Below are 265,347 nucleotides of genomic sequence, written 5' to 3' on the forward strand. Positions count from 1 at the left end.
ACTAGATCGTAAGTAAAGTAAATAAGTAAATATATGTAAAGTTTTAAACTAACATTGCGCTACTGTAAAGCTACACTGAAAAAAAATATAAATGCAACACTTTTGTTTTTGCTCCCATTTTTCATGAGATGAACTCAAAGATCTAAAACATTTTCTATATACACAAAATAACCATTTCTCTCAAATATTGTTCACAAATCTGAAAAAATCTGTGATAGTGAGCACTTCTCCTTTGCCGAGATAATCCATCCCAACTCACAGGTGTGGCATATCAAGATGCTGATTAGACAGCATGATTATTGCACAGGTGTGCCTTAGGCTGGCCACAATAAAAGGCCACTCTAAAATGTTCAGTTTTATCACACAGCACAATGCCACAGATGTCACAAGTTTTGAGGGAGCGTGCAATTGGCATGCTGACAGCAGGAATGTCCACCAGAGCTGTTGCCCGTGAATTGAATGTTCATTTCTCTACCATAAGCCGTCTCCAAAGGCGTTTCAGAGAATTTGGCAGTACATCCAACCGGCCTCACAACCGCAGACCACGTGTAACCACACCAGCCCAGGACCTCCACATCCAGCATGTTCACCTCCAAGATCGTCTGAGACCAGCCACTCGGACAGCTGCTGCAACAATAGGTTTGCATAACCAAAGAATTTCTGCACAAACTGTCAGAAACCGTCTCAGGGAAGCTCATCTGCATGCTCATCGTCCTCATCGGGGTCTCGACCTGACTCCGGTTCGTTGTCGTAACCGACTTGAGTGGGCAAATGCTCACATTCGATGGCGTCTGGCACGTTGGAGAGGTGTTCTCTTCACGGATGAATCCCGGTTTTCACTGTTCAGGGCAGATGGCAGACAGCGTGTGTGGCGTTGTGTGGGTGAGCGGTTTTCTGATGTCAATGTTGTGAATCGAGTGGCCCATGGTGGTGGTGGGGTTATGGTATGGGCAGGCGTATGTTATGGACGACGAACACATGTGCATTTTATTGATGGCATTGTGAATGCACAGAGATACCGTGACGAGATCCTGAGGCCCATTGTTGTGCCATTCATCCACGACCATCACCTCATGTTGCAGCATGATAATGCACGGCCCCATGTTGAAAGGATCTGTACACAATTCCTGGAGGCTGAAAACATCCCAGTTCTTGCATGGCCAGCATACTCACCGGACATGTCACCCATTGAGCATGTTTGGGATGCTCTGGATCGGCGTATACGACAGCGTGTTCCAGTTCCTGCCAATATCCAGCAACTTCGCACAGCCATTGAAGAGGAGTGGACCAACATTCCACAGGCCACAATCAACAACCTGATGAACTCTATGCGAAGGAGATGTGTTGCACTGCGTGAGGCAAATGGTGGTCACACCAGATACTGACTGGTTTTCGGACCCACCCAGACCCCCCCCAATAAAGCAAAACTGCACGTTTCAGAGTGGCCTTTTATTGTGGCCAGCCTAAATGGTAAATGGTAAATGGACTGTACTTATATAGCGCTTTATCCAGTCTTTAAGACCCCTCAAAGCGCTTTACATACTACATGTCGTTCACCCATTCACACCCATTCATACAGAGCAGTGTATGTTACTCTAGGACCTAATATGCATACAAATTCACACACCGTTGGCCATGCCATCGGGAGCAACTCAGGGTTAAGTACCTTGCCCAAGGATACATCGACATGTTGACTGCATGGGCTGGGATCGAACCCACGACCTTCTGGTTGAAAGACGACACCTGTGCAATAATCATGCTGTCTAATCAGCATCTTGATATGCCACACCTGTGAGGTGGGATGGATTATCTCGGCAAAGGAGAAGTGCTCACTATCACAGATTTTTTCAGATTTGTGAACAATATTTGAGAGAAATGGTTATTTTGTGTATAGAAAATGTTTTAGATCTTTGAGTTCATCTCATGAAAAATGGGAGCAAAAACAAAAGTGTTGCATTTATATTTTTGTTCAGTGTACATTACTCAAAGCCTTATGTCAAAACTGAGGCACATAAAATGTGTGACTTAGTGTTTTTTTTCTTATGTGCAACAAGCCAAAAAAGTAAGAGTGATCTTGAAAAATTTAGATTTTCAAAAACGAAATGTATTTTTCATGTTCATTAAAAAGTCATGTTTTATTTAATGGTTTAAAAGGAAATCAAGATATTCAGGCAGATAGAAACCCTAGCAAATACATATATAAATACATTAACCGCTTTTTGAGCTTTTCCTTCTGAAGAACGTGCTATGGAAATATTGTAGTAAATATCTTGATTTCTGCTGCAGCTATTATATGCGACCAACCTGTTATTGTTGTGCTTATTTTGTTGTGTAATGTTAAGAACAGTAATTTGCCTGCTGTATATCTTAATATCTATATTGACAAGGCCTCTGTACATCACACTGATCTGCTTTAAGGTTATATTTGCTTTTGCTCACATCTTCATCCTCAGCAGTGAAGTGTGGTCCAGTGGTCTTGTTTAGAACCATGATCACAGCCACCAAGTCTTTGCCGTTGAGGATGGGCGAAGCCAGAATGGTCTGGGTCTTATATTCTGTGAGGTCGTCGACAAATGAGCTGAAGTGGGGGCTCTAAAAGACAGAAAATACATGTGTTAAGTTTACTGTTTAGAACAATACTAACAGGACTTAGAAGTGTCTAGTTCTTTAAATGCCACATGTTAGGTAGGTCTTACCATTTTGACCGAAACCAGGATAATTATTGTGCAGTTCCCTATATGGAACATTTATTTAATGAGTGCCAGTGCTAGATTTTTTTTTTATTATGAAACTGACGTTCAATTTTAAATGGGCATACTATATGTTCAGTCTGTATGATGTAAAGTAAAGTTGTTTTGATATGTTTCCTGCTGACTAAATGTCAGAGGTGTGTAATCCACAGCTAGAGCTGAGGCTGTTGGGATCTGGAAATAACTGGATCATGTCTGACAAGGGGATTTACAATCTCACTTCAACAAGTATAAATACTTGTACATTGATATTCATTAATTGATGTCCCTCTTACAAGGCACAGTGACTTTAATAAATAGGCATGCTTGCTACAAGATTAATATGTTATTGTAATGAAGAAAAACATTTATTTATTAGACAAAACCACAACATGTGGGAATTAACAATTGAAGGCTGTGGCCTCATCTGGTGGTTGTTTCATGAATAACACTGTGACAGACTCTTTTCCAAGTTTAGGAATTCTGTTAAACGTTGCATTTTTATCCTACTAACCTCTGTGACATCTTTCACATTAACAGTCTTCTTGGTCAGGGCCACATGTCCGATTATTCCCATGTCCATCGGATAGAAGATCTCAGAGTCCGGTGGCACCACACAGTCATCAAACTGTGCCTCTGTGCTGACATTGAACAGCCTTGTGGCCAGCTCCCCGATGCCGTTCCTCTGCCGGTACATGAACAAGCTGCAGCGGTCGGCGTGGATGAGTGCAGTGACTCTCTTCAGGATCTTGAACACAACCTTTTCCACGTTGATGTTCTCCTGCATGTCTTTGATCAGGTCATACATGATTTTGCTTTCTTCAACCTTGAAACAAAGTGAAAAACTACAATTGTTAGAATTTGGTTTCACTGGAGAAAATTAGGAACTTCGTAATACATACAAAATGTTTGTCAGAGGTTATATTGTATGAAAGTATATGTATGTGTGGTAACTGTGACACAACCTCTCCTAAATAAACAACTTGTAATAATTAAATGTACCTGAGCGAGCTCCTGGAACTGGCTGAAGTCAATCTGTGTGTCTGGGAGTCCTGACACCTTCGACATGGAGGCAGGGCTCATCTTCTTAGCAAAGTACTGTTTAGCAAATGAAGGGTTTTCCTTCAGGAAGTTTTCCACGTCTTCCTTCTGTGCACACATTGTTCTTCCTTCCTTCTCTCCTTCCAAATGTTCCTGTCTTCTCCCTCTTCAGAGTGACGGAGCTCCCGCTCGGTCCAACACTTCCCTGAGCGAGCTACTTCCAACTTCTCTGAACAGAAGCACAAGAAAAGAGAATAAGCAAAACAAAGCACTTCAATTCTGGTTTATCCAGATAATACCCTAAAGAAAACCAAATCTTACCCAGGTATTACACACAAAGGGGGGAAACAGAAGTGGACATATCCAAATGCAAGTATAATCCTCTCTGTTAGTGGGATGAGGGAACTGAGTGAGGGAGATCCCTAAGGAGAAGGCGGAGGGCTGAATCCAAACAATCCATCTGTCATCAGCAGATAGTGCTGAAGGTTAGCAGGGATCTGCCTCTGCTAAACTCATCAGCTGATCTTCTAGAAACGGATATGTGGGCCAAATTATCCTGCCTCCGGAGTGCATTCAATACCTTTTTAACATCCCTATTAGATCAAATAAATCAGCAACAAATTCCCTCTCCTAATTTTTGACTGCATTCTTGAGAGTATAATTTGGGTTGAATACAATTCCTTTACACATAATTAACCATTACAACAATCAGAGGTAACAATACAAGTAATCAGCAAACATAAAACATACAACAAAATGAAGTTGGAAAAAGGTAGAAAAGCAAAACAAAGAATAGTCCTTCAAACAAAAGCATGAAACTTAAATGTTTGTGCATATAATAAATCTTAGTGCTTTGTGCTTTGGGAAATGTAGCAACGTCTGTATTTCTGACATTTGCTAATAAATGAATGATAAATTATACATTTATGAGTACTTTTAGTATATCCAATATCTTGTTTGTGGTGTCTGTAGTATACTGTATGTGTCTCTCTCTCACACACATGCTGGTCTACCTATACACACTCTTTAAGTCCTTATTAAACAAGGCCTCCTCTGGCATAAGCCCTATTTAGTTAGGCCAATAGCTGATTATCTCAGTACCCCAACTCTCTCCCTTTCTCCATGTGCAATCTTTAATGCAGCCTACCTGCACAGCCTCTTTAATACGATACGATACAATACGATATTACTTTATTGTCAGATCAAGTCTGAAATTTGACTTGCGTCACAGCAGCTCCATTAAGTTTTTCCACATCAATGATTGTCATTACCATGTTTAGGAGATTCATGGTAAATAGTTTCCTGAGAAGGATGATAGAGTAAAGCCAGCTAGAAACTAGGCTGAAGGCACTAATGTAACATTATTGAGATTGTAGTGTCAGCATCAAACACAAACAAATTGACAGTGTGTTGTGCTTCTGTGATAGATGTAATCCTTCATTTAGGGAGGGAGAACCAGTCTATAATAAGATTCCATAAACACCAGATAATCTGCTTCCAATATAATAGACGGTAGCAACGTGTGTCTACTGTACACACGTTGTACGTAGTCCCAAACGATAGCTGAGGATTCTGGGTAGTGTCTTCTGCCATCCTAAACTCCGAAAAAATATTTGTTTGTAATATTGGCCTACAATAAAGGGGACATGATCAAATAGGAATATAATTATCTTTTAAATAATGTTAACTAAAGGGAACAATCTATTTGACACATGCTGAAGCTCTGGCCTTCCTTAAAAACGAACTAATGTAATAAAATTCACAGTTTTATTCAGGCGCGGTTCTAGGGGGGGGGGGGCAGGGGAGGCTAGTTCCCCCCTAACACTGACTTTGGACCCCCCTGTGGCCCCCCTAAAGAAGAAAAAAAAAGAGAAAAATAAGTTTATGATTAAACGATTTCTTGGCTGACGGAATAGGTGGAAGTAACGATATTTGTCATTCTAGTCGGACCCATTAGAGCAGGGGTCTCCAACACGTCGATCACGAGCTACCGGTATCTCGCAAGCCCTCAATAGCCCCCACTTTACAAATATGTTTTTGTTTTCTTAACGCAAGCCGTCATCGCCACGGAGGAGCACACAGCCTCTGTGAGCGAGCGAGACAGAAAGAGAGAGAGAGCTAGAGAGATCATACCTGTATCAATGTAATGTGTTGTAAAAAATAAAGAAATCATTCCAATGTGTACTATAGGACAGTAAAAAAAAAAAACAGTTTGAAAGGGGAGTGATTAGTGAAATATGCATAAATAAAAAGAAAGAATACTAATGGTAACATAAGATAAGAATAAACTAGTTTAAATTATTTGTTATTGGTTGTGATCATATTCTAAAGATGTTTTGATTATTGAAAAGTATACAGCTCTCTTTCATATGAGTGTTGAGAGCTGTAACCATAAATTCATTTTGTGCTCAAAGTGCACCAGATTGATGCATTTAACTTCATGCATGCCCCCGGACCCCCCTAGAGAAGGTTAGGTCCACCCCCAAATAAAGCAGGTTCAAATAATTAAATTGCATACATTTTCTTTTAGTAAACACTGAAAACGGGTCCCACAGACCCAAACAGCACACAAAGGTAAGTATATAATAATGTGTAATGAAACAAATACCAATAACTGTATTGCATTGTTTTCTTAGGTGTATGCACAGTTACTTCATACTGTTTTTGTCTTTTTCGTCCTGCATTTATTGTGCCCCCCTCAGGCCCAGCCTGGCCCAGCCTGGCCCCCCCAGTCAAATTGGTCTAGAACTGCCACTGGTTGTATTACACACAATGCACTGTTTTTTGAGAACAAAAATTCGTAACTAATGCCTACAATCTCTTACCACAAGGACCACAATGAGATTTGTAGATGTGTGATGTTATATTGATTTATATGCTTGATTATTGCATTTACACAGAATACTAAAACACTTATAAAATTAAATCAGCACCCTCTAGCTATTTTTCATTTTCCTAATGTTTCACTCATCAATAACTTGCTGTCTCTTGCTGATCTACTACAGTATAATATATTGACAGATGGAACAATAACGTTGAATTGTATTTGTTTCATTAAACATACCAAACATAAGGCCAAATCTAACTTGAAATAAGTGTTTTACGTCGCTTCTATTTAACCAATAAACGTAATACTAATAGTAAACACGTACTTGCTGCAATTCTGATATCCACCACAGGGTGGCAGCAGTCCCATATTGTTGAACCTGTACACATTGAAGCCCTCACATAGCCCTAGTCCATAAAAGAGGCTAGAACGTGACATTCAATATTATGCTTACATAAATTAACATGAGTTTGTAACTTACTACGAAGTAAGTGAGCAATGGTCAGTGCCTTTGACTTGAAAGATGTAAGCAATGAATGTGCATATCAACACTAAACAATGGATAAGGATATGTCTGAAGAATATATAAGTCAGATCTTCCTAATCATTTCAAGGCCCAAAAACGTACTTAGACAGTGGATGTTTGCACAGTCTCTGAATATGACAGGACTTAAATAGATGTAAATACAGTAGTCATGATGGTCAACAGATGGCTAATGGTTGTGAGCCAACCCGAGTTACCAGCCAATCAAATTCAGCTGATGATCATGACCTGATGCTTGGAGAATACTCTGTTGATGAAGCTACCCGTGGGGTGGGGTCACTAAAGATACAAATGTGTTCAAATACAAATCTATTTCAGGACATACAAGTATTAAAGTACTGAGCAGCCGAGTCAGTGAAAGAAAAAGATTGCCTGTCTGTATCCACACTGAGGTCACTGTTTACTACTAGTGCAGGGTGAGGCTGCACTTGTTACCTTAATATTTTGTGTTTTATGTACAACACTATTAGATTAAAAATCTCTATTGCAAAGATTATAAAAGAAGAAAAAGGCGATGACCGATATGCTATTATATGATATTTGTCACAATTCTCATGTCATGTCACATTTCTATGTCTAGGTTTGGGTGTTTTTGCTGTTCTCTGTCATATTTTCCTCCTGGGTTATTATCTGGTCCTTTTCCCAGTGTTTTTCCTCCTGTCGTTAGTTTCCCTGGTGTGTCTAGTTATCTGATTGTGTTCACCTGTGGCCCGTGTGTTTCTCCTCCCCTGCCCGGCTGTTTCTCGTCTTGTGATTACCCCTCCCTGTATTTAGTCTTGTCTCTTCCTGTGTTCAGTGTTGGTGCTTCTTTTGTTTGTGACCTAGTTCACCGTAGAGTGTTTTGTCTGTCCAAGTATAATTAAGTCCTTGAAATAAAGGTGTTATCAAGTGCTATCTGCGTTTGGGTCCTACCTGCTTCACTCTGCGTATCAGAAAGCACCAACCAAGAAATGGGCCCAGCAGATCCGTTCGAGCTTGAGTTATTGAATTTTTCCTTTTTTTTGGCTAACTGCTCGGATCGATGGAAGAGAGCACCCGGAGTTCAGCAGCGAGAGGCTGTGTTATCAGAGGCGCGCCAGTTGGCTAGAGAGAAACCAGGTTTGGTGAAATTCTTACCTGTCTGGATTTCAAAGATCCTCCCGGTGTGTGATTCCCTGCCTGCTAGCCCCAGGCATGCTAGCTCCCAATTCCCCAACCTGGTACCATACGCCTCGGTGGGTTCCGTCTGAAGTCAACCCATGCTTCTGCCCCAGTTCCTGCTCCTGGCCAGGAGTCGTATTCTGGAACTCGTCTGGCTTATGGAGGTCGACGGAGTATTCAGGCGGCTGCTAAGAGAAGGAGTCGCAAGGCCAGGCTAGCAGCCCCAGCAGCCATGGCTCCATGCTCCAGTACCGGCCCACACAGCCATGGTTCCGTGCTCCAGTACCATCCCACACAGCCATGGATCCGTGTTCCGGTTCCGTGCCCAGCAGCCATGGTTCCGGCTACAGAACCGGCCCACACAGCCATGGTCCCGGCCCCAGCAGCCATGGTTCCAGCCCTGGTTCCGGCCCCAGCAGCCATGGTTCCAGCCCTGGTTCCGGCCCCAGCAGCCATGGTTCGGGCTCCAGTACAGGCCCCAGCAACCATGGTTTCGGCTACAGAACCGGCCCACACAGCCATGGTTCCAGCCCCAGTCCTGGCCCCAGCAGCCATGGTTCCGGTCCCAGCAGCCATGGTTCCGGCTTCAGTACCGGCCCCAGTAGCCATGGTCCCGACTCCAGTTTCGGCTCCAGGACTGGCTCTCCAGCCGACGCCAACTCCCCGAGTCCTGTCGGCGTACCGGCCAACGCCAGCTCCCCGAGGCCTGTCGGCGTACCGGCCGACTCCAGCACCTCGTCTCCTGCTGGCTCCCCAGCCGACGCCAGCTCCCCGAGTCTTGTCGGCGTACCGGCCGACTCCAGCACCTCGTCTCCTGCTGGCTCCCCAGCCGACGCCAGCTCCCCGAGTCTTGTCGGCGTACCGGCCGACTCCAGCACCTCGTCTCCTGCTGGCTCCCCAGCCGACGCCAGCTCCCCGAGTCTTGTCGGCGTACCGGCCGACTCCAGCACCTCGTCTCCTGCTGGCTCTCCAGCCGACGCCAGCTCCCCGTGTCCTGTCGGCGTACCGACCGACACAAGTTCCTTCTCAAGACCCTTCTCAAGACCCATCTCAAGTCCTCTCTGAAGTCCCCTCTCAAGTCCCCTCTCGACTTCCCTCTCAAGTTCCTTCTCAAGTCCCCTCTCAAGTCTCCTCTCCAGTTCCCTCTCAAGTCTCCTCTCGAGTCACCCCTCAAGTCCCCTCTAGAGTCTCCTCTCGAGTTCCCTCTCAAGTTCCTACCCGAGTCCCCTCTCGAGTCCCCACTCAAGACACTTCTCAAGTCCCCTTTCAAGACACTTCTCAGGTCCCATCTCGAGTCTCTTCTCAAGTTCCCTCTCAAGTCCCCTCTCAGGTCCCATCTCGAGTCCTCTCTCAAGTTCCTACCCGAGTCACCTCTCGAGTCTCCTCTCGAGTTCCCTCTCGAGTCTCCTCTCGAGTTCCCTCTCGAGTCCCCTCAAGTCTCCTCTCGAGTCCCCTCTCAAGTCCCCTCTCGAGTTCCCTCTCAAGTCTCTACCCAAGTCACCTCTCAAGTCTCCTCTCAAGTCTCCTCTCGAGTCTCCTCTCAAGTTCCCTCTCAAGTCTCCTCTCAGGTCCCCTCTCGAGTCCCCTCAAGTCTCCTCTCGAGTCCCCTCTCAAGTCCCCTCTCGAGTTCCCTCTCAAGTCCCCTCTCCAGTTCCCTCTCAAGTCACCGCTCGAGTTCCCTCTCGAGTCACCTCTCGAGTCACCTCTCGAGTTCCCTCTCAAGCCCTCTCTCGAGTTCCCTCTCAAGCCCTCTCTCGAGTTCCCTCTCAAGCCCTCTCTCGAGTCCCCTCTCAAGCCCTCTCTCGAGTCCCCTCTCGAGTTCCCTATCGAGTCTCCTCTCGAGTCCCCTCTCGAGTCTCCTCTCGAGTCCCCTCTCGAGTCCCCTCTCAAGTCCCCTCTCGAGTTCCCTCTCAGGTCCCCTCTTGAGTTCCCTCTCAAGTCACCGCTCGAGTTCCCTCTCGAGTCGCCTCTCGAGTCACCTCTCGAGTCACCTCTCGAGTTCCCTCTCAAGCCCTCTCTCGAGTTCCCTCTCAAGCCCTCTCTCGAGTCCCCTCTCAAGCCCTCTCTCGAGTCCCCTCTCGAGTTCCCTATCGAGTCTCCTCTCGAGTCCCCTCTCGAGTCCCCTCTCAAGTTCCCTCTCAAGTCCCCTCTCAAGTCTCCTCTCAAGTCTCCTCTCAAGTTCCCTCTCAAGTCTCCTCTCGAGTTCCCTCTCAGGTCCCCTCTCGAGTCTCTTCTCGAGTCCCCTCTCAAGTCTCCTCTTGAGTCTCTTCTCGAGTCCCCTCTCAAGTCTCCTCTCGAGTTCCCTCTCAGGTCCCCTCTCAAGTCACCTCTCGAGTTCCCTCTCAGGTCCCCTCTCAAGTCACCTCTCGAGTTCCCTCTCAAGTCACCGCTCGAGTTCCCTCTCGAGTATCCTCTCGAGTTCCCTCTCAAGTTCCCTATCGAGTCACCTCTCGAGTTCCCTCTCGAGTCACCTCTCGAGTTCCCTCTCGAGTCACCTCTCGAGTTCCCTCTCGAGTCTCCTCTCGAGTTCCCTCTCAAGCCCTCTCTCTCGAGTTCCCCATCGAGTCCCATCTCAAGTCACCTCTCGAGTCTCCGATCAAGTTCCCTCTCAAGATTCCGATCAAGTCACCTCTCAAGTCAACTCTCAAGTTTCCTCTCGAGTTCCCTCTCAAGCCCTCTCTCGAGTTCCCACTCAAGTCCCTACTCAAGTGTCGTTGGAGATTCCGCTGGGGGTCCTGCCAACTCTATGTCCTGTGCCGTTGGAGGCCCTGCCGACTACTCTCCTGCCGGGGGTCCTGCCAACCCTGTGTCCTGTCCCGTTGGAGGCCCCGCCGACTACTCTTCTGCCGGGGGTCCTGCCAACCCTGTGTCCTGGGCCGTTGGAGGTCCCACCGACTGTTCTCCTGCCGGGGGTCCTGCCGGCCCTGTGTCCTGTCCCGTTGGGGGTCCCGCCGACTACTCTTCTACCGGGGGTCCTGCCAACCCTATGTCCTGTGCCGTTGGAGGTCCCGCCGACTACTCTTCCGCTGGGGGTCCTGCCAACTCCATGTCCTGTGCCGTTGGAGGTTCCGCCGACTGCTCTCCTGCCGGGGGTCCTGCCGGCCCTGTGTCCTCTTCCGTGGGGAATCTTGCCGACACCTGTCCCACCGGCTCCTGCCCGGCCTCCGGAGCTGTCCGGACTTCTCTTATCTTTCTTTCTTACAGTGCAGACGCTTTTATGCTTGCTCCTGCCTCTGCTTACTTTTTATGCTGATTTTCCTATTCTTATTCTCTGAAAACTTCGAGCAGCGGCTCCTGGACATTAACTTATCACTGGGACAGTTCATCCTCGTAAATAGACATTTTTGCGACGACCTCAGTCTTACAGTAGCGTGGCCTAGCAACAGCTAATGCCTGGTAGGCTACTGCATGCTATTTAGCTTAAGCTAGTTGGTAGCAAAATGCCTCCGTTCTCTACAGATGACTTCCACAAACGTATACAGAAGATAGCTGTGTTGGAAATGAAAATGCAACGGTTGGAAGTTAACGTGGAAGTGAATGGACTATGTCATGGGAATGACACCACTTTACCAGTGTTGCAAAATAATGGAGAAGGGTATGCTAACTCACAGCACAGTTTTCTACAGGCTCGCACTTACCTGTTAGCATCTGGCATCTGTTAGCATCTAGCTCTCCTGCTTACAAACGTTTAGCCATCCCTGCTTATACAAGTAGTAGTTTTAGTTGTCTGTGAACTGTGGAGGCCTACTCCCACCTGTCGAGTGCGGCTGTACTGAGGTGTTTTTCGGAACACAGACGGAGCGGCTCCACCTGTTGCTGCATGCGATCTGCGATTTACGGAGGCCTGCTCGTCGCGAAGAGACGGAGCGGCTCCACCTGTTTGCTGCCTGCGATCTGCGATCTACGGAGGCCTGCTCCCACCTGTATAATACGGCTGTGCTGGAGAGGTTTTTACCCCGGAGTCGTCGCGGAGAGACGGAGTGGATCCACGCTTCGGGCTTGGCCTGCTTCCACCGGGCGTGTGCTGCTGTGCGGAGGAGGATATTACCACCGCTGGGGCCTGCTTTCCACCTGTCCTGGTTCTGCTGTTGCAGAGGCCTGCTTTCACCCCGGGGATACCACGGAGGGACCGGAGCACTTCCACGCTGCTGTTTTCGCCTGTCCTTTGCTGCTGTGCTGATTTGCTCCAGGAACATCGCGGATACTGTGTGCTGGTCTGGGGAAATGGCCCATATCGGGATTCTGCTGTGCCTGTTAACTGTTTTGGACTATGAGAAGATCTCTATTCATTCTGAGAAGACTACTGGATTCAGGTCTGTTCTGCCACCCGCAGTGGGCATCCCCTGCAAAGGTTCGGATGTGTTGCTCAAACAATTACCGGTTGCCTTGTCACAGTCAATCTGCTCGACAAAATATGTTTGTCTTTTTTATTTTCCTGCGATGATGGTTCTTCAGGACTGCTTCTTAAGCTCTAATCACACTCTCGCAGACTTTTCCGGTGTTTCTAAATTAGATGACAATGTATTTGTGTCGTTTAAGAAGAAAATATGCCTGTTTTTGTTGTTGTTATTACTGTCAGGAAATGTACAACCTAACCCTGGTCCACCCAGTAGTAGTAGTCAGATCGCTACTCCTGTTGATTTTAAAGATAGGTCTGGGTTGGGTTTCATCCACTTGAATGTGCGCAGTCTGTTAGGCAAACTAGATTTTGTCCGTATCTGGGCAAAATCGACTGACGCTGACGTCATGGTCTTATCAGAAACATGGCTAAACAAATCTATTTTGGCCTCTGACATTGCCTTAAATGGTATTAATGTGTATCGTACCGACCGGCCTAATAAAGGTGGTGGCGTTGCCATTTATGTTAAGAATAAGTTCAGTGTAACCACATTAGTTTCCAAATCGATCAGTAAGCAATTTGAATTTTTAGCCATAAATATAGAAGTGGCAAAGGGTCAACAGGTCATGGTAGTCTGTTGTTACAGACCCCCTCAGCTGCCAAAGACTCCTTGTCTTCACTAGCAAATCTTTTATCACAACTAGACTACAAGGAAATAGTGCTAATTGGATATTTTAACTGGGACTGGTTAACTGCAGTGTCAGAGGATTTTAAAAACCTTTGTATCTCTTTAAATGTTACTCAGATTGTTGACAGTCCTACTCGCCCAAATATTAAGTCCCCTAATAAATCCTCCCTAATTGATCTCATTTTAACAAATGTTCCCCATAAATATTCATCTGTGGGAGTATTTGCAAATGATCTGAGCGATCACTGTGTTGTAGCCACAATTAGGGACACTAAGGTCCAAAAGGTTAAACCTCGCATTATCATTAAGAGAGACAAAAAAACATTTTGTTGAGCAGGGTTTTGTGCATGATCTGTTTGATTTTGATTGGGGTAAAATCGATCTGTGTGCTGATGTGGAAACCGCATGGTCTTATTTGTATCTTGGTTTTATGGAGGTCATTGATAGACATGCACCCCTGCGTACATTTAGAGTAAAGGGACGAGACAATCCTTGGTTTTCTGCTGAGCTGTCTAGTCTCCTTCATGAGAGAAACAAGGCCTGGGCAAAGGCTAGGCAATCAGGCTCAGAGGTAGAGTGGCTGCGTTTTAGGCAGCTAAGGAATAGCTTCACTTCAAATGTCAAAAGTGCAAAGTCGAAGTACTACTTGTCAGTTACCACTGAAAACCTAAATAATCCTAGGAAATTTTGGAAAGCAATAAAATCGATATCCACCGGTGAGATCCGTAATGAGCTACCTCCTTGCCTTACCACAGCATCTGGCACTATATCGGACAGGGCCACTATGTTAAATTGCTTTAATGAGCATTTTGTGTCCTGCGGTTCTAAGTTTGATTCTGTGGCTAACTCTGCTTCTGTGAACACCCCAATCCGTGACTCTGAACAATGTGGTCTGGAAAACCCTTTCAGTTTTACTCCTTTTACTGTCAATGTTGTTCATGAAGCCTTATCTAAGCTAGATCCTAAGAAACCGGCTGGCCCGGACAACGTAGAACCTTTCTTTTTAAAGATAGCTGCAGATTTTATTGCTCTTCCTCTTACTACTCTTTTTAACCTCTCCCTCAGCACAAATGCAATTCCAAAAGTATGGAAGTCAGCTTATGTATTGCCTTTACTAAAAGGAGGGGAGGCAACTATTTTAAATAACTATAGGCCAATCTCTAAATTGTCAGTTCTGGCGAAGGTGCTGGAATGCCTAGTGAGTGAACAGGTAAAGGAGTTTTTATGTAAAAATGATATCCTGTCTAAACATCAGTCAGGCTTCAGAAAACAATATAGCACCATCACTGCCACAATGAAAGTGGTGAATGACATTACGAGTATTTTAGACAATAAGCAGAGTTGTGCAGCTCTATTTATTGACCTTTCCAAAGCGTTTGATACCGTCGATCATCGCATCTTAAAGCAGAGGCTACTCAGTATCGGCATATCCAGCCATGCAGTGGGTTGGTTTGTGAACTACCTCTCTGAAAGGTCCCAATGTGTTCACTTTGATGGGCTGTCTTCTGAGTGGTTAAACATTGCTAATGGTGTTCCTCAAGGTTCTGTTTTAGGTCCACTTTTATTCTCCATATATATCAACAGTTTAGGTGAAAATGTGGATGATGCTACTTTACATTTTTATGCTGATGATACCGTGATGTATTGTGCAGGTCCCTCCATTAAGGAGGCTGGTGTTAAATTACAGGCTGTTTTTTAACATTATTCAGACTCAGCTTGCTGAACTTAAGCTTATTTTAAATGTTGATAAAACTAAGGTAATGCTCTTTTCTAAAGCTAAAAAGACACCAGAGCCTGTTTTGGATATTGTTACTATGCAAGGACAAGTACTTGAAGTGGTTACCAGTTATAAATACCTAGGTATCTGGCTTGATGATTGTCTTACTTTTAAACTTCATGTTTTGAAGCAAGGAAAAGGCTAGTCACTGTGACCTTTTTACCTGTGCTGGACTATGGTGATTTGATCTATATGAATGCACCTGCCCATTGCCTGGAAAAGTTAGATGCCGCCTATCACAGTGCCCTGAGATTTGTTACTAACTATAAAGCACTTACTCATCACTGTACCCTGTATGCCAAGGCAGGTCTGCCTTCACTAACTGTACGGAGGCTCAGTCATTGGTACATGTTCATTTACAAAGCCATGTTGGGTAAACTACCTTTTTATATCTGCTCTCTGATCTCTCGACGAATTGAAAGTACATATTGCCTGAGATCTCATGATGTTGTTTTATTAAATGTGCCAAGTGCTAGGACTGTCTTAGGGAAGAAAGCTTTTAGTTGTGCAGCTCCACTAAATTGGAACAGTCTGCAAACATGTTTAAAACTGAGCACTTTGGTTCCCCTGCATCATTTTAAAACTCGGCTGGGTGACATGCTGTTTGATACTCATGGTACCTGTCACTGTAAATAGAGTTTGTAAACTGTACATTATGTTGTATGTCATCCTTATTGTTGTTCTGTTGTTTTTATGTTACATGTGTAACTAATGTCCTGCAGGTCACCCTTGAAAAAGAGATCTTTTGATCTCAAGGGGCTTCACCTGGTTAAATAAAGGCTACAAACAAACAAACAGCTAGTTAGCAGCTACAAGGATTCCAAGGAACAGGAGGGCTGTGTACCGGGTAATAAATCTACAAGTGGTAGTCCTCCCTGGAACTCTCTGGGTGCAAAGCCTAACGGCCCGTCCACACAGCGGCGTGCGTTGAAGCTTCCAATGCTTCTGCCCATTCACTTTGAATGGGGTGACGTCACTTTTAGCCGAACTGCATCGTGGGAAGCGACGCGGAGCGTTGCTGGCGTGGCTCGCTGCAAAAGTTGAGCAATGTTCAACTTTTGACGCCTCGGCAGAAGCGTCAGCCAATCTAATCATATGCCAGTACAAGCTCTAGCCAATCAAACCGCTGCTTGTGTGTCAGGGGCGGGAGATTCATGTGATTGGTTGTTGGTCGAGTGTCAGACACGCCCGCCGGCAAGCGTCGGTGCACGCCGCTGTGTGGACGGGGCCGTAAGATTAAATCATTTCCATGGGATTTGGGAGGACGGATAACAGGCAGAGCCCAGCGCTCTGAAATCTGTGATACGACCGGCTCGCCTGCATTGTTATCACCCAGGAAGAGCGCCTCTTCAACCGCAATTCATACTAGGAAACAGCAGTGGACAGCTGCTAAAGGGAGAATTACAAACAATCCTCCTAAACCACCAAGTTAGCCAATCCAGAACAGAACTGTCTCTACTGACCATTCTGTTCATTTTATTGACAATTTTAACTTTTTCTGGGACCGCAGACATCTTTTCAAGGCAAATGGAGTTTGCCTGAACAAGTCAGGAGTGAAATTGTTTATCTCTAACATATTCAACTGCCTGCATTATCAATCTGTTCCCTCTGCCAAGGACAAGCGGCAAGAGGAATCAAAACAGGAGAAAGACACAACACATTGCGCAGAAAACCCTGAAGAATTATCACTGCACCCGCCTGAGGAATGTTCTGATTATGGGAGACACATGAAGGAGATACAGAGGGTTGGCACCGATTCCTTCCTGGAGTTCAAAGACCAAACTAAGGCGATACGCAGGGCTGGCACCATGTCCTTTACCCCCCGCTCCTCAACGACGCCCACCAAAATCACCGCAGAGACGCGCACCATCTCCCCCGTCTTCATCACCGTGCCTACGTCAACCACCTCCCCCCCTGGCAGCATGTCCCCTACCCCGCACCATCTCCCACGTCTCCATCACCGTGCCTGCTTCGGCCGCCTCCCCTCCCTTCGAGAGGGCATCTGCAGTCTCCGAAGCCTGATAAGGATGTGTGTGTACTAAACGCTGCAAACTGATATTTGCTGGGTCCAGGCTCAAGGGCGTATGGCACTCTCAACTCTTTCCAGGACATGCCGGGGCCCTGCCTGCCTATAGCTTTGCCGATATCTGTGTTGATAGGTAATAGATTAAGAGCGGTGAATCATCTTAGATACAGGAAGCGCTCAAACATTTGTGTGAGTTTATCTAATTTAGCAGTGATTCCATGTCAGCCACAGCTTGTTACAAAAAACATGACTGATAGTGTGTTTAACTAACTTAAACTAGCTTTATTAAATGTCAGGTCGGCAGGAAAAACATTTTTAATCAATGATTTTATCACTGAGCACAATCTCGATTTTATGTTTTTAACAGAAACTTGGATTGAACAAAATAACAGTGCAGCTGTTCTTATCGAATCAACCCCTCCCAACTTTAGTTTTATGAGTCAGGAAATAATGCATAAGAAAGGGGGTGGAGTTGCTATTCTGTTCAATGATTCCCTTCAATGCAGGAAGACATCGTATGGAAACTTTGATTATTTTGAATATGTGGCCCTTCAGCTGAAATTCTCCTCTCGAGCTCTGTTCCTAAATATATATAGACCACCCAAATACTGTGCAAGCTTTTTTGATGACTTTACTGAACTGCTGTCTATAGTGTGTATTGACTTTGACCGTCTAGTCATTGTTGGTGATTTTAACATCCATGTTGACAACCCCCAGGACAGAGGGGCAAAATAACTGTTTTGTGTTCTTGATAGCTATGGACTGACTCAGCATGTGACGGAGCCCACGCACAATAAGGGGCACACTCTGGACTTAATTATCTCAAAGGGTCTGAATATCTCTAAGGTTGTGGTGACTGATGTTGCACTCTCTGACCATTCCTGTGTTTTCTTTGAGAGCTCTATTTCTGTTCACAAAAATGTTCAAAAAGAGGTAACCACAAAGCGATATTTAACTGAAAATACTAGGGAAATGTTTACTCAGAATTTTTCTTCCACACTTGCCCCTGCTAACATCTCAGTAAATGAGCTAGTAGATCATTTTAATTAAAAAATTAAAAATGTTTATAGATGCCATTGCTCCAACTGAGGTAAAGGAAGTGTCTGGCAAGAAAATATCTCCATGGAGAAAGGCCATGAGCGTGAAAACAGAAAAAAGAGAATGTCGAAAAGCTGAACGCAGGTGGCGAAAAACAAATCTCCAGGTTCACTTTGAAATCTATAAAGAGAGACTTGGCCTTTATAATTTGGAATTGAAAAACGCACGACAATCGTTCTTCTCTGACATCATTACCAAAAACAAAAACGACGCACGTGCCTTGTTTGCTACCGTCGACAGACTAACTAACCCCCCAGTGTCAGTAGCCTCTGAATTTCTATACACCAGGGCGTGCAATGATTTTGCCTCCTTTTTCACTGACAAAATTCAGAAAATCAGACAAGCAGTCAGTGCCTCTGCATCAGGAACAGCAAATGTGTTGTCTCTGTGTCCACTTAACATCAATTCAAACACCATGACACAATTCCATCAGATTAATGATAAAAACCTAGAGGACATTATACAACTTCTGAAATCCTCCTCCTGCTGCCTTGATATTATTCCAACAGGATCTTTCAAAGATGTTTTGCCTTGCATGGCCTCAGATCTACTTCATATAGTAAACAAATCTCTTCACTCAGGTATTTTTCCACAGGCCCTGAAAACTGCAGTCATTAAACCGCTCTTAAAAAAGAATAATCTAGATGCTTCAGTAATGAACAATTACAGGCCCATATCAAACCTCCCATTTCTAGGTAAAATCATTGAAAAAGTTGTTTTTCAACAGTTGAGTAACTTCTTGCATTTAAATAACTGTTTCGATGTGTTCCAGTCAGGCTTTCGTCCAAACCACAGCACTGATACTGCTCTTGTAAAGGTCTTTAATGACATCCACTTAAACACAGACAGTGGCAGAACTTCAGTGTTAGTATTATTAGATCTCAGTGCTGCGTTTGACACTGTTGACCACAGCATATTACTAGATCGACTGGAAAACTGGGTGGGACTTTCGGAAACAGTTCTAAATTGGTTTGAATCCTACTTAAAGGACAGAAACAACTTTGTTTCTATAGGTAAATACACATCTGAGTTGACAAATATGACATGTGGGGTTCCTCAAGAATCCATCTTGGGGCCTCTTCTCTTTAACATCTACATGCTACCACTGGCTCAGATAATGAAAAACAACAAATAAGTTACCATAGCTATGCAGATGACACACAAATGTACGTAACAATTTCACCAGGAGACTATGCTCCAATTCAAACACTGAGTAAGTGCATTGAACAAATCAATGACTGGATGTGTCAGAACTTTCTCCAATTAAACAAAGATAAAACTGAGGTAATGGTTTTTGGAGCCAAGTCAGAACGTATAAAAGTGAGCGCTGAGCTTCAGTCTGCAATGTTCAAAACAACAGATAAAGCCAGAAATCTAGGTGTAGTCATGGACTCTGACCTGAGTTTCAACAGTCACATTAAAACAGTTACTAAATCAGCCTACTATCACCTAAAGAATATATCTAGGATTAAAAGACTAATGTCACAGCAGGATTTGGAAAAACTTGTCCATGCTTTTATCTTCAGTAGACTCGACTACTGCAATGGTGTCTTCACAGGTCTCACTAAAAAACATATTAGGAAGCTGCAGCTGATTCAGAACGCCGCTGCTCGAGTCCTCACTAACACTAAGAAAGTGGATCACATCACTCCTGTTCTGAAGTCTTTACACTGGCTTCCTGTGTGTCAAAGAATAGATTTCAAAATACTGCTGCTGGTTTATAAAGCACTGAATGGTTTAGGCCCAAAATACATTTCTGACCTCCTGCTAAATTATGAACCATCCAGATCTCTCAGGTCTTCAGGGACTGGTCAGCTTTCTGTCCCCAGAGTCAGAACTAAACATGGTAAAGCAGCGTTCAGTTATTATGCTCCAAATATCTGGAACAAACTCCCAGAAACCTGCAGGTCCGCTGCAACTCTGACTACTTTTAAATCCAGGCTGAAGACTTTTCTTTTTGTCGCTGCTTTTAATTAAACTATTTATATCTTAGACTGCACTGTAACTTTTATCCATGTACTTTTTCTTTTAATGTTTAATTGAACTATTCATATCTTAGACTGCACTGTAACTTTTATCCATGTATTTTTTCTTTTAATGTTTATTTTATTAGCTTTTCTTTTTAATGACTGATTTTAAATGCCTTTTTCTTAATGTCTTTCATTTTTTGTAAAGCACTTTGAATTGCCTTGTGTTGAAAAGTGCTATATAAATAAACTTGCCTTGCCTTGCCCTCGAGCCCGGTCCCCTGAGTTCGCCCGCTGTGGTCTTCGCCCCTCCTCGAACTCTGCCTTGCCCCAGGCCGTCCTCCCGAGACCCCCTCCTCGAACTCTGCCTTGCCTCCGGGCCGTCCGCCCGAGACCCCCTCTTCGAACTCTGCCTTGCCCTGGGCTGTCAGCCAAGGCCCGTCCTCCGGATTTTTGTTTTGGTGTTTAGGGACGTCTAGAATCCGTCCCTTGAGGAGGGGGTTCTGTCACGATTCTCATGTCATGTCACATTTCTATGTCTAGGTTTGGGTGTTTTTGCTGTTCTCTCTGTCATGTTTTCCTCCTGGGTTATTGTCTGGTCCTTTTCCCTGTGTTTTTCCTCCTGTCGTTAGTTTCCCTGGTGTGTCTAGTTATCTGATTGTGTTCACCTGTGGCCCTTGTGTTTCTCCTCCCCTGCCCGGCTGTTTCTCGTCTTGTGATTACCCCTCCCTGTATTTAGTCTTGTCTCTTCCTGTGTTCAGTGTTGGTGCTTCTTTTGTTTGTGACCTAGTTCACCGTAGAGTGTTTTGTCTGTCCAAGTATAATTAAGTCCTTGAAATAAAGGTGTTATCAAGTGCTATCTGCGTTTGGGTCCTACCTGCTTCACTCTGCGTATCAGAAAGCACCAACCAAGAAATGGGCCCAGCAGATCCGTTCGAGCTTGAGTTATTGAATTTTTCCTTTTTTTTGGCTAACTGCTCGGATCGATGGAAGAGAGCACCCGGAGTTCAGCAGCGAGAGGCTGTGTTATCAGAGGCGCGCCAGTTGGCTAGAGAGAAACCAGGTTTGGTGAAATTCTTACCTGTCTGGATTTCAAAGATCCTCCCGGTGTGTGATTCCCTGCCTGCTAGCCCCAGGCATGCTAGCTCCCAATTCCCAACCTGGTACCATACGCCTCGGTGGGTTCCGTCTGAAGTCAACCCATGCTTCTGCCCCAGTTCCTGCTCCTGGCCAGGAGTCGTATTCTGGAACTCGTCTGGCTTATGGAGGTCGACGGAGTATTCAGGCGGCTGCTAAGAGAAGGAGTCGCAAGGCCAGGCTAGCAGCCCCAGCAGCCATGGCTCCATGCTCCAGTACCGGCCCACACAGCCATGGTTCCGTGCTCCAGTACCATCCCACACAGCCATGGATCCGTGTTCCGGTTCCGTGCCCAGCAGCCATGGTTCCGGCTACAGAACCGGCCCACACAGCCATGGTCCCGGCCCCAGCAGCCATGGTTCCAGCCCTGGTTCCGGCCCCAGCAGCCATGGTTCGGGCTCCAGTCCTGGCCCCAGCAGCCATGGTTCCGGTCCCAGCAGCCATGGTTCCGGCTTCAGTACCGGCCCCAGTAGCCATGGTCCCGACTCCAGTTTCGGCTCCAGGACTGGCTTACCGGCCGACGCCAGCTCCCCGAGTCCTGTCGGCGTACCGGCCGACTCCAGCACCTCGTCTCCTGTTGGCTCTCCAGCCGACGCCAACTCCCCGAGTCCTGTCGGCGTACCGGCCAACGCCAGCTCCCCGAGGCCTGTCGGCGTACCGGCCGACTCCAGCACCTCGTCTCCTGCTGGCTCCCCAGCCGACGCCAGCTCCCTGAGTCTTGTCGGCGTACCGGCCGACTCCAGCACCTCGTCTCCTGCTGGCTCCCCACCCGACGCCAGCTCCACGAGTCTTGTCGGCGTACCGGCCGACTCCAGCACCTCGTCTCCTGCTGGCTCCCCAGCCGACGCCAGCTCCCCGAGTCTTGTCGGCGTACCGGCCGACTCCAGCACCTCGTCTCCTGCTGGCTCTCCAGCCGACGCCAGCTCCCCGTGTCCTGTCGGCGTACCGACCGACACAAGTTCCTTCTCAAGACCCTTCTCAAGACCCATCTCAAGTCCTCTCTGAAGTCCCCTCTCAAGTCCCCTCTCGACTTCCCTCTCAAGTTCCTTCTCAAGTCCCCTCTCAAGTCTCCTCTCCAGTTCCCTCTCAAGTCTCCTCTCGAGTCACCCCTCAAGTCCCCTCTAGAGTCTCCTCTCGAGTTCCCTCTCAAGTTCCTACCCGAGTCCCCTCTCGAGTCCCCACTCAAGACACTTCTCAAGTCCCCTTTCAAGACACTTCTCAGGTCCCATCTCGAGTCTCTTCTCAAGTTCCCTCTCAAGTCCCCTCTCAGGTCCCATCTCGAGTCCTCTCTCAAGTTCCTACCCGAGTCACCTCTCGAGTCTCCTCTCGAGTTCCCTCTCGAGTCTCCTCTCGAGTCCCCTCAAGTCTCCTCTCGAGTCCCCTCTCAAGTCCCCTCTCGAGTTCCCTCTCAAGTCTCTACCCAAGTCACCTCTCAAGTCTCCTCTCAAGTCTCCTCTCGAGTCTCCTCTCAAGTTCCCTCTCAAGTCTCCTCTCAGGTCCCCTCTCGAGTCCCCTCAAGTCTCCTCTCGAGTCCCCTCTCAAGTCCCCTCTCGAGTTCCCTCTCAGGTCCCCTCTTGAGTTCCCTCTCGAGTCACCGCTCGAGTTCCCTCTCGAGTCACCGCTCGAGTTCCCTCTCGAGTCACCTCTCGAGTTCCCTCTCGAGTCACCGCTCGAGTTCCCTCTCGAGTCACCTCTCGAGTTCCCTCTCAAGCCCTCTCTCGAGTTCCCTCTCAAGCCCTCTCTCTCGAGTTCCCTCTCAAGCCCTCTCTCGAGTCCCCTCTCAAGCCCTCTCTCGAGTCCCCTCTCGAGTTCCCTATCGAGTCTCCTCTCGAGTCCCCTCTCGAGTCTCCTCTCGAGTCCCCTCTCAAGTCCCCTCTCGAGTTCCCTCTCAGGTCCCCTCTCGAGTTCCCTCTCAAGTCACCGCTCGAGTTCCCTCTCGAGTCGCCTCTCGAGTCACCTCTCGAGTTCCCTCTCGAGTCGCCTCTCGAGTCACCTCTCGAGCCCTCTCTCGAGTTCCCTCTCAAGCCCTCTCTCGAGTTCCCTCTCAAGCCCTCTCTCGAGTCCCCTCTCAAGCCCTCTCTCGAGTCCCCTCTCAAGCCCTCTCTCGAGTCCCCTCTCGAGTTCCCTATCGAGTCTCCTCTCGAGTCTCCTCTCGAGTCCCATCTCGAGTCCCCTCTCAAGTTCCCTCTCAAGTCCCCTCTCAAGTCTCCTCTCGAGTCTCCTCTCAAGTCTCCTCTCAAGTTCCCTCTCAAGTCTCCTCTCGAGTTCCCTCTCAGGTCCCCCTCTCGAGTCTATTCTCGAGTCCCCTCAAGTCTCCTCTTGAGTCTCTTCTCGAGTCCCCTCTCAAGTCTCCTCTTGAGTCCCCTCTCAAGTCTCCTCTCGAGTTCCCTCTCAGGTCCCCTCTCAAGTCACCTCTCGAGTTCCCTCTCAGGTCCCCTCTCAAGTCACCTCTCGAGTTCCCTCTCAAGTCACCGCTCGAGTTCCCTCTCGAGTATCCTCTCGAGTCTCCTCTCAAGTCTCCTCTCGAGTTCCCTCTCAAGTCTCCTCTCGAGTCCCCTCAAGTCTCCTCTCGAGTCTCTTCTCGAGTCCCCTCTCAAGTCTCCTCTCGAGTTCCCTCTCGAGTCACCTCTCGAGTTCCCTCTCAAGTCACCGCTCGAGTTCCCTCTCGAGTATCCTCTCGAGTCCCCTCTCGAGTTCCCTCTCGAGTCACCTCTCGAGTTCCCTCTCGAGTCACCTCTCGAGTCCCCTCTCGAGTCACCTCTCGAGTCCCCTCTCGAGTCACCTCTCGAGTCCCCTCTCGAGTCACCTCTCGAGTCCCCTCTCGAGTCACCTCTCGAGTTCCCTCTCGAGTCACCTCTCGAGTTCCCTCTCGAGTCCCCTGTCGAGTTCCCTCTCGAGTCCCCTCTCGAGTTCCCTCTCGAGTCTCCTCTCGAGTTCCCTCTCAAGCCCTCTCTCGAGTCCCCTCTCGAGTCTCCTCTCGAGTTCCCTCTCAAGCCCTCTCTCTCGAGTTCCCCATCGAGTCCCATCTCAAGTCACCTCTCGAGTCTCCGATCAAGTTCCCTCTCGAGATTCCTCTCAAGTCACCTCTCAAGTCAACTCTCAAGTTTCCTCTCGAGTTCCCTCTCACGCCCTCTCTCGAGTTCCCACTCAAGTCCCTACTCAAGTGTCGTTGGAGATTCCGCTGGGGGTCCTGCCAACTCTATGTCCTGTGCCGTTGGAGGCCCTGCCGACTACTCTCCTGCCGGGGGTCCTGCCAACCCTGTGTCCTGTCCCGTTGGAGGCCCCGCCGACTACTCTTCTGCCGGGGGTCCTGCCAACCCTGTGTCCTGGGCCGTTGGAGGTCCCACCGACTGTTCTCCTGCCGGGGGTCCTGCCGGCCCTGTGTCCTGTCCCGTTGGGGGTCCCGCCGACTACTCTTCTACCGGGGGTCCTGCCAACCCTATGTCCTGTGCCGTTGGAGGTCCCGCCGACTACTCTTCCGCTGGGGGTCCTGCCAACTCCATGTCCTGTGCCGTTGGAGGTTCCGCCGACTGCTCTCCTGCCGGGGGTCCTGCCGGCCCTGTGTCCTCTTCCGTGGGGAATCTTGCCGACACCTGTCCCACCGGCTCCTGCCCGGCCTCCGGAGCTGTCCGGACTTCTCTTATCTTTCTTTCTTACAGTGCAGACGCTTTTATGCTTGCTCCTGCCTCTGCTTACTTTTTATGCTGATTTTCCTATTCTTATTCTCTGAAAACTTCGAGCAGCGGCTCCTGGACATTAACTTATCACTGGGACAGTTCATCCTCGTAAATAGACATTTTTGCGACGACCTCAGTCTTACAGTAGCGTGGCCTAGCAACAGCTAATGCCTGGTAGGCTACTGCATGCTATTTAGCTTAAGCTAGTTGGTAGCAAAATGCCTCCGTTCTCTACAGATGACTTCCACAAACGTATACAGAAGATAGCTGTGTTGGAAATGAAAATGCAACGGTTGGAAGTTAACGTGGAAGTGAATGGACTATGTCATGGGAATGACACCACTTTACCAGTGTTGCAAAATAATGGAGAAGGGTATGCTAACTCACAGCACAGTTTTCTACAGGCTCGCACTTACCTGTTAGCATCTGGCATCTGTTAGCATCTAGCTCTCCTGCTTACAAACGTTTAGCCATCCCTGCTTATACAAGTAGTAGTTTTAGTTGTCTGTGAACTGTGGAGGCCTACTCCCACCTGTCGAGTGCGGCTGTACTGAGGTGTTTTTTCCTCCGGAGACGTCGCGAAGAGACGGAGCGGCTCCACCTGTTGCTGCATGCGATCTGCGATTTACGGAGGCCTGCTCGTCGCGAAGAGACGGAGCGGCTCCACCTGTTTGCTGCCTGCGATCTGCGATCTACGGAGGCCTGCTCCCACCTGTATAATACGGCTGTGCTGGAGAGGTTTTTACCCCGGAGTCGTCGCGGAGAGACGGAGTGGATCCACGCTTCGGGCTTGGCCTGCTTCCACCGGGCGTGTGCTGCTGTGCGGAGGAGGATTTTACCACCGCTGGGGCCTGCTTTCCACCTGTCCTGGTTCTGCTGTTGCAGAGGCCTGCTTTCACCCCGGGGATACCACGGAGGGACCGGAGCACTTCCACGCTGCTGTTTTCGCCTGTCCTTTGCTGCTGTGCTGATTTTGCTCCAGGAACATCGCGGATACTGTGTGCTGGTCTGGGGAAATGGCCCATATCGGGATTCTGCTGTGCCTGTTAACTGTTTTGGACTATGAGAAGATCTCTATTCATTCTGAGAAGACTACTGGATTCAGGTCTGTTCTGCCACCCGCAGTGGGCATCCCCTGCAAAGGTTCGGATGTGTTGCTCAAACAATTACCGGTTGCCTTGTCACAGTCAATCTGCTCGACAAAATATGTTTGTCTTTTTTATTTTCCTGCGATGATGGTTCTTCAGGACTGCTTCTTAAGCTCTAATCACACTCTCGCAGACTTTTCCGGTGTTTCTAAATTAGATGACAATGTATTTGTGTCGTTTAAGAAGAAAATATGCCTGTTTTTGTTGTTGTTATTACTGTCAGGAAATGTACAACCTAACCCTGGTCCACCCAGTAGTAGTAGTCAGATCGCTACTCCTGTTGATTTTAAAGATAGGTCTGGGTTGGGTTTCATCCACTTGAATGTGCGCAGTCTGTTAGGTAAACTAGATTTTGTCCGTATCTGGGCAAAATCGACTGACGCTGACGTCATGGTCTTATCAGAAACATGGCTAAACAAATCTATTTTGGCCTCTGACATTGCCTTAAATGGTATTAATGTGTATCGTACCGACCGGCCTAATAAAGGTGGTGGCGTTGCCATTTATGTTAAGAATAAGTTCAGTGTAACCACATTAGTTTCCAAATCGATCAGTAAGCAATTTGAATTTTTAGCCATAAATATAGAAGTGGCAAAGGGTCAACAGGTCATGGTAGTCTGTTGTTACAGACCCCCTCAGCTGCCAAAGACTCCTTGTCTTCACTAGCAAATCTTTTATCACAACTAGACTACAAGGAAATAGTGCTAATTGGATATTTTAACTGGGACTGGTTAACTGCAGTGTCAGAGGATTTTAAAAACCTTTGTATCTCTTTAAATGTTACTCAGATTGTTGACAGTCCTACTCGCCCAAATATTAAGTCCCCTAATAAATCCTCCCTAATTGATCTCATTTTAACAAATGTTCCCCATAAATATTCATCTGTGGGAGTATTTGCAAATGATCTGAGCGATCACTGTGTTGTAGCCACAATTAGGGACACTAAGGTCCAAAAGGTTAAACCTCGCATTATCATTAAGAGAGACAAAAAACATTTTGTTGAGCAGGGTTTTTGTGCATGATCTGTTTGATTTTGATTGGGGTAAATCGATCTGTGTGCTGATGTGGAAACCGCATGGTCTTATTTGTATCTTGGTTTTATGGAGGTCATTGATAGACATGCACCCCTGCGTACATTTAGAGTAAAGGGACGAGACAATCCTTGGTTTTCTGCTGAGCTGTCTAGTCTCCTTCATGAGAGAAACAAGGCCTGGGCAAAGGCTAGGCAATCAGGCTCAGAGGTAGAGTGGCTGCGTTTTAGGCAGCTAAGGAATAGCTTCACTTCAAATGTCAAAAGTGCAAAGTCGAAGTACTACTTGTCAGTTACCACTGAAAACCTAAATAATCCTAGGAAATTTTGGAAAGCAATAAAATCGATATCCACCGGTGAGATCCGTAATGAGCTACCTCCTTGCCTTACCACAGCATCTGGCACTATATCGGACAGGGCCACTATGTTAAATTGCTTTAATGAGCATTTTGTGTCCTGCGGTTCTAAGTTTGATTCTGTGACTAACTCTGCTTCTGTGAACACCCCAATCCGTGACTCTGAACAATGTGGTCTGGAAAACCCTTTCAGTTTTACTCCTTTTACTGTCAATGTTGTTCATGAAGCCTTATCTAAGCTAGATCCTAAGAAACCGGCTGGCCCGGACAACGTAGAACCTTTCTTTTTAAAGATAGCTGCAGATTTTATTGCTCTTCCTCTTACTACTCTTTTTAACCTCTCCCTCAGCACAAATGCAATTCCAAAAGTATGGAAGTCAGCTTATGTATTGCCTTTACTAAAAGGAGGGGAGGCAACTATTTTAAATAACTATAGGCCAATCTCTAAATTGTCAGTTCTGGCGAAGGTGCTGGAATGCCTAGTGAGTGAACAGGTAAAGGAGTTTTTATGTAAAAATGATATCCTGTCTAAACATCAGTCAGGCTTCAGAAAACAATATAGCACCATCACTGCCACAATGAAAGTGGTGAATGACATTACGAGTATTTTAGACAATAAGCAGAGTTGTGCAGCTCTATTTATTGACCTTTCCAAAGCGTTTGATACCGTCGATCATCGCATCTTAAAGCAGAGGCTACTCAGTATCGGCATATCCAGCCATGCAGTGGGTTGGTTTGTGAACTACCTCTCTGAAAGGTCCCAATGTGTTCACTTTGATGGGCTGTCTTCTGAGTGGTTAAACATTGCTAATGGTGTTCCTCAAGGTTCTGTTTTAGGTCCACTTTTATTCTCCATATATATCAACAGTTTAGGTGAAAATGTGGATGATGCTACTTTACATTTTTATGCTGATGATACCGTGATGTATTGTGCAGGTCCCTCCATTAAGGAGGCTGGTGTTAAATTACAGGCTGTTTTTAACATTATTCAGACTCAGCTTGCTGAACTTAAGCTTATTTTAAATGTTGATAAAACTAAGGTAATGCTCTTTTCTAAAGCTAAAAAGACACCAGAGCCTGTTTTGGATATTGTTACTATGCAAGGACAAGTACTTGAAGTGGTTACCAGTTATAAATACCTAGGTATCTGGCTTGATGATTGTCTTACTTTTAAACTTCATGTTTTGAAGCCAGGAAAAGGCTAGTCACTGTGACCTTTTTACCTGTGCTGGACTATGGTGATTTGATCTATATGAATGCACCTGCCCATTGCCTGGAAAAGTTAGATGCCGCCTATCACAGTGCCCTGAGATTTGTTACTAACTATAAAGCACTTACTCATCACTGTACCCTGTATGCCAAGGCAGGTCTGCCTTCACTAACTGTACGGAGGCTCAGTCATTGGTACATGTTCATTTACAAAGCCATGTTGGGTAAACTACCCTTTTTATATCTGCTCTCTGATCTCTCGACGAATTGAAAGTACATATTGCCTGAGATCTCATGATGTTGTTTTATTAAATGTGCCAAGTGCTAGGACTGTCTTAGGGAAGAAAGCTTTTAGTTGTGCAGCTCCACTAAATTGGAACAGTCTGCAAACATGTTTAAAACTGAGCACTTTGGTTCCCCTGCATCATTTTAAAACTCGGCTGGGTGACATGCTGTTTGATACTCATGGTACCTGTCACTGTAAATAGAGTTTGTAAACTGTACATTATGTTGTATGTCATCCTTATTGTTGTTCTGTTGTTTTTATGTTACATGTGTAACTAATGTCCTGCAGGTCACCCTTGAAAAAGAGATCTTTTGATCTCAAGGGGCTTCACCTGGTTAAATAAAGGCTACAAACAAACAAACAGCTAGTTAGCAGCTACAAGGATTCCAAGGAACAGGAGGGCTGTGTACCGGGTAATAAATCTACAAGTGGTAGTCCTCCCTGGAACTCTCTGGGTGCAAAGCCTAACGGCCCGTCCACACAGCGGCGTGCGTTGAAGCTTCCAATGCTTCTGCCCATTCACTTTGAATGGGGGTGACGTCACTTTTAGCCGAACTGCATCGTGGGAAGCGACGCGGAGCGTTGCTGGCGTGGCTCGCTGCAAAAGTTGAGCAATGTTCAACTTTTGACGCCTCGGCAGAAGCGTCAGCCAATCTAATCATATGCCAGTACAAGCTCTAGCCAATCAAACCGCTGCTTGTGTGTCAGGGGCGGGAGATTCATGTGATTGGTTGTTGGTCGAGTGTCAGACACGCCCGCCGGCAAGCGTCGGTGCACGCCGCTGTGTGGACGGGCCGTAAGATTAAATCATTTCCATGGGATTTGGGAGGACGGATAACAGGCAGAGCCCAGCGCTCTGAAATCTGTGATTGCGACCGGCTCGCCTGCATTGTTATCACCCAGGAAGAGCGCCTCTTCAACCGCAATTCATACTAGGAAACAGCAGTGGACAGCTGCTAAAGGGAGAATTACAAACAATCCTCCTAAACCACCAAGTTAGCCAATCCAGAACAGAACTGTCTGTACTGACCATTCTGTTCATTTTATTGACAATTTTAACTTTTTCTGGGACCGCAGACATCTTTTCAAGGCAAATGGAGTTTGCCTGAACAAGTCAGGAGTGAAATTGTTTATCTCTAACATATTCAACTGCCTGCATTATCAATCTGTTCCCTCTGCCAAGGACAAGCGGCAAGAGGAATCAAAACAGGAGAAAGACACAACACATTGCGCAGAAAACCCTGAAGAATTATCACTGCACCCGCCTGAGGAATGTTCTGATTATGGGAGACACATGAAGGAGATACAGAGGGTTGGCACCGATTCCTTCCTGGAGTTCAAAGACCAAACTAAGGCGATACGCAGGGCTGGCACCATGTCCTTTACCCCCGCTCCTCAACGACGCCCACCAAAATCACCGCAGAGACGCGCACCATCCCCCCCGTCTTCATCACCGTGCCGACGTCAACCACCTCCCCCGCTGGCAGCATGTCCCCTACCCCCCGCACCATCTCCCACGTCTCCATCACCGTGCCTGCGTCGGCCGCCTCCCCTCCCTTCGAGAGGGCATCTGCAGTCTCCGAAGCCTGATAAGGATGTGTGTGTACTAAACGCTGCAAACTGATATTTGCTGGGTCCAGGCTCAAGGGCGTATGGCACTCTCAACTCTTTCCAGGACATGCCGGGGCCCTGCCTGCCTATAGCTTTGCCGATATCTGTGTTGATAGGTAATAGATTAAGAGCGGTGAATCATCTTAGATACAGGAAGCGCTCAAACATTTGTGTGAGTTTATCTAATTAGCAGTGATTCCATGTCAGCCACAGCTTGTTACAAAAAACATGACTGATAGTGTGTTTAACTAACTTAAACTAGCTTTATTAAATGTCAGGTCGGCAGGAAAAACATTTTTAATCAATGATTTTATCACTGAGCACAATCTCGATTTTATGTTTTTAACAGAAACTTGGATTGAACAAATAACAGTGCAGCTGTTCTTATCGAATCAACCCCTCCCAACTTTAGTTTTATGAGTCAGGAAATAATGCATAAGAAAGGGGGTGGAGTTGCTATTCTGTTCAATGATTCCCTTCAATGCAGGAAGACATCGTATGGAAACTTTGATTATTTTGAATATGTGGCCCTTCAGCTGAAATTCTCCTCTCGAGCTCTGTTCCTAAATATATATAGACCACCCAAATACTGTGCAAGCTTTTTTGATGACTTTACTGAACTGCTGTCTATAGTGTGTATTGACTTTGACCGTCTAGTCATTGTTGGTGATTTTAACATCCATGTTGACAACCCCCAGGACAGAGGGGCAAAATAACTGTTTTGTGTTCTTGATAGCTATGGACTGACTCAGCATGTGACGGAGCCCACGCACAATAAGGGGCACACTCTGGACTTAATTATCTCAAAGGGTCTGAATATCTCTAAGGTTGTGGTGACTGATGTTGCACTCTCTGACCATTCCTGTGTTTTCTTTGAGAGCTCTATTTCTGTTCACAAAAATGTTCAAAAGAGGTAACCACAAAGCGATATTTAACTGAAAATACTAGGGAAATGTTTACTCAGAATTTTTCTTCCACACTTGCCCCTGCTAACATCTCAGTAAATGAGCTAGTAGATCATTTAATTCAAAAATTAAAATGTTATAGATGCCATTGCTCCAACTGAGGTAAAGGAAGTGTCTGGCAAGAAAATATCTCCATGGAGAAAGGCCATGAGCGTGAAAACAGAAAAAGAGAATGTCGAAAAGCTGAACGCAGGTGGCGAAAAACAAATCTCCAGGTTCACTTTGAAATCTATAAAGAGAGACTTGGCCTTTATAATTTGGAATTGAAAAACGCACGACAATCGTTCTTCTCTGACATCATTACCAAAACAAAAACGACGCACGTGCCTTGTTTGCTACCGTCGACAGACTAACTAACCCCCCAGTGTCAGTAGCCTCTGAATTTCTATACACCAGGGCGTTGCAATGATTTTGCCTCCTTTTTCACTGACAAAATTCAGAAAATCAGACAAGCAGTCAGTGCCTCTGCATCAGGAACAGCAAATGTGTTGTCTCTGTGTCCACTTAACATCAATTCAAACACCATGACACAATTCCATCAGATTAATGATAAAAACCTAGAGGACATTATACAACTTCTGAAATCCTCCTCCTGCTGCCTTGATATTATTCCAACAGGATTTTTCAAAGATGTTTTGCCTTGCATGGCCTCAGATCTACTTCATATAGTAAACAAATCTCTTCACTCAGGTATTTTTCCACAGGCCCTGAAAACTGCAGTCATTAAACCGCTCTTAAAAAAGAATAATCTAGATGCTTCAGTAATGAACAATTACAGGCCCATATCAAACCTCCCATTTCTAGGTAAAATCATTGAAAAAGTTGTTTTTCAACAGTTGAGTAACTTCTTGCATTTAAATAACTGTTTCGATGTGTTCCAGTCAGGCTTTCGTCCAAACCACAGCACTGATACTGCTCTTGTAAAGGTCTTTAATGACATCCACTTAAACACAGACAGTGGCAGAACTTCAGTGTTAGTATTATTAGATCTCAGTGCTGCGTTTGACACTGTTGACCACAGCATATTACTAGATCGACTGGAAAACTGGGTGGGACTTTCGGAAACAGTTCTAAATTGGTTTGAATCCTACTTAAAGGACAGAAACAACTTTGTTTCTATAGGTAAATACACATCTGAGTTGACAAATATGACATGTGGGGTTCCTCAAGAATCCATCTTCGGGCCTCTTCTCTTTAACATCTACATGCTACCACTGGCTCAGATAATGAAAAACAACAAAATAAGTTACCATAGCTATGCAGATGACACACAAATGTACGTAACAATTTCACCAGGAGACTATGCTCCAATTCAAACACTGAGTAAGTGCATTGAACAAATCAATGACTGGATGTGTCAGAACTTTCTCCAATTAAACAAAGATAAAACTGAGGTAATGGTTTTTGGAGCCAAGTCAGAACGTAAAATAAAAGTGAGCGCTGAGCTTCAGTCTGCAATGTTCAAAACAACAGATAAAGCCAGAAATCTAGGTGTAGTCATGGACTCTGACCTGAGTTTCAACAGTCACATTAAAACAGTTACTAAATCAGCCTACTATCACCTAAAGAATATATCTAGGATTAAAAGACTAATGTCACAGCAGGATTTGGAAAAACTTGTCCATGCTTTTATCTTCAGTAGACTCGACTACTGCAATGGTGTCTTCACAGGTCTCACTAAAAAACATATTAGGAAGCTGCAGCTGATTCAGAACGCCGCTGCTCGAGTCCTCACTAACACTAAGAAAGTGGATCACATCACTCCTGTTCTGAAGTCTTTACACTGGCTTCCTGTGTGTCAAAGAATAGATTTCAAAATACTGCTGCTGGTTTATAAAGCACTGAATGGTTTAGGCCCAAAATACATTTCTGACCTCCTGCTAAATTATGAACCATCCAGATCTCTCAGGTCTTCAGGGACTGGTCAGCTTTCTGTCCCCAGAGTCAGAACTAAACATGGTAAAGCAGCGTTCAGTTATTATGCTCCAAATATCTGGAACAAACTCCCAGAAACCTGCAGGTCCGCTGCAACTCTGACTACTTTTAAATCCAGGCTGAAGACTTTTCTTTTTGTCGCTGCTTTTAATTAAACTATTTATATCTTAGACTGCACTGTAACTTTTATCCATGTACTTTTTCTTTTAATGTTTAATTGAACTATTCATATCTTAGACTGCACTGTAACTTTTATCCATGTATTTTTTCTTTTAATGTTTATTTTATTAGCTTTTCTTTTTAATGACTGATTTTTAAATGCCTTTTTCTTAATGTCTTTCATTTTTTGTAAAGCACTTTGTATGCCTTGTGTTGAAAAGTGCTATATAAATAAACTTGCCTTGCCTTGCCCTCGAGCCCGGTCCCCTGAGTTCGCCCCGCTGTGGTCTTCGCCCCTCCTCGAACTCTGCCTTGCCCCAGGCCGTCCTCCCGAGACCCCCTCCTCGAACTCTGCCTTGCCTCCGGGCCGTCCGCCCGAGACCCCCTCTTCGAACTCTGCCTTGCCCTGGGCTGTCAGCCAAGGCCCGTCCTCCGGATTTTTGTTTTGGTGTTTAGGGACGTCTAGAATCCGTCCCTTGAGGAGGGGGTTCTGTCACGATTCTCATGTCATGTTACATTTCTATGTCTAGGTTTGGGTGTTTTTGCTGTTCTCTCTGTCATGTTTTCCTCCTGGGTTATTGTCTGGTCCTTTTCCCTGTGTTTTTCCTCCTGTCGTTAGTTTCCCTGGTGTGTCTAGTTATCTGATTGTGTTCACCTGTGGCCCTTGTGTTTCTCCTCCCCTGCCCGGCTGTTTCTCGTCTTGTGATTACCCCTCCCTGTATTTAGTCTTGTCTCTTCCTGTGTTCAGTGTTGGTGCTTCTTTTGTTTGTGACCTAGTTCACCGTAGAGTGTTTTGTCTGTCCAAGTATAATTAAGTCCTTGAAATAAAGGTGTTATCAAGTGCTATCTGCGTTTGGGTCCTACCTGCTTCACTCTGCGTATCAGAAAGCACCAACCAAGAAATGGGCCCAGCAGATCCGTTCGAGCTTGAGTTATTGAATTTTTCCTTTTTTTTGGCTAACTGCTCGGATCGATGGAAGAGAGCACCCGGAGTTCAGCAGCGAGAGGCTGTGTTATCAGAGGCGCGCCAGTTGGCTAGAGAGAAACCAGGTTTGGTGAAATTCTTACCTGTCTGGATTTCAAAGATCCTCCCGGTGTGTGATTCCCTGCCTGCTAGCCCCAGGCATGCTAGCTCCCAATTCCCAACCTGGTACCATACGCCTCGGTGGGTTCCGTCTGAAGTCAACCCATGCTTCTGCCCCAGTTCCTGCTCCTGGCCAGGAGTCGTATTCTGGAACTCGTCTGGCTTATGGAGGTCGACGGAGTATTCAGGCGGCTGCTAAGAGAAGGAGTCGCAAGGCCAGGCTAGCAGCCCCAGCAGCCATGGCTCCATGCTCCAGTACCGGCCCACACAGCCATGGTTCCGTGCTCCAGTACCATCCCACACAGCCATGGATCCGTGTTCCGGTTCCGTGCCCAGCAGCCATGGTTCCGGCTACAGAACCGGCCCACACAGCCATGGTCCCGGCCCCAGCAGCCATGGTTCCAGCCCTGGTTCCGGCCCCAGCAGCCATGGTTCGGGCTCCAGTCCTGGCCCCAGCAGCCATGGTTCCGGTCCCAGCAGCCATGGTTCCGGCTTCAGTACCGGCCCCAGTAGCCATGGTCCCGACTCCAGTTTCGGCTCCAGGACTGGCTTACCGGCCGACGCCAGCTCCCCGAGTCCTGTCGGCGTACCGGCCGACTCCAGCACCTCGTCTCCTGTTGGCTCTCCAGCCGACGCCAACTCCCCGAGTCCTGTCGGCGTACCGGCCAACGCCAGCTCCCCGAGGCCTGTCGGCGTACCGGCCGACTCCAGCACCTCGTCTCCTGCTGGCTCCCCAGCCGACGCCAGCTCCCTGAGTCTTGTCGGCGTACCGGCCGACTCCAGCACCTCGTCTCCTGCTGGCTCCCCAGCCGACGCCAGCTCCCCGAGTCTTGTCGGCGTACCGGCCGACTCCAGCACCTCGTCTCCCTGCTGGCTCCCCAGCCGACGCCAGCTCCCCGAGTCTTGTCGGCGTACCGGCCGACTCCAGCACCTCGTCTCCTGCTGGCTCTCCAGCCGACGCCAGCTCCCCGTGTCCTGTCGGCGTACCGACCGACACAAGTTCCTTCTCAAGACCCTTCTCAAGACCCATCTCAAGTCCTCTCTGAAGTCCCCTCTCAAGTCCCCTCTCGACTTCCCTCTCAAGTTCCTTCTCAAGTCCCCTCTCAAGTCTCCTCTCCAGTTCCCTCTCAAGTCTCCTCTCGAGTCACCCCTCAAGTCCCCTCTAGAGTCTCCTCTCGAGTTCCCTCTCAAGTTCCTACCCGAGTCCCCTCTCGAGTCCCCACTCAAGACACTTCTCAAGTCCCCTTTCAAGACACTTCTCAGGTCCCATCTCGAGTCTCTTCTCAAGTTCCCTCTCAAGTCCCCCTCTCAGGTCCCATCTCGAGTCCTCTCTCAAGTTCCTACCCGAGTCCCCTCTCGAGTCTCCTCTCGAGTTCCCTCTCGAGTCTCCTCTCGAGTCCCCTCAAGTCTCCTCTCGAGTCCCCTCTCAAGTCCCCTCTCGAGTTCCCTCTCAAGTCTCTACCCAAGTCACCTCTCAAGTCTCCTCTCAAGTCTCCTCTCGAGTCTCCTCTCAAGTTCCCTCTCAAGTCTCCTCTCAGGTCCCCTCTCGAGTCCCCTCAAGTCTCCTCTCGAGTCCCCTCTCAAGTCCCCTCTCGAGTTCCCTCTCAGGTCCCCTCTTGAGTTCCCTCTCAAGTCACCGCTCGAGTTCCCTCTCGAGTCACCGCTCGAGTTCCCTCTCGAGTCACCTCTCGAGTTCCCTCTCGAGTCACCGCTCGAGTTCCCTCTCGAGTCACCTCTCGAGTTCCCTCTCAAGCCCTCTCTCGAGTTCCCTCTCAAGCCCTCTCTCTCGAGTTCCCTCTCAAGCCCTCTCTCTCGAGTCCCCTCTCAAGCCCTCTCTCGAGTCCCCTCTCGAGTTCCCTATCGAGTCTCCTCTCGAGTCCCCTCTCGAGTCTCCTCTCGAGTCCCCTCTCAAGTCCCCTCTCGAGTTCCCTCTCAGGTCCCCTCTCGAGTTCCCTCTCAAGTCACCGCTCGAGTTCCCTCTCGAGTCGCCTCTCGAGTCACCTCTCGAGTTCCCTCTCGAGTCGCCTCTCGAGTCACCTCTCGAGCCCTCTCTCGAGTTCCCTCTCAAGCCCTCTCTCGAGTTCCCTCTCAAGCCCTCTCTCGAGTCCCCTCTCAAGCCCTCTCTCGAGTCCCCTCTCAAGCCCTCTCTCGAGTCCCCTCTCGAGTTCCCTATCGAGTCTCCTCTCGAGTCCCCTCTCGAGTCTCCTCTCGAGTCCCATCTCGAGTCCCCTCTCAAGTTCCCTCTCAAGTCCCCTCTCAAGTCTCCTCTCGAGTCTCCTCTCAAGTCTCCTCTCAAGTTCCCTCTCAAGTCTCCTCTCGAGTTCCCTCTCAGGTCCCCTCTCGAGTCTATTCTCGAGTCCCCTCAAGTCTCCTCTTGAGTCTCTTCTCGAGTCCCCTCTCAAGTCTCCTCTTGAGTCCCCTCTCAAGTCTCCTCTCGAGTTCCCTCTCAGGTCCCCTCTCAAGTCACCTCTCGAGTTCCCTCTCAGGTCCCCTCTCAAGTCACCTCTCGAGTTCCCTCTCAAGTCACCGCTCGAGTTCCCTCTCGAGTATCCTCTCGAGTCTCCTCTCAAGTCTCCTCTCGAGTTCCCTCTCAAGTCTCCTCTCGAGTTCCCTCTCAGGTCCCCTCTCGAGTCTATTCTCGAGTCCCCTCAAGTCTCCTCTCGAGTCTCTTCTCGAGTCCCCTCTCAAGTCTCCTCTCGAGTTCCCTCTCAGGTCCCCTCTCGAGTCACCTCTCGAGTTCCCTCTCAAGTCACCGCTCGAGTTCCCTCTCGAGTATCCTCTCGAGTCCCCTCTCGAGTTCCCTCTCGAGTCACCTCTCGAGTTCCCTCTCGAGTCACCTCTCGAGTCCCCTCTCGAGTCACCTCTCGAGTCCCCTCTCGAGTCACCTCTCGAGTCCCCTCTCGAGTCACCTCTCGAGTTCCCTCTCGAGTCACCTCTCGAGTTCCCTCTCGAGTCACCTCTCGAGTTCCCTCTCGAGTCTCCTCTCGAGTTCCCTCTCGAGTCTCCTCTCGAGTTCCCTCTCAAGCCCTCTCTCGAGTCCCCTCTCGAGTCTCCTCTCGAGTTCCCTCTCAAGCCCTCTCTCTCGAGTTCCCCATCGAGTCCCATCTCAAGTCACCTCTCGAGTCTCCGATCAAGTTCCCTCTCGAGATTCCTCTCAAGTCACCTCTCAAGTCAACTCTCAAGTTTCCTCTCGAGTTCCCTCTCACGCCCTCTCTCGAGTTCCCACTCAAGTCCCTACTCAAGTGTCGTTGGAGATTCCGCTGGGGGTCCTGCCAACTCTATGTCCTGTGCCGTTGGAGGCCCTGCCGACTACTCTCCTGCCGGGGGTCCTGCCAACCCTGTGTCCTGTCCCGTTGGAGGCCCCGCCGACTACTCTTCTGCCGGGGGTCCTGCCAACCCTGTGTCCTGGGCCGTTGGAGGTCCCACCGACTGTTCTCCTGCCGGGGGTCCTGCCGGCCCTGTGTCCTGTCCCGTTGGGGGTCCCGCCGACTACTCTTCTACCGGGGGTCCTGCCAACCCTATGTCCTGTGCCGTTGGAGGTCCGCCGACTACTCTTCCGCTGGGGGTCCTGCCAACTCCATGTCCTGTGCCGTTGGAGGTTCCGCCGACTGCTCTCCTGCCGGGGTCCTGCCGGCCCTGTGTCCTCTTCCGTGGGGAATCTTGCCGACACCTGTCCCACCGGCTCCTGCCCGGCCTCCGGAGCTGTCCGGACTTCTCTTATCTTTCTTTCTTACAGTGCAGACGCTTTTATGCTTGCTCCTGCCTCTGCTTACTTTTTATGCTGATTTTCCTATTCTTATTCTCTGAAAACTTCGAGCAGCGGCCTCCTGGACATTAACTTATCACTGGGGACAGTTCATCCTCGTAAATAGACATTTTTTGCGACGACCTCAGTCTTACAGTAGCGTGGCCTAGCAACAGCTAATGCCTGGTAGGCTACTGCATGCTATTTAGCTTAAGCTAGTTGGTAGCAAATGCCTCCGTTCTCTACAGATGACTTCCACAAACGTATACAGAAGATAGCTGTGTTGGAAATGAAAATGCAACGGTTTGGAAGTTAACGTGGAAGTGAATGGACTATGTCATGGGAATGACACCACTTTACCAGTGTTGCAAAATAATGGAGAAGGGTATGCTAACTCACAGCACAGTTTTCTACAGGCTCGCACTTACCTGTTAGCATCTGGCATCTGTTAGCATCTAGCTCTCCTGCTTACAAACGTTTAGCCATCCCTGCTTATACAAGTAGTAGTTTTAGTTGTCTGTGAACTGTGGAGGCCTACTCCCACCTGTCGAGTGCGGCTGTACTGAGGTGTTTTTCCTCCGGAGACGTCGCGAAGAGACGGAGCGGCTCCACCTGTTGCTGCATGCGATCTGCGATTTACGGAGGCCTGCTCGTCGCGAAGAGACGGAGCGGCTCCACCTGTTTGCTGCCTGCGATCTGCGATCTACGGAGGCCTGCTCCCACCTGTATAATACGGCTGTGCTGGAGAGGTTTTTACCCCGGAGTCGTCGCGGAGAGACGGAGTGGATCCACGCTTCGGGCTTGGCCTGCTTCCACCGGGCGTGTGCTGCTGTGCGGAGGAGGATTTTACCACCGCTGGGGCCTGCTTTCCACCTGTCCTGGTTCTGCTGTTGCAGAGGCCTGCTTTCACCCCGGGGATTACCACGGAGGGGACCGGAGCACTTCCACGCTGCTGTTTTCGCCTGTCCTTTGCTGCTGTGCTGATTTTGCTCCAGGAACATCGCGGATACTGTGTGCTGGTGTGGGGAAATGGCCCATATCGGGATTCTGCTGTGCCTGTTAACTGTTTTGGACTATGAGAAGATCTCTATTCATTCTGAGAAGACTACTGGATTCAGGTCTGTTCTGCCACCCGCAGTGGGCATCCCCTGCAAAGGTTCGGATGTGTTGCTCAAACAATTACCGGTTGCCTTGTCACAGTCAATCTGCTCGACAAAATATGTTTGTCTTTTTTATTTTCCTGCGATGATGGTTCTTCAGGACTGCTTCTTAAGCTCTAATCACACTCTTGCAGACTTTCCGGTGTTTCTAAATTAGATGACAATGTATTTGTGTCGTTTAAGAAGAAAATATGCCTGTTTTTGTTGTTGTTATTTACTGTCAGGAAATGTACAACCTAACCCTGGTCCACCCAGTAGTAGTAGTCAGATCGCTACTCCTGTTGATTTTAAAGATAGGTCTGGGTTGGGTTTCATCCACTTGAATGTGCGCAGTCTGTTAGGTAAACTAGATTTTGTCCGTATCTGGGCAAAATCGACTGACGCTGACGTCATGGTCTTATCAGAAACATGGCTAAACAAATCTATTTTGGCCTCTGACATTGCCTTAAATGGTATTAATGTGTATCGTACCGACCGGCCTAATAAAGGTGGTGGCGTTGCCATTTATGTTAAGAATAAGTTCAGTGTAACCACATTAGTTTCCAAATCGATCAGTAAGCAATTTGAATTTTTAAGCCATAAATATAGAAGTGGCAAAGGGTCAACAGGTCATGGTAGTCTGTTGTTACAGACCCCCTCAGCTGCCAAAGACTCCTTGTCTTCACTAGCAAATCTTTTATCACAACTAGACTACAAGGAAATAGTGCTAATTGGATATTTTAACTGGGACTGGTTAACTGCAGTGTCAGAGGATTTTAAAAACCTTTGTATCTCTTTAAATGTTACTCAGATTGTTGACAGTCCTACTCGCCCAAATATTAAGTCCCCTAATAAATCCTCCCTAATTGATCTCATTTTAACAAATGTTCCCCATAAATATTCATCTGTGGGAGTATTTGCAAATGATCTGAGCAATCACTGTGTTGTAGCCACAATTAGGGACACTAAGGTCCAAAAGGTTAAACCTCGCATTATCATTAAGAGAGACAAAAAACATTTTGTTGAGCAGGGTTTTGTGCATGATCTGTTTGATTTTGATTGGGGTAAAATCGATCTGTGTGCTGATGTGGAAACCGCATGGTCTTATTTGTATCTTGGTTTTATGGAGGTCATTGATAGACATGCACCCCTGCGTACATTTAGAGTAAAGGGACGAGACAATCCTTGGTTTTCTGCTGAGCTGTCTAGTCTCCTTCATGAGAGAAACAAGGCCTGGGCAAAGGCTAGGCAATCAGGCTCAGAGGTAGAGTGGCTGCGTTTTAGGCAGCTAAGGAATAGCTTCACTTCAAATGTCAAAAGTGCAAAGTCGAAGTACTACTTGTCAGTTACCACTGAAAACCTAAATAATCCTAGGAAATTTTGGAAAGCAATAAAATCGATATCCACCGGTGAGATCCGTAATGAGCTACCCTCCTTGCCTTACCACAGCATCTGGCACTATATCGGACAGGGCCACTATGTTAAATTGCTTTAATGAGCATTTTGTGTCCTGCGGTTCTAAGTTTGATTCTGTGACTAACTCTGCTTCTGTGAACACCCCAATCCGTGACTCTGAACAATGTGGTCTGGAAAACCCTTTCAGTTTTACTCCTTTTACTGTCAATGTTGTTCATGAAGCCTTATCTAAGCTAGATCCTAAGAAACCGGCTGGCCCGGACAACGTAGAACCTTTCTTTTTAAAGATAGCTGCAGATTTTATTGCTCTTCCTCTTACTACTCTTTTTAACCTCTCCCTCAGCACAAATGCAATTCCAAAAGTATGGAAGTCAGCTTATGTATTGCCTTTACTAAAAGGAGGGGAGGCAACTATTTTAAATAACTATAGGCCAATCTCTAAATTGTCAGTTCTGGCGAAGGTGCTGGAATGCCTAGTGAGTGAACAGGTAAAGGAGTTTTTATGTAAAAATGATATCCTGTCTAAACATCAGTCAGGCTTCAGAAAACAATATAGCACCATCACTGCCACAATGAAAGTGGTGAATGACATTACGAGTATTTTAGACAATAAGCAGAGTTGTGCAGCTCTATTTATTGACCTTTCCAAAGCGTTTGATACCGTCGATCATCGCATCTTAAAGCAGAGGCTACTCAGTATCGGCATATCCAGCCATGCAGTGGGTTGGTTTGTGAACTACCTCTCTGAAAGGTCCCAATGTGTTCACTTTGATGGGCTGTCTTCTGAGTGGTTAAACATTGCTAATGGTGTTCCTCAAGGTTCTGTTTTAGGTCCACTTTTATTCTCCATATATATCAACAGTTTAGGTGAAAATGTGGATGATGCTACTTTACATTTTTATGCTGATGATACCGTGATGTATTGTGCAGGTCCCTCCATTAAGGAGGCTGGTGTTAAATTACAGGCTGTTTTTAACATTATTCAGACTCAGCTTGCTGAACTTAAGCTTATTTTAAATGTTGATAAAACTAAGGTAATGCTCTTTTCTAAAGCTAAAAAGACACCAGAGCCTGTTTTGGATATTGTTACTATGCAAGGACAAGTACTTGAAGTGGTTACCAGTTATAAATACCTAGGTATCTGGCTTGATGATTGTCTTACTTTTAAACTTCATGTTTTGAAGCCAGGAAAAGGCTAGTCACTGTGACCTTTTTACCTGTGCTGGACTATGGTGATTTGATCTATATGAATGCACCTGCCCATTGCCTGGAAAAGTTAGATGCCGCCTATCACAGTGCCCTGAGATTTGTTACTAACTATAAAGCACTTACTCATCACTGTACCCTGTATGCCAAGGCAGGTCTGCCTTCACTAACTGTACGGAGGCTCAGTCATTGGTACATGTTCATTTACAAAGCCATGTTGGGTAAACTACCTTTTTATATCTGCTCTCTGATCTCTCGACGAATTGAAAGTACATATTGCCTGAGATCTCATGATGTTGTTTTATTAAATGTGCCAAGTGCTAGGACTGTCTTAGGGAAGAAAGCTTTTAGTTGTGCAGCTCCACTAAATTGGAACAGTCTGCAAACATGTTTAAAACTGAGCACTTTGGTTCCCCTGCATCATTTTAAAACTCGGCTGGGTGACATGCTGTTTGATACTCATGGTACCTGTCACTGTAAATAGAGTTTGTAAACTGTACATTATGTTGTATGTCATCCTTATTGTTGTTCTGTTGTTTTTATGTTACATGTGTAACTAATGTCCTGCAGGTCACCCTTGAAAAAGAGATCTTTTGATCTCAAGGGGCTTCACCTGGTTAAATAAAGGCTACAAACAAACAAACAGCTAGTTAGCAGCTACAAGGATTCCAAGGAACAGGAGGGCTGTGTACCGGGTAATAAATCTACAAGTGGTAGTCCTCCCTGGAACTCTCTGGGTGCAAAGCCTAACGGCCCGTCCACACAGCGGCGTGCGTTGAAGCTTCCAATGCTTCTGCCCATTCACTTTGAATGGGGTGACGTCACTTTTAGCCGAACTGCATCGTGGGAAGCGACGCGGAGCGTTGCTGGCGTGGCTCGCTGCAAAAGTTGAGCAATGTTCAACTTTTGACGCCTCGGCAGAAGCGTCAGCCAATCTAATCATATGCCAGTACAAGCTCTAGCCAATCAAACCGCTGCTTGTGTGTCAGGGGCGGGAGATTCATGTGATTGGTTGTTGGTCGAGTGTCAGACACGCCCGCCGGCAAGCGTCGGTGCACGCCGCTGTGTGGACGGGCCGTAAGATTAAATCATTTCCATGGGATTTGGGAGGACGGATAACAGGCAGAGCCCAGCGCTCTGAAATCTGTGATGCGACCGGCTCGCCTGCATTGTTATCACCCAGGAAGAGCGCCTCTTCAACCGCAATTCATACTAGGAAACAGCAGTGGACAGCTGCTAAAGGGAGAATTACAAACAATCCTCCTAAACCACCAAGTTAGCCAATCCAGAACAGAACTGTCTGTACTGACCATTCTGTTCATTTTATTGACAATTTTAACTTTTTCTGGGACCGCAGACATCTTTTCAAGGCAAATGGAGTTTGCCTGAACAAGTCAGGAGTGAAATTGTTTATCTCTAACATATTCAACTGCCTGCATTATCAATCTGTTCCCTCTGCCAAGGACAAGCGGCAAGAGGAATCAAAACAGGAGAAAGACACAACACATTGCGCAGAAAACCCTGAAGAATTATCACTGCACCCGCCTGAGGAATGTTCTGATTATGGGAGACACATGAAGGAGATACAGAGGGTTGGCACCGATTCCTTCCTGGAGTTCAAAGACCAAACTAAGGCGATACACAGGGCTGGCACCATGTCCTTTACCCCCGCTCCTCAACGACGCCCACCAAAATCACCGCAGAGACGCGCACCATCTCCCCCGTCTTCATCACCGTGCCGACGTCAACCACCTCCCCCCCTGGCAGCATGTCCCCTACCCCCGCACCATCTCCCACGTCTCCATCACCGTGCCTGCGTCGGCCGCCTCCCCTCCCTTCGAGAGGGCATCTGCAGTCTCCGAAGCCTGATAAGGATGTGTGTGTACTAAACGCTGCAAACTGATATTTGCTGGGTCCAGGCTCAAGGGCGTATGGCACTCTCAACTCTTTCCAGGACATGCCGGGGCCCTGCCTGCCTATAGCTTTGCCGATATCTGTGTTGATAGGTAATAGATTAAGAGCGGTGAATCATCTTAGATACAGGAAGCGCTCAAACATTTGTGTGAGTTTATCTAATTTAGCAGTGATTCCATGTCAGCCACAGCTTGTTACAAAAAACATGACTGATAGTGTGTTTAACTAACTTAAACTAGCTTTATTAAATGTCAGGTCGGCAGGAAAAACATTTTTAATCAATGATTTTATCACTGAGCACAATCTCGATTTTATGTTTTTAACAGAAACTTGGATTGAACAAAATAACAGTGCAGCTGTTCTTATCGAATCAACCCCTCCCAACTTTAGTTTTATGAGTCAGGAAATAATGCATAAGAAAGGGGGTGGAGTTGCTATTCTGTTCAATGATTCCCTTCAATGCAGGAAGACATCGTATGGAAACTTTGATTATTTTGAATATGTGGCCCTTCAGCTGAAATTCTCCTCTCGAGCTCTGTTCCTAAATATATATAGACCACCCAAATACTGTGCAAGCTTTTTTGATGACTTTACTGAACTGCTGTCTATAGTGTGTATTGACTTTGACCGTCTAGTCATTGTTGGTGATTTTAACATCCATGTTGACAACCCCCAGGACAGAGGGGCAAAATAACTGTTTTGTGTTCTTGATAGCTATGGACTGACTCAGCATGTGACGGAGCCCACGCACAATAAGGGGCACACTCTGGACTTAATTATCTCAAAGGGTCTGAATATCTCTAAGGTTGTGGTGACTGATGTTGCACTCTCTGACCATTCCTGTGTTTTCTTTGAGAGCTCTATTTCTGTTCACAAAAATGTTCAAAAAGAGGTAACCACAAAGCGATATTTAACTGAAAATACTAGGGAAATGTTTACTCAGAATTTTTCTTCCACACTTGCCCCTGCTAACATCTCAGTAAATGAGCTAGTAGATCATTTTAATTCAAAAATTAAAAATGTTATAGATGCCATTGCTCCAACTGAGGTAAAGGAAGTGTCTGGCAAGAAAATATCTCCATGGAGAAAGGCCATGAGCGTGAAAACAGAAAAAAGAGAATGTCGAAAAGCTGAACGCAGGTGGCGAAAAACAAATCTCCAGGTTCACTTTGAAATCTATAAAGAGAGACTTGGCCTTTATAATTTGGAATTGAAAAACGCACGACAATCGTTCTTCTCTGACATCATTACCAAAAACAAAAACGACGCACGTGCCTTGTTTGCTACCGTCGACAGACTAACTAACCCCCCAGTGTCAGTAGCCTCTGAATTTCTATACACCAGGGCGTGCAATGATTTTGCCTCCTTTTTCACTGACAAAATTCAGAAAATCAGACAAGCAGTCAGTGCCTCTGCATCAGGAACAGCAAATGTGTTGTCTCTGTGTCCACTTAACATCAATTCAAACACCATGACACAATTCCATCAGATTAATGATAAAAACCTAGAGGACATTATACAACTTCTGAAATCCTCCTCCTGCTGCCTTGATATTATTCCAACAGGATTTTTCAAAGATGTTTTGCCTTGCATGGCCTCAGATCTACTTCATATAGTAAACAAATCTCTTCACTCAGGTATTTTTCCACAGGCCCTGAAAACTGCAGTCATTAAACCGCTCTTAAAAAAGAATAATCTAGATGCTTCAGTAATGAACAATTACAGGCCCATATCAAACCTCCCATTTCTAGGTAAAATCATTGAAAAAGTTGTTTTTCAACAGTTGAGTAACTTCTTGCATTTAAATAACTGTTTCGATGTGTTCCAGTCAGGCTTTCGTCCAAACCACAGCACTGATACTGCTCTTGTAAAGGTCTTTAATGACATCCACTTAAACACAGACAGTGGCAGAACTTCAGTGTTAGTATTATTAGATCTCAGTGCTGCGTTTGACACTGTTGACCACAGCATATTACTAGATCGACTGGAAAACTGGGTGGGACTTTCGGAAACAGTTCTAAATTGGTTTGAATCCTACTTAAAGGACAGAAACAACTTTGTTTCTATAGGTAAATACACATCTGAGTTGACAAATATGACATGTGGGGTTCCTCAAGAATCCATCTTGGGGCCTCTTCTCTTTAACATCTACATGCTACCACTGGCTCAGATAATGAAAAACAACAAAATAAGTTACCATAGCTATGCAGATGACACACAAATGTACGTAACAATTTCACCAGGAGACTATGCTCCAATTCAAACACTGAGTAAGTGCATTGAACAAATCAATGACTGGATGTGTCAGAACTTTCTCCAATTAAACAAAGATAAAACTGAGGTAATGGTTTTTGGAGCCAAGTCAGAACGTATAAAAGTGAGCGCTGAGCTTCAGTCTGCAATGTTCAAAACAACAGATAAAGCCAGAAATCTAGGTGTAGTCATGGACTCTGACCTGAGTTTCAACAGTCACATTAAAACAGTTACTAAATCAGCCTACTATCACCTAAAGAATATATCTAGGATTAAAAGACTAATGTCACAGCAGGATTTGGAAAAACTTGTCCATGCTTTTATCTTCAGTAGACTCGACTACTGCAATGGTGTCTTCACAGGTCTCACTAAAAAACATATTAGGAAGCTGCAGCTGATTCAGAACGCCGCTGCTCGAGTCCTCACTAACACTAAGAAAGTGGATCACATCACTCCTGTTCTGAAGTCTTTACACTGGCTTCCTGTGTGTCAAAGAATAGATTTCAAAATACTGCTGCTGGTTTATAAAGCACTGAATGGTTTAGGCCCAAAATACATTTCTGACCTCCTGCTAAATTATGAACCATCCAGATCTCTCAGGTCTTCAGGGACTGGTCAGCTTTCTGTCCCCAGAGTCAGAACTAAACATGGTAAAGCAGCGTTCAGTTATTATGCTCCAAATATCTGGAACAAACTCCCAGAAACCTGCAGGTCCGCTGCAACTCTGACTACTTTTAAATCCAGGCTGAAGACTTTTCTTTTTGTCGCTGCTTTTAATTAAACTATTTATATCTTAGACTGCACTGTAACTTTTATCCATGTACTTTTTCTTTTAATGTTTAATTGAACTATTCATATCTTAGACTGCACTGTAACTTTTATCCATGTATTTTTTCTTTTAATGTTTATTTTATTAGCTTTTCTTTTTAATGACTGATTTTAAATGCCTTTTTCTTAATGTCTTTCATTTTTTGTAAAGCACTTTGAATTGCCTTGTGTTGAAAAGTGCTATATAAATAAACTTGCCTTGCCTTGCCCTCGAGCCCGGTCCCCTGAGTTCGCCCGCTGTGGTCTTCGCCCCTCCTCGAACTCTGCCTTGCCCCAGGCCGTCCTCCCGAGACCCCCTCCTCGAACTCTGCCTTGCCTCCGGGCCGTCCGCCCGAGACCCCCTCTTCGAACTCTGCCTTGCCCTGGGCTGTCAGCCAAGGCCCGTCCTCCGGATTTTTGTTTTGGTGTTTAGGGACGTCTAGAATCCGTCCCTTGAGGAGGGGGTTCTGTCACGATTCTCATGTCATGTCACATTTCTATGTCTAGGTTTGGGTGTTTTTGCTGTTCTCTCTGTCATGTTTTCCTCCTGGGTTATTGTCTGGTCCTTTTCCCTGTGTTTTTCCTCCTGTCGTTAGTTTCCCTGGTGTGTCTAGTTATCTGATTGTGTTCACCTGTGGCCCTTGTGTTTCTCCTCCCCTGCCCGGCTGTTTCTCGTCTTGTGATTACCCCTCCCTGTATTTAGTCTTGTCTCTTCCTGTGTTCAGTGTTGGTGCTTCTTTTGTTTGTGACCTAGTTCACCGTAGAGTGTTTTGTCTGTCCAAGTATAATTAAGTCCTTGAAATAAAGGTGTTATCAAGTGCTATCTGCGTTTGGGTCCTACCTGCTTCACTCTGCGTATCAATATTCAGTCAGTAATCTTTTGTGACCGGGGCTAGTCCAGGAAACGAGAGTTAATTAGTTCACAGTGAGAGAGAGGTGTGTGTTTGTCTGTGTAGGTGTAATTGCATAACTGCATTCATGCATCCAGGCATTCAAAGTTATAGGTAAGGATTCCCATTTCATTTAATATACAGTAGGTTGACAGGTAACGCCTTCTCAAACATAGTATAGTAAATGCACTGTTATGTAACTGAATTACAAGTGTTGTTATTATAAGCTGTTCATCCCATTATTCACAAAGAAGAATGCTAAATATATGCATTCATTCATCCTGAATGTAATGTAATTCATCATTACACTTTGTAACGGATTCAACCATGTGTACTTCTAGTAAATGTATTTATTGTGGCTCTTATGTAGTCTTTATTTTATGTGCATTATTTAAATTCCGTTGTAATGCAATGACTTGTGAATTATTTGAAATAATAGTCTGGTAATTTGAACAGTACATGCATCGGTGAGCTCAATCAAAATATTTGAGATTTTAATCTCACTCTCAGAAAAATGCATAAGTGTATGTATGCTTCAGTGTATACCTTAAAAAGTGGACATTTTCTAGGTTAACTAATAGGTAATTTAGTATAATTATGTTGTTATTGATTTGAATAGCTGTATGGTTTACATTTTAATTGTAAAGTGTTTAAGCTTGCTGTCTTGTTAATGCCACTAATGCCGTTTTTCAAGTTTAGTTTCATAAGCGGATTTGTGACTTTTGTACCAGTGGGGCCCTTTGCCATAAACATTTTCACAACAATTACACGACATTGACTTGGTGTTGTGTGCAAATCAACAGATTTATAACCTGAAAAATAAATCAATGAAAATCCGTTTCATGCCATACGTAGTGAATATAGGTACTGTGCAAAACTTCTTACTAATAATAATTGTGCATATACTTTGCATTGACAAGATGATATTAAAAGCCTGTTTAAATCATGTGATTATTTTCTAAATAAGCAAGAAAAAAACTCCAAATGTTTTGTTGTTAACCTGCATTGATTTTTCTTTCAATCAGAAACAATTCCATTTATGTCTAATTTATTTATTTTATTGACACTTAAAATTGTAGTCAGTTCAGTAAGCTCTCGCACAAATCATCGGATATCATTCATGCATGTGCCTGTATCACTGTGCTTCCCAATAGTTCCACCAAGGTCTAATTGTTTTTATGGTAAATCCCGGCCAGGTTTTAACGTGGAAGCCAGATTACAGTAAGTATTTCAACCCAACAGGATTACTTGTAGATTTAAGCACCTTATTTAGTTCCCAGCAATGAAAATCAGACATAAGCCTGTCTGTGGAGTGTGTGTATATAAAGGCTGCCTCACACACAGAAGAACCACAAGACTGAATCTGGTGGATAACCACGAACAGAACTTTAATCGCCTTTGCTTGTTTGACTCAGAACAGGTAAGACACTCCCATCTCACTCTGTTTACCTTCTACTTTTGCTAGATTGTCTGTAAGGGAACTGTGGACTTAACAACATACACTTTCTTTTGTCAACTGCAAATAATCACTGGACTATATAAAATGGTTTTACAGTGTAAAGATGCAAGATTAGTCCAGGTTTATGGTATTCATATTTGAACTCAGAATATCTATTTGTATTGTGTTGTGTTGTTCCAGTCTATCAGATAGTGCTACATTTTTCTTTTACTAATGTCAATTGCTACAACATATTGTTGTTGCATTTACAGTATATTAGTAGGCTATAAAACAGATCATGGATGTTATCCCGAAAGCCAAACATGCACAGATTAGTGTCATATAATGCTGTTTACAAAATGTGTGTTCATCACAGAATGGGATCCTCTAAGGTGGCCCTGCTGCTGGTCCTGGTGTCCTGTGTAGAGCTCAGTCTGTCTGCTTCCTGTGTGGTTGACAGCTTCACAGTCAAAGATGACTTTGACCCTAAGAGGGTAAGTCAATTGAAACACAAAGACAATATGCATGTTGAGAAAAGTAAGTAAAAGCATTACTGACTGTCTGCTTCCTTCCTTCTCATCGCAGTATGCAGGAAAATGGTACGCACTGCAGAAGAAAGATCCAGAGGGCCTGTTCCTGCAGGACAACATCTCCGCTGAGTACACCATCGATGATGACGGCTCCATGTCCGCCTCTTCCAAGGGACGCGTCACTCTGTTTGGGTAAGACCTATGGCCAGGAGAGACAGGGATGAGACACTTTTCACCAACACTTACCATTATTGACGGATACGATTACCATGCAAATCCAAGGTCACTGGTCTATTTGCTCACAAAGCCCTGTTTGTATCTCCAGGATAAGCATCTGGATTTTCAAATATTCAGTTTCCAGGGTCAGCAGTTAGGATCGAGTGCAATTTTCTGGAAGAACATTCTGAACAGTATTAGCTACAAATTGGTTTTCTCTGGATTATGGATGATTATAGAGAAATGAAGGCTGGAGACATGGGCTTTTAGACAGGAATGTGGACTCGAATGCACTTTAGCATACAAACACATGTATGAAGTTCAATTGAAAATGCCCATGTCATAGATTAATAGTCTCATTTCAATTTTGACATTAGAATTGTTGTATGTTACATTAATAATGTTACTGTAACTGCAAGAAATACCACTGATTTGTTGAGAATTGTTGACTTTGATACTAACTTGTATGTGTTTTTCTATCATTGTGTTGCAGTTTCTGGGTTGTCTGCGCTGACATGGCTGCACAGTACTCTGTCCCCGACCCTACCACCCCGGGCAAGATGTTCATGAACTACCAGGGTCTGGCCAGCTACCTGTCCAGTGGAGGTCAGCAGCAAACATGTCCCCCTCACACCCATATTACATCTCATCATTCCTCCTCGGCTAACCTCTCCTTTCCTTTTTTGAAACAGGTGACAACTACTGGGTGATCGACACCGACTATGACAACTACGCCATCACCTACGCCTGCCGCACCATGAAGGAAGATGGTAGCTGCGATGACGGCTACGCCATCATCTTCTCCAGGAACCCCCGTGGCCTGCCTCCAGCCATCCAGCGCGTCGTCCGTCAGAAACAGGATGACATCTGCATGGCCGGAGAGTTCCAGCCTGTTCTGCAGTCTGGAGCCTGCTAAAGAGAGAGAGAGTGTGAAGCTGAGAGAGAACGAGGGGGAGAGAAAGAGTGCGAGTGTGATAATGTAAATGGACAGATGCAATAATGTGTTGGAGAAGTGAGAGGAGGAAGAAAATTAAGCAAAAACAGTGAAAAACCTGGACAAGGTTTCAATCAATTTCCTCCTCCTACTCTGTGTCCATCCAATGTTTATCCAAGGAGAATTTACTGCTGCTGTGGTGAATTGTGTGAACTTGAAAGATAAAAAAAAAGAAAGAATATTTTTCTAAACAATATCACTGAAACGTTGTACTTTTTGTGCTGTTAAAATTGTATATTTCACTTTCAATATATACATTTGTGACTGAATATGAATCCCTTGGTATTAAATATGAAAACAAATCATATAGCTTAGCTGTTCGGAGCAGAAAAACAAACATTTGTAGGCATTTGAGTTTGAAAACATGTTGCACTTTGGTCATGTAAGTGGCTGTGATCCCTCCTGAGCTCAAGAGAATGCAGCCAAACACAACACAATAAACACTGATCAGTAATAAGCTTACTGGTGGTATGATGGTCAGTCCTTAGTCCTATTATACTAACTCACCTGTTAGTCATACCATGCACTGGACATGTGCCAGGGGTTAATGATATCAGGAACCTTCTGTGGCCACAGTTTGTTTGTAATACTAAATGTTTTCGACTAAAGGAGAAGCAAGATAGCGAAAAGTAAGAGACGGAGCAGGCAGAGAGACAGAGGGAGGCTGTTTGTCTCTATTGATTGCGCAAATCCTGTCCATGTTATGCAACAAGCTGGAAAGCAATGTGCTAAAGCCAATTATGGTCCAGTAGTACTGTAAGCCAATTGAATACGCATGATGTCCTGAAAATATTCACGGACAACAGGCAGTCAAAACAGTGCAGCGGTTTGGCAAGAAAATGTTATTTACCCTATTGTTCTTACTACATCACAGGGATGTATTCTTTCATTGACTTAGATCATTAAAACAATTTGAGAATACAAATCCTCTTATTCCAAAACTTCAAAAATGCAAATAGTTCACTCTGTTAAGCATTGTATAATGACAGGGAGCATTAAAAGCTGTCAACCCTAAACTTACTTATTATCTTGTAAATAACATAAAAGCATGCTAGATTGACTATTCTGTCCTTTGTCTACATTGTTATCCAACAATACACCATTCAAACTTTCCAAACACCTGATGTCGAGTCAAAAACACCACAATCTGTGATGTTTTCTTGTTTTTAAAATCTCAATATTAAAGGGTTTCTTCTTCTATGTGAAATTGATATAGAAATGAAAATAATTCATAAGGTTTTGTTCAGTTTTTTATTTGGATGAGCATCCTAGTTGTTTTTTGCAAAGGTGTAACTATGGGATTATGTGATTGGTGACACTGGTTGGCGGGACAGTGTGGAGCACCATGAAAATGCTAAAAAGCTACTGACTGTAAACAAGCAAAGCTCTGATGGGATCAACTGTTTGACATCGCTGGAAATAAAACCATCTGCGAAACGCAATTTAAAACAACTAAATCAAAACAGAGTTTGATACTTCTGTCATTATTTAGCCTGTGTAACTGCTATATTTTTTCCTAAAGTACACAGATTTGTTTTTTAATATCCCTTAAATTCAAGGCAATAAAAGTAAAAGAAACTAACATTACAGCACTTTGATTGGAAAAACATGTTAGATTTCCATTTGTGATACGCTTTCACCCAGACTCTCTGTTAAAACATTGACTGTATTCATGTAAATAGTGAACAGGCTTAAAGTAAGAATATAAGTGGATTTATCTGCTTAAGTCTGGTGAGTCTCCAACTCAATTATCCTACGTCTGCAGAATTCCAGAGTAAGGGGTTAGAAAAAATCTGCTCATTGCTCATAAGAAATGTTTACTTAATCTAATATTGTGGTTATACTCAGCAACTTGCCTGTATCAATCAAGTGGTCGCCTCTCGTACTGTGACATTTCTGACTTTTGAAGTATCTGAGGGAGAAAGGTTTTTAAACCATGAATCATGTCTCTGCATTCAGCTATTTAATTAGTTTTTACAATAGCAAGTAGCAAACACTTGAATGTATTATGTATATTGAGCTCTATAATACATGTTCCCACTAGGGGGCATCAAACCACAATGAACAATGTACTCTGAGCTTGAATACCTTTTATAATATTAATAGTTTATGACTGTTATAAATATTTGTCCTAGTTATAGTTTTATTTTCACAGTCATTAATTGTCACCTTTGATCAGTAACAATGAACATTATCCGAATTGATAATCAGTCTTAGCTAATAACATGTGGAAAATTAAACAATAAGGCCTTCTACTCTAGTATATTCTAAGTTACATTCGTATCGTGCTGATGTTGTGATATGCAAGTGATTTTTTTTAATAGAAGAGGTGCATTTCAGATCTGCTTCTGAGAGTGCAGTAAGACATTAGCAGAATAAGAAGTGAGGGGTGAAGGGCTCTGAGAGATAATTGGTGCTGTTGTGTTTGTGATTGTGGGCTCAGGGCGGGGGAAGAAATTTGATCTGACTCTATTCTAGCTTTACTCTTTTCTTGCTCACATAACCAATAAAGGAACAACAGAAGAAGAAAAAAAAGGACAATATAACTATATAATACAGTTTCACTTTGAACTACATTGAAGCGAGGTATTTTATATGGGGCCTGCATGCAGCGTCTAAACTCGGGAGGTTTGCTTGTTTTTGAAAAATCACTAGACCGCTTAATCCAATGATCTGTCTGTCTCCGATTTATCATCATTATCTCTCTCTCTGTCAGAAGACACAAGAGACATAAAACAAGCTTCTGCTTGTCGATCAGACTCCATGAATCACACCTGCAGTATAATAAAGACTTCCATTAAGTGTATCTGTGGGTTGTAAGTGGCTGATAAGGGTGCAATTAAAAAACATTGTTAATATTGAATTGAGTTACCACATCGAGGTAGCACAAGAAATACTTCTGCGTATACTTTAGAAAAAATCCTGCTCCAAAAATAAATGTGCAGATAATATTGCCTGCAACATTTCTTATCGCTGTCTCTATATGATCAAAGGTCCCTAAATCTATATGTGATTATGTGCAAATTACCTTGTATTCAGTCTAAAAATGCATATTATTTACAAAAGATCATTTGATGTTGAGTGAGTGATATGATTTGATCTGTTCCCAGAGCAGTTTGACTTGTTTTCAGAAATCTGTTTATGTTGTACTGTATTATTTACGTCAGTTGAAAAGGTCCTGAATCCAATTAGACTTACAGAAAACACAGACTTTATGTCATAGGTTCGATATCAAAGGTAGGATTCTGGCATTCATTACACAGATATTTTCTCGAGGGAAATTGCTCCTTTAAAGGGGTTACTGAGGGCATTCTCATTTTCTAAAAAAAAGCGCCTCTACATTACATATCAGGCGTCAGTTGGTGAGAAGGGCATGGCAGTAACAGAATAAAAGGCTGCTGATGCTTCTGAAATTACAGTTATTATGAGCACTGGGCACCAGGGTGACACTTTTCTTTTCTTGCTTATTTTATTGAACACCTGTCTCTCTATTTATGCTCCTTCTGACTCAGCTGACTTTCTGTCTGTCATTTAATTACTTTTTGAGACAGGGAACTTGCTCGGGGGAACTTGTCAAATGTGTGTAATTACTGCGAACACTGGGCTTTTATTGTAATGTCTGGGAATGAAGGTGTTCATGAAGATAACCTGAGGCTGGAGTAAAATGTGTTTCAGGGTCATATTTAGTTCATTCATGAAGACTATTTTATATACAGGATGCTCTCATTTGTATCGTTGACTTTCAAAACCTCTGCTATTCAGATTGTTGGTGTCTGTTTGTCATGTGATCTCAGGTAGCCGGTTGAACTCTTATTGTTTACGCATTCTGCAGGTTGGGTCTGTTTTACGTTTGCTCTGTAAACTACAAAATGATATGTACAAACCTGCTTGGCAGAGGTGTAGAGTTGTTGTTCAAGAGCAGCTGTTTGCAATAGTTGTTGCTGTGTTCATCTGTATGAGGAGCTTGAACAACCTAAAAAGTATAATTAATAATGATTAATGTGGTTGATTTGTAGATTAATGTGGATTTCTCATGAATTCGGGACATTCATATCATATTACTAATTTAGAAAAGTGAGACATGTTTTCTTTCAACAGGTCATTTTGGTTTCCTTCCTTTTTGACTTTTGTTCATGATCACTTTAAGAGCATGGTGACCGCTGGCTCAAAAGGTTGTGACCATAAATGATAGGGTTGATGAGAGTCACAGTGTGGTTTTTATATCATGATAAGTAGGAGTTGCCTTTTAAGGGATCATTAGATATAATAGAGTCTTTCAAAGTAGAGCAGAAGAAAATACCCTGCGTATACAAAGAAGAAACATTAAGACTTCAGCAATGTCATTCAGGTTGCTTTGTTTTGTTGAACAACCTTGTCTCATCCTAGTCATTTTGGTCCTGTAGAACTGTCATTATTAGAGGAGTGATCTTGATGAAAGAGTGAGTACATTTTGGCTGCTATAAAGACATTGCTTCACACCTAACCACAATAACAACAGGTGTGTCTAACCTCATAACAACTGTGGGTTCAATCACATGCTACCAACAGCCATACTGTAATTATATAGTTCTCACCTTTTCATTTTGTTACTTATTTTTTTAATTACTGTAGCTACATTTATCTTCCCCCACAAAAATGGATCGAGATAATTTGTCACAATAAAACAACCTTACTGCAGTCCTTTAAAACTATTTAGTTTAAAAAGACACTCAAGATTTATCATAGGAACTCAAACTTAAAGTCTACTAATTGTGTTTCTTCTTTCTGAAATGGCAGTATTTATAAAGTGTTTTATAAGGATCTAAATAGTTGTGTTATTACTGCAATATCCGCACATATTTAAAGGACACCTATCATGCTATATTTGAACAATATATTGTAGGGCCATACCTATATAAAGTATATAAATGTCGTTTTTTTTTTCAAAATACCAAAAAGATCCTGCATTTTAGCCATGCCTTATTTCGCTTTATTTGCTCTTTCCAGCCCTGTTTTTGCAGGGGGCTGATTCTGTGAGCTGCAACTGACCACGCCCCCCTGTAGGAGAGGGGAGCGTGCTCTGAGATCAGCTGCTAGGCTGCAGCGGGGAGAAGAGGGGGAAAAAAAGAGATCCCCGTCCACCGTGTTTTATTCTTATAGAAGTAAGAAGAGAAGTAATGGGGCAGAAACCCTCCTTTTTACGCAGCGGTCCAGACATAGACATCAAACGGCGACACATATTCAGTTGCCAGTTACTTTAGCATTAGGGCAGGGATATCTAGATACTTTCCAAGGTTTGACATCATGAATTGTGCTACTTTTAAAGCAAGCAACGATGTTTTCAAATCTGTAATCAAGAAGCTCCTCAAAAACACTATCGAAGCAGTTCCTGCCATTGCTACGTTAGTTCAAACAGTAACGGACTATTTTTCTTAGCGGATGCATGTCAATTTAAATCAATACATACAACAATTTTTTAAATCAATAAAATCATTTTCTAAATCCATAAAAGCATTTTAATTAATATTGGGAGTCATGTCGTTACTTTGTCGAGAATGTGGCCATGTAATAAGCGGGATAATGTGCACATTGCACATTGCATGATGTGCCTTCATGCCGATCGAGATCCCTCCGCTTCGCGTCGGGCTCCTGATCAGCCTGTCGGTGTTCTTTTCCCCATAATGACTGCACGCTGCACATTATCCCTTACATATGATTATATAGAGTCATTATTCATTTGTTTTAAAGCAGGAGGTGCAAACGCTTGCCTCGGGGAGGGAGAAAAAGAGCCACAGCGGAGAATAAACAGAAGGGCAACCATGGCAACCATGCAAGGGAAGTCTTCTTCGCTGCTTTTGTGGCAGACTACAGCGCCACTTACAGGCCTGGCATATGTACTACAGCGTCTTCAGCGCTTTCGAGCAGCAATGGTCGGCCGTGGCCCAACCTCTCATTCCACTGAAAGGTGGAGAGTTGACCAATAGCCGTAGCGCCACTTTACTGACGTCAGTAAAGTGTTCAAATCTGGATCAGTCTGTATCAGATCCGTTGCAGCCCCTTTTTTTAGAGATTTGGGTATGGAGGAAAATAGAGAGGGTTGTGTTTCCTGACACTTGGTGAGTTCACTGGAACACCGGGGACACATATTCATGTATAACAGGCGTACAAAAGTGCATTTTGCATGATAGGTCCCCTTTAAAGGATGATAATGTTCTTTAATGTGTTCTTTAATTGTTGTTCTGGCCAACAATTTGGTCCAGACTAAAAAATCTAAACAATTTAATCGATTGCCATGACATGTTTTACTGACATTCATGATGTTTGTGATCTGACTTTCCTTTAAGCTCATCATCAGGTCAAAAAGAGTCCAATGCTTCGTGCATATAGCTAAATAACAAATATTAAAACGGCAAACAACTAAACGATGGTGAACATGTTCAACATAATACCTGCTGAAAATCAGCATGTTAGCATTGTTGTTGTGAGCATGTTAGCATGATTATAATAAAAGCACAGATGTGACACAGTCCTGGGAGGACAAGGATATTAGTCCTGTTCAAAGTATTTGCATGATTTAAAGTCAACATGCTTTTATGAAACTTTAACCTATCAGGTTGCAGTAACATAGAACCAAGCCCACTTCAGAGCATTTGTCTATTTCAGTATAAAAGCAACAACATGTTTATTGTGAATGACATAAGAATAGAAAAGGTAAATATGTTATGGATTAAAACTTTATTTAGACTAAATACAAACACAAAAACAATAAAAACATGTAAATTATATTCTTGTCAAAGCAGGAAAGGAATGTTTTACACCTACCAAAGTAAACATTTCCACACTAAGTAATAAATATCTTGTTGAAGTACACAGCAGTCTTTAGTAAAACAGAATGAACATGGTTTCTCGGTTGCTCTCACAGAAACAAAAAAGGCACTTCTATTCTAAAATGGTATAAGCATGCATAACTACAGCACTGGATATATATATATATATATATATTGTAGCATTATCTCCAGAATCAAATCAGTGTCACTGATAAGTCAACCTTGGAAAAACCATTAACTGAAAAAACAAAACATTCATAGTCGAGCAATACCCCCAAAAATTCCCTATTGAAAACAATATTTTCTCATTTGAGAAGAATAAATGATACTCTAAAGCTCTTTTGAAACATCCGGAAACATGTCTCCCGCCCTCTTTTTTGTTTCGCAAGACCCTGTCATTTTTTGCATCTTGCTTCTTTTTTAAAAATGTGTATCCCCACTCCCCTTTTTTTATTTCTTGGTCTCTTCGATCTGCTCCACCTCGCTGGTCTCGTCCACCACTTTGCCGTTGATCATCGTCTGAGTCACCACCTTCACAATTTTCCTGGTGCGAACATCAGGCTCCTCTGCACAGACAGAGATGAGATGGGATGAGATCAAATGAAATGACATGAGAAGGGATGAAATGGAAAAGAACATATTTTTTTAAAGTATGATTTTAAATGAGATTAGATCAAATTAATTGAGATGACATCCAGTAATATGAGAATAGTTTTGAGTTTGATTTACACAGGATAGGTAGTAAACTGCGATAATCCAAGTGAGAAGAAAGGATTGGTGATATGAGATCAAGTGGAAAGAAAAAACAATAAAATGATCATTTAAATGTAGAAGATGAGATCAAATGAGACAAAATATGAAAAGATATGAGAGAAAGGGGGGAGAGAAGAGACAACATGGAGGCAGTTAAATGAGAAGGCAACATAACATTTGGACTCATATTACTCTTTAATTTTGGTTGATTCTTCCGTCACTCTGTAACACTTATTTCTCCTGATGGAGTTGTATGTATTTCACACTGACCTTCACCAGTAATGCACATGTCATGTTTTGACAGCTTAAATTAAAGGACTATGTGCATTTTTCACTAAAGACACAGTTTGTAAAAACAGCTTTAAATGATTAACGATCCTGTCTCACAAAGGACTCTTAAAGGCGTCACAGTCGTTGGTTCTGTGTTGTCTTTGGTCTGCTGATGGTGAACATAACCACAAGACCTTGCAGTTTGTTAATCCAGCATGAGTCAGTGAGATTAGCATACAACAGTTACATAATTGCGATAAATGTTTTCACACCCATATGTGTTGCTATAGGAGCTGAGCTGTTAGTGTTGTTTGCATTGTTTTGAGGTTCATGAAACAGACATTATTCCTGGGCCGCTCGGCGTGTGAATGAATATTATGTTTGCTCAACTTATCTCGTTTATTATCACAGCTTTAGTCACTCTTTACAACCCTGGTGTTTCCTTCAGGTTGTGATAAATTGCAGATATAAATGAGTGAATGAGCAGTGCTTTACTCTTTGGTGTGCTACATGCTTTTTTATAAAATACTGTGCTTGGAAGTTCTTCCGACATAAAAGTTGTGACTTTGCACTTTATTTATCTCGGTAAAAATCAGAGGCCAGGTACTCACTTTTTGGTGGAAGAGGGACTTCCTTGACACTGAGGGGCAGAAATGATACATGTCAGAATAAACAGATTTAAATTGACCTATAATCAGCATTTACATTTTTAAGAGGAACAGTTTAGCATTTTGGGAAAAACTGTTTTCCTGTTACTTAGATGAGAACCACTCTTGTATCTAGAGGCACTATGAGGAGTTAACTTAGTTTGGAATAAAGACTGGAAAGACTGGAGGAACAGCTAACCTGCCTCTGTCCAACGTAATAAATTCTACTAATTAGTTTCTCTAAATCTGGTCAAAAACTAATTGGAAAATGTTCTTTTCACAGTGGTACTTGTAAAGGGCTAAGCTAGTATTTTTTATTTATTTATATATTTATTTGACAGGGACAGTGCACATTGATTGATATTTCTGTAAATGCGCCAGAGTTAGCCAACAGGCTATTTTTCGTCTGTAGTCCCTGGACAGATGTTGAAAGTCATCCTAAAAACAAAAATTCACTTCAAATAACAGGTAAATACAATCAGTAAAACAACATTCAACAGAGATATTATGATAAAAGCATATATAAAAACATAAAAACAAAACTAAAATACATATTCACAAAGTAGACAGATAGCAACAGGTCAAGGCACATGTACAAACAGAGCGTTGTAAAGTGCAGATTGTGTCAGTGTTGACAGAGCTGACTTTCCACTAACCATGTTTTTAAGTTAGATTTAAATAAACTACAGGTGTTTTGTTCTCTAATCTTTACTGGGATTGAGTTCCACTGTTGTGCAGCTTTAAAAGAAAAAGAAGATTGGCTGAATGAACTCTTCCTTAATGGAACAACGCAATCTCCTCTTGTTGCAGCTCTTGTTGACCTAGTTACAGGTGTGCGTATGGTGATAAAATGTCTGAGCGGAGGTGAGGTAAGGCCGTGTATTATTTTGTACATGAGGCAAGCATTTGCATATCTCATTACATTTTCCCAGCTCAACAAGTTATATTTTGTGAGTATTGGGCAATGATGAGTGGTTACCCCCTGCTTCCAGCCTGTATGCTAAGCAAGGCTATCTGGCTGCTGATTGTAGTGAACTGATATGAGGGTGCTATTTTGAAGTCTGGCTCTCATTCAGCCATGTTCCTGGTGAAACTCACCTTTCTTCTCCCTCCAGCAGGCGCCTGTAGGTGGCGATCTCCATCTCCAGGTTCTGTTTGATGCGGAGGAGCTGCTCATAGTCGGTCTTGGTGCGCTGCATGTCCAGCCTGAGCTGAGAGAGGTCATCCTCTAGCTGGTTCAGAGTGGCCTGCAGACGCTCCATCTCAGTAGAGTACTTCTGACCGGTCTCACCCAGGTTACCTTCCAGCGCTGCTACCTGAGACAAAAAAACAACAATAATAAGGCCTAACCTGCCTTTTCCACATTCCTGGGTCTAATGTTACCAATGTGTTGCCCATCATCATATCAGTTTGGAAGGTTAAATGACCGGTGACCTGGGAAATGCCCAAAATTATTCCTAATTTTGGCTTTTCAACCGCCTCACATTTCATCAGAGTGTTTGCCAGTCAGTGGAAATCTACCCTCTGTGTCTTCTTCTGATTCTGAAATTACTTCCCAAACCACCATCAACAAAAACCTGAGCTGACAAGGCCTTGGCATCCAAAACAAACATTCGCTGTGCAGACATGATTACCTGTTTCGCCACAGACACCCACCCCCATACACTTTAGCAACTGAATCTGCTATCTTCTAGCTAGACTTATTAGCGTGGGATAACATGTTGACTGTCAACACAGGATTAGTCTAGAGAGAAATTTTTATTTTTTATTTTTGTCAGACACTGATGAACGTGAGACAGAATCTGAACTTGTGTAAGGATTTTCTGCATTGGTATTTGACAAATCCCCTCTAAATCTGGCCTTTGTTCAATACAATGCCATAACTAATTACGGCTCTGCGCAAATGTGACACTCATAACTATGTTTTAAAATCACTGCTTTATGTGCATTTTATTTAGTTTGCACAGCTCTATATGTAGAAACATACACACACACACACACACATTTACAACCATGTCCAGTTTCAGCATTTCTCTATTACCTTTTTTCTTTTATCTAACTGTATGTAGAATAAAGTCCTCTTCCTATGTTTCTTGTGAGTGTTCTTTGGATATTTTTGCTCCAATTGCAACTTTTGTCCTCAGGCGTAGCAGCTCACCTGTTTGTGCAGACTCTCCAGCTCCACCTCCAGGTTCTGCAGGAAGCGCTGCCTCTCCATCAGCTCGCCTTGAGCTCCTCTCAGAGCCTCATTGCTCTCCTTCACCTCATTCTGCACCGTCTCCAGCTTGTTTGGACACAAAAACACCAGAATACACACGCACATGAAATACATTGTGTTATTAGATGAATTTGGCAATTGTGAATTTCCACTCACTCTTTACGAGTTCTCTAAATTAAGAATTTGTTTTTCACATCGTTTCAGAAAAACGATTATAATGATTATTCTGACATCAGACTGTAACTGTAGAAATAAAAAATATTTTTCAATCAATCAACAGACAGAAAAAAGACAATCATTTTGATGAAACATTTTCAAGCATAAACTGTAAAAAAATTGCTAAATATTTGCTTGCTCAAGCTTCCCACAGGTGAGGATTTGCTGCTTAGGGTGTTTGACTTTTGGTTGGACATACGAAGACGTTACTTTGGCCTCTTAGAATGAATTCCTTGCATTTTTCTCCTCACCTTCTTGAGGTACCACTGCTCCGTTTGGTCCTTGTTCTTCTTGACAATCCCCTCATACTGGGAGCGCAGGCCGGACAGAATGGTGCCCAGCTCAGGCCCGCTGGCTGAGTCCACCTCCACATTCACCTCATCTCTGGCAATACGGGACTTCATCTGCTCCAGTTCCTGCAGTTGGAGGAGATGCAATACTTAGATCCTGAATTATGCTTTATCAAACTGTGTATATTTACGAGAAACATAATGGTTGCATTGTGTCATGTCTAAATAAAGTCCCATATGTGTAAATGAACAGGCGACATATGGGAGCAGCAATTGGTTTGTAAATTCTACACCACATGTTGGCATAGAGGATGTGAGGACATCTTTATTATTTAGATGCTCTCGATCAATAGTTGATGGGGCAGAGCTCACCTTACCTCACACACACTAAACTCTATTTATCCATATTCTCTAGATCTCTTTCACTCTCGCTTCTTTGTCACTTGTGGCATTGTGTCATGTCACACATGTTTTAATATGATGTGGTGTGCATTTAATGTTCTTGCTAGCCTACATATATGCAATCTTCTAGGCTTTGTTGAAGAATACAGTTAAAATGCATGCACAGTAATTGTATCCTTGCTCAGGAAGGGGGTGCACGAGAGATGTGATGGGATCTCGTTGCCTAGGTATGTCAGTGGGGGGAAAGTCTTTATTTTCAACAAAAAGGCCTGACATTCATTTCAAAGCTGAGACACACAGAGGCAAGGTACAAACCTGTACATGTTGTCAAATCAGACAAACAATAAATGAAATAAACATAGGTGTCACACATGCAGGATACATGTGCTTTATATATTTCAGGATTAACAGCCAAAAATAATCCTCTCAGTCTCATTTAGTCGATAACAAATATCTGCAGTAGGTGATGAATTGGATCTGTGCAGTTTTATTCACATCCTGTTTCTGTTAGTAGGAGATCGATACTTCTCATGGTGAGAGGGGGTGAATTATCTTATCTTCATATCCCCCCCAGAGGATGACAGGGATCATCTGATTGGGCAGAAACAGCAGGTCTGTGAAACCAGATCTAACTGCTCCTTTAATCTGTAGTAACCAGAGGACCACCTCTTTCTCTCCTGCCCCCCCCCACACATATCTGTGTGCTTAAGCTCCAAATAAGACCTCTTGAGTCCACTAAACTGGGTCAGCCTGAAATCAAACAACTTGTTGTTTGCGATGGCAGGTTGGAGAACAAGAGAGAGGGCCAACATGAAAATGAGAAGAGGCAAATGTGGAGTAATGGAGAAGATAATGTGGTGAAGAGCGTGTTAACAGATTGGCATACAGCACAAATGTGGGCAAAGAAGTTAAGAAGTGAGTCCAAACAGATAGAGTTAGAACAGACTCACCTCCTCGTGGTTTTTCTTGAGGAAGTACAGCTCTTCTTTCAGGCTGTCCAGATCTCCCCTCAAGGAGGCGATGATCTGCTCGTGGTCGGTCTTGGCCTTTTTCAGAGCAACACAGTCTCTCTCCACAGACTGACACATCACCAGCTCAGTCTCCCACCTGGTTCATTTCAGATAAATAAAGGAATAAGTTGTTTATTTACTTTCTTTTTTAATGGCAATAGCAAATGCCTTATGAAGTATTTTCTATTTTATTGTATTGATTTTCGTTTCATTTCATCTCTTTGTAATCATTAAATACAATACCCAAACGTTTCTATGACCCTGGTAGATTTTAAAGGACAGGAATAGTATAGCACAGTTGAAGCAGTACAAGGTAATCGTTTTTGTCAGTGATAAAAATGATCTGAATCATAAATGTGCATTAAATACCTCAACAGATTCAACATGATACAAAAAGACTTAATCTGTTTAATATGAATGTAATGCTACCATGCTGCACAGGTAGTAAAGCCTAAATCAAAGACTTTAATCTAACTCTAAAGGGCTCTAAAAGGCAGTTAATCAAATAGTTTCAGGCAGTTGTTCGCATTGATCCTGAGTCACTCACTTGATTCTGAAGTCATCTGCAGCCAGTTTAGCATTATCGATCTCTAACATGAGACGTGCATTCTCCAAGGTCCTCTTCCTCACCTGGCAGACATTAACATGGGGAAACAATGTGAGCATCCTTCATCAATGTCAATCTTCGCACAGAACTATATTAGGTATTCTGGCAGTGAAAGCACAAAAGTACAAATGCCACATAGAAATTCAAAAGAGTAACCCATTCCATTTTCATTAAACTGTAACTTTTGTGCTTGGACAACATAGCATAAATAATGATTAACTTTACTCAGGTTTACAAGTTAACCCAAAGATCAAGTGTAGGGGAAATTCTGCCTCTGAGGAATCTACTGATGCAGCTCCTGCGAAAAGATGCGTCCATGTGTCCATGTTTGCATCAATGTTTTGTCTATGTAAAACATCCAATGACATCATAACCTTGTTCCTTGACAGACAACTCACATCTGGCTGCAGGTCTGAATAATCTCCATGGGCCTTCAGCATTCCTTTATTATGAAATGTTAGATGTTTTTGCCCGCCCCTTCATGCCTACCTCTTGCTCAACAGCATGAGCTTGGGCCATCATGGAATCAAGGTCATGACCTTTGGGGATGCGGTCCAGCATCACCTGCTTGATCTTTGTCTCCAGGTCTGCGTTGGAGTGCTCCAGTGAACGGACCTGGATGAAGACAAATAGATGCGAATGAATGATTTCAGTGTTTCAGTTGGCTGCTAGTATCATTTCCTTGTCTGCATGTTGACAGAAATGCACCCATCGCCCATTTGGCTGCTGAACAACAGTTTAACAGTGCTGTTAATGTTTTATGTATCAGACCTTGTCCAGGTAGTTGGCCAGACGGCTGTTGAGACTCTGCATGGCTTCCTTATCGTTGGTGCTGTTGCCATGTACGCCGTTAAGTTTCAGGCTGATTGGCCCGTTGAGATCCTGGCCGATGGAGGCCGAGCGGCTCAGAGGGCTGGATGTAGCGAAAGATACAGAAGCACGGGAGCGAGCGCGGCCAGTATCCATCAGAGAGCGACTGGAAAAGGAAGGCTGACGGCCCAGAGAGAAGCTCCTCATCGACATGCTGGAGGCCATGACGAGTTGCTGTCAGGACACAAAGAACATCACAGAGAAACGTTGGGGGGGCTTGTAAAGACAAAATTGAGGCAAGACATAAAGGCATAATCAGAACAAGAGTACAATTTCACATGTAACATCCATCACAGCTGTGAATAACTCATCTCTCTTTATAGAGAGTGGATGGATGTTCAAATTACACATCATAAGCAAAATACATAACTCCAAATGACTGTTTGACCTGTTGCAGCCATTCAAAGCTAATGTAACATGAGATATGGCTGAAGAAAAGCTCTTGTTTGGCCCTTAAGCAAATGTGTTTTATTCAAGCATTTGGCTAGACTTAAATACAAGTAGGGGCTTATATTGAAGGCCACTGAAAATGATGAAAGGAGAATTTCAACGAGTATATCTACGGCCATTTAGAGGCTTTTCAAAAGATCCATCTGCATTGAAGAGATGACTGTCTTTACGCTCAGGGCCACTTCAGTCTGTCCGTCTCGGATCCGTTCAAATGCAACTTCAACTCAAGTCAGTGTAAAATAAAAATGTAAATGAGTACAGTTCAACCCTCGGTCAAAGGAGAGCCTCTTACCAGAACTGAGAACGCACTCACATGGTTTCATTACTATGATAATGAGGTGCATTTTATATTCAAGAAGAAGCTAATGGAGGATTCGTAAAAACTGAGAAAAAGGGGGGGGGGTGAAAGATTCTTCAGAAATATAAAAGTAATCCTAAACCTAAATACTACTGGTGATGGTGTTAAATATTATAAAATGTGGCAAAATGTAAAACATGTTTAAAGGTTATTTCTGTGCTGATTGACTTGAAGTGCTTTAAACTTCTTCTTTTCTTTTTAAATACCTAATGTTTTCTTTCCAACCTCATTTGACAGTAAGTGTAACAGGTGTTCACATTACTTCCTGGATTTAAAGTGTCACTAGTTAGTGTATAAATGTCAAACCTAGACAGTGTGTCTTTGTCTGTGTGTCTTTGCGTGTCCCTGTGTGCGTGTGTCTCTCTAGATTAGCGGTCAAGGGAACCTCTCTGTCTCTCTGTCTCTCTGTCACTTGATCCTTGCAACACCGTTCCCACAACACTACAAAGGAGCCAGCAGGAGACAGACAGTCCTTGTTCAGATGAAAGATAGAGCTTGGGAAAATGATCGGAGAAATATTTAGAGTGAATTCCAGTTTCACAAGGGCACTTTGTTCGGCAGGAAATGGACTTTCATTTCATTTTTTCTTCCCTAAATCATCTTATCATTAGCAGACAAATAGTTCTGTTGACAACTGCTAAATGAAATTGAACATAGATATAAGATCAATTTGCTTAAAAGTGGTAGAAACGTTTCCCTTTAGTTATAATTTTGATTTAGATAAATGTTTTAAAAAAAAATAGAATTACATACATTTTAATGATCCCAACTTTTAAACATAATGAACAAACAAGGTCATTTGTTTTATTGTTATTCAAATCAATATATAACAAATTATAATTTCTAAAAAAGTATTTTACTCACCAACGTTTTGTTGAGATGGAGGTAGTGTGATCGAGGTAAAAAGTGGAGGATCTGTGCTGCGGATGCTACAGGTGAGTTTATATGCAGGTGTACAGGAAGAGGGAGGAGCTAGCACTGAACTGAAGGTGTGTTTACTGTAACTGAAGGTCTTCAGAAAAGTAGATGTTGAGTCTTGTAATGAAACAAACCTTTTCTTTCCACCCCATGCTCATTTTGGGCCTAGTTTATGAGAAGGCAGTTACACTATATTTTAAAAAAATCCAATTGAATGGTTAAAGTTTGTAATTTTGAGATACAACTTCTGCATTTATTTAGTTCACTATTTTGGTTATTGTAAGTGATTCAGTTGTTCTGCACAGTTATTGTATGTATTGAACACAGACTAGTGGGGTTGTGAATACTAAAACAACACAATACATACATACCAACATTTCCCCTTGACAGTGTTGGTAGTAATCAGCTTCTACCTCTCAGCATCACTGATCACAATAAAAAGCATTCCTACTCCTGTATCTGTGATATTAAATGTCTCATTATCATCACCATGCCTTTACTGTTTGAAGTCTTGCCTGCAGATGTATCTCCTCCTGTCTCGCAGTCAGTCATCGCTGCAACCTGAGCCTACCTGTTGGAGATAAAATATTCAACAAGTCGCTCACAGAGAAAGAAAACCTGCCGGCAGAAGGGCTTTGAAACAAACATGGTGTAACCTCATAGTAGTTTTACATGGAGACACAAAATATATTAAATATTGAGAACATTGTACTCTGTAACAAATGTATCATGTTGTAAATATTGTAACTTTAAAGATTAAGCTACATTTAAGCTACGAAGAAGAAAGTTGTAAAAAGAAAGACTAGTTTACTCTTTACATAAATACACGAGAAGACAAACAGACCTTGCTGTTTCCAATATGCTTTCATTTACTACACATAAACACTCTCATGCTTACACAGCCCATACAATGAAGGACTGCTGTAGTCTATCCTGTTACTATGACTCTTTGAACTTTGTCCATGCAAAGTCTGACAGAAGCATAGAGGGATGTCTGATATTAAAAAAAAGTCCGGGTGAAACATGTGCATCCCACATATTATCATATTCAAATTGAAGGATAATCCTCATGTCTCTCGGCATTGCAAATTTTTTTATTTGCATTTACAAACATTCTGCATTTAGTTCCTGCCAGTTGCTTTTGAGCAAAAAAGCATAAAGCTTTCTTATTGTTAGTTTATTACTTTTTTTTCTTGTAACATTACATCTCTTTTACTAGCTACAACTAAGAAACACATTACCTAAAAAAACAACAACCTTTTAATATTAAGCGTTTTTAACACCTTAGAGATCATGCAGTGGTCACATTTCCTTTTATTTCTAAAATCCTGTTGCCTATTTACATAAGCACTTTCGAAGAAAAATGGTAACCTGAGGTTTAAGAAGATTACAAAGCCTATTGTGCACAAACAATTCAAGGTGCAGCATGTAGAACATACTATCAAGAATCAAAGTTCCAAAATGATTAAGACGGTTAATCATTTTAATAATTAAGCTATATGTTAAGTGTCTTTAGAGTACGATAATGATCTTTGTGGTAACATCCTAAGCAGTGATGGAAATGGACAGCAGCGTCATGCAGCATTGGCAAACAGCAGAACGACGATTCAAATGCACAACTCAAGAGACACAGGTAAAGGTTAATTTTAAACTAATAAAGTTCTTCACAAAGGTCACTGTCAAAAGTAATGTCAAATGTTTCCAAAACGCAAGGCAATGGTCAACCACCAGATAAATAATATGCAACGCTTATTAAGACGAGCTTCTGCAGACAAAGGGGAGGATAAATACTCAAGGAGGTAATGAGGTAGGCCTATAGGTGAAACTAATCATGACGAGGTATAGGTGAAACTAATCATGACGAGGTAGCTAATCACACGGGCGGGAAGCAGGGAAACGCACGAGGACAGTCACTGAAAGAGATGAGTAGGCTACCAAAATAATTTACAAATTGGAAATGAGAAAACATATAACACTAATCACGGACCGGGGTCCAACAAGAACACTGTTAGGCTTCATAATGCACTGAGATAAAAGTAAAAAAACTAATACAAAAAAGCTATTGTTTCATGATTACAAATCTCTCTAGGTTCAACATGTTGTCAATGACCTTGGTGTATATTCCTATCAGAACACATGTCCTTCTTCAGTCGGTTATATATCGCCCCTCTGTGGTGAATTGTGGTCATTACAATTGCAGTGAACAACAAAGCAGTAGTCTCCCAATACTTCCCAAAAGAGGGCAGCAACAAGCTTTAATATGCAGTATAGTGCCAGATTCATTCTCCTTAACCCAACAGACTGCCTTAATTATTTTTTCCATGTGTTTAAGCTCTTGAAAAATGTGTTATATATAGTATATCATTATCTTAGTAGCTGCACCGTTTAGTCAAATATAAATATTTGCATCATTTTATGCACACTTCCCCAAATCCACATTTAATTCTTAACATATTTGGTATCTTTTATAACTTCTGGATCGGCAACAAAAGTTCTGTAGATCTGAACAAGCGTGGCGTGTTGCAGAAAAACCATTGGTAAATATTAGATACACATCCCGTGCGTGAGATCAGTCATGAACCTGAATCCACCTCTTGTTTTTACTGTCACTTTGACACTCTCTCTTTCTTCTCACTCTCTCTTTTTCTGCAAGTGTGGTTCAGAGTTTGGTTGTTAAAAAAATAAACAGGTGATTAGACTTGCAGGATGTCAGGATACTACTCATGACCCCACTTGACCCTTCATGACCCCTGTCACAAGCGATCATGTGACCATGGCAACAAAATGCACACACAGGCAGAGGGGAGAGCATACACTGTGATGATTGAGTCACCCAGGTCAGGCCATCACTTTCATTAATGCACAAGATATTAAACTGCACAGATTGGAGAATGATATGGTATATTTGGATGGTGAAACATTTGAAATCCACTTTGAAATCAGCATAACAGTTTAGCACTTGACACAAAAAACAAAAATTTATTTTTTCCCCCTTTTTTAATAAGCAGTTTACAGGGAATAATTGAATTGTAAGTTGATGACACAACATGACGCAGAGGGACGTAGCAACCAAGGTCATAAGGGAGAACACATACACACATGTGACAGCCAGAACACATATAAAATCATTTAAAACACCATAACTCCTGTAGAAACAGATTTCTTGTTATTTTGGTCAAAGTCCTGAAAAAAGGACTTCTTGAAGAAACAAATGCCTCCAGCATCATGCTGTGCAACATCCTTGCTGCTCTGGCCACGGACATGACTGACGCCTTTCAATAGTCATTTAGCTCCTGAAGTGATTGCTTCCTGTTACAGATGTGTTGCTGGTAGGACTTACGTGGGTTTTGATGTTGGCTGGCAGACAGACAGACAGACAAACAAACATAGACAAACAGAGAGTCTGACAGACAGACAAGATAATCTTGCTGTACATTCTCACAAGCCATCTTGTCAACTATTTCCCCCAACTCGACAGTATTTCTGCTCTCTCTGCTTCGTTTCCCACAGTTTCCCATCAAAAGTTTAAATCTAAGGTAACAATTGGAAGTGGATTTGTTATCCCACCAATTTAAGGAACTCAAAGCACCGCTCCACTCCAGACCCTGATTGATGCAATTTGGGGCCTGAGTCACCGTTTGATGGGCGGATGTCAGTACACCAGCCATTCTCTGATAAGGAGATAATAATCTGCAGCAGAGAAATTACACACCGATAACAACATATGTTAGCAGCTCTGGGGGTCAGCACCTGCCCTCACTCTTTCTTCTCCTTTTTACTTTGACTGTACTTTTTTTTCCTTGGGTTTTCCTCCCCCTCTTTTTGACTGCAGGTTGCTTTTGTGTGGCGGAAACACGTCAGACTGCTCAGTATGTGTGTGGAGATTATTATCAGAAGGGTTGGTAATATTTAAGATATGCATCTATATGCATAGCTGGTGAGTGTATGAAAAGTTGAAAGGGAAAGAGGTCTCTGTGTGTGAGAGAGTGTGTGTTTGTGTGTTATTTAAAGGGGATCTATCATGCAAAATGCACTTTGTGATGTCTTTTATACATAAATATGTGTCCCCGGTGCGTCTGGGAACTCACGCAGCGTCAGAAAATAAAACCCTCTCTTTTCCTCCGTACCCAAATCTTTTAAAAACGGGTGTACAACGAGCGGATACAGATTTCCATCCGCTGTGACGTGTCCATCCGCTGTGACGTCAGAAAAGTTGCTATCAGAAACAATGCCTGACGTGTTTTGGACGTAATCTCGTCAAGCCTCGCTAACACTCAGAGCTAACCTGTACTGTAGAGTACATGTGTTTAAAAAGCAGGAAATACAAAAAGAACTCACCTTGTGATAAACCTGCAAGAGGAAAAGCATTTGAGCTCCATACTATTTCAGAAATAATCCTTGACGTGGTTTAAACAGGATGGCGTTTTATCACAGCAGAATTGAACTTTATCTCCGGTAGAATTCTGATCAGGCATTAGCTCCGCCTCCTCTTCTTTCTTTTTTTCAAGCTAAGGACCCAAGATCCGCGTTTCTCTAATAGGGCTGCAAAAGAGCGGTTTGAGCAGTATGGCATGTCTACAATGGGTGATCTGTTTGGTATTTTGAAAAAAAAACTTCACAGACATGTTTTGTATAGGTATGGCCCTACAATATATGTTTCAAATATAGCATGATATGTCCACTTTAAGAAGAAAACATCACTAAGAGCACATTCTTATCTTGTAGCAGCAGACGAAGGAAGGGCTCACCATTGGGAGCTGCTTATTGGTGTAACTACAGTCCTTATTGAGAGCTGAGCCGCTGTTGCAGTTGTGTGAGTTGGTGCCTTGCTCGATGGCAGTAGTCACCTCACACTCCAGCTGTGAGTGTTTAAACGGTTGAGAGTCCAGTGTCTTATAAAGGCCCTCTTTTTAGGCTTTTAAATGGGTGATGTTACGTTTTTCTAACCGGTTTGAAGTTGGAAACAAGACCAAAATAAGGTGATGTCATATGTTTATGTGTACCAACCAGGAATTATAAATGTTTGAATCAAAATCTGATGACTGTGTCAATTATTTAGTCATGAATATGCTTTGTTTTTAAGAAATACTTAAGATTTGACGCAACATTTTCATGGACTCTAACATCTTTTTTATTCTAGTTGAAGAAAACGACACTGCATTATGATGGACAAAAAATCGAGTACACTATTGTGGATAGCAAAACCACCATTTCCTTTCAAACACGTTAGCTTGTTTTCAGGTGGTTTGTTCAGTGTTAAGCATGCTACATATAATGTGGACATCAGTGACCTTTTATATAAAAAATGTTTGGCCAGTAAACCAAACAATTGCCTCTGGGAAAAAAATATAAACAATAGTGAACATGTAACTCCATAAATGAAGTTTCTCCTTTGTTCTAATGCAAAAGTGACTGAAGATTAAGCTATAAACAAGACAAGACACACAATAATGGCACAGCTCTGATCCATCGCTAATGTGATCATTGGATGTTTGTGTTGAGGGAGAGAGCTCACAATCCAATGTTGCTCAGCTTTCCTTCATTTGGTCCCAATAAGCACTGGCAGCACTCTTGTTTTTCCGTTGTTGTTGAAAGAAGCCCTTTCATATTCATATTCCATGTTCTGAAGTCTGGACTGTGGTTGAGTGGTTGAGTGTGTGTGTGTGTGTGTGTGTTTTTCAGGCATTACTCCATGAAAAAGTATGCTCTCCAAAATACAAGTTAAATGGACACAAATTGAACTAAAACAAGAAAAGTCAGTTGCCAGTGTGGTTAGTGTATGTTCTTATTAGCAGCATAAAACATGAAAGATGATTTACTGAACACTTGTTAGTGTATTGACATCATTTTGACTTCATGAGACACCTGATTCATGTTTAAACTAATTTAAACTGAAATGATCTTTATGGAGCATGTGGTGCGAAGTACATTTAGAAAAGGCATTATGTTGAAATCGTTTCTCTCATTTTATGCACTGTAGATGAACAAAAAGCTGTGTGTCATTATTGGGGCAGTGAACTTTAAGTGCAGTTAATTAGTTAAAGTCCAAGCAGGAATTAGCCTAATAGTTGAATTAAGATTATTTTCTAATGAATGACATGTTTTGTCACTTCTTTCCTCCAATGTGACATATTATCAATTAGCATATACGTTGATTGCAATTAATACTCCTTCCTTAGTTAAAGGGCTTGTCCTGCTTGATTTAACTGTTTCAGTTTTGACAACGGGAATTTTTTTAGCATTGAATGAGCGACATGTTATATTTCAGTTCTTCTTGCTTGAAGTAAATTGTTGATCAATATGCCCAGCGGGTGCGATGAATATGCACGAGGCGTCCGCCGTGGCGGCCCGGTAATTGCCGGTCGTCAGGGGTGGCAGGCATGGTAATTTGCATCTTGGGATCCTGCAATCAGCGTTCTATTCATTAACGCGCCAGCCGCTTCATCTGCTGGCCACTCAGAGCTGCCAATCTCCCCTCGGCAGCCAAAGCATTTGAAAAAAACAGAATGGAAAAGTTTCAATTACAAGCCTACGGGTAGTGGTGTAACAAGTCTTAAACCCTATATTTAGGCTTGTTTTATGCAGGTGATTACTTACTGCATTCTGAAAGAGAATTGGAGGAAAAGCTCAACCATAATCTCATGTATTTGATATCACCTTTATCTCGGGTCGACTGTGTGCATTCACAGGGGGGAGAGGACGGTGGCTTCCACATCTCTGCCCGTCTCAAGTGGGCCTTCAGCGCTTCCATCCAAACAGAAAGGGGAAGGGTTACATGAAAGAAAGCTTATTATTCCTCTATAAGTGAACACTGCTACTCAGGGCTATTGTCTATAGCCTATATAGACAATAGCCTATATAAGCTATAGCCTGCCCACACAGTGGGCAGGCTATAGGCTAACACTGGCAATCTATCATTTTCTTGCAACATAATGCAGTGATTTCCAGCTTGATAGCAGTGTATGGCTGCATATTACATCATTTATCAAAGCAGGAAAGGACATTATATGAGGGTGAAACACTTTTCTCTTCCTCCACAGCCATAATCTCATAAATATATATAAGACAGCTCGTACGTGGACGTACAAGACTTCTCACTTTTATTTCCTGTATCCTGTCTGTTCTGCTTCCCTTCAGCATTACGTCTTATTTAGTTTTACCCTTACTTTTTAAAAGAGGATGCACAACTGTTGAAGCTTTAACCTGATGACTTGTGAGTGAGCCCAGGGGATGTGTGTGTGTGTGTGTGTGTGTGTGTGTGTGTGTGTGTGTGTGTGTGTGTGTGTGTGTGTGTGTGTGTGTGTGTGTGTGTGTGTGTGTGTGTGTGTGTGTGTGTGTGTGTGTGTGTGTGTGTGTGTGTGTGTGTGTGGGCCAGCATTGCAGCAGGAAGGGAGTTACTTCTGGGAGAAGCGAAGGGGTCTCAGGAGTAGTTACTGCCAAAAGAGAGTGTGTGCGTGTGTGTGTGGGGGGGGTGTGTGTGTTTGCAGTGGTGCTGTGAATCTTCTATTGTTTTACATCGTAGCTGTTTCCTGCATCATAAATCTACATGTACATAAGATAATATATGTAATTTAAAAACAACAATGATGCACAAAAAATATATAAATGTGCAGATGGAAACAAATAAAATATACATATGCTACTATGCTGCACACAGGAGTACATTTGCAAATAAACAGGCACACATACACACCTCTGCACACACAGCTCCTTTACCCTGCCATTGTCTTGCAGAGGAAGCATGTGAGTGGAGGAGGAGGTCGGATCTTGTCCTTAGCTGAAGGAGAACTTAGGGCAAGAGGGGCCGATAGAGAGAAAACACCAGGATGGAGAGAAGAGGCCGAGGAGGAGGCGAAAGAGGAACAGGAAGAGGAAAAAGAGGAGGAGGTAAAATGTTGTTCCCAAAAAAACTCAGATCTTTGCTGACAGTTTGGCCAGCTGTGAGTAAAGCAGTTTTATTCTGAGGTATTTTGGAGAGCTTAAGTTATAGATATACATGCATAGAACCATAGGAGGGGCTTTTGGATGAAGTTAGTTTGTGGTCTAATATGCATTTATTTGAGGATTGTTAAAAACACACGCACAACACACACATTCATCAAGCGTGTAAGGCTCTGATGGCTTTATAATAGCTACTGCTAAGTGGATAGAAGTACTTTAAATTGGCACAGAGCTATTTAACTGATTAAAGCCACCACATCAATCTACTGTATGTGTGTGATTGATACATTATTTATATGCTTGTAAAGAGCTGACAGCTACCATAAGTAATATGTCAAGACTGAGACAAAGCAGACAGTATTCTAATTAAAAGAAGATTTGACTACACTTTGAGAAAAAAAATGTTGGTCAGTCCACCACTCTGGTCCAGACAGAGATACAGTATAAGATGATGGATTGATTACCATGACAAAAGGTTCAGTCATGGTCCCCAGATTATTTATCCTACACAACTATTCCTCTATAGATGCATCAGTTAGCATTTGTGGTTTTGAGTAAAACATCTCGGTCGCAATAAAATTGGCTACAGACATTCAGGAAGAATTGTAAAAACTGTGGGTATCCTTTTACTGTTCACCTAAACATTGTGATGTAAAACTATTGATGTTAGTCATTAACCTCAGCTTTACTGTGTTGTGCTAATTAGCTAATATTAGCAGGCTGCTTCGCTAACAGGATAAAATGATACCTGCTAAGCATCAGTATGTTAGCATTGTCATTCAACGCCATTGTGATTGTAGCATTAGCTTAAAGCAGTGAAAGCTGTAAATCCCCAGAATTGTTCTTGTCTATAGTATTTTTGTATGTCTATCTGAAGATGTAACATATATTGTCTTCTATTATGTCATATGTTAGCTGCTACTGCATGCCTAATTTCAATGCAAATTCATAAATACATAAATATGAAATCAACCGTACTGCAAAATGTGACTGTTTTAAGGTCATGAGACAGATTCCTGCCACTCATTCATAACTGTTACAGCTACTCCTTTGTTGTCTTTTCACCACGCCCGTATACTGTATCACTGAAACTCAAAATGTAAAGCAACCTATTTCTGTAAAACCTGAAACAACATAATTTATTCGACAGGTCAATGTCAAATTATCATACAGCACCTCTACCAATTCTGCTTCAATGCATATCTTTAGTCTGCTACTGCAACTGGACTCTCTCTTTCTTTCTGTCACACACACACACACACACACACACACACACACACACACACACACACACACACACACACACACACACACACACACACACACACACACACACACACAGTAACTCCCTTTCTCCAAATGACTGAAATAACACTATTACACTTGCCATCATCATGTCAAAACCCTTTTCAGTGTCAGTCTGTCTCGCCCAGCATGGCTGACCAGACCTGCAGCTGTCAAAATTCCACCAAAAATAATAAAGACTACTCGAGCCCGAGAAGAAGAGAGGAGCAGTTGAAAGGTAAGGTGAATTCCAGGGGAAGGGAACTCTGGGAATTTTTGCTGAGAGGTGTGAGCGGTACGCCAGCAGCACCGATGCGCCTTGCTGGACCTGAAAGGAAAGAAAGCCTGCGGAGTCCTCTGAAACCACGGCAACCTCACGGCCCTGCCTACGGAGACACCTTGACACGCACATGTCAGAGACGTCAATACGGTTTGGGTACACATGCACGACAGAGAGAGAGTGGGGGGAAACAGAAAGTGTGAGTGAGTGGAGTGTGTAGTGCAGCTCTGTGGGTGGCAAAGGAGAGGGATCACTGGATCTGACAGGAGCTATTTGACTAATCCAAAACAACAGCTGTAAGGTAGGGATGAGGGGATGAAGGGGGTGGGGAGGTGAAGGGGAGGTACAGGAGGTGAAGTGGGGTTGGGGGCTGTCAGTTAAGGGGGAGGATTTTGGGAAAAATTATGGAAAGGGAATATGAAAATGAATTCCGCATGTAGACCCTGAGGGGGAAGAGAACACAAATAGAAAAAGTAAATGTTGGACCAAAGAAAAGAGAGGAGGAGGTGATGTACAGAATTGATTGAGAGGGAGACATAAACTTGGTGGAGAGGGGTATTGCTGGGTTGCATCCATTAACCTCCACACAGGGGGTTGTATCATCAGCACACACGACAACACAGGTGAGAATGATTACACTCACACGTACACACACCATCATCACACATACACGGCCTTCATTACACATCTGGTTGAGTTTTATTGAGGGAAGCTGCGTTGGGGTGGTCCTCGCTCCTCCAACAGGTCCGTCCTGTTAACACGGCAGGCCACGGAGAGTCCATCACCCTGCGGGGGAGAGTCTTAACATCTTAACATCCCCTCAGCTCAGCAATACTCACAGCTCAGCGCAGCAAAAGCTACTAAAAGGTTGAGATCGGGCATGGCAGCTGGTGGAAAGAAGCAGTTCTTTCCAGTTTTTCAGTTCCTTCAAAAAATAAGAAAAACAAAGGTCATTATTTTAAGTATAGTTTGACATTTTTCCTGCCATGAGTTAGATGAGAAGATCGATACCACCTGTTAAAGACACAAAAAGAGCCTGTAGCCTGTTGACTTATAAACACATTATATTTTGCTTTGCCAAGCCTGTCTGGAGATCATGCATTCGGGGGGTGTGTGTGTGTGTGTGTGTGTGTGTGTGTGTGTGTGTGTGTGTGTGTGTGTGTGTGTGTGTGTGTGTGTGCGTGTGTCTGCCTGTCTGTCCATGGCAAGTCTTGTATTATACTGGATCCATCAGCCTAGTATTTCATATTTTTATGATCATGTGGTCCAGGACTTCTAGTGATTGCAGTGAGTGATTTACAATCAATTCAAGCTGATAATGTTTGTCTATCCTTAAATGTTTGCAAATACACAACCTTTCAGTCCCAGAGTTCCTAAAGAGAACACTAAATGTTTTTTGTTGCAGATACATTCTGTCATGTGTCAGATCATTATGAAGCGCTGTAGCTTTTATAATCTTCACTTGAACAAGCAGAAATTGTGTATTTGTAGGCCATCTCAGCCATGGAATATGTGCGCTGGTGAGTATTAAAGCAACATGATTACATATGTGGTATTGACTCAAATAATTCAAATTCTGTATTTCTCTGTCCACAGGTACAATAGTGCATTGCATTCTGGTTTGTGTTGAATGATCCAGTAAAAACACTCAATTTAAGAATGTATATGTTCAGCTTTGCTTCTCTTCATGAACCTAATGTAAAAAAAAAACTTGAATCCAGACCCCTCTGCATACCGAGACAGAGGTCTGCGATCTGCGGTTCTGGGTTCTATTCAACCCGCTGAGGTCACGTCGGTTCTGCTCAGGGACTTGGCTGTGAAGCCCGGTTCCTGTGGCCTCAGACCAAACCAACAACAGAAACCCTTTTAGTAACTTACAGATACTGTATTTTCTAGATGTCTGGCTTGTCTCATCCCTCAGTGTCTCCTCGATCCAGATACCGTGAGAGCAGAATGGGCTTCTTCTTCTCTGCTTCCATCGCTGCGGTATCACTGAAGTATCTGAGGGTTTCGCTGAGGTTCTAAAGCATCACTTTGATGGGATCAGGCCATGTTTGGTCATGAACGTGGTTTTGGGCGAAGAGACATGACTAAAAGGGAATGAAAACTGACAGGGTGAAACACTTCAGATTGAAGGGCTGATGCCGTTTGGCCAGACCAATGCAGCCAATACAACTATCCAGGTGTTCTGTTCGCTTTGGCAGAACCTCTGAGAGAATAAACTGTCTGCATGTCAGTAATCTGATATATAAAGAAGAAACACACACATGCTAAGGAGATAAGACAGCATGAAGTCATGTAGAGCTTTTATTCAGTGTCAAAAGATCAGCTTTACGAAAACATCTGAATGTCTGAGATACATAACATTACTGTAGCATTATTTCATCACATTTAACTTGACTATTGACTATAATGTGAACAATTATTGTATAACTCTTATATAGACCCTTTAAAATAATAATCTGTTTACTTAACACACACCTCTTAACCTCCCTGTTAAATCTGGAGGTCTAGACCTGGACTCCTCTTAAAGTCACTTTGGGAACTTTAAACACGCCTTCATGTCTGATTGGGTCTCAGTTCTTCAGAAACGTATACAAAGCAGCTCCTGCACCATACCATGCACGTGCGTGTGCATGTGCGTGTGTGTGTGGTGTGCAGTGTGTGTGTGTGTGTGTGTGTGTGTGTGCAGTGTGTGTGTGTGTGTGTGTGTGTGTGTGTGTGTGTGTGTGTGTGTGTGTGTGTGTTCATGACTGCATCTTGGACCTAAGTAGCAACAGATGCTGCGCTGACCTCAGAGGCTTCCTGGAAACGCAAATTTGTCAAAATGAAGCAGGAAAAAGAGAGAGCAGCAGTTTAGGTAAATGTAACATATAGGACACACACACACACTTCCATGCAGACACACACATGAATGGCACAGGCACACTACTACACATGCACCTTTATCTGTCGAGCACACACACATTCAGGATAGTGTTTCATTTGAGGCAAACAGTGAATAATCACACACAATCACACATGCATGCATGTGTAAGGAAATTGCTTATGTAGATTTTCCTGGACTAAAGGATTTATCACACAGAGAATTATGTAAAAAAAGCTGAGCTATGTGCAAATACATTTTGATCATGCACTTGCAACAATAAAGGGTAAGAGTCAGGACAGATTTAAAGACATAACGATTGAAAATGCTGAATTATTATTTATTCCAGTTTACTATAATCTAAATGTCTAAAGAGAGACAGTATTTTACAAACCAAAAGTAAGATTAAAAAGAAAAGGGAAGATTAAGATTTCTTAACCCTGCATTTAAATGTATGTAAAATTAAAGATAGCAACAACATACATTTGTTCAGCTGCACTCTTATCTCCAGAAGAGGTATAGTGCATAGAGTAGTTTTTGATAAGGGACAATTTCCTGCTGATGTAATGGCAGAGCATTTTAAACACAGCTTGTAGAAGAAATCCTGTTCTGTTTTTGGCTTTGCTTCAGGAAGGCAGTTTTTAGAGCGATAACACCAAATTATTCCATGTGTGATTTAATGCCGCAGCGCCTCACTGAGAACTACATTGACCTTTCAAACATCTCTCCTTTGCTTTCTTTCTTCCCTTTCTTTAGCACCAGAAGCAATCACCATATCTCAGTGAGGAACAAGCAGCCTGACCACATGATATCACCTCTTTAGGAAAACAAGAGGAAACGCGTGCCAGTTGCTCTCATATGAGATCAATTATTTTACGTTGAAATCGGGCTGGGGGAAAGAAAATTCAGCCATTAGCCCTTTAGAGCAGGGATCATACTGAGGGTAATAGTGACTAAACACTGAATAAACACATTTGGCTAATAGGTCATTCGAACCTGAGGCGGAGACACTATAAGCCTGTTGATTGGCTACAAGGTTGCTATAAATGCTTACATTAGCAATATATGCATGCACAGTGCACACTCACATGGGCAAATGCATGCACAATAAATGGACAAAACAATACAACGCCAAATAGTGATTTTTCAAGTGTCACAGAGGATTACAGTCTATACTGTAAATCCTAATTTAAATCCTGCAGCTGATTTGAAATTAGTCATGTGTCAGCTTTAATAGAGCTTTTAGGACAAGACTGACAGGATTTTTGGTTGATTAGTGAAATTATTGCAAATTATGCTATGCTACAAGTCTGAAAAACTAGTGCATCCATCAATCTTCATTTCATTTAAATTAAACGTATAGCATTGAGAGATTAAATGACAAAAGTAAAGAAGAAAATCTGAAAAGACACATACAACAGCTGTTGAATTGATGCAGTGGTAGTAAAATTATAACATTATATTATAACCTGGATATGAAAATATTTAAATAAACAATTCTTTGAAAACTGTACTAATAATATTACTAAAATCCAATGCTGGCACATCTCCAAATATCACCACAAGCATAACATGTAAAGTATTAACCAATCAACAATGGCTGAAACATATATTTATCACTCACTGACACACACACACACACATACACACACACAGCTTCAGGCGCTGCATGAGCAGGGTGAACCTTAACTGCTCACCTAATTAACGCGGGCTGAAGGTTTCCCCCTCTAATTCCACCACCTTTAACCTCAACATAAGATGGGTGACCAGAAAACTGGAGCTCACTGCAGCAAATACAGTACAACCGTTTTCATCTATTTAAAATGTGCTCTTTGTACTTTTCTATTTATAGTATATTTATGTTTTTTCCACCCATGAGCCAATATTTTACAAGGAATCCTTCAACACAGAGTTCATCCTACATGACACTGCATTCATCCTCAGTATCATTACATTTTTGTACATTTTTCAACATATTTGTTTTTACTGTTCAAGTTGAGGACCACACTCTCTTCCCATCGCCTCTTCTCTCGCTCAGCCTCTCTTTCCCCCTCTGTTTATTCTTCTGGCGGTGCAACAGGCCCCAGAGCCCAGAGGCAAGTCATGTTCTCAGGGAAACAGCAACTCTCCACAGAGCTGATATCAAAATAGTTTAAAATGTGAATTGTCTGATAGTTCCCAGTGAGCGCAGAGCCTAGCCAAACACTTCCAGATCTCCCTGCCAGCAGAATGTAAACAGAGCCGGGGGCTGGGAGAGAGCAAGTGAACCTGTTGTGTTCGTGTCACATGGCAAGCTCGGACTGGTCTAGTTTGTTTAGTTGGTCGGCCAAAACTTTTTCTGTGTGTTGTTTTTACTCAAAAAGTCAAGGGTGTGCAGGTGGTGACTCTTGATGGGGAAATATTTTTGTCAGAGCTGGAATACTGAGATGAACCAGACGTCGTTGTTTCTTCATGTCTAAAATTAACAACAGTGAGAATCCAATGGTGTAATTTGTTTACAGCTCTGGATCAAATTTGCTCAGGCTGTTATGTTAGGGTTTGAATTTGTTGTCCATGTAATTGCATTGTCCTAAAGTCATATCCAATCTTTCTCTCCCTGTTCCCTGCATTCTCTATAAAAATCAGTCTACAGCACTGAAACGGCAACCCCTGAACGCAACTATTATTTTCTCCTCTTAAGCCCCACGGACCCGGTTCCGGGGCCGAAATCGCGTCATTTGCAGGAAACAACGTCTAAGGAACCTTAATATTTAATAAACTATGAATATTTTATATCCATATAACGGGAAAAAAACTAAATTTAACTGATCTTTTGCATTTTTTTTTCAAGAAAAACACACAATGCTAACACTGACCCTCTGAATTAGCCCCGAGCGAAAAATGCTAACCTATTACTGCACCGAAAATCACACCTAGCTCCCTTATTACTTATCCTAGCTGCACATCCAACACATACGTTTATGATCGTAAGGAGACACAGAATCTAACGGTGCCCACCTCAACACTGAAAGATACAAACTCGCGACGTCATCAACAAAAACGTCCAATGTGACTGTGTCCCCTTTGAAATGTTCTGATAATCCATAAGCAATACAACTGCTTTTCCGTTTCTACCCTCTGCTGCAAGCTTGCATACGCAAAGACGCAACCTTTTTTTTAACATGAGTGTGTGCGGGACGATTTCCCTTCGATTCTATTGGCTCTAACGGTCAGGAAGAGATGTCACATGTCAAAATCGAACAAGGGCCAGAGATATGGAAAATCCACCCAAATGTCACCAGAAGAGGTTTTTTTGCTAAATCTGTCTAAAAAGGTCAAATATCACTTGTTTTGCATCAATCTTGATACAGGGTACTTATTATATGTTGTAGCCTACTTTGGATTCCTAAAGCTTTTAGTCTACTAACCCATCATCCAAGGTTAGTTTTCACTATAAGTAGGCCACAACATATTTTTTGGACGGACACTATAATTTACAGTTTTTTACCATGTTCAATCTGAATTTTCTTTAAAATAAAAAACATCTATATTGATTCTGACTTTTCTACATCCAACTCACAGGTTTATCATTACTTAGAAGGGAAGATATGGTCATTTGTTCTGGGAATGTCATTTTCGAGCCTGAAACCTGAAAAACAGGCTTGGGGCCTAACAGGTTAAAAACACACATCATTTGAGATAAATGTTCTTACACACAAATCAACATTTGCACTGTATATATACAAAGGTATAAAGCAACTTTTTTGGGTGCTTAAAGTCAAGTGTTTGCCTACAATTGTAATAAAATGAACGTAATACATATAGAATGGTTGAGTTTTGTACCAAAAACAATTACATTAAACTATTTATAAAGCATCTATTTCTGTGTTTTCCCAAGAGTAATTCCCCTTCAAATGTGGTGGGTAATATGTGTTGGTTCTACATAAGCTGTCCAGATATTTCCTTTAAAATCCATATTGCCTCTCAGAGCTTATTAAAGTTATTATAAATAATTGCTCTCCACAGCTCTTGAAAGGTGCACTGAACAACTTGTGTAATAGTTTGCTGACTTCTGGACGAGGGAAATTTAGGGAAACACCTCAGTTAGGTGTTTCCTTAGAGAAACCAAACAGAGAACCCATTATAGAGGAGAAAAAATGTCCATGGCATTTTACTAAATGGGAAAATTGTGTGTTGAAAATTAAATGTATAAATCAGTTTCATGACAGTCTTGCACCATAGGAAATGTCATGGTTAAGGTGTGAATATAAGGTGTAAAGTATCACTTTTATAACCACAGATGATAATCTAAATTCCTCTGAACATGGATTATTCAATTATCTTCAGAAGTTTGCAAAAAAAATCAATAAAGAAAACAAGCCTTGTAACATAATGTTATCAATTCCATCTGTGAAACTTTTCTGAATGTATACTGTATGTTTTCAGTGCATTTGTGATTTGTGGGTTTTAAGATTTAATATATCTGGGTGTTTGTGCAAGCACGCCTGCATGCTGAAAGAAAAATAAATACTGCATAATGCTTCATTTGCACCTTCATTTGTTTGCCCCCATGTTTGTTTGCACTGGCATTCAGTGCATGTTTGTCAAGTAGTTAGAGATCACCATGTCTGATATGTGTGAGGTAGATGAAAACATCTCAGTTTTTAATGTGTATAATTTTGTTTATTTATTGAAAAACAATGATACATTTCATTCCCTGCTTCTTATTATTTCACTCTTGCTCAGTAACAAACCGGTAGGCCAAATATAATGATCATCTTTTTCCTACTTACAATAATGTAAGTCTCTCTTAAGTGCTTAATATGTCGATCCAAAATGAACTGGATGCTACTTGTCTTATATTTGACTCTAAAGACAACTGATGATGATAAACTTAAAAAAAGAAAAACTACAAATGTCCTGCGCATGTCTGCTTTTTATGGGGGGGTTGTTACGCTTTGCCTGAATAAGCACTGGAACTTTCCAGCATTTCTTTTCCTTTTTATTTATTTTGTGTCTGTGTTGTTTTCTCAGTATTGCAATGCATCACTTGACATTACCCAAGCAAGTTTGAGCTGCAGCGCATCAGCTGAAAGCAATTTTGTCCGGAGCGCAGCTGCCAGGCGGATAAGACTTTCCTTCTTTCGTTTACTTTGAAATGTTCCTTTTTTTCAACATCCAAAATACACAAGGCAGCCAAATTGCTGACATGTGTGAGAGGGGCAGCGAGACTCCTGCATTCTTTCATGCCCCACTATGCAAAACTCCACTTTGTTTATTTAAAGAACACTGAACACTTTAGCACTATTAAGAAACATGTCATATAGTAAACTAAAGGTTTCCTCTCAGGAAAAATCCCTGTCAGTTTATTTTTCTTTTGCAAGAAGTTATTTTAGTTTTGACTCACAAACTGCCTGCATTTGCAATTAAGCAACAGTGTTGTAGCCCGGCTTGTGTAGAGCAGGACTCTGGATAGTAAACTGGAAGCTGGCTATTATGTTTTTGTTGAGTCGTGTATGGTGGAAGAACTGCGACCCATCGCTTTCTAATCAGATCACTCGTTTTAATCAGCCAATCAGAGTGCTTGTTTCAACTAAACAATCAAATGGCTAAATTCAAGTGGCCACCAAATGCTAACTTTAACTACAACTAATAAAAAAGCTTATTTCAATGAACCAGTCAGATGACTTGAAACATTTTGAAAAGGACAATCAGATGGCTCACATATCAAATTGGTCATTTTGATCTGCCAATTAGAGGGTGTGTTTCAATCAGCCAATTAAATAGCACGTTTCAGTCTGCCAATCAGAAGGTTGTTTTCAGTCTGCCAATCAAATTACTCTTTGGGACAATGGTGTTTCCTCTATATCTACCTCTAAAAGCTTTAAATTCAAATAAAACAATATAAGCATATTTGAAATACATTGTCAAAACCAACAAAAAGTATATGCTGCAGCCTTAGCAAGCAAGATGTTTCAAGAACAAACAAAGTTCTCCCTGCTTATCGTGGGATGCTGCAGGACAACAAGAGTGTTATTTTAGTGCATGATGGGGTTAAGAGAATAATCAAAGATGACAAGTGAATGCTGTATTCATGACACACCATGAACTGAGTGGAAGGAAAATAGCAAGGGGACAGAGGGGATATAAGTCTGAGATATACAGACAAGGAAAAAGGGGAAAACATCACATGTGCAACTGGGATGACAGCCAGAAGACAGCCTTTGCGTCAGTAAAGGCGAAATGGTGAGTGGGAGGAGGGCGTGGATGGAGGAAAAGAGGCTTCAAGAGCAGGAGACGGGAGGGCTAGTTGTGACTGAAAGCCCACCAGGGCCTCGGAGCGGCCCGGTGCAGGGAACAGCTAACTTACCTTGACATGCGTAGGAAACCCAAGCCTCTCTGAGCCCTCTGTCAGATAGGAGCCACCCAGTGTAGCCCCGCCACAACTGTGTAGCCTGAGCCCTGCGCGTCCTTTTTAACTAGCTTTGTTTAGATGAGCGCACGGCGGAGGAATGCTTCAGTATACCTTGAAGCAACCACAAGCACAACAGCATTAGAGCGACATGAGCTTCCCAACGCATGGGAATCAGTCCATTCTGGCTACTTGCAGGATTAGGACTGACTGGAGTTCAGTGTTGGTGTGTGGAAAGGTCTGAGAATTGTAAATGTGCATGTGCATGCATACTGTATGTATGGATGCATATACATTCCCTTTGATGTGGATTACTGTCAAAAAGATAAGAGTTGTCAGAAGTAGAGTGACTACTCAGCAAAGTAGACTTCAGAGTTAGAATTTGAATCAAGTTTGACGTGACTTAATTGAGATTTGGCAAAATGTATTAGATTACAATTAAAACAAAAGGTTTTAAGCACTTTATGTCTTTGTATTGAATACAATTACAGACCGGTCTTGCATAGCAACAAAGCCTAATTATTTAAGTTATTCGCCAATGCATTGAAAGGACTTGATATAAGTTGCAACAACTGCACTACTACTGACTTGGTATGACCCATTTGGCTGAGAGTAAGAAGAGTGAGACATTTTTTCTGGAAGAGCAATGAAACACAGTCTGAGATAAAGCTAATGACGACAGTATGAAGGAGAGGAGAGGACAGGGAAGAAAAAGGATTGGATGTTGGCACGCAGGGAAAGGCAGTCTGCGGTAGACTTGTAAATAGCCGGAGGGACAGAGGGATGGAGGAATGGAGCTATCAGCAGAGAAGTGATGAAGGTCTGGGATCAGGCCAACATAAACACAGGCCAGCCCAGAAGGAGCTGCAGCACACACACGCACACACACACATTTACGCACAAAATACACAGTCACATATATGGATGTGACTCACACATACATGTTGAAAAATGCACAAACATACAAACACTTAAGGCTGTGTGCAGCACTTTATATTCATCATAAATCCACATCGCACACATATACACAAACACACTCATGCGCCCACACACACGCCTGCAGATAAATAAACAGTGTGTACTGTATGGCTCCCAGACCACAACTTCTTGAGTGTTAAGCTGTGTGACAACAGCCCAGGCTGTCATTTAGACATCTCGTTTCATCACATACTTCACATTAGTCCATTTGCTCAGATACCACAGAATAAACATGCAGTCAAACGAAATGGAGGGAGTTTTATTTTTAAACATCTGGAATAAGCAGAGTGGTGGACACATTTTTAAAAACTGACTTTTACTTTGGAAAAAAAGGCCAGCTGTAGATTTAATCATAACGTACAAGTGGTGGGGAGATATTAGTCACGTGTGCATGCTTGTATGTGTCTTTTCTGCTTTTGTTAAAGAGTGTTTAACTGCACGTGTCAGGGTGTTTTGTTGTTTGTCAGTGAGTGTGTGACTGGGCTTCATTAGTGTGCTGTGAAGCGGGAGCTCTCCTGCTCTGTCTTGTCTTTGACCAACTAACACCTTGAGTGAAACCTTAAAATGTGCTAAATGTTATCTTAAGCAGCGCATTGAGAGGCGTTTGGCAAAACTGTAGCATGAAAGAGCTGCTATGAAGCATGTCTGGCTGGAATGCAAAACACTAGTCATGGTCATCACTCTGTCACCATACAGATACAGGCTTTGAGGACCAAGGACTAAAGTGTGTTTGTGTGAAAATATTTGTATGATGAATTTAATCTGGATGAAGCAAGATTGCTGATGAAAGAGAATGCACCCTCAACAAAGAGAAGTCAGCTCTAATGTATATATTTACTATTAATAACCACGTAATGACTATGATGACATTTGTATACCAGGACAGGGGTCACTTGTAGCAGACTATTATGACCCAATGCAGTTCCCCTGAGCTCTACAGAGACTATTAGCCTTTAAGCATCTTTCAGCTCATAGTTTGGGCTCCAACTTTACCTTGTTTGCAGCAGGCAGATGTTGTCAGAGAGAAAAACCTCTCCTTAAGAATACAACTGTTTGTTTACATGTTTCAGCATACTGAAGTAACAGATGATATGCTTCCATATCATTTTTCCACAAGAGGTGGACATCTGTTATTCTCAGGATAAAAAACTATAAACTCAGCACAAAAAGTAAATCTTATACCATTGGAAAGCCTGTTTATTTCCCTTTTAAATGGTGCCACATTTGTGAAGAACATGCATTTGTGGGATGAGCAGCCGAGCTGAGTATGTGGGTTGCGCCCATGAAAGATTGACCAAATCTTCTCAGCCAATGCCAAAAAAATTCTACAATATAAAGTATTAACTTCTCCCTCTCCCATCATGCCCCATTTTGTATTATCATTCAAGCTCTACTCCAGGTTGGGAAAAAGCAGAGGTGGCAAGTAGCTAAGTACATTTACTCAAGTAGAGTACTTAAATACAATTTTGAGATACTTGTACTTACCTTGAGTATTTCCATTTTACTCCACTACATTTATTTTGTACCTTAAAGGTTCTTGGCAGATTTGGATTAATGATGTGAAATATAAACAACACTTAAATCAGACTTTAGTTCCACCTGGAGTAAATTCACAAGCTACCCTGCAGTATACAAAGTGATTACAACTAGCAGCACCTTTACCAGCTTTGATAACACTTATATATTGTAGATAATAGATCATTATAATCAAAACATAAAATATATATTATTCTGAAATGGAGCAATCTGCATAATGAGTACTTTTACTTTTGGTAATTTAAAGTGGACCTATTATGCTATATTGGACAAATATATTGTAGGGCCATACCTATACAAAATATGTCTGAGAAGTTTTTTGCTTAAAATACCAAACAGTTCACCCATTGTAGCCATGGCTCATACTGCTTATACCCCTCTTTTGCAGCCCTGTAAGAGAAACGCGGATTTTGGGTCCTTAGCTTTAAAAAAGAGGAGGCGGAGCTAATGCCTGATCAGAATTCTACCGAAGATAAAGTTAAATTCTGCTGTGATAAAACGCCACCCTGTTCTAAACCACATCAAAGATGATTTCTGAAACAGTATGGAGCTCAAATGCTTTTTCTCTTGCGGGTTTATCACAAGGTGAGTTACTTTTTTTATTTCCTGCTTTTTAAACACATGTGCTCTCCAGTACAGGTTAGCTCTGAGTGTTAGCGAGGATTGCTAATGTAAACAAAGACGAGATTACGTCCAAAACACGTCAGGCATTGTTTCTAATAGCAATTTTCTGTGGGTCCACTGCCGATTTGACGTCAGATCGGCAGCAAATCTGTATCCGCTCGTTGTACCCATTTTTAAAACATTACATTACATTACATTGCATTTAGCTGATGCTTTTTATCCAAAGAGACTTACAATAAGTAAATAGGTAAAATAAAAGATTTGGGTACGGAGGAAAAGAGAGAGGGTTTTATTTTCTGACGCTGCGTGAGTTCCCCGACGCACCGGGGACACATATTTATGTATAAAATACATCACAAAGTGCATTTTGCATGATAGGTCCCCTTTAAGTATATTTTGAAGTGAATACTTTTCTACTTTTACTTGAGTAACATTTTGATTGCAGGACTTTTACTTGTAACAGAGTATTCCTACACTCTAGTAGTTTTACTTTGACTTAAGCACAACATCTGAGTACTTCTTTCACCTCTGGTAAAAAGAACACCCACAGCTTTATTAACAACATTTTTTATTTTACCACAAGTTAAAGAACCATACTCGTTTCTCTCTTATCCAATTATCCACCACATCTCTGACTCTTGCCAAAAGTTAAATTGCCCAATGCACACCAACACACGTCAAAGGCCCTGGTTTTACTACAGAGTTGTTCTTCCTCATGTAAATATGCCTGCATGGCTCTCCTCAGAAAACACAAAGATTAAAAACAACACTGTCTGATGTGTGAGTCAGCATGTGTGAGTGTGTTTACCCTTTTGAAGCTCTCGGATTATTAATCTCCATGAGTGGTGGTCGGAGATGCACTGGTGGTACTTGTGGCCGTGTGTTTTATACATAGAGCAACCTGCATGGCAGTTCAAAGCCGCCCTGTGCAGTATGATGGGATGAGAGGAGACATGAAAGCAGCACTCAATGACATGCACGGTCTAAAGATCACAAGGCGAAATGGTGAGGAAGGCGAACCAACATCAACAAATTGTTTGATTTGTTTATGTTGGTGCACCTTAGTCAAATCAAGTGCGCCCACATGTTAGGGGCTCTTGAAGGCATGGATGCAGCAGACGTCTCATGGAAGAGAATTTTACTGTAGTTTTACTGATAGTGAGAATGCATTATATAGTTTTTCAGATAATAAAAATGATATTTAAATATACAGATGGCCCTTGATTGATTTATTTATCTTTGTGCATTTAAAACAAATTTGAGGGACATAAACAATGGTTCATGAACAATACCAGCTGTAAAAAACTAGGATGCCATAATATATATAATATTTTTATTTTCATTTTAATGGACTTAAAAGACTGCGATATTGTGATATACTTGTGCTTTTTTAGGTTACTTGAAAGGAAGTACAAATAACTTGTGTTTATTACAGATTTCAACTTTTCCATTAAAGAATGTTGGAAGTAATTCTTCTTGATTTAAAAAAAATGTTCTTAATACACTGAACAAAAATATAAATGCAACACTTTTGTTTTTGCTCCCATTTTTCATGAGATGAACTCAATGATCTAAAACATTTTCTATATACACAAAATAACCATTTCTCTCAAATATTGTTCACAAATCTGAGAAAATCTGTGATAGTGAGCACTTCTCCTTTGCCGAGATAATGCATCGCACCTCACAGGTGTGGCATATCAAGATGCTGATTAGACACAGTGTTGTGAAAGTTACTGAAAACCAGTAACTAGTTACCATTACTAGTTACTTCATTTCAAAAGTAACTCAGTTACTTTACTAGTTACTTACAAAAATGGCTCCCATTAATGCCCTTATAGCCTTCCTTTCAGTACTGTTATTGCATTGGAGAATAATACAATCTGTTGATCAACTTGACATGCATTATATGCAATCTGGATTGCATCGCTATTAGCTGGCTTTCCATTTTTGTATATTCTTTCTCCAGGTAGTTGGAAAAAGTTTTCCGTCCCATATGCCGTGTGCCGCCCGGACATGCTATCATGCTAACTAGCTCCCTGAAAGCGGGTGACTCCACTGTAGCAATAGCCTGCATGTGTTCTACAACATACCGTGCAATGGCTTTATCGACTTTTCCCTGGATAACAGTCCTTTGGTTAAAATCCAGCCGCTGTTGCTTAGGTGGAGGTGGAGTGGCGTCGGCTGAGTCTCTGTGGTCTTAGCTACTAGCTTCGTCCCAGCATGTTGTTTTTGCAGATGTTTTAAGAGATTTGAATTACTGGTTTGGGCAGTAGATAGGATCTTTGACCCGCCAAGACACAACTTACATTTAACAGAAACTTTCTTTTCTTTGTGCTCGACAAAAGTGAAATAGTGAGAATATCTCCAGGTGGAGAAACTAGACTTGAGCTCCGCCGCCGCCATGTTAGTCTTGTTAGTAAACAACACAAACACGCCCACAGCGCGTCTCCGCATGTGACACAGGAAGTATCTAAGTACATTTACTCAAGTACACTCATCTCTGTTCGCCTGGCTGTTGAATATAAAAAAACGAACGCAGTAACGAAGTAACGCACCATGTAGTAACGGTAACTGCGTTACTGAATTAGAAAAGTAATGCATTAGAGTACTGGTAAATAACAACAATAATGGCGTTACAGTAACGCGTTACTGTAACACTGATTAGACAGCATGATTATTGCACAGGTGTGCCTTAGGCTGGCCACAATAAAAGGCCACTCTGAAACGTGCAGTTTTGCTTTATTGGGGGGGGGTCTGGGGGGGTCCGAAAACCAGTCTGGTGTGACCACCATTTGCCTCACGCAGTGCAACACATCTCCATCGCATAGAGTTGATCAGGTTGTTGATTGTGGCCTGTGGAATATTGGTCCACTCCTCTTCAATGGCTGTGCCAAGTTCCTGGATATTGGCAGGAACTGGAACACGCTGTCGTATACGCCGATCCAGAGCATCCCAAACATGCTCAATGGGTGACATGTCCGGTGAGTATGCTGGCCTTGCAAGAACTGGGATGTTTTCAGCCTCCAGGAATTGTGTACAGATCCTTGCAACATGGGGCCGTGCATTATCATGCTGCAACATGAGGTGATGGTCATGGATGAATGGCACAACAATGGGCCTCAGGATCTCGTCACGGTATCTCTGTGCATTCACAATGCCATCAATAAAATGCACCTGTGTTCGTCATCCATAACATACGCCTGCCCATACCATAACCCCACCACCACCATGGGCCACTCAATTCACAACATTGACATCAGAAAACCGCTCACCCACACGACGCCACACACGCTGTCTGCCATCTGCCCTGAACAGTGAAAACCGGGATTCATCCGTGAAGAGAACACCTCTCCAACGTGCCAGATGCCATCGAATGTGAGCATTTGCCCACTCAAGTCGGTTACGACGACGAACCGGAGTCAGGTCGAGACCCCGATGAGGACGACGAGCATGCAGATGAGCTTCCCTGAGACGGTTTCTGACAGTTTGTGCAGAAATTCTTTGGTTATGCAAACCGATTGTTGCAGCAGCTGTCCGAGTGGCTGGTCTCAGACGATCTTGGAGGTGAACATGCTGGATGTGGAGGTCCTGGGCTGGTGTGGTTACACGTGGTCTGCGGTTGTGAGGCCGGTTGGATGTACTGCCAAATTCTCTGAAACGCCTTTGGAGACGGCTTATGGTAGAGAAATGAACATTCAATTCACGGGCAACAGCTCTGGTGGACATTCCTGCTGTCAGCATGCCAATTGCATGCTCCCTCAAAATGTGCGACATCTGTGGCATTGTGCTGTGTGATAAAACTGAACATTTTAGAGTGGCCTTTTATTGTGGCCAGCCTAAGGCACACCTGTGCAATAATCATACTGTCTAATCAGCATCTTGATATGCCACACCTGTGAGGTGGGATGGATTATCTCGGCAAAAGAGAAGTGCTCACTATCACAGATTTGTTCAGATTTGTGAACAATATTTGAGAGAAATGGTTATTTTGTGTATATAATTTTTTTTTTAGATCTTTGAGTTCATCTCATGAAAAATGGGAGCAAAAACAAAAGTGTTGCATTTATATTGTTGCAGTGTAGATACGGCCCGTTCACACGGCAGCGTGCGTTGCTTCAACAGAGACGCTTCCCATTCACTTTGAATGGGGTGACGTCCCGCTTTGCCGAACTGCATTGTGGTTCCTTCGCGTTGCTTTGCCTCCGTTGCTCGCTTAGAAAGTTGAGAAAAGTTCCACTTTTCAAGCGTCAACAGAAGCGCCAGCCAATCAAATCATATGCCAGTACAAGCTCTAGCCAATCAAACCGCATGCTTGTGTGTCCAGGGCGGGAGATTAATGTGATTGGTTGTTGGTCGAGCTTCAGACACGCCCACCGGCAAGCTTCAACTTACGCTGCCGTTTGGACGTAAATTAATGTAGTCGTAGTTAATCCAAATTGCATGTTCTCATTCATAACACTCCGTTCGATGTCTCACTACGCGTATGCAAACAGAAGCATCAATCTCATTACGCCAATCCTGATTGGCTGGTGATCTTGACGTCTACGTCAGGGAATCCACCCACCCTTTAAGTAGCTTGCGCTACGTCGCAGCGTCATTCAAACACCTCTTCTCGCTTCAGAGCACATCTCGAATATCAGTAGCCGGGCAAGCTTAACGGTCCACAGACTGAACCCAAGCTAACATTCGGTCGACGGGCGCTTGCCGGTTACTTTTTTGCTTTGCAGAAGAATTGAAAAATATTAACACACTAGTTAATATTGTAATCTGCCCCGCCGTTTTTTCTTTCGAAATAACGGTAAGGTTTGATTTTTTCTTCAAACAGTAACAAACCTGTTGCTAGTTTATACCTCCGCGCCGAAACCACGGCGAGCGGGGACGGACTCTTCTCTCCCTCACACCAGAGGAGATGGAGATAAGAAAGATATTAACACACCAGTTAATATTTTTTAAAGAAAAATCTACCCCGTCGTTTTTTCCTTTCGGAATAACGATAAGTTTGGATTTTTTTTCGGTAACATACCTGTTAATAGCTTGTCCCTCCGCGCAGACACCCCGGCAAACAAGGATGGACCCTTCTCTCCCTCACACCAGAGGAGTCGGAGGCTCGGCTCTGCGGCTGCAGGTTTAGGATCTCGGGCACGGACTCACACCAGGTCTGCTCGTCCTGCCTTGGGCTGGAACACGCCCAGGAAGCTATCGATACCCCCGGTTCGTGCGGGCATTGTGCCCGCTTCACCATCAAGAGCCTCCGCCGACGGCTAGCGCGCCAAGCTAGCCTGTCGGGACGGGACCCCTTCATGTCCGTTGATTCGCCGGCCGGCAATCGGGACATGGTGGCGACCGCCGCGGAGATTGAGCCCCGTGCTGTGTCAGGCTGGGGCTCAACAACGGCGGTAGCCGCGGAATCGGAGCCCCGCGCTGTGTCAGGCTGGGGCCCAGTGGCGGCAAGAGCCGCGAGAGCGGAGCCCCGCGCTGTGTCAAGCTGGGGCTCCCAACTGGACCTCACCGTGGTTCCACCCTCGGAGGATACAGCTGGATTATATGGAGGAGGATGAAGAGGATGCCTCTGAGTTCCTCTTATCCGACTCGGATGAACACGAAGATGACATCTTCGTTTCATCTGCCCAGGCTGCCAAGCCGGAGGCGATGTCCGCTCCCCCGGGCGAAAGCACACCAGCTTCGCCCTGCCTCAGTATGGACTTGCAGACCGTGTGCCAACGCGCTGCGTCCAGGCTGGACATCCCCTGGCCTGAAGTGGCCAAGGAGACCTCCAGATCTCGCTATGAGGGGAAGAACTTGCCCCAAGCAGCGAGGATGAGGAAGCAGCTTCTCCCAGTCTTTCCAGAGATGCTGGACGAGGTGTCGGTCTCCTGGAGAGACCGCCCTTTCAGCAATAAGGCCCCAATCCAGGGTGCCTCCTCTTTGGACTGTGTCGACATGGAGAAGCTCGGCCTGCTCCGCATGCCGCCCATGGAACCGCTGGTGGCAGCCCACCTCCAACCGCGGCTAGCTTCGGCACCAAGCAGGAACCCCACGCTACCGGCAAAGGCAGACCGCTTCCAGTCAGCAATGACTGAACGAGCCTATAAAGCTGCAGCTTTGTCCGCCAGGGCGCTCAACGTCTCCTCGCTGCTGACCGCCTACCAGGCGGAGCTCTGCGAGGACATGACGATCAAACCTGAGCCTGCCGTGTGGGACGAAATTGCAGTGATCACGGACATTTGCCTCTGTGTGCAGCGCGGTGCAGTCCAAGCCACGGGCAAAGCACTGGGGATAATGGTGGTACAGGAGAGAGCCAGGTGGCTTACCCTGACGAACCTTCCAGACCGGGAAAAAGAGGACGTCTTGGACATGCCTATTGTTCCCGAGGGCATATTTGGCTCCGCTCTAGCTTCGAAGAAGAGACGAGGCGAGGACGAGCTGGCCAAGAAAGTCTCCGGTTACGGCAGCAGACGCTCAGGCACAGCCGGCCCAGACTTTCAGCCACCAGACGAGGAAGAAGAAGAGGGCGGCCTGACAGCCTCCTCTCCTCTCCTCGATAAAGGAGCTGGAAGTTCCCTGTTCTCCAGCTCCAGAACACGTTCCAGTGTTAGATGCTCATGTGTTTTCGGGGTACAACCATGCCCCCATCTCCCCGCCGCCTCGAGTGATGTCAGAACGTCATCCTCAAGTTCGCGCCATGAGGGAAATGGACTTAACATCAACGACAGCAAGCTCTGCTGCTCGTTTAAGTCACACAAACACATGTCATCACTATTGTCTTTTAATAAATAATTTTCCACTGTCGTTTCCAGGCTTAAAGCCAAGGGCGCAGTCAATAAAAATGAAAAGAAAGACAATCAAAACAATAAACAGTCTAACGTCTACCCCCCTTCTAAGAGTGGCTGCTACCTCTCTCAGAAGGCGGACGATGGACGGGGCTGTGAAGGCATCACCGCCACGCGCATGCGCAGTGTCGACCGGGGTTGTCAACCTGGGGTACTACCGTGTTCAGACACTAGAGGGCCCCATAACACAACAAATAAAGACACAGAGGGCAGACGACAGAGATGTGACATCTCCACTCGCTTTGAGAAGCGAAAAGTGTAGGATGCTCACAGATTCTGCTTAGGTTTTCAAGACAATAACACGGGGTCACAGACTCCAATTCGCTGTCACCTCCCCTCACTTTTCGGGCATTCTGCATTCGCAAGCCCGGGGAGAGTCGGCCCATATTCTAGAGCAAGAGATCCTCTCGCTACTAGACAAGAAGGCTATTCTTTCACACACACATACGGGTTTTGGGCCGAGGGCGACACCGTACTTCCGGTATCCACAATTTCACACGAGGTGCAAGCAAAATATCATAGTCTATTGCCTTAATCAATATCTAGTCAACTCTAAAATACCACATATATGCATTGGCATGATAATATTATTGTGACAAGTGGGGTATTCACCTGGTGTTTGCAGAAGATAGACGTAGATGCTGCCAAAATCGACCGAAGGCCACTTTCGAGAGTCGTTTTTCCATACATCTGCAGGCAGTCTGTAAGGGCAATCGGACAACCCACACAGCTCTAGTTTACGCTGGTAACGACCTAGAGCACACCCCTCAAGTCCAGAGATGTAATCCGAAGACATGCAGCGATTTCTTCGGTCGTTAATTCAGAAAAAAAAACTAGTGCGCTCTGCCTGGCTACATTACCTAGCTGTTTATATTAGCACCTCCTGGATATTAGCACCTCCAGGAAAATGGCGTATTTATATATATATATATATGGCGCGCGTTGCATTGTGGGTAGCTCGTGACATCACTGTGTGTGAAAGAATATCTATAATACCCTCCGAACAGAGTCAGAGCGGCTTTTATTCCAAGTATTTCCTCGTTCCCAAACGGGGAGGGAACGGGATTCGGCCTATACTAGATTTGAGGGCTCTGAACAAATATCTCAAAAGATACAAATTCAGAATGCTCACTCACACATCTCTGTTGCGTCTCGTGCGCCAAAACGATTGGTTCACATCAAACGACCTGAAAGACGCGTATTTCCACATCCCAGTATATTATCCACACAGGAAATATCTGAGGTTCGCCTTTCAGGGTGTCTGTTACGAGTACAGAGTACTTCCCTTCGGTCTGTCTCTCAGCCCACAGTGTTTGTACGGTGTACGGAAGCCGCGATATCCCCGTTAAGACAACAGGGTATTCGCCTGGCAACTTATCTGGACGATTGGCTCCTTCTCGCACAGTCGGAGCAAGAGGCAATTACGCAGACGAATGTCCTCGTAAAACACCTGCTCGACTTGGGTTTCGTAATAAACACAGAAAAGAGCATGTTGTCCCCAGCCCAGACTGTACTCTTCCTGGGCCTACGCCTGAATTCGGTGCCCTTTACAGCCCGCCTGTCAGCAGAGAGAGTGAAAGCCTTCAGGGCTTGCTGTTTCAGTCTGCAGCTTTATTCCGTAACTCACAACTCCATTACCTGTATATTCCTGCGCTTGCGGATATAGTACATCACAGTGTAAGCCTGTGTCAGCATGCAGTTTACTAAAGCGCCAACAGGCGTCACTATATAGCAGGCATTAACAGATGCCCATATCTGTAACATCTCCTTTCCTTTAGCTGTAAACAACATCAGCATGTCACTTTAAAGTGCAGGTAAGAGCTACATTGTGTAAAGCTAACACTTTAACATTGTCAACCTCCAATACATGAAAACAATTACAATACTGATTAACCATGCAAGTACCGATACAAAACTATAATAATATCCAACCATTCTTTTTTTTTTCCTTAACAGTCCAACAGACTTAGTGACAATGTTCCCAGTTGTATCACAGGTTCAGTCTCTGCGGCGGCCGTAACAGGCGACCACACCGCGAGTATACAGCTTGGCTCTCTGTACTCACTGGCTTCCCTGGTGTCAAACCCCGCCCTTGCGCCGGGACCCCTGGAGAGTGAGGAGGCTCCCCCAAACCTGTGTCATCCTGGACCGGGTCGGTTCGAGCTCCACCTGCAGCCCTCTCTGTGTTGACATGGCCCCAGTCCGTGTGGCTGCTCTGCTCCGGCCCTACCAGCTGTCGCATCCGGGCTGAGTGCTCCGCAACCCGCAGATCCACCCGGTTTCTCCTGTAGAGCGTGCCGTCCACCTCCACTACGAATGAGCGAGGAGCGACTTTCTGGAGGCATTGACCCAGTTGCCAACGGCCTGTGCGATCTCCTGGAAGAGGCCTCATCCTTATGTGTTCCCCAACATTCAGTTCTGGTAAGTCCCTTGCCGATATGTCGTAGGCGGATTTTGCAAGCCGCCGTTTCAACCGCAGCTTCTCCGTCACTCCCGTCACTAACCACGGTTGCAGCAAGCTGTCCGCAACCGGCAGCGAAGTCTTCAGCCTTCGTGACATTAAGCGTTGGGCTGGACTGCTGTCCAACCCCTCTGTGGGCGTGTTGCGCCAATGGAGAATGGCCTGCCATTTATCCGTGCCATCCAACTTTGCCCGCTTGCAGAGTGATTTCACTATCTTGACAGCTGACTCAGCTTTGCCGTTTGATTTTGGATATCTGGGTGAGGATGTGACATGGTTAAATCCCCACTTTGCAGCAAACTTCCTGAACTGTTCACAGGCGAACTGTGGGCCATTATCTGTGAGCACTTTGTCTGGCTGTCCGTAGCGTGCAAATTGAGATTTACAGCGTGTGATGAGAGTGTCAGCTGATAGATCCGGCAGAAGATCAATCTCCCAGAAGTCTGAATAGTGGTCCACTAGGACGATGAAATCTTGGCCAGCGTAAGAGAAGATATCCATACTCACTGTTTGCCATGGACGTGTTGGGATATCATGCGACATCAATGATTCCTTCTGCTGGGCTCGTGCATATTCATTGCATGCAGAGCAGTTCGACACATAGTCTTTTATCTCTGTTCTCATGTTTGGCCAGAACAGCGTATCCCTGGCGCGCCTGTAACATGCCTCCCCCCCGATGTGGCTGGTGTGTATGCGTCTTAACAACTCTGCCCTCAAGGCCTTAGGGATAACAACGCACTGCCCTCTGTATAGCACACTGTTTTGCACGTTGAGCTCATCCCTGAAGGGCCAGTATTCTCGCACCAAGAGGGGGGTGTCCTCTTTGAAATCAGGCCATCCCCTGAGGATTACTGATGTCAAAGCTTGTAATACATCGTCCATCTCTGTGTGCTGGGCAATTTGGCGAAACCTGAAGTCAGTAACATCCAGATGCTGTGCCTGATCCAGCTCTGAGTCCTCCACCTGAAAGCTGTCCATGGAACACACCGCCTGTCGTACATAGGGGGTGTCGGAACCACGATACGGTGGAGTGGCCCTGCTTAGAGTGTCACTGACATACATCTCCGTGCCTGGTTTGTAAACAACATCCAGATTGTACCCCTGGAGCTGCAGTAACATGCCCTGAAGGCGTTTAGGCGCATTCATGAGGGGCTTCTTAAAGATGGTGATCAGTGGTTTGTGGTCTGTTTCTGCAGTGATTGTGTCCCTGCCGTATAGGTACTGGTGAAATCTCTGGCATGCAAAAACTATGCTTAAACACTCTTTCTCTATTTGAGCGTAGTTTTGCTCAGTCCGTGTCAGTGCGCGTGAGGCAAAGGCTACGGGCTGCCCCTTTTGCAGCAAGCAGCACCCCAGTCCATTCATGCTGGCATCACTCTAGATCGTTACAGGCTTTGTGACGTCATAATATTTGAGAACCGGCGTGTTGGTGACCATCCGCTTTATCTCGCGTATTGCATCATCGTGTTTTGGCAGCCAGTGCCATGCTGTGTCCTTATCCAGGAGTCTGCGAAGAGGCTCACAGATCTCCGATAGCCTTGGCAGGAACTTAGCCAGATATGTCATAAACCCGATCATGCGTTGCACTGCCTTAGCATCCGTGGGCGTCGGCATGTCCAACACTGCTTGAGTTTTCTCTGGGTCGATTTTCAGTCCTTCTGTAGACAGTACATGGCCGTGGAAATGTACAGCTTTGAGCTTGAACTGCAGCTTGCGTTCACTCAATCTGAGCTTCACAGCCCTGCACCGTTGCATGAGAGCTCTTAAGTTGGTGTTGTGGTCCTCTTCAGCCTCTGCGTCCGTATCGCCACACCCGACCACCAGGATGTCATCCGCAATAGGCTCGATGCCAGCCAGGCCTGATAGCAGCTCATGTTGCTTGCGCTGATAGATCTCTGGCGCCACTGAGACTCCAAACGGGAGTTTGAGCCATCTCATCCGACCCCATGGGGTCCAGAATGTCGTCAAGCGGCTGCTTTCCTCATCAAGCTTGCACTGGAGAAAGGCGTCACGAGCATCAACCAGTGTGAAGACACGAGCCTTGGGCAGTTTGTACAAGACGTCTTCTAGCGTTGGCATGTGGTAATGGGACCTGAGAAGTGCCTGATTGAGAGGCTTTGGGTCAATGCAGATTCTTATCTTGTCTGGTTTAGCTACTGTCACCATGTTGCTTATCCACGCTGTTGGCTCTGTCACTGGCGTAAGGTTGCCTGCTTTCACATGTTTGTCCAGCTCTTCCTTAACCCGGGCTTTTAGCGCTACAGGGACATTTCGTGGTGAGCACTGGACTGGTGTCACTTCAGGGTTCAGATCGAAATGAATATTACCTGGGACTGACTCGATCGGGTCATGGAAAACATCATGAAAGTCTTTCAGTAGCATTTCTTTTGTGAGTGGCATAGACTGGCTTGCATCAATAGTGTTCACCTCCGCTGGCAGTAGTTCTCTTGGAATAGTGCATTTCACAAGGCCCAGATCAGTGCATGCAGCACCACCCAGCAGGGGCTTTTGTTTGGTGTTCACTATCTCAAACACAAGTCTGTGTATTTTCCCCCTGACCACACAGTCAGTGTGAAATTTCCCCAGGGATGGCATGTATGTATCAGAGTACAGCTTTAGCCTTGTTCTGGTCGGCTGTAAGGCTGTCTTTGGTGACAGTTTCTCTTTAAACTGGCGGCCCATAACATTGCAAGTGGCCCCTGTATCTAGCTGGCATAGCTGTCTTTTCTTATTCAGGTGTAGGTGTACAAACCATTTGCGTCCAGGTGCTTTCACATTCCCCACATATTCAGTGACATTGTATAGGTTTTCACTTGTATCCGAGTCCCCTTCAGTTTGCTGTACATCCTCAACAACATTAACTTTTCTTGTTTTCTCTGCTCTGCTGCTGGCCTGACATACTTTTGCAAAGTGATTTGAAACGCCACATGCTCGGCAGGTCTTACCATAGGCTGGGCACTGCTCTCTGCCCCGTTTGTGTCCATTTCCACAGTATTTGCAGGTCCACTGCTGCTCTCTCTCAGCCGCTGTGTTTCTTTCAGCTGTTTTCCACTGTATTTTGCGTCGTCCGCCTTGCCTGTCCACCATAGCATTAATACTGTCCACCTGTGCCTGCGGGCTCTCAATAAGCCTCATGCGTGACTCCGTCAATTCTGCAAGGCGGCAAATCTCCACAGCTGTTGGCAGCGTTAGGTCCCGTTCACGCAGCAGTCTCCGTCTGGTGCTCTCGCTGGCAATACCGAGTACCAGCCTGTCCCTAATCAGTTCATCTTTTAGGTCACGGTACTCACATGATGATGCTTTTTCCCTCAGCTTTGTTATAAATCTATCGATCGGCTCGTCCGGTCCTTGTTTGCAGCATCCAAACGTGTATCTCTCATAAATCACATTTTTTGCCGGCTTGAAATAATCCCCCAACGCATCCAAGATTGTTTTGGGGTCTTTCTTTTGTTCCTCGGTCAGCGTGACGTTGTGCATATATATATGCCGGCACTCGTTCCCCATAAGCCGTCTCAGCGTGGCTGCCTGCACCGCATTCGTTTTTTCGGTCAGACCTGTAGCGAGCATAAAGTCCTCAAATTCTGCTCTAAAAACCTCCCAGTTTTTGGCTATATCACCAGACATATGCATGCCCTCGGGTGCCGGAATACTGTTTGTCGTCATGACGTGAGTTTTCTTGAGCTTTTAGTCCAAGAAGACCACTTCTGACACCATGTTTCAGTCTGCAGCTTTATTCCGTAACTCACAACTCCATTACCTGTATATTCCCGCGCTTGCGGATATAGTACATCACAGTGTAAGCCTGTGTCAGCATGCAGTTTACTAAAGCGCCAACAGGCGTCACTATATAGCAGGCATTAACAGATGCCCATATCTGTAACACTTGCCTCGCTCATTTCCAGCCACGCAAATATGTTCTCTTCAGATAATGTCTGCGGTTACTGGGGCTCATGGCGTCAGCCATCCTGGTGGTACGACTGGGACGCTTACACATGAGGGAGTTTCAGCGCTGGGTAGCTGCCCTCAGACTGGACCCCGTGCGTCATGGTGCGCAGAGAGTGATGGTCACTATGAAATGCGTAATGGCACTGCGCCACTGGCTGCACCTGACTTTTCTAGTATGGGGCGTGCCTATGGGTGCTGTCCTATCGCGGAAGGTGGTCACCACAGACGCATGTCTGACGGGCTGGGGGTATATACGAAGGTCGACCTGTGAGGGGTCTCTGGAGCAGAGACCTCCAACGGTCACATAAGTTATCTGGAGCTTTTAGTTGTGTTCCTCACCCTGAAACGCTTTCTGCCTTTACTCAGAGGACATCATGTCCTCGTGAGGACAGACAACACGACCACAATATCGTATATAAACCGCCAAGGGGGTTTGCGTTCTCTCCAGTTACACATGCTGGCACGCAAACTGATCTTAGGAGCTGCGGACGTCTCCTCTCTCTGAGAGCGACGCACGTATACCAGGAGTGATGAACCTCTGGGCAGATCTGCTGTCCAGAGGTGCACCACTATATGCAGACTGGACTCTACATCCAATAATTGTGAGTCAGCTGTGGGTGCGTTACGGCCGGGCCGCGGTGGATCTGTTCGCATCAAAAGAAAACGCTCAATGTCAGCTGTTCTTTTCAATGCGCGATTTAAACGCACAGTTAGGCGTGGACGCGCTCGCGCACGTTTGGCCTCCGGTCCTTCTGTACGCGTTCCCACCCCTGGCTCTGATATCCCCAACTCTGGCCAGAGTGAGAGAACAACGCCACACACTTATCCTAATAGCTCCACACTGGCCTGCAATGTACTGGCGGAGATATATCAGCTGCTGTGCGGGCAGCCGTGGCAGCTCCCGCTACGCAGGGACATACTGTCTCAGGCGGGGGGGACGATTTTTCACCCACACCCAGAGTGCTTGGCACTATGGGCCTGGCCCGTGAGTGGTATAACCTGAATACAGTGGGACTCCCTCAGAAGGTGATAAACACTATTCACAGTGCAAGAGCTTCCTCCACCAAGTCCCTCTATGACTGTATGGAGGGTGTTTGAGGAGTGGTGCCTTCAAAAAGGACACATCTCTTTTCAATGCCCTGTCGGGGTGATTCTATCATTTCTACAGGACCTGATTGATAAACACAGAGCTTTCTCTACGATCAAAGTGTACCTGGCTGCTATTGCTGCATGCCATGACGGCTAGCCAACATCCCTTGGTCTGCCGTTTTATGAAAGGGGCTCGCAGGCTCCTCCTTGTTTCCAGGTCACTGGTGCCCTTATGGGACTTGGCAGTGGTTTTAGATGGGCTCACTCGACCTCCATTTGAACCCCTGGAAGAAGCTGACATGAAACACCTGTCACTGAAGACAGTGTTGTTGCTGGCTCTGGCATCTGCCAAGCGAGTCAGTGACATTCATGCGCTCTCTGTACATCCTTCATGCACTCAGTTTGCCCCGGGGCAAACGAGAGTGTTGCTGAAGCCTAACCCTGCCTTTGTAGCTACCTAAGGTGCAGTGGCGTTTTTATATGTACAAAAGTGGTGGGGCACAAAAAACGTAGATGTCTATAAGCTTCTGCAGTGAGGTTCATGGCTGGTGAGGCACTGGCACTGACTCTTCAGGTTTACAAATATTATATTTTGACCTAAATCAAAATATAATATTATTTTCAAAAGCTTTTTTTGTCTGATGCTTCAATTCATTTTAAACAGACAGTTCAACAGAAGGATACCCAAAAAATGCAATTTTATCATTTAAATATTGAATTGTTCTCTCTTAGTAAGATCCCATTTTCAATAAAATTGCAGTCTCCTTGACTTGAAAATTAAGTCCATTTGCCTATACCTCTGGACAAAAATCTCTATTACTTTTTTGTAAAAGTCCTCCTTATGTTCTTGTAGTTTCAAAAGTCTATCATAAATCTAATCTAATCAATAGATTTATGATTCGAAAATTATAAAAGTAGGGTAGACATGTGGATATTATCCGGCTGAACAAAACTTGCATTTATCTAACAGGTTTGTTTCCCACAGATCTTATTTGGAGCTATTTTCTAAAATCCTATGGAGAAATCTCATTGCTTTTTTGTCGAGGGAAGCCATGCGCAGCTTACTTCCGGGTTTTAGGACGTCACTGCAGCTCTCTCATCTCCTCTTCACACACCACACTTTTCGCGGCACACGTACTTACAGCCAATCAGCTCTGAATTATGTGAGATGACGTATGGTGGGGATGGCAGCTCAGTGCCCCTATGGTCATTATTTGTTTGCCACACACATTAAATAGAAAATATTCTGAGCATGCGCAGTGTAGTTTTTACAGTCACCATTGACTTAGACAGTAAGAGGGAGGGGCATGATCGGGTTTTGTCCCACATGGCTCTAAACAGCTCAATAGGCACACACTGTAGACACTAATTAGAAGAACACAGACTAAAACAGCAATGTACAGACGAATCAGATGATTAAACATGATCTTAAAATATATTTAATATATTTTTTGCATTTTTTTGTAATCATTATTTTTAATACTTTCTGCTGACACTAGGCTGTGCCCCACCTGCCCCTAATGACCAGTCGCCACTGCTAAGGTGGTTGGCTCATGTACCCCCATTGACATTGAGGCATTTCCTCCGCCACTGTGCTCCTCTGAGGAACAGCTGCCGAATTTGCTGTGCCCAGTCCGTGCTTTACGCACCTATATGGACAGGTCAAAAGAGTTTCGATGCAATGACCAACTCTTTGTATCCTGGGCTAACCCTCAGAAGGGCAAGCCCGTTACCAGGCAACGGCTCTCCCACTGGATTGTGGAAGCGATTGCTCTGGCTTATACGAATCAGGGTTTGCAGGCACCAACGGGCCTGCGTGCTCATTCTACTCGTGGACTGGCTACATCCTGGGCTTTGTTCAAGGGTGTTTCCATCCAAGACATTTGTGCAGCAGCGAGCTGGTCCTCGCCGCTCACTTTTGTCTGCTTTTACAGGCTAGATGTCTCTGCTCCAAGTGTGGCCCGCGCAGTGCTGGGCCCCGTGTTGAGACAGGGTTCTACCTGTTAAGTTCTGGTTGTTTTGGTGATTTTCGAGATAAGCATGTCTAGCAATACGGGAGTTTCAATATCCCATAGTGAGACATCGAACGGAGTGTTATGAATGAGAACTATAGGTTACTTACGTAACCCCAGTTCTCAGAGTAACATGAAGTGAGATGTCTCACCAGACGGCCCTTCTTGCTAAGGCGAAGCGAGAAGAGGTGCTTATTTGTGAATGGCGCTGTGACGTAGCGCAAGCTACTTAAAGGGTGGGTGGATTCCCTGACGTTGACGTCAAGATCTCCAGCCAATCAGGATTGGCGTAATGAGATTGATGCTTCTGTTTGCATACGCGTTGAGGCGCATCCCATAGTGAGACATCTCACTTCATGTTACTCTGAGAACTGGGGTTACGTAAGTAACCTATAGTTTTCCTTATACTGTGCAGCCCTAGTTTTATCAGCTTGAACTCTATCCTCAAATGATTGACAGTAAAGGAACAAATAAACACCTACCAGCTTGGACTGCTTGTGCTCATCATCATTTCAAACATTCCCTTTATGTGAAACCAGTCTCAGAACAATGGGAATATTGACAGTCTTGTGTTATGAACAAGCCGGGTTGTTTGAGTATTTTACCGCGTTGGGCTCCCAGGCGGGCTGTATCTTTGTGAAAGCGATGTATTGTATTTCTTTCCTGTGCCAGAGCCGTTTCCTGTGGCGGTGCCGTGTCAAACGATGACCCTCTGCTTCCTGCAAGTCGCATGGAGACAGGTCTGCCACGAGCCCCGGGCCCTCACCGCCAGTCCCTGAATAACCTCCGAGACCCCACTCCGTCTGTCTGCCTCTGTCAGGTCATTACCCTCCATGCCCTTATTGGATCTCACTTTTTTTCCAAGCCCTGTATCTTGTTTCATCCTTATAAGTTATAACTATTGCTTATTTTTATGTTACTCCAATTCCATTAATTTCTATCACCCTCCTCCTTTACTATTTTATTACGTGCTTCTGTGTGTCCTCTCTGCCCCTTCTCCTCCATACCTCCTTTCCTCTTTGAATCCCTTCTTCCCTCCTCCCTTTGTCCCACTGTCCAGGTCAGAAGAGGGTCTGTCAGGCGTTTCCTGAGCGGGCCGCAGGTCCAGACCACACCTTGCGAGGGGATTTCTGCAAACTACTGCAGTGACGCCCTATAGAAACAAGGAGACGTGCACACTCATGTATGCATATACTTCCATGGAGCTACTGTACACACACTGAAAAATGATGGTTGTTTTTGGCAATACGCTGTGACAGTGTTGAAATGCCGTCTGAAGGATAAAAAGAAACTTCTGGGAAAAATGTTAAAGACACACAGTGTAGCAGACACAATCAACATGAATTATATCAACGCTCCAACTAGAATAAGCAAAAGCTCTTTGTATTTTTAAATTTTTCAGAATACAATCCCAGTGACCGCAAATGGATAGCTGTCGACTTCCCTTATAAGTTAAGTCCCTGTGTTTCTGAGCACTACAAAGACGTTTTTACATTATGTGCGAACACCCGAGGGCCACATCCCTGCTTTTGAGTATGAGAAAGCTGTCAAATCATGCACTACTATTGGTCCCTGAAGAAATCAACCACATGGCACAGGGTTAAAGACCCAACATGTCTCACGTTTGTAGTAAAGCAAGTCATATCAGGACTACTAGAATAGTTTTTAAACAATTTATACATGTGCTGAAACTAAATCAGAGCTTTTATGGTAACTTATACTTCAACTTTGATCTAGTGTGTGCGTGCGTTGGCACAGTCCACTTTGTTCCACAGGCCAGCATGTCTTTGAGTTGGCCTCTCCTCTCCTACGACTCAAGGTCACGAGTACACACGCGTGCCGGCAGCAATAACACTTTACTGTGAATCTCCGCAATGACTCCTAAAGTCTTCTTTCAGTCCAGGTCAGAGGCAGGAAGTGAGCAGGGAGAAAAGGAGGAAGCAGAAGCAGCTCTCTCTGGCTGCAGGTAATGAGCCTGAACCTTGACCTACAACCTCGCCCTCCACCAGTCTAACAATACTCAGTCTGACAAAACACAGATGTGCAAACACGGTGGTGTTGCCTATAATTTGCAGATATTGAAGGAACGGTGTCTGGCAACATGAAGCCTTTAAATATATGACCCTTTTATTGTTAGAAAATTTATGAATCTATTCTGTTTTAAGGCAACAGAGTCTTCAATAGATCAATAAAGACATTAAAATCCAGGATGATAATTTATCTTTTTATTATTTGACAACACAATACAGCATGTTGCATTTGTTCACTCATTACATTTACAGAAGTGGTCAGGAAAGTCTCATGGACTTTGTTTACACACTTATCCATACTACTTTCCTTTATCAAACAGCTTGATGATGCTGCAGCTGATGAAAAGATTGCTGGGACATGAGCCCTGTCCAAAACCAACCCACACCCCTTACACATTTAAAGGGTGCAGACACCAGCCTCCTTTTAAACCTTTTGAAGTGTAATTGATGTATCGATGGTGACGGGTAGTCTCTATGCTTTTGGACAGAGCCCCTGGTTTGGCAGGTGACTGCCTCACTAGTTAAAGAAGAAAAACCTGCTGCCATGTTTGGAAGTCTCAAGGTTACCCTCGATGACCGGGTTGGGCTCAGGACGTTCCCGAGAGTGGTACGGGTCCTCAGGGAAGGGCCGCTCGGTCGCCACTTTGGTCACCTACGAAAAAAACAAGCCATGCCATGACGTGTCAAAAGAGAATTAAAAAGTTGTTTTGATGGACATGCGCAATTTGATTGTTCAACAGGTATGCATTTTGCCAATATCTGATTAGACATTGACTAGAGTCTACATTATAATTACTTGTGTGATTTAATGATTGAGATATAAGCAAAATAACATTTTTCATTGTTTCATCAGGGTTTAAAAAACAATAGATTATCAAATCGAAAAACTGAAAGCCTGTCCATCTCCTCAGTTCTCCTCTTACCTCTTTTAGTTCTCAAATCATGATGACATCCTCTTGCTTAGTTGTTAACTACCTCATCCTTTCCGCTGCTTTGCCCCTCTTTGCAAATTTTTTATGACTTCTGGGTCAGGACTGTCTTTCCTTAACGCTCTGCCTCTTTTCCTGACTCAATAACTCACAACCTGAAGGACCATCTCTCTTTCAACCACCTTCCACATTTTGTCTACTCTTTCTTTTCATTTGTTAGATGGCTGAACAGCCAGAGAAACTGAGCCATTCAAAAAGGAAAAGTTGGATTTCTGTTGTTTTGTGCTCTGCCTTGAGAAGTGAAAAAAGGCCAGACGGTTGATCACAGCCTTTCACAGATTCCCACTCTGGTTCCGAAAAGCTATTGTTAAGATCGGCCTTTGGTTTTATTTTGATTGCTGCTACCTAATTAGTGCTTGCTTGTGTTACGCAAGACCCACAAAAAGGTAACAAAAACCAATGCAGTGTAAAATGCATGATTTGCTCCAAACTGCAGCAGAATAAGACCACGCAGATGCAATCAGAGCCTCTTGCATAGCCCATAATCAGCCAAAATGGAGTCCATCACCCACGCTGCTCACACTGTGCAGTCAATCCCTCACAAGTCTCACCTTAGACAGCTCTCCCAGCTCAGGTCTCTGCCAGCCCAGCTTCTCAAGGGCGCAGCTGTCGAAGGTTTGCTGTTTATCACGGCAACGGCGCAGTTCTGTCAAATTTGAATAATCCAGACAGGTCCAGTACTCCGTGAAGGACTCTGCGCAGCTTCCCTTGATTTGCCTACAAGAAAGAATGAAGCAAGATGAGATATGCAAAAGTAGTCCAGAAAACTTGGTTGTAACGCAGGAACTGGAAGCTTAAAAAGAGAAACTCGTGTTGTGTTTAAAGAGATATTGTGACTCACCAAAGGTAATTAAAGAATAATGATTAATATGACAGTTTTCAAAGTCAATTATAGTTCCTCCTATGAGCCTTAGCTGTTCAGATTCAAAACCCACACAAAAAGGTCGTCTGACTGAACTCCTAGAAAAGGTGTCTGGCAGTTTCCAGAAGCACCCAAGAATTAAACCAGGTCCCAGATGCAATTACAGCTTTTCTCAAATCTTTCCTCATTATAATAATTACAGGTATTGCTCTTTCACAGTAACGTCTCAGTTTATCTTTGAGGTCAGAGTGTCGGTTGTTTGTTTCGGCTTTACAATTAGAGGTCATGTGTTTTTGAGAACCAGAAACACAAGCACCTCAGTGGGTGTATGGGCATCAGGGTATAACCAACGCTCAGTCTAAAACTTTCAGTAAACACAGACACAGCAGTTTAGAGTGAAAAAACCCAGACCACTTCCCCAAATAGCCCCCAAGGGCTGTTTCACAGACATAATCAACTCTGTACTCAAATAGCACAGAGACATTTCATAAAGGTGTTCTCTACATCATACTTAAGTCCCCACTATTTATTTATTTATCAATCTCAAGATAACAAAGTGTTTATGCAGAGACTGGCTCTTATTCAATTGCCATGAAATGCAGGAAAAACTTTTTTTGGAATGAAAACTGACTTGATAAAAAACTCTCAGCTGTAAGATTAATACTATGACATAAAACAGAGTGGAAAATAACTTTTAAGACGCCCGGGACAGTTCACAGAGAAAGCAAAGTTATTTAAAGTTTGATAAAAAAATCTGTCTTTAATTTTTTTCCGTTATCATCACCTGACGCATTTCTACATAGAAAGTGCAAGTAGATCAGCTATCCCCTCATACAATCAAAGTTTGCCATAGAATATTTAACGTTCAGCGCGCTCAGTCAAACAGTGCATTGGAATTGATGGAGGAATAATGTGTTATAAACCTCAGTCCTTAGTTTGGAGGGGCCAACATGTATTTTAAATCTTAACTGTACAATCTCATCCCATATGGTGCACTTGAACTTAGTTCTCACCAACATTTCCTGAAATGACCCTCCAACTTGCTCAAGTTCAGTCACATCTCCAATCTGTCGCTGGCTTTACAGTTTTGCAGATGACACCATTGCTGCCGGTTATGCCTAATCATTAGTTACCTAAATGTCTGATTAACTACATTTTTGTACTGAAGCGCTAGAAAAAAACCTTCCCGAAAAAAGACGTTTTCAGACTGATCTATGTATACCAGAAGTATTTGGCGAGAAAAAACCTTGGCGTGAGTTACCTGAAGAAGTTGAGCGCACACTCGTTGACTTTCCTCCCTTCTTCTAGACACTTCCTGGGGTCCTTCTCCTCCCAGCGGCAGAGCATGAACTCCTTGTTGGGTTTGTCACACTGGGAGCCATAATGGTGGGCAGCAGCCTTCAGCACTGCAGAGGAAACGTTGATCTGGACACAACCAGGGACAGAAGCATGAAAAACAACTATGAGACTGCTTCAAATGATATATAATGACCACAGAGTAAATAAATGCAACCAAACTTTTAGATTTGTTTCAAGACACAGGATTATTCTGGTGTTTTCCTGACAGTGGCTGATATTGGTGACCTCATATTTAAGATCCAAGAGAAAGTGTTTAATCGTTTTTTACAGATCAATACAGTAACAATCAGTTGGGATCAAGTGGGAGCAGCTTGAAACTTATGGGCTAGCTCTAACAGTGAAAAGTGCACTCTTTAAACTCCAAACATGTCATACTCAGTCTATACATTGTAAACAACTGTATAACTAAATGTGTTTATTTAAAAAGTGCATACACTCTATGAAGACCTGTAGTTCTGCTGCAACCCTCAGTGCTTAAGACTTTTGTTTGACACTGCCACTTATTATATTAAATATGTATGCTGTATTTTAACACTGTACACACTAACCTTTGTTCTTCTACTTATTACCGTCTTATTATAGTGTCACTTGTTATATATGTCTATTCTCTTTAATGGTTATTGTGAATTGCATGGTAATGTCCTTTTACGGTACGTTTATTAAGCAGATTGTTTTGAGTTACTACTGAATTTAAAAGAAATGTGTACCTGCACAGATATAGTTTATTAGATCCATGATGCTGCCATATTCCATGATGTTGGAAAGACACAAGCTGCTGCCAGCTTACACCTGACTTCCAGCTTACACCTGACTTCCAGCTTACACCTGACTTCCAGCTTACACCTGACTTCCAAGGACAACTCTATGTGCCAACTAACACTACTGCACATAAACAGGCTAGATATGAGTTTAGGGGCAGTCAATGTATAGTTACTGTCACCTTCGGGGTACATTGAAGCAGTAATAAGGATTATTAAGAGTGTGATGCAAGGTTAACAACGATAAAGAGCCCATGAGTTCCTGAATAGTTTGGTTTCTATAACGTCATAAAGATAGCGAAACATTCGCCAGGTTTAGATGCATTCAGAAATATCTGCTGGTTGATTTATTATCAGGCTTTGTAAGCATTGGGAAAAGTGGTAACACTAGTGGCAATAGTTAAAAGCTACTGAGCATATTTTTTAAACATACAGCAGCTAGCGATAGCAAGCTAGTTAGCTAACATGTTATATCCTGCTAAAGTTTCCATTCAAGGGAAACAATAACCGCTGCTCACCTCGTCCACTTTCAGCTCCTGCAAGGAGGGGACTTCCAGCGTTGTAGGCATGGCTGTGTCTCTGTTTAATAAAACAACCGCAGAAAATCAAATGGAAAACATTCAAGGTCCTGTTCCTCGGGCTCCAAGACGAGCTACGAGGCCGCTGAGAAGGTCAGTTTACTGCGCCTGCTCAGCCGGGAGGCGCGTGTTGATGACGCAGACGAAAGCGCTTTTAAAAATACAGAGGAAAAAAGAATGATATACGAATTTCAATCGTATCAACTTATGAATTATTTTCTCAAGGTCTGTTTCGAACTATTTAAAATAATAAAATTGTAACAAACGAACCACTCCTCTTTTTGTAGACTCGTTGTTGTTGTTCTTGTCACATTGTCGCCATGGTAACGATACACTTGGCTGTTGTGTGTAGTCTTGCCTACTTACTTGACGATATAAGTCTTCTGTTGTATTTATTTTTAGAAGAAAGGGTGTTAGAAAGCCAATGTTATAATGGAGTTCATCGGAAGCAGTTATAAAGGAGACACAAAAAATGGCAGGTAAATATATTTGTCCCTACCCTATAAGACAACAGGATATGCATTGATATGCACAACATTTAGAATTAACTTAGAACGTTGAGTCAGGTTAGCTATGCTTCCTACAAAGCAAAAGCTATTAAAGCACTGTATGATCATCTATTTTCTTCCTCAGGATGGATGGAAAAGGAGAATACACATTTCCAACAGAGACCAAGTATGAGGGAGAGATGAAAGAAGGGATGTTCCATGGCAAAGGAGTTCTACACTTTCCAAATGGGAGTAAATATGAGGCCACCTGGGAAAACGGCATAGCTAAACAGGTGGGGAGCCGGGTTCATGTATCCTTGCATGCATGTCAGAATACCACTGCATCCACATGAGTGTGTGTTTCGCATTGGTTATAGTTGATATTACATCTGGTCCCTTTTAGCAATCACTCACCATTACTGTCATAGTTATTAGGTTTCTTTCCTCTTTTTACCTGCATCGAGCAACCCTCTCTTCTGCTCTGATGCAATGGGCTTTTGCCACAACAGCGATCACTCCAATTATTATCATCATTTCAGTTGCGGTTCATTTGAAATGATAGCTGGACATGGACATGACTGAACATGGCCCAGACTACCCTGCACCTGCATCCATGCCAGCCCATGACATTCTACTTCCATTTAAAACAGACCTAAACTATCCTATGACCTAAAGAATTTAAAATCTGGAAATTATATCTGATGTCTTAAAGTGTAGCTTACTCTGAAACGTACACATCCTTCAAAGTTGTTCCTCAGCCTTCTTTATTTTAGACATATTGACATGAAAACAGGAACAAGCCAGAACTCACACTCACAAATCAATGGTTGAATAATCGGGAGGAAAACTTCAACATATGAACCGCAGGGGGTCGGGGATCAAAGTTGATGGATGACCCCTCTACCTCCAGAGCCTCAGCAAATCAGAATTAATGCATTTGTTTACATTAAAGTGTTATTATGGTTCCACATTTGGCAGAAAACTGCTATTTTTCCATTCACAATAACAGTTTTTTCTCAGAAGGACATGCACACATACTGTACATAAAGTGGATCAGTTCCTGCCAAAGACATATTTTTCCACTTTTCACTCGTGGTATACATCAATGCAGACAGTTCTGGTTTTATCTGCTGAGGTTTTGAGATATCCATCCCTTAGATTCCCGCCTTGACCTAAAGATGACAATGGAAGACATTTTAAATTGTTTTGTGGGGTGTAAAGCACTGAAAAGTAACATTTGAAAACCACAACAGCCATTTATCTCTCCAGAAACCATGGGTTACATAGAATTACACCCAGACCTTATTTTCAAAAGTTTCAACTGGAACTACTTTCTGTCAAAGAAATAACCCGCGGGAAGACTGCCAGCAGTGAGGTCTGTGGATTATCTTGCATATCAGCATTGTTTCTGCTTTTAACGTTTTCAAATGTAGCTCTTTCACTGCTTTGAGGAGTGCAAATACAACTCTATTGTATGTGTATGTTTAAAGATGTGAATATAACAACAGTTTGGGATATAATTACTTTCCCCATTTAAAAAAACGTGTTTGAAAAATGGGGGTGATTTTAAAATGGTGCTTCCTTACAAGGGGTCATTTACCTTCGCTGATGGCCTGCAGTACCAGGAGAAGGACTGGGACTACTGCGATGGTTACGACAGGCGCTTCTACAGTGAGAGGTGCAATGGACTCAGACCTGCAGGTTGGAATTTATTATTGTGTTCTCAATGGGACAGATTATTTCTTATTAATCGCATCAGACAATCACCCTAACATGATTTGGCTCGGAAAATATAAGGAACTTTGCCTCATAATAAACTACTGTAAATATATTGAGAGGAAGAATGTGTTTGAGTAAAAACCAAAGCCATTAACCTGACAAACAAACAGACCAATAATAACAACATACAGTGAAATCCATTAGATAGATTAAAAATATAAAAACAAGTTGTTTTAGTAGTTGTAAACCACATAACCATTCAACACAAAACAATTGACTTGTTCGTACAGGAGAATCTCAGCTAAGTGATCTTCATCCACCACACATTATTCCTGATGGATGCTACGATTGTGGAGATGGTTCCTATGATCCCAAGGCCAGAGTTGTTACTTCCTACAGTGGCAGATTCCTCAGAAATGCAGGTGAGAGAGAGAATATCCTGTTATTTTGAATGTTGTAGCCCGGTGAAACGAAACCCTTACTTCAAATTATAATCAACTCTTTGCTTCTAAAAAAGCTATAATAAAGAACCACAATCCACGCAAACAAGAACAGGGAAACAGAGCAAGGACAGAGTTGACAAGGTTAATGTTTATTTCAGCTTTTGTTTGGTTGTTTATTTGAACATTCATCATCATCAGACACCTGAACAAAGTATTCCATTTCCTTAATATAGACTCCTCATGTAAATGTTCCAATCATTGTTTGATATAGGTAAACAGAAATGCAACATCAGGCCTATACCTCAATACAATTCTGAGTTTATAGCCATATAATCAGATAAATAAATACTGAGGCAGCAATTGTTGCTGCCTTGTCGGGCAGAATAGTAGCTGTGTATAACATTATGTCTACTTTTCAACAACTCTACTTTTCTGAAAACAGGCCAGAAAAGTAGAGTTGGTTCAAAGTATTTTCAAACACACTAAAGAGCTTGTGTTGAATTTGCCTCGGGGAGGACCCTTTGTCTTTGTCTCTCTGAGAGCACACAATGTGGCCATATGGGAAGGATTTTATAGCAATGAACCAATGGAATTATGTTAAATGGATTATCCCTGGACTCTCTGATGGAAGATTATTGCTACAAGTCATCTGATAAGCATGCTTCTATAGGCTATTGCCGTCAATTCAAAACTTTTTTTTCCTTTTGGTATTTGTCAAAAGTGGAAAATTCAAGACACATTTTTCCCCTGAGTGGGTGCCCAGTTTTGGAACTCCTGATTTGAAGTGAATGCGGTCTGTCAGGTGTCCAGATAGGAATCCTCTGACATCCTCTGCTCGTCATGTCGCCTAAGATTTTACATCACAAGACACTGTTGTGAATTAGGCAGCAGGCTGAATGCAGTTTCTAAATACTATGGGCTCACTAATGTTTGGTCCAGTGTTTACTGCGCATCAAAGGGGCTTGACATTATTTAACATATTGTATAGTAGCTTAAAAAAGCTTTAATCAAAGCTTAATCTATGGTGATGGTGTACAAGGCTGTGGGAATTGTTGCTTTTGATTGCAGAAAATGCAGGAGGAATTCAAACCAGACCATATTTTGATCCAAATATGATGCTTGTGACTGTTTTTAACCTTAAAAATGTAGAAATGTGTAAGAAATATGATTTCTGGCATTAGTTAATGTATGACTCACTAAGCTGCCTAAGGTATTTTTTTTTTGGGAAGAATATTTGTGTTCAGATGTTCTATTTGCAACATAATACAGATTAGTTCCACAAGCACACAAATCTAATTTACATATGTGGAGAGACAGAAGGAAACAGAGGATTAGATCCACATCCTTGCTAGATGTGTAAGAAGACAAAAATATGTTTTTCAATTATTTCCTTGATGGGGGTTGTTCATCATCATTATAGCTCTGGTATTGATCAGTAGAGTGACGGAGAGAGAGAGAGAGAGAGAGAGAGAGAGAGAGAGAGAGAGAGAGAGAGAGAGATGAGAGAGAGAGAGAGAGAGAGAGAGAGAGAGAGAGTAGAGAGAGAGAGAGAGAGAGAGAGAGTAGAGAGAGAGAGATGAGAGAGATAGAGAGAGAGAGATAGAGAGAGAGATAGAGAGAAAGAAAACAAGATAAAAGATATGTTCTGGAAGTTGAGATGAAGAAAGAAAAAGGAACTGAACACTTTCCAACCATTCTCTTACTCTGTTTTGATTTAAATACATCTGCAATCAAACAAACTATTTAAAGGAGACGTATTATACAATCGTTCAGATTTATCCCTGTGCTTTAGGTTTCTGCGAGAACATTTTCACATTCTTTAATGTTCAAAAATGACTATTTTCTTCTCCTATACAATAAGTCTGAATATACCTAGATTTTCTCAGTCTCTGAAACACTCTGCTTTGATTGGTCAGTGTTTTGGGGATTTCCGTTAGTGCACGTGTCATTGCAGCCGGGGAATGACTATAATGGCACTATAGCAGCACATTCTACCTATTTATTGTATATCTTTAGGAAATCCTGATGGCTTGCTTAAGCCACTGTGTGCATTTCCCCACAGATTAAGCGTTTTGATACTTTTAAAGCAGGGGTGTCCAAACTACGGCCTGGGGGCCAAATGCGGCCCGCGTTTGGAATCGGCCAAATTCAAAAAGTGTAATGAAATATGGCCCACAAATTAAACATCTGCTATTGTACTTCTTAAAATATATATGCTCAAATATATAACACAGTATTCATGTAAGCCCAATTTTCAGTCAATTCAAGTTGAAAAACATTTTCTAACAAATCTTAGTTGATAAGAAAAAAGCCCAATAACACATTTACATAACAACCTTGAAATATACCCTTCATATGTCCTCTTATTATAAGCAATCTGAGCCTCCTGTTTCAAGGAATGAGCTGATAACAAAATAATTGAAACCTACAGAGCTGTGTGTTTTTTTCATCAATATCAACCATCATTTACCTAAATTTGATTACTTTTTCTAACTTCTAACTTACCTCTGGTGAGCGGCCAAGCCCTTCGTATATTTTTCTGTATGTGGCCCTCGTGAAAAAAGTTCGGACACCCCTGTTTTAAAGCATTCATATAGCACTTACACTGATGGGAACTTTAATAGAAGTGTCTGTTCATGTGCAATACTATAGAGTGATGTATATTATGTACTGAGAATGTGGCATATGCAATACTTGTCCGCTATCCCTTTGCTTTGTAAACAAGGCTTGAAAAGAATGCTCCTGTGTCCTGTACGGATTCATTCTTCAACCCTTGAGGTGAAAGCACATTTGTCACAGTGGGTGTGAAGACAGAATTTATTGCCTCATGGCTTCCGCCCAGGATGATGGCTGCGGGGATGATGGGACACAGGGAAGACCCACCCTCCCAAAGGGGACGTTTGCTGCAGCAAGGAAAGAGGAAGGAGCTCCCCGTGTAGCAGCTGGTGGATGTAGGACAAGGAAGAAATTAGCCCGTGAAGACGAAGATCATATCTGGAGTTGCAAAAATCGTGCATATGGAACGGGTTGAAACTGCAGATGAATCAAGTTTACCCCCTGATCTTAAAGTCCTTGCAAGGAGATATCAGGCTCAACCAAACTCATTGGTCAAACCTGATTTATCACAAAGTCCTGGCCTGCTTAGTTACTGTTGCTAACTTGGACAAACAGTCCTTCTTGGCATAGTGCCAGAGCAAAACAATAGGATCTTTTGCTAATATTCCCCAAGAGGTTATGGATTATTTTGGGAGATGTCATCAAGGGGCTGCTGTGCCGACAATGTATGTAGGAAGGGTTTGTATCGAGAATACTGGTACGCCTTGTAAACATGTATGGGGGAAATGTTGGGATGGGATGCACATGATGGTATCGCCCCCATGATTTTATCTTAACTTAATGAAAAACATTTTAACAGACTCCTGTTCCTCGTAGATTTTAAGTAACAGAAAGGAGTCACACGTGTCATTTGGATACAAAGTCAACTCCTGCAATACACAGGAGACGGAAAGGAAGGAATGTCTGAGTGTGTGTGACTGTGCAGCAATGTGTACTATGTTTGTGTGTGTGTTGAGTGATTGTGGTGAAAAATTAACATTTAGGGGTGACATTCTTTGTTTCTGGCCGATGTTATTTCCAAACTTTAAGGGCGTCCAATATCGACTTTGACAAATCACCAATTAGTTACTCAGTCTTACACAAGAAAACATGCCAATGGACTGGCATAGTGGGTGAGGTGGCAGCTATCCCTATAAAAACACAAAACACTCCTTGTTAAGCAACTAATGATATTGATTGATTGATTAATCATAATTGTATTTATTTCAGATTTTTAATATGACTCCACTTACTACATCAGTGTGTCATAGTTAACATTTAAGCTTAAACAATGCCAACAGGGTAAAGGGTAAAACACAGTAAAATGAACACTGGTAAACCTTTAACAAACATTCAAGAGTCAAACACTCAATAGGAAGAATTATGGAAGTACATTAGCTTCAAAGAAAGCCAAACCTTTTTGCTGCTAAAAAAAACAAATCATGTAATCAACAAACAAGTCTACAGGGCTACTTTTATCTGTCCTCACAAAAAGGACAAAATAATTGTACTTCATTTCTGATGAATATTGTTACAAGGTAGAACATTGCATTACTCAATGAAACTGTAATTTAAAAAGAATGAGAAAGGATACATAGGCCACATCTGCACAATCAAATCTCCACCGCTGACTGATTGAGCGTGTTATTCCAAACAAACACACACACCGTCAGTTGTGTGTTCTCTCATGGCAACAGGCAGCAACAGTCGGCCGGGCGCAGGAGGCGGCAGCAGCTCCAGCAGGGGCCATGTGTTGCCATATTGTTTGTAGCACTTTCCTGTTTCTGGGATAACTGCTTCCCTTTGAGACTCCGCACTGAAAGAGTTCCACACTGAAAACATTCCACGGCCAAGGAAAACACCTCTGGTGACCGAGCCGCGTCCCCTCCCTTTGTCCCCGTCCAGCCGAGGTGTTTCACAGACAGATAAGATCAGCTGGGGCCCTTGGGAGTGGAACATATCCTCACGCTGCCTTTCCTGAAACTCTCATTTTTCATACATCTTAGGGACAAAAATTCACCATAAAATAGGATTCACATGTTAATCCTCAGAACTGTGACGGATGGATTAATAATTTTAAAGATTGGTATCTCTCCTTCAAAGCTGGAAACATGAACACCGCACAGTTTTCTGTGATGTCATCATAACCAAAAAAAGCAAAGGCCGCTCGGCTTGCAGTGAATTGGAGACAGATGCCTTAAATGTGTGCATTTGAATGTTTATTTGAGCTTTCACATTTAGGTAAGTTTGATTTTACTGTGGTGCCTCCAATTGGAAACCACAAAATGTGCACATATGACCCTATAGGTCATTGTGAGTGGACCAGGTTCAGAGTTCAACATTAGTGTTATACCCCATCCGTTTCTGTGAACACTTAATGCAACACAATCATCTTTAATGAAATTAACTATCTACAAGCAGAAAGCAGTTTTTTGCTTTTGCTCATTATGCCAGTGTGTCTGTCTCTGCATGTGTTTGGTTATGTGTCTGCTTGTTAATTCGGAGCCATTAGGCTGGAAGGAAACACTTTCCCCTCTGAGTGTATTTTAAGGATTAAGATAAACAGACTTTAACAAGGTGCCATTATCGCTTCCGCACACTCTCTCTCTCTCCTGTACATCGCAAAAAGGTTGTCTATGCAGGTGGATACAGTCAAGATGGATAAAAAAAAAACTGTTCAATAAACAAGTGTGTTTAGTGAGCTTCATTCTCTAAAGACTAAAATGTTTCCCTGAAGTTTGCACCACAAATGTGATTATTAGGCACATCAGAGAACATAAGGTGTCTTTATTTCTGTTGTATCAGTCTAACTGATATCCCAACACCAGAAATGGTGTAAGGAGTCATTAAAAAGGTTTATAAATGTATGTATTGACTTACAAAGACTGGTAAATCACAAAAATGTCCGGCTGTCTTCAGATTGCAAGAAATTACCAGCCACCTGTGCCCTCATATAACCCAAGGTACCAATTACATTTGACTTAAATCCTGAGATAAACGCTGCTATACAATCTCAAGAGGGCAGAATTACAGCAAATATGAAAATGTCCCAATGAAATTATCATTAAGGCAGGTTGTGGTTTGGGTCTAATTGAGGTCAGTCTAAACGTAACGATGTGTTCAATAATGACCTTCTCCGCTCACGAATGCGTCACAAAGACTGTTTGCGTGGCAGCTGTCCGCGTGTCCGATACGTTCAATTGACCTCGCGATAAGAACAGGTAGAGAGGAGAAAGAGAGAAAGAGGAGCGTTTTATACTTGAAGTGGCTGCTGGTATTGACGCCTGGCAATTACGCACAATCAGTCCGCGAGCTGCAGACCTGCTCCCCTGTACAATGGAGCCTCGCGCTCAGTGGAACCTGGGGGTGAGGCCCGCGCGCTGCTCAAGTGCGTGCAGCTGCATGCGCTCCAGAGAAAAGCTCACTTCCCCCGCAATTAGCTTCTCATTTCAGTTTGACAATGCAAAACTGCTTTATTATCAGCTCCTCTGGCAGTCGTTTCGGTTTAAAAAAAGAAAAATCGTCGTCCATTTTTGGAGGTTATTATTTATCGGTGTCTGAAGTGGCTCTGAGAAGTTATTTGCTCCTAATTGTCAGGCTTATCTTGGTTTACCCGAGACTTGAATGGCACTTCACTGTCGCAGCCTCATACACAAAATGACCTGTGGTTTAATTATGCAGGCAACTGCTTCTATAGTTTTGATTTAAACGCTTTACCTTTACACCTCAATCTGCGTTTGTTTCTTATGTAATATAGGTCAAACGTTTAAAAAAAACAATTAAGCTGGTATGACTCCAGGCCTTGTTTCCAATAGTTTTAACATAATCCTCCATTTGAAATTAAATCTTTTCAACAGATGACTCTGAGCATGAGTGGATTCTGCGGACTTGTCGGAAAGCTTGGGATGAGGCTGTCGGTGTTGATCCTGAAAACGCTGTCGCTTTCTGAAGAGACCGGAGACTTCTGTAGTCCATTTTTAGACATCAGATGTTTTTTGTGTCTTGTAACATAACTCTGACAAATAAAGCGTTTTTTGTTATTTCTATTTTCTTATGTTTAATTCGATTGTGTGTGTGATTTAAAAAATAAAAGGATAGATTAGCAGACCAATAGAACCAAATCAACATATTCATATGTGTATTGCTAATGTGCAGATAACATTGACAGGGGTCATTTAGCTTTAGCAGATATGTTGGGCTATGAAGGCCATAAATCCTCCACAATTTCACAAGGAAAGTTGGAAAAGCCTCAATAAATAAAAAATAATTAAACATCAAGTCTTCTAAGGGCAGCAGTGCTTTGCACAAATATAATATTTCTCACAATGCACCATTCTTGCTTCGTCGAAGATACACATTTACAAATACCACACATTTACAAATACCACACACACACACACACACACACACACACACACACACACACACACACACACACACACACACACACACACACACACACACACACACACAGGGATGTAAACAACTATCCACACAATTCAAGCAAATACAATGGATAAACATCCTGCATAAAGAGTGTTGTTCCACATGTCCTTTGCTTTGTGCCACACGTGTTGTTTTTGAAAATAAAAGGGAATTATTGCCTGGTTGATTTACCCAATGATTCAAATCCACAAAGAAAATATCACATTCTATTTTATTGCATTTAAGTACACAAAACATTAATGATGCACAGTCTATCAAATAAACTTTTTGTTTGATTTCATTTCTTGTTTTTTAACAAAAACCAAATAATTTCAGAGGGAAAAGTGCTTTACAGGGATTTACCATCTCAATAAATACAAGGACATTGAGGTCTTGTTGGATCCTGTTCTTCACACAATGGCCATGGCACTAAATACAGATGCACACTCTTTACCCCTGCCAACACACACACACACACACACACACACACACACACACACACACACACACACACACACACACACACACACACACACACACACACACACACACACACACACACACACACACACACACACACACACACACATATGTACAACCCCAGTCTGCTTCATATTTTCCATATTGTACCAAAACACCAACACTTCCCTATTTGTGCCAAAGACACACAGACAGAGAACATATAAATTAGTGACAATACACATGTTTGGAAATATGAAAATATGTAACTTGTAACAGAATTTGTAGCAATGTGTAGCTCATCTCAGTCTTCCATTTGTTTCCCTTTCAGTTTAAAGAAATGTAGCAGGATTATTGTGGCCCAAATTCTGTTAGCTTCTAATGTCACAGCCATAATTTAAAAACACACAAGCCCAGAAAGTGTGCTTTGTGGTTTACTTCCAAATTGACACATTCAAGATGCACATTTTCCACCAGTAGAAGATTTTAAATCTTCTTAATTTTTTGATATGAATTAGAGGCTTAGATTTAATTAGCTGGTTCAATGCTGCAGCATTTCTTTAAATTATGGAAAAGATAAGGCACACAATGTCAAAGATTAACCTAATTTCATTGGAAAATCGACCAAAAATGTAACATAGGGAGTATTTTTGAGATGTCATAAGGTCCCTTCCTAAAGAAAATATTTCAACAGTTTCCTTCATGTTTGCTTAGAGAGAAAAGATCAGTCTTACCTCTGGTGTGGTCTACTGAGTGTGTCGGGCCTTTAGGCCACAAAGACAGTTCCCCTCAAGTTCTCTCTCTTTGTTTATCTTCAGTACTCTGACAGCGCTCAAAAAGCTTCACTCCCCTTTCAGTTTCATCCCTTTAAAAAAAAAGGATGGGTGGGTAGAGTGGAGGATGCTGTACATTTGAAGCAAAATGGGTCCTTAAGGTGGTGTAAAATACCGTCACTGAGTTCCTGCTAATGATAAATGCTTCTGTGAGTGGCTGCAGGTGGATATTCCTGTCCTCAGAAATAAAAACCCATAATGATGGACGTATCTTGAGTTTTTCCTCGTTCTTCCTTTTCTTTCCATATGTCCGAGTGGGCAGGGCTCCTGTAAGATAAGTCTTTTCTCCAAACTGATGACTGCATGACCCCCCGGTCAGGTCTACAGACGTCAGTGATGGGAGATCAAGGGTTCAGATCCGGAGGTTTAGGGGTCAAAAGGGTCATAGTGGTGGAGTGCTAGCGGCTGAGGGGGAGCTGGGGCAGCGACATGGCCTGATGAGGGAGACCTTGAGAAGTCAGCATTGAGAAGGGATGACCTGAAAAGCACACAAAAGAAATAAGGATTTAGGTGAAAATATAAAAAAGGCTAAAAGGTGTATTTGCATAATTATTGCATTGAAGTAAACTGTGACTCACTGTCGATATACCCGTGAAGGGCCACCATGCGCGCCCGCTCAGGACTGCCGAAGGGGGAGTAATGCAGCTCATCGGGCAGGGACGAGGGTATCCTGGACTGGAGGTGACCTTGGGGAACCCCACTGTGTTGGGGCGTGTGCTTTTTGTGTCTTGCTCTGCAGTTTTGAAACCACACCTATGAAGACGCAATGTAACCAGACATCATGATGCTATATTCTTAATATCAAACATGTTGATTTATTTCAAAAGCAGACAAAACATTGAAAATACCTAAATCAGTATGAATATGCATACCTGAACATAATTAAACATCATTTGACCTTTTACTATGTTTTTCTGTAAATTAAGTATATGTGTTTGAATGTTTCAAAAGTATGCTATTTCACTATGTGCCATAGCATACATAGATTCATTAATACAAGAGAAAGTGTATTTCTGTGTACTGACCTGTATCACTCTCCTGCTGAGGCCTGTCATGTCGGCTAGTTTCTGTAGCGTCTGGGCGTCTGGATTGTTGTCCTGGGCAAACTGAGCCTGCATTATCTGCATATTGAGGCAAAAATGTAACATGAAATTAAGAAAAGGCTGCTGAAATCCAATCATTACACATTGTATTACATTTTTTGGTCAAATAAAGAGTGCAGCATATTCACAAAATAAGTGTGTGTCTGACCTGTAGCTGTTCTGCAGTGAACGATGTCCGTGCCCTTTTGGCCGGTTTGGGCTGACTGTCTTGTTCTGTTGGAACTGCTCCTTCTAATGTGATACCATTGCCTGAAAAACGCAATAACAGAAATATGACATGACAGTCAAAAGTGTTGAATAACATTTTTAAAATGACCATGATTGTCCCAGGAGGCCCATTTGAACAAGAGGACTTGGACACTAAATCATATCTGGACTTTTTCCTCAGTTGGGAGCCAAAATTGAAGTTTTTGAGCTCTTGTAACACGACCACTGAGAAATGAGTAAGAAGCAGGCCAGACACATTAAATCATCAATGATTTAAGAAATAATAAATTGTACAAAGGTGAATCATACAGTCATTATGTTGCTCATAAATTCAGCAGACCTCAGTTTTGGGACTCTGGAGCAAAAATCTGGGCAGCCACAGAGAAGCATTTGACTCACCACTCTCAGCCGCTCGTTTGAGGTTCTCCACCATGGTGTCGTAGTGGCTCCTACACAGGACCTTATCTTCCACCAAGCCAAACTCCTCTCCCGTAGACAACTGCCTCTTACACGAGAAGCACGCAAAACATGCCAAGTGGTATGCGTTCCCTCTTGCACGGCGCACCCAGTCGCTGGCGAATATCTGCCTCCCACAGCGGGCACACTTAGTACCAAACCTACTGTGAAGGACAGAAAAAGAGAGCCGAGGTAGAGGAGGAGAGACAGAATGAGGAATTAGTGCTTCATTGACGGGGTAAAAGCAACATTTCAGTACAGAAAGTAGTCAAATATGTTTTAAACCTAATCTCAAAGCCAATACCATATAGCACACACATTGTTAAACAAACTAAATTAAACATGCACAGACGTCCTTTTCTTTGAGAACATGTTGAGAGAGTAGGAAATGTGTGTTCTGAAACTTGGAGTTTTGGCAGAACTCGAAGGGTTTAAGAAAGAAACCTTGGAGAAGGATGTGGCCTTCTGAAAAAAAAACCTGACTGCGGCTGCAAGCTGAGCCTTGAATGCAAACAAACCAACACCTGCAATTTCCTGGCTGATGCATGAAGACCCTGACATGTACCCAAGCGCGCACGCACACACACACACACACACACACACACACACACACACACACACACACACACACACGCGCGCGCACACACACACACACGCGCACACACACACACACACACGCATGCACGCACACACGCACACACACACACACACACACACACACACACACACACACACACACACACACACACACACACACACACACACACACACACACAAGGGAACAAACCAGGGTGGTTTTACACACATGACACACATGAAGAAAGACTTGGATGACATCACTCTAGATCGCCCCGTTGTAACTGATAGCAACAGTGAGGTCAGGCGGCATATAAACCTAAACCACCTGACTTACTGTTCTGAATGGGTGGGTGGATGAAAGATAAATGGACAGAAAATTATGGAAAGAGAGAGGCTGGGCAGGGAACCGGTTAGCGGACATACATTTGTTAAGTCAGCAAACTCTTTAAGACAATTCCTGATGACCTCAAAACAAGATGTCTGAAATAACTACGCTCTTTCATTGAAAAATATCAATATGTATAAATCCAATTGAGGACTGAATGAGCCAAACAGTGAAAGAGCCTAAGCACAGAGTGAAAAGTAAATGCTTTTTTTTATTTAAGTACCATAATATTCACAATATTTCAGAGAGAGAAGTGTGCATTAGTCCATCTCACAATATATTTGGACTATCCTGCCCTCTCTGTTGTCCCAATCTCATTTCATCAAGTCCATTTCTTGCAAACATATCACAAAAATAACTAAGAATGTGTTGACGGGGACTGTTTTTAGTGGCAGATTTACACACATTTGTGAATATTTACAGAAGCAGGACGGTGTATATTAGAAAGACAAAACATACACAGCAGTGCCCATGTTCACCATTTCATGACACTAAGTGAAAAAGTGTGGCTCATTATTGTGTTTCTGTTATAGTTTTAGTACAACAATGGAGGTCTGTGACAGAGAAGAATCAGATATGTCATCAGACATAGACTATGGTTACATGGACTTTGGTTTTGACTTTGAATGGGATTTGATGATAATACAAAAATGTATAGCACATAATCAGCCTTCTCCTTTAACTGGAATATGGCTGACTGAGCAGCTGGCACTGTGGGGTTATCCACAAAAACATTCACTCTAACACAAATGAAATACTATACAGATTGTCCTGTTTTACACCAGAATGAAAATACATTAAGCTGCTCATTTAACGAGCACATTGTGGGTCTAATGGGTATAAAACGCTGTACTTTGAGATGGTTGTAGTGAGTTTAAGAGGCATTGTTAGGGTCAGCAGCTGCCAATTCTGGTGAAGGAGGCAGGATTCTTTAAGCAGCCTGACAGAAAGTGCTGTCCCAAGGGTAAAACTGGGAGCAAAAAGCATAGCGGCCAACTGGCTCTAGCTCAAATTAGAAACATTTCCATATTGATGGGATTGTTCTGTAAAAGAGGCATTGACACATATATAAAGAGCTGATGCCCGACTCGACATTTTAACTTATACACTCAGCTATTTCTTCTTTGCGCTGCCTCTTTACAGCAAAATACAAAGAGCCGAGATAAAGAGGAAACTCATACAAGCCCAACATGAGGCAAATTCAAAGAGCTGTCAATCGTGGATAGGTATGAAGGAGCTGGTGAGGGCAGGATGAAAAGAATAGACATGGAGAGAGGAAGTAAGTGGCTGAGGGAAATAGCAAAGTAAAGAGCGTCAATGGTGGAGAGAGAGCAGGGGGACAGAGAGCAGGAGGGTTGCCAAGTGAGTGGGTTTGGCAACGTATCAGTGCACTCAAGTCCACTCTATCTGGGATGAAAGCATACTATAACCCTGACATCTCAAAAACTCGTACCCCTCATCATGTATATGAGCTTGTTGGCCAGAAGTTTCATTTTCTCTGCATGTAGTATGGTAGCGAATATGTAAAGGTCATCATTAAACGCCTACTGTTTGAGGATCTGTTTCATCCTGCTTCTGTTTGTCTGCCTTCCTGGTTTTGTATCACTGTTAAGTCATGCATTCATGTCAAAATCCAAAAAGAGCATCTGCAGTATACCAGGCCTGGCATTCCTCATAACAAACAAATTCATTTCAGCATTAAAAAGCAGTAAGTCTTTGCAGTGACCTTGAAATAAAATTAGCTCGCTCACCACTTACAGGGAGCTTAAATTGTCACAGATATGTGCAACTTAACCAAAAAACTCTTATAACCCAATAAAGCCATTCCGGAGACAAATGGTTTCAATGGCTTACTGCGCTGTGTGTGCGTACTATTTCAGATTGTTATGGAGAATTCCTGGCCGTCTCTACAGTAAAAGAGGAAAAACATTGTGGAACATTGCGTCTAATCTAGCATGACAGCTTGTCAGTTTCATGCTCCGAGACAGAACCCAGAAAAGCTGCAAATCATCCCTTGTTTTAACCCCCTCCTCCTCCTCCTCCTCCTCCCTCTCCATCTTCATCTCCTCCCACTACTCCATCTCTTTTTTTGTATCACGTTTTGTATTTGCACCAAAAACCTGGTGTTTATTTTGGAATGATGTCAATCCCCATGGCCCCCCAGTATCACAAGAGGGAAAATCCTGCGCCGCAAAACTGCCTATCCCCTCAGACGTCTCCTATTTGCTCCCCTTCTTTGGTCGAATCTTTACTTTTCCTTAACAGTAATTCACCTGCTGCTGAAAGAGTGGCTTGAGGAGGTACACATTTTTTGGATTATTTCTGATGTGCTATGAGAATACTCTAATCTCTATTAGATTTGTCCTGAGAGAGTTTCACGATGCGAGGTTTCGTGTTAAGCCTTTGCATGGAAATCTAAGATTGGGAAGTGATTTAAATGATTCACTGACAATACAATTTGACATGATATCCGGCTTTAACATATTAACCCTGCACAAGAGAAACCTTGGCATTGTTTAATTCTCTATTTTTCGACACTGCAGTAACTGTGAACACTCAGTTTTCTTTGTAATCTGTTTCACAAAAGAAGAATTTTGTTCCTAGCTGTAAACGAGCAGTCTTTATTTAAACGTGTAGCATTGTGTGGCAGATGTTTAATTATAATTTTAATTAATTCAGTTCTTAGAAAAACTCATATCCCTCGCTTTGTACTGGTTACTCGCCTTTGTTGCTATGGAGACGCAATCAGCTAACTAAAGGTGGGATGATGAATAATAATAATTACAATACACACACACACACACACACACACACACACACACACACACACACACACACACACACACACACACACACACACACACACACACACACACACACACACACACACACACACACACACACAGGAAGAGTCACATGTACAAGTGCACACATATCACCCAGAAAGTTCCCTACATACATGGACTCTGGTTACACTGTCAGTATCCCAGGGTGCCCCTGATTAGTGCGCCAATGCAACTTCCTGTGTGGCCTGCAGCTCACGGACCAGGATGATGTTACTACAGAGTGAGGGGAGGGGGCAGCTCAGGGAGGGGAGGGGGGCAGCTCAGGGAGGGGAGGGGGGCAGCTCAGGGAGGGGGGTCAAAGTAGGCTGATAAAGAAATGGTGTGTGCGCGTGTGTAGTTGTGTGTGTGTGTGTGAGGGAGCCCCTGAGGCCTGACATGGCTTTGAGAGGCGCAATGTGGGCTCTGTCCTGCACACACACACACACACACACACACACACACACACACACACACACACACACACACACACACACACACACACACACACACACACACACACACACACACACACACACACACACACACACACACACACACACACACACACACACACACACACACACACACACACACACACACAAGTATATGGAGGGAAACCCACTCTGATTTCCTGCTATTACGCCCCATTAAAGGAGCTGTCAGTCCAAAGCCAGATGAGAGGCTGACACAGATGAGGGAATATCTCCAGAGGTTTGAACCCAGCCCAGAGGATCTGGGCCCGCGGTCGTGTTTAGCCTAGTTTAAATCTGGCCTAAATCCAGATTAAAGTTTATATTTTCAGAGGTAACTTTTTTGTGCAGGGTTTCTACAAAGTTCCTCACAATATTGATACGAAAACAGTTTGATCCTAAGGATATCTTGACCATCAAATTAAATATTATTACATTACTTGTTATTCTCATTTTAAGAGTCACTCTACAGAGCAGATAGTGTGCAGTTATTCCATAGATATGAATGAAAATGTGTGTGATTCTGTCATATGACCAAGCTATGGACCGTATAAAAACGAACAAATACAACAAACACATCTAGTTGTACGTCTAGGGGATTCTGAGTTTATTATGTACGAAATACAGTATGCATAAAGAAGTGCAGTCTTTATTATTTATTCAAATATGGGAAATGAATGGCTTTACAGAGAGAAGTAAACCCTGGAAGTTATCATATTTAAAAAGATTCTGGTCTTTCAATCAAAAGTGTTTGGCTTTGTTGCTACAGTAGTAACGGCTAAAGCTGAAATTCCAAAGGTTATGACATTAAGACTGGCAGCTATGAGTTTGAATGTGAAGCTATTTGGGTTTAGGTTTTTTTTTTTAATTATTTATTAAAAAGGAAAACAGACCCATAATTTTAGCTGTTGCAGGAAACTGTCCACACCCATTCTTTCAAAAATTGATATAACAGAATGCCTGTATGCAATCATTTAGAAATTCATAATAAAGCGTGTCAAAACGAGTGTAGAAACATTTACTGCTTCTATATTTAGGCACATGTTTGAATCACAATGATTATATATATCATATAATTACAGGGTACGATTTATCTGATGAGTAGCCAACATGTAACCCGGTGACAGCCACATCTACACCACTCATTACCGTTTTCTAATGCTCTGACATATTTTAAATACTGGCTCAGAGTCCACAACGCAGGGTTTAGGGCGAGAAGGGTGCAGGAACATTTAAATGGAGACGGGTCAGGTAAAATATTATGATGTGGCCGAGCAAACACAAAAATCTCCATTTCATGAAGGAATTAGCTAAATGAGTGGCAGCTGCTGGACATGCATAAATAAACAGAGATCTCTATGTTTACTGTGTGTAAAGTGTGTCTTTGGCGTTATCAAAGCAGCCAATGTGTACAGTGCATTCTTGCTATCACATAAATGTTCCACCTTCATGTTTTCATTTGAAGGTTTGTACACATATCTGTTTTAGAGTGTGTGTGTTTTTAGTTTGGAGAGGAGTCACATTCAGAACAGAAACATGCTGACCAGGCACTCGGGCGGTGTAATTGCTGATCTGGAGGCCTGAGGGTCTGGGATGGAGGACAACTAATTGCTGGTGATTATAAACCTCAGAGCGGTGGCTTGGTGTCATGTTCAGATCAGACATACACCAAAGCTCACTCCAAGCAGGCACACATGTGCGCACACACACAAACACATACATACACACACACGAACAATGCATATGTGCCCATACATATCCACCAGCTTCAGGCTATAGAACTGCATTTATATGGCTGTTGCTGGTCTGAACCACATTTGACCTCAGATACCACCACTGACAGCCTTACACAGGCACAAATAAAATCCACACACTTGGATAGAAAGTGAATAAAAAATCTATGAATAAAAACATCAGGATATAAAGACTTTTCCTAACAGAAATAGGCTGCAGCAGGCTATGTTTTGATTGGCTGAAGAACCCATTGCATTATTAACCCCTCAATGAGTGTGTATCTGTCTCAGTGTCTCATTTTGTTATAATGCCTTTCAATATTGCATGGCAATGTATTTATTTTTTAAAGAGTGACATCAATCGTTTAGTAATAAACATGTGAAAAATGTGTAAAATAATTTATTGTAGCTTAAAAACAGAATGTATTTTATTAATGAGGTTTAGTTTTATTTGCTGTTCGGTTCTCTTAAATGTAGCCTATTACAACGATATGATATAGTTTATTATCATAATACAGTTTTAATTTGATGATAATTGGTCATGAATCAGTAGAATAAAAAAGGCCTCCTCTGTTGTATATTTTCGTTGCACATAACGGTTTGTGTGCCAATAGGGACTCAGATAGCTGCAAAACCTTGCAGATAGCTGCCTTTCCAGCGATTTACGCTATTTTCCTGTACGCCTACAGCCGTTAACGTTGTGGTGATATAGGTTAAAGACTCCGGTAACTCCTGCGCGCGTGCTGCTGGATACTTGAATTTATTGAGCGCCAGAACAATTACAAAATGTGGTGGAAGTTAACGGGTTAATGGCAAGACTGATTTGGAATGGTCCGATAAAAACATCTGATAATAAATAATGTGCAATATTCAAATCTGACCCGACCAATAAAGGCATAGAAGTTGATAAAACGTGGTCCAAAAAAACAACCTCACCAAAAATCTAAAAAACCTCTAAAAAACGAACACAACTCCCTCTTACGCTCAGACATTTCCACACTCGTTCTAGTAGGTCAGATATGTTTTATTTTTGTCGCTGCAGGAAACTTGTTGTAATGGATAGCCAAAACAAAACTTTGGATCTTTCAGCTACACTTTTATTTTGTTACACACTTTGAGACGTTTTTGTAAAGGTCTTTCAAGAACACATGAGGCAACCCGCATCCATCTCAAAGGAAGAGTGTGAGTGTGAGTGTGTGTGAGAGAGAAAGAGAGGAGGGGGGTATGTTGGCAGAGTAGAGTAGACGTGGTATTTTGAAAACACGGTCATAAACTTACCCTACCTGAAATAATCCATTTTACAGAAGATCTCTTTGTTTTTGATGTAGCAGCTGCTGTGCTGACGTAGCGACGTCCTGCAGACAGAACACTCGAGACAGCGCACGTGCCATATGAGGTTGTTCACCTGCAGAGAGACAACGTGCATGTCAAACACACTGATGATGGATCCAAGCGTTAAGGACGCACAGGGTGTCTCTGGTGCTGAGTTTCTTCATAATATACGACAAAAGAAAATCATCAACACTGCATAATGTCTAATTAGCATATATTTAGTCAAGATATTATCACAAAAGTTGCATATCTTAAAGTGATGCACAATTATGAGTTTAGAGATGACACAATATATTTAAATATGCAATGTCTAATTAAGCATACTCAAGATATTATTACCTTGGAAATATCACGAAAGTTGCATATCTTACAGTGATGCACAATTATGAGTTTAGTGATGGCACAATATATTTAAATATTCAATGTTAGTATTGCTTAGATCATATTTTACTTTCTTGTGTTTTCTGATATAGCAACACAGTATTTTATTGGTGTTTTGCTTAAAAATAGCATGTTAAAGGACAGTATTCATTTTACTAAAACGCTGGCAAATATATTCTGCTGAAATGCAATCTTAATAATTTCTAAATATCGAACCCAGAACATGCTGCTTAGGCCGGAGATAATTCTTTCTGGCACTGGGTGTAATATTTTCGTTCAAGAGTAATTATGAACGCCTTTTAGCAGAATTAAGAAAAAATAATACTTGCCAGGCGTTGAAAACAAGTGACCAATTTGTAAATGACGACTGAAAAATGATTGAAATCATTTTTTAAAGTTTTACAAATTTATGTCAACAGAGCTGCCCTTTTAATATGTTTCAAAAATATTATTATCTAAAATGAGCCCGATATTTTTGGCGAGAGAGATCATAAAGCCTGTCCCATAATACGCTGTTCGAAAGATTCTAAATTAAATTCTGAAATGCAATAATGTTAATTCTAGAACTTAATTGTATTATATTATAATATTGTTATTTTTTTATGTCATCTACAACATATACGTTTGTAAGCATTTAATTAAAGCAAACATATATATTTACAGGCCTACTTTTAATTACAGCATCGTCCAGTTGGTAAATAGCCCAGCAATGCAGCATGCATGATATTTTACACAAGATAAAGACTGCTAATCATTTTAGAAGAATGCTGATACAATTCAGTTGAATCCTATTATGGGAGATCACAAATTATTATATCCCATAATTATTCAAAATAGTTTGCAAAAATATTTTTCATGTGTGTTTTTCAGTTTGTATTAATACATTTAAAACAATTATTATAGATGATATCCTATAGGCCTGCACTTCGACATAACAACAGAAGTTATCTCACACTTCCTGACAAACACACCCATTTGCGCGCGAGTGAGGAATGTTTTGGAATGGAAGCACGCGGGCGCACGCAACTAGACATGGTTGCAGGAAACAAATCAAAACATCCCTGTTGAATCTGCTAAAACCCCGTGTATCACTTTTTGATAACAAATAAATAAATACATTGCAGATAACAGCAGTTAAATTTGGATGTAATATTTAAATGTGTATGCATTTCACGTATATATTTTACCTTTAACAATATGATAACAAAGTGTTTCGTTAAGCCATAAATAAGGCTATATTGGGACACGTTTCTGTGTTTTTTGTTTGGATATATGTAGCCTATCTGTACCTACTTTTTATTTAGTGCAATTATTCTTATTAAAATAATAAAGTAAGGACTCCTAACGTTATAGCCTATGGCCTTCTGTTAATTCCAGGCCTATCAGTGCAAAAATACAACAGGCCTGTCCAAAACAAAACAGGACACAAAATGTTTGCTAATGCCATAGTAAGAAATACAATGCTAAACAAATAAACAAGACGAGAATATATTACTTGTTGTGACCACACATCGCGTCAGCCTGTTTAAATCTAAAGACTTAAGGTCAGCCTCTCACCTTCAGCATGTATCTGTCCAGGATCTCCTGACCGCAGCTGGCGCACACGTTCTTCCCGTCTGACGGCACCGAGCTGGCGGTGGAGATCGGCGAGCACACGGAAGGGCTGGAGGGGCTGCTGGGTGGGGAGTGGGTTTCCTCCGGCTCCATGTTGGACCGCTGGGACTCTCCGTCCGAGTGAGACTGCAAGAGGGCATCAGCACAGCTCAGTAACACACACACAGTCATCCCCACAGGCTGTTTGCAGTCAAAATGCAGTCGATATCAATCAATGCGCGTAGGCTATATCAGAAATGTAAAATATAATGAATCCTATCTTCAACGTGCAGCGGATGCACCCAGACCAAGGTGTCACCAATGTGCAATAAGTGCACCAAGTGACATTTTAAAAGCATTAATAGGCAATAAAGCTCTCACCATTGGCGCGTGGTTAGAGTCCACACTGCAGCGCGAGGCTCCCGGTGTACTTTGATGCTCGGTGGAGATCACCTATAAGACAACGTTCAGTAAACGGGAAGTCTTCATCACTTTAACGGTCTCATCCTCAGCTGGGAAATCCTCGGGAGACATTTGCACACAGGCACAGCTCTTCAGGGCTAGTCCTATATAAAGTGGTCCTGACAATAAACCCCGGTTAAAATAGTTACAAGGGCCCCCGCAACAAAAGGCACATTTTAATGAAGCTATTTCAATTTGGATTGATTTTTCCCTGCCCTTAACCCGTGCCTCTCAGAATAATAGTATTTTCTTCGCAATCCAGGACACGAAGAGTGGTGGGGGGAAAAACTACCTGTAATTACAAATAGCTTGAAACGCTGTGGATAAGAGGGACCCGGAGTGTCAATTTCAACTGTCAATCAGAGAAAGGCAACGGGTCACCCAAAGAATTGCAAATTTGATTTGTAATGGCTGTAATTAAAATCCAATTCTTCTCTGGCGAATTGGCACCGCTCGAGAGGCTCGCGGACCGCAAATCACGCTATTCATAACAGAGAGGCGCGTGCCTCTTCACAGCGGCTGGCGCGTGCAGCTGATCTCAGTACACAAGCAGTGATTCTTATGACATCACAGAGAGACAAAACAAAACTAACGCACAATGCTGCGGGCTGCAAATAAACTGCATGCATTTGCAACAACAGATAGATCCACTGAGCAATGAGAAAATAAGAAGAAATCGTTTGGTGAATCAAAATGGTTTCATATTGAGGTTAGACCAAATATCACTATTTTTAAGCCAGCACATACAAAGCTGATTTAGTCTAAACCAAACAGAAGGCCCACACTGCATTAGTGGGGTATCAATGAAACGTTTACGCACAAAGTTGTCACTCAGTCGTGTCCTAAGTGTTAGTACCTGCTTCTTGGGAATTCCTTCGGACAAAATTTTGTTTCCCTCTGAAAGAGGGGACAAAAGTTCATTTTTCCAGTACATGAACCCCTGCAGTCTCACAGCGTACAGTGTATCCAAACTCGGAGCGTGGAATCAGGAGAAGGCTCGGCGATGGGCGTCAAAACTTGAACCATCCGTATGGGTTCGGGTGTAATGGGCACACCGTTTTGTTTTTGACGCGAAATGCTCTGTGTCTGTGCGCGACGATCTGCCGCTGTCACACACTACTGAAGTTATGGAGCTTTGCAGAGGCGAGGAGTTGTTGGTGCTCCTCGGAGAGCCTTATTTAGAACAGAAATAGTTCCTTTCCCCGTTTTCCCACTCTCTCCACTTTATCGAAGGAGTCTGGCTACAGGAAGTGAATGAAATGAAGGGGCTGGCAGCTTTTACTCCAAGGCTTCATAGGTGCAGGGAGGCTGCATGGCTGCTATAGTGGACGGCAGCGCAGAGAACGAGAGTGCAGTGAAAGTTTGTGCCGCTCTGGCATGCCTTATAGTTAAAGAAGGGGGAGGGTGAGAAAGAGTTTCATATGCGTGAGAAGGGTGGACACACTTTGGAGCAGTTATGACAGAAACTTACTCAAACTCTGCTGTCGAATGTGTGATATCTCAGACATTTATAGCTGCTGCCAGAGGAAAAAATGTAAATTATAGTTATTCATATAATTGCCATTTACTTGCTACTGGACATATACAATGGCTGTATAGGTTGTAACGCAATAATTAACCGGAATACAGACCTTTTTATATACACAGCGTCTCCATATAAATATATATATATATATATATATTCAGGCTTAGAATCTAAACTACAACACAAAAAATAATGATGATGCCTGAAAAATACATTTAAAAAATCCTAATACATTTACTTAAATCCCATGTTGCAAAATAATCGTTATTTAATTCATTAGAGTGGTGTATTTAACTGCTTCAATGCTTATTATCATCATGATTCAAGGCTTAATTTTTTACATTCAAATATGTTTTCGTTATAACATTCATTTCAAATATTTAAATTGTGTACCATTAAAGTTAATGAGTACAATAATTAGCAAGGCAGAAAAACGAAAGTACTAAATGGCGTAATTTAAGGATTAACAAAAAGGGTTTTTACCCATGGGTTTATTGTGACACCATTGTTTAAGGATATATTATGGGCAGGAAGAAAAATATTTTTTTATTTTTTTAATGTTGTGAGGGTAGGGCTGAGGCAGAATAAACTAAAACTCACCAAGTGTTTTAACGAAGGGAAGCCTGGTGATTGCAGGTTCCGTGTGATCAGCCCACACACAGCTTTACATCGACGCGTCAATCAGGCTGCTATCTACAAGGATCCAGCAATTATCTGTAAATCTATAATGCAGAAATTATCCCATCAAAATAAACCAAGCCAAAAACAGTTAAGAAATGTCTTCATCATTTCTGAGGAGAACTGGATTTGAAAGATGTAATCAATTGAAATTATAATTGAACGGATAGGCCTTTTATTGCAAACAGATAAAAACACACAATACAAAGAAAACGGTTGATCAGAAATTGCTGCAGGTTGATTTTACGAGAAAAAAATGGCATGTCAAGAGGTAGGATTTTGATGCTCTCTTATCTCAACTTGTACAATTAATCGGCCGATTTCCATCCCTCTTGCAATGTTATTTATCCACAGAAGTTTTCATCTTAAACTTATTAAAAATGGTTCTGCAAATTTGGTTTGCAAATTCTTTCTTCTCACAAACTTAATTATGCTATATTTCGCCAACATATTGTGTCCATTTTTCTTTACCCTCTTTTCACCTTAAGGAGAATTGTAACACCTGATGGAAAATACAACTTGGATCTCAACAAAAGTTTGCTCCATGTAAACACAGAAATCCATAACAAACGTCACATTTGAAAATACAAAATATTAAAACGGCACAATTTGATAGAATGCAAATGAACAAAACAGTCAGTATCCATCAGGTCTGGGGAAATCTGGGACTCTAAGCTGAACGCCATTAAGCATGATCAGTTATTACAGAAAGCATTGGTACATTTGTCAGTACTCGTGGTAATCTCTACAATGTTTTTTTTATATTTCTGTCATAGTCCTGAACTGCATTTTTTAAAACCATGCTGGATTAATGGTTTAAAATGGTAGTCCACAAACGGTTCTCATTAATGAGATGCAGATGTTTTCCTCCCAAATTCCTTACAAAAACAATTGGACTATTCCAGCAAAAGCATGTGGACGAGAGCATTGTAATGTTATTGACTAAACACAAAAATGGCATAAAACAACAGGCTGCAGATGTTATATTTATTAGCCTTTAATAGGAATATTAAAGGGAACTTCCAACAAAAATCTACAGAAAAGAAACAAAGTCAGTAAAAAAGAGTTTGAATACAGTCTTACAAAATTGAAAAAAAAGCAAACTATTAGGAAAAGAGCAATGTCACACACAATACTGCAACACACCGCGTTGCTGAGTGGCTTACTATTCAAACTCCAAGGATACAAACCTGTTACAAATATTTGCATGTCTTCCTCTTCATTGAAGTCTTGATTAAAGAAAATTGTATTTCACCTTTAAATAATCTCTCTGAAAGTAAAAACATGTCAAAACCAATAAGAGAATCAGCATTTAGACTCTTTTATAATAAGATCATTTTTCTTTTCTGGCAGCTCTGGGTCACATGACTCACAGCTGCCGATTCAAATCTCTGCCAAAGCGAGAACGCAGACGTATAAGATCCCACCTGCACATCTGTCATGTATGGGGCATATGTTAAGAGTAAATAATAACTGTAAAATAACTGAAAACACTTTTGGTACTTGTCCGTGATTGCTGTGATTACTCCCAAAGAGTTCTTGGTTCTCAAAGTATTTTCAAAACCTTTCATAGGCTGTGTATAGTCTTTAGAGTATCTGGTGTGGAGTCAGTTTGTGTGTAGATGGGGGCTGAAGTGTGTCGACGGAGTGTGGGGGGGGGGATCTCCAGAATGAGTGGGATGGGTCATCTCCTAAACCTGCGGAAGGGCCTGCTCTGGTTGTTGTGTGATTTAGAGTAGGGCTCCCAGCGTTTCCTCTCTGGCGGTTTGTTGTAAACGTAGGCCGACGGGCCCGAGTAGTCATCCTCCGGATTCTCGTCCATCATCTGGAGCTTGGCCTCGATGGCACGGATCTTAGCACTCGTACTAGAGGTAAAACACAAAAATAGAAAAAAGAGGAGAGAGAGAGAGAGAGGAGATGTTAGCTGCGAGGCTGAGGGGAAAATACCAGAGCGGGAGCTGAGGGCCGGACTGAGTGGTGGACAGATCTTGGCTCTCGGCTGAGGGGAAAATGAGAGGAGGTATTAGCACTCCTAGGAGAGGGAGGGACAGATGCAGGGGGGGGGGGGGGGGGGGGGGGGGGGGGGGGGGGGAGCACAAGCAAGAGATTACCAGTTGTGCTAAGAGATGGAGGAAAACTTGTATCTCAACGGTGGAACAGAATTTTGAGGAGCAAGAGAGAAAGATTACAGAGCAAGGGAGAAGAAGAGAGACTGAGGGAAGCAGGGTAAATAAAAAGGAGTCTAGAGGGAGGCATCAGGGGGAAAAGGGGGAAAGAGTGTTTATAGTTCCTCTCCTGCGAAGTGAGGAGTGAGGGATTTTGAAGTTTACAATAGAACTGGAGTGTGGAGACTTTTTAAACGAGTATCTTTATAGCTGATAACTTGCTACACATATGGGATTGTCTCAGAGTTGATGCGATAAGCACAAGAGGCCATTAACAGACTTCAGTGCTTCATTTGACTGGCACACATGTTGATTCAATGTTTCAAGTGTTGGTCCAGTTGTCCTCAGATGAACTCAACTTGAAGTGCCATTTGTGGTGAAAGCAATAAGTTCTCAAATAATGATTTCAGGAACAAGCTTGAGTTTGTTCTGGTAGTCCCTAAAGTGACCAGAAACTACATCCACACTCAGCTGTCTAAATCGGAAAATGACGCTTTTTGTGTTACAACGACATGAACACAGTTTGATGTCCTTCCAAGATGAAACACCAAACAGAAAGTAAAATAGGTACATCTTTTCTTTCTTATGTTATTTTTATATAACATCTAGTAAGGATTCGGACAGACAGACCAGTTAGTTGTCAGATAAGCGAATTAAACCTCTGTTGTCTCCACCATGGTATTAGGTGTTTCACAATCAGATGGACAGTGAAGAAATTAACATATTTCTGCTTCTGCTGTTAGACAACTGGACAAAAGAAAGCTACTAGATCAATAAGCCCACAGTGATCAGTCCTTCTTTGATAGCTTTTTGTTGGCAAAGCAAAAAACTGTGATTTAGTTGACTCAACTTACTCTGAGAAGAATTAAAAAAGGCAAACAACTTCAGAATAGCAACTAGGAACAAGGGTGTTAACTGTGTTTTGTACCAACCTGAGGTGGTTGGCACTTACGGGTCCATCGTCTGCCCCCCCGCTGCTCGATGGCTCCAGGCTCTGAGGCATGGTCTTGTCATTACGGAAACCTTCAAACCTCTGTTGACAAAACAAAATGTCCCACACAAACAGTGATGGAAACATGGAAGGACGGACAGATGGAGAGACAAAAGGGTAAAATAAGAGAAGAGCCTTATGCAGGGACACAGAGACGCATGGATAGTCGCAGCTAAACACAAAAACATTAAGTTACTGCATCACAAGTGATTTTAAAGATTAGGACTTCAAATGGATCATATAGTAATGTGTTTTCAGCACATTTGGGAACAGTCACACCTGGTTTTTAAATATTTTAGAGGAACAGTGCCACATAATGAGTAGAAAAGGAAAACATCCTGTAAACCAGACATTTACAAACCATCAGAGCTCCTAATAAACACTGACAGCCGTTCTCTGGAGGGCCAACTCCAGCTTCCTCCCAAAACATCAACATTATTAAAGTGAAGTATTGATTTTGTTTGTGTCTGCTCCAACAGACAGTAACCGAGCAGGACTGTGCGTCCAGCTCATAATCACACCCTGAGGCATGAGGGAGGATAAAGAGGGAGCAGCTGAAGAGCAAAAAGCAACGTCTGCACTCATTCCTTTCAAAAAACCACCTTCCAAACATCTCCACCAGCCAACACAGAACTCTTGAAACCTGTGAAGAAAAAAAAAAGACAAAAAAAAGACATGATGGGAGTGAGGAAACTGTGATGATTTTGGTGCAACAGCTGCAGCCATTTGATTAGAAGTCAGTTGGTGTGAGTATCATTGAATCAGGTTACATAAACGCACCAAGGCACTCACAAATATCTAACATATTGTTCATGAAATAAATAACACGTATAGCCAAGAATAGGTCGAAAACAATGGCCGCTCCATCAGCCAGGACCCTTCCCTTCCACATATTACTAAAGGCATGTAGATCAGGACATACTGAATCTGAACAACAGCCAATAAGTAAATAAGTAAATCGAGAATTAAGTTAAAAAGACTTCTTGTTGTTCCAGTTGTGGCACTTGTATTTAATAACCTACACTATAACAGACGCAGCTACTTCAGAATTGAAAGTTTGATTAAGGATTAAAATAAGTGTTTAATGTGTTTTTTAGAGGGTTAGAGGTGATGACAGTTTCACATACCATGAATATGACAAGCATAACACACAACTTTGCTAAACGGTGTATGTCTACATATATATCATTTGACATTAATGCATAAGGACACAGTTGTTTAACCGTTGGAGAAGTAGATTGTAAGAGAAATGGGTGTTTGAGATGAGTTTGGAAAAACACTTTCATCAACGTGAATTTATCTTTTTCAAAGCTAAGTAATAAAGTCAAGATGTAAGACTGGAAATGACACAACTCCTAACGCAAGCTTTCTCTGACTCACTTATCCCAGTAATCCACCTCTGGGTTGGAAAGACAGGCACTAAAAACCATCTATCACTTTCAAGCCGGCCCCAAGTGGGGAAATTGCTCTAATCTTACATGCGTGTAACTTTTTATATCCCAAAGCAGCACAATCACAGATGGTGTCAGACAATGAGAGGATAGCTTTGATCTAGCTTGTGAATGCATATAATGGGATGAAATGAAGCATTCACCTTCATCAGCTGGGACAACGACCAGAAAAGGTTGGTCCACAGGGGAAAGCTTGACAGACACAAATCCCTTCGTGTGATGCACCTTTGCTAAAAACCTGGCTGATGTGTTTGCAGCATCATATCAACTATGTGTTGGATTTGAGCGTGCTTTAAAAGACCGTAACACAGATTTTGACAACCGTGAACATCTTATGGCTGAGGAGTTGCTAATTAAAGTGTATCAACTCAAAATCTATACAAATGTGCACCTTTATATTGAAGCCGCATAGTAGAAACGAACTGAGTCCACTTGCGGGTGTAAAGGAAGAACCTGCATAAAGTGTCCTCATCAGACACCATGAGTAAGGCAGTTGCATTTGTTTGTATAGGAGTGTCACGATAAAACAGACTGAATGTAAATTTGTGATAATTTATTAACACAAAAATGATAGGTATGTAACAAAATAAATGACCCGCTAAAATGACAAAGTTATAAAGAAGTTTTGACCAACTTTATCCTACTACGTGTTGTCTTAGAGGCGGCAGCATTGACCCTGACCTCTCCCTACTGAGTGTGAGTGTGCGTGTGTGTGTGTGTGGGGCGTGATTCGTCTCTATTCAGGATATCCCTTCACCCATTGCCAGTAGGCGTTCTATTGTTAAGACACAGTCATAGGTTGAGCTGGGATCGCAATGCTCTCCATAAACTGATACTGCAGTGGCAATGTCCAAATGTAAATAAACAGATACTTATTATCTTTTACTGCAACACAGACTGAAACCCAGCATTCCATTTGAAAACGTATTGGTTATTTATATCATATTTCCAGCGCTATATCCAAGTCTATGACAAAAAGCTGTTTTTTGTATTATTGTTCTTTTATCATAAAAGCTGACGATAGTCGTTTCTAATGCACACTAGGGTTGGGACCCGAAACTCGGTTCCAGATGAGAACCGATAAGAAAATGCTGGGTACCGGGTACCCATACAAAATACACAATTTCGGTTCTGCTTAACGGTTCCTAAACGCGGTAGACCCTGTATTCCAGCGGGTCCGTCTGCTCCGCGGTGACCCGGTGGAATACAGGGCGGACCTGGAGAATCACAGAACGGCCGGTCGTCAGCGGGCCGTTGACGGCCGGCTCGATTCGCTGACGGCCGGCACCGCCCTTCATTTTTTTAAACGGCATCATGTAAGTTGCGCTGACGGCGACAGAGGTCCACAGTTGCCCCGCAGCGAGGCTCCCCCCGCCCTCCCGTAGACAGTTCACGAGCTCAGTCACTTCATAACACCAAAGATGGGTCGCGGTAAACGCTCTGAAGTGAGGCTCCACTACACTAAAAAAGAAAAAGACAAGGCACAGTGTAAAGCCTGTGAATAGCTTGCCACAGGCATAGCTCAGTTAAAATAAAGCACAGCTATTGTGCAATACATTTGTATTGCATGTATATTTTGTATTTGTAACAATTTCAGTTAAAGCTTAAAAGAATAAAGATATTTTTGTTATCTAAACGTTTGACCTCTTTCTTTTACAATTTTGGAATCGAAACGGGGAATCGATAAGAACCGGAATCGATAAGCAGAACCGGAATCAGAATAGATACATTTCAAACGATACCCATCCCTAATGCACACATACAATCATTTACTCTTCAGCCGCAGACACAGAAGTGCCTTACTGCACTGAGCCTTCAGGGTGTATAAGATTTTCAGTTAAATACAAAATAATTGAGTTTGACACTTACCCTCACCTGTGCATGTGCCCAGCGCACAACTAGCTTCTTAGACAAAGCTAGCTTCCCATTTAAACACTGGATGGCCCTCTCTGCCTCCTGCAGACAGACACACAGAGGAAAAGATGAAGGGGGAAAGGAAAGGAATAGTTTTTTTACCATTATGATTAAAAATCAGCCTTGATGACTGCACCCGAGTCCTTAAATAACTAGTCTTCACAATAGAGAGATGGCAATAATAGAGGATGATGATGATGTGCCACTCTGACTAACGAACCTGTGTGTCTCTGTTGTGTGTTTGAGAAGCAGTGTGACAAAGGCAGTTGTGTCTAATCAAATGAGTAAGTGGCTCTAATATAAATGAAGTACTTCTTCTGTATGTGCCTCAGTGTGTGTGAGCGTGTAAGATAAACACACATTTCCTATGTATGTTGGGAGGGCTTTATATCCCACTGATGGACACTATCAGTGGAACGAGATGCTTATCACATTCCCCAGGCTCACTCCAAAACAAATAAAGCCAGTGAAGCCAAGCGGCTCCTTCAAAGTGCGTTTTTTAGAGTAACGGTCCACTTCAGTTAGACACATATTCAGCTCCAGACTGCTAGGAGATGTCCAATAGCTTTCTCAGGACTTTGAGTAGGGGGATCATTATCACAATCGATAAAGGGAATTCCTTTTGATAAAATGTATTTGACTGAGTGGATTTGCACATTTTAACAAAGAAAGAATATGTAACAACGTGTAAGTGAAGAACCTTGACACAAATATGCAAACTGACATAATCTAGTCAAAGTCTCACTTGCCTTATTCATTGCCTCCACTTGCTGTTCAAATAAATGTTGAAAGAAAAAGTAAATCTGTTTACAGATCTGTTTCATATGGGTGTTGAGAGATGTATCCATAGATTTAGTCCCTAATTTTGCTCTCAAAGTGCACCAGATTGATGCATTTAACTTACATTTAAAAACAAATCTTCCCGGGGGAGCATGCCCCGGACCCCCCTAGAGGAGGTGAGGTCCACCACCTGCCCACACCCCCCGTTAAATTGTCTCACCCACATTGAGGATGCTTCCTACGCCCATGTTTTATTCCATGCGTCAAGTCAGGCAAATTGGGTCCAAATGTTATTGCATCAATGATCTGTTAATCAATAAATATATGCTGTAACTATTTTGCTCAAGGCAACTTAAGTGCTCAGGTAATGTGATTACTATATGAATAATGGTCCAAAATAACATTAAATGCATAGGATTTTTTGTTACAGTAAGTAACATACTTTCGTCGCCGGCCGGCCGATACATGCCGCGCATTAAGTGGGCCTGTCTGTCAATTTCCTCCCAGTCCGCCCCTGTACTGCGGCAAAATGTTAATGATATAGTTTAGATCAAATAAAGATTTTGCATGTACCTCTCTGGTGTTGAAGTTGACAAAGCAGTAGCCCCGTGGCTGTCCCTCCAAAGGCCCAGACTTATGAAACAGGAAGTCAAACTGCTTCACATGGCCAAACTTCTCCAACAATTTCACCAAGTGATACCTGCCAAGAGAAGAGTCACGTAAGAAATAGCAGAAAAAGGTCAAAGAAAAACAGAAAATAGGAAAGAGAGAACAAGCTTTTATTCAGTCAAATGTCAAATGACCATAATGATCAACATAATGCACATTATATATTTAAGCTAAACCCTATGAACCAGCCACCCACAGTACATCAGGTCTGCACTGTATTTGCCAGTCTGTGAATCTGTCAATGGGCTAATGAGAATGACAGCCTGTTCTCCCTGTCACCTTTTTAGCAGCAGGCCAGCTGGTGTGGCAGCGCAGTGACAGTAAATCTCTCATTGAGACAATGCTGAGGATACAGTAGCCGGACAATGAGGGAATAAAAAAGAGGAAGCCTCAAATCCCTCCTGAGCACAGGCTCGGCACAAACAACATCCACTCACTGTGTGGGACCGCAGGCCTGCGAGTGAACATAGATGTTTTGTCATTGAAGAGCTATGCAGCGTGTGAGAGGACTCGGAGGTTCGTGTGTAACGGACCACTGGCAGCCATGGGAAAAATATTTCCTCAGACAGAAAGAGCAATAAGTTCAGGGCCACCTGTTCACTATATACACTGTCTTATACCCAAGTGCTATTGAATGGTTACAACGCTAGCTGAGCAGTATGTGCTTTAAAATAGCATTACTTGTCAAAGCTCTTGCACATCAATGATAGTTATATGTGCAATATTCTTAATTTTGAGGCGGTAGAATAATGGATCGTCTGAGGCACATTCTTCCATCGGAAAGGCAACACCAACTATTCTTTCCATTAACGTTTAATCTGACATTATGATAACCAGTACCACAAGTTTTTTTATACTGATACAATATCAAAAACCCCAGCAAATGACCAGACCAGAAAATGTCAGATAGGCTCAATAAATGCTTTAAATGATTTATCAATCCTAAAAATTGTTGCGGATTAGGATTAATTGATTAATCATGTAATTCTGGTGTCTCTGACTGGGCAAACGCAGAAACAGTTCTTTAGAGAGCACACAGCACCTTCCTGGTTGATTAGTCATTCAAACGCCTTCGTCATGTTCTTGAGGTAACGAGAACTACTGGAGAGAAAAAAATCCTATAACTTGGTTGTTCGTTGGCAGAATCTGTTTATCAAATTGTATATTGCCTAATTGAGTTAATATGACTGATGGAGACAGTTCGTTTTGACACACATGATCATTCACTTAAGACATTTTGAACCCCGGTGCTTTCACTGACTGTGATGGCTCTGTATCCCTGCAGGTGATGACAGTGTGACAGTGAGCCAGCATGCACAATACTAGGACCCGGAGACTGAATTAGCTGTGATCAATTTGAACCTGTGCTTTTCCTACAGCCAAATAGCAACATGACATAGAGAAACAAAAAAGGGCACATGACAAACAAACAAAATAAATCAATGAACACCTATTTTTTTTAATTTATTTTGGTGCCTTTAACTTATGTAACTGTCCAGGCCTCACAGTGACCCCGGTGGGAGTGGAACTGATGCTCGAGCCTATTATTGTTTAGTCGTTTGTTATTTGTATTGCTGGAGGGTGGTTTGTTTGTTTTTCTGCGTGCGTGTGTGTGCAATTATGTGTATGACTGGGACTCAACGTGAGATACAGAGGGTGAACTGTGCGCTCAGCTACAGGTTGTTCTAATGCCCCCCCCCCCTTTATGACTCCCTAGAGGGCTTTAGGCAAAAGAGAATTTCTGCTTTTCCCAGACAACACCCTCCAAGCGTCCCATGTGAACGTGACTCCTTCAGCAGTAGTAATGTACATATAAATCCAACTTTAGAATATTACTTATAAAACTTTTTTGCATTTTTACACTCAAATAATTTTCCTTTGCACCTCTGGATCTCTGAAACACTGATTAGGAAAAAAGAGAGGCATTCATTTAAGTTGAATGCAATGTTGTGATGCAATACATACTGTCTTTTAAAAAAGCTACATAATGCAATGTTTGTACATATGTGTTAATATGTGACAGATCTGAGGGCTTACACTCGAAGAACACTTTTGGATGCTCACGAGCTGAACCACAATGGACCACTCCTCCTGGGGGCTGTTAAAACCACCGGAGGAAGAGGAGGAGAGGGGGAGGAAAGGGAGGGAAAGGTGGGGAGAGGGAGAGTAAAGTTCACAGAGGGGATGTTGACGGCAGGGTGAAAGGTGGAGGAAGAGGAGGAAAAGCCAAAAGAAGAGAGGAGCTGAGGAGCCAGGTAGGAGGTAAGAAGCAAAGAAAAGAAAGGACGGAAAAGGGGTGAGTGAGTCCAGTCCAGAAAAAGATAAGGGCAAAAGGTTCAGTCCAGAAAAGAGCAACTCAGCGGGTAAAAAGTTAAGACAGGACGAGGATGGGGGAACATTTTTTGGCAACCGAAATGTCCTCATAAAACATGGCTGCAATATGAGTAAGGTGAGGGTTATAGGTCTGAACAATCCTGGTTTAAAGCAACTTAAAACGTAACAAGAAGACCAGGGAACAGAATGGGAGCCGCTGATGGATTACCACTAATGAGAAGTTCTCTCTCCGAGCAGCTAAAAGCACAAAAACATGAATATGTGCTGAAAGCTCCAGTTATACTTGCTGTGTCTCCGCTCTGTGCGCTGACAAAGAAATCTGACTGGGTATGGGATGTAAAGAGACAGAAATGGAAGACTAAGAAAGTTCACAGGCTTGGAATAGATCGTTGCCCAGGTGTTCAAGCTATGAGCGCAAGAGGAGTTGTTTATCCTTCTAAGACTACTGAAACATTGGCTGTGTGCTTATATATGCTAACACACAAACAGCACAATTCCTTATTTTGACAAGGGACGCATTACACATGATGAAGGTGCCACCTTCCTACCTCATCAAATTGCGATAGATGTAATATTTAACCACAAACAACCAGTGCAGAAAAACATACTTATATTATTTCCTCATCAACTATGACATGTTGTGAAAAACTGCAATGTTTAACATCTTCACACTAACTGTTTCTGCTTCGCTATATAGAAAGAACATTATGTTAAAATTCAAGTCAAGATTAAATGACTGAGTAGCAACCAACTTTTAATACGCAATTTGATGTCTTTAATTACCACAAAGAAACTTCCAGGAGAAACAAAGTGTAATTAACTAATCATGGCCTCATATATTCATAATCAGCACCTTGCATTTTAGATCTGCATGCTTCCTCTGCACTGAGTTTTGGTTTGACTAAGCAGGACAAACACATGGGGCATTACGTATGCTACACAGGAGCTAATTAATCTTCCCAATCAGCACCAGGGGCCATGGGCATTTCTCCTGTTTTCCCTCCATACTGTGAAGTAGTTGGCTATTTAGGGAGAGCTAGAGCAGAGCAGGGAAAGGGGAAGGAAACGCCTGTCTAGACGCCCACCAGAGCTGCGGCCCATACATTCTCCAGCAGCCCCCACAGACGCACCCCTCACCCTGAACATCTACCTTCTTTTCTCCATCTCAATATATGTAAAGGGGCTCTCAACACTCACATTTTGCACATTCAGACACTCAGCTGCTCTCACAAATGAAACATATGATGTAGTGTAAATGAGACACATTAATAATAAATGTACACAGACACCTCAGTGTGTGGGAGCTTGCACCACTAACAGCTGCCACCCAAACATCAACTGTGTACACACACACACACACACACACACACACACACACACACACACACACACACACACACACACACACACACACACACACACACACACACACACACACACACACACACACACACACACACACACACACACACACACACACACACACACACAGAGAGAGTAAACAGGGCAGGTGAGTGAGGAATGATGGCTGCTCCTTAGCAGAGCAGGTCTCCACGCCTCGCTGCCTCTCTTTCACACACCAAGCCCTGTCTGCTCAGTCTCAGCCTGCGACACACACATACTACGCGACCAGTTAATCAATCATAAACGTGCACACAATGCATTGCCTCTCTATGAGGCAGAGCCAGGCAAGTTAAAAAGCAATGTCTCCAGTTCTTAACATGGACCGCCTTACACCTCAAATCCAAAACTGAGGTTGTTTTTTTTTAATTCAGCTGGTTTTTTTGTGGCCTTTCAGTGACATACAGATGTGTTTTCAACTCAAATAATGTATTTTAAAATGTGATGATAAGGTTGTTGTACTGTCTCACTTGTGGTTTCAGCTGTAATTTAATCTGAAGAAAGATACTTTACAAAAACGTTGGAAGAAAGTGGATGCCTGAATTTAACCAGGAGTGGATTCACTCACTCTGTAATTTTGGGATCTATGTTGCCGATCCACAAGCGGTTTCCATCATGGGCCGCACTCTCTGACATGATGGAGGCATTTTCCACTGTCTCTGCCGCAGACGTCATGGGTACTCTGTGGGAGGCAGGAAGAGAAGACAGACAGATTAGGATTGCAAAAAAAAGTCAGGGCTAATTTTTATGCATTATTTGTCAGATACTCAGCAGCCATTTCAGTTTTTAATTGGGAGACAGAAATGTTGCCTTACAGAGTAACTACAGTATCTATTCTATTCTATACTAACTATATATATATATATATATATATGGTACTCCATGATATACGCTGGTTAGGTCAAACTGATCAATTAACATAACGGAGTAATGTAGACAGTACATTGTGAATAACACAGTAAACAGGGTTATGCAATCTGATTAATTTTTTTCCAAAAAATAAGAAAGTAAATCATCACTCAGTTGAGTTAGATTGATGTATTTCCTTTTTGTGTATTTGATAGGCACACTGTTTCAAATTTAACCAACATGTTATATCGTAGCATTATTTTCAAAAAGTGCACTTGTTTTATTAAATATGAATTGTATATCTATAAATATCCTACAGGATTCATTTTGATAACAATTAGGAAATGTTGTAAGGTGACTTTATTGACAGTGTCAGGCAAACAGTTATACATAATAATACAAAGGAAACTCAAGGTTTCCACTTAGGAAACGACGACTTGCTAACATTACTAGCTAACGTTAGCTTAGCTAACCACAGGTTAATCGATTAACTACAAGTTATATTAGCGGTATAAGATTGAGGTAGTTCAAACCGATCGTGTAAGGTTACATTTATATCGTTAATACATGTGGTGAGATGTTGAAGATAAGCTAAATCTAACCACTAAACGGTTAATAGTCCGTTTAGGACGAGCAGTGGATTGCTAGAAGTTAGCTAGCTTAGATAGTATCAATTTACCTCGTCGATCTGTCAAACTTCCTCTTGGATGGCGACTCACTACTTAACCTTGATGTGCTACGGATCCCACCTTGGGAGGATTCAGTTACGTCAAAACGTAATACATATCATTTCAAGCTACTATTTATGTTTTCCTCCCATAAAACTGACCCTAGATTAGCTAACTCGAATGATAAACAGTCGCCTTGCTATCGTCTCACAACAAAGGCGCAGGGTGATGCTGTAGTTTGTTTAACTGTCTGTGGAGTCGAGAGGAGGCACTCGTTTTAGTGTTGGGAGTTTCTCGAAAATCTCCCCTCATAGTGGTTTGTACCTTCAGGCAGAAACCCCGCCCATTCGGTGTACCCTTTACAACATTTCAAACGCACAACCGCCTCAAACTGTTGGCGCATGATGATGACAACATAGATGTCATATGTGGTTTATCCCGAGCTAACATGCTTCTGTTAGAGCTGTGAACTTGAAAGTAAGTATGCTGTTTGGGGTAATTTAAAGTTATATGTCGGATTTTGCTGTGCGGTAATTAAACCAACGACCATTTTATATTTAGACTCTAAGTGGTTGAGGTTAATGTTGACTTGTTCCCGTGGTATGCACAGGAGAATGCTACAAGGACTATACGCACACCCCCATCACACCGACCTTCAAACCACATCACTTTACCCAGAGTTTATGCAACCAGTTAGTTATCTTAAATATATACGTAGGCCTACTACTTTTAATGACATTGTACCAACTGCTTTAATTGCGAAACAAACCGAGTACTGCTTGCGTGACTGAATGGCTAATATGGAGGTATGTCAGAGAGAGTACTGTTTTGGAATAATATCAGCAAAGCTGATGTTGCCCAATAATGCTCCTCCTCATACATGATGATAAAAAGGCAAGGTGCACTTTCATGTTCTGTATTAAGACACAGCAGGGACGCACAATGATCCAGTCAGTCAAGAATGAATATCTGTGTCCTCCTGTTTAAACACCTGTTCCTCAGTGTGTTTAATGTGAGGTTGATAGATTAACGCACAAGCTATAATGATCAATTAAAAAGTGATATATTCATATTCATTCATATAACTGGACAAAAATGGCAACATGACCATTGACTCCTGATGTTAATTAGCATTCTTGCAAACTGAAGGGTGTCCATCCTGTGTTTTGACACTGTTTTCTATTAATATGCTCTGTCCCTAGTTGAGACCATTATTATTCTGCATTTTCTGGCACTTGCTTGACTAAACAGTTATCAATAAAAAATATATACAAATAATTGAGAGCTTAATTGATATTTATACTAATCTTTAGTTGTATGCTCTATCTGCACAGTCTGTTTGAGGAGGCAGAACATTATCAGATACACTGCTGTATTATTCCTGCTCAAACTGTAAAGTGTGCAGAGGAGAGATCATGCGGGCTCACCAGCTGGTTTCTGCCACTGGAAGAAGGAGCGGTGTGTCTGCAGCTGCTGTGTGTGAAATCTACAGGATATGAGGCTACAGTATCCCACTGAACACCTGTGCTTCACTTTTTATGCCTGACTTCCTCTCTAAAGAGATCCGTCACCGTCCCACATCTGAGCCTATCTGCTCTGCCACAGTGCGTAGTTTTATCATATCAGCTTGTCAGGAAACCTGCCAGCCACCGATACCTGGTATGGGTTTGTATTGTAGGTGGTGGTCCACAGCCTAGCCTAAATATTGACTTTGGAATATGTTTGATTATGGTTAATATCTAGAGTCAATGTTTGATTGACACCAGGGGCTTGGGTGGGTGTGGCTTTAAAAACTAATGAGGACACTCAAATCGGTAATGATGTAAATGTAAGGCTGATTCCGACATGTTTTTTTTAAACGAAAAATCCCAAATGTATCTGTTACTGACAAGAGAGCATACATTTTCCATCACATCAAATACAAATAATTTGGTGTAATATTCCTGGAAGTGTGGAGGACATTTCTAATGGCATTGAGGGCACTATGTAAAGGTAGAAGTAAATAAAAACGATATTTGAAAAATAATCAGAACCTTTAATATTATTTCAATATCTTTTTCTGTGGGTGGGTTTTGGTAATGGTTGTTTGGACATAAGACTGGTGCTGAAAAGGTTTTCTTTTTATAAAACCTAATTGAGGTCAGTGAAGAAGATAAGCAATTAGCTGAAAATATGTATGCTTTTTCTGCAGAAAAAAATCCTCAGTAGTAGTATTATGCATATTTGAAAGTTCTTCTTACTTCTCGTCTTTATGCAACAGTTTGTTTCTCCTCACAGCTACGAGTTGTAAACACACACCAGACAATAGAATATGTCAATCAGGCTGCAGAGCACTGTGAGCTCTTCATAGCCACTGACTGTGAAAGACAGGCTTTAGTGTGTGTTTGTGTCTGTGGCCTCAGAGTTTGTCTGTGCCTGTGTGTACTCCGAGGTTCAGTGACACAGTTCACAGCCGAGAGCCAGTGTGCGAGGTGGGAGGTGGGTCTTCCACAGAAAAGGAGTGGCGGTCTCATAATGTTGTGATGTTTCTGAATGGGAGCTTCCTCTTCAGGAATGCTCCAACAACTGTGCATGTGTGTAGACTTAGTGCTGGCCCTTGTTAGGTGTAACTGCGTGTAATGTAGCCTGTACAGCTGAGTGAGTCAACAGCAGTGAATTTAACTTTGTATAAGAAGGAAAGTAGAAACAAATTGAATTAGCAATGTCTCTTCTCTATTAGGTGTTCAACTAACTTGTTATAAGGATAATAATTAATAATTAATTACATTTTTATTATAGCGCTTTTCCAGGTGCTCAAAGCGCTTTAAAAATACACATTACACATATCAGACATGTAACAGTCATTACTGTGGACAATATCCACAAGAGCAAATTCGGGGTGAAGTGTCTTGCCCAAGGACACAACGGCCTGACGCAGTGGCGGCGGAGGTGGGTTTCGAACTGTTGTTCCCCAACGCCCCTTGATCCGATGATCAACGCACTAGCCCACTGCGCCAAAAACTGACCCCAATTATAATTATTAAGTTATAATGTTATTGTTTACAACTGTGCTTTCCCTGTTATGATATGCCAAAATGGTTGCTGTGAATAAGATCTACTGGCAGATTAATTTATAATACTTTTATTTTTTTTATAGGGCAATATGTCTTTTCTTTTTTACATTTACATTTTCTATTGATTTTTTCTAAGTCTCAAATGTATGCTGTTATATTCTTTGACAGAGCCTACATAAATTAAGCTTTTTTAACTGTTCTCTAGAGACCTTTTATTTGAGTGTACTTGTTATTAATTTGACCTTTTTTTATATATAAATGAGACTTTAATGACAATTTATTTATTGTGTATTGTGTGTGAACTGTTTGCTGTACAGTGTATGGCGAGTGTTGTTTTATTTGCGAGTTCCAAAGACAACACATTACCTCACATCATCATCATCAGATAAATAACAGAAAGACACTATGGTACTGTCATTTCAGTACAGGATGAAGGCCTACCTCCTACTGGCTGATATGAGCTATTACTTCATGTTAATAAATATTACCAGAGCTGATTTAACCTGTCTGTGAAAAATGTTTCATACCGTCCAGTCAATGAAATGCTTAATTCAAACCGTTTCTTTCAGTTTCAGTCATGGCTATGCACCGCCTCAGTCTGCTGCGGCCTCTGCTCTGTCAGTCCCTGGTGGTCCGGTCTCCCCTCATGGTCACCTCCAGGGTCAGTGCACCACTTCTGTACCGCAACACCCCCACCTCCTACCCTGCTGCATGCACCAGGCTCTATGCCACCAAGAAGGCAAAAGGTCAGTGAGGAGATTTTCTGAGTTCACATGTGTTCAACTTCTGTGGATCTGTTGGCCAAAACTGGGTTACGTGACTAGATATTATCTATGTTAAATATCAGTTTCCACTCTTCCCTTACTGATCTGCTCCTTTCCCTCTCTTCATCTTCCAAGCCAAGGCAAAAGGCCAGTCAGCTAAAGTGAATATTAATTCAGCTCTGGTGGAAGACATCATCAGTCTGGATGAATTGCAGGGGGAGATGACCGCTGTTCTCAATGCGCTCAAAGATGACTTCACACGCAACCTCAGCATCCGAACCCAGTCAGGTATTCAGCTTATCTCCGTTACTATTTATTATCTCCGTCCGAAACTTTTTTAAGTCTCTCATGTTGTCAGTCTGCCTTTGTGTCCTTAGAAAACTGTTTCATTCTCAAACCTTACAGATGGCAGTATAAGTAGAGCAAGGAAGGTGTTGTCATACATTTTTTGGTTTTATTGAGTTGCTCTGCTTGTTATTTAATTGTATTCATAGGGTTAAAGAAGAAAACATGCTAGAACAAAAGAACAAAAGCAGTGAATTGTATATCAAACCACATACATATAGGTTGAAGTAGTATTTGTATATATTTTCAAGAAGAATCTTCAATCTGACAGTTATGTCTGTGATATCATCTCACTGTTGTCTGCGGTCCAATCAGAATGATAAAATGTTTACCTGGAGCAAAACCAATGTTTGATTCCAGTTTTTCTAAAGAATGTTTTTTAGTAACATCTTTCCAAAAAGTGGCTTTTCTTCAAGCTGTTTGTTACGTCCTCTGTCCTAGACCAGAGGTAATGTTGTATCAATCTGCCTGGATGGACTGCCATGACATCCATGAGGTTACAGACATCCATAAGACTTTCCATTTTATTTCTATAATGGTCGTTTAGGCAACACTACATGAATCACTAAGTAACATACACTGCTGAGGCCACACATGGGGCTACCATATTGTTTTACTATGAATTTGACAAGAAATACTTACATGCCCGCTCCCTGGGAGAATTTGACTTTGGGATGAAAGTCAGTAAGGCTTCCTGTGTGTTTGTATCTACCTGACAAAGCGCCCAAGGGCTGAAAGTGAGCCCCAGTGTGACCTTACCTTGACCCTAGGTTGACCTCTGTTTCCCCAACTACATCCTGGTCATGACCCTTTTGCCTCTGGGTTTGAACAAATGGGAGCTGGACTCAGAGGTGGGGGGTTATAATGGAAGCTCCCACAGGAGATGGCGGCATTTAGAATCAGACTTCAAAGTGTCTGAGCTTCTACTCCTGTTCCTCCTCAGAAGAAAGTGGGCTTTCTCTCCTACATTTGATTTATAGCATGCACAGTCTTTTTGACATTTACACAGCATTCTGGAAAATTAAACAACAGAAGCATAAACATAAGTATTCTGGTGAACACCACAATGTCTCTTCCTGTAAATATCCTCCACCTGTTTCATTGAGTTTTGATACATTTCCAATATGCTCATTTGTCATCATGTTCCCTTCATCATTCAGTGATTTATGGTTTATGGAGTCATTGTCAATCTTCAAACCCCTCCCTCTACATCTCCCCATGATTTACTCTTCTCTTTTGTTTTGCAATAATTCCCAGCTTTATTTTTTGGCCTCCACTTATATTATATCTTCAATCTTGTGTGTCATACTTGTGGATTTAATTGCTTCTTGACCAACAGGGAAACATTTGTTCATAGGTCTTTGTACCCCTCCCTTCCTGTCTTCAGCCCTCCTTGTTTCTCTTGTCATCTTGTCTCCTTCCCTCCTTCCCTCCGTCCCTCTGTCATCCTCGATCCATCTCTCTGTCCCCTCACTGCTGTCCTCAGCTCCATCCGTCCTCCTCCCTTCTGTCCAGCTGCACAGTAATCCAGGGAGGCAGCAGAACTTAGAGCTGACAGGAGAGATGAGATGGTGGAATGGAATGATGTCAGCTGAATGTGTGTGTGTGTGTGTGTGTTTGTTCCATCAACCTCTCATCTGGTTCTCATTAAGCTTATGAGTATGCATGTGTGTGTGGGTATGTGCTGTTTCAATGAATGCATAATGTGCATGTGTTTGTCTGTGTGTTGCAAAGGTGTAGCCAAGTCATAGACGTAGAGAGACGTAGAGAGAGATGATCAATGCTTGACCAACATGTTGTGGTCAGTCACAGATGGGTAACCCGGCCCAAAATCTTTTTCTGTTTCCAAGGAAATTCAGACGGAGACAGTTTGGACACAGTACTGCTGGAAAAATCATTGAAACATTTCATATACCAATTGTTTTTTAAGTTGAAGCTAAAAGTAGTGGAAGCTTCGAGAAATAGTTTACATTTTTAAGGAAATAAACATTCAGTCTTGCAGCGAGTTTGATAAGACCAACAATATCACACTTGTAACTGCACATGTTTTTTTTCCAATTTTATTTATACGATTTCAACCATATCAGGGCTCAACACTAACTTTTAAAAGTGGTTGCCAGGCTGGCAACCAGGCATCAGCTTTTGGTTGCCAAAACTGAAAATATGGTTGACATTTTTACGGTCACCTTATATTTTAAATAATTAAGATACTATACATCAACTTAATAATGAACATGTGACACAAAATAATGTTCAAATGCTTTACAATAAGTAATTAACACAATTATTTGAAACTTAAGTGGTAGTAAACTTGTCTACCCTCAATTGCTGGTATACTAAATACCAGTAGTGCAGCTGTTGTCATGTTCTTCACAGATCCACAAATGAATTGAACAAGTCACTAGTTTCTTGGTCATCCATTGTCTCCCTTTCAAATTTGGGTTTCCTTGACCTTTGTACTGATCCCCACCATATAATCTAGATCCATTGGCCCTTCAGCATTGAAGTTTTGGATTGGCCAGACTAATACATTTCTAATGTTAAATAAATGAAAACCATTCACAGCTAAGAATTAGATATTAATTATTAATGCTGTAAATTACTTTAATATGTCTAACTATATTTAAAATGCGTTGCCTTTTTATAGAAGTGATTATATTTGTATGCCAATATTTTCCTATGGTAAAGTTTTGTTTTGCACTTTTATTTTGGTAGTAATAAGATCGGGAATCTTATTGTGAAGGGACTTTTACCGGAAGTGAATGCACAACGGAGCAGAATGTAGATATATATTTCGCCTCCCAAGACTTTACACATGTCCTCTTTGCTTTTCGTTCGGGTTCATCTTGCGCTTTATTAGTTGAATCACTTTGAACATTCGTTGGAGATGTTGACGGGTTGGCCAAACTTTTTACCCCACAGTCAAACAACTTAATTTGCTTCGCCATTTGTTGTAAAACAAGCACACAGTGCACGCGAGTAAACGTGCATCGCTTTCTGGCTCCGTAATCACACCAATGCACGTGCAACTTAAAGGGGACCTATCATGCAAAATGCACTTTTGTACGTCTTTTATACATGAATGTGTCCCCGGTGTTCCAGGGAACTCACCAAGTGTCAGAAAACCCTCTCTATTTTCCTCCATACCCAAATCTCTAAAAAAAAGGGGCTGCAACGGATCTGATAGAGTGGCGAAGCCCCTCCCCTTCCGGTGGACCTCCATGGGACCTTGGCCGTTTCTCAATCGCGAGGAAACTGGCTTCCAAGCCAATATTTCAAGGACACTATGTCATCGAGTGCCGCCGAAGGACTGTTCTAATCTCCAGCATACTTGGAATTCCACCGAATTCCTTGGTTTGGGGGTAATTTCGAGGCTGCACATGGGTAGACTTTGCGTCCTTCAAATCCCCACAATGCTTTGCGCACGGACCAATTTCCCCAAATCTGTGGCGGAAAATGTAAGGCAGGGCCTCTCATATGACGCACACCTCCACACTTGCTAGCCTGTTCCACTCTTCGTTTTCCGAATGCCAGGAAGGATTCTTGCCTAGCTTCTGAAGGAAGTGACTCGAAAGACATGTGCTACCAAGCAAGCATCCTCGCGATTGAGAAACGGCCCCTATTTCGAAAAAATTATGTATTGAAGTCAATGGAGAGAGAAAGATTATCTTTCGATCCCGTTTGAATTGTGCCACGAATTACACATATGATGTTTGTCAATTTAAAATATAATTTTGTAAGTCAAAAAAAAAAAAATTATCGTAAAACTGTGAAGTAACACATTTGTTTGTGTGAAACGCTCAATACACCTCTGGTCTCCCACAACAACACACGTCACCAAGATGGCCGTCACTACTGTCTTGTCAACAAAACGATTGACTACCCTCACTATCACCACAATGAAACACGTACAGAAGAATGTCATGCAAAGCTGCCTGCCTGCCTTCCTTTGATTCTCTCTGAACTGCCTGGTCTTTTTAATGTTTAATGTCAACCATTTGTGCAGATAGCATGAAGTAGAAAAGATCGGCGATGTTAGCATTTCTCCCCCGGGCTTAAATTGTGTACTATAGAATGATCACACCGGTGACAGTACTCTTCAAAGGGTTCACGAAATATGACTACTACTCTTACTGTTTAACATTTTGGGTTACTTAATGTTACTTCATATTAAGGCTAATAAAAATGACAAGGCTGTAATGCTAACTAACGTGCTAGCTACTAGCTAGGTAGCTAACTTGATCCAGCCACTCCTGGTCCTTTCATCAGACGGGAAGCGAAATAACGAGCAAGACCCATTGCTGGTATGATAACAACCTGGTACTAAGCACACAGGCATTGTTAGCAGATTTAGACTTAAACCTTTTGTCTCCTGCAGCAGAAAGGTGAATAATCTTAGCAGTTCAAGTTTAGCCATTCATCACGGCGTTATTTATTATAGGCACACATCTCAAGAGGCTTGAGGACAGAGAGAGAAGGCGCGTGACTTCCAACGGTCTTATACCCCAGGTAGTGACATCACAATCATGTGGTACAGCCCTAACCAATGAACACAGTTAGTAGTCGCAGCTACTTACATAAACAATATATGGTACACAGTAATACATGGAGTCATACACTATACATGTCTGTATGTTATATCTCAACACTCCCACTTATGAATGATGTGCTTACTAGGGCTGAACGATATACCGTGTCATGGCGATAACCGCGGTATGCGCATGCGCGGTATTCACACCGCAGGGACGTGCGGTTTTATTCATTTTTTTTTTTTAAATGCTAACGCACTTTAGCACAGAATTCAAAATAAAGATACCCTTATTACTTATCGAAACTGCACATACAATATATCCGATTAAAGCTGAGACTCCACAGATTATTTAAGTATAGTATCTAAGCGATCCGATCTCGCAACAGGGGAGGCAAACACAGACATCACAACACGTACCTTTTACGGGAGATCGTCTCACCGGAGCTGTCAATCTGATCAAAAGACGTGTTCAATGGCATTAAAACGAGAAAGAAAAAACGCGGCTGAATCGGTTGATCCATAGGTTGATAATGTATCTGTGGCTTTGAAGCAATTGTTTATAATCCATAATTCCATTTGTATGTAAAAATCGGAGCACAACAGTTAGCTGCTAATGGTAGCCACCAGAGTGTATGCAGCTTCCGGTTTTGGCTACGCGTCACTCTCACTCCTTATTTGGTAATGTGTGTGTGTTAGACTGCCGCATCGCCAAGACCGGAAGCAGCAGCCACTCTGGTGGCTACCATTAGCAGCTAACTTTTGCTCTGCGATATTTACATAAAAATGGAATTATGGATTATAAATGAAATCATTGTTTTATACAGAGACGTTAAAAACCTATGGATTAACCGATTCAGCCGTGTTTTTTCTTTCTCGTTTGAATGCCATTGAACACGTCTTTTGATCAGATTGACAGCTACGGTGAGACATCTCCCCTAGAAGCTACGTAAAGGTACATGTTGTGATGTCTGTGTTTGCTTCCCCTGTCCGAGTTCAGATCACTCAGTGATGATACTATATACCTAAATAATCTGTGGAACCTCAGTTTTAATCGGATATCTTGTAAGTGCAGCTACGATAAGTAATAATAAGGGTACTTTTATCTTGAGTTCTGTGCCAAAGTGCGTTAGCATTTTTCGCTCAGGGGTCATTTAGATGCTTCTTATGAGACTTGTGTTTTGTTTTGGTAAACATGGTTTGTATCGTCAGTTAGCTGAGATTATCTCCGTTAATCTGGTATAACACATTTATAGGTTCTTAAATATTACGATCCCCTGAGACACTGTCGTGAAAAAAAAAAGTAAAGTACCCGCCGGGACTTTGGGGTTTAACAGGTTAAAAAAACGCAATATATACCGCAGGGGGGGGGGGGGGAAATCACGATGTCAGTTTTTTTCAATACCGTGCAGCCCTAGTGCTTACTGTTTACCTGTTCATATCTAATCAACAAAACAAAAACATGGTACAAATGATTTAAATGTGGGCTTCTTCCACACATTTTACACACCAAACATGATCCCTTCAAATTTCCTCAGCTTCATTTTGGATACAGGCTTGGTCATCACATCTGCAACCATTTCGTCTGTAGGACAATAAACCAGTGTCATATTTCCCTGCCTTATGTGGACCTAATGAAGTGGTACTTAATATCCACGTGTTTACACCTTTGTCTACACACAGGATTTTTAGCAAGGGCTATTGTCCCCTGATTGTCCTAGTTTACAACTGTTTTCTTATACACGTATGTGTCTATCCCTTCCAGTAGCTGCTCCAAGTAAATACACTCCTGTATTGCTAGAGCCATATACTCAGCTTCACATGTGGAAAGCGCTACTGTAGGCTGTTTCTTGGTTTTCCAAGAGACTAGTGAGCTGTCCTTACTCATGCTCACACAATACCCTGTCATACTGCGTCTATCTGTTTTATCTGCCGCTCAATCAGCGTCACTATAAGCCTGTAGGCCTAGTTTCTCGCTGCTCTTTCTGAAACAAAGCTGTTTGTCTGCAGTACCCCTGAGATAACGCAAAACGTGTTTTACTGTAACCCAATGTTCATCTGTCGGTTCAGCAAAATATTGTGATAACTTGCTTACCACGAAACATAGGTCTGGACGTGTACAGGTAGTCAAATAAATTAGGCTGCCAACAGCCTCTCTGTATTTCTTCACATCCACCATTTTAGGGGCATCTTCAGTGTAATCTAACTTTTGGTCACAAGGTGTGTCCCTTACCCTACACTCCTGCATGTCAAAACGTTCCAGTATCTTTTCCACGTATCTCTTTTGTGATACTTTCACACAGCCGTCAGACTGACTGAAATCCATGCCCAGAAAATGATTTAATCTCCCTAAATCCTTCATTTTAAATTTTGTGGAAAGCATGTTTTTCACTTTCTCTAAAATCTTGGTGTTGCTGGCTGCGATGATAAGATCATCGACCCAGATAGCAATTATTACTTTTCCCTCTTTAGACTCCTTGGAGTAAACGCAGTGGTCTGCCGGGTTCTGTGTAAAATTGTCATCTGTTAAGCATTCATGCAACATTGTATTCCAATTTCGCCCTGACTGCTTCAGGCCGTAAATTGACTTCTCTAGCTTACACACTAGCTTTTCTCCCTCTTTTACATAACCCTCAGGTTGTTCCATGTAAATGTCATGATCGATGGGTGCATGCAGGTAGGCCGTCTTTACATCCATCTGGTGTAAAATCAAATCCTCTTGGGCTGCCTTCTGCATTAATACACGTACACTTGTCAGGTTGGCTGTAGGTGAGAACATCTCCCCATAATCTATCCCCGCCCTCTGACTGTATCCTTTGCTACGAACCTAGCTTTGTATTTGTCGTGTCCGTCAACGTCTCCCTTAACTGAATGGACCCATTTACCTCCCACTGTTTTCCTGCCCTCAGGCAATTTTGTCAGGGTAAAAGTCTGATTGTCTTCTAGAGACTTAATTTCCTCATCCATCGCTTTTCCCCAGTTTTCTGACTCGGTCGATGTCATGGCCTCTTTAAAGGTCAGAGGTACACCGCAAACTGCTCTGTAACAATAATCTATACTAGTGAGTGTTTTATCCTCTTCATCACTATCTTCCTGAGTATAATCTCTCAAGTACTCTGGGGGTTTGCGCTCCCTACTGGAATATCTCCCACTGTCTGAGGCATGTGACGCCACCCTAGGGTGCTGTTCGCCATCATCCTCTGGTGCTGACTGGAGCGTTAGTTTGTACATCTTTGCTCAGTACACTAGGCTGTGGGGCCTTTACTCCCTCTTCACAGTCTTCCGCCGAATCCTGTTCTAACCACTGTCTGAGTCTCGCTATCACAAGTTGTGCTGGTGATAAACTTTACTAGTCTGTGCTTCTGAACCTTCTCTTTGTCGGGGTAGTAAACTAGATAGGCGGGGCTTCCCTTGTCATGCCCTACAAAACGTCCTTTCTCACACCTAGCATCTAATTTCCCCCTGTCCTGCTGGTACGCATAGCACACTGCTCCAAACTTATGCATCCTAGCTAAGTTACACTTTTTCCCTGTCAGTGCTGAATATGGCGTAGTGCCTGTGTGCTTATTAAAACAACGGTTTCTGGTATGTGCTGCTTCCTGAATGGCATAGTGCCACAGGTTTTTAGGCAGATCACTGTCAATAAGCATACATCTGGCCATTTCAAAAAGAGTGCGCCCTTCTCTTTCAGCTGTCCCGTTTTGATGTGGGGAATAAGGACAAGACATCTCATGTCTGATCTTGTTCTTTCTCAATAGTATCTGAAACTCCTTACTAGTGAACTCAGTGCCATTATCTGATCTAATGCATTTCACCGTCCCATAGGGAGCTACATCTGCCAGATACTTCTCAGTGGCTTGAACTGCATCACTCTTCGCTTTCAGGAAATAAACAAACACTGCCCCTGTACACACATCTGTAAATGAGTGCATATACTTGAAGCCATTTATGGACTCGTTATTAACTGGACCAGCTAGATCAGTGTTCACCAACTCAAGTGGTGTGTTTGCTTTATCGGTCGGATCTCTGTTTCTCGTTTGGGTAAACTTTCCCTCTATGCATACTGTACAATCTTTATCAGGCTTACGCTTTGTAACCTTAATATGCATACCAACAGTTACATCCTGCAGCTTTAACACATCCTCATAATGACAGTGACCCATAATCTCATGCCACGTTTGGATATCATGGCTGACATGACACTTATCTTCAACATCACTCTGTTTGCAAATAGTACATTTTCTTACATACATAAATGTTAAACTTGGTACCATCCGGTAACATCAGAGCATCTTTACCTTCGTCGAAGAAAACCTTGGCTCCGTTAGCTGTAGCAGACTTCACGGAAAATAGTTCTTGGGGGTACGATGGGATGTATAGTGCGTTCCTCAGAGTCACTTTACACCGTCGTCCCTCGCTGTCTATCAGACACATATCTGCTTCTCCTCTGCCGTGCGCCACCCCGAAGGTGCGCCTCCCGTCTGCCAATTCCATGCTGTGTCTCTCCGGCTTGAAGGTGCTGTCAAAAATCTTGACTTTCTTCTTATCGTTGATGTGAGACGACGCTCCCGTGTCCACGATCAATCCTTTTCTGTGGGTCTGTAGTTGTTGTCTCTGTAGGCTGGTCTCTTCAGCTCGCACTTTGAGGGTGTAGTCACTTCCTCCCGCAGCTTCTCCGGTACCACCTGGCATGCTCGCGCACCGAGCTGCATCACCGCGGTCCTTTGTGCACGCTTTGTCTGTGTGCCCCATGCTTTTACAAAAGCTACACCAGACTTTCTTTCTGCAGTCATCTATTCGATGGCCTTTCTCTCCGCATCGCCAACATGTGCCGACGTGTTCTCCGCCGCCATCGGGGATGAATCGTTTGGCGGGCTTTCTCTTTGTTGCTGCTTGGACCCTCAGCACCCTCTCGCTCGTCTTGTCTGAGGCTGGGGCTGAATCTTCTGAGGCCTCGAAGTTCCTCAACTTCGCCTTGAACTGTCCCAACGTTACTTCACTGTCACCGTGTGTCACCATTAGAGTGAACGGCTTGTATTTTTCGGGTAATCCCCGCATAACCATCGCCATCATTAGTCCCTCACTCGGTGCTTCTCCCGTGCTCCTGAGTGCCATAATGATCTGCTCAGCTCGGATAATGTACTCTGTTACCGTCTCATTATCAGCTTTCTTTAGCGCAGTCATGGTTATATACAAGGTGACGATCCTGGGTCTGCCTTTTCCAATATAGTGCTCCCTTAATATTCTGAGACTTTCTCGGCCCTTGTCCTTCGTGTCTCTGAATATCAGGCCTAAACTGGTATTGTCAAGTAGCGGCGCTAACTCACAATAGGCGTCAGCATTGAGCTTGTCGTCTTGAGCCCTCAGTGCCGCGGTCAGCTCTCCAGCGGGTGCTCGAAGGATGGTCTCCTTCAATCCCACTCCGTGCATGCAACACAGCATCCTCTCTTCCCAGAGCTCATACTCTTCTGCTTTTCCGTCAAACGTGGGCCACTTGCTCTTCCTCGTGGTTCTATTCGCCATGGCTTTTTCGTTTGTAGCTTCAGTAGCTTAGCTTAGGTCCTCTTTAGCTTAGCTTTAGCTTCCCTCGGTTGTCCCGATGCTAAACTAGCTTAACACGTGGCTAACTAGCTACTCCTATGCTAACCGTGCTAATAGGCAATCTTCTCGCCTTGTTATCGCACGTGCGCTTCGAACTGTAGAATAATTCATCGCATCTGGGCCCATAACCTGTTAGCAGATTTAGACTTAAACCTTTTGTCTCCTGCAGCAGAAAGGTGAATAATCTTAGCAGTTCAAGTTTAGCCATTCATCACGGCGTTATTTATTATAGGCACACATCTCAAGTCAAGAGGCTTGAGGACAGAGAGAGAAGGGGCGTGACTTCCAACGGTCTTATACCCCAGGTAGTGACATCACAATCATGTGATACAGCCCTAACCAATGAACACAGTTAGTAGTCGCAGCTACTTACATAAACAATATATGGTACACAGTAATACATGGAGTCATACATGTCTGTATGTTATATCTCAACAGGCATCTTGTGAAAGTTATCTGATCTTATAGATTCTATCTATATGGCGCTGATCTTAGCTATCTCTTAGTGGAGGAAAACAATTGTGACATCACTTACGCGACTCTGGGATTTGTAGTCTTTCCAGTTGCGTATTTTTCATAGTCTTATATTTGAACAGTTTTACGACAAACTGTGACTTTTTTGACATGGAAATAATTTTTTAAGATTGACAAACATCATATGTGTAATTCATGGAACAATTCAAACGGGATCGAAAGATACGTTTTCTCTCTCCATTGACTTCAATACATTATTTTTCCGAAATAAGGTCCCATGGACCGGAAGTAGATGGGCGTGACTTCGCCACTCTATACAGACTGATCCAGATTTGAACACTGTCCTGACGTCAGGACGGTGGCGCTATGGCTATTGGTCAATTCTCCACTATCAGGGGAATGAGAGGTTGGGCCACGCCCGGCCATTGCTGCTCGAAAGCGTTGGAGACACTGTAGTACATATGCCAGGCCTGTAAGTGGCGCTGTAGTCTGCCACAAATGCAGCGAAGAAGAACTTCCCTTGCATGGTTGCCATGGTTGCCCTTCTGTTTATTCTCCACTTTTGCTCTTTTTCTCCCTCCCCAGGGCTGCCAACATTTGAGTTCAGCTTGGAGTGAGATTATTTTTTTGGTGAACCGAAAAAAGAAACGTTCATGTGTACAGTGTTACAAATGTATTAAACATGTACAAACTAGGGTTTCCCATGAATGTACCGGGCGCTAGTGGAATACGCACATACACAGACAGTGTACCCGTGACTCTTACAATGAAGGCTCGATAATCAGCTCACAGCATATAAAATGGCATATAGGTGTAAGCAGAGGTAAAGTGCTAATTTATAAGTGGGGTGGGGTCCTCACCTCCTCTAGGGGGGTCCGGGAGGGATGCTCCCACGGGAAGATTTTTTTTTAAATATTGAAGTTAAATGCATCAACCTGGTGCACTTTGAGAGCAACATGAATTTATGGATACATCTCTCAACACCCATAGGAAACAGAACTGTAAACAGATTTTCTTTTTCTTTATGGATATTTTACAAATCACTCACCTTTTAAACTGTATTCTTGTTTTACTGCCATATAGTATTTCATAACTGTTTTTCATTTATTCTCATAAATGGTGACCAAACCGTTTGAGACCCACTGAGATAACTAGACTCAAATGAATATCTAAACAGAGAGTCCCTTACCTCTCTGAGCTGTAGTTATCTCTCGGTCTAACAGCAGAGAGCTCTCCCTCTCCTTGTTTTAGAAACAGCTTCTAATATCCGTTAGCGCAGCTAGCTAACCAGATGCTAACAACAACAATGCAAATAGTGAGTTTGGTAGAAATATACTGTATAATAGTAAAGCTATTTAAGATGATGCCATATTTATTGAAGATTACATTATAAATATTCCCCAAAATTATTCAAAAGCATATTATTCCAAACTCTCTGCTGTAGTATGACCACCAGGAGACTATTGGTGTGTGTGGTGAGTTTGGTAGTAATAAGCTGTATAACAGTGATTGAATATTATTGTATTCTCTTTTTTCGGAGTTCCACTTTGCAGACGGTCCCTGAGCACTCGTTTCTTCTCCGGCTGCGGATAGAGACCAATGTTGATTGATTGATTGATTGAAAAGTTTATTAACAGCTTGTATATTGGGTACAGTACAGTACAGCTCAAAACATACAATTGTTAAGGGGATGCAGACCAGAGAAAGACTTTCGGCTTGTTTACATCAGGGTCCCCCATTTCCAATTCATCATATCATTTAAGACACATAAGACATATTTGACATACAGATGGCTTATTTACAATTTACATACAGGTGGTTTTTTACATACAGATTGCTTATTTACAATTTTCATTTTAGATTTCGTTCTAATACATCCTAACCGGACATTTAAGACATACCAAGTCTACAGATATACAGTTAGTAACAGAGTCTAAAATGTGAGTATATACATAGATGGGGGGGGGGGGGAAGCTGTCCATTGAATGACAGGTTGAGATTTGTACCATTACACAATGTAATGTGTCCAGCTCGGAGGACGGCACGTATTGGCTTTTTTTTTTATCAACATGTGATTGTAGTTCGTTGTCAACCTTACCACGGTACTTAGGAGACGTCATTTGTGTCTGAATAACGTTTTGTTCATGAGTTATTGATCCGTGAAATCCGAATCTCCCAATATCGTTTCAACTTTACTGAACTAAGCCAGAAGACCGTCTCATTTCGTAGACCGCTCGGTTTGCTGTTCCTTCACTTTATTTTTATATACATTTATTTTGGACGAAAACTTAGCGTGAGGAAAGGCAAGTGTGGCGTGAGTGCGTGAGATATGGGTTAATTGCGTGACTCTCACGCTCAATGCGTGAGTGTTGGCAGCCCTGCCCTCCCCAAGGCAAGCGTTTGCGCCTCCTGCTTTAAAACAAATGAATAATGACTCTATATAATCATATGTAAGCAGTGGTGTAGTGGGCGTTGGACGTGGGGGTACGCCGTACCCCCACTTATTTGGAGCATGATCTTTTTTTTAATAGTCTAATAAATATAAAATCTTTGCCAGTCTTATCAGTTGCAAGTGTGTATTTGTTGTAATAATGACAAAAACATAATACATTTCACAGTAGGCCTAATTATAATAAAAAATAAAAACTATTTCCTTAAAAAATTATGATTCATCATCACGCTCATGACCCCGTGGCGAGCTGGGGGTGTGTCAGTGACACACCCACGGCCAGCTCGCTGCCCGCCGATTTTGCGGCAGCTCTTTCCTTCAAGAACGCTAACGAAAAAGCTCTATAATGGCAGGCAAACGTGCGTGCGTGCGTGCGTGCGTGCGAGAAGCAGCGCTGTCTGCTTATTTGCAATGTAGGCTAGGCCTAATCAGAATAATTTCAAGTCCAGATTCAATGTTGTTTGCATAAGTAGGCTATATTTTTCGTTTCGTTTATTTAATAAGTTAATTTCAGGACAACTTTGGGAATTTTGTTTGTTTGTTATGAGTTTTAAATAGATTTTGAAAGTGGAGATAGAGAGAAGCAGCGCTGTCTGCTTAGTTGCAATACTGTAGCTTATGCAATTTAGGCCTATAAATTGTTTATGTAACTTATGTGCCTGTGTGTCCATGGTTTTGAGTCTGTGTGTGTGTTGAACGCAGCGCCGTCTGCTTTTTGTAGTACAGTAACTAAAGTAGGACTAAGCATACCGGTAGTTTCTGTGGACCTGTCTGCCCGTTTTGTGAGTGCACTGCGCGCGTGCGCACTTGTGTGGCATTGTTTGGGATGACCTAATTAAAATAGCGTCCCCCCAGTAAAAAAATACCCACTACACCACTGTATGTAAGGGATAATGTGCAGCGACGCGGTCATTATGGGGAAAAGAACACTGACAGGCTGATCAGGAGCCCGACGCGAAGCGGAGGTGTTATTTTCCCCATAATGACCGTGTTGCTGCACATTATCCCGCTTATTACATGGCCACATTCTCAACAAAGTAACGACATGACTCCCAATATTAATTGAAAGGCTTTTATGGATTTAGAAAATGATTTTATTGATTTAAAAAATAGTTGTATTGATTTAAATTGACATGCATCTGCTAAGAAAAATAGTCCGTAGTTACCGTTTGAACTAACGTAGCAACGGCAGGAGCTGCTTCGATAGCGTTTTTGAGGAGATTTTTTATTACAGATTTGAAAACATCGGTGCTTGCTTTAAAAGTAGCACAATTCATTATGTCAAACCTTGGAAAGTATCTAGATATCCCTGCCCTAATGCCAAAGTAACTGCCAACTCCCCTCTCCTGCAGGGGGGCGTGGTCAGTTGCAGCTCACAGAATCAGCCCCCTGACAGGGCTGGAAAGAGCAAATATAGCGAAATGAGGCATGGCTAAAATGCAGGATCTGTTTGGTATTTTGAAAAATATATATATTTATATACTTTATATAGGTATGGCCCTACAATATATGTTTCAAATATAGCATGATAGGTCCACTTTAAGTATCGGGTTCCGACTGGTCACAACAATAATGAAATATCACTCTTAATACAACAAATAATTAACATGTATCCATTTTGGGGTGCACATTTTGCTGTTTGCTGCCCTTATTTCTTTATGTTTAAAAACTGGTTGCCACTGATAGTAACCAAAGACCAAGAAGTGGTTGACATTTTTTCAGAATGGTTGCCAATGGCAACCGTTACTGTCGAGCCCTGCATATTCAATGTAAATATTGCTATATTTTACTATATTTTTTTATATTTTTTAATGTTATTACAGTTTTCTTAAAATAGTTTTCTATCTGTGTTTTTGTTTTATTTGTATGTATCTTTATGTATGCACCATGACACCAAGTCAAATTCCTCCTATGTGTTAACCTACTTGGTAATAAGTCTGTTTCTGATTCTGATTGTAACTTCTCTGCAGTTCAAACTGCTTTTCAGACTTTTTTAGCTATTTTTGTTTTGTTTTATGGAACACAATATTTCTGTTTTGATTCATTCTCACGCTCCACACAAATAAAAAGGCCTGTTTAATAACCAAGAAAAAGTATAGTGTACATTTATATCATACTATTCCCACCAGATATATACTGCATTGATATTTGCAATATTTTGAAAATGAAGAGATTTGTCAAATGCTTCCTAAGCCATCGTCCTCTGACCTTCGTCATCTCTCTCCGCCCCTCCTCACCCTCCACTTTTGTAGTTAAGGAAACGTCTGTCTGTCTGTCTGCCCTCCTAAAGTGTTAGCAGATGTGAAGGTGCTCATTGTCAAGGCACAAGTAAAAGAGACGGACAGTCATAAGGTCATAGATACTGACATGAAAAGTCTGCATATACACTGAGATACATTTAAAGAAGGAGACAGATTAATTACCAGGCAGTTGGTATGTGGGCCATCCAGTTTGCACCAACTTTTTTATTTCTTCTGGTCTCTTTTTTTTCTCTGCCCTTGAAATCAGATGATAAATGAATCTTTAGAATTACACTATTGCCTCACCTCCCCTTCACCCCCACTTTACCACACACACCCCACTGGGTAAGCAGTGAGCGAGTGATGTAAGGCAGAGGTGGAGAAGGAGGAAACAACTGCGTCTGAGGTTAGCCAGATGGAGGAGAGGGAGAGGGTGGATGGATGGAGGGAGGGAGGGAGGAAGAGAGGGAGGGAGTAAAGGGAGAGAGGGAGGAAAGGACAGAAGTCAACCCTTGTTGGCAAACCAACTTTTGTCTCTCTGTGTTGAAAGTGAAGAGAGGCAGTAGATCATGGAAACTCTTAACACTCTAACTGAGGGTTTATTTCTTACTCATGCAGTTTGTGGCTCCTGCGGGACATTCATTCATCTGTCTGTGTTTAGTTGTTATCCTGTCGACTAAATATAAAGGAAAACATACTGTCACTCATTAACTCTGCAGGGAAATAGTGTCATTAAACTAGAAAAGCTGCAGCCTGACCAATACTAGATAGTTGGGACCCGCCAATATTTATCTATAAAAGCAAAATAAATCTGATAATAATTCAAGGTATGAAGAAGACAAATCTTTCTTACGCATTTTGTTAGAAAGATATATGCCTCGCAGTACAGATATTTTACAAATATCAATACAATTTATGAAAAATGAAAGTAACTGTAGATATGAAATAACAGTCAAAATGTTGAATGTTTTGAGTAAACGGTAAATTGATTGATTGAGAGAGAGAGAGACCACGGATTGGTCCATTTGGGTATGGTCACGTCACTGTACCCAGGACGTGGAAGAAAAAAATTAAAATCTCCAACGAGGCGTTCTGGGGCAGCAAAGACAGGTATTTTCTGTGTTAGTTTTACTCGCTACAGGGTGTACTTTGAGGGTTTGTGACTCTGCAGACCGTTTACATGCAGAAAAAGCTACATAACACACAAGGGGACGGGTAATAACCGGAAAGCATGACATGGGACATTTAATACAATTAGGTAAATTAACAAGTATTTGTATGTGCTTTTGTTTAGGAGCTCTGGATCACATTGTGGTGACGACACAAGATGGCAAGTTCCCTCTCAACCAGCTGGGACAGGTCTCCATGAAATCCCCTCAGCTCATTATGGTCAACATGAGCAGCTTTCCAGAGGTAAGACGATCACACACACAAACACACACGTACAGATTCTTCCTAGACGTATGTGTTTGTCTCACGCAGACTAGCACGCTGTAACTAAAAGCTTTATAAAAATAATCCGACAAGACCACAAAGATCCGAAAGACAGATAGATGGCCTTTTGCAGAAGGAAAAGTAAGCCAGAGCAGAACTCTAGAAGCCCTCAGTTCTGTACAAATGAAACCTGAGCGGCCGCTCTCTCTCCAACTGTGTCTCAGATGCTAATTGATTGATCACTCGAGGAGGCCTTTGTTCCGCTGTGAAAGATAGCAGCATGAACCCAAACTGTGTGTGTGTGCGCACTGGGATGTGGTTCTGTCTGTGTGTGAGTTTTCACAGCATAGGAAATGACCTCATTTTACCCCCAGGTTAGGAAGGAATGGATTATTTTCTTTTTTCTACTCCTTTTTCTTTCCCTCTTTTCCGTTTTAGATCATACAACACTGCTAGTCAGAGGGGGCGTCTTGCATTTTAAGACCTTCTGGTGTCCTGGCAAATGTTAATGTGCTTTTTTAGCAGTTACACAAGACTGAATTATATATCCCCAAAAAGTCATGAATAAAGATTTAGTTGTCTAAGGTCTTATTTAAAAAAATATGTTTAGATGATTAAGAATAATGAATGCTAATTACAAGTGAAGCTTGAAAGTACAAAATGTCACTCAGAAACCTGCCGATAGTTATTGTCAGGGAATAATTTCTCCTCCGATGCAGCTGACCAACCTTGATCAGCCGTTATCTCCCATAAGGAGGGGCTGCCCTAGCAAGTTGTTGTTGTTACCAGTTTATGGCCGGGCAACTCTCGGTGAGAGATAGTTATTGTTGTGGGACACCTGGAACACATCCTTCTCGGAGTGTAGATGACCCAGAGCCATAAGCGACAACAAATGTGATTCAGTGTCCTCAGCTGTTTAGTCTATCTATTGAAGAATGTTGATTATTACACTCTGAACTAGTTAAAACCTCGAGCTACAGGAGGGTTCTTCAGAATTGATTGTGGCATCTCAACCGTGTGGTCAAGTGTTTGCCATCAAAGCTCCAGCTCTCCTCGTGTCTCTTTGAGTCCTGACTCTCCATTGCTATAGAGGTTTCCCCCACAGTTATGATTACGCAAATAAAATAAAGTCATACAGTTAACTGCTAATGTTAGCATGAAGACAATGCTAGCATGCTGATGTTAAGGTCAGGGTTGGAATGAAGATTGGTGAGATATTTCAAGTGTGAACCAAAGAGTCCGACCGCCCGGCATTGCCAGCCCGACATGGCTAAAAACACAAAATAGCAACATAAAATACTCTGTGGAGGCAATAACAGATTTACATTCTAAGGGAAGTAAAACCTACATGATCTGTTGCTGTTTAAACCCGTTTTTTTAAGCTTCGATGACTTTCAAAGGCAGTTTATTATTTTGGAGAACCACAAAACAAGTTCTTCCAACCATATTCCACCAGCTTCTATTTTTCTACCGGTCACCTTTTGTGAATCTGAAAGGTGTGGTTACACCTGTTTGTTCTGTGTTGTAGCGGCATCACAAAACATGCAAATCCAAGCATTTATCAGCATCTTAAATCTTGAAATCTACTCTTCAGCCTGAATGGTCTTGCTGTGAGTCTATTTTCTTTCCAGGAACTCCGACCGCAGACCACACACACACACCCGGCAGACACACTCATGCATGCACACGATACAATGTCATGCCCTGCGCTGCCCATGTCCCACACAGAGGTGAGTCCTCAGTACCCAGAGCTAATAGGCTTATAATGATGCCTATCCATTACCAGGCACTCCAGAGGCCCTAGCATTGTTTTCCATTCATTCATTAAGAGCAGCCAGGGAAGGAAGGCATGGTGGAACTAACAACAACTACCAGCAGGCTTAGATCAAGAGCCAATTTGGTGTGTGTGTTTTAGGAAGAGTTTGCATGTTAAAGCATCCCACCACTTTGTTCATAAATCATTTTCTTCAGGACTTTTTATTTTACATGCACACACGCAGACTCTCGCACACATTCCTCCCCACTCGCCTCTTTGCTTTGAAGCGGGCCGTCAAGCGTTTGATGTGAAACTTCAGTGTAATTTCTCTTCCTCTCGAACATATTAACCAGAACCTGCACGGCCTTTACACAGAAATTCCCCTCGGTTTTCCGTAACCACCGGAGTGGTCGTCGGGAAAGAGGAAACGGTGATGAATTCGATCCTGAGAACGATCAAACATAGGTAGGGTCTGAATCTATCACCCCACACTCAAAGAGCGCAACCAGAGGCCTGCGCTCCGGATGAATTTGACAAAGGAAAAGAAACCACATGAATTAATTTAATGCGCACAAATAAATTCCTTTAATCTCACTGCCATTTTTTTTTTTCCCAGCGGAGAAGGCCAGAAGGAGCTGTCGAAAATGGAGAGTAGGTTAGAAATGGAGTAGAAAAAAAACAAATGATGTGCTTTTTCCTCGCATTTGCACACTTTGTAATGATCAGCTATGGGAATTGTCATGCGGTTGCAGAACTGGTGCGAGGAGTGTGACTTTGTTTCAGTAATTCAAAGGATTTGGCTTCCTCTGCCTTGTCTGTATGCAATGTGTTTGGCTCTCGGGTTAACATTTAGTATTTACTGGACTAAAGGGTTGTGCTGCATATGTTGGATCAAGTTTTGATGTTTCACATATGTTAAGACTGTTTTAATATTCACCAGAGTAACATGCAAGCTTGTCCCTCTGCCTGCTGGTCTGCATGCCTGCCAAAAAAATACAAAAATACTTTAAAATGGAATTCCAAAGAAGCCACTTTACTATTAAAGTATTGTGTGACTGTAGACCAACAGAACCTCTTAACATGTATTTGTCTGATCCTGTTATGGGTTGAGATATCAATGTCATCTCTGCCTAGTATCCAAATTGACACTAGATCACTTGTTCCCTAACAAAACACAAAGTCTACTTCTTTTCATCTCCCATTAAATTGTTTCATCCTTTCAAAATAAAACAGATGTTCGAGAAATATTTGTTGCCATTTTATCCTAATAGATGAGTGACATGTTCTGCCACCCACTGTATTGGTACTGTAAATGTCCAGTAGATGGTAGACGTAGCCTGATGCAAAATCTGAACACAATACAATAAAAGTGTTTTAAATGTTAGTTTAAGTGAATGTAAATATTCATGTGCTCACCTCAATATAATAACCATTGCCCACATCTATTAAAAGCAATAAGATGATTTTATTTTTGAAAATACTTTAAATGTGTTCACACAAACTCAAAAGCACATGTGTGTTTGTGTGTGTGTATCCATGTATCATACACAAACACCCGCAGACAGTCCTGTGAGGTCACTGTGGGTCACCGCGTTGCCCTGCAACCTCTCAGTCCTGTCCCAGAGGGCCGAGCGCTGACAGTGGCCCAAGGCACTTCCACACTGCATCGGCTTCCCCTGACACACACACACACACACACACACCCCACCCAAACACACACATAAAATACAACCCACCACACCTTAATAGTTGCCAGCTGGAGCCTGGCCACTACCTGCAGTTGTAGCGCTGCTTTTCCATTCACACCAGCAAGCACACATTCATATATCTGTGTCTGTGTGTGTCTGTGTGTGTGTGTTTCTGATCTTTATGTCGTGTTTGCCCCAGGCTACAGCTGCCGCTGCCCGTGCCCTGAGAGAGAGTAGCATGAACCTTAACCCAGAGGTGGACGGGACAATCATCAAGGTGCCCGTTCCCAAGTGAGTCTCTTCCTAAAACACACACACATATACACACATATACACACATATTTACACACACACACACACACACACACACACACACACACACACACGTATACACATACACACACACACAACACCCAAGGGCAGAATCGCTTTCCTGCTTTCTGCACTTTCTTTCTTTTCAATCCTTTCCTTACTCCTTTTCCCTTTCTTTTGTTATCCCTCTTTTCCCCACTCCCACTGTTATACACTTAACTTAAGTATTTACCATGAAACAAATTAGGGGATCTGATAAATCAAGTAATCAATTTATAAAATGGTATTTCATGGATCCTCTGAAGGAGGCCAAGATTATTTGATATGGCAAAACTACATTTTGGAATTGAGAATAATTGCAATGCATTTTACATTTTATAAACTAAATGAGAAACCAATAACTCAAAAGAATATCAATACATGATGCAAATCCTAGACCACAACCTTACAGTTAGCCTCTTTCATGCTTTTGAAAGTCCCCCCATTAATGAACCCCTGTAACTGACAGATTTATTGACTTTGGTTTGTAGATGTATAGAGACCCCGAGTGTGTTGATGTGAGGGCCGGGTCACTCTTTCTCTCTGCCAAGTCAAACAACCTTACGAAAAACTATCCGTCACTCACTCACTAAACTACTTTGTGTGTTTATCATGTTTTGTTTTTTACATATCTGCCCATACATGTATAAATGCCAATCTGTACTTATGTGCATTTGGGTGCATGTGTGTGTGTGTGTGTGTGTGTGCACACGCGTGGAGCAGCAGGTGTTAGTCTGGCAGAGGAGGGACACAAGAGTCAGGCTGCGTTCCCCCTGCAATCAGTCTCGGCACGCTCCAAGCTCACATTTGCATTTCCAAAGAGAAGGCGCTCCTTGATTGGCCCTGGAATCAGTAATTAGGCCGTATTGTTTGTGGTAAATAGACGCCACACTTGGATTGTTTGCAAATAGTCCCCGAGGCAAAAACAAGGAGAAAAAAGCCAATTAAAGACAAAGAGGGAGAGTGAAATGGGAAGTATGATTTTCTGAGTGATTAACGAATGCAAAGTGAATACAAAGTTGTCGGGATGACGAGCGTCTTAGCTCCGGTCTGAGTCCCTCAGCAAGTCAATGTGAGATGGACTCACGGGTCAGAACTGAAATAATTAGACCTCATGCTTACATGCCCTTAACATTAAGTAGTAAGTAAGGTTGTTATTATTTGACATAATGAATTTTTTATTATGTGGTTTTCTGTGTTTAAAAAGAGTCTGACTAACCGTTTCTTTTTAGGTCTCTGTGTGTAGTTTAAAGGCATCTTGTTTATCTTGTATTCCTGTAGCAATTAAAAGTAGGAAAATACACTTTCTCCAACACTGAAAGCTAAATATCATAGTCATTAGCTATTATCATAATTTGGTACAGTGTATAACCTTGCTTTAAAGAGTAGCTGCTACTTTAACCCACTGACATCCATTGAGCTAAACTTACTTGCATAACTCTCCTTCGTCATCTTCATAGCGTACAGAGACATATGCGTTTTAACCCTTGCTTGGAACAATCCATGTATGTCAACTTCTGTCTTACTATTTGTTCTTTTCTCTCATGTCCTCCCTTCGCTGTAGAGTTACACGAGAACACAGGGAGAACCTCACCAAGCTGGCAAAACAGTTTGGTAACAAGGCTAAAGACTCACTGAGGAAGGTGCGATCTAACGCTGTCACACAAGTCAAAAAGACCAAGGATGCCCAATCGGAGGACACCTTACGTCTTGTGGAGAAACAGGTAAGAGATATGGAGAAGGACAGCAGTTCTAATACACATGGTTACATCGATAGATCAGACTGAGAAGGGATATTTTAAGGAAGGTTGAGTTGTGTTGTTGGATGCAAGAGATGATTTTCAAAACCTCTGATAATTGGAGCCTGAAGACCTGAAACTGTTAATGCAGTCCAAGAGTTGAAATAATTAGAGAGAAATTCATCATAAGCCCAGTCATATTCTGTCTTATTTCAGCTATATAATGTTGTCCGTTTACCAGACATACAATAGAGGGAGGTGAACGTGTATTTTTTTCATCTTTCCCTCCTCTTCCTTGACAGATCCAGCAGATGGCGGACAACATGGCGTTGGACATCGACAAACAGCTTGCAGCCAAGACCAAGGAGCTGCTAGGCTGACTGTGACGATTAAAAGGTCTTATTTTGGTTATAGCTGAACTTCAAATGGACTCATGTAAGAGGGGAAATATGCCATTCATATCTGGTTAATAATACACTCACTAGCATTGGGGAGATACATCACTGCTGGGGGATATCTGGGTTTAACCGTCAGTGCACAAACAGAAATTGGTACGGATACAACAACGACAGACTGCCGGTCACATCCCTCCTCCCTTGTTACTCTTCCTGTCTTCAAACAAACACAGACGAGGGACGAATGGACTTTTAATGGGATTTGCGGGCCTCCTCCTAATCAAACTCTTTGCCACAAGGGCTGTCTGTTTACATAAAACAAGCGCACCCGTCTGAATGTAAACTGGTTGCGGCTTTGTCTTGGTGGCAAGAGCGAGAGAAAAGGGGAGAGACGGTTTGTTCCAGAGACGCAGGATATGATTAGCATGTTGCCAAACATTTGTTTCACATTGATTCAAAGTCGGTTCAAAAATAAACTTGAGAGAAACAACAACTTTAATTTCTGCCATCGTCTAGGATTGATAATACGGCTACTCAACCGACAATAACGTCAGAAAAGTAACATTATTGATGGGCTCCATTAAATAAAATCTACTTTGTACCATGTGCGTCATGTTTCTCTCTTTTGTTTTCTTTTCTTTTTCTCCACTTTTGGTTTGAAGTCGCCCCCTCCTCCATTAGTCAGAGTGATAATGGACTTTTCCTGTGTACAGACCTCCAGACCCTGGCTGCTGGCACCACAATTGTCCATTAGGAAAACAAACTTTAATGTTGTCCACTTGGACCTCTTTGTCCTTTAAAAAGCTGCACTTTTAAAGCCACTTTCAGGAATTGCCGTTGTTCAAAGTGCATGGATAACAAGAAATGTATGAATGAGAAGCCTTCAGCAACACACACGGCTCTGCTTTCATCCCTCCGCTGTTTACACCAGCTAGAAGCTTTTCCGCACTATTATGTGGTCCGTGTCTTCGTCTTTATCATGGTTTGTTTTGCTTCCTCTGCTACTGGTCGCAGGCAGCCCACATGGCAGACAGGTTTAATTTGAAGAGTTTCCTCACACACTTGCTCTTACAACCACTCGGTGGTTTGTTGATTACAGTGGGGCTACATTGCACGCTACTAATTAAATCTGAATCAGAATGCTGTTTGGTGTCTTTTTAATGGATGAAATAAATGGATAAAATATGACTATGCCGATTTCATGGTGTTTTTTGTAATATTTGGTGTTAGCTACAGATTGTAGTTTTATTAGATTTGTCTTCTTTATTTGTCTCCCTGAATGGCCTTGCTGTAATGGCCTAAATGGGCCGGAGTCGTTGGATAAACAAGAGTTTAGCAGAGGAGAGGCTGTGTTGGGACAGAGGAGGGGTGGGGTGGAAATGGCAGGTTTTTCTGGAGATTCTGGGTCCATATGTCAGCAATTTGAGGGCATTGTGTACCTTGGCCTAAAACAGAGCTTCATGATCGATGGAGGGGTGAAAATCTCCCAAGTCCCTGGCGCAGAACACAGGCAAGCACGAGGAAATTGCTTTCAGCTGATAGCTTCATTTTGGTTGACATTTATCAAGTGAATTACCCCCCGTTTTTTCTTTTTAAATGTTTACTACTACTAGCACTGCCTTTTGGTGTGTGTGTGTGTGTGTGTGTGTGTGTGTGTGTGTGTGTGTGTGTGTGTGTGTGTGTGTGTGTGTGTGTGTGTGTGTGTGTGTGTGTGTGTGTGTGTGTGTGTGTGTGTGTGTGTGTGTGTGTGTGTGTGTGTGTGTGTGTGTGTGTGTGTGTGTGTGTGCGCACGCGCATTCGTCTGTGAGAGAGCAATAGAGCTTTGTCTTTGTACTCGTGGTGTGTCTTTTGGAAATTCCTCACCAAAATATACAAGTCTGAATTGGTTCAGTACACGTTGGATTTGATAGTGTTCTGTTCATTGCCGCTGCATTTAAGCAAAGATAACCACTAACACATTTTAAATCTATAGCTTTTACTCCCAAGATGCTCTTTATAAAGCTCTATTTCTTCAAAAAGTATCATTAATTTTTGCGTTACATAAATTGTAATAGAACAAAACCAAGCCATGAAGAAATAACCACAAATTTCAATTGTTTTATTAAAAAAAAACAAGCAAGACTATTTAAACTTTTGCCAAAAGGTGATTTTAACAGGATAATGGTGACGGGTACATTGTAATGTAACAGTAGGACAAGTAGAGAAGGTTCAGTGAACTCAGTAATGTCAGTTTTATTCAGGTTTGCTAACATTAGCCTCGGTAAGCTAATAGTCATCACACCAAACATGGCTCAAGCAGCAAAACCCCCGGGGTGTACTCAATTGGGCAGGGGTCCGTTTCAGTTCTTATGAATTCCAGTTTTTATTTGTAAGAGGAAGAATTTGTTATTTATTTTTACAATAGTCTTGTTTTAAATCCCCAATGGGAATATTAGTATGTGCTTTGCAGAGCACTTACTGAATCCAATTTCTTCCCCTTATTTTTTTTAGAACACACAGATACAGATACGGAAGAGCACAATTTCAACTCATTGGAAAAAAGAATCAAAATGCCTCAAGTGTCTATTTCAGTCCTCTCTAACTTCATTCTTCCTCTCTTAGCATTGTTCTACCTCTCAATATCTCCACTTTTCATGCAGATTTCTGTACTGCATTATTCATATATTTTGAGAGGAGCTCGATACAATGGTGTAGTTTCTCAAAAAGACCTACATTATATCGTATAGCCGCCGTGTGCATAATAGACCAAAAATAATGAATGTATATGATTCCTCTTCTTCTCTCTGTGACTCTGTGAATACACATCGAGCTGCGGCGCTCCTGCAGCAGCTGAACCGCTGAGGAGCCCCCGGAGCCGGGCGGAGACAGAGCCCACCACTCAAGAGTAGACAGAATAGGACAGATCGCACACACACACACGTACACACACACACACACACACCTCTTATTCTGTCTTTTTCTCCCTCTCTTCCTCTTCTCATCACCTAAAGAGCGTCAGAGTGTGTGAAGCCACCCTGAAGATCTCATCAAGGATCCAATCAGAGCGTGAATACAGAATGCACTCTCCTCTTGTGATGTGATGATTGGGGGACGGGGGGGACGTTGACATTGAGAGAGCCTGTCTTGAGCGAAAAAATCTCTGCATATGCAAATTGAAGAAAAAAGTAATGGATTTGATGTTCGTAATAGTATCTGTGACCCTTTCAGGGATGTAGCAACAGGCTCACAGGAAAAGAATATGTGCAGATTAGCCTATTAATATTTATAGATGTAATTGGTTGAGCTGTGTGGCATGCAGCCTTGTTGCGCCTGGTGTAATGCCAACCACGTTTAGGGGCTAATCCAGGTGGGTGCTCTTACTGCCTCTAACAGGGAAATGGCCGGCCATTTTAGGAGGAAGTTGGATATCCTAATAATCAGGTAAACTAATACCGGGCGGTGAGAGTGTTTCCTTCCGGAGCTCTTGGCATGTCAGTCATTGGCAGAATTGCTCCTGTCTAGTCTGCGAGCCATTTTAACTCAGAGGAACATGCACTCTTTCTCCCCTGATTTAGGAAGGACCACACGGGCCCCTTTTGATAGCCTCTGTACTCACGAGGAGGCTCCCCAAACGTCGTAGGGACCAACCAGACGCTCCTACACACACCTCCTGCTTCTCCAATCTGAACAAAGCGTTCCTCAGTCTAAAGTGGTTAAACTGTCATTTCGAATCGTCTGGACATCGTGATTACCGGCATGGGAGGAATTATATATTTAGCTTTATGTCCGTCGCCATTTCCTCCCCCCGCCCTGATCTGAAGTGACTAGCCAGTAGTGCCCTCGATATTACTATCTCTGAGGAGTTTAAACCTTCCCCCAGGAGACAAGTGTAATCAAGGGCTGCCAGCGGGAGAGAGGGAGAAAGAGAGAGAAGGAGGGAGGAGGGTGAGAGGTGTGGGGATCCCTGTAGTGATGAGATAGTGGAGGGAATGATAATGGACCCAATTAAAATATATATATTTCTTCTTCAAAACCTTTAAAAAAGACGGAAGGGTATCTTCTATGACCTACTTTTCTTTTTATATTGATAAAAATGATTTAATATATTATCAGTACATGGGCAATATTTCCCCCAAAAATACTTTCCTTTTGCTGTCAATTTTGCACGTTGCAATAGTTAGTAGAAAATGTCTAGTATCTTTGCTTCAAGAAGTGAAATTAGAGCTGGGTTGATTAGGATACAACAACGAGGAATAAATCATTCTGTCCCTGCAAAAGTATATATTTTTTTATTCAGGCCATATGTCATGTTTTCAGACAGTTTAACTTATTTAAAAATATGTTATTGTATAGGCATTATGTCGATTAAGGCAGAATAAGGCACTAGAATCAAGAACAATTATTCTACTTCGTGCATCTGTACTCAAATATATACACATGCCACCTGTTTTTTTATTTTTTTTTAAAGGAAATGGAGGATTTACTTCAGCTAATCCTACAGCTAATAACCAAGTTTAAGACAATCCAGCTGTGATGTGCTGTAGTCCAGAAAGAACTTCACATACGGATGAAAGCTGTTGAATGAAAGGAGAAGCATGCATGCACAAGACACACCTCTCCTTTGCTATTTTTACATTGAGTCATTATTTGGAAAAACATTTAAATATTCTTCCCCAAATTGTTTCTACAATACACTTCTTAAAAAACATTGTTTCTCAGTAAATCCACAACGCCCCCCCAGGATCTCATTAATCTTGAAGAGACTCATTCATCCTCAATAACGTCACCGCTTGCTCATAAATAAAAGTGACCGTTTGGAAAGCAGATGAACGCAGCCAACGGATTGGACAGGAAGTCAGTTAATCTGCAATCCAATCCGGCTCGAGTCTAGTGAAACGCGGCTCAGTTTGGCCGACCGAGGCCTGGGAGGAAGGAAGTGAAGGACTCAGGAAACAGTGTTCAGAGCTTTCACCAGTCATATCCATCACGGTGCACGGTGATGGAAGCATGTGTGTTCATGTGTGTGTGTGTGCCCCCGTTTCACCAGTCGTATCCATCACAGGGCTCTGTCTCCAGGCCCGGGCAAGAGAGCTGGAGAGTCATTAGAGGGGCTGGGCTACAGCTCTGCACTTTAACTAAACATCTTTTCCATAAAATAAATGCTTCCAGGTTAGTGTGGGTCCCGGAAAACCCAGGTCGCCTCGCTTTTGCTGCCACTCATCTGATCCCAATTACCAGACAGACTATAGGTCAGAGCCAGCGGAGACTATATGGATTCAGACTTTACTCGTGTGTAAGACTTCAGTGATAACCCAACTGTGGCATCCTTTGGCTTGAATCCACACACCACCATGCACATATGCCCCGCCACTTTACAGTACTCTATCTGTGGTAAAGAAAGAAAAATCATTTTTTTGTCTATGTCTTTAACTGGCATTATTTTTGACACCTATATTATTAGTGAGATCTAGTGGTGATTAAAGCTGTGAATAATCTTCCAAATCTAACCACAAAGCCACTTTGACATCTACAGTGCAGTGGTCCGGATTTAGCATGGAATGACATTGATTTCCATTTCACTCCTTATGCACATCTATCTGTATACACTTTTTAATTTCTCTATCACAAAAATATTCATATAATTTAGGGAGCACAATGTTGCGTATAACAAGAAGATGTTTTGAAGTGTTTTCCATATATAATATAGTATACCATATATCATATCAACAGGAGTCTCATGTATAATCATCTCATGTCATATCTGCATTTTAACAGTTACAGCAATTAAGATGGAAAAGTTGTTAAAGGATGTCTAGTGCTCTTTTATCTCATGGTGTATTATTTCATATTTAAGAATTTGTCCTCTCATATCTTGCCCTTTGTCTATAATCTCAACAATATTTTTGCTGTTTTAATTTACAATCCCTATATTGCGTGTCCTTACCGTTTTATACAATTTTAGCTAGTCTTATACCCACCCTGGTGACATATCATGGTTATTTACTTAGTTTGATAAAGGCATTGAAGGACTGAATGCACAACTATCACCTGTTGCATCAGCTTAACAAACTCTAAAACGTCTTTTATGGCTGTGTAAAAGCTGACATTAGAAGATCTCACCCTCCACCCAGCACATCCATAACATTTACTCCAGTTGTGTTTCATGTATGAGAGAAACTTGATCTTTGGAAGAGTCGATCATAGTGATGTATATGTGCTTGTGCATGTGTGTTTATGTGTGGACACAGCGTGCCTCCTACATTATTGAATAATTGTTTCCTGATGCTCTCCTCTTCCCTAGAATATTAATTACCAAATGATGAAACCGCCTCTTTGGTCTGGGGGGTTAAAGGAGGAAATGAAAAGGGGGCCGCGCATGTCGGAGACCGTCGTTTTTGATGGGGTTAACTCTTATGTTGTGTGGGTGCTTGCGTGTGTGTCTGTGTGCGCGTGTTGGGATGGGGTATAGCAGCATCTATGTTTGGGGGTGAAGTTTCAGGGGTAGCATTTGTTTCTCCGATTTAATGTATGATGAGAATATCCGGACATCTGGAAGAAGCAGTTGTATGTTTGGCACAAAATGGCCAATAAATATATTTTACTCAGCCCCAAAATAAAATATCATCAAGCAGAGGAGGAAAGCATGAAAAGGGAAAGTTGAAAGCTGTCAAATGCTGCTACGGTCTTTTGGGAAGGACACTTCTGTAAAAGAGTCAGATACATGAATATTAAGGCAAGCACACGCAGATAATTGCAAGAAGATAACAAAGACTTCTAAAACCGCAGAGATAGTGAAAATATATAAAGGAGTGACACAGTTAACTCAGTTGTCATAAGACTCCATCAAAAAGATTTTTTTTGCATGTAATGGGTTTTTTCTATGTCCCTTTAATTCCGCATTAGTTAACATAATGTCTTGATGATTCATAATCAGCAGACATCAGAAACCATGCACAGCTCTCACACTGAGCCTGCATCAAAAGGAGGATGGCACCATCTAGTGAAACTATGCAGCAATGAAACACTACATGTTTTACTGTTCAGAAATAGGGTTTGACGATATTAAACAAGATCAAAAATAAACTTAATGTTAACTACTTACTAATCATCAATACCCTGTGCCATTTACACCAGTTGCAGTTTATTAAACTTACTTTAATTTAATTTAATATTTTTATTTTTCAAACACTCACCTTAAAAGAGATCGCTGTGATCAATAGGCTACTGACTTAAAACATATAATCGCTAACACAGTTTTTATACATATATATTCAAATAAACACACATTTATAAGAAAAGACAACAGATATTAAACACACAAACCTACTGACAAAACTATGTTGTATCTTTGCAGGTTTGAAATCCAACCACAAACATAAACATGCACTCACTGGAATGGCCAACAACTATTTTTTCTTATTCTCCATCAAAATTGTCATTGTCATCAAAGATTTAACCTTCTACCGCATACTGTTGCCCTCAGGCAACAAACCACTTTTTTCGACCTCACACTGGCCCTCTAAATATTTTTATTTTTGTAACTATACACAATGTCACCTGACATGCTGGTGTCCAATAAAATGAGGGAATTATATGGGTGTGGCATTTTGTCTGGGGGTGGAGCAGTCCTTTCTGCAAGCAAAACTGCAGGGGACTCAGGGCCACCACTTGGTAAGATACATTTAACTTTTTAACATATTAGAAATGTACACAACTTAAAATAAAAAATACATGCATGTGCATGAATACGTAAAGAAGTATATTTGATTGTTTAAATACTTATTATGTATTTATTTATTAATTAGCTAAAACTATGTTTTTTTGTTTGTTGCCTCAGGGCAACACTGTGCCACTTGACCACTTTTTTCCAGGCAATAGCATACAAGTGTGCAAATGTGCTCAGCTGTAAAATGATAAACCTAATCAATGTTTTTACCATCAACTGATATTTACAGGAAATGGACCCAAAACATGTTATGGGCAGAAGGGACACGATCAGGCTGTTAGGGCTATTCCGTCTGACAGTGAGGACAGTGAAGGTCAAGATAGGGTTAGGCACACAGACACACACACAGACACAAACACACACATAGACACACACACAGACACAGAAACACACACAGATAGTACACACACAGACAAACACATACACAGACACACACACTCACACACACACCCACCCACACACACACACACACACACACACAGAGATACAAACACATACACACACACAAACACACACACACATACAAACACATACACAGACACAAACACAGACACACACGCACAGACACATACACACACACAGACACACACAAACACACACACGTACACACACACACAGAAACACACACAGATACACACACAGACACACACACTCACACACACACACACACACACACACACACACACACACCCACACACACACACACCACACACCACACATACACACAACATACACACAGACACACACACCTACACACACAAACACACACACACAGAGAGACATACAAACACATACACACAGACACGCACACACAGACACACACACTCACTCACACACAAACACACACACACACACAGAGACAAACACATACACACAGACACACACACACACACAGACACATACATACACACAGACACACACAGAGACACACACAGAGAGACATACAAACACATACACACACACACACACACACACACACACACACACACACACACACACACACAGAGAGAGACATACAAACACATATACACACACACACACACACACACACACAGAGAGACATACAAACACATACACACAGAAACACACATACACACACACAGACACACACATACACACAGACATGCACATACACACAGATATACACACACAAAACACATACACACACACACACACACACACAGACACACATGCAGACACACACGACACCAACCCCTGGTTGAGGGGTGAGGGGGGGTCACATTTTATAATTGATATAATATCAGGGACCCCTAAGCTCCTAAAACACATGGTGAAACATTTTTTTCCTCCCAAAATAAAAAGTCATGCCATAGAGCAGTGCTTCAGTAATGTACCCCCTTTGAAACATTTTCTCAGCCAAGTACCCCCTGACCGATTCTGAACATTTTTGATCGAAAAAGCCTATATAAATAATTACAATATAGTGATGTTCCCTCAGAGTGAGATGTATTAACTCCTTCGTGGTATGCATTACAACAAACTAAGGATATTTTCATTTTATGCATGAAAAAAAACAACATAACACTTTTATAAAACAGAAGGAGTTTTTCAATTTAAGTAATATGTTATTGTGAAAAACTATAAAATACAATACACACATTTGACATGTTTATATGAGGACCCCCTTGGTGGTTCTAGGAATGTTTTATATACAATTGTGTTTTCTATTTAACTTATTTTACTAAGATTATTTTTTTAATTAACCTTTTTTTTTTTTTTAATCTCACGTACCCCCTGCAGTACCCCAACGTACCCCCAGGGGTCCGCGTACCCCCATTTGAGAATCACTGCCATAGAGGGTTAAGTATTTTTCCACACCATGCCTTCTCTGATTTTACCTTTCTTCTACCATGCTATATGATTTAATCACATTTTGCATTCCCAAACAGAAACCATCTTCACCAGAACATGGACATAGTTAGTTGTATCACATCACAACCCAGTCTCACGGCATTTCGTGTTCACCAACACGATTTTTAATCTATTGATTCGTGTTCACCAACACGATTTGCTCCTTTTTTTTCGTGTTGCACAGCACGATTTTAAAAGCAATGTATTTCTACTGCCTGCAGCACGTCGGGTCGAGGAAGACCGGAAGCTGTGTGGTTCATAAAAACATACGTATTTTTCTCCGGTCGGGTCGAGGAAGACCGGAAGCTGTGTGGTTCATAAAAACATGTTCTTACTCAATATCAAGCCACAGTTATTGCTTTTATTTGAAATCGTATAATTTCGGACTTTTGTCGCCGTCTGTGAGGAAAATAAATGGGGCTCAGAGCCTCAGAATACGGAAATCTGTATTTTTAAATATTTGTTTCCTTCTAATTCGATATTCTTTTCAAAATAACACACTGTTATTTACTCACCAATAACACACAATTATCCTTGCTTTTATTTATTGGTTTAATTCCATAATCTCGGGCTTTTTTGGCGTCCGTCAGGAACTGAATTTCAAAATAAAAATAACCGGAAACAGACGTAGGCCTATAAGGGACATTTCGAGCATCATTGCGATTGTCAACATTTCTGAATTGAGGATGGCCGAAGACACTACACTACCCATAATCCCCAGCTATCGTTTAGGACTACAGTCCCCGTAAGGTTACGCAGAGCGTCAAACAGCTGTGTGAAATGGAACGAAACCACGCCAGACTATCCAAAACTGGAATCGAACGCCCCCCCAGAACTACACATGCTGGCTATTGTGTTTCGCAAAATGTTCTATGGGACATCTCTACTGAACGTTTTCGTTTTTCCCACAATTAGAAGTTGCCAGTATTAAACACATTGGTGTTATCAAATGTAAAACATATCATTAATAAATGGGTGAAAATCGCTTGTGTCCATAATGCGCAGCATTAATACCCACATGACAGCTCATTGTTACTTTGTAATTCTACTCCACTACAATTCAGAGGTTAACCTGGTATTTTTACTCCACTGCATTTATTTGAGTTACTTTGCAGATTCTGATTAATTATGTGAAATATAAACAACCCTTAAATCAGATTTTAGTTACACCTGAGTAAAATTCAGGTAAGGTGATTGTCAAGTGCCAACAATCAGGAGAGATATTTGATAGTTGGTCCTTGAGAAGACTAAACATGTATCTGCAATTGACATGAATGGAAACGAGTAATAAAGTATATTCATTACTCGTTATTCTCTACTAATAGTTAATTAAAGACTGTATATTATGGCTATTTTGCACATCCCTTTCAAGATTTTCAAAGGTGTATTGACATATCATATACACAACTACGGTGTAGTTATGCAATGAATGAAACACTTAGGTCACAGGTTCTTCAACAGTGCATTACAAGACATCTATCAATATGTGTGTACCTCCACCATTAAACTGTCATATTCTGCACATTTCTTATTCTATCTACATACATAAGAGTATAATCCATATGTATAATATCAGTTAAAATAAGTGCTTCAACATAGTTAACATTGCAGGAAAGCAATATATTAGACGTTAAGTACTTTGTCAGGCTTAATATTTATCTGTAGATAGATACCCCCAACGGTTTTTTCTTATTTAAAAGAAGACCTTAATCTGTTATTTAATGTTTAAATAAAGGTTAATTCGTTTTTCTGTTTTGCACCTCCTCCTATTAATATATTTGTACATTCTGCACTAAACTGTTTTATTGTAGAGATCACTTATAGTATCTTCTTGATTTTTTATATTCTATATTTATACTTTCCCCCTATGAAAGTATGTACTCTTAATATTTTTTTAATCAAATAAAACACAATAATTCAATAACGTGCTTTAACCACTAGACGGTGCACACAAGGTACACACAGCCATAATAACTTTGTATTATTAGTGTAGGACACTTTTGTTTTCGTACAACATCTGAAGATGTGTAGTTTTATTCATGCTTTCACATAATTTTACAGCATATTGCTATACTATTTCAGACTCGGTATTTATATTCTTACATTCAAAGAAAATCAGTAATATCTTTAAAAACTACAGTCCTTTTATATCAGCTGTGCACCGTTATGGTGTAAATATAACCTATCTGTGAATTAGATCAAATGTAAAAGTCAGCCGAATTAGTGTTGATACTGCAAGGAGACGTATTGTGTGAAGAGAAATTGAAGATGTTGTTTAATTGTTGAATATATTTATGATCCACGTCAAGTATTCAGTTTCGGCGGCATTTTCTCAGTTTTTCCAAAGGTCTTCTCATCAGGGCTCTATAAATAAAGAACTACGGCAGATCTGTAATATACAATGCAGCCGAACCGTGTATTACAATGCCGTTATGTGATGACTTTCAAAGAGAAAAGCAAGAGCGCTCGGAATTAAGTATTCTTTTAAAAAAAAATCCGGATTTCATATCATATAAACACCAAATCCCAGCATGCATTGAGGCTAAAACATCCAATAAACGAGCTTAAAACCATAGCTGAGGATCTTGGGTAATCGCTCGAAATGCCTACGTCTGTTTCCGGTTATTTTTATTTTGAAATTCAGTTCCTGACGGACGCCAAAAAAGCCCGAGATTATGGAATTAAACCAATAAATAAAAGCAAGGATAATTGTGTGTTATTGGTGAGTAAATAACAGTGTGTTATTTTGAAAAGAATAACAAATTAGAAGGAAAAAAAGATTTTAAAAAAATACAGATTTCAGTATCCTAAGGCTCTGAGCCCCATTTATTTTCCTCACAGACGGCAACAAAAGTCCGAAATTATACGATTTCAAATAAAAGCAATAACTGTGGCTTGATATTGTGTAAGAACATGTTTTTATGAACCACACAGCTTCCGGTCTTCCTCGACCCGACCGGAGAAAAAGACGTGCTGCAGGCAGTAGAAATACATTGCTTTTAAAATCGTGCTGTGCAACACGAAAAAAAGGGGCAAATCGTGTTGGTGAACACGAATCAATAGATTAAAAATCGTGTTGGTGAACACGAAATGCCGTGAGACTGGGTTGCACATCATGCCTGTGCAGCTGCGGGAAAAGACTCAAGAAGCCAGTCAGAAGGAACCTGGGGGCAATTGGCTGCTGTTGTGTTCCTCTTCCTTTTCCCCTCCTTGGTCTTTTTAAGCTGCAGGGAGCATAGTTCTGTAGCTTGACAAACTGCAGTAATGCCTGGTGATGGCCCCTGTCCTCAGTCATCTTTGCACCAAGTCATCTGAGGTCATTGCTTGTGGCCAAGGCATGCTGGTATCCCCCTTTTTCATCTTGTTTCATGAAGCCTGTGATTCAACAGATTGCTGTTTCCTTGTACGCAGAGAGATTGCAAACATCTGGAAGGTCCAAAAAGATGAACAAAAACTCTTCTGCTGCCTCCATATCCACCCTATCTGCAGTTTTCACAGTTGCAGTTGTTGAGTCAGTGACACATGAATTAACTGGAGATACTTTAGCTCTTTTCACAATACTAGGCTACTCAAGGGGTGTCAGCCACACTTTGGCTTTGTCACTCTTCTGTTTTCTCTGCACCATTTTAATATAAAAGGTTTAATAAGCAGAAACATTGACCCCTGCTCATTTCTGCTAACACTGTTAACATATTAGTTAAATAATACTAGAATTTCACTCACCAAGAAAACTGGAGAAGATACTTCTCGGACGGTCTGTTGGTACAATCACCTACACCTTTTGTCTGATATTTGTTTGAAAATCACCCCAAAGGCACTGGGCTGAGAAGAAGACTCCAAATAGCTATGGGCTAGCATAGCAGAAAGCTAATGCATAACAGTGGGCCGGTACCTGTCCTTAAAAACGGCCACACCCTTATTTAAGCATATATGGTTTAGCCTGAATATAACTTTAACGGATTAGTTATAATGTTATATTTAAAAAAAGCACCCACAAAACCAGGCTGTAAACTGTATCTGTTAACTTCTGTTGTAAAGTTTGGCATTTAACATGGAGGTCTATAAAGATTGCTGAGTGGCCACTCGATGAACTGCGGTTCATTGCTCTGGGGTTTGCTGCTTGATGCCTGCACCTGTTTATGTGGCCGTGTAAAAATAACATCAGATTGGAGATAACCTATATCTTCTGCAAGGGTGTATTTAATTTGGTCATGGACTGTTCATTTGTTTAACCTTGTCATCCTCTGCTAAGCCTTTTATCTTATACCACTAACATAAACTCAAACACAAGAAATATCCATTCTGTCACATAGTAAGTCTTTAGGAGTTTGTCCTTGTCAATTAATAAGGAAAAATAAACGTTGTACAGAAATATGTTGATGAGAAACACAATTATGAATAAGTATCAATGTTGCAGCTTTAGGGGATAACCAGTGCAATAGAATAAGGGTACAAATGAGTCACACTTGCTTAATACATTATGAAAACATGCTGACTGAAGCGCAATTACTCATTAGTGTGTGAGATGAGGCGAGATGATCCAATTCCTGGAGAGCGTATAGAAATAAAAGGAAAAGCTTTTTGAAAATCGAATGTTACTGGAATCAGTGAGCTCTCTTGCCAGGAATACTCTTAAAGTCACTTCCCTTTTCACATACAGACCGTAGAAACTGTTCCCGCTTTGCTTGCAGTCAACCAATGACCCTAATAATAACCTTTCTTTTTTTTTCGTGGACTGTGAAATGAACAGAAACAGAAACAACTGCAATCACTTATTAAGTTTCAGGTCGGTTACAGAGAGTTGGATGGTGTTGCTGAAACCATTTTCAGGATTTCAGAGATGACTTGAATTGTACCATGTTTCTGTAATGTATGTAATTAAAAAACAAAATGTAGATAATACAAAAGTAGAATTTATTGCGTAACCGTGCATAAATTGAATTCACAATGTTTTGTAGCATATAAGGGTTTGTAGAAAATCTAATCACAAAACTAGTAACATCATATAAATATTTATATAAAAAGTACATAATGTCTTTGTTTTTGCACAAACGTCTGTGCCCTAAGAACGTCCTACTTTGTTTTGGATCTGCAGTGTACGTCCTGTCACAACTGTGTCATTGAGTATTGGACATTGTCCAGGGCAGGAAGTGACCAGCACCCTGCATCCTTCTCTTTCCATTAGAAAATTCCTCACAGACTCGTCAAAAAAATGGTTCCCTTCTCGGTACCCATCCAACACCAGCAGAGCCTCACTGGTTAACAAAGTCCTCAACTCATCTCCTGTCTTTTGCATGAGAGAAAGTTGCATCTTTATTTCCTGAAACAAGTCGCCCTTCACTCTGCTGCAGTCGACGGTGAAAAGAAATCGAACAGTGCTGAGATTGAGAAGTTTAGAGACGGCATGTGTGGGACCCTCAGTCCAAGAAGAAACCAGGATGTTGGCTGTCGTCTTCCCGCTTCCTGGGGGTCCCTCGAGGAAAACTACTTCTCCAGCTTCTGGGAGTAAAGCTTGAAGACTCACAGGCTGGCCCTCACTGAAAATAAGAAGAGGTGATGTAAGCTACATAGCTCTGAACAAATATTAAAACCATAGCCTTCAGCTGTGTCAACCAAATACATCCACGGACTTGCTTTCAATGTTTAAGGCTCGTCACATCAGCATTTACAACAACAACAATCAGTAAATGCTAATTATGGATTTCCTCAACAGGGTTATCTTTGTAAGTTTTGTAATTTAATGTATGTCAATTGTACACTATCATGGCAGTCCCTAATGTAGGAAACTATAGTAATATAGCGTCTTGAACCATCCGTCTTTATTTAACCCTGCTATAAACTGCCCTTCCAAGCTGGCTAGTTGAAGGTAAATAGACTAGGGGGGTCACTAAAACTTTTTTCAATGTTATGAAATAAAATGAAAAGTGAATTGTTCCTACTACTGAAAATAAGATCATAGAAGTGTGGCGTCCTTGTAATGAATGTGAAAATATGTTAGTGACTCACTTGTTTTGCAGCCTGTGTGGTAGCTCCTCCGCAGCGAAAGCTTCGCAGTGGGGTCTCACCTCGGTGCTGAGCGGGAAGTTGGAATAATGGTCTTTCAGAAACGCCCCCAGATGTTCCTCCATGCAGCCTACAGACAAAGAAACAGACCTGATCATTATCATATCAATGTAATTCCATTAAAATAAGGCAAATAGTGTGAACAAAGCTTCTAGTTTTTTGAAACAACATTTTTGTAAAGTAAGAAAATATTAAATAGGGAGACACCTTACCTTCATTAAAAATAGTTATCTCTTCATCGTTGCCTTTGTTTTTTGCTAAACCTGATGGAAAGGAACAGCATTGTTAGAAACACTCATTCAAACAGTGTGATCTTCATTAAATAGTTAATTATTTCATCATAGCTAGAACTAGTGACTCTACAATTATGGTTGTGTGAATCCACTCAGATTCACCTTAATGCAAATTCAAATCAATTGCATCTAAGAAAACTATTTGTAAATGTACATGAAAGCAGAACTTTCCACTTCTTTAATCATGATATTGTTAAGTCCATGTATACATGACATCAGCTTTCACACACTGTTGAAACTTTTCATTTATGGAATAGCTGTGTTTCAGTCCAGACACCTTCATTGAGTATTTCACATGTACAACTTTAACACTTGCCTATTTTATGACTGTAGGTGTTTTTCATTTGTAGCTTATGAGAAGTGCTTTGAGTTTGAGCTCTTCTTGCAAAAGCACAGTTCATGTTTGCTCACTTGGTGAGATTAGGGTAAATCAATATGATTAAATACATAGAAAATGTGACTTATTTGTAACTTGTTCAGCTTTGTTCGTACTCACAGGCAGCAACAGAAACGGATTTGCCTCGACCGTCAACCAAAAGGTTCCTGGTGCTATGACCTCTGCAACCTATGGAGAAGAAAACCTTATTAATTGACTGTGTTGCTCCAGCATGTGTGTATGTAAGGTTGGCATTTTTATAAAGCTGACTACATAAAATTAGTTTCAATAATGCAGCTTAGTAAAAATATATCAAATATGTTTGTTTAAAAATCATCAACTTAGCCGTCTTTATGATTGACATTGGAAATATTTAGTTGCATAGCGTAAAATTTGTTTTACATTTCTCTTAAAACAAAAATCATAGGTATTTGGACCCTAGGTTGAAGTTTCTCTTCTTATCATGTTACACATTCACATGAATATAGCAACCTGTAATAAGTCCATTATTGAAATGACATATGTGTTTATTTGGGGGAATACTACCAACAAGCCATGCTGAAAAACCACCCACACATTAACTAATGGCCTCAAATTTCCCTGTTGAGCAACCAAGACCAACATGGGTGTTTCCAAAATTAGTACCTGTCATGTGCACAGAGGACATGAATGAGCAGCATGCCGGCAAAATTCCCTCCAGATGAAGGTGACCTAGCTAAAGTGTATGTCTAGATTATATCAGTTTACACAAATACTTCCTCTTCTGTGTGCTGAAACTGACTCAGCATATACAGTACAGTTAGCATTGTCTTTCCAGTTATAAATGACATCGTTTTTTACTGGCAGTAAACAATTGGTTGTATTAAAAGTCCCTTAGGCCACTCTGAGTTTGACATAATAATGTAACACTTTGGATGCTGACTAATGATTTTGGCACTACTGTAAATTGTTTGAGGTGAGATTAAAGAAATATTTTTTGACTTCACAATAAGGTTCTGCTTAAAATGTAGCTAATGTGCTTTACACATGAAGAATTGAGTGACTGCTTTACCTTTTTGTCGTCGGTAGAAGAGCATTGCAACAATAATGGCAACCATTATCACACCTATGCCCAGAACAACGATGAGAGTATAATTTTTCTTCTGAGGAACAGGGATGTCATCTGTGCAGAGTGAAGAATGATGAGGGTTAAAATGTGCAACAAAGCATTTATATTCAGCAGTGCAATGACACTTGACGTGTTTGTATTTTAATTGTTATTCCCACGATTACAAAATGTTTGACCACCATGGAAATAACCAAATATACCAAAGACAAACATATTGCTCACTTCCTCTTTGTGGTAAACAACAACAACAAAAAACTGCAGCAATTAGAGATACTTCAGCTTGCATACTCGTTTTGTGATGAGCTGCCCTGATCTTTTATTACTTTTCTCGTTTTTGTATTCACAGACGTTTTAATTTTTTTTAGCAATTAAAAAAACCTTATACTTTCTTATTTTCAGTTTGTCAAGTTTAAGCATCTAAAAGAGACAATAATCATTCGCCCACATATAGGCAGAAGCATGAGCACAAACACACACACACAATTTCACACGTCTTTTGTAACAGAACTCCTACAATAAAGCTGAATCGAAGCTCGAACCCAGACATTACCCACATCAGAAAAAGCAGGGTAAAATCTTATGACTAATGTATTGCTTGTATTTCTCCTTTTGTCACCACGTTGTGTTGACAGCAGATATCTAGATGAAAAGAGACTGAACATAACAGGAAACTGCAGTAGGTGGTGATAGATAGGCACATGATATTATATTTCCTGTTTTAGATGAAAATATTCAAAAAGTTGACTTGAGTCAAGGTACTCTTTTACATCCAGCAATTGGACACATTATCTGTTTGCTTGCTTCTCATTTGATTCTTTATCTTTTGTGAAATTGTTGGGCGGCAAACAAGCTGAAAATAAATAAGGGAGGAAAGATAGAAGAAAGTTCACTGGCCAATATACTGTAAGAGTCAACCTATAAAAACCCTGTGTGCTTTCAGATTATCTCCATCCAATTGATAGAGTTCTGTGTGATAAGAAAGCCTTGGAAAGGAAACCAAAATGTACCTGGAATTTGAAATGTTGCGGAGGAGCCATCTTTTGTGAAGATACACGTGTAGTTGTTTTTGGCCGACGATCCGACGCGTATCTGACTGGTGACTTTGACAAGCTGCTGTGGAGTTGTCACGGCAGTGGTATTCGGATTGAGTGTCTTCAGGTGTCCATCCTGCCACATAACAGGAGACTCCGGGTATCCCTCAGACTGGCAAGAAAGCAGCAGCTCATCCCCCCCTGCAGCCTTCTCAATGTGTTTAGTCACTGATTTATAAGGTGCTAGGGAAGAATCAGATAGAAAGAACATATTCTTAACAATGTGATCATAAAGGCTTACATGATAAGGGAAATATCTTGTAGAAAGTAAATGAGCCAAAATCATTCTTTACCAAATTGAGTAATGTTCTGCTTAGTTTCATTTTCATTTTTGAGATATACTGTGCTCAGAAATGACCCCAGGCTATTCCAAAAAAGCATGACTCTTCCCAGAACAAAGCCCATTAGGATTTTGCAATAAAAAGTAACACTGTCAGACTTACCAACAACAGACAAAGTTGTGGTTTTATAATCAGCTCCTTCTCCTGTTTGCACCAAACACTGGTACGTCCCAGAGTCTTTGATCCTGAGTCTGGAGATCTGAAAAGAGACAAAATGAGAAAGTTGAGACCTTAGATGTGTTTATGTCCATAAAACAGATATTCCCTCATGAACTAAAGGTTCCCGATGAACCAAATTATTTAGCAAAATCCCCCTTTTTCTTATTATAAATAGAAGGTATCTTCTGTGCCTTCTTGGCAGGTATACATGATACCTTATATCATGTATACATGTATAATAAGCAGGAATTGTATAGCCTGCCTGGGAATTTGCCTGGGAATTTGAACATCAGTAATTCCCGATAGGAGTAAATTATTCAGTGGACATTTGACTGGAAATAACCTCTCCTACTCAGATTCTATGTAATTCTAGGAAAGTGACTCCCATTATTCACCTTTAGTTTGGACCAGCCGTCCCGCAGCTCATCAGTGAGAAGCATCACTCGGCCATGGTAATCAGGGTCCTGGGATGCCGAGTTCTCCTTCCAGTTATCCATACGGTACACGTCTCGGACCAAGGTGGAGGTGAACCAGTGCCACGTCACCTTCAGGTAAGCATCATGAGGGTTTGATAGTTTAGGCTGAAACCTGCAGCCCATCACAACATCTTCTCCAAACTTTGACTCATACACGGTTCGCTCTGCCTCAACAGTGAACAACACTGCAGGGAAATAATACATAATAAAGTCAGACATCATCAATATGCTAAACAGCCCTGGAGCAATATACAACATTGACTTAATAGAAATGTTTAATGTAAATGCAATTGGTCCTGTGTGTGCTCTTGTTTATTCATACACTTTTTTACTACACACCTGAGAGGGATGGTTGAAACATGACATTCAAAACTACAATAACGGCCCAATCCATTGAGTCCTAAGGAAGAAACACAAGGGGATTTACAGATGTTGAAATATTTAGCTATAACTGTCTAACTGATAAAGCTGAGTCATTTTACTGGAGAAGGCAAGATGTGAATTCCACCGTAACTAGATTGATCTAGTATTAATATGCTGACTCTCACACACACACACACACACACACACACACACACACACACACACACACACACACACACACACACACACACACACACACACACACACACACACACACACACTCAAAATCACATGTTGGTCACATACATTTTATTCCTAACACCAGCATGACTCAGCTCTGAAAATCCAGTAACTTGGATGAGTCATGACAGGGAAACAAAACAAAATGCTGGATACTGTGTCACACACACACACACACACACACACACACACACACACACACACACACACACACACACACACACACACACACACACACACACACACACACACACACACACACACACACACACACACACACACACACACACACACACACACACACACACTGTAAACAATGCTAGTCATGCTTCAATGGAAAAATATTCAGCCAAACAATTCTATGAATAAATCACTACGTTGTCTTAAATAAACATGATTGTACACTTCAGTCATCATGTTAGGATAAAACCCTACTGACAAATTAAGATACTTTTTATTTACACAGCACATTATCTTGTGTGAAAAGCACATACACATACACACGTGATTTTCTGTGCAGATTTCCTGTGAAATGAAAATGTCAACAGCATTTCTGCAGAACTCGTATGACTTTGAATGTGGGAGAGCTGACAATGAGTATTGAGCTTTGTCAGTCGTTGGTTCACAAAAGGCATCATTTAAATAAAGTAAGTAAATTAAAAGTAGGTGTTAGGACCTTAACATATTTAGCCTGCAACAGTTCATATAACTGTATTGGTATTCAAGCTACAAAGCTAGACATAAAGGTGATACATGTCCAATACAAAAATATATAATATTGGAAATAAGGTTGTGCATAAACATCAGCCATCAAAGTAGGCTATAGGCTACTACATAAAATAATAACAATACAAATAATAATGATAATATACGATTAGAAGTTGTGCAACCCCCAACTTCTGTTCATCTGTTAGCTGTTGTTAAAAGTCAATGATATTTTCTTACCTGCTGGTCATATATCAGATAATGTTGGTAGCGTTTTCATCAAGTGCTCCCTTCTTCTGCAGTCTGCTCCGATGCTGCTACTCATATCAAGGCAAGAGGGAAATCCCAACTCGAAAACACACCCACTTCACTGTCACGCGGCTCGACATTGGATCAATCGAAAATTCACTTATGCGTAATATACCGTATTTACGGTCCCATATTGTGAATAGGCTGTAAAACACATCATAAAACCTTTTACATTCCAATAATACGGACCGCGACTAGGAAACAAGTAGTAGGCCTACCAATGAACACGGAAGTAGACCACAGTAAGAACAATCTTATCTTACACTGGCTTTACATCAAAAGTCATAAAATGGGGACATACAGTAAGTAACCCTCAGCCGTAAAATATGTATTGGAAAATACTTGTCTGTACACAGTATCCAGGTACATTTATACATTTGAATGTATTATAATAGGACTTAAAGCCCCAAAAGTAAAAATACTCATTATGCAGCAGAATCTGAATCTGAATCACATTGTTGAAAATGTTATTACTTAATGAAAAGATGAAGCAAATTATATTTACTTTAAAGCCTGCTGGGAATTTTAACTACAAAAAAATCCCCATATTACTATAAATAAATAACAATGGCTGTTAAATGGATGTAATTAGGAATACAAGTAAAATATTTCCCTGTGGCAAATGTGGCAAAGTAGAAGTGTAACTAGCAGAACATTTTGATAATTGAGTAAAATCAACGCTTAATTGGACAAAGAACTTGAGTTGGTGTTTGTTTCTTTCCATCTCTGAGGATATAACACCATGAGTATTACTTTCACACAGGCTTTCACAAAGGTCTTTTGGAAAGATGGAAATTAGAATGTAAAACAAGTTTTGTATACAGTTGTTTTGTTACATTGAAATGTTTCCTGTGACTAGGCAACCCCTTGGAAAATCCTAAATAGTGTAGGACTTTACTACCCAGATCACTCATATACAATACCACTGCATTGTCCTTGCAGGAAGGGTTTGTGATACAGATCTTGTGTAAATAGGTTTTATTCCCCAGTGATATCCAATTGGTTAATGTCTTATAAGGTAAAAACATTGCTACAGCATTCGGTATGACACTAATGTATGGTACTGTAAGGGTGTAACCAGGGTATAAAAAATACTGAGAGCAAAAGTCAAATAGAGGTGTAGTTGAATACATTATGCATTAGTTTGCTTTATTGGTTGATCATTATTGTTACCTTTAAGTTATACTTGTTGAAGTATGGGCTCAACGATTTTAACACATATGCAACTCTGACCTAAATCAACAGTAGAAAAGGGGAAAATACTTGATGGGCACAGTAATCAGAATCAGAACCAGTAGTCCTGTATTCGTCCCACAGCAGGGACATTTACAATGTTACAGCAAAGGGACAGTCACAAAAGGCAAAAAGTAAAACAATTATTTGTGTTGAGTTAATAGTGCACCTGGGGGGATGGAACATCAGGTGTTATTTGTCCAGCAAGGTGGAAGTTGACCAGGAGTCCCCCATGCTTTTTGTAATGCATTAATGAAAAAATATAGCTTGGTTTGATATGGTTCAGTGCAGAATGAAGATTTTCACTTTTACTTTTTAAACAAAAAGCAGCTTGGGATGCTAACTCTCTCACAGTGTTATTGTAGTATACTCCCACTTTGGGCCCCGGTTGTGTAAAGTCCAAAGTATCCACTGTAGTGCCGAGAGACGGGAGTCGGAGGCGTTGCATCGAAGGTACAACCACTACATCACTCAACTTCTGTTTGGTGCAAAGACTGTATTTATATAGGTTTGGTGCTACGACTGTAACAAAAAACATCTACATTTAGACAAGATGTACACCCACAAACACCAAGAGAGGGCGCCATTTAATTGTTTATGTGAAACTAGCCTTCAACCACGGACTGTAAAGTGCCTTGGACAAGCACTAAACCTATTAAACACAAATAAGCAGTGTGTAAAAAATGTTGAGGGTGTACTGTTATCATAATGTTTTGTCATTTGGAAAGCATCATCCTTGTTTATGTAAGAACCGTAGAACGTGCTGTTTTGCTTTTAGTTTTATTTTGGAAGTTTAACCGGAAGTACCATGTTTGTTTATTGTCACTGATAGTTACAGGTAGACCAGAAGTTAGCAGTTTTTGAGTTCATGCCCCACACTTTTTGTTTGTTGACAATTCTCGTCACTCCTGTTTTTGTGACGAGTGTCATTACTGTCTAGGTAAGTAAAACCCACATGTGTAGTCAACCTAGATAGCGTTACCACTCAAGGTTAATCATATCGGGTGAAGCATGGGGAGCTACTTTATGTTTTAATATTAGCTCATGACGTTTGCCAAATTAATGAACAAGAGAGCCCAAACATCACAGAAACAAACGTCAAGTCGTCTGCTAACTTTAAGCAATGCTAGCACCTAGCATTAGCAACAAGTATGAAACGGTGAAATGAAGGACGAGTGAGCTAACGTTACTGAGTTAGGCAGCCTGACAGCTCTAAGTTAAGCTACAGGAAAGTGAAACCACGACGGTGACATTAAGTAACATGTTAAAGTAAATGCAGTTTTAACGTTTGTTTGTACCTCTAATAGTAGTTAGTTTGGTAACGTTTGGGTGCTGCATACATTTGACTATCTGTGTTTTTTGGCCAGCAGTTACAGCGCCACCATGGGGTTTCTACTGTCTAAATCCATGGATGCAAACTTTAAAAAGCAGCAAGAATTTATGCTCCACAATGCACGGCTGCAGGTGAGTAAAGTTACACCACCTCACATGCTATTAGAATGAATCGTTTATTTCATGCACCTGTAACAACGTGTCAGGGGGGTCATGGAAGTGAGTGTTGGACTACTTTGCACACCAATACCAACTGGATTAACTGACCAGAGCAATTCACAGCACACAAGGCCCTAAAAGCCCTAGGTTCACTGTTTGGCAATTTCATGAATTGTCATATTCTGAAGTAATATGGAGAATAAAGCACACATCTGACACAATGATGACCTGCATTTGCTTTATCCCCTGATCCAGGGACCCTGTTTTTGAAAGAGTCCCAGTGTCAAATCAAGCTTAAAGATTCAAATGTAATTGTTTTATTTACTTATATTGCACATTTTCCTGATAATGTATTTTTTGTTGTCATTGCAACCCAGCAAACATGAATCTGCAATAATATCTTTTAATGTAATAACTATACAGCACAACATTAAAACCAACATAACGTGTGTTTAATGTAATTACTACACAGCAAACATGGTGCAATGTAATGTTCCAGGGTACTTTTCTACCAGCCCACACAAACAAGAATTCTGGTATTTTTTCCAGAAAGCAGACACAGGCCATCTATCTGCCATCACATTAGTCTATCTTATCTATCTGTCTTGTCAGCGTGGCGCTCTGTCTTTCTCTTTGGATTCACACAGTCAAAGCCAATAGTATAAGCTTCAGTGTGAGTCTCAGCGTTTCCATTTAGAGACCACATGTTTTATTGCACTCATTGTTTCATTTAAACAAAGTATTGGTTTTTTCTTTCTCCTTTTTGGAGCCAATTTGTTGTGATGTATTCATGCCTGTAAGCTGCTGAGCAGCAGGTGGAATGTGTGACTGTCATAACACCAATAACATTATCCTACGTAAACCAAAAAGTGATGTTGTTTTCTGCCCTGTAATTTCCCCTCTGCTCTTCCAGGTGTACATGTGGAGGGTGAATATTAATAAGAATAATATGATTTGGTTATGCCAAAGGTTTAGCAATCAAGTATCAGAGCTCCATCCTTTGGTAATGAAGGTTATTCACAAATAAATATTAGACGCATGTTTAAGCATTGCTGTATACATTCTTTCATTGACTTACTACAAATAGTTTCATATTAATAATAGCCACTCAGTATTGCTTTGAATAACTTAATGAATAAGAACGCTCTACTTTTTCATAAAATTGGATTGATGCATTTAACTGTTCACATCTTGGCTGAACAAAAATAACCAAACATTTTTGAACAGTCACTAATGTCATGGTACTGTAATTGTGAAATTATATCTCTTATCTCCAAGTTTAATGAATAAGATTGCTCCTGGCAATTTCTGAATATCTGGGAAGCCACGCTGTTGCCTCCCCCTGCATTAAGATGTCAAAGTGATTGCTTGACTGTGTTTTCAAGTCAAATCATTCAAAGCTAATTGTTCCTTTCCTTGTGGCCTCTCAGGTCAAAGTCATCGGGCTTTGTCTTTAAATCATGGTGTCCATCTTAAACATCACTGGTACTTGAGAATTTAGTGGATAGGGGTGTTTTTTTATGACACATTTCCTGAGGATGAATGGCAGCTGTGAAATGACGTCAATGAGGTTTTATATTTAATATTTAAAGTGGCTTCTTCTGGGCTAATAATAAGGTTGTGTTTTTCATTCACGGTTCCTGCTTTTGAGTGGCTTTTATTGTGAAGTAGGTTAGTGGTGAGTTTTTGATTTTCATGTTTGTAAAAGTTTTTTTTACGACCATGATCACCTTCTTAAGATAATGCAAACTCTAATAATGGACAGTAATATTGCTTGTTTAGCCCTTTTTCCCAAAAAGAAATGATATAAAAAGAATACGTACTTTACGGAAACATACACTGAGCATCAATTACTTTTCCTGAAGTACTACAATGTACAGTACAGGTTAATTAAAAAATAAATACAGATACATCCTGATCAGGCATATGTAAGACTATAAATGAATGCTGTATTTTTAAATTAGGTTGGGAGGGCAGCTTAAAGCTTTAAAAGCTACTTCGGCCATCAATGAAGTGCTCTAGCGTATTCATCATTATATAATCAGTTCTTACAGGAGCACTAGTGGCTAAAACAGAATTGCTATTATCTGATCTTAGTTAAAGACTGCTCAATATCAGAGCAATAGACATGAATAAATGAAATAATAGCTATGTCCCCTCAGGTAAAACATGAATTACAATTATTTGTCCACTACAGGATGTTGTGACCTGCACATTTGAGTAAACATCATAAGAAATGTTCAAACAGCTTTAGCAAAGAGGTATAAACATATTGTTATAATACATTTTTTGTCAAATCAGGAACATATCCAAAACAGCATAAGAATACATCTAAAAGAACATTCCTCATGTGTTGCTTCTTCATCATCAAACTATCTTACCTGTTGAAGCACATAGTTGCTGAGAACTGTTTTTAGATAGCCCAATTCTAAACACTTGCAAATTATGCAACCTTTGTTTATTTAATTGGTCAGGAAAATTCGCAGGTACTTAGAGTACCTAGGAGCCAGCGTATCTATGTTTTTATTGGCGTAAACTGTTTAAATGATGGACTGAGTCACTGTGACGGCCCCTAGGCCTTAGACTCAGGTCCCTGGTTAGCCACTCCCCCAAATCAGGAGAGATTGCTGACACCTGATTTGGGTTGACTGCTCAGCTACAAGTATGGGTGCCTGAGCAGTCAGTCTTTCTCTCCTCTTGGGTTGCTTGGCTCTACTGGACCTTGGTTTGTTTGTGCTGTCGTTATATACTGATGCATGTTCACACACCCACACACTACACACATTACTGATGAACTGACTTCATAGTTAATTTAGTTTCTTTAAATAAATGCACTTCAATTGGATGAATCATGTGTGGTCTCCTTCCTTTGTCCGTCCTTGAGCTAGGGCGTGACAGTCACCATAATGTTACCAAGCAACCTGTTTTGCAAACCACCTTTCAAACATAGCAGATAATGCCCTTAACTATGTCAAACTCTTAGCCTTTAAATAATTGGCACCAGAGGCTGCTGCCGTGTTCTACTTCTTTCTGTGTGTATACTGTAATGATGTGTGTGCATCAGCTCTCCAAGCAGCGACTTGCCCTGCGTATGCGTGAAGCCTTTAGAAAATGTCAGTGGATTTCCCGCTTACTTTTCGGTTCTGATCTCACCTTGTCACTTTCAGAATGAAATAAGTGAGGCTCATTTCTTTCTGCTACTTTTCATCCCTCGTGATGTTGCTGTTCCTTCCAAGCGAGAGACAAAGAGTCTATTTTTAAAGCACACACGTAGGTAAAGGTAACACTGTGCTTCCTTTTCCTTTTGTTGTGAAACGTGAACATGGGTTTAGACATGTCCACGTTACAAAGTTCAATGTCCTGGAAGTATTTTTGGAGAGCTTGTTGGAAATGGAACGTCATTACTTATCTGGTATCAACCGAAAAACAAAAAGCTGACAGTAGATATTTAATCATTTTCACTTACAATTTAAAACTGATAGCTTTTTTTAAGAGGGCATTAACACTTAGCATTTTGTTATTGGTACCAAAAATCAGCGATTGTATCTGGGCTACTGTTAGAAATCTTCACATGATAGCTAATTTCCAGTCATGCTGTCAGAAGGCATAGAGCCAGCGGTCTCTCAAACATCCAAGATCTGTGATTGTTACCAGATATTGAGTGATTTTGATGTAAGCCACATTTGTGTTTACTTACATCTGTGGCGTTGAAAGTGCATGTAGATGTTTGTATGTTTGGATAAGTGTGTTCCTGTTTGTTACTGAGATTGCGGTGAAGTAGCAGATGTAGCAGACGCGTATTGGCAGTTTGAGGCTTTGATTCAAAGCGGTGGGTGGGGTGCAGCAGAGAGGGTGTTGAGTTTCCGGATGGTGAGAGCGCTTGCTGGCAGTGTTTATGCTTGGTGTTAATGATTGGCGCGTTCATCAAAGATGAGTTTAATGTCCTGGAGGATTTTCGCAAATTTGAAACTCAATTCCATTTCAGTTGCATCAATGCTAATGATGCTGTGGTTGTGGAGGGTGGAGATCAAATACTGTGTTCCTCCTTTACTGGCATTGGTTGGCATCAGGGCTGGGAGTAATACAATGTTTATTGGCAATTAACATTATTATTTCTTATCTGTTTATCATAATGCCTTTATTAGTACCACAGAGGGGAAATGTACGTTGTTACAGCAGAAAAAGAGCCACAGACAGCTTCATGTTACATGCATACAAAAGTATAAAATAATAAAAAAAGGTTAAAATAAAAAGTTACACAATTTACAAAATACACATCCTGTAACAGTTCTTAGGATTTAGCAGCCAGGTATATATTGCACAGTTATTAACGGCACATATATAGATTTATTTCAAATGTATTCTAAACTTTTGACATACCACAAATAAATAAGGGACAAATATTATGTCCATTGTTTTTTTGTGTTGTTGGACCGGTCTGATATTTAATGAATCATAATGCATTTGTTACGATAACATAACTAGAGTTCCAAAAAACATATGAAGAAGTCTCCTTTTGATGGTCTTATGATGGGTATTTTTCCTCATTACGTTTTTTTACAGTTAAAGGATGAATTAAACAAAAGTATAGGCAGATTCATTCATAATGAAAATAATTGTTAGTGGAAGCCATACAAGCATTTATATAAGCATTACATTTCAATGCATCACTTCTCATCAGTCCATTGGCAAGCTACAATCATCAGGTGTTGGCTTTTGTATCAATACCGAACACTGATTATACTTTACACCTACACTAAAATAATTTCTCTCTCTTATTCACTTTGGAATATTCCACTTTTTGCTTCAAAAGTTTCAGCCGGGAACTAAAGTGACATTGACAAGAAGTAGGCAGTTTCAGGGAAGGTTAATACAACCAAACATCCCGTATCAATGAGCTACTTCCTGTTCTGCTTCCCTGATGAGAGGAGAGATGACGTTATGAGAGGGGACATTTCACCAGAAACCCTTCATTACATATATCCCACTCCCGAGAAATATAGTGGGGTCATTTCAATGAAATGTCCTTAAAAGGGTGTAATGGTAACGTCATTAATTGTTTGACTCGGTACCATCCCCTGCTGTGCTTGGTTTCTATTCTCCTTCTTAACGTTGAGTTTCCTAGTGTACATTTATTAAGCTCAGCATACTGTAAACTAGGAGAACAAGCATTGTGGATTTGAGAAGCCGTTCCTGTTATTAAAACAGCCCAGAGTCTCTCTTGTGGATGACACACTGACTCAACCGTTAAAAAGTTTCTAGCCTCTCCCTTCCATTGTTGCCAGGTTGGTTCCAGTAATAGACATTATCTTTCAAAGTTTCAGGATGTAGCCAAATGTACATAGAAAATTCTCAGATGTACAAGGAAGTGTATTCACATCTTCCCAGTCTGTTCTTTTTCTTTTCATGTTTAATTATATATTTGACATCTACACATGATACATTTTGTCCAACCAATAATCAAACATTTAAATTATTTAAAAAAAAAAAGCCATTCAATTTATTCTCATAAGAGAAAAATAATGGGTTAACCAGCTGTGGATTTCCGTGCTTTAATCAGTCTTTGATTGATTGTAATTGATTGTAACTTGAATTAAATCTGACAAGGCACCAAAAATAATTTCAGCTACCTTTGTGACAACCATTGTTAAATCAACTAATGTGTCTGATAGGGAGTTAGCTGCACTGTTGGAAATGTCTGGGCAGCCATTTGGTACGACTAAAAATGGCAGAGAAGAGCTGCAGGCGAGCAGACAAGTTATTCATTAAAATACATTATGCGCCAATATGACTATATCTAGATATACTATTATCCCATTTCGTGTTTTTCCGAGTGGTTCCAAGCCTTATTTATGTTCAAAAATATGAATTAAACTCTCCAATATCAATCTAAAAGCATACTATTCCAATTAAAGTGGTGATTGGGATTTTTGATTCATTAGCCAAAGTGCCATTTACTGTACTTTCACCTACCAGTGCCGTCTCCACCCGGGGGGTTTAATCCTGCTGTTTCCCAAGATGCATAACTTTCCTTCTCCTTCTACTGATATGAAATAAGCTAATCTCCACACTTTACACGTTCACACCAGGAATCACATTCTGTCAAGTACAGGCTTGCAAAGTGTCGTGCAACTTCCGATACATTTCCACAAAAACTCCAAGGGATGTTAAGCTCTGGAATATTTGGGAATTTTTCAACAATTAATGCCCATTTGACCGGATTGTATCAATGCACTCCATTCAACACCTATTCTTCCAACACATGAAGATAAAGTTGGCAAGCATCCCATAAACTAATAATTCAGGAGAATAACAACCCTCTGCACGCACAGTGTGTTTACATGTGCAGCGAATGCACTCTGAGCCAAAGAAATACAAGCCAGTTTCAGAAGTACAAAGTTTATATCTTGTGCTAGATTTAGCTAGCTAGATGTGGCTGGATTGGGAACGCTAATGGAAGAGTTGTAATTCATCTATTACGATTCATTTTTTGATCCTAAAACTTTTCTTTTCTAATTTAGTTTTTCAATTTAAACCAAAATGTTGTAGACAGCCCACAATTTTTCTCTCGATTATATAAAATGATCTTTCAATTTTGTTAACTTTAGATAACTCACCACATTAATAATAATACCTTGTTTTTATAGCGCTTTTCCTGGTGCTCAAAGATGCTTTACAAATAATTCTCGATCCTAGGCATCAATGTTTTGCTTTGTTCCTTTCGAGATGGTGGCTCAAATTTCAACAATTACTCAAATCGAGCATTATATTGTAGTTTTATTATAGTAGAGTATAAAATGTATTGGTATGTGAGAGTGTGTATAGTGTAAAGTGTTTAGGCAGTATTGCCTATGTGCGGGCCAGCAGAAACTTTAATTCACTTAAAATGTAATTCCATTTGATGTTCAGCCATTAATGCAAATATACAGAAGTGATGGTGACTATGGGCAGGAAGTCAGAAATCAAAACGTTGCTTGTCCGACATGTTGTAATTTATGTCATCTCCTCGCGTCACCGACTGGTCAATTTGTATTCTTTTACCCTTTGCGTCATCAGTGAGTTAATGTCACATTCCCTAAGTGGAAACGGAAGCTCATCTTTGACACATTCACTCATTTCAGGATGAATGCTTTATTAATTAGCATGTCACTCAGGCAGCTCAATAGCATACGTGTGTGTGCATGAAGATGTGAGTGAACGTCAGACAGGAAACGGCAGACAAAAGATTCCTCTGACTGAGGCTCATCAGCATGGACACTCTGTTTCCCTTTGACCCTGTCTCCGTCCCTCTGACTGTCTTGCTGCTTTATTATCCATGGTTATATACACACATATTTATTTCCATATGAACACGTACCTTAAACAAATGTTTTTTTCGTTAAATCCCGCTCTTGGCGGTGGGTTATTTTACTTTTGAAAATAAAGTTGTCAGTGCTTTCTGGTGGACAAAATATATAATGAAGATACTGTTTCTACATTTCCCCAATCATATCTTGGGCAATTGTGATCTTTAAATATTTAGTTTTTTGTGAACCAACATACAGATATAGGCCTACAGATATATCTGGGATAAAGCTTGTTACACTGAGAGGCACTAGAGCAGCGTTTCTCAAAGTGTGGGGCGCGCCCCACTGGTGGGGCGCAGAGATGTGATAGGTGGGTCACGAAATACAAAATAAAAAAAATGTAAATTTTTTTTTTTTTTATCAAATATCAAAACAACGGCACGGGGTGCAAAACGCATCAATGAAAGCGACGACCTTCTACCACACAAAACAACACCTGTAAATAACCCAATTTGTGTTCTTTGAAATTGAAAAGGATATTGTGATTGTTTGTTTCGTTGCAGTTGTATGTCTTAAGTGTAATTTGGCATGCTTTTATTTTGAAGGCGAGTTTACGCTGTTGACAGGAAGTTGTTGTTGCTATGGAAACCAGAAACGTTTCACAGCGGGCGGAACTTGTCATTTAGAAGGAAGATATGATTGGTCAATTGTACTGTCATTTGACATTACTCTCTCGTTCAGTTACTATAGCTGGCCCTCTGTGAATTCATAGCTGGACGTCCAATCAGCTCCTGTCTTCACCTCGCAGAGACAAGCTTCTTTCATTTAACCCTTTACATTCAAACAGAAACTGAATAGGCAGATTCAAAGGATTTATTTCTTTGGAAATGTTATTTTAAATACTATTTAATCAAGTTACTTTTGGTAAAACTAATGACAAATATTACTAAAAACATATTTTAAAAAAATATATAAAGAAAAATATTATTTTGTTTTTAAATATTATTTTGTAGAATATCTTAGGCCCTCAGAGAGGGCATAGACTGGAGGGCCCTGACGGCTCGCCACTGGTAAAAATATCTCATACACACAAACGCTCTCACAGACACACAACAGCGTTGCAGTCGGGAAGAAAAGCAATATGGAGCGGCATCTCACCACTTCAAGGAGTTTAACCGCGACACTTTTCGAAATCCCATTTGTGTCCCCCCACTTTACAAATAGGCCTATGTTTATTATTATTTTTTAACGCAAGCCATCATCGCCACGGAGGAGCACACAGCCTCTGTGAGCGAGCGAGTCGGAGAGCGAGAGAGCTAGAGAGAGCACACCTTTTTCCATTTAATAAAGTTGTAAAAAATAAAGTAAGAAATCATTCCAATGTGTAATATGGGACAGTAAAGAACAAAAAAATTGTTCAAAAGGGGAGGGATTAGTAAAATATGCATACATCAAAAGAAAGAATGCTAACTAGGTAACATAAGATAAGAATAAACAAGTTGAAATGTTTGTTATTGGTTGTGATCATATTCTAAAGATGTTTGGATTATTGAAAAGTATACAGCTCCCTTTCATCTGAGTGTTGAGAGCTGTATCCATAAATTCATGCTGTGCTCAAAGTAGGGCTGCTCGATTATGGCAAAAATCATAATCTCGATTATTTGGGTCAATAATTGATATTGCGATTTTAAAAAACGATTAACCATTTACTTTGAAAACATCAATTTATTGAAGAAAATAATTTGAAAAGTATGTTTTTAACAGTGGATTACCCTGAACTTTAAGTATAATTCAACTGAAAAACCTATTTAAAAATAAATAAATCGTTTTATTTCGATTATGTTGTTTTCATAATCGTTGCAAGCCAAAATCGTAATTGCAATTAAAATACGATTAATTGAGCAACCCTAGCTCAAAGTGCACCAGATTGATGCATTTAACTTCAACATTTATTCCTAGAGGATGTGACGTCCACCCCCAAATAAAGAAGGTTAAAATAATTAAATTGAATACATTTTATTTTAGTAAACACTGAAAACGGGTCCCACAGACCCAAACAGCACACAAAGGTTAAAGGTAGCATATAATCATTTTCAAATGTGCTAAATATATACACTGCAAAAACACAAAAAAGAGGAGTAAAAGTAGCTCACAACTTGTTTTATTTTTTGAAAGTAGCTCGCATCCTAAAAAAGGTTGGAGACCCCTGTTATAGAACGATACATTTGTCAATTTTAAGCTTGGCCTACCATTTTATTGGAGCGATGAGGAACAGGTGGGGCTTAAAAAGGCCCACCTGTTCAAAGTGGGGAATGACAGAAAAAGTTTGAGAACCACTGCACTCGAGTGTCCTTATTTGGTTTCAAAGTTCTCTACTGCCTGATGACGTGTGTGTGTGTGTGTGTGTGTGTGTGTGTGTGTGTGTGTGTGTGTGTGTGTGTGTGTGTGTGTGTGTGTGTGTGTGTGTGTGTGTGTGTGTGTGTGTGTGTGTGTGTGTGTGTGTGTGTGTGTGTGTGTGTGTGTGTGTGTGTGTGTGTGTGTGTGTGTGTGTGTGTGTGTGTGTGTGTGTGTGTGTGTGTGTGTGTGTGTGTGTGTGTGTGTGTGTGTGTGTGTGTGTGTGTGTGTGTGTGTGTGTGTGTGTGTGTGTGTGTGTGTGTGTGTGTGTGTGTGTGTGTGTGTGTGTGTGTGTGTGTGTGTGTGTGTACACACAGATGGAACGTCAGATGGTGATGCAGAACCAGATGAGAGAGAGACAGATGGCGATGCAGGTTGCCTGGTCCAGAGAGTTTCTCAAATACTATGGGACTTTCTTTGCGTTGGCTACAGTTGGACTAACTGTAAGGTGAGTTTTGTGTAAAACAAGCTCATAGGTTCAACTCCCAGGTGTTTTGTTCAGGATAAAAGATGATTGTTGTTTCTATCACAAGCATACAGACATCCTGTAATAATGCTTAGTGTGGAGACCTATACCTGGTTGTATATGAAAGCAGTACATTTTCACAGCTTCAATATTCAATTAATCTCTTGACATTGTTCTCAATCTATTGTTCTATATTCCTAGGATTTAGTTGATGCAACAACTCCTGTATTACTGTGTTCATGCTAATGCCGTTGGCAGATGAAAATGTATGTAATTGAATATAATTGTGATGCAATCATAGAAGCTTTTATTTATCCTACTTCACCTAATAACAGGCGATGATACTAAGAAGTTCTTCTTTTTGTCTCTACGCTTTGCTTCAGTGCCATTAAAAGAAGGAAGCCATTCCTATTGGCTCCCATCGTTCCTCTGGGCTTCATAATGGCCTACCAGGTGGACAGTTCCTATGGGACGCTTATTTATCGAGTGAGAGGTAGGACTACGCCTTTGTCTTCTTAAAATCCATTACATTTCATCCACATTTAACAACAATCAAGAGAACTCTTGCACTGATATACACAATGTACAACATTTTATTATAAATGCCTTTATTACTAAAGTTAAATGATATTCTGACACATTAATTGCAATTGCATATAAATATAATTAAATGGTTGGTCAGACATTAGTGTATATTATATTTAAACTAATCTGTGTATTCCCAAACTATACTCTCCTCCCATTTAAATCCATTCCCTGACTAGCTGTTTTCCAATAATCGATGTCTTAAAACCTATTTAGTCGATCCACAATATATACATAAATATCCAGCTATAACAGAACTATGATCATATCATTATTTCCAATCCTCAATTTTTCCCTGCAGATAAATAGCTTCCAAATATAATGAATGAATTTATAAAAAAAAAACGTAACACAACTCTTGAACGTGTGGGACAAAAATAGTTGTTTTAACACCCATTTGCAACAATACCACACAGTGTTTTCTGTATCCGTTGTACCCTCTTCAGGGGAGGCTGAGAGTATCATGACGTCTGACCACGACCGCCTGGACTTGCCTCATGGGACTCCAACCTTCGAAAGCATAGAGAAAGCTCGCCGCGCTAGAAGCAGCCTCGCCTCCTTCCTGGAGAAATGAGGTGTTGTTTATTAAAACACATCATCCCCGTCCAGTCGATGCATTCACCATTCTGCTTTATGCTGCTTTGACATTATTGAGTCTATGGTTTGCACTAATTCTATATCATGGACCTTGATTCAAATTAGTTTAAATAATAAATAGTGTTGCTGTTGTTTTGTAGCTATTGTTATAAAAGATGCATGAGTTACCACATACTGAAGCCAAACTAAATACTTTGGGTTGTGTTACACTGTCAGTATGCGGCATATCATGGAATACATCTGTCAAATTCATGTTTGCATCAATTAAAGCACTGTAACATCAATAATGTTTCCATATTCAAAGTCAGGCTCTAACTTTGGAAAGCTATTGCCAATTGAACCCTCAGAAGACAGACACAAATGTTTAGAATTATTGTTAAAGATGAAATACTTAATTTGAGTTTTCACACAATTCCAGAAGATATTTAAACCAGCGCAGCTCTATCTCATTTTCAAATTGCATTATGGAAAAGTCAGTTAGCATGCTGGTCTGGTTTGCCTATATTTTGTCCTTTTTCCTAAAGAACAGCTTAGCCTCAGTTTGTTGTACGTAATGTGCACCTGGCAAACATCTTAATATGTTGTGTTTAAGCTTAGTTTATTGTATCGTACATTAAAGGTGCATTAAGTGATGTTCGACCACTAGAGGGCAGAACATACTTATTAAGCTATAGAAATACAATTTGGTTGATTCATTCATTTGCCAGGACTGGATAATCAAAGTAGCTACAAAGAATAATCAACACTACCGACATGCGTCCTGATGAAGATTATTGTTACTTCACACTCTATCACTAAATGGTTTGTTCGTGGTTTCTGAAAAGTTGATTTGCCGATTTGGAATTTAATTGCAAAGAAGCTTTACACCAAAGCTTTAGTTGGCATTGTTGCACCTGTAACTTGTATTTGTATGATCACAACTGTATTCAGTGGATGTAAAATATAACACGGTGCTGATATTTATGAATTGTGCATTTGCCATAATTTTAACTCATGTATGACATCATGGAAACTATTTTTGGTAATCAAATAAAAATAAATATTGCCAAGTCTTTCTTTTCTACAATCATATTTTGTGACATGATGCCAGTTTAAGGCAAGGCTCCAAAGCCAACTATGTATATAACCACCATTAAAGGTCCCCTATTATACCTTTTTTCATCAATATATTATAGGTCTCAGATATATACAAACATGTCTCTGAAGTGTTTGGCTCCGAATACCAAACAGATCATTGTAGCATCCCATAATCCCCTCTGTTTCAGCCCTGTTTCAAAAGTGCTGATTCTCTGTCTGTTATTCAGTGGTCGCCAACCAGTCGGGTCGATCGCGAGTGTGGTGCGGGTAGATCGCGGACCGTTAAAAAAAAAAGTAACAAGAAATACAAATAAAATAAAAATAATAATGTTTGAAAAATACGTTTTTAGATGTAAACCCCCCGGGACCACCCCCCCGGACCCCCCTAGAGGAGGTGAGGACCCCCCTAGAGAAGGTGAGGTCCACCCCCCACTCGTAAAAAAATAGCACTTTACCCCTGCCTAAATGCCGTGAGCTGATTATGGAGCCTTCATTGTAACAGTAATTCAGATGCAATTAGCCTATATAAAAGGCCTCAAATTGGAAGCACTGTCTGGGCCGTCTTTTTCACTCGTGAACTGTTAGCGCCGTGTTATGCATGCCCACTGCACCTCGCGGGAGCAGGCACAGCGTAAAGCAAAAACTCTCAGACATTTCAATTATTCGTACGGCAAAATACGGTTTGGAAACAATATCATTTCCTTTTTGGCGGGCATGCATAACACCGGAGCCTCGCTGCGGGGAAACGTTGGCGCTGTTCTGAGTTTGTTCTAATCTGTCAAAAATGACGGACTGCTTTCAGATTTTTCCGTCACTGTTAAAAAAAATCCGTCATAGACGTAAAATCGTTATGACATCATAAAGTGGCCAAAATCTGATCAGCTCATTTTCAGACAGGTTTTTATAGAAATGGATCTGGACAAAAAGTGAGAGAACATTTTTTCCTGAAACTTTCAGAATCTCTTTCCACAGAGAATACATACTTTATACATGTGTATGTATAAAAGACATGAACAAGTGGATTTTGCATAATGGTGACCTTTAACTAAACCCCCCTTTTGGACATAGTGATAAAGAAGCCTGAATCACAAACGCAACTACATCCTTCCCAGTGAGGTTTACAAGACATCATACATGCCTTCGTATTGTTTGTGTCAAAATCGTAACTGCAACTTGCGTATGAGTAATGAGCACACTCACACTACAAAAGAATATCGCTCTAATGTTATTACAATAAAGAAATATCTCCAAAGTACGTCATTGTCATCAATCTATATGACGTGAGCGTGAGGGAGGGAGGGAGGGAGAGGGGTTGGGGTTGAACGCAGAGGTTGATGAGTGAACCAGTGAGTAGGTTTCCAGAGAGAACAAAAAGAGGGAAACCAAAGCTCTGCAACACAAGACCGCCAACAGAAGCATCCTTCACAAGTTGAGCATTCGGCTGCTACACAACAGGATTTGAAACCCTGATCAGATCTGAGGTGGAGCTCTGCTTGACCTTCCTGTGCAGACGGCTCTGTTAGTGACAAGTGAGAATGCTCTGGAGATTGACTCTTGCCCTGGCTGTGGTGTGCGTCGGTGGCATCTGCAGCTGTGTGAAGGCGGACACGATGAGCAGACTGCTGCTGCCGAGGGACTACGGGGTGAAGCTGTGCGGGAGAGAGTTCATCAGAGCGGTCATCTTCACCTGCGGCGGCTCGCGCTGGAGACGCTCCACAGACGGGGACATAGGTGAGCAACATGCTGCTGGTTCATCAGTGCTCACTAATTGGACGAGTGTTTATCTTAAAAAATGAGTTTTAAAAATGTGAATACAGACCTTAAAGACTCTTCTGAAATATTCTTCAAACCTTTAATGTTGAGACGTGTCTTTAAATATACAGTAGTCTGGTGTATAGTTATAATGTAAGACATTGATTCCTCATTAAGGCTTAAGAAAGAGAATGCAGGCAAGGAACTATCATTATTTTGTTCCTACTTTATTTGTAGCGCTCACATGTTTGTAATTGTAAGTTATATATATCAACAGGTTAGGCTGCAACAGGTTTAAAGAGGCAGCATTTCTCCACACATTTCAGTTAAACAGACGATATAAAGAGCTTAATTTCAGCACCATGGTCAGCTCATGTTTATTTTTTATTTGACCAATCCTTTAAACGAGTATAACCATCATTCCTGTCTCCTTAGTTCTACAAAATGTCAATTTTCTTATCATTCTAATCTGTGAATTAGTTTTTAACTATGACCAAAGATGCATATGAGAAGTGATGTGCCTCCATCTTTATATGTATCTCCTGCTAATATTGATCAACCCTCTTTGATTCTCCAGCTCCCTTCCAGTGGAGTTCCCTCAGTGATGTGACAGTGGGGGACGACCAGCCAGACTGGCAGCCTGGCACAGAGCTTTCAGCAGATAAGCCTTCTCCGCTCCTCATCAGCTCCTCTTCCTCCCTGGCGGACCTCCTGGCTCTGTACGTGGCCCGCAGAGAAAGGCAGCAGCTGCCTCTGAGCGACTTCGCCCCTCAGTCGCAGCCTTTCACTGTTTTAGGTGAGCAAGACGGGAACCCAGCCGCAGGGGACTGGCCCGTAGCGAGCAAGAAGAAGAGGAACTTTTCTCTGGGTGTGGCCGGGAAGTGCTGCAGTCAGGGCTGCACCAAGAACGATATTGGACGCTTGTGCTGATTCAGGGAGCAGAGCGGCTGTGACATGAAGGTGTAATGGACAGTGTTGATGTTAAATATGGAGGAGAGAAAGTTCACATCTGCTTTTCATAGGTTTAAGTGAGCCTAATATTTAAAAAATGATATATTTTCTTTACTTTCCTTGTTTGATATTTTGTTAATCATGTATAATAATATCATGTTCTGTAAGTAACCCTTTCAGCATCACTGAAAATAAATTCAAACTGTGTTAATATTAAATCTTCAGCCTTAAAGTGTCCTTTGTTTATTTGCTGGACCAGGAGAAGCACCCATTGTTTAGCCTGCGGACCACATGACTAACCTGCATTTATTCTAGCACCGGGCAATATCACACATGTCATTTCGGCTGCGGTGAACTTATTGCTGACATCTGTTCACAACATTACGCCTGCCTGATCGTTTTCTGTTCGCACCCGCAGGACGCTACTGCAGAAAAGTAGATTTCCCTTTATCCTTTGTGACAAAGATGAAACAAACATACACACATGTAACCCAATGCACAAAACCGCACACTTCATCATTCTCTGTATAATTGTAAAACTCATGTACACAACTTAATTAAAAAAATTGATAAGCCACATTTTTGATCAAAGAAAAACAATGTTCATGTCCGTAGTACTGCAATAGGTTTTCTTTAATACAATTATGTACACACCTGGAATATAATACATATCCATTTTTATAATATTTACATTTATCTATACATGTAATAAATGTAGCTGCATGTTTTCCGTTGGATGACAGAACAAGGCTTAATGTCACTGACACAAAACTCAAATGGTAAAAACACCAGTTAAATCTGGTTTAACATCCTTTGTTTTCCTGACAATCTTGTGATAAATACATATTTCACAAAATAATATTTGGTTCACACACCAATGTACAAACATCACAATAAGGGCTTTATGAGGAAAAAGATCTGAGGTGGGAAAATAAAGTAGTTTTTCCGTCTTGGCAAGATTTAGAAACTCTGAAGACACAGACTTGACGTAAACAATGTGTGATTGTGGTAGTGCCCGAGTTTAGAGCGCTGGTATGTTTGTAAGTGAGAAAACGTTGCTCTTTACAATGACTTATTCTCAGGGATGTGAGAGGGCGTCCGTCCTTTGACATTTTGTGTGTGCGTGTGTAAGATCTGCCATAAAAAACAACTTCGTTTTTTCCAAATAAGACTGATGCTGTTCCACAAATTACAATCTGTTCAGGGACTGACTTTGAACAATCCCCTCGTTAAGTCAGTACACACATTGATAGACACTGTAAAAAAAACTTTTAAAACATTCCATTTTAAAGACACATTTTTGGCAGACATTGTAAAGCACCTCAGGACACATATTTAACTTATGCACATGCTCCTTAGCCACTTGAAATGGGTGGACAAATGACAAAATGTTCTGTATCAACAGACAGACAACATATCCTTGTAACACTGCAAACATTATACTGTAATTAAACCCATAACTTATTACATCACCCTCATCATTTCCGGTTTCAAAAACAAACCATTGGACTAACTTTGTATACATTAGTCCATGAGCTGACACTTCTCGCTGCCCAGATCTTAAGGAAATCTCTGTAATGCTTTTTGTTTGCATATTGCATGAAGGGATGTAAATAAAAGTGGATGGTGATTAAGTTCAAATCTCAGGGAAGTTAAGTGTTTTGAGATCCCATTTCCCTTCTGTGAACCATGGATCATTTTTCCTTGGAATGTCACAACAGACACCAATTTCGTTATCTTGCAAAAGCAAAATCTTTTATCAGTGGGCCAGACGCTCAATCAGCATGAAGTTACCTCATTATCCTCAATGTGCAATACATATCTGTAACAGCAGGAATGTGATTTGTAACTACCGGTAGAGATGTGCATAACTGGTCCCCTTGTGTGCATTAACAAACAAAATGCTACTTGTTGGTTATTTATATATTTTTGGTACTAATACTGATTTCAAGGCTTAAACATCACAACACAACTTACTTAGACTAGAGAATAACATAAAGAAAATAATGTATGCAATTGTGATTTTTTTTAAAAGCATCTCATATGTCTTATATTTGGTGTTTAAGTCAGATCTAGTGTAATAATCAACCAGGTTATTTTATTTATTATTAAACTGCTAAGAAAGTAGATACTACCTCTCATCATCCCTATTTGAGCGACATGCAGAGCCACAAAAGAACACGAGTGTACGTCCGACTGCATCACAGCAGTGAGGTCACAGACACCTTCAGTGAGTGGACACCTAAAGGTCAAAGGTTAAGCTGCAATGTGTCTCATCCGTCCTTGTTCTCTCGTACAGTCTCCACACTGTGGATTAATGTCTTGAATGAAGGGCGCAGTCCCGGCTCGCTGCTCCAGCACTCTGTCATCATCTTGTACATCTGAAGGAAGAGCATGGACATTAACACAGGAACAAACAATACATAAAACTGTGTATTTGTCTGCGATGGCTGAGCCTTGTTTGCTCAACTTCATGAACAAGATATCGTACCAACAGTTTTTATTCAAACCAAAACAGAGTACTTTGTAATTGTATAGCTTGTACAGAGTTACTGACCTCCTTTGGACAATTATCAGGAGCAGGCAGCCTGTATCCCTGTTTCAGAAGATCCATCAGATGGTAGACGATCATCTGGCCCTGCTTTTCATTTCCCATTTTGTCCATGAACACCTAGAACAGAAAACAAGTGTTGTTATTGTTTGGCTTTAATTAAAACAGCTTGGTAAAATGTCCCAAATGACACAATAAAATCGTGTTTATTGTTTTATTGAGTGCTTAATCAACTGATTTCTCGACAGACTTAAAATAGCCCAATTAAGTTGAAGGGGTAGAGGAGGAACATTGTGAGAGAAAATAAGTTTGTCAAACTTAAAATCAAATTTGAAAGAAAGAAGAATATGTAGAGTACCGCCGGTGGGCTGCATTTCTTGTCACTGTAGGTGAAGAGTTCGTAGAGGACAACGCCGAAACTCCAGACGTCTGATCCCACAGAGAACTTGCTCTCTGTCAGCGACTCTGGAGCATACCTGGAAGAAAAAAACACAAAACATTTTACATACATTAAACATCATTTACTGATGCCTGAACACATTGTTAAACAATCAACACTGTTCATATTTAACAAGCAGAGAGAGATAAAGGCATACAAGAACAAAGACTAAATGAAAATGGTATTTATCTCCAGATGTCCTATGTTTTACACTCATGTGTAAAGATCAGTCATCAAGACTAACAATACGTACAATAGAAAAATCATTCTCCTTGAGCCTTTATCTTCATTGATGTCAACCTAGACTATTATAAATATATTTCGAAGTCTTCCTCACCAGAAGATGGGGCTCTCCCCTGGCTCTCTGACGGTGTAGTACTCCTTGTCGTGCGGCAGCACCTTGGTCAGGCCGAAGTCTCCGATCTTCACCCTCATCTCGCTCTCCACCAGGACGTTCCTCGTGGCCAGGTCTCTGTGGATGTACCGCTTAGTGGCAAGGTAGTCCATGCCCTGTAGTGTGGATAGAATCACACAGAGAAAGAGAACTGGTGTTACTTATGAACTTTAAGGAAAACATCTAAATATAATATTGTACAGATTGTGCCTCTTAGAAAGGAACAAACTAAAGAATAAAACATCGGGAACAAAACACATGCATACATATTATACAATATCTATATCTCACCATCTGAGACAAAATTGTTGCATGAATAGAAGATACAATTAATATTTTAAGGTGTTTTTTTTTGTAGATTTCCATATATATATATAATATTTTATTATTCAGATTTGTAGAACAACATCCGCTCCCTAACCACACCTTCACAGTTTCAGCTCTGCAATAAACGCTCGTACATAATGTGCACTAATGAGGTCATTATCACAGTATACTCCCTGCCATGGTTAATAATGCTCGTATTCAAAAGCGTAGGCCATTGTGTTTGTCAAGGAGAAATACAGCATGAGCTCAAAATAATGATATCTCTTTGTGCTGTAAATGTCTTTATACAACAAACATGTATTTATAACACACGTGATCAAACAGGTGACCAAAAGTAAAAAGCAAATTACATTTCCCTAATCAGAGATAGGAGAGTTTGAAAGCATGTACAAATAAACTAGCATATTTTCAGTTACATTGGAGTGCATCTTAGAAAGAGATGACCACCATTTATAGTCTGCATCACTGCTTTACAATACCTTGCAGATCTGCGACGCGTAGTGCAGCAGTTTGCTGAAGTCGAAGCGGTCCTTGTGTTTGATGAGGTAATCTCTCAGGCTGCCGTAGGGGAGGTACTCCATGATCAGTCGGAGGTTCTTCCGTCCTGCACAAACAAAGTGCGATACTTATAAGAGAATGTATGACGTGTGAGCAGTGGATCGAAGGCCTATGAGGAAATCTAGATGTATTCATTTAATGGGCTCGGTCACTACACCCTAGGCAGCAACAATTGTACATGAATGAAAATATATAACAATCTGCCGGGGAAGTGAAACACACTTCCCAGATCTCTGCAAAGAATCAAGATTCATCAGGCCAATTATTGCTTCATTTAAATATGCCAACAAGGAAAATATATACTTTCATGCTTCTGTACGGAAAATAATAAATAAATGCAAAATAAAAGACCAAGTAACATTGTGGAAGGAAATATCAAAGACTTAATTGTGGGGGCTAAACTGATAAAGTATATCATTTAATTTGATAAATGTTTGAATGTCTTTTTCATAAGAAAACATTATGTTTGAATATCCTTTTGTTAACAGCAAATGTCCTCTTATCCCTTTATCCATCTTGGAAACACTCATGATAAATAATAAGAATAAGGCAGACTAAATTGAACGTCTATTTTGACTACTGTCATATTTTGATTTTAAACACAAACAAGTCAATAGATTTAAAACAATGACAGGGAAAGGATGCACAATCCCACCTTTTATTGTGACTTTCCATCTCCTAATTCATTTGTTGCGCGTCAGACAGCTCGTACCTGCACTGTAGCAGACTCCTTTGTATTTCACGATGTTCTCATGCTGGAGGGATTTGAGGATCTCGATTTCCCGCTCAAAGTCCCTGAGGTGCTCCGCCGTGCTGTGCTGCAGCTTCTTCACGGCCACCACCTCCCCCGTGCTGTCCTGCAGGGGGTCGTACCGGCACATCTCCACGCTGCCAAAGTTTCCCTGCAGGGCAGATTTAAGAGGTTTAGAAACAGCAGATGGGAGTTCAAGCAGACATGAAATGATATGTAGCAAAGTCTTATCAACTGGGATGCTATCAGCGAGGTAACCGTATCTCAAGAAGAGACTAGTATGGCAGTAAAAACGAAACGCCATCTTCAAAAAAGATTTTAATATTAATAACTGCTGAGCAACTTCATGCTGAAATGATAGCGGAAACTGATGAGTGGGTTGAGTTTTGGTTACTGTATATAATCAATGTATCTGCATTTCCACATAGAAACACCCATACAAAGACTGACTTTAACTACATTGTTTTAAAAGAAGTGTGACACTTTGACACATTTCTCTCAAGGGGAATATTTCCTAATATAGACACATATTTAGATTTAAAGTCACTAAAGAACCTAGCAAAACGATCTCATATATTGTTATAACCATGCACACATCCGGACATTATTTGAATACTAAAAGGAGATAAAGGACGGTCATACAAAAAGAAAATGACTAATACAAATATACTGTGTGAGCGTTCCTCACTTTGCCCAGCTGCTTGAGAAAGATGAGGTGTCTCTCCTCAAACTGGGCGGGCTCGTGGCTCTCTGAGGCCCACGGGAAGCCGCAGCCTCGAGTCCTGTTGGGCACCATGTCGCTCTCCACCAGCAGCTCGTAGTCTGGAAGAGAAAAGGGGTTGAATAAAACAAATCTAGATCAAACCAGAGATGAAGAGTGTTCTTATAGCACATCCACATGATTTACCCGGAGTGAAGAGGCTGTTGAGATCTCTGATAATGGCTTTGAAGGAGGGTCGGTGCGAGGGCTCGTAGTCCATACAGCTGTTGATCAGATTGGCCAGCTCCGTCCATTTAGGAGCCGGCAGCTGGTGCCTGTCCTCATAGAACAAGTTCTTCTGCAGAGCAAACATTTTACGTTTTCAATCTGGAAATGATAAAGCTACAGCAGACATGTATTAAAATAATCTATTTGTTTAAAATCCCTGAGTCTCTCTTACTTTAAAACTAATTGCGTGAGATAAAAGAATAGTTGGATATTATAAATATGGTTATTTGTATAATTGCCAAAAGTCAGATAAGATGACAACTCTAACGTCTATACGGAATTAAAAAGTTATTGTAAATAGTCAAAATGGCTTAACTGCATCTCTAACATCATAGTGTACCAAAGGTCACTGGGACTATTTTTTCCACCGGAACATTCTTGTGATACGGTCAGTTTAAACTCTAAATGAATCCTCTGTGTTTGTGACCTTGGAGCAGTCCAGGGTGCTGAGAGGTTTGTCTCCTCCACTGCAGATCTCCCAGAGGGTGGTCCCGAAGCCCCACTTGTCTGTGGCTGAACTCAGGTTTTGGGGGTTTTCAATGCACTCCGGGGCCACCCATGGGATACGCTCCACCAGAACTGATAGGGAGACAGAGAAGCACATAGAGAAGGAAATACGTGAATTGAAGGTAGGGGAAAAAGCAAAAGTCTGTTGACTCACATTATCCTCACATGACCTGTGCCTCCTCACAGGTGTGAGGTGCAAGTGTTCTCACATCAGGACAGTTCATGACTCCGTGTATCTCACCTTCTTTGGGCAGCACGGTGATGCTGATGCCCGGGTCACTGAGTTTGATGAAGGGCAGGCTGCCCGTCATCAGGTCCTCCTCTCGGATCAAAAGAACATTCTTGGCGCAAACATTTCCATGGATGAGGTTCTTATCCTCCTGAGTGCACATGACGGGGACATCAATTACCTAGCTCAACTAGTTTTATTTCCATATGAGTTGAAGGTAGTCCTCTTTATTATGTCTTACCAGGTAGTGCATAGCCCAGGAGAGCTGCTTGGCCACCTCTAGCTTCCAGGTGATGTTAACACAGCTTTTATTCTTCTTCAGGTAGGTGTCCAGTGAACCAAATTTACCGTACTCCTGCACCATCATGTCTGACAGGGAGATGAGAGAGAAAGCATTTTATTAAATTGTATTCTTTGAAAAAAACATCCATGTAACTAGTTTGATAGATAGATAGAATGGGAGGGATGAAACCCTCTTTCACACATGCCGAGCACACAGCACACACAGTGACATGTGGCCTCTGCATTTAACCCATCCTAGTACCAGGAGTCTAGTACTAGGAGCAGTGGGCAGCTATTGCAAAGCGCCCGGGGAGGTTTGAGGTTTAAACATTTAAAATGTATTGGATAAATGCTGGTCAACAAAGACTGTTTCGTACTGTGACATTGTTTTTTCACACAGCTACATTGTGAAATGAGTTGTATTGTTTGTTGAGTCAGGTGTGGAGGATTCATTTACTCTGACAACACATTTCAAATAAATCTTACTGTAGCTGATTTATTTTGTTTTCTTTAAAAAACAACGGTGTGCACACCTTAATTTCTCCATCCATATTCTGCCATCTGGTACTTTTCGGATTTGACTATCCCAGCTGAGAGGTTAATTGTTTTACTATTACACTTTAAGTGCACCATATGCCAGGTTTTAATAGAGAATTGAACACGCTAACACACACAGGAAAACATCTATTTTCCAAGTCATTTATTATAACCTTCCTTTCTTTGTTCCAGAATGCTCTAGAAAGGTTTCCTGACACAATACTCTGATGTGTAGAGCCAGTATTAGGTGGAGTTAAGATCCATATTGCAGTGGCTCAGTGGTGACCTGTTGATCCCAAGGCCTAATCCGATCAGAGCACAGCTGAGAGCAGGTCAGAAACTTTATCTCCTCACGGTTTGATTATCTCAGTTCCAAACATATGCCTCCTTGCCTTTCTTAGTTTCCTTTGTTTCGTCTTTGTCTAAATATCTCTCTTATTAAAAATCTAACAGCATTTTTATTATATGCCACAGTTAAAGGAAAACCACTTTGATTCCTTTCTGTCTGTTTGTGTGTGTTCTATGGACTTACTCTCATTGCCACAAACACACACGCCAAAGTTGAGGAGTAAGTGCTTGTGGGAGAGCTGGCTCATCATACTGGCTGCTTCAAAGAAGGACTGTGGGGGAAAAACGAGAGAAGAGATTCAATATTAACGCTTGTCTCTTTGAACTCCTCGGAGTTTCAGATGCACTCAGTCACTCAGTCGCTAACCTCTGAATAGTTGCGGTGAGACTTGTCCAGGATCTTGATAACGACGTCTATCTTGTGAATCTCCCCGTAGTCTCCCGTCTCCTTCCTCACACCACAGAAAATCTTGGTGAAAGTTCCTTGGCCCAGACTCTCATTCTAAAACACAGAGATTTATCATTTGACTTTGGAGATGGGATGCATTTCCACCATGTCTCTCTACCCATGATTACTGGAACCCTCGAAGCAGTAAACCACAGAGCATATTTGGCAAAGGCCTTTCTGATATACGATGTTATAATTACAATTTAATGACAAAATAAAAGATACAAGCTTCTTCACATGAAGCCAAGTGGACCGTATCTGAACCCATGGCTTTGACTACTTCAGACTCAACTACATAGATTTGCGGTAAGCATCCCACAAGCACATGCTAAGCACATGTTCAAAACAGGAAGCTACAAAAAAAAACACCTGTTGATTCTAGTGAGGGATGAGTGGTAAGACAATCTTGCGATACAGATAAGGCTCTGCTTGAACAACTTCTGTGGTTTTCCTGTGACAGACCTGCCTCATGTGCTCAAATAACAGGCAAGAAGAGACGGAAAGCGACATGTCATCGAGGTGAGAGTCACATGCACACACACAATGCAATCACAAGTGTCCACAGGGATTGCTGGTACAGCTGGTGACAGTTGGCGGATCAATGAGGAAGTGTTTTTGTTAATTGACGCGACCTTACTGACCCCACAGGAGTCCATTTCCCATTCTAGACACTCACTCATATTGACAACTTTATTATATTATTAACAAAGACACCGGCCATCCAATTACAGATCCACTTTTTAAATCTTCTTAGCGAAATAAACTGTACACAAAGACCTTTTTGATACTGTTGTACGCTTCTACAATGAACCTAAATAAGACTAAGACTGCAGGGAGAGTTATGAACGTGTGTTGCTTCATTCAGATGAGGGGAAAAGCGTTAAAAGGGTTATCTTACGATGACGAGGTCCTCTTTTCGGATCTTGTGGAAGACCATCTGGCTGATGTTGTGTTTGTGGAGCGAGGGAGACAGAGGAACATCTGCCCCGTGATTATTCCTGCACACCACCAGGTTAGACTTCTCTAAGGAAAGGTAAATCACAACAAATTCAGATGTTGACACTAAATCAGATTATGACTACAGGGGGATTCCATTTTTCAATTTGTGATATGCAATAGAAATAGCAATGGTTTAGCTAATAATTGTTAATTTGACATCTGATGTAAACAGTAACTTGAACATGGTGACAGCTGGGATTGAAGCCGTTTCGTAAGGAAAACGTAATAAATAGTAACAAGATAACAGTGTCAAAGACGGCCGTGAGGGACTGTATTAAGCTCTAACACAATTGATGTAGGACGTTGAAATGGGAGCTTCTTGTGACTTTAATCACTTTAACAAGGTATTAGCACAAGGTCATGTTCAATATTAGCTCCATTTATAATTATATCATGACTTGATTAACGGCTTTAAACAAACTCACACATAGGTTTGCAATTGAATCAGGCAAAAATGCATTTCATCCATACAGTATATCATCTAAATACAACCACTGAGTGAAAAGGTCTTAACTGTTACGGAGGACACTCTAATTGCATTGAATACCTGCATTTAACAGTACATGTCTTAATTTAACTGTGTTGATAAATGTGCATGTATTTATACTGTATTCTTATTCGTGTCTGTCTGTGAGTGAACCCTCACCTTTGAGGCTGGGCGAGCAGCACCTGCTCAGCTGGAACGTGTATCCATCGGTGCGCAGCGCCTCCTTCTGGTAGCAGTGCAGCAGCTCTTTGAGCGAGCCGAAGCTCCTCTTGGCTCCGCTCAGATTGTACTCTCCTGTCTCCATCTTCACAATCTGACAGTGCTTATAGTCCACCAAAGTTTCATACTGAAAATAAAAAATATAAATGATTACATTTTAGCATTTGAGACATTGGTACTCAAGAACTGTAACATTGAAGGACACCTAATTGATTTATCTAAGTGTGTCTGATTTGTCATTCAATTTGGATGAGGATTAGATTAGCAAGAAAAACATGTTTAAATGATCATGACTATTGATTCAAGACCGACTTTACATTTAAAAATCGGTTATTTCAATGTATTCAAAACCATCGTCAGTGCTACCAAATTTGAAGTCAAATTCTCAACTTTATTCAATGTGTTTACAAACAGGAGGTCAAAGATGCTGCATTGGATGTATGAGGTTTATAAGAGAAGAGATACAGCATGCCTTAGTCACATCACAGTATGGTATTGCATATAAACTGGATTGTCCATTTGATGTGGAATTCAGACCTATTGCTCCCTCCAGTGGTAGAAGATATGGGCAACATTTACAAGTCATGATGGGCACACTTTTATGATTACTGGGTTTTAGTTAAACTTTTAACAAACACAGTTCACATTCAGCCGCTCAATTAAATGAAGTGACGACACTGTGATAAATGAGTCTTCGACCACGTTCTTACTTAACAGTTATTATAACAAAACACGTATTAAAGTTGAATGGCCCTGGTTGTGGTCAAACATTGTATCATTCATCAGAAGAGATCATCTTGCAGTCTGCTGTGACGCATGGGCTGAAGAAGTAATTAGTTATACATTAAAATGCAGTGTGTTGAAAGAGCCTGTTTATTTTTAGAGTATCATATGAGAAATATTGTCATACTGATATTCTGTACAATCTGTGAAGTCCACCGAGACGAATGTAACATGTGTGATATTGGGCTATAAATAAACATTGATTGATTGAGAAATACAGTACTTCACATTAATGTGGACCCTTAGTTTACAGCTTACCCCCACCACGAATGACATGAAGTATTTGTCGTAGTCCTTGGGGCTGCAGCGGAGGAGGTACAGGCCTTGGTGGTTACCAGAGCGACGCAGCTTACCGATGGTAAACTCCATCCTGTGATAAGAGAGACAAAATGAGCTTGTGTGATTGCTGCTGTGGTTGTGGGTGCATGGGTGACAAGCTATATCTGTGCATGTGTGTGGTACTCACGACACAGGGCCGTTGCAGTAGCTCTGAATGCACTCCAGAAGTCTTGGTGGAGCCACCTCTTTACACAGATAATGATGGGCGTCTGCAACCAGCCTGTAATACCCATCCACTAATGACACGAAGGACAGAGCCTCTGGGAGCGAGCGAAACTCCAGTTCCTTGATGGTCAGACAGAGAAAGAGAGTACAGAGAGGGGATGCAGAAGAAAAACATGCATCACTTATTACTATGTTGTACTTTAAATCATGTTCACTTCAATAGGTTATGCTCAATTTATAAACTGGGGGCCAAATAGGGTGCCATGTGGCCCGCCAATCATTTTCTAATTTAGAATGAAAATAAAACTGATACAAATTCATTTTTCGTACTTGTAATCATCAGCTTCATTGAAGAGACTCAAGGTCCATTTTTAAAAGACATACAACACTCAAATAGTGATGTTAATAAGGTGCCATAAAAGCTTCTAAATAGCTAATCATTTTATGATTATCTGTCGTATAGGCCTATTGTAAATCCTTGTGCCAAGCTTTTTTAGTTAATCAGTCCATATACAAAATAAATACTTTATGGGGATTTCTAAATTGGCACCTGGCCCTGGCCACATGGCTAAGTAAGTATCTCCAAAATAGGTTTTTAAATCCATGTATTTATGCATTTTAGTATAGCTAATTATTTTAAATAGTAAACAATTGTGAGATGTTCATCTTTATATCCTGTAAATAACTTTGACAGCAACTGTGTTGCCATTTTAACCCGTTGCTGAGTAGAGCTAAAATGTCCCCACTTTGGTTCACAGGCAGGAGTGAATATTAAACTACAGTGAAGACTTAAGAGTGTACTCTACCAGGATGTTGTTGTCCTGTCTGGTGAGAGTCACTATGCGACTCTCCACGGAGCCTTCTTTATTGGACTGTTTGATGCTGATGTCGATCACCTCTGAGAAGTCACAGTATGTCTGCAGCTCCTGGCGACACAAAAGGAATACAAAGTAGTGGTTAACATTTGTTTTAAATGAAGACAGAAGTGTGCTAACACATGTACTTTCGTTGTTATTGTAACCAACTCCTGGTGCTCCTTCTATTGGTCAAATAAACAGCATCGCACTGTGGTGCACAAATGCATTACCACGGCAACCCCTCTCCTCACCTCTTGTGCCTCATCCTCCTCTTTCCCTTTCGAACACTGGATGCCTGTGTCGGCCATGACAACGATGGTAACCTCCCGTGCGGAGAGGTCTGTGACTTGGAAGTGCTCCGAGTACAGGCAGGGCAGCAGCCCCTCCAGGTTCATCAGGTATTTCAGCTTGAGGTTACACACGGTGGCCTTGCAGTCAGTGAACTGCTGGATGAACTTCTTAAAGCGATAGCGGATCCTTTTCCGAGTCAAGATGTTGTACTCCTGGATGCGGCCTTGCATGCATTTCGGTAGGAATGATTTGTAGCTGAAAGCAGGAGAGGGGAACAGACAGGGTGGATAAGGTGAAGATATACTAAAAGAGGAGGGAATGATGAACAAATAATACGAAAGTGAGCTAATGTATAACAAAACTGTATATTACTGATGAATAATATGTGAAAGAGTCCGACACAGTGCATACATATTATAAAAGATTAGATATTGTAGACCCTTTTTTATCTCGTAGGAAAAAGACAAGTCATTCAGCTGCATGAAGACACATAATGAAACTATATTGATGCTCACTGTGTCAAACTGCTTTTGTTATTCATGACCTGTACCACATGCACACCAGCATAGCAGAGACACATGAGACAGAACAGCATTTCATGAGATCGACATTGTCTTGAATTTTGGTTTTCTGAGCACAAGTTAAATGTTTTATTGTTTACTAGTCCATTCTAGCAGCATCCTGATTCTTCCAGGTGGCTTAAAAATTCACAGTACTATTTTTTTATTTTTTTTTCAGAGACCATTTTACTAACCCCTGCTTTAGATTGAATAGTATATGAAAGCAGAACAAGTCACAATAACTACTTAGTGAGTGAGTTTATCCTACCTGGTATCATTGTAGATGTCCACCGGTGACTGTCCACTCTCTTTGGCGAGCCTCATCATGTCCAGCACCGCCATGCCCAGACACTCCTCCTGGGCCTCGTGGTTCACCGGAATAGGAACCAAGCCATTCAGGAAGTCACTCCGCCACTGGAGGAGGAAAATTACAGCGTTTGTATGCCTCATGTTGACGTCTTTGTGACATATTTGAATAGATTCCTTTCAGGTGTGCCTAAGATATTGTGGTATTGCAACCCAAAAACGAAATGCCTTCCTCCGAGGCATATAAACGTCTTTATGGCACATACAACTGAATGTTACAATAAGAAAGTGTATTTTAAAAGGGGAAATCCTTTAAGTCAATATTTAATCAACAGAGGCATATGTAAACAGAAATAAAAACAACACTCATCCATGCTGCATGTCAAGTTCACACATGCATGTGGGAAAGGTTAAACACACAAACACACAGTAAAGAGAAGCCTGAAATACCGTTACCTAAATGTGCTTCTTAAACACTCTAACTAACACACTTCCTGTTTTCTGAACTGACACAATGACTGTCATGACACACGGACAGGCAGTCAGATAGAGAGAGGGAAGCAAGCCTTTTTTATACTCCCAACCCAACTTGTCTGCATTATTTAATAAAAAGGAAGGGGAAAGCAAATTCATTGTTGTTGTTTTTTTTTAATTCACAAATACAAATGTGAAGTGCCAACAAACAAAGTACCTTAAACAAAAGAAAATAGCAGTCTTAATAATGATATGAGGTGCAAGCCATGAAGACTAACCTGAAGAAATTGGTATGCCATGACACAATCATCCATCACAGGGCTCTCCATCCCCTTGGACACGCCATAGCGGTGGGCATACAATGAATTGCCGCTGTTATACCAGCCAGGGAAATAGTATCTGGAGAGAAAATGTGGCCAGAAGGATCCGGTTTCAAAATAAATCTGAGCATAAAACACATGTAAAGTCTGAAAAGCATTCATAAAATTACTAAAATACATGCTACAAATATTTACCTGATTCTAAAGTGCAGGCTCTCACTGGCTGGGTGGTCTAGTTTAAAGATGTGGTTAGGAGGGAACCATATCTTTTCACTTTCCCTCATTAGGGCAAACAAGCTGCAGTAGACTGGAGCAATTCCTGGCAAGAGGGAAAAAACAAATGATCTGCTTACTACAGTATAACATAGTGACTGAAAGTTGTACTCTATAACCGCAGTGGAGAGCATCGTACTGTACACTCGTTTTATATCCAAGTTTGAAATAAAGAACACGTTTTTAGAACTTTAGCAACACATTGAAGTGATGAGCAGCAACAACTGGCCATTATTAACTAACAGTCAAGCAGTAGCAATGTAGACAAGAAGCAATTGTGACTGACATCCATAGCTACAGGTGGTTACCATAAACTACTGTAGCCTATATAAACCGAGGTGGAAGAAGTATATTGTACTTAAGAAAAAGCGTAAGTATCAGAGAGTAGGAATACTGGCCTATTTTGAATTTGTTTAATATATATATATATATATATATATATATAATGTGTTTTTTATTATAATTATTGATTCATTAATTATGTTTATCATAGCTGGTAAAGGTGGAAACTTGTTTTCCCTTGTATTCACTGCTGGGTAGTTTGTGAATTTACTCCAGGTGTAACTAAAATCTTATTTAAGTGCTGATTATGTTTTATGCTATTAATCAACTTCTGAAAAGTAACTTAAGGTGTTAAATACATGTAGTGGAGTAAAAGTACACAATTTACCTCTGAATTGTTGTGGGGTGTAGAAGTACAACGTAGCAGAACACGTCCCTTTTTAAAGTTGTACTTTACTACAGTACTTGAGTCAATGTACTTAGTTATTTTACACCACTGTATACAAAGTGTATAGAAATAGTTAAGCCCTATCTGAATACTGATTTCTTAAGTAGTGGTAATGGCATGTTTATCACGTTTCCTGCCATTTTATAGTTTGATCATCTCGCCTGAAGCCTGAATGCCCTCACGTTGAATTTGATCTGGCAGTAAGGTGTTTTGTCAGTGGGGTTAAGTGGGTCACTGGCAGACAGAAACATTGTATCATACAGCAGGAAGCCCTCACAAGAGTGAAGCAATGAGTTCAAGGAAATAAGCTCAACCACAACAGGGGAAGTAAAGTTAAATGAAGGTTGATTTTTAAGCAAATCTTAAAGAAGAGTGTTATTTTGTTGACATTATTAATTCATAAAGTAAGAAACAACATGCAGATTGAATTCACTATATTCACACCGTTAGAGGTCAGAGTCATTGCATATGTTATACTGCTTATCAACATACTTCATACCATTTTATTCAGATATTCAGTGGTTGAACAGAGTGGTTGCAGATAAAGGGAACGTAGACATAAAGTGTGAAAAAGAGACAAACAATAAGACAAAGGAAGTTGGAAAGAAGGAAGAAAAGCAAGGGCAAGCAGAAGATAAAGAGAAGACAGAGAGACGTTTTTTCTTATCGGCTACATGGAGCCAGAGTGTGTCAGAGAGAGATAGAGCGGAGGCGGAGAGGAAAACAAGACACAACAGTCGACAACTTCCTGATTTGTGTTTGCTAGAAAGAGAAAGCCAGTAGTTTTGTCTCACAACACTGGGTGGGCTCTGATAGCACAATCCCCTGCCCCTATTTCTTTAAAGAAAATAACTGGATGCATTTGAAACTTTGAAGAAGCCACGGAAAATGCTCCTAAACTTTGTTCTAGTAGTTCCTTGGATTATTTTTTTTCCTGAACACAGAGGAGTAGAAAGTAGGATAGTTATATTCTCACAGCCGCCAGAAGGCTACTGGCTGTTTGGCTCAAAAACTATCTTCCCAGAGAACTGACCTCATTTAGTTATCAAGAGATATAGTTTAACAGACACATCAAAGACACAGCATAACATGTCCTTATAAGGCCAACAGTGACAACGCTTCTTGCCATAAACTGTTCAACTATCTCAGAAAAACAACATTCTTCTTTAAGGTTTAAGGGTAAAGGTTAAAGGCTTAGTTATACAAATAAAATAAAAAGCCTCCCTTTTACATCATTGCGTGGGAAATTGCTGTCGGCGTGTGATTGCATGACTGACTGTTTTAGCCTGTCATAGTAGATACTAGCTTGTCGAGCGTCACATTGCTATTTTATTCATTCAAATGTAAACAAATAATAATTCCATGAAATATACAAACAAATGCATCGCTGCCAGAAGCAACATTTCCTAAGCTGTTGCATTAATAATATGTGTATTTATAATTCAATTAAACTTTAGAGTCATCTTTAACAGAACAAAACATCCTGAGTGTGCTAGGAACTTGCTGTCCATTTGCAATGTTTGTGAATAATTACATTTAAATAAATAAAAGTGTGATATTTGAGACTTTTTAATACATTAATGTTATTAAGCCTGACCGATTTGACGCAACAGTGGTTACACAACGAGTTGAGAAAACCAAAACAAAAGCAGAACCTCTCCGGGTTGCACCAACAACCAACAAGTTGGCAATAAAGACAAGAAGGTCGTCTAAAAGTGAACTGTTTAAGGTTTTGATAACAGCACTCACAGCGGGTGCTAGTGGAGCCTCGCAGATGGGGGTGCTGCAGCCCCCTCAGCATCCCCCCCTTCCCGCGTCCATTCGCGCTGTCTCGCAGATCCCACGCAGCAAGCAGGAAATGAACCCAGCTCACACTGTCCGCTCCTCGCAGCAGCGAGCCGCGCAACGTCCCGCCAACACGGCACCCAGACCCCACGCAGCATTCTCATCTGTTTGTCCTTACTGGTGTCATTTTCTGACATACAACGCCATTGTAACACATAATCACTGATGTTCCGCTGTAACGGTGGTGAACTCATCGGAACAGAGTGGGCGAGCTGACCAATCAGAGCACACTGGGCTCACAGGGGGGGGGCAGGAGCTCCAACAAGCCGTGTAGGACAGAGAGTGAATACACATACTATACAGAGATGCTGTATGAGAAACCAATGTGAGTTTGGAAAATTGCACAATATAAATCTATTCTAGTAGACCTCAACAATGGAATTATGATCCGTAGAAATGGCCATGACATGGGACCTTTAACAAATAAAGTTACCATGCATAAACTGTATTCTAGATATTCTGTGGACTGACATTAGGTCTGAAATCCTTTTGTGACTCACCACATGCTTTCGCCGCCCTGATGCACAGTTCCTCTGCTACGTACTCTCCAGGTGGGAACGTGAGAGCGCTTTCCGATCCCTTTCCTGAACCGCCCCCTCCTCCATCTTTCCCCAGGTAGTAAAGGTTGACAGTGAGGCAGGTGGCATCCGTGTCCGGCTTGGGGTCGAGGCCAGCGGCTGGCTCGAGTTCAGGGAGGTGGCCATTGAGATGTGCTGCGGGACCAGAGATGGGTGGATCCATGTCTGTCAGCAGGATACAGGCCTTGTGGTGCGAAAAACAAACATCCACCTGTCAGGGGACAAAGGGATGAGACAGAGAGAAAGCACAGGTAGGTTAAATCATGTCCGACATCCTAGTTTAGGGGGTAAGCATGCCAATATTAAACATAAAGTACATCCGAGGCTGTTGGGAATATCTTTGGTTTTGCAGGTGTGTTGTTGGGTATAAACAGAAGTATTGGAAAAATAAGAATTTGAACGCTAGATCAAAAGTGAGAGGAACACGTTTATTACAGTTCCTCCTAGGTAGAACATGAAGTTCTGAACCACACTTTAGGGCAGTACATCCAATAATTAAGGAAAAGTCGCACTCGATATCACAAACCTCATGTTTGTGATATTCAGCTTCTTTTCCCCTCGTGTTGCTAGAGGAAAAATCAAGAAATCACCAGACAGTGAACCAATTTTCTAGAGACCCCAAAAACCACATCTCAGTTAACAATCCATTAGTTGTTGGGATATTATATTACTGACCAAAGCAGTCGGTCGATTGTTTACTTTAACTTTGCCATCCATAGAGCCACGGAGCTGACGAGAGCTAGCTTCCTCTATGACAAATAAGAGTCTGAGAGAAAATGTATTATTGAATTCAGAGGGTCTAAAAAAACGTTTGATAGCAGAATCATTTATAAGTAGCTCATATATCTTTACGTCAAACCTGCTACTGTCACTTTGTGCCACTCAGAAAGAGATTATAAATAATGACTAATGTAAATACGTCAGCCACACTAACATTACTCAATTGTAATATCAAACTCACTCAAAAAGGTAAGGTTCAAAATGTCATTATCAAATCACAAAAATTATGTTTCTTGATCACATTATCGTCATCTATCACTTTGGAATATTGGTCTTCTTGTTACTGAATTAAAGGTTTCTAAAACATAATTAATTATGTTGAGTGGAATGAACAAAAAATGTTAAAATGTGGTGGATATTTTGACATATAGTTCATATACCGTCGCAAACAAGCTCTCAAATACAACCCTAAGGCAAAGGCATTTATTCCTGGTCTGTTCACTTTATTTTGAACTTAACTTTGAAATGAGATTTTCTAGACCATAGCCATTTTGAACAGTGGCTGATTCAGATGTCTGAGAGGCTATTATGTCCCTCTATTCAGCCATAAATGAATACAATATCAACCACTTACTCACTTACCATGCAGAAATCCCTGGACCACTCTCAGCAGTTCTAACCTCTTATGCATTTTCACTGTATGTAAAAATGTACTTAATCATTTACACATGGAAAAACGTGTGATTCGTTCTCTATTTGCAAATGCATATGTATGTTCTCCAAGAAACAGCACAGAAGCTGGGGCAAAATCAAATGGAAAACGTAAGTGGAGAATTATGCAAGGTATTGTTTTGGTTCCAAAGCTATCAGCAGGTGAGGAGGCCAGACAAATATTTATGCCAAGCATTTTTTAATTCAGGAAAACACAGCTCTCTCAGTTTGTTCAGTGTGTTTACACACCCTAAACATTTATCATGTGGCAGACAGGCAGAGAATTCTTTCCAGTCCCTTGCTGCGTCTTATCTCTGCCTCTGTGCTTGTAGAGGTCAGAGCTATCAGCGCAGACACATGTTGCCCCTAATGGCCACTCTGCATGCTGGCCGCTGCGGCCACGACTTAGATTGGCCTTTGGACATTTCATAGTAACAAATCATCTGCTGGGATCTTAAAGTTTGGATGAAAACAATGGCCTACTTAAGCAATTTGAAACTAATGTTGAAGCCACAGGTTATTTTGCTCATGGTCAAAAGCATGATGAAGCATGATGTCTAAGCCCAAAAAACAACTAAAACCTGATAATGCTTATGTCGCCAAGTCATTTTGAATGTGCAACTCTCCCTAAGCACCGATAAGAGGAATTGATCATCACAGAGACATGCGATTTCAAAGAAAATAGACAACTAGGAAGCAATTCTCAAAGGCAACCAATTATTGGTTTCCAACCAAAGGCCAAGCCATTGTGCTGTGTGGTCCTTGTTCAACACAAAATGTAAAATGTTTCCAGATGTACAAACGAAATCCACAGAGACACAGCTATAACTGGTGCCAAAAGTTATTTAAATTACTAGAAAGCTTGAATACTCTTCTTCTCTCATGTGAAGCACTCAATCATGCCAACAGCTTAGCTCAGGATCCAGCCCACACTATCTAGGAAATGGGGAAAACCCTGAAATACACTTACCATGATTGAGGTGTTACAGAAGTCTTAGCAGTTTTTGTGAAATGTGTATACGCAAAACCGCCAATATGCAGAAAACAGAGTACTTTCCCGATGATGGCTTCTGTCTTTCCTAGAAGCAGTATTGAGCACCTACTGTTGCCATGCAGAACTTGTTTGACTGTGGCACTAGTCGAACGTTAAATGCTCAAACTGTTTTTGGGGACTATGGATGGCAGGTGGAGTTTTTTGCTTTGTGACACCAACAGTCATAGCCTGGATAGGTTTTTGTGTTTACTAACTGTGAAAATCTAGTTGCACAAACCTGTGTGTCAACTCAAGTCATACTTTGTCATGTCTTGACTAGTTACCACGTACCCTGAGTCTAAAAAGGGACTGGAGAGAAAATGGCACACCTACAGTACTATAGGATAATAACTAGGCAATCCACTGGTGCTTATCAAATGGATGGGAATACACCATTGAAGTGTTGCGATTAGTTAGACACTAAATTCACTAATCACGTTTCACTGGGATCACAAATAAATCAAAAATCATGGACAAAATAATCTATATTTATTTATTTGCCAGACCAATAGCTTATATTTATATATAGAAATATTTTGAGGGTTTTATTGTATATAACTCAAAGTTTAAAACCAATGATCAGATGGATACTTTTTAATATGCATCCAGCAAAGACGGGTGTGCAGGATGCAACACATCAGAACCGAGTTTACAAACAACTTCCTCTCAAATGTGCATATTGTTTGCAGATTTCTCATCTGACAGTGAAGCATGTGTTTATACCCCATAAAATATATGAACACGTTCCTTACAGAGGCGACAGAATGTCCATTTCCATGGAGGACCGTCATCTGTCATCAGCACTCTTGACAGTGTTAGCCATCAGGACAATTGTACATTGATAATATAAGAACATTATGTGGTTTTTATAGGCCTTTTAACCAAAGAAACATTACATTTAGAGCTGAGATTAGACATCTAGTGTTTAGACATATTGTCGAACAAATAAATGTTTTTAGATTTTAGATGGAGAAACGTCCCTCTGTCAGCTGTAATTATTTTAAATAGCAAAACTATTAAAAGTGAACAGGAGTATAAGCACCTTGGCAGTGTTATTCAAATTGAACGTACAGTATATGGATTGCTTACACTAATGCTGTTTGAAAAGGCTTAACAACAACTTTAAGTTTTGGACTACGCTGATATTGTTTTATAAAACATTTATTTCTGTCTAAATGTGGCAACTTTAACAACTACTTTTTAATGTCATGTAACATGTTAGACTATGTACTACAGTGTAACGTTGTTGATGTTGTTTTACAATTATGTTTGACTCACTTTTCAAAGAAAATGTCCTAGGTGACCTAAAGTGAACCTTTGCGTTACTACTCACTCACTTCCCACACTGATGCAACGCTGTATTTGTTTCAGTGGGTTTACACTTCCTCAAAAGTGTCTTCAAAACAAAGCCAGGCAGTGAACTTACTCTATGTTTTGAAATAAACACATTGGTCTTGGAAATGAATTGCATTTTATTTTGGCTTTACTTCCTACTGCAGAAGGGCAGCTATTTTTTACATACACTATGTATCATTGCTCTGCACTCTTTGTTCTTCAATTTAAAAACACAACACGCTCTTACAGACGAAAGCTCATGCTATATGCTTTTTTTCTTACTTTTTTCAGCGCAAGTAATGCGAGTAATTTGATTGACAAACTCCACACAGAAGGACCCAGAGTTTAGGTCATCTCTTTTTTTAAAGTTATGCAAATTTTAACAGAGCCTTAACCCTATCTCTAAAGTAAAAGGTGTATGATATGTCCTGATATCAAAGCTGAAATACAAAGGTTTTACTGGGGGGAAATCATTTTGAGCCAAAAAAGTAGAAAGAATGTTTTTATCATCAACAAAATGTACAGAACAGACCACAGATTAAGGTAATGTAATTAAGGTGGTGAACACATAGGCATTTCCTTCTCTTACTGTGCCCATGTGATTGATTGTTTGCTGGCTTTTGCTATGTTAAAGGACACTGCGTTTAAACGCTTTCAAATACAACTGCATTATGGAATTATTTTTGGGTTAAAAATACGTCCAACTGTTTTTTTTTTTTTAAACCTTTATTTAACCAGGTGGTCCCATTGAGATAATCGATCTCTTTTTCAATGGAGACCTGTCCAACATGGCAGGAAGTAGGTTACAACATGAACATAAAACAACAGATACGGACATCGTATTTACAGGGCTACATGTACATACCTAGAGACATTGACAAGTACCAGCAGTATCAAGTATCATTGCACCTATCCAAGCTTTAAAAACAGGCAGTGGAACCAATTTGCTCAGTTTCAAATCTTTTTGAAGACTGTTCCAAGCAAGAGGAGCTGCGCACATAAAAGCTTTCTTACCTAAGTCAGTCCTTGCACTTGGCACATGTAACAAAACCACATCATGCAGTGTTTCCCCTACCATTGTCTTGGAGGGGCGCTGCGCCCCGCCAACGGAGCCCCGCCAACGGAGCCCCGCCAACGGAGCCCCGCCAACGGAGCCGCGCCCCCCCTGAAATTCAAGGTGTTTAAAAAAAATGTTTTTTATATATATATATATATATATATATATACATATATACATAGCACCAAATTGCAACTAATCTATATCTACTGTCACTTTTCACATTGAACGTGTGCTCTTTTATTAAATAAACTAAACACTTTCATCTTAAGTTGTGAGTTGTAGTGTTTTTGACCCTAAAACACACTGATGCATTAGTCAATAACAATAATCCAATGTAAGATGGGAGTTTACCCAACATGGCTTTATAAATATAAATGAACATGTACCAATGACTGAGCCTCCGTAAAGTAAGTGAACTACAACCTGCCCTGGCATACATATACAGGGTACAGTGCTTTACAGTTAGTGACTAATCTCAGTGCACTGTGATAGGCGGCATCTAACTTTTGCAGGTCATGGCAGGTGCATTCATATAGTTCAGATCACCATAGTCCAGCACAGGTAAAAAGGTCACAGAGACTAGCCTTTTCCTGGCCTCAAGTGAGAAACAGGACTTGTTTCTGAAAAAGAAACCTAGCTTTTTAAGCAGATTATCGACCTGAAGTTTAAAAGAGAGACAATCATCAAGCCAGATACCAAGGTATTTATAACAGGAAACAACAAATAGGTTAAACAGGTTCAAACAAAACGTGAATCGCTGCAAAAATAAAGCAGATGGCCAACATTGTAAACGGCCATTTCTAACTGTTGAATGTTTTGGCACGGATTTTTAGTAATGCCGTAAAAGTAAAGTCAGTTAAGCTTCCTTAAGCAGCAGAATCAATACCTAAATGAATCAAGGTTCTGGGAAACACCGGGCGAATTCACATTAAGTATCACCCTAAACCACCCCTCAGTGTGGGATGTTTTCATTCATTTACTGTAGGTTCATATCTAACTGCCAATTCTTTTGAGATCCAGTAATCCAAAAATGGCACTGAAGGTCATTTTGGCAGAATGTGACAGGAAAAAATGTGCAGCTGTATTACCATTGCTCCGCGACCCATTTTAAACTAGCCAACTTGTTTTTTCTCCATTTTCAGAAGCTGACAGTGCAGACCTTGGTGTGTGACCTGAATAAAACATGCAACAAAAGTACGTACTTTCCCCCTTTACTGTCTACATGTCTTACTAATTGCATTCTTCAAGTAGTCTGATGAATCAACACTGCCAAAAAAATAGATGTCAAACCTAAAAGAAACCCCAGAAAAACATGTGCCCAACAGTACACTATTTACAGCATGTCTAACCCTAAATAGATACACTACTAAGTATAGTCTTGTTATGATTGATGCTGGGTTCAATCTGTATCTGCTCCCTTGGCCCCCACTAAGCCATATTAGTACTATTGGTTGGAGATGACTCAAGCATTGCTAAAACATTGCTTTCCTCAAAAAAGAACCAACATTATGAAGCTTGAACTGGACATGACTTAACTGCTCTGAAGTGAATTAACCAGTCTGGCTTGGGAAATGATTCATCTCAGATAGGCATCTAAATCATGTGGGACCACCATCAATAGACTATATTTACAGTCAGTTAGCAGTTCATTACAGTAGGTACATTATGCCTAGTGTAGTCCAAAACAGTCCTTCAAATAATCCTTTTTACATGAAGGTTAGATTTCTCACTTTTTGTTTAAACTGAACTAAGATGTGCTGCTGCTTAATGAAGGAATCAATTATGTTGCACCCTTCTAACTAAAACTCAAAACCCCATCACTTCAACCTAAATGGTAATTCTGTGCAGCAGTAGTTCCTGGTGCTGTTCTTGTATTTTAACGTGTGTTTTTTTATACCTCGGGACTGTGGGAAACAGTATTTCGATCTTTCTGTGTGTACAAACATATTTTGAGATTGACAATAAAGTTGACTTTGACTTAATAGCATTGCATTATACCAGTGGTTCTCAAACTTTTTCTGTCAGGCCCCCCCTTTGGAGAAAAAAAAAAGTCGGGCCCCCCCCAACACAGATAGTCAGGCTCAGTGGCGGCGCCAGAGATTTATTTTGAGGGTGCTGTGGGGTAGCTTGACGTTTCATAGAGGGTGCTCAAACATTTAGGGTTTCCCATTAATGTACCGGTCGCTACAGTGGAACGTTCTACTGCAACAATCCCCACGCACATACACAGTGCGACTGTTACAATGAAGGCTCGATAATCAGCTCACGGCATATAGGTGTAAGCAGGGGTCAAGTGCTATTTTTACAGGTGGTGTGTGGACCTCACATAGGGGGGTCCGGGGGCAAGCTCCCCCGGGAAGATTTATTTTTAAATATTGAAGTTAAATGCATCAATCTGGTGCACTTTGAGAGCAAAATGAAGAGATCTATGGATACCTCTCTCAACACCCATATGAAACAGATTTACTTTTTCTTTATGGATATTTTACAAATCACCCTTTTAAACTTTATTCTTTTTTTACTGTCATATAGTATTTCATACCTGTTTTTCATTTATTCTCTTATTTTTGTATAACTATAATGATCATATAAACGTGTGCCTCGGAAATAATTGTTTACATTAATGGTGACCAAAACATTTGAGACCCACTGAGATAACACTGCAGAGTCCTTTAGTTCACTGAGCCTCTCAGTCTGACAGGAGGAGAGGACTCTCCTCCACTTTGTTGTTGAAAAAACTCCTTATATCTGTTAGCGTAGCTCGCTAGCACCAGAAGCTAACAACAACGATCTCCAGTACCGGTGCGCTCTCTCTCTCTCGTGCGCACACAAAATGGCTCGTTCCACACACACACACACACACACACACACACACACACACACACACACACACACACACACACACACACACACACACACACACACACACACACACACACACACACACACACACACACACACACACACACACACACACACACACACACACACACACACACACACACACACACACACACACACACACACACACACACACACACACACACACACACACACACACACACACACACACACACACACACACACACACACACACACACACACACACCACACACACACACACACACACACACACACACACACACAGACAGAGCCAAGCTTTAATGAAACACAGAGACCCAGACGTAATAGTACTGCATCATATTATTTTCTGATCAATAATTTTAAAAATTCTGATTTTTTAAAAAAAATCTTTTTTATTTTTAGAACCATTTTTCCTCCTGGTCTCTCGCGCCCCCCCTGGCATGCCTCTGCGCACCCCATGGGGGGGGCGCGCCCATCCACATTGAGAACCACTGCATTATACGGAGGGGAGGGGTGTTTCTAATATTTTGTCTACACTCAATGACACAAATAAGACTATAGTACAATGCAATACAACTCTACAGTAGTATACAGCAGCTTCCAAACATAAACACACTCCCATAAACACCCACCCACACGTAGACCACACAGCTGTTAAATACATTTTATCAGGCAGTGTGAGAAAATCCTGAAGTAAAACGTCAATACAATGCGTTACATAAACATGACTGTACACTTTTGGTCAACGCTCTTCCCACAAGTCAAGGTTTTATTTACATACGTAACGCCAAAAAACAGATCTCAAAGTGAGTTGGAAGTGAGATGTTGAAAAGCACAGAAACAGAAAACTTACTCGCTGTTGTCTTCTGGTTGCTGCTTTAGTTTAACTCTGCTCGGTCTCAGTCCTCCGGTCAGCCCGGGAGCAGCGGGCTGTAGGACGGGCTCTCTCGGCGTTAGCTCGCTAAGGCACGGTCCTAGCGGACTACTTTAGCTGTCGATAAAAGTGACAATGCTTCGTTAACTTATTTGGCATGTTGACTGCCATTCCGTCGGTCTTCACATATCCTCCTAAACTGTCCTCATTTGACGATAACGAGTCACTTGGAAACTCCTCGCGCCGAGCTCACTGTTGTGTGTCCCAGATGAAAGCTAATTGTTATATTAGGTGAATAACGCAACCTACTGACGGTTGTACTAAGCGGCACAGTGGGACTTACCCAGCCTGTCTCCTCGTATGAATCGACCGTAGCGTAGAGGATGGTGCTGCTGGTGATGAGGGAGGATCAGCGACCGCGGTGAAGTTAGTTTTAGGTTGGATATTCGACAGCAGCAATAGGCTTGTTTGAGACAAGCAAGACCTGCGCAGACCTGCGCAGTTGCGATCGACGTCTTGCTAGTGCGTTGCATGATGGGTAGTCATTTTGTCCGACTTGCTCTGGAGGCCCGCCCACATGAGACTTTGAAATTTCGCGGGACAAAGACGCCCGCAGCCTTGAGAGCGAGGCGCGGCGAGGCGGCGCAGTTGCTCTCCACGGGCTGCAGAAGCGAAATGCTTGATGGGAAACGTCTCGCTGGTATCTCGAGCTGAGCGCTCATTGGTGGTTTTTACCACGTGCTGCTGATGAAACTCTCCAATTGGCTGGCAAAAGTTTGTTGTTGTTTTGTGTCAGTTTTACGTCGCCACATCCATTCCCATTTTTCATCATTGTTCCACAATGTTTATCATCATGAAATTAATATCTATATATTTTATACTATACTGCTTACCGTTTTCATACTTTATATATCTTAGCATATTCATACACACTGTTCATGCTGCTCACAGGCTGATATCTAGTGTATTCATACCCCTCACTGTTTATTCATCATTCAATTCATTTTTATTCTGTAGGTTGTGTACATTACTTTTCACTTTACTGCTTGTTGCACCTGGTTAGAAGCTAAAGTGCATTTCGTTGTCTCAGTACCTGTAATATGGGCAATAACAATAAAGTTGAATCTAATCTTGAGCAGGAACAAATGTATTTACTTAGTACATATCTGCAGGGCCGCCCCTGGCCAACTTGGGGCCCCAAGCGACATTGTGAGATGAGGCCCCCCCCCCCAACCGACAGGAGTGAAACACATTTTTTTGGAAACAAAGTAGGCTACTTATATAAATATAATTCCTGTTTATTATTAGTATCAACACAGTTACTTTTGTATACAGTGAGGTAAATGGTAAATGTGCATGTACGTCTGCATTTCCTGCCAAATACTAGCCTCAAAAAGATTAAAATATAATGAATGCAAATAAACTACTTCTACTAATAATAATAATCATAATCAATTCAATAATATAAATACTATATTATTTTATTATAATTTAGTTGTAATATAGTCAAGACAAAACATGCTTATGACATGCTCAAAAACTGATATTTCTTAAATCTGTATTCTAGTTCTCTCTGTCAGCAATGTATCAACAACTATACACACATTTCTATCAGTATTTCTCTGTGTTGTGGTTGACATGATGATGACTGTTAGGAGTTAAGGGGAGAGGCTGAGCATCACCATGAAATGTGCAAATTGACATAAAAATGAATAAAAGGGGAAACAATGCTCCATGTTTTTTAGGCTGTAAACTTTAACTGTTATTTAAGGCAACTAGACAGACAGTGTATCACTCTTCCTCCTGTATACATTAGCAGATAAAAGGCATAACATACTTGAATAAATGTTAAATAAAGAATGCTGGAAATAACTGCATCTCCATTAGCCTATATGCTCTGCAGAGACTGCCTTCTTCATGTCGTGAATTGCAGCTGATGTTTTAATATGGCAATTGGCAATTTGACTTATACAACATTCGCAAGTTGTACATTTGACTCATACAATAACCCACCTTCGAGTGATGCTCTAGTTTCTTCATGTTTTGTTTTTATCCCCTCTTCCTTGTGCCGGACTGAAACTGTCTTTTCACCGACATCTCTTCACCTGCACTAGTGGCCGTATCAAAGCCGTGATTGGTCAGATGTCAATTCATCAAAACGGTGTCGGGTTACAGACGTGCTCCCCTTCTTACGGAGCCCCCTAGGGGACATGGAGAAGAAAAAAAAATGTATTTGAAAAAAAATAAAAATAAAATGTTTTGCGAGATATCGCAAAACCTTTGCGAGGTCTCGCAATACTTTTGCGAGATATCGCAAAACCTTTGCGAGATATCGCAAAACCCCTTTGCGAGATCTCGCAATACTTTTGCGAGATCTCGCAAAACCCCGTTGCAGTTTGTAGACGGTCCCTAAGCACTCCTCTCCCTCCTCCAGCTGCGGATTGTGACAAATTATTGATGTTTAGCTCGGATGACGGCGCGTATCGAACTGTTCTGATAAAAACGACTCTGTAGCTCGTTGTCTACCTTGCTATGATTGTAAAGTCATGTTGTTTGTATTTTTACAACGTTATGTTCATGAGTTATTGATCCGCGAAATTCGAATCTGTCAATAACTCAGCTCAGAGGAACGTGCATGTCCCCTCGCTCTGAGTGTTTTCTTGAGGTGTCTTCACTTATGTGAAACCCTTTATATATACAGTCTATGTGTGAAACCTGTGCCTATTGCCAAGCACTGATGTTATATCTTTATATTTAAGGCCAAGCTCAAAGTAAAATCGATGAACCACTCCATTGTTGTGGTTTCTGTGTTGCCGTAGCAGCCGAACTGACCAGGAAGTACTAAATGAAAAGTATTGCGAGATCTCGCAAAGGGGTTTTGCGAGATCTCGCAAAAGTATTGCGAGATCGTGCGCGGAGAACTGAGCGGAGAACTGCGCACAGCAGCTGAGGCCCTCTGGGCGGGGCCCCCTGCGCAAGGCGGGGCCCCATGCAGCCTGCGTGATTGGCCTGTAGGGAGGGGCGGCCCTGCATATCTGACATTAACGATTAAACACATGTGTGCATTCTTTATAAATGCAAACCGAGTCAAGCCGACTCCGGAGGTGGCGGTATGCACCTTAAAGTTGTTTGCAATCCGCCAAAAAACCGAGAGAAGAAGAAGAAGAAGACCTAGCCGACTCCGAGCTGTCCGACTTCAGGTGAGCTTTTTGAGACCTCCCCCGGCTGCGATCGGCTATTCTCGTCTACTTTCGAGGCGAGCCGCAACGCGTCTCAAACAAGCCTATTGATACCGTACATGGCAGATTAAAAACGAATTGCAAATGTTATTGTAGCATTTTAAGCAAATCAATTAACCTAGTCTATCCGTTTGAGACACAACAGTATATGACTTTCAGCACAAATCATTTTGTCTAATTAATAAATTAAAACAAAAAGGTGGCTTAGTAAACTTTATTTTAATTGTTTAGTATATAAAATAGGTATTAATGAGATCATCTATTAATTATGTTTGTCTAACTGCTACACATGTATTTATAAATGTAGATATTTATGAACATCTAAATATCATTGTTAAAGATTTTAAGATATAAATAATCACATCATGGGGTCATTAAAGTTTCAAACAGGTTCATGTAAGGTAGGCCTACTATGAACACATGATTTAAAAAACGAATTTCTGAATCTCACATTAGCCTGTAGTTTGGTATGTTCTTTGAACATCAGATTAAGGGTCATTCCAGAATTGGAGGACATTTCATGTCCCCCATATAAGAAATCTAATAATCCATGCCCAAAATGCTAAAACATGCACTTGTTGTGTTAAACATACTTGTATTGAGACAAAATGTATATAAAGTTGTAGAAAAAGTGGTTTCAAAATATTATTTAAATTATCAAATAGCTCTCGAACATACTCTAAAATGGCATTTTTCTCTTGTCGCCGCTTCTTGGTGACAAAATTACTAATTTTGCACAGAAGGTGTGTCCCTCAACATGTGTTCAACCCTGTTACCCAAACCTTTTTAGATTGGCAGAGGAAGTGAAAAAACTGTAAATCTGATGACACAGTGGAAGTGACATCAGCAAGCCATGTGCTAGTGCCATGGGTAGACCAAAACTAAGTCCTCTCTTTTATTTTTCATATTTTTACAATCTTTTCAGTCTTAAAAGAGTGTGGCAGAGTGTGTGTGTGGCATGAGCGCATTTTGTGAGTGCGCGAGCGGTAACGTGGAATGTTGTTGTTAGCATCTGGTTAGCTAGCTATGCTAACGGATATAAAGAGCTGTTTCTACACCAAGGTGGAGGAGAGTCCTCTCCTGTCAGACTGAGAGGATCTTATAATGTCAGCTCAGTGAGGTAAGGACTCTCTCTCAGTGTTTAGATAGTTAACTTTAGTGTAAGTTATCTCAGTGGGTCTCAAACGGTTTGGTCACCATTTATCACACAATTATTTGTGAGGAATACCTTTATATGATCATTATAATTATTAAAAAATAAGAGAATAAAGGAAAAACGGGTATGAAATACTATAGGACAGTAACACAAGAATAGAGTTTAAAAGGGGAGTGATTAGTAAAGAAAAAGTACATCTGTTTACAGTTCTGTTTCATATGGGTGTTGAGAGATGTAGGCTATCCATAGATCTCTTCATTTTGCTCTCAAAGTGCACCAGATTGATGCATTTAACTTAAATATTTTAAAAATAATCTTCCCGGGGGAGCATGCCCCCGGACCCTCCTAGAGGAGGTTAGGTCCACCCCCACCTAAAACATGTTCACATGGATAGGATACTAAATACATTTGCACACTTTTTGTATGGTGGCTTATGTCCATATGTTTCTGTTTTGGTGGTCGTGTCACAACCGTGCATGTATGCACAAGTCATAGGTGCACTATACAATAGCACTACACCCCTGCAATGTGTGTGAAAGACAATAGACTTTACAGCATGTTTTTTGAAGTTGCATTGGTGTTTGTGTATTGGTTGTTGACGGCAGTGTGTGCCCCCCCTTGGTAAATTATTGCCCCCCCATTCGATTTGTTCTAGAGCCGACCCTGCTTAGCCAAAGTTGTGAGAATGTTCCCCGCTAGCTGAGATGGCAGTTATTTATTTTTTATAGAACATGCTTATTGTTTATTATGTTATAAAGAAGTAAAAGTACAGTATGCAAATACAATATATGTACCACACGAATAAAGACAATTAGTTCATTCAGTTTGCTCTGTCTATTGCATTCCAAACAAAGTAGAAAAAAAGCCCTTGCATCATGAAAACCTCTCGCTGCATTTGTATGAACCCTGGAGAAGTAAAGGCACTGAACGGGTTAATTAGTTCACAAGCTCTTGCGCAACAGACACACTGCTGTTTAAATTTAAGATCCTCAGCAGAAAGCCGGAGGAAGTCAGGATGATTGTTGCTCCGCCGCCGAAAGATACATTTCATCCTTCTGAATGTGTTGCCTATTAACAAAGTTTTTTCTAGTCAATAACTGTGGTTAAACTGCCAGACATCAGGACTCAGTGTTCCCTCAGCTGTAAATCAGCTGGATCCATCATCGCCCGGATGAGCCTGCAGTAAAAGGTGGGGCTGATTCATCATGTCCATGTGTGTTCTCTCTATCTGGTATTTTACTGACTGTAGATCTTCCCTAATTGCACACTAAAGATATCCCATGATAATGTTTATATGATGCGGTAATTGTGATTTAGTAGTAAATCAGCGGGACTCCATGCATGTAGTTTCACCACGAGTGCTAACACTTTTATGAGTCACATTAAAAAAAAAAAGGTTTTCACACTCTTCAACCATCAATATCCAAACTTTTTTTATCAAATCCAAACAGATCATCATGTCAAGCTCCACTGACACGCTACGGTTTTGCTTCCCCACGCACGGTGACTCTATCCTCAGCAAAATCAACTCTCTAAGAGAGGAGCAGCGCTTCTGTGACATCACACTCCTCCTTGGTCGTCCACAAGGCTCCACTGTCCCACTCCACTTCCACGGTCACAGAGCGGTGCTGGCTGCCTCCTCAAACTTCTTACGTGACCAATTCCTGCTCCACGAAGGCCGGGAACTGAGTTTGGGTGTAGTGTCCAGTGTGGAGGTTGGCAAGAGACTTCTCCTGTCCTGCTACACCGGGCTATTAGAGGTGCAATATAATCTACTGAACTACATACTAAATACAGTGTCAGAATGAACAAAATCAAGAGTAACAATACCAAAATGGAAATAAGAAACAAACATATTGACAACAACCAAAGAGTGGTTGTGAATGTTTGTGATATGAAAGTAAAAGATGAATAAGATGACTTAGTATTGCAGTTCTGTTTTTCTTCAGTATTACTTTACTGTTTCCTTTGTTTCTATCAAATATCTCTTACTTTAGGTCCCTGTGAGAGAGCTGGTGAGCTACCTGACTGCTGCCAGTGTGCTCCAGATGAGCCAGGTGGTGGAGAAATGCTCCCAGGCCATCTCCCAGTACCTCAGTCCCACCCTGGCTTTCTTGGAACTGGAGAGACGCACAGAGGAGAAAGAAATCCAGCTGCAAGACAGTGATTTGCCAATTACCAGCTTTAAAAATCAAGATGAAAGAGACGCTGCAGAGGACGGATGGGCGTCTGTGATTCGGTTAAAGCCAAGGTCAGGTCAAGGGCTGAGGGAGGTCGGAGAGGAAAGGGTGGTCACAGCAAAACTAGAGTTATCTGAAAATGCAACATGCTGTATTAATACCCATGAGTCTGAGAAAGGTGGAGACATTCAGCCTGTTTACTCAAACAAGCCCTCCTATCAAAATCACCAGGTTACAAGTGCAATAACATATAAGATATCTCCTCCTACAACTGTTCAAAGTCAAACATCATCCACATCTGGAGAAAGTTCCACTAAAAAGGAAGAATTTGTTGACACTTCCCCAAACCAAGGCGAAGCAGCAGAGGGAGATGAAAGAGAAGAGGGGGAAATGTTTTTGCTGGCAGCTCAACTGCAAGAATGTGGAGAGCCGAGGGACTCTGGAGCACATCTGCCAAAGGGTCAATGTTCGGAAGACGAGCTAACAGAAGATTCAGACAGCGTTCTGATCCAGAGGCCGTACCTGTGCAGGAGGTGTGACCGAGTCTTCCAGCACCTGGAGAGCTACGTGGTGCACCTGAAGGAGCACAAACAGTACTGGTGTTTGGTGTGTGGGAAGGGCTTTTCCCAGAGGAGTAATCTGACCCGGCACATACGCGTTCACACCGGGGTCAAGCCATTTCGATGCCCCCTGTGTCACAAGACATTCTCCCAAAGGGCCACGTTGCAAGACCACCTCAATCTGCACACAGGGGATAAGCCCCATAAGTGTAGATACTGTGCTGTGCACTTTGCTCACAAACCAGGCCTCAGGCGCCACCTGAAGGACATCCATGGTAAGAGTAGCCTGCAAAACATGCTTGAGGAGGCCATGGGCTGTTGAAAAAGGAACAGTGTTAGCACAAATTGAGTTAGTATGGTCTTTATAGTGGTTTTGAGTCCATATATATTTGTCAAACAGGGTGCCAAAAGCACAATCAGCCATATGATACAGATTATCCTGACTCCGGATATTAAAGATAATATTTAAAATGTCAATATATATTTTAGTTGAGATAATCTTGCCATTGTCTTCAATCCCACTGACTGCAATATAGCATTTGGACTTTTGAAGATTAGTTTTTATGAAATGTGGTTGTAGTTCTGTTCTTTCAATTGCAAGTTTGGCACTTCATAATTTTCTTTCAAATTAAAATCATAATTATCATCAGGCTGATGAAAAGCAGTGAGGGTCCTTACAGTATGTGCCCTCTGCAGTGTGTTTGATCTCTGCCGGTACAAATCATTAAATTAAGTCAATCAGCATGCAATCTAAAAACGTCATTAGGCTTAATCATCTGCCATGTATAATGGCCAATGCAATCTCATCCGCATGTTCAATCTTTCCAGCACCTTTATAGTGCTCCTCTATCCCATCTTCAAAAAACAATTATGCCTTATGAAGAAGATAAGCATGAATTAACTATGTAAGCTATAGGAGAGATAATATTATGACTGAAAATGTAATTACAGTGAACACTTATGCATAAAGTCTGGAGATAACGGTTCACTTAATAGAATACATTAAAAACATTTAATCCTTTTGAAAGACTATTATGCTGTTTTTTTGTTGTTGATGGAATTAACACTGAATTCTGCCTGTTTCAAATTGAGGCTAGGTTTCACAGACAGCCATTGGTTCTCCATTTGACCCGACTGAAATTCATCACAGATCGCTGAGCATTAAGTGAGTGGTTTCTCCCGCATGGCAGAGAGGGTTTCCATGCTCTCTCGCTCCATTCTTTCCCTTCGCAGCTCTCTCTTTCTCCTTTGGCCCAGATATGTAGTCGTCACTCATCTCAGTGAATGGAACAGTTTCCCTTCCTCGGGCATCCGAGGCGCTGCTGGCTTGAAAGTGTGAGTATGGACGTAGACAAATGATTAATGCATGGTGGGGTGTGTATTCAATGCAGAAAGTAATGACTCTTTGTGTGTGTGACTAAGCAAGAGACAATACAGAAATAAAGACAAAAATATACCAAAGCATGTGTTTCCCCTTGCATTAAAATATAGCTTCCTCAGAACAAACTACAGTCAACCAACTTCCTCAAATGTAGACATTTACCATTTTTTTATTTTAGGAAATGTCATCAAAGTGGAATTAACCAGACAAAGTACTTAATTTGCACACACAGTCTCACTGTGGAATTTGGGGCACCTCCATTATGAATGAATGACAAAGGTATAAAATAGCAGTGGTAGATACAGAGACAGGGATGAAAAGAGGTATACAAGTGGTAAGGATATTGAAAAGAACCATTTTCTGGTGAATATATATGCATGTCCATTTGCACTGAAATATCATGGAATTATTTATTTGGTAAATAAAGCTTACAATATTTCAGTCACATTCATTTTTTTACTTTTCACAAGCTGAAAAGCACAATCAACCCGTGTTAATATTGAGATAATGAACCATCTAAAATCTTAAACCTAAGATATTGTATTCATCCCAGAAACAAACATTTTGCGATATATTTGGTCAAAAACTAAAGTATCATATAGATTTAAATATTACCCTGCTTTCTAACTACATACAATTCATTATTGGGGCACCTTTGGTGAGCATTTCATTCAACTGCAGACAAGATATTTCACTAAAAAAACACAAATGTCAAACTGCTGGTGGCACTAACGGAAAGATAGGGCATCATCATTTTGACAACTTGAATATCTGCCAAAACGTTCATGATAATCCATCCAAATTATATTTCAGTCCCAACATATGGACAGACAGATATTGACAATATGCCATTATTGTGGTTAAATATAAGCTAAGAATATAGCTAACTAGGTTGTAAGAGTGTAACACATCAAAGCTTAAGAAGTCGTCATGTTTACATATTTTATATTAAGCATATAAAGGAAATGACAGTGTGCAATCATTGACAAATAAGGTTTTGTTCACTTTGCTGTAAAAGAAGCTCATCACTCACTAAATGCATGTGGGGGAGTTTTGAAATCACTGTCATCTTTTCAATGAACAAACACTTCGAAGTTACTGCTTGCAGCTAGTTCCACTGATTATTGTATTTCCAGGAAGTTGTCATTTGACACAAACAAAAAGACAGCAATTGTTCTAATTCTGTATTGCACAGTGTCTCTAGTGTATTATAACCAGGCCCCTCAAGCTTTGTTACTGTGTTACTTTAAATATTGTATAATTAAAGGTGTTAAATATTCATTTGTGTTGCAGGATTATGTAAAAGTTTTCTGTCCTGCTGATCTAACTCCTTATATCACTGACAGCTCACTTACCCATCTGTTGTGAACAGCTCACTGAAGATCGTAAGTCGCATATAAATAAAGCAGGCTAATAAAGTATCACTGTTTAATTTACAGTAATCCAGACTCATTATGTAACTGAGTTTGGGCCTCCTGCAGTGCCAAATGCACTACTTGTTACCACGGAGACAGCCTGTTCAAATTTCACCAACTAACATTTTGAAGCCAACAGCTGTGCAAGCTACACAGCTAATGTAGCACATATAGCTTGCAAAGATGTATCATATATGGTAAATTACACAGAAATGATCACATTACTGATATCCATTGACACATTATGAGACCCCCTGCCCCTGGGCAGAGACATATAACAGACCCCCAACTATGTCTTCATGGAAACAGACAACCAAACTCAAAGACTCTACTTTAGGTTTTTGTGTGTCCCGTTGTTATTGTTTTGTATCTTTCTGGAGTTGTTTTCTGTTTCTTTGTGATTGGTTTGAATCCATTTGAAGTTGTTTTATGTCCCTTTGCTGTAATTTTGCATATCTGGGATTGTTTTAAATAGGCTATCATTAGTATAATTGTCTCTTTGTTATGGTTTTTTCTTGTTTTACTCATTAAGTGTCTCTTAATAGTGGTTTCCTTTCTATGTGGACGTTTTTTTGTCTATAGTTGTTTTGGGTCTTTTGTAATAGTGTTGTGTTTTGATTGTCGTTAAAAAATGCTGGGAAACCGAGGTCAAGCATGTTTTTTCTTCCACTTCTCCACTTCTCTAAACGCAGGGCAGCACTAAAGCGAGCGGGAACTTCTTGTATTTGTGTGTGTGTGTGTGTGTGTGTGTGTGTGTGTGTGTGTGTGTGTGTGTGTGTGTGTGTGTGTGTGTGTGTGTGTGTGTGTGTTTAACCATAGACTGTATAGGTTTGAACTTCCTCTTGACAGGCGCACTTGTCGAAGCGCATCCTCTGTTCCTTTAAAAGCAGACAGCCCACGCCTCGAAAAGCGGCTTGTTCCGGCTTGCCTGCCCCTTTACATCTTTTTATCCTTGCTCACAATATTAAAATAGTGCCCCCACGCAACTCTATCGAACATTTTACTCCAAAGCATTTTTGTTAAACTGTCGGAGTGAACATAACCGTGTCTCAGGCAGAGTATGCAGGATGCGTGTGCAGCAGGTCTCCGCCTGTGCAGCCCGGCGGTGAGGCTGAGGCGCAGTTCAGGCACCATCACCGGCGGAGCGATACCACCATCTCCTCTCAGCCCCGGTTCATCAGACGGAGAGAGTGAGGCTCACTGTACCTGAGAGAACCGTCATGTACCATCGAAAGGGGGTCAGAGGATAGACCAAGGCAAGGCAGCTAATGCTTTGAGACGCAGAGGCATTTCGCTTCAACGTTAAGAATTATCTCCCTGCTGCTGGCTTCTAACAACTGATACAACATTTTTTTTGTATTCTGATGCGCTTCTGTGGATGAATATGTGTATTCTGGTGCTGTGGTGTGCTGCGTGAGGTAAGTGACTTCTCCAGAGGTGCGCGCTACTTTTCTTCGTGATTTTGTTTGACGTGTGCAAAGCCTATGACATTTTTGTTTCAGAATAGCACTGTTTTCATGTTTATGTTTTCCTCAGGTGAAATACGAAATAAATTAACTGCTGAAGATTTCCATAAATGACATAATTAAACCTAGAACTATTCGGCTACCAGCTCAATGTGAAGTCCTGCAAATGAGGGAATAATAAGAACGAAGGCGTGTTATATTTAAAATATGGGCCCATTGCTCACACTCAGATTCGTGAACCAGGGTTATCTATAGTAGAGGCAGTCAAGCTCTAAAGCAACACAATATTGTAGATATGATGGTGCAATGGTGGAGACTATTTATGTTACCCTCCAAAGTGATAATGGGATTTTGCACCAATCTTTGTACAACCCTTTTACTCTCAAAGGGAACCCTGAGCCAAAGCAGAGATGTTTACAACTCTAGTTGTTGCATATGACCAACTGTAGACTTGAGTCTGAAATGCAGCTCTGACATAAAGTTTGCAGCAGTCTGTCATGTTGGAGGTTATTCTATAACCTGCTGATTTGCAACTGGAAGTAACTAGATACTCAAACAATATTATCCCTAGCTGCGTCAACATAATATTGCATAACCCTGGCATCTGTTACTGCAGACATGTACGTATATCTCACAGGATAATACAATAATGTATGCCAATAATATATGTGCTGTATAGTACAGTAGCTGGTGAGTTGCCCTGCCTACCATGCTCATACACGACCCCCACACTGTGATGACAGGCAAAATGAATAAATAATCACTGACTCCCCCAATGTACTCTCAAAAACAAGTGAGCACTGAGCATACACATAAAACAACTGTAGTAACCCTGTTATACATAATTTAATGAAACTCTCAAATATCACAGAAAAACAAGCTGCTCTTAATTATTCTTCCATACAAACAAAATTCAAAATGTGTGTTCCAAAATATGATGATTTTTTTTGTTGCACAATGCTTGCATTCATGTTTTGTAATGAATACTTCCCAGTGTTCATTATACTGTAGATGGTGTGCCTGTTTAATATTTTTTAAAGTTTAACAAGCATCATCAGCGTTTAAGTTTAACTTTCTCTTTACCATTAACCTGTTACCTGTTACTTTCCCTTTTAATCTGATAGGTGCTGCCTCTGATATTGAAAGCTGTTATACTTCTAAACAGACATTTCCTCTACAACAAAAAGCAGTATTGTTTCATTTGAGCTCAATGTGTATTATTCTTACCTTGCTTGACTTTAATGACAGAGATTTGTATCACTATGGTGGGTGTGAAGTTTCACTCTTGTGCTTTACCTACAGAGTTGTTCCCAGAAGGCTGATGAAGGCAATGAAATAAAGTTTATGTAAAAATCCTGGTTGCAGATCATGCTGTAGAGGGGCCTGCCAGACACATTGAGTGGGAATTACAACGTTTATTAGCACATTTACAAGAGCGAGCGAAAAGTGAATCATGGAACTATTGAAATTGTTGAAATATCAAATGATACCTTACTATATATTTTAAAAATATTCAAATCACAGTATTGGTTAGTACTGTCTTAAATAATAGAATGGGATCTTTGTTTTGTCACAACCTAATATGAGGAATTTTTTGGAATTATCTTGTTTTTATAAATGTGTATCTCTGGTAAAAGTACCAACTGTTCCAGTGACATCACAAACCATACTACACACACACACACACACACACACACACACACACACACACACACACACACACACACACACACACACACACACACACACACACACACACACACACACACACACACACACACACACACACACAACATACCATGTATACATCACTTCAGGGGACATTACATTGACTTACATGCATTTCCTGGAGACTTATCCTAACTTTAACCATAACCAACACACACCTAACCCTTACCCTTAACCTTACCCTTACCCTAATCCTAAACCTAACCAAGTCTTCACGCTAAAATTAATGATTCCCCTCATGGAGACCTCCAATTTGTCCCCATAAGAGAGGCGAGTCCCCACACGTGACTGTGTAAACAGATTTAGGTCCCCACAAGTATAGTAATGCTAGGCCACACACACACACACACACACACACACACACACACACACACACACACACACACACACACACACACACACACACACACACACACACACACACACACACACACACACACACACAGTCGTCATATTACTTCAGATTCCTTTCCTTCAGGTCAAGCTCATGCTCAGTAGTGGTGTCTGTCTCAGTGTGTTTTTTTGTATGCGTGCACGAGTAGCCAATAGTTTTGGGATGATTTTGAACATGACTTTTGGTACATTTGAAGACGCATGCTTGCTCTCCTCTTATTGTCGCTACTGGTTGTTGCTACAGCTTACATTTAGATTTATCTTTTGACATGTTTTTGACTTTATTTGTCAGTTGACAGTTGATATTGACAGTAGAGAGAGAGTGAGGGACGATATGCAATACAGATCCTCATGTCAGTATGTGTCTTACGCTACTCAGGTATGACAAGGCCTCAGACTTACAGCTGTCAGAACTAATATAAGATGTCAGTTTGAACATTTCACATTTTGTATACTTGTTGTTGGCTTAAGGGGAGACACTACACATGCTAGAGTATGTTTTAACTTATAGGTAACATCATAAAGCTTCCCCAGTTGATTAAATATATTAATACATTTATTTTTGTATTACAAGTTTTATGAAATCTATAGACGTTAATAGAAAAACATAGTGAAATAACTGCTGATGTTCTCTTATAACTCTTACATTTCCCCAATGCATTGAAACAAACAATGTTTTGTCTCCAAACACTCTGCTTTCCACATAACACATGGACCCATTAGTCACCTTCTTTATTCAGATGCATGTGGCGCTGATGTGTGTCTCTCTCTATGGGGCCACAGGGCCTACAGAAATACTGAACAACTGTTAAATGTCATGCCAGAGCCCAATCATAAATTGATGCAAACACGGATGTTAAGTGTGACAACCCGAAACAGTCACATCCGTCCATCATACTGTACATTCCTTAGCTACAACTTCCAACCATAACCTAAGCCTGCATGAGGGTGTGTACCACTTGGATGAGCCTCCCATTGGCCCGCTGCAATATTCTGCTTCCTTTTGTTGTTGGTGTTTTTTTAGGGTCCCAATTTCTAAGGAAAACAGCGATGACTATAGCTACTAGATATTTTGCAGACACTGTAGTGGTTTAAGCCTGCACCAGTTTTGATATATTTCTTCCCCGACCTTTCGCTGGCAATGTGAGAACATCAACCTTTACCCTGAAAAATAAAGTGATGGATGTCCCAAACATCTTACTATTGTGTTCTCACCTCAATATTCTGAGAACAGATATTTAAAGCAATTTTTCTATATCAGTCTGTCTGTCTCTTTATGACACATGCCAAAGGAAACTCCAGATGCCCTCCCCCCCATACAGAAGGGGCTAAGTGAGGACTCAGTGTCCTGAGCCAGATGATAGCTGGCCAACTGTTGGCTGTAAAGACACAATGTACTTCTCATCCCTACTTCCAACAGTTTAAGGGGAAACTTTTCTCCTAAAAGTGGACGCTTAAAGTGCTGGTTCTTTTTCGATAGCACGTCCTAAAGTTTTCCCACACTACAAACCAGTTCAGGCAGAGTAACAGGCAAGGACTAGTTGGAAAGAAAAAAAACAGAGCTCAAAGGTCGATTTTCTTGTTTAAAAAAACAGCCAGGGAGAAAAAGAGTCTGATGAGGAAGTTGAGTTCTCCCGTGACAATCCTACACGCACTGCTCCCTGTCACAAGACTTGTTCATGACTATGCGGGCTGTTTGTGTGTGTCTATACACACACAAGTCATTGGTCCATTCATGCAAGTAATGGAAGTCTTGTGTACATCATGATATTATGGACTCTGCATGTGCTGTAATGTACTTATGCATAATGAAGGTCACTGGTGTGCAGGCTTGAATCCAGCCATGTGTGCAGGAGCCATTTTTGCACTGCCAGTAAAAAAACAGGATGCAGCAGTTGCTCAGAGCAGGAACAGGTGGCTGTCACTGTAAGTACAGCTAGTATATCATGGTGAACAGTTGCACTCATAGTTTGCACCCCTCCCTAATCTGAGCATACACAGGAGGAGAGATTCATCCAGGCTCTGGCACCAAGATAAAACTCCTCACCTCCACCATCGTCCCCAAACGTTCTCCTGAACCCTGAGTGTCGCCTCACTCTTCCTCAGACGTTGGATCAGAAGCTTGCGAGCTACTATAGCCGCAATCTGTGTTATATTATATTCGGGCTCCTTGCAGAAGGAAATATGACGCGCGAGGACAGAGTGGAGCGTTCCACGCGGCCAAGGGGGCAACCCGGGCACTGCGGACGGTTTGGAAGGTGCGTAAATGGCACAAAGCCGCATATTATGAGTCAAATCTAAATACAATACATTATGTGGTGAAGCTCAGAGTGCAATCTGTTGTTTATTATGACGTATAGGGTGAACGTAATGCGCACAGATAATCTTCCCCTTTCCACGAGGCTGCTAGTGTGCATATTGTATTTGATCTGATATTTTGCTTGCCATAGAAGGTTGTTTTTTAAGGTCAGAAAAAATCAAGAACACTTGGTGGAACCTTTTTCGTTAATGTTCCAGATATTGTATGCAGTTCGTTTTATTTCATTGGGACCTGGAAACACAGTGTGTACAGTATACACATACATACTTTTATATATATAATTTTTTTAACACATGCTTGTTGCAGCATATTTTCAAAACTGAATTTTCTTTATTCTCTCTAATCTCCTTTATTTGTACTGGTTGTGTTTGTGTGTGTTACTTCTTTACTGTATTCTCTAAACCTCTTTGAATAGCCTTTGTTTCCATTAAATGAAGGCACCTGTTCTGTGAGGGCACCAGCTGTTATTGAACAGTTTGAACAGACTCTAAAGCAACAGGTGCTGGCTGTCTGTACAAGGTGTCAAAAACACTTTGCATATTCAGAAGGATGATTTAAAAAAAAAAGATCGCTTTTAGTTAATTGGATAATGCATCAACTAGCAACTAATGAGGTTGCAATATTGTATTTGACACTTTGACAAGAAGAACCCTTGCTGGTATGAAATGTTTTCAAAAAGTAGAATAATTTAGACTGAAGTGACCAGAATTCAAGAAGTCTACATTTCAAATAGAGCAGATTTTCATGATTTTTTTTATGATGTTTGTCTCACACATATCTATCTGTTCATTGTTCTATTCAGTTACAGGCTGCGTTTTTATCACACCTTTTTTTCTTTTTTACTCCTCCACTTTGCTTTTCATCCTTTCTGCAATCCTTTCTGAAGCTCTAAGACACAATACTTTATATAGCAATGCAAAATTATTTGTCTGTTCCTTTATGGATGTTTAATTTTGATGCTATAATAAATAAGTAGAGTTGTTTTTCTTTATTTCAGATATATATGTCTCACCGTGTGGCATTGTGCCAGTCTATGACAACTGAGAGTTAGTTGTACTAAAACAGGACACTGCGGATCCTATCTCTGTTTACTTTAGTCACATTTAATGAATATTTTAAAGCTAAAGTATTGTGGATTTATAAAGCTGTGGTGGCTGGCTACAAATATTTGCTCAAGCAGCTGCATCTCCAAACAGAGAGCACTTGTACATAGCTATGCTTACTCGTAAACAATAGAATGGTGAAGGCTATTTTTTTGAATATCAGAAAGTAATGCTTTTCTTTTGTTGGTGTACCTATAGTTGAAGTTATGGTATTATAATGACAATAATAATGACTGGCACAATATAATCATTCTTATGTTGAGTCATACCATGTGGGGGATTATCTATTGTATTGCTGAAACAGTTAGTCGATTAACAATAATACTTTTTTTGTAATAATACTAGTAGTAGTGGCAGAGAGTTTTCTTAAATGTATCAGGCCTTTTACTATCTCTTGTCCATAAGGAAATCTTTAATACAATTCATTGGTTGCATCTCTAAGGCCCTTCAGATGTTTGTCCAGTATTGTGACATAATGTGTCTCTTCAAAATGGCTGCTATAACTTCATGTGCTGTTCTTCACAGTCATCATCGGCGAGCGGGAGCTGTTGTCAGGGCTCGTTGACATGCGTTCCCCCTGAGCTCGGCGGAGCCCCCCTCGGTGGTGTGGTGGAAGGATGCCAGTGCAGGCGGCCCAGTGGACGGAGTTCCTGTCCTGTCCCATCTGCTACAATGAGTTTGACAGCAGCAGCCACCAGCCCATCAGCCTGGGCTGCTCCCACACGGTGTGTAAGACCTGCCTCCACAAGCTGCACCGCAAGGCCTGCCCCTTCGACCAGACCCCCATCAGCACTGACATCGACCTGCTGCCGGTCAACTGTGCCCTGCTGCAGCTGGTTGGAGCTCAGGTGAGTACAAAAAATAAAGGCATGTTTGTGTCAAAACTTGTGACATGTTTGTGTGTTTTTGAGTGCTCATGATGTGTTTTACTTAGGTCCCAGATGTGCAACCGGTGAGCCTGAACAGTGCAGCAGAAGTTGAGAACTATGAGGCGTGCAAGGTGTGCGTTGAAGAGCTGGCTCTCTACCTGAAACCCATCAGCGGAGCAAAAGGTATGTGTGTGTGCATATCCGTTTTTGATGGCACATTTTAGTTTAATGTTTGTGGACATCTATAAAATGAAAATCTTGATGATAAATGTGCGTGGGCTACACTTTGCAACTTGGCATTTATCCTTTTCACACTTCTCATGACGCCTGAAATCTGTGCTTTTATGGAACTGAGGAAAAATTCAGCTTTCTGTGAAACCAGAAAATAAAGACGAACCTCGATGAAAATGACCAGCGGTTTCCGTTAGTTTTTTCGGCCAATTCTGTGACGTCGCTGTGCATCATCATTGCCGAATTTAATAATTTGGACAATTCTTATCATCTACAGTACTAGTTTACAAAGAAGTATAATGTAAAGTAAACTTTCCAGGCGTATCCATTCACTGAAGACTCCTCTAAAGCCACATAGCTACATAGCTGGTTGTAAAAGAGTTAAATACAGAGAAAATCAATTCAATAAAAAAATGACTGATAACTACAGTAATAGCCTCGTTTTTTTTTACCACAGAACTGTCACCTTCTGCAGGTGTGGCGACTCTGAGTCCCAGCGTGCTCAGCCGGCCGATGCAGAGGAAGCTGGTGACCTTGGTGAACTGCCAGCTGGTGGAGGAGGAGGGCCGTGTGCGGGCGGTGCGGGCCGGCCGGTCGCTGGGAGAACGGACCGTAACCGAGCTCATCCTCCAGCACCAGAACCCCCAGCAGCTCTCTGCCAACCTCTGGGCAGCGGTGAGGGCGCGGGGCTGCCAGTTCCTGGGTCCTGGTAGGTTTGCATAATCATACAGAACACATACATCAGTGATATAAACATCATACTCCATATAGATTTGTTTAGCAAGGGAATATGTGTCATTTTTAAGACATTTAATGCTATTTTAGGCAGATAGAATGTGTTAGTAGATCCAAAGGACACTTTTGTTAGCCTTTTGAAAGTAAGGATTAAGCATTTGCATCTTGTCTTTTAGCTATCACAAACTAGAACTTTGAAACACATTTTAAAGGTGACTAATTGGAAGTTTTTTAAGCACTTTGATTTAAAAGAGTTGCCTTGATGTTCACTTTTATAATGAATAACCTGTTTATAACTTCTAAGTAAGAGCCTCATGACACAAATTAAGAACAATTAAGTATACTCTTGCTTTTATTGCTGCTATCAAAATAAACCTGTAGGATTTATGACTGCTTTTTTGCAGTTTGGTGTAAATTCAGTTGACGGGATTCATTGTGTCCCTTCTGAATTTCCTCATTAGATGTCATCCGAAGACATGCAGCGATTTCTTCGGCCGTTAATACAGAAAAAAAACCTAGTGCGCTCTGCCTTGCTACGTTAGCTAGCTGTTTATATTTGCACTTCCAGGATAGTTGCACCTCCATGAAAATGGCGTATTTATATATATATATATGGCGCGTGTTGCATTGTGGGTAGCTCGTGACGTCACTGTGTGTGAAAGAATATCTAGTATAAATAGAAATTTAAATTATATGTGAAGTGTATTAGTTTCAGTTGTACATGGTCCTTGACAACTAAACCAATAAACTAAAGTATTTTAAAATATTATGGCAATAGAAATGTATTGTGGTTTTCTGGTTAATTTTTATGTTATCATTATTTACTTTGTCCCTTCTGGCAACATGACAAGGTACTCCTGTACTAGGAGCTGGTGCTGGTACCCGGTGTCCTGTGATGATCACTCATAGGGCAGATTCTGATTTTCATCATGATAACAGAATGAGTTCACTTGAGAGTTTGAGGACAACTCACCAGCTCTAACAACGTCTTTGTAGTACAATTAAATGCGTTGTTTGTTTGAATCTTTAGTTAACAAATATGTATTCTTTCCTGCTCCCACCATCCCCACCCCTTGTTGTCTTTCCGTTCTATTGTTCCTCCCCAGCTATGCAAGAAGACGCTCTGAAACTAGTTTTACTGGCTCTGGAGGACGGCTCAGCTTTGTCCAGGAAGGTGTTAGTTTTGTTTGTAGTTCAAAAGCTCGAGGCTCGCTTCCCCCAGGCCTCCAAAACCAGCATAGGGCACGTGGTGCAGCTTCTCTACAGGGCCTCCTGCTTCAAGGTACTGGCAACATGATTGAATATATTATACATACATTCACACCAAACACATACATATGTGCACTTGCAAGGACATGTGAGCAAGCTGCACAAATTCTTTATTAAATATAAAAAATCAATTATTCCTGTTCTTATCTGCGTCAAACTGAACAAAAGATCCTCAGTTTGCTGCGGCCCAAAAAGAACCCAAGACATAATAAATTACCTCATTAAAACAAGGATATTTAAATAGATCCTCATTTACAACTACATATTATTACTGCAGAGATAGTTCTCCATATAACAGTATCATTTTTACACGTCAGCCTTTCCATAACATTTATTCTGGTCTGTTTAAGTAAACTATTTCCACCTATTTCTAACTAGTTAACTAAATGAGTTGTTTTTTAGTGTCTGCTTTGGTAATCCCCTTTCAGCTGTTCATTGAGCTCCACTGTAACTTAACCCTGTCTGACATTTAAGTATTATTACTCCCTAAATGGGTTGCCCAAACTACAAATATCTTATATTACATATCGGATATGGGTGTCTGTGTACAGTATGTTACTCTGTGCATGCGTGTATTTCTGTGCGTGCTATCTGATGACAGACATTGCTGGTAGGGCAGACATACCAGCTATCTGCTTCTGATGTAACAGCGGTCTATATTTGCCCTCACTCTTACCCGCTTTGAAAGACAGAGACAGACAGCTCAGAGATGCAGAGGAAGATAAATCAAAGTGCAGGAACAGAGAAAAAACAGACAAGAGGAAGGACAGCAGCACGAGCTCCAATAATGATGAAATCTGATTCTGTTTGATTATATCTTTGACCCGCTAGCACTGCATAATTGTAAGTAACACGGCTGGTTATGTGTTGTTGTCTTATGATGATTACTCATAGGGCAGATTCTGAGAAGGGGAAATCCCTTTCTATGATCTGAAATGAGTTTACAAGTCTGAAGACACCACATACTTACTTGCAGTGGTGAACCGTGTCTATCACAACTGGACCTTCTGTAGACACACACACCCCCCACCGAGAAGGACAAACAAATCAACGTAACACTGTAATATTACAGATCAACAACACAGATACGATTCTCATTTATTCATTTTATATACATTTTATTTATATAATTAAATCGAGTTTGTTTTATCTGAGTGTTCCAGGGTATTCTCTGAATACCTTGAAGGCCCTGACGGTTCGCCACTGCTGACTTGTTGGTTGGCAAATTGAAAACATTGAATTGCCAAAATATACACGGTAGTTGCGAATTAGTCTTAGTTTCAATTCTTCCTTATGTTTCTCCACACTTTCTGCCTCTCAATTCCTCCTTCTTTCTTATTCCCTCTCGTCTGTCAGGTGACTAAGCGGGATGAAGACTCCTCGCTGATGCAGCTGAAAGAAGAGTTCCGAACGTACGAGGCTCTCCGGAGAGAACATGACGCTCAGATCGTCCACATTGCCATGGAGGCGGGACTACGGATTTCCCCCGAGCAGTGGTCCTCTCTGTTATACGGAGACTTGGTCCATAAATCACATATGCAGTCCATTATAGACAAGGTACCAGTATGATTCATATGCCCATCATTACTAAGAGGCTCTTTCCACTACAACTTTCTGCTTTCATTATTAAACCCACTTTTCAAATTTCAAATGGTGGGTACAGTATAACAAGTCTCTGGCGAACAGAAACAGGAGAAATACATTCATCTTATTATTTTTAAAGACCCACTCTCTTCTTCTATCCTCTGCCTCAGTTGCAGTCTCCGGAGTCGTTTGCAAAGAGCGTTCAGGAACTGACCATCGTACTTCAGAGGACAGGGGACCCCGCCAACCTCACAAGTCTTAGACCACACCTAGAGCTGCTCGCCAACATAGACCACAACCCAGGTACGTCAGTTTGTTTATCAGCATTCACCTGAATGAATGCTAATGACTCTGAGTGATTCATATGCTTGTCATGTTCCAGAAGGATTAATGAGATTGAAAAGTGATGAATACAGGCCCCTTCTGACAGTCATATACCAAATTGCTAATTAAAAGCATAACAAAAGATTAAAACTACACATTCATCTTGGGTTAAATATGTATTAAGGAAAGCACAACACAAATAAATGAGTTAGCATATCTAGTATAAATAGACATTTTAATTATATGTGAAGTGTATTAGTTTCAGTTGTACATGGTCCTTGACAACTAAACCAATAAACTAAAGCATTTTAAAATATTATGGCAATAGAAATGTATTGTGGTTTTCTGGTTAATTTTTACGTTATCATTATTTACTTTGTCCCTTCTGGCAACATGACAAGGTACTCCTGTACTAATTATTCTTTTACGTAGCTTCTATTGCAAAATGTAAAATGGGTGCAATAACTTGAACCTGAAACCTACCTGAAATAAAGAACAGTTTATTACATTTTCATGCTAAAGTTAGCGTTTAGCTTAAAGCATCGCTCTGCCTTAGAACAGCCTCACAGAGCTGCTAGCAATGGCTGAATACCCTCTTAGACTTTTTACATTTTTCTCTTAACATGTTACACCATTAAATATGTTATTTTCTTTTAATGTAAGTTTTTTTGGTTAGCATACGGTATAACGGCTATAATGACAAAAGTGCATTTGTCTTCATCCAAAAAACAAGTCAGCTAGAGAGTTAATAATACCTAATACTAGCTTTGCTGCTATCTGAGTGTTTGAGTGAGAATCTCTTGTGAACAGAGTGTGTGTGTGATCTGTGTACAGATGTCCCGGCACCATCATGGGAGGAGCTGGAAAGTGTGATGCTAGCTGTGAAGTTGGTGGTCCATGGACTTGTGGAATTCATACAGAACTTCAGCAAAAAGAGCCATGACACTCCACAGGTACACTGCCGAAAGGGAAATATTGGAAAATCCATTGATCTGAAGAAAATGTGAGCAATATTAAACATAACTTTTTCCAAGTGGAAAAAGGTCTAGAATAGTAAAGAAGAGAAGTGCAGTTGCTCCATCCTGGCACCCTGGAAGGCCATTGAGCTGCAAGATAAGAAGTTCAGGGTCTAGCTATATAGGCTTCTAAAATAGTTAAAGCGACATTACCCTGCAGTTATCACAGCAATAAAATACCTAACATCAGATAATACAGCTGCAAAGACCAAACTGTTTTTTTATATTGCATACAGTATAGTGGAGTGAATAGAGGCTTTAACTCTTTTTTGGTTCATTATCATTGTTTATCATATACATTACATTTCATTTAGCTGACGCTTTTATCTAAAGCGACTTACCAATTACAGGGACATTCTCCCTGGAGTAACTAAGGGCTAACTGCCTTACTCAAGGGCACACTAGTGGTGGTGTTCCTGGCGGGATTTGAACTCACAACCTTCCGATCTTCACCCCACCTCACTATCCATTAGACCACCACTATCCCGTACATACTGTACAGAGAGGTGGAAAGCAAACTTTAAAATTGTGTAGGGCTGTGTATTGGCAGGGTTAGGGGTTAGGGTTTGGCAAACAATTG

General features: G+C 41.6%; 14 protein-coding genes across 21 annotated transcripts in view; 7 read left to right on the top strand and 7 right to left on the bottom strand.

The window, feature by feature from the left end:
* The window catches only part of pde6b (phosphodiesterase 6B, cGMP-specific, rod, beta), a 21,376-nt gene extending 9,403 nt beyond the window's left edge, over positions 1 to 11,973 (bottom strand). The window contains exons 1-4 of the mRNA XM_034200559.1: positions 11,920 to 11,973; positions 3,732 to 3,997; positions 3,244 to 3,555; positions 2,440 to 2,592 (exon numbers count right to left, since the gene is read on the bottom strand). Of these exons, the coding sequence (XP_034056450.1) occupies positions 2,440 to 2,592; positions 3,244 to 3,555; positions 3,732 to 3,890 (624 nt within the window). The 5' untranslated portion in view covers positions 3,891 to 3,997; positions 11,920 to 11,973. The remainder of the gene's footprint in view (positions 1 to 2,439; positions 2,593 to 3,243; positions 3,556 to 3,731; positions 3,998 to 11,919) is intronic.
* A 37,329-nt stretch (positions 11,974 to 49,302) lies between these two features.
* Positions 49,303 to 51,434, top strand: rbp4l (retinol binding protein 4, like). The gene is made up of 4 exons (XM_034200564.1): positions 49,303 to 50,075; positions 50,167 to 50,303; positions 50,821 to 50,933; positions 51,020 to 51,434. Exons 1-4 carry the CDS (start codon positions 49,884 to 49,886, stop codon positions 51,241 to 51,243), a joined length of 666 nt encoding a protein of 221 aa, XP_034056455.1. The 5' UTR covers positions 49,303 to 49,883; the 3' UTR covers positions 51,244 to 51,434.
* Positions 51,435 to 58,020: 6,586 nt separating this feature from the next.
* si:ch211-243g18.2 (uncharacterized protein LOC559906 homolog) lies at positions 58,021 to 67,122 on the bottom strand. The gene is made up of 10 exons (XM_034200562.1): positions 67,083 to 67,122; positions 65,312 to 65,584; positions 65,030 to 65,155; positions 64,481 to 64,563; positions 63,874 to 64,030; positions 62,483 to 62,647; positions 61,956 to 62,081; positions 60,896 to 61,113; positions 59,762 to 59,790; positions 58,021 to 58,693 (listed from the first exon to the last, which is right to left on the bottom strand). The coding sequence occupies exons 2-10, from the start codon at positions 65,573 to 65,575 to the stop codon at positions 58,578 to 58,580; spliced, it is 1,284 nt and encodes a 427-aa protein (XP_034056453.1). The 5' UTR covers positions 65,576 to 65,584; positions 67,083 to 67,122; the 3' UTR covers positions 58,021 to 58,577.
* Positions 67,123 to 107,586: 40,464 nt separating this feature from the next.
* Positions 107,587 to 112,068, bottom strand: ndufa8 (NADH:ubiquinone oxidoreductase subunit A8). The gene is made up of 4 exons (XM_034200550.1): positions 111,893 to 112,068; positions 110,519 to 110,682; positions 108,947 to 109,112; positions 107,587 to 108,058 (listed from the first exon to the last, which is right to left on the bottom strand). The coding sequence occupies exons 1-4, from the start codon at positions 111,941 to 111,943 to the stop codon at positions 107,924 to 107,926; spliced, it is 516 nt and encodes a 171-aa protein (XP_034056441.1). The 5' UTR covers positions 111,944 to 112,068; the 3' UTR covers positions 107,587 to 107,923.
* Positions 112,069 to 112,296: 228 nt separating this feature from the next.
* Positions 112,297 to 121,243, top strand: morn5 (MORN repeat containing 5). The gene is made up of 5 exons (XM_034200580.1): positions 112,297 to 112,431; positions 112,586 to 112,733; positions 114,030 to 114,141; positions 114,450 to 114,581; positions 121,055 to 121,243. The coding sequence occupies exons 1-5, from the start codon at positions 112,385 to 112,387 to the stop codon at positions 121,144 to 121,146; spliced, it is 531 nt and encodes a 176-aa protein (XP_034056471.1). The 5' UTR covers positions 112,297 to 112,384; the 3' UTR covers positions 121,147 to 121,243.
* A 650-nt stretch (positions 121,244 to 121,893) lies between these two features.
* lhx6 (LIM homeobox 6) lies at positions 121,894 to 135,716 on the bottom strand. 2 transcript variants are annotated; one of them, XM_034200560.1, is made up of 9 exons: positions 135,297 to 135,716; positions 134,360 to 134,431; positions 133,943 to 134,125; positions 131,956 to 132,077; positions 124,624 to 124,844; positions 124,166 to 124,266; positions 123,940 to 124,035; positions 123,493 to 123,667; positions 121,894 to 123,392 (listed from the first exon to the last, which is right to left on the bottom strand). In XM_034200560.1, exons 1-9 carry the CDS (start codon positions 135,372 to 135,374, stop codon positions 123,313 to 123,315), a joined length of 1,128 nt encoding a protein of 375 aa, XP_034056451.1. In that variant the 5' UTR covers positions 135,375 to 135,716; the 3' UTR covers positions 121,894 to 123,312. The 2 variants fall into 2 exon arrangements, with proteins under 2 accessions (XP_034056451.1, XP_034056452.1); XM_034200561.1 differs by lacking the exon at positions 134,360 to 134,431.
* Positions 135,717 to 136,795: 1,079 nt separating this feature from the next.
* rbm18 (RNA binding motif protein 18) lies at positions 136,796 to 150,140 on the bottom strand. Of its 2 annotated transcripts, none has more exons than XM_034200567.1 (6): positions 149,877 to 150,140; positions 148,917 to 149,030; positions 144,518 to 144,644; positions 143,126 to 143,206; positions 139,741 to 139,841; positions 136,796 to 138,508 (listed from the first exon to the last, which is right to left on the bottom strand). In XM_034200567.1, exons 2-6 carry the CDS (start codon positions 149,021 to 149,023, stop codon positions 138,328 to 138,330), a joined length of 597 nt encoding a protein of 198 aa, XP_034056458.1. In that variant the 5' UTR covers positions 149,024 to 149,030; positions 149,877 to 150,140; the 3' UTR covers positions 136,796 to 138,327. The 2 variants fall into 2 exon arrangements, with proteins under 2 accessions (XP_034056458.1, XP_034056457.1); XM_034200566.1 differs by having other exon boundaries at positions 143,120 to 143,206.
* A 116-nt stretch (positions 150,141 to 150,256) lies between these two features.
* mrrf (mitochondrial ribosome recycling factor) lies at positions 150,257 to 177,870 on the top strand. The gene is made up of 7 exons (XM_034200578.1): positions 150,257 to 150,342; positions 153,488 to 153,664; positions 153,818 to 153,970; positions 170,614 to 170,732; positions 174,397 to 174,488; positions 176,113 to 176,272; positions 176,590 to 177,870. Exons 2-7 carry the CDS (start codon positions 153,496 to 153,498, stop codon positions 176,665 to 176,667), a joined length of 771 nt encoding a protein of 256 aa, XP_034056469.1. The 5' UTR covers positions 150,257 to 150,342; positions 153,488 to 153,495; the 3' UTR covers positions 176,668 to 177,870.
* Positions 177,871 to 191,156: 13,286 nt separating this feature from the next.
* On the bottom strand, positions 191,157 to 197,779 carry LOC117535909. Its single transcript, XM_034200565.1, has 10 exons — positions 197,715 to 197,779; positions 196,506 to 196,566; positions 196,086 to 196,351; positions 195,634 to 195,730; positions 195,107 to 195,373; positions 194,043 to 194,153; positions 193,112 to 193,180; positions 192,535 to 192,585; positions 192,266 to 192,392; positions 191,157 to 191,796 (listed from the first exon to the last, which is right to left on the bottom strand). Exons 2-10 carry the CDS (start codon positions 196,558 to 196,560, stop codon positions 191,322 to 191,324), a joined length of 1,518 nt encoding a protein of 505 aa, XP_034056456.1. The 5' UTR covers positions 196,561 to 196,566; positions 197,715 to 197,779; the 3' UTR covers positions 191,157 to 191,321.
* Positions 197,780 to 199,823: 2,044 nt separating this feature from the next.
* Positions 199,824 to 212,889, top strand: plgrkt (plasminogen receptor, C-terminal lysine transmembrane protein). 5 transcript variants are annotated; one of them, XM_034200574.1, is made up of 6 exons: positions 199,922 to 199,956; positions 200,387 to 200,480; positions 200,763 to 200,815; positions 210,505 to 210,635; positions 211,037 to 211,146; positions 211,685 to 212,889. In XM_034200574.1, exons 4-6 carry the CDS (start codon positions 210,505 to 210,507, stop codon positions 211,810 to 211,812), a joined length of 369 nt encoding a protein of 122 aa, XP_034056465.1. In that variant the 5' UTR covers positions 199,922 to 199,956; positions 200,387 to 200,480; positions 200,763 to 200,815; the 3' UTR covers positions 211,813 to 212,889. The 5 variants fall into 5 exon arrangements, with proteins under 5 accessions (XP_034056461.1, XP_034056463.1, XP_034056462.1 ...); XM_034200570.1 differs by lacking the exon at positions 200,763 to 200,815 and having other exon boundaries at positions 199,824 to 199,956; XM_034200572.1 differs by lacking the exon at positions 200,763 to 200,815 and having other exon boundaries at positions 199,824 to 199,956; positions 210,517 to 210,635.
* Positions 212,890 to 214,243: 1,354 nt separating this feature from the next.
* rln1 (relaxin 1) lies at positions 214,244 to 215,865 on the top strand. The gene is made up of 2 exons (XM_034200568.1): positions 214,244 to 214,643; positions 215,242 to 215,865. The coding sequence occupies exons 1-2, from the start codon at positions 214,448 to 214,450 to the stop codon at positions 215,592 to 215,594; spliced, it is 549 nt and encodes a 182-aa protein (XP_034056459.1). The 5' UTR covers positions 214,244 to 214,447; the 3' UTR covers positions 215,595 to 215,865.
* A 364-nt stretch (positions 215,866 to 216,229) lies between these two features.
* jak2a (Janus kinase 2a) lies at positions 216,230 to 242,335 on the bottom strand. Of its 2 annotated transcripts, XM_034200555.1 has the most exons (25): positions 242,142 to 242,330; positions 241,778 to 241,915; positions 233,123 to 233,411; positions 229,970 to 230,093; positions 229,733 to 229,853; positions 228,943 to 229,088; positions 228,075 to 228,369; positions 227,773 to 227,892; positions 226,929 to 227,086; positions 226,721 to 226,832; positions 225,620 to 225,806; positions 224,873 to 224,997; positions 223,894 to 224,028; positions 223,711 to 223,798; positions 222,601 to 222,728; positions 222,372 to 222,510; positions 222,051 to 222,202; positions 221,543 to 221,693; positions 221,324 to 221,457; positions 220,597 to 220,786; positions 219,806 to 219,930; positions 218,943 to 219,115; positions 218,525 to 218,642; positions 218,173 to 218,286; positions 217,704 to 217,996 (listed from the first exon to the last, which is right to left on the bottom strand). In XM_034200555.1, the coding sequence occupies exons 3-25, from the start codon at positions 233,361 to 233,363 to the stop codon at positions 217,889 to 217,891; spliced, it is 3,384 nt and encodes a 1,127-aa protein (XP_034056446.1). In that variant the 5' UTR covers positions 233,364 to 233,411; positions 241,778 to 241,915; positions 242,142 to 242,330; the 3' UTR covers positions 217,704 to 217,888. The 2 variants fall into 2 exon arrangements, with proteins under 2 accessions (XP_034056447.1, XP_034056446.1); XM_034200556.1 differs by having other exon boundaries at positions 216,230 to 217,996; positions 241,778 to 242,335.
* A 5,315-nt stretch (positions 242,336 to 247,650) lies between these two features.
* LOC117535916 (zinc finger and BTB domain-containing protein 26-like) lies at positions 247,651 to 249,336 on the top strand. Its single transcript, XM_034200579.1, has 3 exons — positions 247,651 to 247,953; positions 248,191 to 248,466; positions 248,695 to 249,336. The coding sequence occupies exons 1-3, from the start codon at positions 247,651 to 247,653 to the stop codon at positions 249,253 to 249,255; spliced, it is 1,140 nt and encodes a 379-aa protein (XP_034056470.1). The 3' UTR covers positions 249,256 to 249,336.
* A 3,273-nt stretch (positions 249,337 to 252,609) lies between these two features.
* On the top strand, positions 252,610 to 264,704 carry rc3h2 (ring finger and CCCH-type domains 2; the record flags this gene model as incomplete). Its single annotated transcript, XM_034200554.1, is given in 8 exon segments — positions 252,610 to 253,147; positions 259,265 to 259,587; positions 259,674 to 259,791; positions 260,315 to 260,548; positions 261,681 to 261,856; positions 263,200 to 263,400; positions 263,598 to 263,730; positions 264,586 to 264,704. Coding segments are annotated over 7 exon segments (1,212 nt in total), but the record flags the coding sequence as incomplete, so codon positions are not given.
* Between the last annotated feature and the right edge of the window lie 643 nt (positions 264,705 to 265,347).

The sequence above is a fragment of the Gymnodraco acuticeps genome, unplaced genomic scaffold (genome assembly GCF_902827175.1).
Source record: "Gymnodraco acuticeps unplaced genomic scaffold, fGymAcu1.1, whole genome shotgun sequence".
Lineage (NCBI taxonomy): Eukaryota > Metazoa > Chordata > Actinopteri > Perciformes > Bathydraconidae > Gymnodraco > Gymnodraco acuticeps.

What these genes read in the sequence shown, in the direction of transcription:
- plgrkt (XM_034200570.1), top strand. Translation starts at nt 200,400, where the DNA reads ATGGGGTTTCTACTGTCTAAATCCATGGATGCAAACTTTAAAAAGCAG. An exon ending in TCCACAATGCACGGCTGCAG is followed by an intron (nt 200,481 to 210,504) that starts GTGAGTAAAGTT and finishes GTGTACACACAG; the next exon opens with ATGGAACGTCAGATGGTGAT. An exon ending in ACAGTTGGACTAACTGTAAG is followed by an intron (nt 210,636 to 211,036) that starts GTGAGTTTTGTG and finishes GCTTTGCTTCAG; the next exon opens with TGCCATTAAAAGAAGGAAGC.
- ndufa8 (XM_034200550.1), bottom strand. Translation starts at nt 111,943, where the DNA reads ATGCCTACAACGCTGGAAGTCCCCTCCTTGCAGGAGCTGAAAGTGGAC. An exon ending in AGGAGCTGAAAGTGGACGAG is followed by an intron (nt 110,683 to 111,892) that starts GTGAGCAGCGGT and finishes GGTTGTGTCCAG; the next exon opens with ATCAACGTTTCCTCTGCAGT. An exon ending in AGCTGGGAGAGCTGTCTAAG is followed by an intron (nt 108,059 to 108,946) that starts GTGAGACTTGTG and finishes TTTTTTTCGTAG; the next exon opens with GTGACCAAAGTGGCGACCGA.
- rln1 (XM_034200568.1), top strand. Translation starts at nt 214,448, where the DNA reads ATGCTCTGGAGATTGACTCTTGCCCTGGCTGTGGTGTGCGTCGGTGGC. An exon ending in CTCCACAGACGGGGACATAG is followed by an intron (nt 214,644 to 215,241) that starts GTGAGCAACATG and finishes TTGATTCTCCAG; the next exon opens with CTCCCTTCCAGTGGAGTTCC.
- morn5 (XM_034200580.1), top strand. Translation starts at nt 112,385, where the DNA reads ATGGAGTTCATCGGAAGCAGTTATAAAGGAGACACAAAAAATGGCAG. An exon ending in CAATGGACTCAGACCTGCAG is followed by an intron (nt 114,142 to 114,449) that starts GTTGGAATTTAT and finishes TTGTTCGTACAG; the next exon opens with GAGAATCTCAGCTAAGTGAT. An exon ending in CAGATTCCTCAGAAATGCAG is followed by an intron (nt 114,582 to 121,054) that starts GTGAGAGAGAGA and finishes TCTTTTCAACAG; the next exon opens with ATGACTCTGAGCATGAGTGG.
- lhx6 (XM_034200560.1), bottom strand. Translation starts at nt 135,374, where the DNA reads ATGTACTGGAAAAATGAACTTTTGTCCCCTCTTTCAGAGGGAAACAAA. An exon ending in AAGGAATTCCCAAGAAGCAG is followed by an intron (nt 134,432 to 135,296) that starts GTACTAACACTT and finishes GTTGTCTTATAG; the next exon opens with GTGATCTCCACCGAGCATCA. An exon ending in TCAGCAGGAGAGTGATACAG is followed by an intron (nt 123,668 to 123,939) that starts GTCAGTACACAG and finishes GCGTCTTCATAG; the next exon opens with GTGTGGTTTCAAAACTGCAG.
- rbm18 (XM_034200566.1), bottom strand. Translation starts at nt 149,023, where the DNA reads ATGACGTCTGCGGCAGAGACAGTGGAAAATGCCTCCATCATGTCAGAG. An exon ending in GGGCACATGCACAGGTGAGG is followed by an intron (nt 139,842 to 143,119) that starts GTAAGTGTCAAA and finishes TTTTGTCAACAG; the next exon opens with AGGTTTGAAGGTTTCCGTAA. An exon ending in GTAAGTGCCAACCACCTCAG is followed by an intron (nt 138,509 to 139,740) that starts GTTGGTACAAAA and finishes TTTTACCTCTAG; the next exon opens with TACGAGTGCTAAGATCCGTG.
- mrrf (XM_034200578.1), top strand. Translation starts at nt 153,496, where the DNA reads ATGGCTATGCACCGCCTCAGTCTGCTGCGGCCTCTGCTCTGTCAGTCC. An exon ending in CAGCATCCGAACCCAGTCAG is followed by an intron (nt 153,971 to 170,613) that starts GTATTCAGCTTA and finishes GCTTTTGTTTAG; the next exon opens with GAGCTCTGGATCACATTGTG. An exon ending in ATCAAGGTGCCCGTTCCCAA is followed by an intron (nt 174,489 to 176,112) that starts GTGAGTCTCTTC and finishes CCTTCGCTGTAG; the next exon opens with AGTTACACGAGAACACAGGG.
- rbp4l (XM_034200564.1), top strand. Translation starts at nt 49,884, where the DNA reads ATGTTATCCCGAAAGCCAAACATGCACAGATTAGTGTCATATAATGCT. An exon ending in ATGACTTTGACCCTAAGAGG is followed by an intron (nt 50,076 to 50,166) that starts GTAAGTCAATTG and finishes TTCTCATCGCAG; the next exon opens with TATGCAGGAAAATGGTACGC. An exon ending in CAGCTACCTGTCCAGTGGAG is followed by an intron (nt 50,934 to 51,019) that starts GTCAGCAGCAAA and finishes TTTTTGAAACAG; the next exon opens with GTGACAACTACTGGGTGATC.
- si:ch211-243g18.2 (XM_034200562.1), bottom strand. Translation starts at nt 65,575, where the DNA reads ATGGCCTCCAGCATGTCGATGAGGAGCTTCTCTCTGGGCCGTCAGCCT. An exon ending in CTCATGCTGTTGAGCAAGAG is followed by an intron (nt 64,564 to 65,029) that starts GTAGGCATGAAG and finishes AATGTCTGCCAG; the next exon opens with GTGAGGAAGAGGACCTTGGA. An exon ending in GCAGATGACTTCAGAATCAA is followed by an intron (nt 64,031 to 64,480) that starts GTGAGTGACTCA and finishes GAAATGAACCAG; the next exon opens with GTGGGAGACTGAGCTGGTGA.
- jak2a (XM_034200556.1), bottom strand. Translation starts at nt 233,363, where the DNA reads ATGGATCCACCCATCTCTGGTCCCGCAGCACATCTCAATGGCCACCTC. An exon ending in GACATCTACAATGATACCAG is followed by an intron (nt 228,370 to 228,942) that starts GTAGGATAAACT and finishes TCCTGCTTTCAG; the next exon opens with CTACAAATCATTCCTACCGA. An exon ending in AGAAATGCAGCCCACCGGCG is followed by an intron (nt 218,287 to 218,524) that starts GTACTCTACATA and finishes TTTCTGTTCTAG; the next exon opens with GTGTTCATGGACAAAATGGG.
- LOC117535916 (XM_034200579.1), top strand. Translation starts at nt 247,651, where the DNA reads ATGTCAAGCTCCACTGACACGCTACGGTTTTGCTTCCCCACGCACGGT. An exon ending in GCTACACCGGGCTATTAGAG is followed by an intron (nt 247,954 to 248,190) that starts GTGCAATATAAT and finishes CTCTTACTTTAG; the next exon opens with GTCCCTGTGAGAGAGCTGGT. An exon ending in CAGGTCAAGGGCTGAGGGAG is followed by an intron (nt 248,467 to 248,694) that starts GTCGGAGAGGAA and finishes TCCACTAAAAAG; the next exon opens with GAAGAATTTGTTGACACTTC.
- LOC117535909 (XM_034200565.1), bottom strand. Translation starts at nt 196,560, where the DNA reads ATGGATTGGGCCGTTATTGTAGTTTTGAATGTCATGTTTCAACCATCC. An exon ending in CGCAACATTTCAAATTCCAG is followed by an intron (nt 194,154 to 195,106) that starts GTACATTTTGGT and finishes CACTCTGCACAG; the next exon opens with ATGACATCCCTGTTCCTCAG. An exon ending in GATAACTATTTTTAATGAAG is followed by an intron (nt 192,393 to 192,534) that starts GTAAGGTGTCTC and finishes CTTTGTCTGTAG; the next exon opens with GCTGCATGGAGGAACATCTG.